Genomic DNA, 258550 nt, shown 5'->3' with positions numbered 1-258550 from the left:
TGCATGTCATTTTTTTTTTTATTTTTACCCAGACACACTGCCACTCGAATTTACAAGTATGTAACGCAATTCTCTCCCAGCGTTTGCTTAAATGTTCAACGGCTCGCACAAGCTCTGGGATAAGCATTTTAAAGTAAAAAAAGAGCGACCTTAAAACGCATTTCGTTTCTTACATGCAGTGGGGGTTCCGTGTTTATTCTTTGAGTTCACCAGAACCGGGCAATGAAAGTCGTGAAATATGGCCCAGGCTACTTAATACACTTTCCAGCAAGCGTCAAGTGTAAGTGTTTCATATGCTTGGTCGTCCGTAAACTGGGGGCTGTTAGTTATGGTCGAGAAGGGCCGAATAAATCAAATGATACGCTACCCTTGCCTCGTGGCTAATAGAATCAAACCCATTCATGGCCTGGGTATTGACACGCTTGCTTCAAGGCTATATTGGAACACAGCAGGCATTTCAGCTAAAAAATAAAGTATTTAAAAAAAAGAAATGTTTCTCAAAATTCACCGTACCCAAAACCATTTAAATCTTGAAACAAACTTTTCTTCCAACATTATTTGTAATTTTATTCTGAAAATCAGAGTAAAAATTAGTCGTAAGTTATTTCTTTCTCAAAATCGCATTGACATCGTACTCATCTATTTCTAGCCCTGAGCTTGTAGTGGAAGTTCCACATTCCTATGCTGGATATTATACATTCTCTTCATAAGTTTCCCACTCCGCGGTTCTTATTTGTTCGAACACGGTGGGATAATTGGCTGTAAACCCATGATGTATACACTTATTTTAGAAGTTGCAGCCCACTGCTGGCCGGATGATGGCATCCCCACATCTTGGTGGTCGAGGGGGTTGTTTGTCCATACTTCCCCATGATGGTCAGTGCGGATGGGTGAAGGTGGGCGGGCAGGACCATTTCAGACATCACTCGCCACTGATGTTCGTCACGGCCAGGAGCCAAACTCAGGTCGCGGGGTCACATCGCAGTGCCACCACCTCCCCACCCCCCCCCCCCTTATTTTATTGTCCATTAAATAAAAAAAGGATTATTTTAATAGAAAAGTGGGTCACTTGCGATGCAATGTGTGGTCATTTTTGGCGGCTCATTATTTCATGCACAAGGCTTGGCCCTGTGAGATGTTTGCTGGTGATTGCAACATCACGACAATCCAGCTATGAGTCAGCTACATCTGCTATAAGCTTTGGAGCGCTGCAAGCACGGCAAAGGCATGCACGGGCTGCCCATGAACTAGCTCCTCGACGCATGAACACAAAAAGAGAACTTTAGACGAAACCGTTTGGCAAGGGGAAGGGGACGAAGTAAAATATGTTGCACGCCGCACATTTGCAAGCAATTCTTTGCACCAATCCCGACATCTGTTAATTGTGTTTTTAAGGAATACAGGCATGCAGCATTTATATGGGTAATGTCGTACGAATGACCCTGTGCAATTTAGAGAGCATATTCCCCACTGTTTTATAAAATTACACCAACTTTCCAAACTCGCCAAGTCAAACACAAATTTGAATCCATAGGTTCTTTAACTCGTGGGGTTATTATGCGTAAATTTTGGTTCATTTTCCATGCTTGTCCCCACAGAAAACTATAAAGGCTGGAAATAATGAACGAAACAATGATTCAAAGAAACACCACGGATAATCACTGATTAAATCGTTTACAAACTACTCCGTTAGTCTTAATGTGATTTTTTATTGTGCATCCATCGCACAAACGATCCGCTATGATTCACAAATAAAGTAACAACATTGGTAAATAGAACAATTGCTCCGCATCTCGGACAAGAATTAGTCGGGTGGTGTACACCTTTAATCCAGCACTGCGGAGGCAGCGAGGGTTGGCGGATCGCACCAGCGCTGTGAAACTCCCTTCCCGTGGGCATCGAGATGCCACATGCCCTGGCTCGCCAAGAGCAACTCTTCCATCTGTGTGGGATTGAATGTTTGCACCCATTGCACGCACAAGTTTACTCAGGGCGCTACGGTTTTCTCCCACACGTGAACACCCATAAAGTGATGAAACATCTTGATATATGGAGGACCGCAGAGCTCAAGCAATTACGGCGCCAGGTCACAACCCTGACCGGCTTTCTTCATTTCTCTGTGGTGCCTCTTCGCCCCTCTGAGTCGTTCCCTCTCTTTGCGAGTCAGCGAAAACTGTACACGTTACAATATTATATTGTTATTATTATTGCTATTATTGTACGTGTGTGTGTGTGTGCGCTTGTATGGAAGAGGTAAGGTCCTTGCAAACAATTTGAATGTTAAAGTTTCATGAAACTGAAAATTATTTGCTTGGAGAAACAGCAACAATAATAATAAAACTAATTTTAAAGCATGAAAACAAATACCAAGGTTGTGAAATTTAAATAAAAACTGGTTTTCCAAAATAATCCAAAAGGGATTTTCTTTGGCAAAACAGACTTAAAGAAAAAAACGTCAAGCATTTTGTTTAAATGTCCTCTATTTATTTAGCAAAAAGAAGAAGAAAAAAGGTCACTGGAGCCAAGCCCAAGTGGAGAAAAATGTAATGTTTAAGTTGTTTTGTTAATTACAATCACTTTGAGATATGTTGAAGCGTACATTTCAATTTACACTGGCGTAATTGGTGTGATTAAAGAGGAGGTGTGGTAAAACGAATAAAAAAATTGAATTAGGTTTTTAGATAAAAAAAAAAATCCACTTAAAATATCTTGGCATCATTTAAACAGACACATTCAAAACTGACGAAAATAGCTTTGAGATTGTAACATTACGTAAACATTACAAATGCAAGCACGGTTGCCAAAACACTTTGTGTCATTGTCTTGTGTGCCAAGTGTGAGTGTGCGTGCAAATTGTGTGTTCATAGTTCGTGCGTGTGTAGTGGAGACGTGACATAATCGCTCGTGCTACAATCCCAGCCACACGAGTTTTGATTCCAAGCCATGCACAACACCAGTGGCAAATGGAATCTGAACCTATGCCTGGGCATCCCCCCAGGTCATCTCAGCCTTAAATTGAGCGACTGGGTTACAGCGTGCCAACATCAGGGCTAGAGAGACAAAGGTGGCCAGCTCGTGGTCCTGGTTACAGCACAGTACCCTCCTTAGTGCCACGCCAGCTATCCCGTGGCTAAATATCCTCGATTTAGATTTACAATCGTTGCTCTTCAAACAGAACCATACAATGAAGAAATAGAAGATGTGCCGTGCTGGCCTTAATAGGTGATCGCAAACAGCACTTTTTCCCAACAGTCTGCTTGGATAAACATTGGATCTTTCCCATTCGCGTGCATGAACGCCTACACGCGTGCGTGCGTGCGTGTGCATTAGCAATATATTAACATCGGTGTGGTGAACACTGTGTAAAATTTCCCCGAAAAAAAACTCATTACAGAATAACCAGTGAGCAGCAGTTACACCAATTAAAAGTATAATTTACATGGAGAATTAAAGAGCAACGCTGAAACATTCGCCACTACGCACGCGGCTGGTGCTAATAACTTCATAAACGAAGGGGGGCAGCAATCAATCCAATTACCGCCGCCAACTAAAAGGGGGAGTTGATTTTTTTTCTTCTAGAAGCGGTGAAATGTAAACACGAAAAAAAGTGTAATTATTGTCAAGCTTGGTCATTTTAACCCCACAGCCAGAGCTGCGCTAACAAGCATTCATTTCAAACATTTGCAAATCTCCCCCCTTCCACCTTCCTCACTACTCCATCACCACTGCACCCCCACTTCTCTACCCCCCGCCCCCCAATAAAAATAACAGAAAAACCTCCCTTTAAACATGCCCCAGAGAGGTGGTGTTGGCAGGAGTCCCAGTTAAATATCACCGTGCTCAGAAGCGGGCTCTGCTCAGTTCGAAACAAATGCAGACTGTTCCAAGAGACTGCTTGGGTCTCAAATTAGCTGCATTAGTTTGATGTCAGAATGAGGTAAATATTTTTCCAAAAGCCCAAGCGGTCATTTTGGCACGTGAGGGTTTTTTTTTTAACGGAGACTTTGGCTTTGACTGAGTTTGCTTAAGCAACCGCACTGTCAACAAGCAAAACAAGCCCCACAAACTCAACCCTGTCGGTGTTTGATAGCGTGTGATGATTATCGCATCCTTGTGGTTAGCCGTGGTCAATCCGAGCCGTCACCATCTCTCACGATCTTCCGGTGTAATAATCCATCTAGCACTCCCAGCACAAGCTGCATTAATCGCTCCATCTCCCTCGGGGGATGTCCATCTCCTCGGTTTGGACGGAAGTAATTTTAAGGGACTTCAGATGTAGTTCTACGATATACACTCCCGTGGGCTGTTCTCTAATACGAAGGGTTGCACTGCACGGGGAGAGATAAAGATACATTATCTCAAAACTTAATGCATATAGCACTATTGGGATAAAGTTGGAGAATAAGATACAAAAAACATCAACGTACATGCTTAAAATGTTTTCGTTTCTAAACAATTTTTACTAGATTTGTTCATGACGAGCAGTAACGGTGATACTTTTGCATTACCTGTGCAAGAAGCCATCTTTGAGGGAAACGTAGATGACACAAGCTCACGGCTCTGAATGTGCAGATATTTGGACAATGGGTGTAAGCAATAATCTCAATGATTACCCAAATATGAACTATGAACCACCCCCCCGAGGGATATTTTCCACCTATAAGGGCATCAGGTGAGGAAAAAGGGCAGCAGCATTCAAAAAAAAGTTCAAGGCAGTCTCTGAATGTAAACCTTTTTGCTCGATTGTGGTGGCGCCGAGTGCGGCAGCGAGGAGATGCGATGCCCCTCGCTTAGGGCGCTCTCAAATGCGCTTCCGCGGCCGTCTGGAACGTTCTTCTTTCCGATGTTAGGGAAGCCACTGGAGCGACGCACTTAAAATCATCTAGATTGACGAAATAATTGAGTTAGAACTGTTTTCCGTGTGTGTTTGTTGGTTTGTTGTCCTTCCCCGGCACCTCGGATTAGCACGGTTAGCTACGTGCCGTGCGAAAAAAGTTCGACATACATACACACACACGTACATGCTGAGCAGTGTGAGGGAAGAAGCAGAGAGAGAGAGAGAAGCGTTGTGACCTGCGGTCGGCGCAGTATAGAGGAGACAAAACATCATTGTCGTAAGCCTACAGTAGTTATATCGCCATGGCTACGTGCCACGTGTTCCCTACTCCAGTCTAGCAGCGACCCAGAAATGAAATCCCATCAAGATTACACCGCTGCCTAGCGTTATATCGAAGCACCTTCGATTTGCACGGTTCAAACAGCGGTACATATTCACATCGTGCAAATGATCCTTATACTCTTAGGTTTTTCAATAAAGTCACGTAGGAAAAATAAATAAATAATTTTACTTGAGACAGTAAATCTAGCTGTGACGGTCTCACCTGATGACGGAGACTTGTGTTGCCTCCGAAAAGTCGTGATTTATTTATTTTATTTCTATTATAATTTCAATTCTATACTTTTTTTTATTTTTTACCTACGTGACTTTACCGAAAAACCTAAGAGTATTAATCCTTGCAGTCACGAAAGCTTCAAATCTAGAATGATCCTTATATTTTTTTTCTGGGACACTATTTTTTCCAGGGGTGTACTCAACTCCGCGACTGGGGTACCAATCAATCCGAAATCAGTGCCACTCCGCGATGTCGAAACGCAGCGAGGACGATTGCGCTGAAACCCTGAACGCTCGCACGCACAAGTTGAACGGGTGGGATCTTGGGGATCGGGAATCCGGGCCATGATCTGCCTTTCTCGGTGCTCTCGATGAGATCGAGGACTTCAAAAGGACTTTCGAATCCAACTTCATCGCGACTAGCTGGGAGAAGCACATCCTCGCCAAGCATTAGCATACAAAAATCCGTTATCGATAAATTCAACTTTGAATAATGCATCGTGTGCAGCTCGTCGAGATGAGTCGATTGCCGCATCGCCGACCATCAACAGACTAAAAATGACTGACTCACGGGGACATTATGCAAGAGCCGGGGTACTATGGATACCCCGGGGTACCGCCATAATGTTCAAATGTCTGTTAAGCCAAATTTAGTTGATTGGGGCAGCCCTGCAATATCCGACTCAAGCCACTGCTGGTAGAATAGCCCCGACTCGGGGAAGCTCCAGATAGCCCCTTTCGTGGCCGCGTCTAAAGGCAATGTCCAAACAACGAGTATTCGAATGTGCGTTCAGCAACACAAAGCACACACGGACAAAAACAACAATCCGATCATATTTGCCGTTATCAAAGTGGCGAAGTATGGTCAAGCAAACTCTCTGATTGACATGGCGTGGGGAAGCCTGCATAGAGCAGTGGATTGACAGAGGGTTGTAAATAAATTGACTGCCAGTTTTTACATGTACATTGTATCACGGAAATAATTCGCACGCACAGAATAACGATAAGAACGTAATGTTCATGTTCTGAATACATTTAATTTAACTGATTTTTGGGAGTAAATTATTAATAAATCTGCATCTTTGCGGCACGTAAATGTTCATCTTTAACACGCGCAACTTTGTGGAACTCCGAAATCCCCAACAACAACAACAACATTGGCCACTTACATCAATGTTGTTACAATAATTGTAACATTACAGTAGAGTTTGCTTGTTTAAGCAAATGTTCCCTGATAAATATTGGACTGAAGAGACAATTGGCTGCCTGATGGACTCAAACGCATTATTTATTTGTGCTGCGAAGACACAGCATTGAGTTCTGCTTCCATGTACAGTCGATTTTGTTTCTCTCCAGTATTTCGACAATGTATTTTATAGTTGCTTGTTGTCGTACAATAACTCAAAGAGTCTGTGTTTTTTTCAAATCCCCAATTACCCACGATAGGACACAGGACACAGCGACAGAACTGAAGATGCACTATTTCATCCCCCTGCGAGTAGTCCCAGGGAAAGAAAAAAAAACTGCCTCGTGAATGGGTGTCAAGATTAGTACACAAACGCCAGAGGGGTTTTCATTAAGGAATAAAACCATTGGCCCTCAAAGAAATAGGACTTAGCAACAGCTGCGCCAGGAGGCTGGAGTGTCACATACTCTAACGGCCCACAGGTGCCTAATCCCCTACGCAAACAGGCAAACAGGATACCCAACCTAATCCAAATTAATCTCCCTCCCTTTAAACGTCGCAGAAGCCCACAGAGGCGACACATCGCAAGCTGCGAAGAAAGCCCGTTCATTAACGTTCGGCAGGAGTCCTGAGAAAAGATGAATTATTTGTACAAGTGTAACCCTACGGGGAGCCCCCCCCCCGGCCCGTCGAGCCATACTTCACCACGCTGGTCACAGCGTGTTGGTGAACGTGGGCAGCGACCGGTGGTGGCAGTCTTAATGCAGTGCAACAGATTGATGCCGCTGCCTTGCCCTCTGCTGCCCACAGCGTGGCCATGGAGTAGCAGCCCACAGCCCCGCGTTTTGGGGGGCGGGGGGGGGGGTTGGCGTTGTGATCGCTCATCCAAGCAGCTATCCAGGGTCAGCTCATCAGCTTTACAGACTTAAGCAAATTTAAAAAAGTGCAGTGTTCGTGAAGCACTTTTAACTTCGTAGATGAGTCCCGGGGGGCGGGGGGGGGGGGCAAAGCCGATCCAGAGTCTGGTTAATATAACTCAGGAAGGCCAAAAGGCCGACAGAATAATGTATAATCTATTTTAATGTGGATATACGCGATGGGAGGTGGTTGATTTAATGTTATGTCTACAGAGATTGTAGTCTGTGAAACTTATGCTTACATTTTACAACCTACAGAAGTTTAATGACCCACATTAATATGTGTATTTTAACAGGTTATAAATATACTGAACATGTATAGGTAGACTGTGGAAAGGATGGGTATGGATAAAAAAGTAAATTTATGTTATGCATGCTTAGTCTTTTTCTAAAATGTATTCCAGTTATGCTATGATCATCAATCATCATAAGATGAAGACATGCCTCAAGTATGTGTAACTTTCACAAAGCGGTCCATCACCTCACAAGAGAGAACAGCTAGCGAAAGCAGCTCTCTCAGAACTATTTCTGAATTTCGTTTAAAGCGACCTCTTATCACACTTGGGGGTCGTGTACTTTCCCGTGCTCCCTGCGATAGATATATATTATTGAATGCTGGATTTTTTGGGGGGAGCAAATTGAGTGAAAGCCCAAACTGAATGTGACGGGGGTAGAGGGCTTCATGTGTGCAGTCACTGGTGACAGGGGTTGAGACCATCACCAACTCGATGCCCAGATGGCTGTCCACATTTAAACCCAGGCACTCAGCAAGTACTGGCTTCAATGCTCTGACTCTTGGTCTACGAACTCACCTCAATCATTTAACTCTTTACAAACAGGCGAGTGTATAGTGCACGACGCAATGCATTGACACAGCTGCAAGACTTGATTTAGACAGTAAAGCTGTCTTCTTGGTTCTTTCGGTAAAGTCACGTAGAAGGGAAATAATAAAATAATAAAAATAAAACATAAACATTATTTTATTATATTTTATTTTTATAAACATAATAAAATAATTGTATGTTTTCTTTTTATTATTTTATTATTTCCCTTCTACGTGACTTTACCGAAAGAACCAAGAAGATGAATCCCTGCAGTCACGAAAGCTTTAAATCGAAAAGTAAAGCTGTGTTCATTGACATTTAGGCTGCCTCTCCTCACGTTGTTTCTTCTTCAATTGTATTTTCTCTCCCGTCAGCTCAAGAGCGACGATCGGGTCGAACGAACTCATTCCATCTTCCTCTGGTCTTTACCAGCTTCACGAATCTGTTTTTCCACCTGAACTCCCGCCCCCCCCCCCCCCCATATTTATTACACAATCCATCACCCCCCCCCCCCCCCAAGGCCTTCTGAGAGTGCATCATCTCAGCAGAATTGATTCAGGGCAAGCAAACGCTCCACTGGATACTTTGCCAGCCTTTTGCTTGCAGTCACACTCGCTCGCTTTCGTTCAATGCCCGTATTTATTGCACCGATCCATCTCATTCGTTGCCTCCCCCCCCCTGCTCCCGTGTCTTTTTTTTACTCGATCGTGGATTGGCGATGCACCTCTCTGTAATTTATCTTACTTTTCAGAAACACTGACGATGGGCCTTCAACAACAACAACAACAAAATAATATGCCCGTGATCAATTCACTCAGCAAGCGCCCAACACTGTCGCGCCTTTGAAGCTAAGCAGCGTTTAAGTCGGGACTGTGCTTGGGATGGGCAACCGCCATTGTGTAGGAGGCAGGTGCATTGTGGGCAGTAGAGGCCGCTGCAGATAAATCCGTTGTTGTATTGTACCCCCACCCCACTCCTCTCCACCTTCATCGACCCGCGTAAAGTATGGCGAATTACCCCCACAGCGTACACTGCATGGGTCAGGCTCATCATTTAGCTAGTTCACAACAGGCTCTGCATAACATTGTATCGATGTTATACATGCATCTCAGTTTCCTTAAGCTTGCGATGCTTTGCACGATTTTCAATGCATATCTGTTGTATGTACTGGGTTAACGTCATTCTCCCAACCACGAGAGGCCACGATGTTCACCAGACGGTTAAGTTTTTTTTTTATATAAATATATTATCTGAGCACAGGCAATGAATCCCAAAACAAAAGGCGACCAGTAAGAAACAGCACTAAATTGTATCAGATAACAGTTGCATCTATTCCTGCATAAAATCACCAACGTGAGTTGCAACAACAGGGCTGGATTAAGATTTTGAGTGGCCTCAGGCTATTAGGAGAGGATGACCTCAGTATGTATTACATATTATTGTAAAACAAAAACATTGTCATCAACAATATGCACGTATTTATCTCTGTAAAATTATCAACATGTGTTCGAGTCGTAGGGAATTCATCAAACATAAATCGCTCACTGCACTCATTTCTTGAAACAAACAACATTTTATGGTCCTAGCTTTAGCTATTAGAAAAGTCATGGATGATGTCATCGTAATTCTGACGGCCACTTGAACGTAGAACGGAGGGCCTAAAGGTGGGCCGACAAACTAGAGGGCCCTAAGGCCTTGTTAGTCTATGGGTGAATCAGGCCCTGTGCAACAACCTCCTTCAATTGCAAGGGGGCAAACGGTTTGTGACACCCTTAGTAGCATCGGAAGCGAGTTATTAAATGAACATCAATCGCATACGAAGCTTTGCGCTTACACAACACCAGACAAATCGCTTTTTTTTAGTGTGAGCCTTTCTTTCCTCCCTCCATCCCACCCACAAGTGTTAAATTAAACTCTGCGTGCGCGTGTGTGGTCACCTAATTGACCACACACGCACTTGCGGAGATCTAAGGAGGGTTGCTGGTGGGGCGTGGGTGGGAGAAGATTGGTGAAGGGGGGCTGAGTGGGGGGGGGATTGAATCAACATGAGAAGTGATTAATCTTCCCGGAAGGGCAAGGCAACAGCAACGATGGGGTGAAGAGAGAGGGGTGCTAGAAATAGAGAGATAAAAGTGGAAAAGGCTATGTTTGCCAAAGTTCTTGATAGGCTTATTCCTTGCGTCTCTGACGGCTCTGCTCACAGAGTGAAGCCGTCATGTGGATTGAGCTCTGTCCCCCCCACCACACACACAGTGGCATATCAGGGGATTATTATTAAGTGGAGAAAGTGTGGGATTGTGAGGAGTGGGTGGAAGGGCTGAGCACGAGAAAACTTGCCTGTGTGGTTGGGGAGGGTACAAGAGGCATGTGGGAACACTTGGAAAGTCAGAGCAATGTTTCTTGTTTTGAATCTGACTATCAATATTCTGGAAAACATTTTTTTTTCCTTCGAAGGGGGGCAACTGCTGAATGAAGTGTAAATGTTGTTGACACCACCCTCCCAAATGGTGAGGGTTTAAGATCAATCCTGGAGGATGGTGCTCGTGAAGGTGAAGTGGCAGCCCCATGCATTGCCTCGCTCGTGCCACTGCTGGCGGAAGGGCCTCCACACGAGGCATCGGAGGAGAGCCCCCAATCTTGGGCTATTAAAGCGAAGCTCTTGCAAGCTGGCCAGATGTCTTGAAGGAGGCTTGAGTCGCCGCGCTTCGTCACACCGCGCGCGGCAGGCACCTTGACGAACAGCGGTGTGCGCATTCGCAACGCCGTGCGGATGGAGGCGGGCGCCACTTAAGAAGCTTTCGCCGTTGTTTCAAATGACGTCGCTGCGAGATCGAGCAGAACTGGCGATTTCTGGATTGCAGGTCGCACAACGGCAGCATCCGTAGACAGTTGGATATTTAATGTCATGTTTTTTTTGGATATTGTTGCGTGGCTTTGGTGCTTCCTAAACCACAAAGCAGATAGCACCGTCTCTCAGAAACACATTCACGCCTTAAATCTTGACTGAAAGCTTTCGTGACTGATTTTAGCAGCTTCCCCCCCCTCTGTTTTCCTCCTGATGGCCATCGCTTGTGTTGTGATCGAAACGTCGTAGTTTTTGATTTCTTTCATTTTTATTAATTTGAACCTATCTACGTGACTTTACCGAAAGACCCACAGAACATATTCACGCCTTACTCATTAATTGGCTTCCCAAAATAAGTCAGGGCGGCAAATGCTGGTTCGTGAGCACCTGTTAAGGATCGCATGCCGCGACGAGAGGGTTGACACCAGCACCAAGCCCAGACGCTGTAGACTCTATATGCGAATTGCTTATGTGGACTCACTTCTCTGTTGTGTGCTATTTGTTTAAGCAGAGTTGAACGCCTATGCTCCTCACTACGACCCACCTGCATTGACCAAATAACCTCCACAAACTGCACAGCTTCGGGAGACCTCCATCCGGCAGCGGACTGACGACAGGGCCGTGAATCGCCTTGAGAAGAGAAATGCTCCAAACGAGAGGAGACCTATGACCACGTCGAGAAACTGATGCTGTGCATTATGGTCAATAAATAAAACCCAACTGTGATCGTGGGCTGAGTCGACCTAGAGGGAAGGCCCATTCCTTGTTCAGATATAATTGTCACTGCTTGTTGGCCGTGAGTGGGAAATGAACCACACGTTACCTTTGGCGTGTGGTGGTTGGCACGGGACATGGTGCAATTGAATGGGGCCCTCTGTCCAATATCACCCCTCTTTGTACCTCGGCGCCTGGGTCTCTTGGCTCATGGGCATCGCTTGCACACTGGTGAGCTATGCCACACAGACACACCTCCATGAGTTCACACACAGCTTGATGCATTCAACAAGCATGCATTGCATCCTCCGGGTGCAAAATGGATCACACGAGTGCAAATTTAAACACTTCTCAAATACATAATTAAATATGCCGTGCCTTCTTCCGCGATCCCCTGCATGATAAATACTTGAATACACATCATTGACTGTTTCAATTCGCACACGCGTGCAAAAATACATCGTTTTCATTAAGCGAGGAGACTTTTGCACGAGGATGATGTGGACACACTTACATGCAAAGGCACAGATCGCCCGCAGAGACAAGCAGAATGGGAGGATGGGGCAAGCGCGTTTAGCGAGCACCTCTTAAGCCCTGACAGGGCGCACAAGAGGATGGTGCACTCAGCATTTTGCCTATGTGTCCCCAGTGCTGGTGTCTGGGCATGACTTTCATGCTGAGCATGCCTATGGACATCACCTGCCAATGACGTTACCCAGGCGTGGTGGGGAACCGAACTCAGGTTACTGGGTTCGTAGCATGGCGCACGAACCGTTATAGAGACAAATATAAAGATCCCCCGTATAAACATTTCAGGCTGTTGGGACAAGTGCTGTGCGTGAGCAAATATTACGCCCGGCACAGTGCTCGAGAGAGATTGATGCGACCAGCATCACAGCACCGCATCCTTGGCTCCGTTGTCTCTTGAGTGCTAACGTTTACACATCACACCAGGTACTCATTTGAGGCTGAGTCAACATAGGGGAGGCCCCGGACATGTTCGGATATCACCCGCCACTGATGTTATCCAGCTGCGGCCGTAAACTAAACGCGGGATGCCGGGTGTGCAGCGTGGCGTGCTCACCACTGTGGCATCGTTCCCCGCAACACGCACACACAAGATAGTGGAAATATGATGTACTAAAACCTCGTGGTTGCTACTGGAGGTGTTGACAGCACTTCAAGGTGTGGCGGACTTAAAAGAGGTGGTGCGTGTGCTATCGGATGTCTTGCTGAACTGCGCTGGCACATTGTTCGGATTCCTCCGTCCAGGTTTTGACCAGATGGATGTTGAGAATTCACAACCGAGAGCGCCTCGTTATGCGGATGGGTGGTGTGGCGCGGTGGGTGCTTGGCGGTCCTTGCAATGTGGGTGTGGGTGGGGGTGTGGTGGCTCAGTAGAAATGCTGCTCCATTGGCGGTTCTGAGCAGTAATTATTTTAGGTGGCCTCTCTTTCAATGTGTAAAGTCCTAATCATATTACAGGTGTATGCGTATGAATGTTTAACTTATTTTGCACCGTAAGTAACCAACCGCGCTAATCGGAGGTGCGGGGGAAGGACAACAAACTAAACACAAAAGGCAGTTCTAAAGAGATTTCAATCTAGATTTAAAAGTACGTAGCTCCAGTTGCTTCCTTACATCAGAAGGAAGAGCGTTCCAGACGGCCGCAGAAGCACATCTTACTGATAGGAACCTCCTGGTTACACCAGCCCACAGGGGATTATTGTGTCCGTCCGTCCATCGTGCATCCAAAAATGGGAGGGGTGGAGAGGGGAGGGTGGTGAGGGGCTGGGTGGGGAGGGTGGGGCTATGTGGGGGGTGGGAAGGGTGGCGCTGGGTGGGGAGGGGAGGGGCTGGTCACCCCGTGGTGCCCTTATAAAACTCAACGTTGAACCTACTCACGCCGGCTTGTGCCCGCCCTCACAGTCGGGCATATTTGCGGAATACACCACGCCGCCGTTGACCCTGGCCATTGACCGAGTAACCCAACGTTCTTACCAGCTCCCTCCGCAGGAGGAATGTGTTAAAGTGTGCGATGCAGTTGCCATTTTTGTAGCCAAAAGCTGCTGCGAGGATGACCAGGGATGACCGGGGCTCTGTTCTTGGGATCTGTGGGATTTATCGTGAGGTCTTGGGCATGAGATGGTTCATCGTACACATTTTTAATTTGCGATGGGCCTTTTGTACAGTCGTTAGGTTTACTCCACTTCAAACCCGAGGTTGATTCTTGCCCATGGCAAGTTGTATCTGAACCAGTCTTGGCCGACCTTCACCCATCCACACAGACCAGCGTGGTGAAGTATGGTTACACAACCGCTATAGCCAATACGTCATGAAGATAATAAGGGCTGGGCCGGTAGCTACTCCATAATATATTTGAGCAGCGAAAGGAATGATTGTACTCATATTTATTTTTCCACTTGCTAACAGACAGCATTGTATTTTGTTCAGTCAAACAAGTTAAGGACTGTATATCATGAGTGAGACGTCCAGCGAGATTTAGTATCGCGTTTGCTACAGAAACCTGGATAATTTGACTTACATTTGACAGCTAATATAACACACACACACACACAGTTTGTATATTAACAGCCGTATCTCAAGCCAGTGCCAGACGAACATCTCTATCATGCTGTGTAGGCTATGGGGAATATTTAACCATACTTCACCACACTGCTCAGTGGGGTTTGGTGCGGGTGGGGAGGATCGACGTGGGAGCATCGAAGTACCGTACCAAGAAATAAAAAAACATTTTTTGCTGAAGTGAAGATAAGAGGTGAAAGTTTTTTGGAATTCAGCAAGGTTACACGAACTTCGGGTGGGGGGGGGGGTGGAAGAGACGAGATTACAACTGGGAAAAAAGAACGCACATCACATCACATGGCACTATTTGCAACGGTGGAAGAGTCAAGGGAGGTCAGTGGCGGAGGGGTGGGGATGGATGGGGGGGGGTGGAGACGGAGCTTGAGCGATACATTGGGGACAAAGGGGGAATGACGAGGTAGGTCAACTGAGTTCTCCAGAAAACGCTTACAGTGGGGGGACTCCTTGTGCCAATACCCAACGAGGAACGAGCGGCTCAGGATTGATAGCCTTGCCCCAAATTGCGCAAAAGACCATCTCAAGTTCGCCGAGATCCTAATGTCTCTCCTTTCAAGATCAGTGGCCACGTTTTTTTTTAATTGTTCAGTTTTGGGTTTCGTTAAACACACCGTAAATCTAGACACGCACGCCCAATCACGTTGGAACTGGCAAATATAATTCGTAATTCAAATAAAATATTTACGTTGTTGCTTTTGATTAGTAGCTGCTTGTCCATGATGCTGGCACGGCGGTGTTATGGTCATCACGCTGGATTTGTAATCCAGAGGTCCACGGCTCAATTCGAGCTCGACCCGCGGCAGTTGAAACACCGTGACAATCATATCGGGCTCCTCACCTTTGGCCGCCCAGCGCTATTATTTGGTACACCTCTGTAAGCAGATCTGCAGCCTGCATGTAGTGTTTTCTCTGTGATGATCAATTTCTTGCAACGTGCTTTGTTTTTCCTCGTTATTTATGTAATCATCTTTTTGTGTTGATTTGCTAAGTAGTTGTTGTTGTATCATCTGTGTAAGGGACTGGATAATTCACGTGCTGGGTTGTGGGATGCAATTGCATGAATGCCGCTCTATAAAATGAAATTATTATTATTATTTTAGAAACACTCTCTGATTATTTCTCACCGAAAGAACCAGAGCGTATGGATTCCTGCAGACACGAAAGCTTCAAATCAATTTTAGATACTTCAACTTCTTCCAAAAATGTTTTGGCCACCGTGGAAAAGGAGGCCAAATACCCATGAGTTGGGCTTTCCGGAGTTCCCTCTGGCATCGTGAGCAAGCCAAGGCCGTAGCCACGGAGTCAACATTGGGGGGGACCAAATCTTCCAGGGTGTCTGGGGGTCCCACCCAGAAAAATATCTACATTTTAAAACTAATTTCCTGTCTAAAATAAAAAAATCACTAACACATGGGATGGACTTTTTATTTATTTGTTACAATGTCTAATAGTGTATTGCATTACATTGCTCTGTTTTTACTGTTTTTACCAATTCTTGTGTCATTGTATGTAATGGCAGAGGTTAGGGATTAATAAAGTACAACCATAACCACAATCGTACGAACAGAAATCTATGCATTGCTTTATACGAAGACAAGTCCAGATATTGTGGCCAAGGTTTGGCAAATTGTTGTTTTAATTTACATAGCATAGACATTTTTTTTATAGCAATTTATTGGGGGGGGGACATTTTGAGCATATTTGAATAATATATATATAATTACGGCCTTGGAGCAAGCAATCGCAGCGCTGCACCTTCATCACGTGACCTCTGTAACCACATCGGGTTGCCTTTGTCTCCCCAGTGCTGATGTTTTACACACTGCACCAGGTACTCAGTTACGGCTGCGTCGATATAGGGAAAGTCTAAAATTGGGTTATGATATCACTCACCACTGACATTGGCTATGATCTGGACGCCAACTAGATTAACGGGTTCGCAGAACAGTGTGCTTACCATGACGTCACTGCTCACCTGCAAATACGCAAAAAAACACATTACATTTACTGTGCAAGATAAGTAGCCACTTAAGGCTTCAATTTGCAGCCCAAACATGGAACGAACACAACCCAGGTCAGCCCGACAGCTCTTGCATCGCGTCACGTGTCTCCAGTGCAGATAATTGAATGATTGATCGTGTTCCACGCAATGCACATTCATCTATTGGACACAGCTGACAACGTGGGGCGAGACGTTCTCTGGAGAAAAGACAAGCTGCGTGGCTCGCCTTTGGCGTTGCCACCTGCCCTGATTTTCCCAAGATGGTCCTCATATCGAGGGAAGCTTGTCCTGGAAAAAAAATCTGTACGTCTTTTTTTTTTCGTGTAATAATCCACTCATCGAGACGATGCGTTTACATGTAGTCCTCATCCCCCCGGCTCTCTTCTTGCATTGTGCGACATTCGTCTTCCCGTGATACGCTCCGTTTGTTTTTATGCACCTCGGAGGTGGCAAGCCTGCTTACTCCCCTAGCTGGCTGACGCAGGATGGCGAACCACCGCGTCGCTTACGCGCCGTGGCTCCTTTCTGGGCCCACGAATTTACTCCTTGGCTGGCCAGAAATACCTTCTGTGGCAATGCCCCCTGCTGGATCATGGTTTTATCTACATCAACTGCCAGTAATTAAGAAACATACTGTACTCGCCATTAATTGTAATAAACAACCGCACGTCGGGCGTAATAAGTGAGGGATCGGCAGACGACCGATTACTGCGCATGGAGTATTCTGCATGCCCGTGATTGACAACCTTTTATGCGGGGGCTTACGCACACGTTGGGTTCTTATTTTGTATATATGTCCCCCCGGCAGCTAAAAGACTGATAATAACTCCGTAAAAATATTTGACAACCCCAATATACCGCATTTGCAAAATTCACAAGTAAGACGGAACTGTAACGGTTCCAAATAAAAAATGTTTTTTTTGGAAGCTGGCATTATAAATAGGTCTTTGGATGTTGTACGTGGATATATATATACAGCACAGCGCGTACGTATTTTAGTGCAGAGAAGTATCCCGCGTAATATGCCAAAAGCAATAAATCAGCCGCTGAGAAAATATAAAAGAATACTCGCGATTATTTTTTTTTTAACCGGGCCCCATCTCAAGCAAGCACAGAGCTGAGGTTTAGTCCTAAGCTGTCACACCGGTGCTCGGCAAAAAACCAAAACAATTCTGAGCAGCTCTCCTGCCACATTGGCAGTGTGCACAAATATTATTTGGCAAATTACATTTTTTGTCCCCCCACCGGCAAAATAATTGCATGGAACAAAAAAAATGAATAACATTTTTTCTTAGCGTTCACTTAATTTCGTGGATTATTTTCGGTAAGCTGTCAAAATATTACAATAAAGTATGTCACAAATAAAATATATGGACACTGCTTCGGTTGTGTGCGATTTTCATTCTTTTTCACGACCATACCATTTTTAAATGAGGTGATTTTTAAAATGCATTTATTTGTTTTTGTTATAAGTGAATGGTTTAAATTTTTTTTACGTTATTTTGCGTTTTGCAAATACATTTTATCCCAATCGTTTGTCGCAGTGAATTACCTTGTGTTAAAGAATGGTCCACGGAATGGGATATCACAGAACTGCTTCTGAAAACCATTTAACTGACCCCCTTTTCCACTCTGGGATCGGGGGGGGGTAACTCTTTTCCACCCATCTTGCTATAGAGAGGAATGTCCATCACATGGCAGCCAAACTGATATCTTTAATTCTCTGAGCGAGAATATTGACAAATTAAGTGAGAAACAATTTTACTCCCACAGTTTTGTGCAGTCATTGGTGACCCACGTTGAGACGACTAACCCCCAATTCTTGAGAACCTGACGTGATCATGTGCTGCAGGCTCAGCGCCCTGTGACATTTTTTTTCTCTCACCGTTGTTATATACAGTTCTATAGTCATGCCAAATTACAAGCAATGTCAGACCAGTGTTTCACTTACTCGTGTGCACAATCGTTTTGTCAATCCACTGCTGGATGAGGGTCTCTCCACTCTGTGCAGGTCACGGGGGTTGTTTGTCCATGTTTCATCACGTTAGTCAAAGCGGGTTGGTGAAGTTGAGGAGCAAATAAGTGAGAGCATAGAAGCACAGTATAACAATTGGTGTTGCTCTACTGCCCTCTGCTGTCCACTACGTTGCCCTGCAGCAGCCAAAGACCAGCTGACACGCACGGCGGTCGCCCATCCAAGCACTCGCCAGGCTCAAGTTTGCTGAGCTTCCGACATGTGATGAGATTTGGTGCATGCGGGGTTTATTTATCATACGCGTGCCTATACATCTTTAACATTTATTAAACTGTATATATAACACAAAGACAGTGATGGAGATGCCACACATCCTATGGCATGGGAGAGTTGCTCAAAGAGAAACCCACTCAGTGTTGGTGAGGGGGGGGGGCTTCCCTCTAAATGCGTAAAGTCATCATGAGATTTCAGCACAGATCGATGCAAGAGACAGAGCTGCAGAGAAATGAGAGCATGCGACGAGATACCACGAATAGCGTTGTAATGTTCATTCACTTTTAATTGTCATTGTTTTCCGAATTTCAGCTGAAATGTGGTGCGATTCTATCCATGTTTTTACTGGTAAGAACCTCCTGGTTACACCAGCCCACGGGGTATTATTGTGTCCGTCCGTCCGTCGTGAATACAAAAATGGGAGGGGTGGGGCTGGGTGGAGAGGGGAAGGTGGGGGAGGGGCTGAGTGGGGAGGGTGGGGAGGGGCTGGGTAGGGAGGGAAGGGGCTGGGTGGGGAGGGTGGGGGTGAGAGGGGTGGGGCTGGGTGGGGAGGGGCTGGTCACCCCCTGGTGCCCTTATAAAACTCAACGTTTAACCTACTCACGCCGGCTTGTGCCCGCCCTCACAGTCGGCCATATTTGCGGAATACACCACGCCGCCGTTGACCCTGGCCATTGACCGAGCAACCCAACGTTCCTACCAGCTCCCTCCGCAGGAATGCGTTTTTGTTTGTTTCTCATGAATCTGCGGCTCGTTCAAGAACTTGGTGCCCCCATTACTTTCGCTTCGTTTGCTTCGGCCGAGAGCTCCCACTGCAACGGCCGCCGCAGCTGCCGCTGCCGCTGCGTCGTTATGAATGCACACCTCTGTTCGCCGTCTCCTGCCCGCCGATATTTGTTTTATTTTACAGCGCGTCGCGCAGGTGCGCGCCCGCTCGTAAACGCGTTTAGTGACTTTCCCTGCCATTAAATGTGCCGCGCGCGTGCAAATGAATGGCTCCGAGAGTTAATGTAGCCCAGTGTCATCCTCGTGGCCCATCTCCGCTCGAAAGGGACGCCTCGTGAGGATTTGTTTTGGCCGATCCTTGGAGGGAGAGGAATCCGTCAGTCGTGTTGTACGCCACAATGTGAAGCATTTGTGAATCGCTGGATAATTATTAACACGCCCGGTCGCACGCATTTTCATTGCACACGAGAAGCGCCGCCGACGACGACGGAAATGAGCAAAAGGCTTTAAAGTGCGCAGATACGCGTGGAGACGTAATTAGAATGCGGGTCTCCTAATAACCGCCTGCTTATGAGGCTTGCCTGAACATACTTCACCACGCTGGCCAATGCAGGCTGGTCGCGGGGAAATTCCACATTCCTACGATGGGGAGTGAGTCTATTCATAAAACAACTAGTATTGACTTCCCTACAAATGTGTACGCATTTTCTTTTCATCAATCCTCCAACCACGATTGGAACTCGCAAGCATTCCCATTTTTCAATGCGCTCGCTCCGTTTCCACGTGCCTGAATAACATAATTTGAGTCGGTACACACAAAACATTTGGCAAGAAATGCGTAACAATTTTTCTCGTCCTCTCCCGGATATAATTTGAAACAAATCGAATATGTTTGCCAAGTTCCGCTGCCAATGTGCAGTAAATTCTAAATGTGTCTTGCGGCGTAATAAATGCCAGGGCAATACATTGCGATAATTACCGCCGTTTTTATTACTTCGAGCAACGTAGCCGATGTTGGGCGATCTTTGCCAAAAAAAAGGCTTCTGCTGCTAATCAGGAAATTCAATATTGTTGTGTCTTGCGGGTGAATTTAATTGAAATAATCGCCGATATTCAACGGGAGGAAACAGGTGCATGCGATGATCCGTAGACATGTATAGGCATTGAATGGGCCATTAAAATTACCACGAAGCATATTTGTGAAAATTACCACGATTGCCATCTCAATACGTCTCTTTGCAATCTATTCTGATTATCTTTGCAATGGCAGAGGTAAACATTGGCGTAACGTGAAAAATGGCAGTATATATATTTTTTTAAAAAAACGTTCTTCCAATATTAAATAACTATTCCATTTATCTGTCCAATTAAGTAATTTAACGTATTAATCTTCGTATCAGCTTGCTGAGATGTTCAGGACAGATAGCTTCAATAGGCTGCCAAAGGCTTGCTCAACAACATTATTTCTGTACCAATATCGTTAACAATAACAAAAATTACGTCGAGTTTTTTAAAATGTTGCCTGTTTAATGCTGATTCAAATCTGGTAGCATGAACGTCATCTGGGAAGAGTGGTGGCGCAGTGGTTATTGCGTTGCGTGACGAACCCACCCCATCTGAAATCGATTCCCAGTCATGGTCAACATCAGCGGCGAGTGATATCTGAACCGGCCCCAGGGGTCCTCCCCTTCACCAACCCGCACCAGCCGGCGTGGTGAAGTATGGTCAAACGACCGTCATGGCCGACATGGCCTTTCGTCCCTGGCCAGTGGATTGTATGTTTGTGTAGTGACATAGCGCTGACTGCTGGACAGCAGCAGCAACTGCAGATCGGCACTTAGCACACACGCCGCTGAGCATATACACGGGTTTGCCGGCAGGGCGGAGGAACTGGGGCAAGGGTCACGGTAGACCTCGTGGGGAAGCCCCTGGAACCCTCTAGAGGGTTCGAGAAGGGAGGCGTGGCCAGGGCTTGGCCAAGCCGCGCCGAGAGGAATAAAAGCAGCGGACAGCAAGAGCTCCGGGCTGCCGGTTCTGGGAGTGGACTCGTCTCGTCGTCGCCGCCGCCTTCGTCCGTTCATTGCGTGGCCGGACAGCGGTTGGCTGTCCCGGTCGACGCCGTCGGTGCAACGTGGGCAGGGTCGTGTCTGGGACGGGGCGCGGGTCAGCGGGGTCGTGTGTGGGAGAGAGAGGGGGGCCCGAGTGGTGGCGTGAGATCGGCAACAACAGCAACGCTCCTGCGACCACCTCGTCTCCGGCTGACCGTGTGTGCGTCGCACGGCACCCGCACGCACAGACGACACAACACATGTATGACTTTACAATTCGCATTACTTTTAGCGTAAAGGTACGCCATGCCTATCCGTAATAATCCTATATTGTTGTACCATACATTGCAATAATGCTTTGACGACAAAGTCAGCGTCACGAGAGCAAAACTAAGGCCAGATGTATCGGTGGAAAACCAACATAATTTTAATTAATCAGTGGATGTACGCACCGCGAGAGAGGATCACCCTCTCGAAGCAGCGCTTCTCAACCGTATCTACTCGCTTTCTTGCTCAATCTTCGCGGTCGGTACCGTTCGAACCAAGGTTTGCCCAACTGCAGAGATGTGCGATCTAGGGGGAGTTGAGAGGGCCGGGGGTGGGGGCTGACGGCCGCATGTTCCCGTACTTCGCATGGAGACGGGGAGACGATGGGGGTGGGAGCTGGATCGGTCACTGAACGCCATGGAGAGTTCGTTTCTTCTCGCTTGCCGACGTTGATGGTACTTTCCTATAATTGCGAAATTCGACAGCGGCACACCTGGGGGCTTTGCCTCAACACAGCGGGTGTGAAGCGCTTCTCGAGAGTTGGTCTTTTGGCCAACTCTTTCGTCGATGCCGGCCAGACGTCTTGGGAGAGGTGGGAGAATTACCCACACTTTAACCCACCACGCGCGCGACCTGCCAATCAACTATCTCCGGTGCACGCATTTATACTGCTGGGCGGAGAGAGGGTGGGGGAGATGTAACAAACTTGCCCCATTGTTTCAGCCGATGGAAGGGAACCGGCTATTTATTATTTGCTGGTGAATACAGGATTATATCGCAGCTGCCGGCCACAAACTTGAAGCTGTTGCATGCGAACGTAGGCAGCGATTTGGGGAGGCCCTTTTTTTTCCCCCCAGCATTAAATTGTCCGTGGCTGGGCTACTGATTACCATGATGCGTATGCAGATAGTGCCCCTGTGCATACGAAGTACTATCAATGAGCTACGTCTGCAACTTGAGTAGAACGGTCGCTTGGTGCTGAATGAACCCAATGACCTTGAGTGCATTTTTCCCTGGTGACGGCGAACATCAGTGAGTGGCCAGTGATATCAACCCACATTGACCAGCGCGGTGAAGTATATCCACACATAACACCCCTCCCTCCACCACCACCTCGCCAATGCTGACAAAGCATGGGAAGGAAGCTTTCATCCAACAGCAGATTGACCCGAGAAATTATTATTCTGCAACTGGCCGACAACAGAGTACAGCGACACTAATGCACATGCATTTGTGATGACATAAACCAATTTGTGACGAACGAAAAGGAGAGTGATGGCAGAAATACTGCGCAGCAACAGATAAGGGGGCAGTCAGTTATGCAGCGATACGCAATTCCCTAGAAATCCCACGTGGGCAATTTCAATCATTCGCAAGCCCATAATGCAATGTCTATGGCTTCATGGTCCACAATGTTTCCTCCGACCGTGGCACACTGCATCCTCTGAATATTAACATCGATGTGGGAAGATTTGCATGGACGTCTCAGTACACTGCCCTCCCAGAAAATTAGAGTTCACGTGGCCGTAAAAAAACGCTATCATGTGCGCATAATTGGCGTGCAACCAAGCAAGACGTAATTCTAAAAGCTGGTAGGCATGAAAAACTAATTTTGCAGCAGTAACGTTAAGGGGACTGCAGAGTGTTAGGCATTAATTTAACCTATGGCATACCTGTTTTCACAAAATTAAATAATAATGCCTGCACATGCATGGTCCCATTCTAAATTGTGCACCGTACTTTATTATGGACGTGTTTTTTTTTTTGCTGCACAGTTTCAGATGGATTATGCTGCTGCACTGGAAAGGTAAGCACACTCCACACGCATCCCAGAGGTCGACGGTTCATTCTCTGGCCACGGATTCCTAAATCCGCCCACCTCTGTCCATCCAGGAGTACACGTGAGCACACCATGGGGACAAAGCGTGGGCACTCCCGCTCCTTCCAAGATGTATGGCCAATGTGGAGGATTAGGCCAAATACAGGCATTCTCAAGAGCTCCTTACAATCGAGCGACTTCTGCCAGCAGTGGCATGAGCGAGCGGTTTGCATGGCTGCACTTTTACCATTTCCAAACGGGTCTATATGTAATTGTAAGAATAGTCTAGCTGAAGATATCCTCTTCGCACCTGCACCTGCAAACGAGGCCACGTCAATCCGCTCCTCAGATCCCTCCACTGGCTTTCAATCCAGTCGTGAGTCCACTGCAAGATCACCCTCTCCGTCTTCAAGATCCTCCTTCAAGTGCTCTCCACTCTTGCATCCAAAGCTCTCGATCAAACCCGTTAGCCTCCGCACAAAGGGAGGTCGCTTCTTTTCAGCTGCGGCTCCCAATGTCGGGAAATGTCTACCTCTGCCCATTCACACTATTTAGATCCTTCCCCTGTTCAGGTGTAAACGATAAACCAAAAATATTTTCAACTATAATTTTATTTTTTTACCAGGTAAGGCCCACTAAGCTATATAGCTCTTTTTCAGAAGCAACCTGGCCACAAATGATAGCTCAACGAAGTGGCTTATTATTTGACATTTATAGCAGCCAAGTACTCTAAAACGCATGCTTATTCTGAATGTAGAGGGGAACACCGGAGGACATGGATAAAAATCCACACGACCACGGGGCGAACATGCAAACTCCAAATATACAGCAGGCGTCAGGGTGGTGATTGAACCCACGACCTCTATACCAGGCGACTGTGGTGTAGGTTGAAGACTTTCTCTTCTTTTGAGCCAATGACTGCATCCTTACCTCGCACCTCCGATTACGACGGTTGGCAATGTACCGTGCGAAAGAAGTTCACCGTAGAGGGGTTTGTATTCACCAGAGGTGTGGACTCGAGTCATGTGACTTGGACTCGAGTCAGACTCGAGTCATGAATTTGATGACTTGCGACTCGACTTGGACTTGCATAACAATGACTTTGTCCCACCTATGAGATGTGGACTCGAGTCATGTGACTTGGACTCGAGTCAGACTCGAGTCATGAATTTGATGACTTGCGACTCGACTTGGACTTGCATAACAATGACTTTGTCCCACCTCTGGTATTCACTTTACCCTCTACCGTCACATCGCCTCTACTCCCTCTTGGCCTGTCACATTCCACCTCTCCTTCCCCCGATTCGTGAAAAAAAACATCCTCCAAAATTCTCATCTTCTTAAAACTCTCTCGATGTCCACGTTCCCCCCATTATTTTAACCACGTTGTGATATTTAGATGCTTTATGAAGCCGTATTGTACATCGGACCGCAATGAGACTCATTTCAGAAATTAATAGAGTCTGGCATATGGCTTGGATCAGTGCAGTAGTTTCTCTGCCGACATATTGAAAAGAAGTTCAGCGTACACACATACACAATCGGTTTCCCTCCCTTCACGCTGGGTGGCTTTGTGAGATTTCGCGTGCACGCTGCGAGCCTATGTCTACCCAAAATTCGCCACGTCACACGGTCCGAATTCATTTCTTTCTGATGTTTTTCTCACAGGTATTCTTATCCACACTGAGGTCAGACCCCTCGACGTTCCCTGCTTGGTTGCATGCCCATCAAACGTAATAATTTAATTATCAGAGCTGGATTAAGCTATGCTGGCGGGACGTGGGACAACATTGCACGCGCACGTGTGTGGATTGAGTGCCCTCCTCGGCAGGCGGCAGTCTGAGCAAAAAGCACAAGCCCGTCACGTACTCGTGACGAAGTTCACTTTGGGGGTGAGATGGCGCCAACGTGTCGTCAACCCACCTCCACCCGACACGGCCAATCAGCAAGGGGCTTGTCACGTCCAAAGAACTGGCCAATGTGTCGCCGCTTCAGCACACCTCGTAAGCCCCGTTTTGGAACTCATCCACTGCCGCTTAGAGCGAGGCACACGTGCGCTCTTTCGTCGTCATCAACATCGGCCGTGCTCGATCCACTGCTGGATGAATGCCTCCTTCTCCTCTCCGCTGCCATATACTGTATCAGTCTCGTGATGCGTCGATTCATGCCGCGCCTGCATGCGACTTGATTTCATTCGTCTCGGGCGCGTTTTATCACCTTTGGCTAGACCACCATCAAGAGTCTCGCCCACTGGCCATCATCCCCTTGGATAAAATGTGTCTTGTTCTTAGCAGTCCATAACGATGCCCCTTCAACGTAACACCTCAGAATATGTCCACCTCGGGCAGTTACTCAAGCCGCGGACTGGATACAAGTAATGGAATCCAGTGGCGGATGCGAACGGGCTCGAGTGCTAAACTTGATCATGCAAATTACCGGTACCAAATGGAATTGGGCATGGGGCCTGATTCCATTGCTTGCATCAGGGCCCATGCCAACCACCCGTTTGACACGCAATGCGTGGAGACTCCACAGAAAGTTTCTGGTGTTTGCCAACACTTCATTGTTTCGAACGCTTCTCTTATTCTTTAACGTTCGGTACTGTCCTTTAAGTGTCGAAGGGATGCGTTGCCGACAATTCCACCACGCGGTTCAAACTGCTGCCTCATTAAGAATTATTTCATTGATCGCTTCTGCAGCGGCTGGGTGGCACAAAGAGGTCAAAGCACTGAGCTGGCACTGCTGAGATCCTCGGATAGAAGCCAAAAAACTCTTCCCGTGATTAAAACCGGTTTCTCAAGTGTGGCGAGCTGATGGTTTCAGCCCGCCCCCCCCATTGACTGCACACAATACTCCATCAGATGAAATTGTTTTTGCACGTCATTTGGTAAAAAAAGAAAAGAAAATATCCCTGAGAATTGAAAAGATCAGTTTGGTTGTCATCGAATTTCTGTCTGCGGCTTGTTCGGATGGGGAAAGAAGTGCCCCATGGGTGCTGCCCGCGACTGAGGATGAGGTCACTAGAAAATATTTCAGAAGACACTCTGCGATGTCTCCTTCCACGGACCATTCTCTCGTGACTTTATGAGATGTACTGAATTGATTATTTGACTCTTCACATCATTGTGCGTATTAGCGCAATCGGTATACAATGGGTTTGTTTTTTTGTACAAAGTGTAAATGGATATCTTCATTCACACCGTGCACGCGTTCTCTGAGACATGCCCTTTGATACCAGAAGCAACATTATAAAGCCACAAGCCAGAGGTGAACTTAAAATATGCTTTGAGCCAGCGTGAGATCCAAGGCTGAATGGGACCACTCCAGGTAGCGCAAATGAAGAAATGCCATGGCAAAGAGGAGAGCACAGCGAGTGGTCAACATGTATTTCAAATATTGCTGCCTTCAGTGCCATGTGCATTTGTGCATTTGACATTGATCGACCGATGTCCTTTCAACCAGGTGGATATTCACATACGCACGCAGTGGATGTGCATATATATGCACGCAGAGTGTTCCTCCCTCTCAATCACATTACAATTGTGCTGCCGGTCTAATGCCACAAGATGAATGAATGTCGATGATGAACTGGCAGCTGGCAGTTCACCACTTTGATTCGGAGGAACGCCTCCAGGAGGTGAAGCGACACATTCATTTCTGATGTTTTCTCACAGGTCTTCTTATTCACACTGGGGTCAGACCCCTCGACGTTCCCTGCTTGGTTGCATGCCGATCAAACGTAATATTTTAATTATCAGAGCTGGATTAAGCTGAATTAAGGTGAGAGATTAAACACAAATTTGAAGGCGGTTGGTTTTCTGTGTGGTCGTCATCAAGACAATCACAACGAAATACTTCAGAAACACGTTTGATGGGTTCAGGCTGCCTGGATTTGAACACGTGATCTCTGCTGTGCTCTGGCTCATGGCTCTTACAGACTCGTCCGCCATGCCACACTGCTTACACAACCACCTCATCTAAGCTCTATCCAGGCTCAAACCTGCTTAGTTTCCGAGATCTGCTTAGATCGGGTGCATTACAGGGGGTATTTGGTCAGAAGCACTGACAAAGTAAAAAAAAAATACACCTCATCTGCAAATTCCATTGGACACCACACTGACAAAAGAGAATGATGAACAAAGTGAGCTCTGCAGTACACCTGGAACGCATCCAAGGTCGTGTTAATAATTCAGACGTAATTATGTATAAGCGAGTATAATGTAATTCTCAGATATGATGATACCAAGCACAAATGTTCATGAAATGTCGTGTTCACAGTTACAATTTGTGTTTCGTTTGTTACAAACGTGGCATTGTAACCTCCCCCACAAAAAAAAAATGCACTTCATTGCCATGAGCGATTATTCGGTTAAAATGAACGGGGGCATGAAGTGAAGACATTCGCAATTCAATATCAATCCGGCACGTGCACAGCCCGTATTGTCGAACCCCATGCTGGACGATGAGGCCATCCGCCATAATTTTCGAGCCACGAGGGACATTTGGCCATACTTCACCGCACTGCTCTGCGCCACTTGGTGAAGGTTGCGGGGGTGCCCGGGGGGGGTCGAGTGCAGAACAGATTTTAGATTTTCCCGCACGACCCTCTTCGACCCGCAACGCCTGCTCCACCTGTCGTTGACGCATGCTGGTCACCCATCCAAGTGCTATCCAGGCCCAAGGCTGCTTAGCTTCTGAGATCTGATGACACCACCGGGACATTCTGGGTGATCGTCACCCAACTTGGTGTGAGATTTTGTGATTTCCTTTTCACATTTAAAAGTGTTGCTCAAATACCAAACAATGTGTGTTGCGTGTGTTTTGTTTTTTTGTGATCCCAGTCACTAAAAGAACATACCCCTAAGGCTGTTGATTCAGCAATATGAATTGAATGCATCGGAAATAATCGAGGGAGACAAATTTATTTCAACTTCAATTTACTTCCTTTTTAGTAATTTTCTTCAGAAAAGAAAAGAGAGAGACAGACAAGTTTCGTCGGTCAACGATGGGCCCAACCACGGTCAACAGGATCCACCACAAATGGTAAAAAGCAGTCGTTGTGAATGTAGGTGTAAGTGCGATGACATCGACCGGCACGTGCGGGTCTTCTCGCTCGTGTGTGTGAACCCAAGAAACGAACGATGCGTTTGAAGTTCGAACCAAACCGTAGAAAAAGACTGTTGAGAACATCGTGAGATATTTAATAATGTCATAGATCAAAAAAATATCATGCAACTCTAAGATTTCTGGCACTTGAATCAAGTGGATATACGTCGTCAGACGTACCGTCTGGTGTAGGAACACAGAGGCCTTAACGATATATCCTGATTTTTTTTGTAACAGCTTGTAACGCGCTTTAGAAAGTTACAATTACACAATAAATTTTCTTTACAAAAAAATCCCCCCTCCCCCCGCCCGAAATAACTACTTAAAAAAAAACTCAAGCAAGAAACGAAAAGACGAAAATCTACAATCCTAAAAAATATAATTTGATCCACTGTACTGCGCACATTTGCATTAGATGGCCTCAGTTTAACTGATATTCATGGCACACGTGACAGATATTTATACCAAGAGAACAAATAAGACAAAAATGTGAGAGAATCTCTCAATCTCATTGAGGTCCCCGATTGAATGAAGCATACGCAACAGCACTGGAGCTCATCAAATCACAAGTTGCGACAGTTTTTTCTTTTGACAGGCAATATAGCAAATGGACCAACAGCAATATTTGTACATTTTCACAAATCCTTGCTTACATTTCTCGTAAGACAAGTTTCACAGTTTGATATTTTTAGTTTTTTTTTCCTTTTTTTTTTGCAGCTTTGTAGCAACCAACATTGTCAGTCAAGTTGAATAGTTTTTTTTTGCGTTACTATCCTTGAATGCATGCTGACGTTTTCCATTTGATAAAAAAAATGTGTAACATGCACTTCAACGATGGTTAGTCAGTTTTCCCCTCTGTCAAAACTCATTCTCGCCAGTACAAAATTATTTTAAGTCAACGGACGAACTGAGATAGCGAAACGAAAAATACTTTCAAGCAAACACCCGTTTATACTAACTCTAACAGCTTGATTTGAGAAAAAAAGTGCAGTTGTGCACTTGTGTGTTTCGTTACTCAAAAACAATTCAGCAAATAAATATATTCCTTTGAGCAAGCTTAAAGTAGCAGGGTATAATGCACACTATCTTGGCACACTCACCATATCCTGCAAATAATTCCTTCGAGTGACTGGAAATTTCTGGCGGTTGTGTTTTTGTTTCCCCCAATAAATTAGAACACTTTCAAGCACCCTATTTTTTCATTATATATTAATTACACGTTTTTTGTTATTTATCAAAGTGCTGTTTTTTTTTACCAATACTTTACATGGCACTAGACCCACAATGGTAATAGCACCTTTAAAAATAAATATATATTTCGAATGTAATGCACGCGTATAAGTTTAAGTTCAATTGTTATTCGCAAGGAAATCTCGCCAAAAAGAAACCGTCGCGGTAGATGAATGTGGCCGCTAACCGCGACACACCTCGCCACAATGAATTTAGCCGGACACATAATATCTTAGCTTGTAGCAATTATTATTTGCGGGGCTATATGGTGACACGAGCCAGATTCAGGGGGCCGCTGATGTTGTCCTCACGCTTCGGTCGTTCGTCACGCGATAAGTAGCACTCACTTTGGCTACGGGCGGGGGGGGGGTGTCTCCCATTGCACCGCACTCGCTGTTTCCAATATTAAAAAAAAGACAAAGCTAGAAAACAAAACATTTTGGCACGTTTTCGTAATTGCTGGCTCATGCTAGCCATCCTCGTGGTCCCTCGTGAAGCGTTGGCACACGTACATACGGCGTGATATGGACGGAACGGTTGAATGCATAAACATGTTTAAAAAAATAAAAGCATTCGGCACCGGTAAAACTGAAGCGTGCGTGCCACGTGCATCCCCGCAGGCCGTCTGTGAACCGCGTGGCGCAGCGCGTCTCTCCGCAGAGACAGCGGCGCGCGCCCGCCTGCATCGCGCACGGACGCAACGCATGCACGCAGACGAACAGAATACATATGCACACATGCAGACACGCGCACACGCCTAAGCAGACGTACGCTAATACACACGCGTGTGCACACACGCAGGCACAGGCGCACAAAGACAAAGATCCCCTGTGCGGCCTTTTACACAGTCGGGGAAAGTGCCAGCACGGTGTGCAAGGGGGCGGGTGTGGCCAGGACCACGCACGGCCACCTTTGTCTCCCTAGCGCCGACGTTTTACACAATGCGCCGGCTACTCATTAAAGGCCGAGTCGAACGTAACGGGAGGTCCCGGACAGCTTCTGATATCACCGATCTTTGCCTTTTACACACATACACACACACACACGTGCACGCACGCCCGCCGCACGGACACCACCATCCACGCTCGCACCGCATCATCATTCGTCTTTGCGCTCGGCCTGCGCCGGCTGCAGGCTGATGGTGTAAACTGGGAACGCTAGGCCGGAGAAGAGGCCCTCCGCCGTGGTGATGACTCCGCCCGCAGCGGCCGCCGTCGTAGCCGCTCCGAGCGGCAGCTGGTCGGCCGACAGCACCCCTCCCGCTTGCGCCGCGGCCGCGGCCGCCGCGGCCGCCGCGGCGCCCATCCTCTGCACGTGCTGGTAAATGACGTCGGCCGACGCCTTGGGGTCGAGCCGGAGCGCGGCGCTGTTCAGCTCGATGAGGTTGAACGGCGGCGCCGGCCGCAGGGCGTGCGGCCCGGCGGCCGCGCCGGCGTCGGAGCCGGGAGCCGGCGCCGCGCCGCCGACTCCCGCCGCCGGCGCGTCGCCGCCCGGCGCGTAGCGGATCGTGCCCGTCGTGTAGACGCGCGGCTGCGCGGAGGCCGACGCGGCGGCGGCGGCCGCGGCCAGCGGCAGCACGAGTCCGGCCTGCTGCTGGAGCCTCTGCAGCAGCTCCAGCTCGCCCGCCGTGTACAGCAGGGAGGCGACGCTCGCCACGGGCGGCGAGAGGGGCAGAGGGGGCGACGGCTGCCGGTGCCGGGACGCCGTGGTGCTGCCGGTCGCCGACGGGGAGCCGGGAGAGGCGTTGTTGACCGATTGCGGCCGCTGCTGCCCCCCTTCCTCTTTCTCGTCGGCGACCTCGTCGGTTTCGGGCGATGCGAGCACGCTCTCGGGGATGTCCTCGTTGAGGATGTGCGCAGTCTGGCTCGAGTGGACGCTCGACGAGTTGAGCTGCTCGGCCACCATGCTGAAGTCGGAGTCGCCGCGGAGGATCTCGCGGTTGGGCAGGCACGCCCAGGATGGGGCGATCCCGTCGGCCGAGCGCGGGGACACCTCCAGCCTGAACTTCGGCAGCCTTTCGAAGTCCAGCGACGGCGTCACCAAGTGCACGGCGGCGGGCAGCGGCGACTCGACTTTATCCGCCCGCGAGACATCCAGCGTCCACTTCCTAGGGCCCACGATGCTCCTGTCCCTCAGGGATCGCTTCCGTCGTTTCCTGAGTCGGCTGGAGGTTTGCATCCTGCTCTTTGACACCTCCAGCCTGTCGCAGCCATCAATCGAGTCCCGGTCGCTGTCCGATGACATCGATTGGCCCTCCGTAGCCTTTGCCTCCGTGTGCCGATCGGAATTTCTCAGCCTCCGTTGCCGCTGGGTTTTGACGCCTCGGGACAGGACAGTCCTTCTGGGTTGCTCCGTGACCTTTGGCCCCTCGTACAGATCGGAGCTGTCAGACTGGGCGTCCGAGTCTTCATCGTCGTCGTCGTCATCGTTGTCGTCGTCATCTTCATCATCGTCATCATCAAGGTTGTCCGAGCTGCTGTCGTTTTTCATATTGTCTTCGCGTGAGCTTTGGCAAATGCGGGCAGGTAGCTGCTGCTGTTGCTGTATCGAGTGGGTATGGCCTGGGTCCGTCCGTGATATCGTCGTGGCTTTCCGAATGGGCTCCATGATGACGCTGTTTTCGATGATCCCGAGGCGGCCATCCACGCATCTCAACGGCTCGTTGTTTTCTTCTGCAACGTGACAACGTACGACAAAATTTATTTCGTTTGGTTTTAAAAACAAAGCGCAGCGGCGAACTGCGTCCGTGATCTCAAGCGTACGCCAGTGTCACAGAGGGCAGCGTAGGAAAATGAAGAATTTGTTTTTAAAATATCAAACGAGTAACACAAAATATACTTTTTAACACGTGTTACTCATCACTATTGATAATATCGCTTCAACATTGTGGGCCTTTGGTTCGTACAAAGTCATTCACGGTTGTCATCGCTATTGTGACCGCACGCGATAGCACATAGGCACTTGTGATAAGGCAAAGTTCTAAAACCGAATGTTACAGATAAGACCATAACAATGTACGGCCCTTTGTCAATCCGCCATTGTTTGATTTCCTCCATGTGCCATGGCAGCCATGGTGGTTGTTCGACCATGTTTCACCACACTGGTTGATGCGGGTTGGTGAAGTAAAGGAGGCGGGGTGGGTGGTGCCCAAGATCGGTTCAGATATTGCTCACCACCGATGTCAGTAGCCGCGTCCTGGGAGTCTAACTCCGACTGCTAGGTTCATAACAGTGCAGTGCGTCAAACCGCTGCGCCACCACTCCCCAACAGACCATGCATATCCTTTATTCCAGGATGCTGTGTGGACTTTATAAAACCTTCATGACCAGGCGTGCTCACTAATCATTGGTCGCTCGCTCCGCTATCTATACCCTACGGCTTATCCCTAAGTGAAGCAGTTTATAGAAATCATTATTAACCTTTGGGTAAAAGATTATACTGAGAAAGGAACTAAATACAAAGCACACTCTGTCGATATATCGATTTAATAAAAAAAGATGCTTTCTCTACTTGCCTTTTGCCTCTGTCTCTGAGTCAGAGGTTGATATTTCCGTGGTCTGTTCAGCAAGGCTGGGCATCTGCTGAAGATCCAAAATGCACCCTTTCATCTCCAGGTTGCTGATTGAGAGAAGAACGCCCGGCAAACACACCGCGGGTCAACGCAGAGCAGACTGCACATCAGCCACGCGAGCACCACACATTTAACCGTGTTGATTTCACCTTCCATTGCCAATTTGCCCACTAAAGGGCACACCACATCTGACATTTAAGAATGATCATAATCATCATTCACAGCCCCCTTTGTCAATTCACTGCTGGGTAGAGATTCTTTTGCACCGTACATGGACAAGCCGTGCTAATCGGAGGTGCGGGGGAAGGGCGGCAAATGAAACACGAAAAGCAAAGAAATGAGTTTTCAAAAGAGATTTCAAAGTGCATGGCTCCAGTGGCTTCCTAATAAGGTGCATAGCTTCAGTGGGATGGATGAAGACAGTGTTGTTCGAAGAGGTTGCTTGACTATATTTCACCGTTCTGGTCATTGTGGGTTGGTAAAAGTGTGGGGAGGCGAGGGGGGGGAGGTGTGCAGGACTGGCCAGGAATCAAACTCAGGTTACCAGGTTCATCGAGCATTAAGGTACCAATGCATCACTGCGAAATTGACATTACAACAACGAGTGTATTGCATTGATCCTCAGGCGCTTTGGCCTCTTAATAGACGCAGTCATCTTGACTCGCAAAATCCGAGTCAAGATAACTGACAGGGGTTTTGCGTAATTGTGTGTTTTTGAGAAAGCCTCCATTGCTAGACTAAACGCTGCAATCTGGTGCAATGGGAACATGCATTTGTGCATCTTAGTAATGTCTCCTATGTGCGATGCACACGACCTGGAAATGTCTCTCGAAAATATTTTAACCATGGTGAATAGCGAGTATCATGATCCCAATGATGGCATTTTAACCCATATTCAGATACCCTGAAAAGCACATTTTGCCGATAAAGGCTTTAAAAAAAAAATATATTTTCAATGTTCAACTTCAGGTATTGCAAAAACGGTGTGTAACGATCCATTTACAATGCAGTTACATTTCAGATTTGTATGGAATCCAAATGCGCCTGCACAGCAACATTGTGAATAAAAACCGTGACACCTGTGCCACTTTGCACAATGCCCAGGTTATATTTCACAGTTCACCTTACGTGTATCGATTTAGATATATTTCTTTGCAATACTGCTTTGGAGGTGGTGGCGGTGGACGTGCACGAATAACAACAGCAACAAAATGACAACACATTCACGAAGAACATTGCCTAAAAGAGGAAAAATGATTAATTAAACAATGTTTCAGACAATGTGTTCAGGGCTATTGCTCAACACGCCAACTATCATTAAACAATTCACCCTCCTGCGGGGGGTGGCAGCGTTATTGGCGCAAATACTTTTTGTCATTTTCACTTGCAGTGTGAATAATAAAAAATTACATTTCTAAAGAAACCTCTCACCCGGAGGTCACATTGCACACAGCGGTGGCGAGATGTTAACTCCCTCGCCCGGTACGCAGGAGGTCGTGGGTTCGATCCCGAATCTGACGCCTGCCGTATATTTTGAGTTTGCATGTTCTTCCCGTGGTCGCGTGGAAAATAGGGGCCTCTGGTTTTTCGCTCCACATTTAGAATTATGCATGTGCAGTATTTGGCTGCTATAAACGTCCGCACGATAAGCCACTACGTTGAGCTATCATTTGTGGGCAGGTCGCCTATGAATAAGAGCTATACAGCTCAGTGGGCCTCACCTGGTCAAATATATTTATGGAGTTTTAGTTTCTAATGTATCCGTGCACCCATGTGACGAGGAAAGATTGCAATTTGTTGACCGTCGTTAGTGAACGAATTTAACACGCAGGCTTTCGCGCCCAACATGACTCACAAAGAAGGTGTTTGGGTTAGGTCGCGTTAATTCAAGCGTGTCGTTAACCCGCCGCCGCCCGACGCAGCCAGTCCGTAAGGTTTGTCACGTGGAGCAAAACGTGCCAATTAGCTACCACGCCGGCATATCGGGGTGACGGAGAGTAAACCCGGCGATGACAACAGCCAGGCCTCGTGTGGGCGACTTGCCCGTCGTCGGCAGCGAGGGTGCGAGAGTGCGAGAGGGTTCGGACCTGAGCACGTAATTCACTGACACGACCGTCTTCTCGTCCGCGTTCTTGGTGTTGATGGTGATGGTCGCGGTGGACTGCACCCAGATGTAGCCACCGCACTTCTGCAGCCATCGGTAGTAGTTGGTGATGCACTGTCCCTTGTTTATCACTGCACGGCGGCCAAAAAACACGACGGGCCAAGCGAATAACATTAAGAGCGGACCATTAAGTCAAGTGTATCCGTTAGCCATTATGAAAAGTGGCTGTGCGGTGATGGAGTGAGGGTAGGAGATGGCTGCCTGGGCCGGTGGGTGGACAGAGAGAGCAGGGTTATTGATTGCGAGGAGCACAGATTTTTTCCCTTACAATAACAAAGCCGTGACAAACGCAAGGGGCTTTAAAGCATCGCCACAATTAAGCAGACGCCACAATCCCCGAATCAACTTGCGTAAGTAAAAGCAGGATTCAGCGTCAGCCGCTAAGTGGCCTCTAAGCTGCAATGAGCAGATTGAAACGATGGACAGATTGAATGGTGATCATCCGACAACCCTGGGCATAAATGTGGCACAAATAAGGTCTCGCAGCTGCAATTTTTCTCGGGAGGGAGGGTGGGGGGATGACCTGCACGGATTCCACAAACCGCCGCTTTCTTTGTGCTACTGGGGTTGGGAGTGCGTGCGCTAGGGAGGGGGGGGCCCGAGCTCCACGGCGGCTACCGGCCCCAACCTCGCGTCTCCAAAGTGAAATGGGGACACTCACGATCCAAGTGGCTGAGCCGCAGCGCCGCCACATCCTCCGTGTGGATCAGGTGGTAGCAGCTCTTGCCCACGATGTCGCTCGCTGTGTGGTCCATGTAGTCGCTTATCCTGCTCACGCACAGCCACAGCAGTCGACATTCGCCACTAAGTGCCGGTGACGTCAACCCCAGTGCTTGTTCCAGGCTAGGTGCACTTTGTGGCCACGGTGAAGTGTCGGCGGCTTGCTGGCACGAGGCAGTGGGATAGTCCCAGCTGTTGTGGGCAAACTGAGATAACTGGCAGATGTGCCACCTGTCCACTCAAATTAACAATCATTTAATTTTGAGTTTTAGCCTGCCCAGCTCTTCGCTCGCTGTTGTGAGCGTCGCTCCTCCCCTCTCCATTGTTGCTGGAGGGCGACTACCTCCAACGGCACAGTAGCATCCTTCACTGCCTCCTCCACAGAGGCCGATCTTGTCACCGCTGTCACCAATCATTCCGCACCTCCGATTAGTACGGTTGGCTACGTACGGTGCTAAATAATTTCAACATACATACGTGCAAGTCCACTCAGGTCCAAATTTCCCATACGACATCAGCAAATCTCTTCCGTAGCCCGTGTCATGCCCGTTTAACCTTCTGTAGCGCCCAATATCCAGCCAAACAGAAGCCGCGAGGGCGAGTTGTGGCTCGGCATACCAGCTGCATAGCCCAGCTAAAGCAACCTTACCTGCCGGAAAGCTCACTGATGGGACCATATCATACAGATAAAGACAAAGATCCCCGTATTGCCTTAATAGACTGTTGGGGCAAGTGATGATAGCAAGCACCTATGAAGGCCGGCACGGCACACGAGGGGGTGGGTGGCCATCATCTCGCCCGACAGCCTTTGTCTCCCCAGTAGCGATGTTCACACACCACAGAAGGTACTTATTTGAGGCTGAGTCGCCCTAGCGGAGGCCAAGGACCGGTTCAGATAATCGTCACTGGTGTTGGCCATGAGCGGGAATCGAACTCGGGTTCGCCGGGTTCGTAGCGCAGTGCGCTAACCGCGACACACACACAACCCACACATGTACATACATGTGCAGGAGAGGGGAGAAGAGATTTCAGAATGACCTTCTCAAATAATTCATCAGGGAAGTTACTGACTTTGGCCTCAACCTATCCCTTATCCCCCAGATCTCACTGTTCTGTGTCATTAAACAAAAAACACTCAATTTTCTGTAATGGTAGTCAGACATTTTTAGTCTTTCATTTTTTTTATATAGAGGGAAACTTGGACCTGGTATTTTTTTCCAGAAAGCAAATCACCACTCTGGTCACATTTGACCATTTTAAAACGTTTAATTCTTCACCATTTTTAACCATATTGTACAAATGGCATCATGTCATGAGCAGAAGTATCCATGAGGATCTCTCGCACAGTGGTGCAAATGCTTGTGTTCGAGAACGGCCCACAGAAGCGGATATCACAGAGCTAAATCTGGGATATTTTCAAGTGAGCTCTGGACACATTTTCTATTCCGTCAAAACTCTTTTCTACAGGAATGATTCAGAACAGTATGCTGTTGTGTGATTCATCTCATAATCTTATTTTTTTAAATTATATAATAAGCACAATGAGGACAACTTGCTGGACAAGGTTACAAACTTCGATTTAAAGCTTTCGTGACTGCAGGGATTCATCTTCTTGGTTCTTTCGGTAAAGTCACGTAGAAGGGAAATAATAAAATAATAAAAATAAAACATAATAAAATAAAATTCTCACGACGTTTCGGCCACAACGCAAGCAGCCGTCCTCAGGTGAGGATGGCTGCTTGAGTTGTGGCTGTTCTTCACCTGACAATGGCTGCTTGTGTTGTGGCCGAAACGTCGTGAGAATTGTATTTTATGTTCTATTTTTATTATTTTATTATTTCCCTTCAACGTGACTTCACCGAAAGAACCAAGAAGAAGGTTACAAACCTTCACCAGTGGTGGTGAAGGTTTCACCGGTTAAAAATCAATATAAATAAAAGGTGGAAATTGGAGGTGGCCGGGTGGTTCAGAGGTCAGGGCACTGATCTGGCACCACCGTGTTCCAATATAGGCAGCTGCCTGTGATATCAACCGGGTTCTCCAGTGCATTGTGTTGATCGACTCCAGCCCCGTCAACCAATAACCGCAAGAACAAACAAAAAACCCCATCACATTAAATTTGGTACTGTACTTCATTTGGTTAAATTCCAGCTCTGGGAATTAAAACATTGCCTCCTTCATGCAGAGTGGGACAGGAGGCTCTGCCCTGTGCTGTGTAGACAAACAGGTGTATTTGAATAGATTTCCGAGGTAGCTATATGATATCCGCTTTCCGGGGGCCGTCCGCTAACACACCAAGGGTAGAATTACTCTGCGGGAGAATGTGAATTGATTCTTCATGTCATGACGTGACGGCCGCAGCACAATCGGGATACAATCGGTGGGGGGTCTGAGGGTTTGGGGGACGGGACGGGGGACGGGAATGACATATTTTTGCAAAATTTGGAAAGAAAACATGTGGGTAACAACTAGCAAAAAAAATTGCCAAAAAATACTTTTAGTGCAAATAATTCACGAACAAAATAAATAAGTTAAAGAAAAGATGTCAATCTATTGCTACAGATGAACGAGCAGGTGGTCTCCTGCAATTGTGATTGCCTCTGATATCAGGGTTAGCGAGTTCAGGCCCCCTATTATTATTATACCGTGACATTTTCAGCAACGGCGCGCCACACAAAATGGACTGTATTTTAAGCCCCAATGTTCCGTTTCCTTCATTGCATTCGCGAAAGCTCCCACAAGAGTCATTAATAGAGTGCTTATTTATTGGGCTTAATCGTTTAAAATCGAAAAATGTAAGAGGAACGAGCAGAGAAATAAAGAGCCAACCCACAGCGGAGTGCTGTTGATGAAATGTGGGTCCCTATCGTTCCCGTGGGAACGCTGTTGGTCTAAGAGGGCTTTCTTAGTGGCCTGATTCCACATTCCATCAGGTTGGGAATAAGACAATCACTCAAGAGGTCGTTTAAAAATACACAACTTGAATGACTGACAAATTTGTTCCTCGATAAAAAGGTTAACGTTCAAAGTTGAAACACCAGTTTCATCAGTAGTGATTACTCTGATATTTTTCATTTTATGTACATATGTAAATATAGCCATAATTGTATCAAAATATATACGTGAAGATATCTGGCTGGAGTGTATGTAGTAATGCACTGTGACGAGTTTGACTGACATTTACAACAATTTAAAACCCTGTCAGTCCACTGCTGGATGAAGGCCTCCACACAATGTAATCAGTCATGAGGTTGTTTTTAAATCAGGACAGGTTCAGATGCCACTGGCCACTGATGATAGCAAGGTCCAGGAATCAAACTCAGATGGCAGGGTTCATGGCCCAGTGCGCTAACCACTACACTACCGCTCCACCACAATACTGTACGAATAAAGTTGCTGATTTTAGGGTCACTGCAACAGCATTAGCCATGAGCAGTAAGCAAACCACTGGCTAGTGACATGGGTCATTACGTCACATCGTAATGACTGTCCATGCGACTGAGCACACCCTGGGCTCTCTAAGCAGTGCCAGCTACCATCTCATCCATCAAACCAAGCGGCGTCCTATGGGTAAAGCATTGGTCAGTTGAAAGTCAATGCAAATCTACCATTCTCAATGGGATTGGCAGATCAGTGCCAAATAGCATTCACTGACTGCTGGCAAACATGAACGAAAAGCAATCGTTAGCGTAAGGCAGGCGGTCATGTAGGAGAACGGTATCTTTTACGCGGTGGATTGGTGGCGTGGTGGTTAGCGCGACTTCGCCTCAATAGGCTGCCACAGACTCGCTGGCAACGTTTTAATATCTCTGCGCCAATGCCAAGAATGATGCAAGGTTCGTCAAAACCCAGTATTGTGCCAAGTTGGTGACAATGCTCTTGTGGAACGATGTCAGCATTATAACTGGGCGGAGCAGCGGTTAGCAGAGCCGGTGACCTGAGTTTGATTCCCATTCATGGCTGAGATCAGCGACGAGTGATATCTGAACGGGTGTTCGGCGCGTACTTTTACCAACGTTCGCTCGCTAGTGAAGTATGGTCAAACAACCCCAATGACTGGAACGGTGTGAGAAAGCCTTCATTCAGCAGTGGATTAACAGAGGGATACGTATACATGTAATTATATGTTGTGCATAAATGCAGTCGAATATGAGTTTAACTTTTTTTACTATTAACAGCAGATAGCTATTTTATCTTACAACGATTAATCCTATTATCTTAGCTTCTGCGTGTCAGAGAAAATTCAGTGATCTCACGTGGAAGCAAATGCACCCTACCATCCGTGCTTATCCGTGGCAATGAAAGGAGCAATTCGCAAAGATAACACTCAAATCCAGAATCCACTGCAGGTGTCCAGCACATCAGAGCAGATACGAGAAATTTTAATGAATCAACAGATTAAATTAGTTACTCAACTTAGGCAAATTATCTACACTGGGCAAACAAAGACAAAGACAAAGATCCCCCGTATAACCTTAATATAATGTTGGGGCAAGTGCTGTTAGCGAGCATCACCTATGATGGCCGGCACGACACATGAGGGGGTGGGTGGCCATAATCACGCCCAAACACCTTTGTCTCCCTAGTGGCGACGTTTTTACGCACTGCACCAGGTACTCATTTAAGGCTGAGTCAACCTAGTGAAGATAATCGTCACAGATGTTGGCCGTGAGCGGGAATCGAACCCGGGTCGCCAGGTTCGTAGCGCAGCGAGATAACCGCTACACTACCGTTCCCAGACACACACACACACGTGAACACACACACACACACACACACGTGACAACACACAACCGCACCTGCTTTGGGTAATCAGTAAAGCAAGCCATGGACTCCACTGCACAATGAAACAGGCCTGGCCGTGTTCCACTCACTGCGGCGCAGGTCACTTACTGTAGTGGGGCGTGGCATAAAAACATTTAATAATCCCATAGCACATGCTCCTCCAGGCAAGGGCACAGCCCCACGTGACACCGAGGAAACGCAGACGATTCCGCAATCACTGTGTGCACCTGTGTGCAGAGTCGCAGGCTTCTGAGGTTGCACTCGAGCAGCAGATAAAGTTTGGCTCAGAGGGATTTATTCACACCTGGGAATCTGGTGAGAACCAGGAAACCTATGAATGCACTGATGCATTTGTTAAGCTCAACAACAAAAGATAAAACATGTACCTAGGTTGCTCTATGGGCTATCCCATGCCAACCTTTCCCCTCTCAACCTCACTCTACTCCCCTCCACACAAGAGTTGCCACCTGTCCTGGTTTTCCTAGGATCATCCTCTACTTGAGGTAGCTTTCCTGGAAAAATGTGTGAGTCTTCCCAGAGCACTGTAAGTCCAGGTTTGTGTCAGTTCCAACAAAATCATTCACCACTTAAGGTAATGGCATATAAGTGGAGTTCTCCCATCTTCTGAAATTGCGAGATATTTCTTCTCACCATCATATGTCCTGGTTTTATGTACCTCAGAGGTGGCAACCCCAATCCACCCACTCTGTCCCAGGCAACCTTTGCTCATCGGGAGGTAGCTTATTCTCCTCTGCTGTCCTCAGTCTGGGACTCCCTTCCCCCAGCCATCTGCTGATAACTCCCCAGCCCTGTTAAAGGCTCGGCTCAAGGCCCTCCTTTTTCCTCTTCCTATTGTGGTGACATGGAATGGGTCACTATGGCGCGTAGCGCTGGTTGCGGGCAGCCCTGTCTGCCAGCGGGTCACGTGATGAGCCGGAGAAAGAGATGTGGTGCAAAGGTGATAGACGGGGCACGTGAGGTAAAGCTCGGAAACCTTCTAGTAGGTTCTAGAAAGGGGGCGTGGCCGAGGGCGGAGCGAGGCCACTCTGGGTGGATTCAAGGAGTGGAACCGCCGTGCTGCTGGAGTCTTCGTCACCGTCTTCACCTCCTCGGCGTTGTTGATCAGGCAGCCTGTTAGCTGTCACTCCCTGTACCTGTGGAGGCTATAATAAATAGAGTGCCTCCTACTATTAGTGTCTCTGAGTGACTCACTACACGATGACTGACTGCCTCTCTCTATAAGATAGAAAAATGTCCACGTTTTCTCTTCAGCACATTGAGATGCGGTCACAGTTCGCTGAATTTAATTTGTAAACTGTAATTGACTTGCAGGGTGAACAATAGAAAGAGCAAAGCTACCCAATGACCTCAGCAGCGAAAATCTTCATCACAAACCCTCACAATAAATAAACATGTTATTTAATTTAAAAAATAACAATGATTTCAATCTCTTCCTCATTCCACTATTGGATGAAGGCCTCCCCATGCAGTGACCTCACCACTCTGGTCAGCGTGGGTTGGATGAAGAGGTGGCGCATCTGACCGATTCAGCTATAATTTGACACTGATGCTGGCCGTGGCCTGGGAATTGAACTTGGGTCGCTGGGTTCATGGCACAGTACAAGAGCCACTCCACCCTACAATCTCATTTTCCACCGCTACGTTTACCCTCCGCTTTATATTTGACGGTGCTCCGTATTTTCCTCCTTTGAATTCAAATTGGCGAGGATGGGAGTGATGTCGCGCTCAGTGTGAGCGCCCCTTGAAGCGTAAGCAGCTGCTGTCCAACAGGCGGTCAGACTGCTGCAGAAAAAACCGGCGCCGCTCAAGAACCACCGGTTGCTTTCGGAGTGGTGGTGCGTTCAAGTTTCAAGTCACAAGTTGATTTTGTTGTACGTGTTGAACTTCTTTCGCACCGTACGTAGCCAACTATGCTAATCGGACGGTGCGGTGGGGGAAACGACAACAGATGCAACACAAGAAGCAGTTCTAAAGAAATGAGTTTTCTATCGAGATTATTTAAAAGCATATAGTGGCTTCCTAATATCGGAAGGAAGAGCGTTCCAGACGGCCGCAGAAGCGCATCTGAAAAGCGCCGCACCGTGCAGTGACCACCATCTTTGTTCAACCGGCTGGATGAGATCTCAAGAGGCCAGGATGAGTCCGATTTGTAGGAGAGGCTTCGGGTCACCAAAGTGGCAAAAACCGCAAAAGCAAGACACAACGAAGCCAAGCGACGGACGAAACGCCATCGTTTGCTGTCACGCGATGGTCCGCGGCTGGCCGTCCACCAAGGCGTGGGTACAGCCAATTCATTCATTTCCCTGCGCGACGGCCTTGGGACTCAGTGGGGGTGTGCTTATTCAATTAAGTAGCGCTGTTCACATGGAGGAAGGGCATCGCGGGAGGTGGAGTAAGGGAGGGGACATCGCCGAGAAAGGATGTTGCGTACACGTAGGTTGCTTGGAAACCTGTTGTATAACGATGGCTCTTTTGCGCAACTCTCCCGGGCGACGCGCCTTAGTGGCAGAGAACAGTTAAATTGCTCGCGATGAGACGAGTGCTCGTCGCCGTCATTAAGCTGTCTCAGTTTGGACAAAGGCAGCTGTGCCCACTGCACCCTTGTTCTCTCGCCTACGCTCGGCCACAACTGTGCACATTGTTGTTATTAATAGAACAAAACCGATTTCTTGGAACGGTCCACCTCTCCCCTACTTGTACGAGACGAGGCTCACTCTGTCCTTACTCGTGTCCCACGCACATTGTTTGAAGCTCCTGGTCTTTAGAGTCGGCGCATTGTGCTAATGATGACATCCACTGTTGAGATTCCCCACCCAGGCTCCAGTAGACTCCACGGTTGGTTTAATCATGACATTCTGAGAAGTTCTCTTGAGCATTTCTGGATTGTTTTGATTGTTAGGGGACAGTTAGAAACATAGAAATTAAATGTCGTAACCCTTTAAGAGGGATATTTTTTTAAGACTGTGTTTGTTAGGCCCACATCAAACAAGCCTTAATAAATCATCATTATTGGCTTCGACTGGTATTGAATAATATTGATAAACCACCACCACTCACCCCAGCTCCCCCACTCTCACCCATGAACCACCACCACACACCCCAGCTCCCCCACTCTCACCCACGCACCACCACCACTCACCCCAGCTCCCCCACTCTCACCCACGCACCACCACCACTCACCCCAGCTCCCCCACTCTCACCATCGCACCACCGATCCCCAATTCCCCCGCTCACACCCACCCACCCACGCACCAGCAGCAGCAGCAGCAGCACTGACCTGCTCTCGCAGTAGGAGACGCGCAGCTCGAGGTTGAGCTTGGTGACGAACATGTGGCAGTCGATGCGCACCTCGCTGAGCGTGGGAGGCGGCAGCGCGTGCGCCACGGCCACCAGGCCCAGCAAGGGGTGCTCGACGGGCGGTGACGGGCACGGGGACGCGGGGGAAGCTGGCGCCTGCCCGCCGCCGCTGCTGCTGCGTCGCCGCAGCCGGGCGGCCAGGTGGATGACCTGCGCGCAAGTGCGTGTGTGTGTGTGCACACGTGTGTGTGTGTGCGTAAGCGCGTGTGTGTGTGTGTGTGCGTGAGTGCGTGTGTGTGTGGGCACACGTGTGTGTGTGTGTGCGTAAGCGCGTGTGTGTGTGTGTGCGTAAGTGCGTGTGTGTGTGGGCACACGTGTGTGTGTGTAAGCGCGTGTGTGTGTGTGTGTGCACACGTGTGTGTGTGTGCGTAAGCGCGTGTGTGTGTGTGCGCACGTGCGTGTGTGTGTGTGCGTAAGCGCGTGTGTGTGTGTGTGTGTGCGTAAGCGCGTGTGTGTGTGTGCGTAAGTGCGTGTGTGGGCACACGTGTGTGTGTGTGTGTGTAAGCGCGTGTGTGTGTGCGTAAGCGCGTGTGCGTGTGTGCGTAAGTGCGTGTGTGTGGGGGCACACGTGTGTGTGTGTGTGTGCGTAAGCGCGCGTGTGTGTGCGTGTGAAAAGAACGGTAGTGTCGCGGTTAGCGTGCTCGAGTTCGATTCCCGCGTATGGCCACCAACACCAGCGACGATTATCTGAAGCGGCCCTGGGCCTCCCCTAGGTCGACTCAGCCTCAAATGAGTACCTGGTGCGGTGTGTAAAGATTGCCACCTGGGAGACAAAGGTGGCTGGACATGGTGCTGACCATCCACCCTTCATTGGTGCTCGCTAACAGCACTTGCCCCAAGAGTCTGTGAAGGCTCGACGGGAAATCTCTGTCTCTTGTGTGTGCGTACACGTGTGCCCGTGTGTTGGGTGAGACAGATGTGGGCTGGGTGGCCGGTTGGTTGATCGTGGGCAGATTCGGATACCTCGTGCACAAATGGGAAAATTAAAAACTCCCCAGTGTGCGATTGTGGTCCTATAGAACAGACCTACAACATACAATGGACGCAATGGCCCCGATCCACAAATACGAAGGAGACATCACAGCGATACAGAACTCCGCTGCTCCTTATCTCGCTCGACCACCTGAATGTGAAATCGTAGTTGTTGCACTGCATCCACATCAGCCGTACGAAAGAATAAGACGAAGACCCCACCGGCACGCGACTAACTGTGGCATTCCCCTGTATGCCGCTGTGTGGGCCGAGGCGGGGCGGGCGAGAGAGGGGGATTTAAGAAACTCGCCACCATTGCGTCAACTAGTCGCACTGGGAGATGGAGTCAAACTGACCACTGGATGGCAAGCCGCAGTGTGCTCGTCGACAATGACACTGCGGGCAGCAAACGTCCTCCCTTACCCTCACTTTCATGTTTAATACTTTTCATTTTTTGTCCAGAAGGGGGCGCCAGTAATACTTCCACGTACACCGGGCTTCAGAACCCCCCCCCCACCCCCACCATGATCGGCATCCTCCTTGTTCACCGACTATTTTTTCGAAGCGGCTCTTTCCATCGGACACAATCGCGGGAGGTATTTCCACCAAGGAGCTCCACACCCGCACGTACGTATCGCCGCGACCTCGGTGGATGCCTGCCATCCGCTTGCCGTTCGCCGGTTCCCGGAACTTTGCTCATGGAAATGTATCTCATGATGAGAACATTTATTTATAAACTGGAGGAATCCGATGAGCTATTAAGCTATTTTCCATAGATGTCCAGTTGGGCCGGATAAGAACGTCAGAACAACAAACAGTACAAAAATACGATGGCAGTGCAAAGTCAAAAGGTAAACAAATCACCCAAATACTCTGTTATTTATGTTTATTATTTTTCATTATTTTCTTTGAACCTATCTACGTGACTTTGCCGAAAGACCCACGAATATGAAATCCTGCAGTCACGAACGCTTTAAGTCAAGAAATCACCCAAACACAAATACAACTAAACCATCTCCATCCTACCAGATAAAGGTATTCACTTTTTTTTCAAAAGCGACCGAGCCACAAATGATAGCTCAACAAAATGCCTCATTATTTGAACATTTATACCAGCAACATAATTGAAATAGTATAAACGCGTGTTTCGGGTAGCATGCATGATACGTCTGATATAAGGGATTGAAAAAAATATATATAACTGTTAAGGTAAATGAGAAATAAATAACAACTATACCAACAGCACCAGGAATAGCGTGTCCGTTGGTGATATTAATTTGCTGCTGCTGCTGCTGCATACTGCGGTGCCGTACTTGTCACTAACAATGCGGCAAGTGAAGCATTAAAGTAATGAAGAATAGCCAAGAATAATACATAAAAATGGCATCATGAATATAAAAAACAAAAAATTTGTGCAACAAAAAACAATATTGCTTCATATTAATTTGTTACTCGTAATTATGCAGTCGCTTTGCCGTGTACGAAATGGAATAAATACATTTATAATACGAGTCGTTGTATCTGGGAAAGAAAATAAAGTGTGGATCTGCAGACATTTCTAGAACATCACTTTCTTAAAATCTGTTGACTACCTCTTCTTACGTGCACGGGACGACGATGTGCTCCAGACTGGCCGCATTTGTAAACACGAGGTCAACTAGATTTGAAGCTTTCGTGACTGCAAGGATTCATACTCTTAGGTTTTTTCGGTAAAGTCACGTAGGTACAAAAATAAAATAAATAATACATAATATAAATAATAATAATAGAATGAAAATAATAAATCATTTTATTTTTTACCTACGTGACTTTACCGAAACAACCTAAGAGTACGAGGTCAACTATGGCAGGAGTTGAGTCTCTCCATGGGACAAGCACTGTTGACTTCTCCATAAAGTGGTACGTATTTTGTCAACCCCGGAGGGATGATGGGCTGAGTAAACCCCCTCAACCAGGATTTGGAACTCACAAACTTTGGCTCGCGAGACCCTCACCCTACGTTGTTTAGTGATTCGTGTATGTATTTGAATATCCTACATTTGTTTTAATTATATTTTATTTTCTCTGGATTGTGTTGTGTCAGACGTTGTAAAGCACACGACATTTGAGATGCTGCATACACATTACATTGCATAATCATATAAACACACTAACTTATTTTGTGGACTACAAATGGAAATAACAATTCGGGGCTGCAATTGTAGTGGTTTCAAAACACAGGCTGCATTAATTTTACTCACCACCACTAGCATCATCATCATTTTAAAACGCATTGTTTCAAACGTCAATTAAACATCAACGAGTTGTCAGCTAATGTTCTGACATAGCGGCAATGTGGTGCATGATTACGTTCAAGCTATCTGAGCAACAACGTATGCCTATGTAAACCAATTATATATATGCATCCTACTGTAATGCTGTAGATAGGTAAAGGTGCAGCCCTTGCAATTGCTTGCTCATGCCACCACTGGTGCAAGGACCCCCACCAACGGAGGCCCAAGAGAGCCCCAGCTAGAGGGCATTGTTGGACCAGTCTTCCTCACTTATCAGACATCTTAGATAAGGTGAAAGCACCGACGCTTGACCCCACCACATCCAAACCTGTCCATTGACCTATGGGTGGTACTGATTTGCCGACTGACTCCCGGCGATTTAATTAATCGTCGCAATTCGATTCAACACTTAATCATTTTCTTAACCCTGCGGTGAACGGTAACGCCTCCAGGGAATGCAACGGGCCGCTTAAACCCAATTGCTATACAACATGGGGCAATCGCGATGCACCAAAGACGCGATCGCGATCCAACCCGCGTATCGCGATCTTGAGCAATCAATAACAATCAACAAATCGATGCTTCATTCCAACCCCGCGAGCAAACTACTCTCTCTCTCTCTCCCAGGCGGCGCGCACGGGGCGAGGTGAACGCCGCGTGAGGTCACGTGCACCGCCGACGGCAGCTCGCAAACGCCTCTCGGCGCACGACGGAGACGCCGCAAAAGGGACGATCTCCAAACGCCAGTGCCGGATGATCCTAGTAGCACAAGTAGCTGCATATGCTACGGGCCCCGCACTTTTCAAGGGCCCCGCGCTAAATGCTTTCAGGCTATCAATTCCGGTTCAGTGATTCTGCACTTGCTCTATGACTATAGTACTACACTGCCTTCAACTTTGATGCACGACTGGGTGTCTAAGGTTAGCGATTTGTCGTATTATCTGGCTGTATAGCAAACGAAAAATACAATTACTTTACTATGCAAGAAAAAGAATACGTGTTTTAATATTTACGTTTTTTTTATTTAGGGCCCCTTAAAAATATGCTACAGGCCCCGCACTAGCTTAGTCAGGCACTGCCAAACACCCGAGGAAGTAATAAGGGCGTGTCACACGTGCAAACACAGAGCGTGGCCAATAAGCGAGAGAGAGAGAGGGGAGCGGTGCACAGATTGGCCGAGGGCCGAGGTTTCATCTCTGCAGATTACGCTTATGCACGGCGCCTGCCTTGAAGGCCCATTTGCCGTAAAGGCACCACCACCACATTGCGATGCCACTTTTAACCTGGCAAAACAATGAAAAAGGCCCGGTCATGGTGAAGCCGAGAGCCACACAAAAGTTATACTCAGGGCTTGATTCTCAGCGAACATATTTCGAAATACCTGTCCATGCGATGGATGTGGCGTGCTGAAATTATCCCCGGAACAGCACTCTGCACTCTGCCAGCTGAAATTAAGCACCGGTTATATGAATGGACCCAGCTGCTACAAATGTGTTTGAAAATGAAGCGACGTGAAACTGCTGCAGGTTGGCCGCTTTGTTTGAATATTTGGCTGGAACGAATGCATTTGGGTGCCTCCCAATGGGCCGATGTGCTTTGCATGTCTCCTCCGACTGCTCTCAGGATCCCAGTGTGGATGTCGGCAAGGTCACGGTGACATCGCGGACGACGTCGCCATCGCTTCCTTCCATCTGCCAGATATCTCTCCGCGATTGCACAGCCAAGGCCTGCCTGGCGCGGTCTGCCCTCACAAGCGGAGGTCACGTGGCTGAGGGGTCAGAGCACTGAGCTGGCACTGCTGAGATCCTGGATTGGAACCCAGGTTATCTAGTGAAGCGAGCTTATGATCTCAGCAAAGTCAGCAATAATTGTACGACGTGACCCATCGTATCAAAAACATTTTTTTCACTGAATGTGGCTAATGTTCCAGCTCCACTTTGGTTTGATTGACAGTGCGATTGAAACTCTTCGACGGGCATATAATCTGCGTGACCCTAGTGTGGATAAAGAGGCCTCAGAATTATAATATGTATTTATACTGGAGGAATCCGATGAACGACAAAGCTCTTTTTCACAGACGAGCGGCAGGCCTACTAACGTGATCTCAAGTAGTTCATCTTCTGTGGCCGTTCTCCGACACAAGGTGGTGCAAGGCTCTGTTCTGTTGTGGACGGAACGTTTCTTGAGTCTAATGACGTGACACCGATTCCACAAATGGTCCACGGATGTGATCTCTTTATTAACGGTCTGTTCTCATAGTATGTCATCATCACGTCTCCGTGCCTTTCCCCCCGTTCGTCAGTGACCTCTGTGTGCCACTCCAATGCCTGTCTCAGTAACCTACTCTCATCCACCCATCACAACCTCCTCTTATCGTTAACACATGTAACACTGTTTTACCACATTATATTACAACGTTCCAAGTTGCTTACCCTGCACTCCCATGAAATCCCAATCATCCTACTCGTGCTCCTGCATTCAAGGAAGGAAGATGATTTTCTCGTTGCTGAGGTAAAGTCCAACGACCTGATCCGTACAGTAACACATAGATTGCTCTTTCCTCACACACCTGTCTCGAAAAAAAATGATCTCTTCGCTCTCCCGAGTGGTATATGTAGTCCATCAAAACCCGAGCCTGCAGATGCAATACATCTCTTGATTTATTTATCACCCCCCCCCCCGCCCGCCTACCCCCGCCCGGTGAGGCGCACATTCTCACTTCCTACTGACACCCTGCGATAAAGGTAAACACATCGGGTTCCTTTGAGTTGCCAGATTAAAACAAACAAACAAACAACAAAATGGCACCCGTCCTTTCAGGGTCACGTAAAGGAGACGCTCTGAACCGTTGCTCGCTCTCTCGCTCGCTCGCCGACTCATCAACCTGAGCAGAAATTAAAAAAACTCTGGGAAAAAGTCGCGCGAGTCGCGACCAATAACAAACCTCGAGTCGCCGATCGCGGCCAATCGATCGACGGCAAAAAAGAAATCGGCATCCTTAGCGGTGGGCACGCGGCACAAGCGTCCGCCACTCAGCGCTCTGCTCGCCTCTCCGTGCGAGCACAACAACGTGGGATTGCCCCCACCCCTCCACCCCCGCGGTAATAGAAGTAATTTCATTGCCAATAACGGATTGCATTTTAGGTCTGACGGGTGAGATTAAAAGACACAAGTGTCAAGTCAGCAGAAGGGAAAAAAATAAATACAAAACAATTCGGCCGCGCGGCGCCACGCCGTGTCTCGGCCCTGACCTTGTAGCCGGAGGATTTGATGTGCACGCCTCGTTTGGTGAGCGTGGATTTCATTCGGATGAAGAAGGATCGCTCCAGGACGCAATCGGAGGCGGAGGCGGCGGCGAGGGACGACGGCGAGGCCGGAGAATCTGCGAAGAGGTTGGGCGGCGGAGAGAGGGTGGGGGGTAGGGGGGTCGAGATAAGAGTGCGGACGTCACAAGTGCTGGGACGTGCGTGGAGACGGAGCGGGAGGGAGAGGGAGGGAGCGAGATGGAGGGCTTCCCCTTGTCTTGATTCTCCAAATGCCGGCGCCCGCCGTTTTGAAAACGGAACCGAAAGCGAAAGAGAATAAGCACTTGAAATAAATCACATCAAGGGGTTTCTTGTTGTTGCTGCCACTGTTCTGGGCTAAGTACTTTTCATCCGGGTGAAATAGACATCCGAGTAATAATAATAACGCGGTGTAGCACGAGCTGGCTGTGTGCGCTTCGCTCCTCGGCTGTGCTGTATGCACGCATTTGTGTGCGCATCGCAACACCATTCTTGTACCGTTTACATGCCTCTGACCAAATTATGGAAGCTCAACAGTATTGGGCCTGGATGATGCTTGAATGTACGTGTGTACGTCCAACTTCTTTTGCACCGTACGTTGCCAATCGTGCTAATCTGTGGTGCGGAGGGAAGAACAAACTAGACGCAAAAAAAATCAGTTGTAAAGAAATTAGTTTTCTATATAGATTTAAAAGTGCATCGCTCCAGTGGCTTCCTGAATGGGTGACCACCCTGAACAAGCAGCTTGGCTGTGGAGCCACGTGATGGGCAGTCGAGCGCCGTGCAGCAAACTACATCATTGTGCTTCTTCACTTCCAAGTCTACTCTCTCAGCCTTCATCAAGCTGCACACATCGGCGTGGTGGAGTGAGATCAAACAACTCCCAAAACCCACGGGGTGTAGAGGAGGCCCCTCAATCAGCAGTGGATTGACAGTCGGCTGCTCGTGTACGTTGTTTTCATCTTAAATCATATACTAAAGACGGAAGGAAAGCAAATGGATATTCTACAAAGAGAAAGATAAAAACAAAGAATCTCATTTGTACGCAAAATTATGTTGCCGTGATTCACAAATTTCTTTGTAGTCGGTTTCAATCATTATATTGTTCGAGGGTAAATGTATGCGTGCATGTGTGAATGTTACCTTGATCGTAATTTTCCGTAGTGTCACTTATCCACAAGTCGGTTACACTGATATAAAATGTAGGGCTTTTATCTTCCAAACAATTACATAAGCAGATCTCCAATTTACATGCTTTGTAAACACGCAGATTAAATCATGCATGCTATGGGAATTCACTGGGTAAAGCATTAAAATTTTACAACCGCCCTGAAAAGTTTTAGATAAAACTTCTTTAAAAAGAGGGCAGACGCTGTATGCGGTGCGATAGCGATGAGATACAAAAAACCCAACCCAAAGACAATTAAAGAACCCTTCCGTAGCACATTAATATGCATAGAATTTCCAATAGCAGTTGGGGTGGGGGGGAACGGCTTGGGTTGATAATCTATTAATTAAACGTGTATAATGCTGATCTATATGCACGACCAACCTTTGAACGCCACCGCCTGTGTGGACACTTACCCAGCCAATTAGAGTGGCCCACATTCCATTCTTTCGGAGCTCTCCGGCCTCTCGCCTTCGCGTTATTAAAGATGCTCATGACGGTGAAACTGAATTTTTTCCGAGCACATTCTCCCAATTGTGGCAAAGGGCAGAAGCTGCACCCTCGCACGGCCTACGCGGACGCAGCGCGCGAGCTGCCGCGTTGCGCGCGTGCCCGTGTTCACGTCTGGCGCACTCTGTAGGTCGACTCGGCCTTAAGTGAGTACCTGGCGCGGTGTGTTATAAACAACAACAAAATCAGCAGTGGAGAAATAAAGGCGGCCGAGCGTGGTGCTGGCCACCCACCCTCTCGCGCGCCATTGCCAGCTTTCATAGGTGCTCGCTAACAGCACTTGCACCGAGAGTCCGTTAAAGTCTATACGGGGGATCTTTGCCTTTGTGTTGAGGGTTGCCACTTCCGAGGTTACAAGTAACCGGGGTCTAATCATGGGAAGTGTAGCTCACAATACCTGAAGTGGGGAGCGCTCCATGTAAATGCATTGCCTTGAATGGTGTCACAATTTTACTATTGCATCATCACTGCCAAAACACCCCTCGGATATGTGGGAAGAGTTGCCGATTTTGCCAGGACAGCAGCTAACCCAAGAAAAGAGCTCCCTTGTTGTTGCGCTCTGAAGAAGGGCCATTGCCCGGAACGTCACCTGTGAATATATTGTTCCTTTTAAGGCCACAGTGTTCGCGACGAATGTATGTGTTGTTGTTGTTGCTGCTGTTATGTGTGTTCGTGCACCACTGCCAACGCAGCAGCAGCAACATCAGCATCACCAAGCAATGTGTTTTCCTCAAACAGAAGACGATCTTGAGAAAACCAGGACAGGTGGCAACTCTAGTGAGTGAATGTGTGTGCGTGTTTCATGTGTGCGCGCAAAGGTATATGTGGGTGTTTTTTTTGTTTCCCCGGGATATTTTCCCAAGAGCCGTGCAAACTTTATCTGATGGCTGGGCCAAATGCATTACCGAACGGAGTGCTTAAAATAGCCGGGAAACACACCGAGGAATAGCAGAGACAATTACGGAAAGTCAATAAAAAACTCGGGCCTCAAACAGGTTGTGCTGGCTCATCAGATAGAGCAAGGCCGTGCATCCCAATAGCCGATGAAGTCTGGAGAAGGAGGCAATACCTTACTCTTAGTTTTTTCGGTAAAGTCATGTAGGTAAAAAAAATGAAATTAAAAATAATAAAAATAAAATAATAAAAATCACGACGTTTCGGAGGCAACACAAGTCTCCGTCATCAGGTGGGACCGTCACAGCCAGATTTGCTGTATCAAGTGAGGCAAGTGAGGCTTGATACAGCAAATCTGGCTGTGACGGTCCCACCTGATGACAGAGACTTGTGTTGCCTCTGAAACGTCGTGATTTTTTATTATTTTATTTTTATTAATTTTAATTTCATTTTTTTACCTACGTGACTTTACCGAAAAAACTAAGGGTATGAATCCTTGCAGTCACGAAAACTTCAAATCTAGAATTAGGCAATACCTTCCCTTGCAACTCCTCGGCAACGTCACGTGACTGCTGAGACTGGAGGTGCCCTTGTTTTTACCCGACATGCCTTGGCGCGATACGGCATTGGCAGTGGAGCAAGTTGGACAAACAGCCAAATGTCAACAAATGTGTCAATAACCCTCACCCTGAAATAGAGAATGTCTATACGTGATGAGACGTTTCAGCCAAAAGCCCTCCTTCCAAGTCAATTTCTATCCATGCTCTTTGTTTCTGTTGCGCAGAAAGGGCCACTGCCACAGAAGATCACCTATTGTATTTTTTTTACGGGAGTTACTAACAGATATTTGTACTTGGTTTTGTTAACATTTGATACAGAACGTTGACACAGGCAGTGTTGAAAGGGGGTGGGGGGGAGAGAATATATGCAAAACAAATCATTCATCGCGGGGTTTACAACCTAATTTGTTGTAAGAAGAAATAACGGGTTGAGAAATGTTCATTTATTCACCACAGTGAAATGTGTGTTGTGTCATACATTGTAGATTTCCTCGGGCAGGAGAAATATAATGGCAATTCAGCAATGCATGGACACACACGGGACTCAAATACACACACACAACTACATATTCTGGAAGAAGAAAAAAGAAGCTGTAAATAAATAGCAAACGTCTATATTATTTGCCAAAAAAATATATTTTCCAAAGCCATGCAAAATATTCCTTGTGAAAAAATGTATCGTGTTTCTCCATACACCGTAATAGTTTTTTTGTGGTTGTCCCAATTTTAAATATCTGTTTCAGACACACTGTACATACTGGACATATACTATTTTACTTTACCGGGGGTCTTAAATTTCTAATATATCGCTTCCATCATTTCGGTGGCGGTCTGCTCGGGCTAATAGCAAATGGATTTCACCATGTCAAATTGTGGTTATTAAACATACACCGGGAGAGCAAGCAGGGTAGCTCACTTAATCTCTCAGTGGTCAGCTTAGGTTTGACTCTTGCACGCTCCACATTCTCTCCCTCCGGCTCGCGACCGTTAAAACCTCCGCACAGCTTCCTTGCACATCCAACCGCTGTCCGTGGCTTTAGTGAATGTAACAATTTCAAGGTTGTTAAGAAATAATCCCGAACGTTGAGCGGCACACACACACAAAAAAAAAATCCGTCGTTCCTATCACAAATAATAATTGCTGTCCAAAAACATTACTCGCAAATTTCCCTCCCTGACAGTCTATCGGCCTCTGGGGGACCAGAGGGTTTATCATGTTTTATGTTTATTTTCAATAACGGGACGCCAAGGATAAAATGCAGTGATGCATGGCTCGCAGATCTTACAGACGTGTCAACCTGCATTATTTCACTAAGCGCGAAGAGCACTTTTTTTCTTCCTGCCTTTCGGTTAATTCCCCGTGCCCCCACCCCCCCGTAGGATGCAGAACCACGACCGTGGCGTCCTCAACATAAAACCTCAACGGTTCACAGCGCCGCCGCTGCCACCGGCGGTAAGTCGTCGGTCAGGCGGGTGGGGGCGGTGCCTCTCCTGAAAAACCGAAACAAAATAACCGCAAACCAAAACAATCAGCTCCGACACTCGCAATAACGAACCGGCAGTGTAAACAGCGGCAACATTCGTCACGCGAACCAATGTTCTCACCCCCCCCCACCCGCCCACTTTCGCCCGTGGCTTCCGTTGAATCACGGTGGCTAATCTGCAGAAATCGGCCGCACGGAGTAAAATTTATAACATTTCACGTAACAAAGCTGTAGGGTTAAGCATTGCCAGCTGCTCTCCAGAAAAAAGGACCCGAGGTTAATTGGCTCCTTGGAGACAAATGGCGCGTCGCACTAAAAGGAAGGCACGATCGTGTCCAGGTGTGTGCGTGAGCGAGCGGGGTTCCGCACACTGGCGGAGAGGAGCTCATTCGCTGCCGTTCTGTAACAGGACCGTAGGGGAGAACGCGGCCTGTAAGCGATGAGGCGGTGTGATGCTTGCCGTGTGACGCTTGCAGTGCTCATGAAACCTAACAGCGAACATCATTCCCCGCAGTTGCTTTGCGCCGGCAGAGCGTACGTCCGCTGGCTGCCTTGCAGCGTGGCGCGCGGTTGGATATTGCAACGATGTAATAATACAAAATACATTCCAGTCATTCTCAATCCACAGGTGGATGAAGTTATCCCACCTGTTTAGTCATTGGTCATGCAGTTCTTGGGTTGTACTTATTTGCTGCTCAACAATGCGTGAGCGAAGGCACAAGGATGCCCAAGAGCTCCTGTATAATAAAAGTGGGAGATATTTTCAGGGTGTCCCATTAATAAATACACAGCCCTTTTGTGAAACCACTGCTGGAAGAAGACCTCCCCCATGCCATGCAGATCATGGCGGGGGTGCAGTTTGACCATACTTCACCACGCTGGTCAGTGCGGGTTGCTGAAGTGGGAGGGAGGGCACAAACTGGTTCTCATGTCACCGGATACCGATGCTAGCCGTGGTCGGGAATGGAACTTGGGTTGGGGTTGAAGCAAGCTTAACTGTCCTGCCACCGCTCCAGCCAGGGATATTGTATAAGCAGTGGCTTAATAGTGTAGCTCTGTCCTGTGGTCACATAACCTTCAGTGTCGTGCGTGACCTTGCTTATAACCCAGACGTACAGATTTGCTATCTGTTTGACATTTATTTTATGGAGAGACACATTTCACCGGATCCATTAGAATAGGCAGGATAGGTCAAAAACTGGGTTGAGCTAACAAGACGCATTGGGGCCCACACCCGGGAGAAAGTAGTAGCCGGTGAATTAATAATTAAAACGAAAGCACGAGGCAAATGATGCTAAATGTAAAGGGCATGGTGGATTGATGCATTACTAATGATCTGGCTACTCAGACAGGCACACCGCAGACGCGAACCAATTTAATACAGTACAATGCAGTTTGCTTTTACGGAGCATCTAATTGCAACTGAATCTTAGGACGTTGGTTAAAACAATGGGACGTGTGCATCAAGGGTAAAAAAAAGAAGCAGGCATATGCATACATTTTTTTAAGCGAAAAAAAGAGTTAGTAATAGGCACAGGAAGAGAACGAGGTCTTGAACCTGGACTTGCACAGGGGCAGGGAGTCAACATCACCGATGGCAGGTGAAAGGGAATGCATACTAAAGGATTCTAAGCTGCCTTGAAATAAAATTCTAAATTCCACCAATGGATAATGGGCTCCCCACACCATGTCGGTCGTGAGGTATTTTTGTTCGTATTGTACTCCACATTACCGGTCAGTGCGGGTTGGTGAACAGGGGTGAGAGGGCAGGACCGGTTCGAATTTCGCTCACCACCGATCCGCCACGAGTGAAGACGAGTAACTAAACCAGTGTTGGGCAAATTCGTGAAGCCTCGCAAACAGCTGCCCAACCTGTGATTGAGAGGTGATGTTTACTCTTCTCGATAACCGTGAACTCAGGGGGTGGGGGGGTGGGGGGAGAGGTGGGGGGGAGAGGTGGGGGGGGAGAGGTGGGGGGGGTGAGGTGGGGGGGGGGAGAGGTGTGGGGGAGAGGTGGGAGGGGAGAGATGGGGGAGAGGTGGGGGGAGAGGTGGTGGGGGAGAGGTGGGGGGAGAGGTGGGGGGGGGAGAGGTGGGGGGGGAGAGGTGGGGGGGAGAGGTGGCGGGGGGAGAGGTGGCGGATGGAGAGGTGGGGGAGAGGTGGCGGGGGAGAGGTGGCGGGAGAGAGGTGGGGGGGGGAGAGGTGGGGGGGGAGAGGTGGGGGGAGAGGTGGGGGGGAGAGGTGGGGGGAAAGGTGGGGGGGAGAGGTGGGGGGGGGAGGTGGTGGGGGGAGAGGTGGGGGGGAGAGGTGGGGGGAAAGAGGTGGGGGGGGGGGAGATAACCCACCATTGGCCGCCACCTACCAAGCTTGCCTGTGTCGGGAGTTTCCGGCGGAGACGGCGGCGGAGAATCGACGAGGCTCGCGTCGTCGCCGCAGTCGTCGTCGCCGCAGTCGTCATCGTCGTCTTCCTCCTCCACCTCCTCCTCCTCTGCCGAGTCGGCCTTGACCCTCTCCCTTACCGAGCGGCGGTGGCGGCTCCCGGGGCGGCCCCTCGTCGCCCTCCTCCTCCTCCTCCGGCCTCCTCTTCTCCCGGCGGTGGCGGCCTTCGGGGCCGGGGCCTCCGAGTCGGAGAGCGCGAGGAGGGCCCCGGGCCGGCGGCGCCGCGTCGGGGCCGCGCCGCGGGACGACGCCGCCCCGGGGAGCCGCAGGCCGAGCTGCTCGGCGAGCTCGGCGTGGTCGGCGGGGTGGACATACTCGAACGCGCTGCTCCCCGTCAGTTCCACCTGCGATGAGGAGGAGGAGCGACATTAATGAGGAGCGAAGTGTGTGACGAGCGTTAGTGGATTGGCAGGTCGAGTGTGGTGGGGTCAAGTGCGGGTAGTCACACCACTTACAAGACGTCTGGCCAGCCGGTTAGGGTCGACCAAGTTACTCCCTTAAATTTCGATTTAAAGCTTTCGTGACTGCAGGGATTCATCTTCTTGGTTCTTTCGGTAAAGTCACGTAGAATGGAAATAATAACGCATGCAGCCGTCCTCAGGTGGAGAACAGGTCTGTCGACAGACAGTGGCCGAAACATCGTGATAATTATTTTATTATCTTTTATTTTTATTATTTTATTATTTCCATTCTACGTGACTTTACCGTGACTTTACCGAAAGAACCAAGAAGAAGTTACTCCCTTGTCGGGTTGCTTCAGAGCTACCTCGAGTAGAGACCAATCTGCCAGCAGTGATGTGAGCAATCAATTGCAGGGCTGCACCTTTAGTTTGCAAATGCTCTCATATCTCATTGATGCTGTACAGAAACAGTGGGCATATTTACGTTGCAGAGAGAGACAGTCAGTCACAGGCTGGGCCTGAATTTGAACAGGGTCAGGGATTCGACAGCACGGACGGCTGGGGGATGGGAGTTTGGGAATGTGGCGACCTCTCACTGGGCGAAGGTGGACTGGGAGCTTTCACAGAAAGCCTCGGTTGCTGATGCATCCAGCACAAACATTAAATGTGATTTTTTAAAAATATATATAACCTGCCCTCTTCCAACATACACACTCAGCTTCTGTTTCTTGGACGAGGTCGACAATGTTTTCTTGCCAGTGTCTATTCTGAAATTTCAAGTTGCTCGTCCAAATCCCGTTAGGGAAATTTTCAGCACGTTCCGCAGGAATTTATATTCTAACGCCAGGAGCTCTTTTTCCCTCTTCTTGCAGATGCTTTGTTTAAGTCAAAAAAATTGAAGGGCAAGAAATGTGACAAAAAAAAAGCTGAATAAACTGGCAGGGGAGGTACATTTTGCACCGTCAGTGTTTTTGAAAGTTATATATTTACTTTTATTCATAGTCAGGTGAACACATTTTTAGATGTAATGTTTCTTTTGCAGGAGATGCTCGAGACAGCAGAGGGATATGAGAATCTGACACAGCTTCCTGAATTGCGAAAATATGTTTTGCCCCACTAAGCACAATGACAACATGTATCAATGTTTATCGGTGGTCTGGTGGTATAAGGGTCAGCACACTGAGCTGGCACCACTTAGAGCCTGGGTTTGAATCGAGGTAGTCACCTATGATTAAACCGGGTTCTCAAGTGCAGTGATGGTCTCAGTCAACAATGACTCCATAACCCCCCCATTATATTAACGTACTAAGTTGTGGCTTTCACTTCATTTGGATGATTTCCAACTGTTAATATATGAAAAAAGTGTTATCACCATGCAGCAAACATTTATGTTTATAGCAGTATGTGTCAAAATCCACCCCACGGATGTGTAAATGAATACGATAATTTGAAAGAAATTCAGAATAGAATCAGTGGAATCTCCAGTAAACCATCATCTAACACAGGGGGTTGCACTGCTCTGAGAATGTTCAAGATGGACACTGGCTCCCCTGACAGGATGCTGCTCGCGCAATGGGAATCAGTCGTGGGATAAACGATTACCTCCACGAAACAATTGTCAAAGCCTCAAAATTTGGCACACAAAAGTCTGATTCAGTGGCTGATAATGCTTTGCTAGCATTGTCATTAACAATTCCTCACAACTTGCCCTTCTTCAGGACAGAGAGACAAAAAGTAGAGCTTGGACGATTTTAACCAATTCAGTTGACTAATCGTCTCCAAATTTAAATCGACTGCATAAAAACATGGGGGCAATGCTAAAATCCTGCCTGCCGAAGGCAGGAAACCTCCCACATGCCATGTGACATGGCTGATAATACCGATTACATCACCAAAGCCCCGTCTTTCACCTCCCGTCCAGCGGCACACATACCGAAGGGTCAAGGTTCAAGGCTCAATTACTCCGCAGAGTTTGTGGGGAGCGGAAGCCTCCGCCGACGAATAACCTTGCAGCAGGGTTCAAACTGCCAACGTTGACCGCACTTCTCAACAGGGGCAGCGTTTACACAATTTTGTCAAGGGTCTGATCGTCGCAAATCCCAGTATATCTTTGACTACGGAAGAGGGCAGTGACCACCGTCACTGTGGGTATTGTTAGTGTCGGGGTGCCGTGGTGGCGAGATGTTAAATCCCTCGCCTAGTATGCAGGAGGGTTCAATCCCGACCCTGACGCCTGTATATTTTGAGTTTGTATGTTCTCCAGCGTGGCAATAGTTAATTAACGATAGCATTTGCAAATAACGGCCCACCGTGCGTCTGTAATGACACTAGTAACCGACAACTATTCACTCGTAGGATATCCCTCAACTTCCGACGTGAGACTGTGCTCCATAGATTAAACTAAACCAAGCTATTTTTATTTTACCAGGTAAGGCCCACTGAGCTATGTAGCTCGTTTTTGGAAGAGGCCTGGCAGTCACAAATGACAGCTCAACGTAGTGGCTTATCACGTGGGAATGCATAGCAGCCAAATGCTCTGAACGCGTGATGTCGATTCTGAATGTGGAGGGAGAAGCCAGAGGACCTGAAGAAAAATCCTCGCGACCACGGGGAGAGAGACACGCAAATTCCAAATTTACAGCAGGCGTCAAGGTCGGGACCGAACCCACGACCTCCTGTGCACCAGGCGAGGTTGTTACCATCTCGCCCTCGCGGCACCCATTAAGTTGGAATTCATATGAATCAAAAATCATTGATTTAAAGACACGATTTCATGCACGTACCTTGAGCTTAAACGTCCATATTTATTGATGAAAGGATGCTTCATTACATCTCCAATATGGTAAATATATAAGCAAATCAAATTAATACAAAAATACTATATATAAGCAAGACAAAGATAGCCAAACGTAGCAGGCGTCATGGTCAGTCTCGAACCCACGACCTCCTGCACACCAGGCGATGGAGTTAACATATCATCTTAACGGACAAGTTAAGCGTCCCTTTGCAACGGGCAGCAAGGGCGACTTAATTTGCATGAGAATGAATAAGCTTGGTAAACATGCAGCGTGGGGCGTTGCGGTGGGGGGGAGGGGGGAGAGGCCGAGATGAGGGAACCACGAAGGCGATTTGATAAACCGTTGCCTGGCCGTTAAGCATACTCGGCCATTGAGTCAATAACGACGGTCCAATGTGCCTCATTAAAGCGAGGACAAGGTAAATGGAGATATTGCATGTGTCTCGTGAAAGGAAAGCCGACTGATTGTATAGATCCACCGTGGAGGCAGCTGCGAATTTGCCTGCAATGGAAAATGGTCGGTTTCAAAAAGGCTCTCAACTCGGAAATCTGCCTGCCTGACGACCTCAGTTACCGACGCCACACACACAGAGATCGCCTGCCTACGTCTTCCCTCTCGATTCGCTCTCCTCCCCCTCGGCGCGTTATTTTACCCCAGCAACCGAGTACTTACGTTGAAGCCCCGCCCGGAAAGCCTCCACTCAGTGGGAGGTCGCTCCAACTCTGATGCTGCCCCCTTGTCTGAAACAACCTCCCAACATTTCGATTTAAAGCTTTCGTGACTGCAGGGATTCATCTTCTTGGTTCTTTCGGTAAAGTCACGTAGAAGGAAAATAATAAAATAATAAAAATAAAACATAATAAAATAATTGTCACGACGTTTCGGCCACAACGCAAGCAGCCGTCTTCAGGTGGAGAACAGGTCTGTCAAGTAGACAGTCTGAATTGCGTTGTGGCCGAAACGTCGTGAGAATTATTTTATTATGTTTTATTTTTATTATTTTATTATTTTCCTTCGAAAGAACCAATAAGATGAACCTCCCAACAGCCATCCACATTCTATTGCTCCCTGCACTGTTCGAGTCCAAGCTTAAGACTGTCTACTCCTTTGTTTACGACCGACTGCCTTCATCTCTAAAGCGATACGTCGCAAACGTACATGTGTGAGTTTGTTCAGCCCTTGGACAATCCACGGCTGGATCAAGACCTTCCTCCCCATGCTGCTGTGTCTATAATGGAGGCTGTTTGACCATACTTCACTAATGCTGGTCAGTGCGAGTTGGTGAAGAAGAGTGTTCCATGACAGGTTCAGATGTCACTTGCCACTCACGTTAGGCCTGGCTGGGGATGTAACTCATTGTGCAATGTGCTAACCATTATGCCACCGCTCCACTAGAGGTTGTTCTCTCTCCCCATGATGCACGTCTCAATATTTTTGCACAGCATCTTGAGATGCGGTTTCAATTAGATGCTCTATTGCATTATGTGTGTGGCTGTTGAAGGTAATTTCACACAGTGGCAAAGTCGAATCCCAGATTCTGTGGTGTAAAGTTCAGAACCCCTTTCGGCTAATATTGTCCTACGTTAAAGACATGCAAGAATTCCAGGCGCAATCATGTGATGATATGGAAAGGAGCCCTTGGAATGCGGCCATAAAGGAAAGTACACTTTACAACGTTTTAAAGCGAAACACCTTAGACAAGAGTGCTGTACATAAATATAGATGGGCGTAAACATTCCGCAATTGAGTGAGATTGACTGTCAGACGTGTAAACAAAAATAAAAACAAGATACATCGAGACGGATGCGCATCAAGGCCGAACAAAAACCAAACCTCTTCTTAAAATGAGAGCAGAACGTTGCGGGGTCGACCTCACAGAACACAACTCCTCTTTGAGAAGTCGTCCCGGGTATCAAAACGCAATCTAAATATTAAAAAAATGGCAGTCAGCGAGCGAGCGAGAGAGAGCGAGAGAGATGCCACTGGGAAGAGGTGATAAATTTGACACGCCTGGGATTAAGAGCTAGATTAAAATAGGATGCGCAGCAAGCCCTTGAGCTAGGTGGGTGAAGCAGTTGCAATCAAGGCAAGCCATCAAATTCATTCCAGCAAGGTAAAATAAAACAAAAAAAATTCAGGCTGCAGGACAGGAGCCATGCATTTTGGCTGGGTACCGCGGCACAGTAGAAGGGATTTCACGGCAAAGATGCTTTCTACGGCATTTGCTTTGTTCAATAATGAAATGATGAAAGATTCTGGAGGCAAGAGCACGAAAGCCAATGGGGAGAGAGAGATGGGGGGGGTGGGGGTAGAAACAAATCTTTGCTAAATTTTCCACAGCCTGCGTATTAATGGCTTACATTTCGATTTAAAGCTTTCGTGACTGCAGGGATTCATCTTCTTGGTTCTTTCGGTAAAGTCACGTAGAAGGGAAGTAATAAAATCATAAAAATAAAACATAATAAAACAATTCTCACGACGTTTCGGCTACAACGCAAGCAGCCGTCTTCAGGTGAAGAATGAGACACTGCCAAGCTAGGGGCTTATATATAAGCTGAGTTGGAGGTGGAAGAAGAAGAGAGCCTTAACAAAAGAATGTGCATATCAAGAGGAATTTAGCATATTCATGGCAAATGCGTAGGAGGTGGGCGGGGGGTGTTTCAAAGTCATATTATGCCCATGCATTATGCAGGATCAGCAGCACCAAAGGGAGGGGGGGGGTAGCATTAACAAAGGGAGGGCATGTTAATAGTATGTAGAAGCAATGAAACATGTGAATGGGAAAACGGTGGCAGGAGATCCGCAGCGGAGCAAATAATGCCTTCCCTGTGGAGAACACAAGATACACAGTCAATGCCAGTGAGTGGACTGCGGTCTGAAAGTCACCGTAAACGTGAACAACAATCAGTTAAGATCCGAAGTGGTTTATTACGTCCTTCCAATGATTGCTGAGCCAGAATCCATCTTCTCGGTTGAAATTGTCTCTGTGTTTGTATATGTGGATCGCCTCATGAACGAATCTCTCATGGTAGCCAGATGGCTTGCAGAGAACCTTACCCTACATTGCTGGGGTCACAAAAAAGATCTCCAAAATCCTGATTAAACACAAGATTCAGGTACGATTCAACACAGTACATAAAATCCGTGATCTGGTTCCGTCTGTAAAAGACGTGGTTCCAGACATACAGTACCCTGGCGTCTACAAACTAAGTTGCCTCTGTGGTAGCAGTTACATTGTAGAAACCAAACGACATGTCTCGGACCGCATCCGTGAACATAAAGCTGACCTGAAACACGGTAGGACAAACACCTCAGCCGTGGCAGATCACTGTTACAATTCAGTGGGTTCACATGATATTGACTTCTCCAAGACAGAGGTTCTCTGCAAGCCATCTGGCTACCATGAGAGATTCGTTCATGAGGCGATCCACATATACAAACACAGAGACAATTTCAACCGAGAAGATGGATTCTGGCTCAGCAATCATTGGAAGGACGTAATAAACCACTTCGGATCTTAACTGATTGTTGTTCACGTTTATGGTGACTTTCAGACCGCAATCCACTCACTGGCATTGACTGTGTATCTTGTGTTCTCCACAGGGAATGCATTGTTTGCTCCGCTGCGGATCTCCTGCCACCGTTTTCCCATTCACATGTTTCATTGCTTCTACATGCTATTAACATGCCCTCCCTTTGTTAATGCTACCCCCCCCCTCTCCCTTTGGTGCTGCTGATCCTGCAGAATGCATGGGCATAATATGACTTTGAAACCCCCCCCCGCCCACCTCCTACGCATTTGCCATGGATATGCTAAATTCCTCTTGATATGCACATTCTTTTGTTAAGGCTCTCTTCTTCTTCCACCTCCAACTCAGCTTATATATAAGCCCCTAGCTTGGCAGTGTCTCATTCTTCACCTGAAGACGGCTGCTTGCGTTGTAGCCGAAACGTCGTGAGAATTGTTTTATTATGTTTTATTTTTATGATTTTATTACTTCCCTTCTACGTGACTTTACCGAAAGAACCAAGAAAATGGCTTACATGTTTCACACTTCTGCGCGGTACGTTCAAAGGCGAAGTGAACTAGTTTGAAATAAGGGCAGTATTTTCATAAAAATGTGCCAGAATCGAATAGATTTCGGAGCGGGCGGGCGGGCGGGCGAGTCGAAGGGAGACTCTCTATGGAGGAACGTTCCTTCGCCGTGACGAAGAGCCGCACTAACGGGAGGCTGCGGCAATAACGGCGCTGTATTTCACTTGTTTCACTCCCGTCTCCGCACCCCTTGGCATGGATCGGGCCCTAACGGATTAAGAGTTGAACGCTGGGAGGCGCAGGACATTATTAATCCGACGGCTGGCGGCTCAAGGTCTGCGCTGCTTGGAGAGCCAATAAATAAATAAATAACGATGACTTTTTTTTCTCTCTCTTCGCCGCGCCCCCCCCCCCCCACAAAGAATGAAGACGGCCGGCGAAAAACACAGAAACGAAATCCTGCGCACACGAGATCAGCTCCCCTGTCCTCCTCGATTTTTTTCATCCGACTTAATTGCGGGTTCGGTCGGGGGGAAACAAAAAACATTATTTGGGCACGAAAATACTTTCACGAAAGCTGCGTTATTGCAAATGTTAAAAAAGCCCTCCCCGTATTCCACGATTTGGCACGACAAAGCGACAACGTGGAAGAATACAAACGGGTTACGTCAGCTTTCGCATGAAATCGTATGGTGTGTCGAACGCTCGATCGATATACGTATTGATTTTGATCGATTCTGAAGTTCACGATAAATCCATCGAATCGCGTGTGCGTGGACTGATGTTTGTGGCTTTGTCTTTGTTGCGTGCAATGTGGGGAAGGTGCTGTATTAGAGGGGCTAGCGTGCTGCGCTAAGAACCCGGTGACTCGAGTTCGATTTGTACCTGACGCGGTGCGCAAACATCACCACTGTGGCGACAAAGGCGGCCGGCCGTGGTGCTGGCCACCCACTCCCTCGTGTGCCGTGGAGGCCTTCATAGGTGCTCGCTAACAGCAATTTCCCCAACAGTCTGTACAGGTAACACGGGGGGATCTTTGTCGTCATTGTATGCAATGCATTCTGTTCACTCCACCCCTGCAGCAGCCACATGAGGCATTGCAAATCCCTACAATGTCAAGCATCGATTGTTCAATCGAATGGCAACGCTGAATCTCGCCAATTCAAGGAATCATCAGGGTCGACAGGAGTGGATTGTAATGTTTACACGATACCTACCTCACCATGAGCATACACTCTGTAGTTGTCTAGATATATTACTCGTAAGAGATAATAACATTCAAGACATCGGATCTTGCATCCGCGAGATGGAAATGTTTAGCAATATGTTTTACAGATTAGCATTGTTGTGATTGATTGTGACTTGATATTATAATCCAAGAAACCCAGTCCTATTAATTGCCCTCTTAAAACGTGAAATTAAACATTGTTTTAACGTCTCAGTCAATAGTAATTATGTAGCCGTACACGGAATGCACGTGTCACTGTTAAGATACCAACAGTGGCAAAGCAGCTCTGCTCGGATTGAGTAGGCTTAGAAGTGTGATTTAGACTTAATTTGTAATCAACTCAGAAACACTTTTTTTATTTAGCCGGGTGCACGCCTGTCATTCAGAGCCGTCGAGGCGATGGTTGGTAGTTCACACACGCGCTGTGAAACTCCCTTCCCGTGGGCATTGAGGCACCATACCATGGCTTGCCAGGAGAAGGCGGTACAGAAACAATGTGGACTCCACCTGCCCCTTCTGAGTGTTCGCCTTGTGGTGGTTCCTCTACGCGAATGTGAGTCATTCAGTCGTACTCGCCAGCGGATTTCTGGCTAGCCATTGAACTGAGATGGTCACCGCATCGCGCGGTGCTTGCAGATGCGCTTCTGCGGCCATCTGGAATGCTCTTCCTTCCGATATTAGGAAGCCATTGGGAACTGTGCAATTTTAAATGTAGACTGAAAACTATTTTTCTTCCAACTGCTTTTTGTGTTTAGTTGCCCTTTCCCCGCACCTCCGATTAGCGCAGTTGGTTACGTACGGTGCAAAAGAAGTTCAACACACATTCTCTCTCCGAGAGTTAGTGAATACCGTGAGTGCGTTACAACTTTGAATCATTTTTATAATAAGAAAGATAGACATCCTTATGTTACATTTTACGACGTTACCATTATTATGAAGACTGCAATGCATGAGCACTAACTGGAGGATTGGTGGCACGGTGATTAGTGTATTACACAATATACCTAGTGGGCTGGATTCAATTCCTTGTCATGGCAAACGGTAGCGGAGGGTGATACCTGAATAATCCTGTAACCCATGTCAGTTAGATTCTGATACAGATTTGTAAACATTACATACCTGTCAACCCATTATCAGTGCCTAGCTTATTACAGACAAATTCAGACATTATTGGTCACCCCGTGCCCTTACACATCTCAACGTAAATCCTATAAAGTCCCATCACAAGGAAGAAACCTAAACAAACTGAATTTATTTTTTGCCCGTATTGAAACGGCTGTATGCCATATGCATGCAAAAAACTAAATTTCCCTGTACAAGAATACCTGTAAACCGTATGGGTTTACAGGTATGACATTGCCACAATTCATATAGTTGTCACCATGGTGCGAGATGCCCTTTCTGGGGGTGCGAGACATGGCCAGATTTATTTAGACGGTAAATCATCGAAAACACAAATTATGCACGGGCACGTCAGTACGAATGCTTTGTCTCATCAAACCTATGTCTTCATTAATATTATAAAAAAAAATTGCGATTGAGAACCAATGGGGTGCAGACTGCAGTAAAAGGTTAAGAACCACTGAACTAGGGGGTCATCTCATATTTCACCGCGTAATTTTTTAAAGAAAAAAATTCACTCTGACATAATTTACAAAGTTTTGCTGCCTCCCTCTACTTATTGATATGTCCTCATGAAATGTACTTCAGCTCAGTTCAGTCTTTCCTTCCGCCACCTTGAGAGCTCATTGAACAGACAGCACGGCACTTTTTCGCGAGTGGAGGTCAGCGGTAAACAACGGCTGTCATAACAGCGGCCACTGAAACGCCGTCCGTAACGATGACCCGTTCATACAAAGCGCCATACTTTAGGATGATGAATAAGCCGCAATTACTTTGCAATTATTTTAACTTAAATATTCCTCGCCGTAATGAATGCAAGTCAATCTGAGCCCATTACTAAAACTAAGCTGCCATGAGCATCATTTTAGCTTCATTAAGTGCGGCTGCTGCTCTCTCCAAGGAGAATTCCCTTGTACAATGTACTCATTTGTCCCCTTGAGAATTTTGGCCAATGGAGGCATCGCGTTCTATTCGTTTTAATGGGACATCTTTTTTCTATTGTTTAGCAAGAGGTGAATTTCCTAATGCAATGTCACATCCCCAGAGGGCATAGCAAAAAAAAAGATGTAAGTTTTGCTCAATATTAAAATGCAAAAATATAGGAAAGCTTAAGGTTTTAGGTGAAGTAATTTTTGGAAAAATATGTATTTTTTAGGATTAAACAAAAAAAAACATTAAAACAAGGAATTGATCAATAAAGCAGCTTCATGTTTATGACATTTGACAAAAAACATGTTATATTTTTTACGACTAAAAAAATAATAATTCACAGCTCACTATCAAATAACCACCAGATGATGACCTCCTGATGCATTTTAGTTTTGGGGATTTTATGACCATACTTCACTATGCTAGTGAGCATGGGTTGGTGGAGGAGGCATCGTTGGGTGGAGGTTAGCCGTGACTGAGAAGCAACCTTAGGCCACTGGATGCATGCACGTCACCAACCATGCTAATCGGAGGTGCGGGGGAACGATAACAAACTAAACAACAAAAGCAGTTCTAATGAAATAAGTTTTCAATCTAGACGATTTAAAAGTGCATAGCTCCAGTGGCTTCCTAATATTGGAAGAAGCGTTCCAGACGGCCGCGGAAGCGCATCTGAAAGCGCGCGATGCGGTGACGACCGTCTTTGTTAGATGGCTGAGCCAAAAGCTGCTGTTGCGAGGATGGTTTATGCTCCGTGGCGAGATCAGCAAGGCATAGCACAGTGCGCTAACCACTGCATCACCACTCCGTCCACAGTGGCCGTACTTAACGTTTAATAAGATGGATTTGTGAGATGTTTTATACAGCACATGAAGGGCGACAGCGCATGACGAGTGACTGCGTGATTTTTTGTTGAACCAGGGGAGGAACTTCAGAGGCCAGGATGCGTCTCTTTCCCAAGATTGAGTAGGGTCCTCAATATAACAAAAGGGCAACACAAATAAAGATGAGAACCAAAATGATTATTTCGTGCATCCAGCCAGACAGCATATTTTGGTTGAGATGTTTTTATCTAAATGCAACTCAATTTATTTTTACATTTTACTGATATGTGTTGTTTCCTCCGCAATTATCTGATGTTATTATTTGCTTTTGTACAGAGCCTAATGATACTTATAGTTTTAGCACACTTGGTCCAGTGATGCTTATAGTATTAGCACACATGGTCTGGTGATATTTATAGTATTAGCACACATGGTCTGGTGATGCTTATAGTATTAGCACACATGGTCTGGTGATATTTATAGTATTAGCACACATGGTCCAGTGATACTTATAGTATTAGAGCACATGGCCGATGCAGCATGGGGGAGGCCTTCATCCATTTATTTAATGAACTTATAAATTATGAGACTTTGGGTAGCATCAAAGAGCTGACCAAATCCGAGCATCATTGCCCCCATATTTTTAAGGCAATAAAACAGACTTGAATAAAACAAAATACATTTAAAATTCTTCACACAGTGTAAATGATAGATGCATGTTTTAGTTTGATCATTTTAACACAAACAAAAAAAAGGTTCCCAGCTCGCATAGGGGCATTAATTTTATTGTTGTTGCAGCCCTATCGCAATGTCTTGTCACGCGTTTGTATTTTCTCGTGTGATATATAACATTTATATATCAGTGGAAGGGATGTAATAGCTCGGAGTGAAAAGATGTCCATGCAATTTCACAATTTCATGGCAGTATGCAAAGGCGGCTGATTATCGCACGACATTTTCACATCACGATATATATATAATTTTTGTCAAGAATACAAATTTGATGCGATTTAACATTACTTCTTACACTATTATTAATAGTAATTAAATTCGGATGGCGCCAGCACAATGCTGCTGACACCCAGTGGCAGACATCAACTTGTCATTTTCCCATTACCATAGCGAATGATAATACCGAATGACATCTGTAATAAAAAAAAAACCCGCTGATCAATTATGTGCAAGAAAAAAATCGTATTAAGCTTTCGGCGTGTAAAATTTACGAAAATGAATACAGTTACGAAATAACCATATTGTTAATAGGCATAAAATTAGCTGAGATTGGCGGCTTCCGTACGGTCGGTGTTATCGTATCAGGTGGAGCTCATCAAGAATTAATTTGTTGCGAGTTAGGTAAGGGAGAGGTTATGCCAAAGACATATCCTGGGGCGTGACTGGGGAAAGAAAAAGAAATGGGTACAGGTCTCGTGGCGATTGAATGGGGCGGTCGGAATTCGAAACCACGCCATTTGGCTACTCTTCCCGGGATAGGTTTCTTCATACACGAGGGGCAATTTGAAAGCGCCGAGAAAAGTGCCTTACTGACCCGCGTGCACCTTGGCACCGCTGCGTCCCGATCTATAACAATCCCTTACTCCCACAGCCTTCCCCTAGCCCATCCCCCCGCGGGCTACCTTCGTGATAGCCGTGTCGGATGCGTTAGCCTGCGCGGATCACGATTCCTCTGCCGCCTTGAACGGTTTCGTGTGCTCACATGTAATTGTTTTTTGTTGTTGTATTCTATTACAGGGGGGGGCTCGCCAAAAACGCCCTCCAAAAACGAAACAGTGGATAGAATACGACGTAAAATAAATAAAAATTACCCGTAAAAACAAAGTTTTTCACTATAAATCCTTTATATGCGTGGCATCGGTTTTATTTTATTATTCATTTCTGTTTTTCTTGAGTAAGACTTTAATTTTTATCACATTGGTATTTTAATTTAAATATGAAAATTTGTTTTTCCTAAAAAGTAGAAAATTTTGGAAACATTTTTTCACGAAAATAAATTGTCACGCACAACGAGTCTGTGTGCAAAATGTCAGCTCGATTGGATCACGGGAAGTGGGTTAAAAAACGACTGAAAGATTTGCACGGTCGTAAGCGCGCAAGCAAGCAAGCAAGTGAACTTAATATAAAGGATTTAAAAAAGAGCAAGTATTTAGGGATGCAAGTGACTCAACCTGATGTGCACAGTTCGTTAGTTACATTTTAGAAAGTCACAATTGGCATTTTCTTTTGAAAATGACAAGCAAAGCCCCCCCCCCGCCCACCACCCACTGATTGGATGTTGTATTGCGACCGTGCCTAATTGTGACAGTTAGAACCACAGACCCTTTTTTGTTAATGAACAAAAAAGCCTGCCACTACACAAACACTGTCAACGTGTGAAAAAGTCAGCGCAATCATATTTTTTCATGCATAACACAGATTTACAGAATGGGTCTGGTTAGAATGTTTTTTTTTGTTGTTGTTTGCCAACTTGTCAGCGGGTCTCTGGGCTCAGCGGGATTTTGCAAGGCTGTCCGTCCACTCGAATTAGGCTCCGGGAAAGCATTTCTGAGCTCCGTTGGCTTGTGGCCCAAGGGTTAACGGACTCAATGGACCACCGTGTGAGACCTCGCGCTTACGTGCTGCCTAGCCGATTCACTCAAATTGGCCAAACAGGGAGTGTGTTGAAAATCAGAGGAAATATTTCACACCCTACCCCTCTGCCGCCCCGCGCGACCCACCTCGTCCATCCCCCCCCCCTCTTCCACCGGCTAAGACACGCGCGCGCGCGAGACGGGCTAGCATTTTTAACACCCGCAGGAAAACGTGTCAATCACTGGCTTTATGTCAGCACTCCCAATCTCTACCAAGAATAAATTCATCTCGACAGCATGAACGGCATACGACTTTGCTTAATTTGGCATTTCCCCCCGCCCGCAACCCCCACCCCCCACACCCCGATGATCATGCAAAAACATCCTTGACTTTCCCGTGGTCACAATAACCCCGAACATGAAAACTTCATGGGCTGCTTGTAATTGTCAGCGGAAGTGAGGGGTGGCATGCAAATAATTGGAGAAAATGAACACGAAAAATATTGCGTGGTCAATTCTCTTGTTCCTGCATGTCTCCCCCCCCACTCCACCGTTAAATTCGTCTATTAAATAAATTCCTGCCCCATTTCAGAACATGGGTAATGGTACACCCACGCGCACACATACACACACTATGCTACACATCACAGCGGTTGTAAGTACGGAAACACTGTCCTCAAAATGTGCAAAGGAACCTGGCATTCCGATAATTATAATCAGAGCATGAACGACAAACACGAGGCAAATTGCCACGTGTTAAACAGTTACACTACGGTTTTACATTCCTCCCCGCTGCAGGCCTATATGGAAGCAGGAAAAGAGCATCACGTTTCCGAGGCTGGAACAAGTAGCTGGTCACAGAGATTTCAAAACAAACTCGAGACACTCGCCGCAAACGGGCACACGATACAAAGCAGTAAGGGGCATATAGATTTACGACAATTTTTTGCACGCCTTTTGAGGGCTATTCCCTCATACAGCAGTGATGTAACTTGATGACGTGCCCCTGACTGGACATCTGCGAAAACAAACAAAAGAAAGAGCTTCACAGCTCACCGGATTTCTCCAAGGATAAATACAGATTCTGATTCTGTTTCTCGCTTTGTTGCGGATTTTCACAATTTGAATCCGGTAGGCCGCCCTGGTCAATACTGCGAGCGTCTTAACTGCTAAACGCTACTCGCCGCTGCTTCACAGCAGACGTCAAATATCCCGTTATGTTATTCGGGGGAAAAAAGGGCAAAGTCACGTGGTGTGGGGTCATGGTCCAAATTTTCGGCATTCGGAGGATACCCCACACATTAATCAATGGGGGAATACACAAAGCAATCATTGCCCCCTACTGCGAAAACTCAGTAGGGAGCTCCCGAAAAAGAGTCATGAGAAGACTCGGTTGAGGCTTTCCTGGGTAAATGAACGTCATGATAATGTTTGGGCTTTCTCCGTCCAGTCTGGTTTACTTTCATAAGCAAAAATAAAATGCTTCCATGGGAATTGGCCATTGAGGTTACCTTGGGTAAATAAAGGGTGATATCTATCTATCTCGTGAAGATGTTCCCGTGGTGTGATGCTCGGCACGTTGGACTTGCAATCGAGGGGCAGTAGGTCCGGATTGGTCTTCCGGCTTGGTAGTTAAGACAATGAGTATAAGACAATGAGTATAAGACAATGGGTATAAGACAATGAGTATAAGACAATGGGTATAAGACAATGAGTATAAGACAATGGGTATAAGACAATGGGTATAAGACAATGGGTATAAGACAATGAGTATAAGACAATGGGTATAAGACAATGAGTATAAGACAATGGGTATAAGACAATGAGTATAAGACAATGGGTATAAGACAATGGGTATAAGACAATGAGTATACAGTATTTTAACATTTCCCTGCCTCATAAGTGGTGGGGTAAAGTGTGGGCAACTTCCACATCTTCCGTGAAGTCTGACCAACGTATCAGAGTAGGCCACAGTACCTTCTAGAGGAAGGGAGGGGGGTCTCTAGAGCTTCCTCGAGTTGGAGGGCCTTCTGCCAACAGTGGTACCAGCAAGCAATTGCAGGGGCTGCTCCTTCACCGTGTCGTTAAGGTGGCCGAGGTGGTCTGGCTGGATGTAAGGCACGTTGGCTTTTCAATTGTAAATTGAAGCTTTGATTTTATAGCAAAGGAAATATTCGTAAAATATGCCCTTCAATATCCCAAACAGAATGATTCCCAATCCTGTCCTTAGCTTACAAGGCAATTCACGAGGTGATTCTTGTACGGTGGTGGTGGGTGTGTGGGAACACCACATGTACACACGCAGAGAAATTCACGCACGCTCGTTTTAGGCCAGTAAAACTGCAACTGGTCCATTGAGTGCTGATTTAGAATTGCTTCAATTAGTGCACAATTTTATTTTAAAATGTACACAACCTCTTCATACTCTCGTAGCCATCGCTCGGAAATAACCTATATCGCCGGACAGAATCCAAAAACGCCAAATTGCGACGTCAAAACATTCGATCGAACAAAAATAATGTTTTATAATCACTTCATTTCGGTTTTTATTAGCTTTGTGTATGCTTATGCCGTTGAAACATTCCGGCATTTTTAAAAAAAATCACCACACCATTCATGCAACGCTCATCAGAAACCTAAAACAATGCTAATTGTGCCCTACCACGAGAAAAAAAAGAATCGTCGCGCGAAAAACCACTCGCGGCTGACGCCGATTCTCTCTCTCACGATCGTCTCCCGCTCTCCCCTCGGCCTCGCGCAACGTCTTAATTACAAACGCTCCGTCGGAAAGAGAAGGCAACCTTTGCGGATCACGTGGACTGACAGGGCTGCCTGCTGAAGCAACAGCGGGGGGTGGGTGGGGGGTGGACCGCCGGGGCATTTGCTCGAGAGAGCTGGCGGCGTTTGAGAAACCCGTCAGGGGCTAAATGGGAATCAGGGTCTACACACGCTGGGAGGGGTACGCGCGAAGCTCCTGGGGGGGGGGGGGGCTCACCTTTTGAATCCCGGTCCGCGGCCCAGCGCCTGCCCTGCGGCGCACGTGAACCAATAAATCCGCCGCGCTCCTCTGTCTAATAAAAATAGGCAAAGATTTAATTTCGCCTGTCTCAGTGACTATTCATTCTGAAACCGCTGGACTGATTGTGATGGGCAACAGATTAATTGCATTTTTATTTATTATAACAAAAAAAGATACCCTCCCTCCCCCTCCCCCCCAGGACGGCTCATTGAATTTTGGCCCCGGTTGTTGACTAGCGGAAGAAAAAGGACGGTGATTACAAGTTGCGATATTTCAGAGATTGAAAAAAAAGTTCATCAGCATATTGCAGCAGAAAATAAAGGTCGGCCAATCCACATAATGCTTTCAATTATCCACTAATATTTGACTCAAAGAAACAAAAGTTACAAATTTGCGAGAGCATGCAGTAAAAAAAAGCAATTTACTTTCCATATATTTCAAAATGCAGGAGTTATCTGCTCCATATTAAACACTTATTAAAGTGGCATTACAAAAAAAGCATCTTGACATGACTGGGCTGCATTTAAACTGATTAAACTGCCACGTGTCAGATTTAACAAAGAACATAGCGTTAATTCGGGGCTTTAACTACAGTACAGTTTAACAATAATGTATTTGTTTTAGCAAGCAAGGAATGGCTGAGTCATACAACAACATTTTCCACCGTCAAATTTTTGGCGAAATCTCTGCATGGACAGTTTTGTGTTACGAAGTAGAGAACTACCAAAAATGTTGAATTGAACCCTGACGATGAATCTCTACAATTCATATCGCTTTGGTGGTGGTGGAGAAGGTTGGGGGGTGGAATAATTCCCCCCCCCCCACCTCGCGAAGTACAAACCTATATATATACTTGAGGGTAACGTTCAACGTTGAGGGTAACGTTCAACGTTGAGGGTAACGTTCAAACAATCGGTCGTGTGGCGTGGTGGGCATGGGCCGTAATACAAGGAGTCAAGTGTGGCCTCTGGTTCAATGTTCCCCCTCTTCGTAGCACGGCGCCTGGGCCACTCTGGTCTCTTGTTGCAGTTGTGTCACCTGCGCACGCCTCGATAGCTTCGCCACAGCTCCCAGTCAACATCCGAGCATCCAAGATTCAAATTGGCCACTGCTTTATTAGGCCGATGTGTCACCACCGTGCATGCTTCTGGTGCGTCTCGGGGTTGTTATCGCTCACTCGCCATGCCGGGAGCATTCGGTTAAACCAAGGAACTGCCGGCGCGTGGGAGCGAAACGTCGGACATCATGCCCAACGAGACGCGCTACAAGCGGAAAACACATCGGATAGGACACGTATTTCCCTGAAATGGGTGTCCAATACAAAACTCTATTTTTGTGTGCGATCGATTGATCCCACCACCAATTAGCTGCATTGCAGGTGTGTGCGTGTGTGTGTCGTTGGGCGGGAGCGGCAGTGTAGTGGTGAGCGCTCTGCACTACGAACCTGGCGACCCAAGTTCGATTCCTGCTCACGGCCAACAACAAGTTAAGATTATTTGAACCGGTGCCGCCACTGGAGAGACAAAGGCAGCCGGCCATGGTGCTAGCCATTCACGCCGTGGTGTGCCTTGTCGGCCTTCATGGGTGTTACTTGCTAACAGCACTTAGCCCAACAGTCTGTCAAGGCTATACGGGGGACCTTTGCCTTCGCGTGGCAACGCACCGCTCTTCCGTACGCTTTGGAGCCGATTTTCGGTCGGAAACATGGAACGTGTCCCTCGCGACCGTACACAACAGTGTGCCATGCCCAAAAACCGAGGCGAGGCTGATGGAATGGCACGACAGGGTCAGAGGGGGGGGGGCAATTTGTCCTGGGCCGGGGACAGGTTAAGTAGGGGATTGCTCTCGGTGCGAACGCGTGGGCGCCTCGCTTCTCATCGCAGGAGACAGCTCGGCTCGCGCCCCGCACCCTCGCCGGTGCCATGGAGACACCAGAACCTCCGAGATGAGAGGCCACTCCATGTAATTGCGCACATTGCGAGCTGCGTTTCGGGCGAAGGATTTTTTCTTTTTAATATATAAATCACTAAGGCAATGAACTCGAAATAATAATGGCAGTATGTACAGTACAGCGCTTTTTTGGATTTAGGCATGATATATTATGCATATTTTTTACGTAGAGCGCATATATATTTTAAACGTATATGCCGCCCAATAATTGTAGTAATAAGCCACATCATTATATTCAATTTTCTCGACTGTGTGTGCGCTGTTCTATATTTGTATAATATTTTTGCGCATGTCCTTGCTTAGTGTATGCTCTCCCCCCTTTGATGCAATTTACCACTGAATTTATTGTATGTTCTTTGAGAGTCTAAAGCAGAAATATCACCAATTGCCCGAATGACTGCTGTGACATTTAAAAACAAATTTATTCATCAGGTGTTTTTTATTATTATTTTATTTTCTATTTATTTTTAACGTCGGAATATATTAATGTTTCCTGAACGAGACATCGCAGCTCACAAATAACAAGCACCTTTCAAACTGCATGGCAGACTGTTGTCCTAAAATTATATTAACAGAAACAAACGTCGCTACAGGAATATGGTGGTGGTATTGTATTACAATGCTTTTAATGATGTAAAGTGTAGACTGAAGTTATTTTCAGAAACACACGCTTTTTCAGCACTTAAAAATTAATGCAGTAATTTACAGCGCCTGTCAATCCACTACTAGATGAAGGCCTTTGCATGCTGTCAGTCATGGAGTTTGACCATACTTCACCACGCTGGTCGGTGCAGTTTGGCGAAAGTAGGGCGGGCCCAGAACTCGTTCAGATTATAACCCTGATGTTAACACAGCCGGAAATCAAACTCACCGGATTCATAGCGGCTACATGGCCAACCCCACCGCCAACACACAATGATATCACTGTTGGTCGTGACGACAGTAGGAACGGGTGAATGCCAGTAAATTGCTAATTGACAGAGTAGTGCTTACTACTGCTACAATTATCATCAATTCGCCTAGCATGTGCGCTTTGGGGTGCATACCCTTCTTCTTTACACATTAGCCACAAGGACAGGCAGAAGAACATGCACACACACACACTCACTCAAGCTGTGATAGGTGATGGGGCAAAGAAGACTTTTAGAGGGGAGCACAACATCCCTCTGCAACGACTTACGCTGCTTTTTGTAGCAGACGGAGGGACTACGTTTTCATGAGGGTGGAACAACATCACCGCCATCCACCACACATACCTCTGGGTTCAGGGCTGTCACGACGAGGGCCATTGCTGCACAGCGCCATGGCACAATACAATACGATGCAGCCGAGTGCGACCTTATAATGTGTAACTAATACATCACGAGGTCGCATTCATTACACGTGAAGTGCTCGCCACAAACGAACCACAATATATTGCTGATCTCGTCAAGGACATGAACCATCACGCGAACTTCGGTCATCCTCGCAGCAGATTTTGGTTCGCCATCATTGTGCACTTTCAGATGAGCATCTGCGTCAATCTGGAAACACTCATCCCTCCGATATTAGGAATGCACTGGAGCTATGCACTTTTAAATGTAGATTGAAAACGAAATTCTTTAGAACTGCTTTTTGTGCATAGCTTGTTGTCTTTCCCCCACGGGTCTGATTAGCACGGTTGGTTACGTACGGTGCGAAAGAAGTTCAACATACATAAGTTCATGATACAGATGTCCTGTTTATATATTATATACAAACACGTGTCTGAATTCATTTTAATCTTGCCAGGTGGCTCAGCGAAGGTGGCTCACCGATAGAGCGAGCAGCTTGGTGGCAGTTACTGTAATTTAGTCCATCATCCCTCTGCCGTCGGTAAAATGAGTACTACTTTCTGGGAAGGTAAATGGTGGTTGTCTTATGAATAGACTTACCTCCACCACAGGAACGTGGAATTTCCACGAGCTGTAAAGAGGAGATGAAAACCACCTGATTGCTCATTTGAGTAGGAAATTGATTCAGAATTCATTGCGGTTTTACGCAATAATTGTTTTACATGTAACAGAAGCATGCTTGAGTGGGTATGACATTTTTTTAAATATGCATTTATCAAAATATGTACAATATGGAAGTTATGTGTTTTTTTAACATTCCAATAATATTTAAAAATTGAATAAATAAATAATACAACGTAGATTTGATCTATGGTATCTTAAAGAAAATACATGATCCTAAGAATAACAATACAGTGATGCCAACTATTTACCCAGGAAAGCCTCGCTGAATGTCAAGATAATTTTACAGGAGGGTCCTGCATTGGGATGTTCGACCAACCTCATGTCAAGAGGCGTTGCAATCTCCTGGCCACCTCGAGGTCCCATTCCTACAACGCTCTGAGAAGCTCTGCAGGCAATCACCCGTCCAAGCTGCCACGCTCTGACGAGATGGGTCGCAGTTCGGGTGATTCCACGCACTTTATTACTGTAGTACAGATGTAATGATTACACTTCTCCCTCCTCTCCACACCACCTTGCCCACGCCGCCCACCCTAACACCCCCTCCCCAGAGTTATATAATGCCACAACTCAGGTTTGGCAATTTTGAGTTCGGAATTGTCCACGTTGCTGTAAGCAAAGCAGAATGGTGCAGTGACAGTAAGGAACTGATTTTTGATTCTTCGCCACCCGTTCGTAGAAACAAGCGACGAGTGTATCTTAAAATAATCTCTTACGTCTAAAGTGGACACCTTAGCTTCGACGCCGGAGGACCCAGCCACAGCTCTTTCATGCCTTGGGTAATGTAGAGGCTTGAGTTTTTCTTTTTGCATTGTGTGTAGCGTCTTAGGATACGTTGTAATGAAATGAAATGAAACCGCTGAACATCAAAGAGGCCAGCACTCTAATGAAACAAACTGACTGGGTGTGTGGATGCATTTCATTGCTCAGCCTCGGTACAAAGACAGGCTACACAGTATAGTACTTTAAAAAAATACGTGCATTATTCAATTCTCATCTTTATATATTATATGGTAATAGAAAGGCCGAGCGGGCCATGCTGGTTGCTGCCGCGGTGAGCATGAATCAACAAAAACACACTCACCATCTGCTTCACAGTAGATATCAAAGATCCCGTGATGTAATTACAAGAGTAGGCCATTGTGTGTCTGAGTCATGTGTCCAATTTCTGTTTAAAAACTTACCTGAGAATCACGAAAATGGAATACATAGCAATCATTGCCCGTCCTACTGCAAAAACGTGGCAGCATCTTCCTAAAAAACGAACACATTACGTGTGCAAACATGTATTTCCCCCCCAGATATTCGATTCATTCTTGTGTTCAATTTACAGCGTGTTGAAAGCAGTGCCTGAAGTGGCTGGTGGGGCCACCATTAGTGGGAATTCATATGCATCGAAATAACATTGATTCAAACACGATATTTAATGCACTATATTGGGCTTAAAAGCCCATATTAATTGATGAAAGGACGCTTCATTATGTCTTCGAAATGGTATTTTATAAAGAAGACAACCACACAGCCCGTATAGACTTAACAGACTCTGGGGAAAAGTGCCATTCGTGAGCACATCACGCGAGGAGGTGGGTGGCCAGCACCACGCCCGGCCGACTTTGTCTCCCAAGTGGCGATGTCTTCACGTCCACCTACACATGTACTTATATACATGTGTATTAAATGAGGAGCCTGCAATGTGCACAGTTCAAGGCTCGGACGCATGCCACGAAAGTGACAGGGATCACCAGCGCCCGCCCGTCAGGCCGTGGCAGAGGTCACAACCGGGTACCCGATACCCGTACCCTACCCGATACCCGGCTACCCGTACCCGGCCGGGTACGGGTAGGCCGTGAGTCACTGGTGAGTCACCGTTTGTCACTCATTTCCCAACGTCTTGTCTCTTCTCACAATTCAAGGTCCTAGAATCAACCCACCCGCGCCTGCAACATGGCTTCATCCCAGAGGTCGCAATCAGGTACCCGGGTACGGGTACGGCCGGGTACGGGTACCCGTTTGCGACCCTGGTGCGGCCGGGTACGGGTAAGGAATCAAAACCCGTTTGCGACCTCTGGGCCGTGGCGACGTACGACCTCTCTTTAGCCACAGGGAACGGAGCAACAGGAGGAGCGCCGCTGCAAAGCGCTCGCTCGGGGAAGAGACGCGGGCACGGGTGACCTCTCAACCGACTTCTTATTTACATGCACTATGCAGCTGTCTATTTATTTGAGCGGAGGTAATGGTGATGCCAGAGGTCAGAAGAGATGGGGTTTTTTTTTGTTATCCTGACAATTGTCACGATACTGCGCTCTTTAAAAAACGACGAAATGCAAACAAATAAATAAATTCACCGCTAATGGGTGACGCGCTGCGCCACGTGTGTGTTTTGTTTGCGTGAAGGATGCAGCTGATTTGAAACGCATCATGCATTACGCACACATTGGGGCGCGTGTTGTACACGAAAAATGGCATTTAATGATAGCTTGTTATATTGTGCAATGCACGGCGTAACAAGGTGCAGCGCATTTAATCGTACTTAATGCTGGGGAAAATACACACTGGCATAACGAATGCCAAGCATCTGAAATGTCCCCGCACATCTGCGGTGATATAAATTAAGCCATTTTTAGTTGGATGTCAAGAATGATGACGGAGTGACAGCCAATTAATGTGAGGACGTGCACAGAGGAGATGGAGCAATTAAATCAGCCCGCGTGAAAGCGTTTGGTTGATCATTACATTGCAGGATCATGATAGATGGTGGTAGACTTGGCAGACGCTCATCCAGCAGTGGATTAATGGTTAGCAGGATGTGAAATCATCTGTTGAAGTTTTATATTTTTTCGCACGGTGAGATACTTATATATTCGGTCGGAGATATGATCCAATCATTTGCATCTTTGTCCACACATTATCTAAAAATATAAGTTCGATATCAAATGGAAGCTTCCTGACCTGTAGTTGTGACAAGTGAAAATTATAATCGCAAGCACGTGTAGTATTGACAACATCACCATCTAAATGTTCCTATTTAATGCAATAGAAAAAAATATGTACGTCTGCTCCTGTTTGATCTCATCACATAGAGGAGGTAACAGATGGGAAGCAATCGGCCCAATTGCAAAGTCTCAATCACGTGAATAATAATGGTACTAACAATAATTATCTAAAATGGAGAAAAAAATACATTCACAACCACTGAATTTAAGAACTTTTATGACTAGGTTATGAATTTAATCCATACTACTGGCTCCAGGGGCATCTATGCTACACAATACGCTATGAAGACTTACCGATGAATTACTATTAGTTTGTGTTATGTATTTAGTAACTGTCGACTGCTGCAAGTTGCCCAAGTTACACCACGGTACCTGCATGATTCTGAAGATTCAATGGAAATGCCAAAGGTTTCAACAGGCGAACTAATGCAACTTTATCAAAGCCCCTAAGAGGAGCTGGAGAGACGTTCCGAGCCGTACTTTACGATGTCCGCATTCTCTGGATTATAGGAAACTCCGCAAAGTAAGATGCACCCCAGACTTTTGCCCTGTGTCAATGATATTATACAAATGTGGTCACACATAATAGCTGCAGCGTGTACAAAAATCTCTGGCACGTGTCGTGACGGGTACTGCAAGATCCGACCGTGTCCGTCCAGTGCTCGCTGAGCTGCATTGGCTTCCGTTTGCCGAACGAATACATTACGAGGTCGCACTCATTACACACAACGCGCTTGCCACAAATGAGCCACAATTCCTCGCTGATCTCGTCAAGGAGCATAAACCATCATCACGCAAACTCCGGTCACCCTCGCGGCAGCGGCTTTTGGCTATCCATCGTACAAAGGCGGTGGTCACTGCATCACCCGGTGCCCTCAGATGCGCTTCTGCGGCCGTCTGGAACGCTCTTCCTTGCGATATTAGGAAGGCACAGGACCTAAGCACTTAAACATTATCTAGATTGAAAACTAATTTCTTTCGAACTGCTTTTTGTGTTTAGTTTATTGCGCTTCCTCCACACTTCCGATTAGCACGGTTGGCTACGTACGATGCGAAAGAAGTTCAACGTATATACAACATACATTCATGCAACATACACACATATCAGACGATAAGACGCACCCACAACATTTGCTTTAAAATACATGTGGGAAAAAAAGTGCATCACAATCTGGAGAAAATGACAATTGGCTTCTTGACTGGACACTTGAGAGGGCTTTTCAATGTTATTTCAGTGCAGTTTTTTTCCCGAATGTTTATTCGATGTCCGTCTATATTTATTGTACTTGGAGCCTTACTTCTCTGCCCTAACTATCGAGCACTACATGCAGGTAGGTGGGTGCGTGCCAGCTGCCTGACGTCACACGCTCGTCACTACGAGACAAAGTATCACAAGAGGCTTACTCGGCTGGTTATAAATAAAACTGCATGAATGAATTAATTAATAAAAAAAAGAATGTCAGGGTCGCAATATGTATCTGTAATAGCAGCTGACCCCGTGCTCTCACCACGACCGCATTGTGAAGAAGCAAGGCACTGTGTTTCATTTAAGAGAATGAGAAACTATGAAATAAAGATGTGAGCATTTACAATTGGAAATTATAAAAAAAACGACAGTCAGACAAGTGTGGATAATATTTATCCAAATCGTTTATTTTACCCTTTCTCTCTCTGTGTACCACACATTCTCTCTCCACGGTTTACCAGAACATACTGTACAATCTAATGTTGTACACATCGCTTATTTAGTAAGTGCCATTGTTTATTTATATGATCTGCACAATCATATTTTCACTTTGCGCCTGAAAAAGCCACATCTTACCAGACGTTGTTGGTCTATATATTACAATACCTTTTTTTTTAATAGCACCATAGAAAATATGGAAGGCTTCAATTTATGTGCTGTGCCTTATTCTCTTTTATTAGAGTTCATTATTTATCACTTATTCTCTTGCTTGACCTTGGTTTTCTGGCACCTTAATTTACGGTTCAGGATTCACATTTTTCGCCATCCTGAAATGTCATATAAAATTTGACATTAATCCTGGCCATGACATGCTCCATAAAATTTTACAAGTGTGAAGGTGGCGCAAAAGGTCAGAAAAGCAGCTTGTAATAAGTAATATTGTAGCCAGCATCAGCAATGTCACTTATGCTATATAATTCAGAAATTATGTGGTTTTACATTGCGAAGACAAGGAAATTACGTGCTACCCATATATTGCGCGATTAATTGTCTGATCAAATCTTTAATGAACCCAACTTTAGCAAGGCTTGCAAAAATGTAATTGAATTAAAAGAGCATGCTGGGAGGAAAATAAAGGAAATAAAACATACATAAGACATTTTGACCGATAAAGGTTTTTGATATGTAACCTCATACACACGTCTTCCTGAAGGAGAAAATTACCGCTTATAAAACAATTTACTTAACTTCATATAATTGTTTTTATCTATGGTAAAAACAAAATAATATTTTTTATACAATTAGTATTTTTTTTAAGCTACATAAGGAACGAGTATGTATATTCAACGAGAAGAAACTGGAATAATAAAGGTAAGAGTGAAAAAACCCAGGGATAAATTAAATAAATACAATCTAAAATTAGCATGAAGAGGTGGGCGTAACGACTGATAAGGAATCCATTTTGAAAAATTAATAAAAGAATGCGCAAGCTCTCAGAAAAAAAAATCATGCAATGGCAAAAAAGTGCAATATCTGCCTCCCTCGCCCACCCCCACCCGCTAAGAAAACAGCACCGAGCGTGAGGGTGATATTGTTTCGGCTTTGTTGTCGCCACACACTGAGTGACAGCGAGTTACGTTGTACCTCGGACCGCACGTGGAGAATTAAATCAAAGGCGTTTTGAGCGTCAGGGAAAGAGAGAAAAAACGCCCAAGCGCTGTGCACGGGATGAAAGGAGTTGTGCACAGGGTGCAGGGCTTTTACAGGAGCGCACACACACGCACACACACGCGCACACGCACATACACACGGACACACACGCGCACGCGCACGCACACACACGCACACACACGCACACACACACGCACACGCACGCACACACACGCACAAAGACAAAGTTCCCCCGTATAGCCTGTAACAGACTGTAGAAGCAAGTGCTGTTAGCGAGCACCTATGAAGGCCGGAATGGTACACGAGGGGATAGGTGGCCAGAACCACGCCTGACCGCCTTTGTCTCCCCAGTGGCGATGTTTACACACCGCACTGGGTACTCATTTGAAGCTGAGTCGATCTGGGGGGGGGGGGCCAGGACCGTTTCAGATAATCGTCACTACCGCTCCCCACGCACGCACACACACATGCACGCACACGCACGCGTGAGCACGCACGCGCGCCTGCTCCTTGCGTATGCCGATCCACTGAAAACTGTGACGTTTGCACTTAAATGGATGATACAGAGACAAGGAAAAGATAAAAAATATATAAACTATACATTTTTATTTTTACCAAGTAAGGCCCACTGAACTATACAGCTCTATTTCAGAAGCGACCTGGCCACAAATTATATCTCAACGAAGTGGCTTACCACGTGGACATTTATAGCAGCCAAACACTCTCAATGCATGCTGATTCTAAATTTGGAGGGGAAACCGGAGGACCCGGAGAAAAATTCACGCGACCACGGGGAGAGAGACATGCAAACTCCAAAATATACAGCAGGCGTCAGGGTTGGGATCGAACCCACGCTCTCCTGCTTCAGCACCCAGATGCAACCCCTCACCCTCCCCTTCCGTATATGGCCACGTAGCACAGACTTGTGGTTGGCACGTGCTGTTTGGGAAGCGAACATCAAGGTCGGCCCAAAACCGATTTGGTGCCAGCGATACCAGCTTGAGCAGAGAATCGAACTCCAGTCACATTATATCTCGAGATTATTTTCTCGGAAGTGAGGGGGAGATGGGGGGGGTCCTAAATTTGTGTTTTGGAACTCGCGCCAATGCTGAGATTTTGGCTTCATATGGAAGGACACCGGAGATGCCGTAGAACACCCAGCACGCGCACGAAGTGAGGGTGACACTCAACACTGCCACCTCCTGGGTCAATGCTCATCTCCACGCCGACAATACCTTGCAAGCTCGGCATAGGTGGCCACCCATCCGAGTACAAGCCAGGCTCAACGCAGCTTTGCTTCCAAGAATCGACGAGATCGGTGCGCGTTGAGGGCGATTTGGTTGTGCTGTAACCGAGTCCGTTAATCAGATGAAGGCGGCAAGCGATCTCTGACTTTCCACTGCCACGCACACATATATCCCGGTCACTGCTGTGGCCACGGACCCATTAAACAACTCAGCGTTTTTACACGAGCACTCAGTGGACATTGACAACACGCAAATGAACACAAATGAGAACATTTAACCAATTGCACGCACTTTGCAGTGCGTCCTAAATAAAACAAATGTGCCCCATCCAACCCGTGAGTGCATTTAAAATCCTCCAGTTCCCGTGTGCAATGTTCGTCGGACACACAGTCGAGATGCGTCGATACAGTTCTAATTTTAGTTGGGAAGTAGTTATTTTATTCTTTCCTGGCAGGCGATGGCTTTCTATACGAGAGATGTTATCTCTAGTTCTCTCTTTGCCGCGAAAAGTCGTGCTAGAGAAATCTAATTAAAGTTTAAGAGAGAAAAAAAATGTGTGCGCTGGTCCTATGCTTGCCGATTACGGTGCCGTTACATGCCAAGAATTTCTGATGAGACGCACGCGGCTCCATAATTAGTTGCATTAGCCCGCCTGGCAAATTCAGTTTCCGCCTGTCACAGATGCCTGAGCTTAAACAAACAACCTCCACCGAATCTGCATCTGCTGCGACAGATAGCAGCCGCCGCAAAGAAAGGCGTTGCGTCCCGTCACGGATTTTTCGGAATGTGCCCATGCACCTCACGGCCGCTGGTCACGTGCTGGAACGGGCAGCGGTACCTTGAGTCGATATCCTCATTTTATTTCATTGCTGATCAGTCAGCAATGATTCGTGTAAAGTGACAACCTTCAGACGCGATAGAGCGAGCGAGTGATTACTCGCGTAGACTAAGGATAACCTTCAAGGTTTTTTTTTGTAGTTGCTGTGGGGGGCGGACGAGTGGCATAGAGGTCAGGGCGCTGAGCTGGCACAACTGACATCATGCTGCGGTTGAATCCAGGGAGACACCCTGTGATGAAACTGTGTTCTGAAGTTGATGGCCCTGAACATCACTCTGAAGTCGGCTGTGCACTTAATTAAAAATATTGGCTTGACTGTCGCGGTTTTGAACATTACTCTCTGTACTCTTAGTTCTTTCGGTAAAGTCACGTAGGTAATGATGCAGCAAATCTGGCTGTGACGGTCCCACCTGATGACGGAGACTTGTGTTGCCTCCGAAACGTCGTGATTTTTATTTTAATTTTATTTTCATTAATTTAAATTTAATTTTTTACCTACGTGACTTTACCGAAAGAACTAGGACTATGAATCCTTGCATCCCAGAAAGCTTCAAATCTAGAATTACTCTCTGTGGCATGGCGGGTGGGAAAGTGCTGTCCTCCATTGTGAGAGAGAGAAGCCACACGAAGGAATCTCTGAGGTAGCTCTATGAGATCCGCTTCAGTGGGCTGCTTCCTAACACGAAGGAGTGTGCTGCTGTGTGAGAGTTTCTGAACATCTTGGGTGTGACAGTCTTGTACACTGCCTTCATGTTATTTTCAATATCACTCACACTTTTCGCTAAAAAAAGAGGCACATTGAGTTCGTAAGAAATATGTTGTTAACATTTCAACGACACAATTCTAACTGTCTATGTATATTTGTTGTATTCCTTATTAACAGATGACGCACTCTGGTTAGTGCACCGCTCTATAAACCCAGTGACAACAATTACATTTCCAGCTGCGGCGAACATCCCTGGCGAGTGATTATCGCTTCACCATCGCGCACTGAACCAGCATGATGAAGTATGGTCAAACAACCACCATGGCCGGCACGGTGTGCGGATGTCTCCATCCATCAGTGGATTAACACATATAGCTCTCCCACTGTTATTATACCGAGCTCTTGGGCATCTTTGCAACCTTCACGAACACGCAAAAAAATCTCTGAGTTGACCAATAGTCTATGAAAATTTTAAAGGGTGGCTTTATTCTCCAAATAAAACAGTGCACCGCTCACGGCTAATATACGCTCATAGTTATGCAGCTACTCTGTATTAACATGTCCCAGCAAATTAATGGATGGACGGATGAATAGATGGATGGCTGAATTTATAAATTGCAACGTCGATTGAGCGATACAGCAACGAAAAAACCCAAGATAAATAGATGCAGCCCGCCTCATCGGGGATAAATGGTCTGGTGCAGAATCATCGAAATTGCAGAGGGCTTTGACCGATGCTCATCGGCATCAGGAACTCGTGGCTTCCTTTAGCCAGTTCCGGACACTCTCCATCAATGACGGGGGAAACCCCATCGCAACAGGACAATGTGTGCAAGCGGCACAGGTGCGCTCGTGATCTTGAGAGCATTGCACACGAAAATTCGGTGGTCATGGTGCGAGTATTATTGTTGTTGTTGTTCATACAGTTGTTTACCCAGGAAAAACCCACTGAGTCTCAGGTTTTCCAGGAGGGTCCTTCTAAGTTTTTTGAAGCAGGGCATTGACGATTTGTGCATTGGCATCCTAGGATAGAATGCGCATCATAAATTTGAATTATTATCATTACGTGTTTCCCAATTCAGTAATTTTTGCGAGTATCGTACTGTACTTTTTAAAATTTGTCAAGTTTAAACCATGACACCACCCGCAAACAATGGCCAATTTCTTCGAATGAAAAAACAGGCTCTGTAACAGTCACTGAGAAGTGGAAGGTGCGGATGTTATGGTCAGTACAGCCGTGGTATTAGAATGTTAGGGTTAGTACAGCCACAGTGTTAGAAGGTTATGTTTAGTACAGCTGTGACATTAGTAACGAGGACGGCTGCTGGATTCGAACCGTAAATGTCTGCAGCAAGCGGCCAATGTGTTACTGCTGGGCCAAGCCAAAACATGCCGCAGGTGGTGAGATGTTAACTACCTCGCCTGATATGCAGGAGTTTGTGGGTCCGATCCTGACCCTTACGGCTGTATATACGAAGTTGGCATGTTCTCTTCGTGGTCACGTGGATTTTTCTCCGGGTCATCCGGTTTTCCCGTCGCGTTTAGAATCAACACGCTTTAGATAAATTGGCCGCTAATACATTTCCACGTGATAAGCCACTTCGTTGAGCTATCATTTGTGGCGTTCTTTCGAAAAAGAGCCATATGGCTCAATGAGGTCTTAACTGATGAAATTAAAAAAAAGAGTTTAGTTTATAGTTTTTTATGTCATGCGAGGTATGATGGGAGTCGTGCATCCCTGCTGTTTGTGAGCACACACCCTGCGCTTGTTGATATTTCTTTCAGTTCTTGCATCTGGTCGGACCTGCTTCATATGAAATGTTTTATATTTTGAGCGAAATAAATAAATGAAATGAAACAGCCTACTCGTATGGAAATGTTTACAATTATACCATGCAGCAATGATAGTGATACACAGAAACCACTGAAATATTAAGCTTTGATTTGCATATTAGGTGTACTCTCCTTATTTCTTCAGGCCTGCTCGAAGTGCAGTACAGTCTTGTGTTTAAAGATAATAGCAATAATTTACAACCCTCTGTCAATCAACTGATGTCGATCATGTGGTCATTGAGGATCGGTGAAGGTCAGAGAGGATTGGTTGCTCCAAGACCAGTTCAGATAGCACTCACCTCGCCGTGTTAGCCATGGCCAGCAAATTAACTGAGGTCTCCGGGTTCACAGACCCAGGTTATTAGCCAGAGTGTGCCAAGATGAAATGGAAAGGCATCACAACAAGGAAAAGAACACACAGAGAGAGAGAGAGAGTATTGCACGTGTTTTACACGCATAGCCCTTCATTCAATCCACTGCTGGATGAGGGCCTCCCCACAACGTGGTCGTTGGAGGCAGTTCCAACACACCTCGCCACGCTGGTCAGTGTGGCGAGGTGAGGGCATGGGAAGGGGGCCTATGACGCCGCTGCCCTTCCCCCTGCTCACATCCACGCAGCAAGAGCGCCACAGCCACCTAGACCAGCGCTCCCCAACATTTTTGGCACCAGGGACCGGTTTCGTGGGGGGGGGGGGGTCATCATTGGGTCTTTCCCCCTTTTCAAAGAAGCTCTCCAGCAACGTTTGTTTTTTACTCATTGTGGCTACTCGGGGTTAGCTTGAGGGGTTAGAGCTTGTGGGCTTACCAAGACTGTGACTGAGACAAGTTCGCAGTGCGGAAAAGAGGCGCGGACTGAAGTGGTCAATAATAAAATAATTGGGGCGGGTTCCACACGCGGACTCACCGCTCTCACCTCCTGCTGCCGTGCGGCCCGGTTCCTAAAAGGCCACGGACCGGTAGCTGTCCGTGGCCCGGGGGTTGGGGACTCCTGACCTAGACGACGAGCCGGTGTGCACGCCGGTGACCCATCCAAGCGCCACTCAGGCTCAAACCCGCTGGGCTTTGTGAAAAATGCAGAGATTGGGCACATCGCGGGCGATTTGATTGGCGGCATTATAGCAACGAGGGGCCTAAAAAGTCATCAATCACACCGCTGCTACATTTGTGTACAAACATTTTTTGGAACAACCCTCCTCCCCACCACCCCCACAGCCTCTCACACACAGGAAGAGGTATCAGCCTTGCCTGACATGATGGAGCACGGCACATTCTGCGTGGAGCATGTAATTATGGTTTTGTACGGTTTTATGCTGAGCTTTTTACATCTCTAAAATACCAGGTCTCACGTTATGAATGGACTGTGTTCGAACGGCTAATTGCAGTTGCACGGTTTCACTCCCTGAGGGCGACAAAATGGGGGCATAACCCCTCCACCGTCCCTTCTAATTCTAATTCACCCCCCTCAACAACAACAACAACATTATTAATCAACTCACTGTTCGTTTCCCTCCATTCACTCCCCCCTTTACGTCCATATTAGGCCAGAACACATAACTTACTCGCACCTGTACCGAACTTTTCCTGCCGCTTCTTGCTGTCATACAATGCTCGCACGGTTTTTTGTTGACGAGTAAAATGAACAGCACGTGGATAGGAGAGAAGAATAGGCCGTGGGACCACTTTACCGCTTGCATGGAAGTCGTCCTTGCTTTCACATTACCGATATGGAGCAAACGTAAGTTCGTGGCGTCATATCGACGATTCAGAAACTTGAGTGGGATTGCTGCAAGGCGTGATGGCTGGTCGTCGAGACTAATGACAGAGTGGCAGCCAAAGGAGATAATGCATCTGAGAGCGCGTCAACTGCAGAGATGGAACGATGAAATCAGCTCGCGTGCGGCGGCCCGATGGATAGCTCTGTCGTGCGACCATGAATGATGGTGACAACTTTGTGATGTCTCCATCAAGCAGTGGACGGATCAAGGCTCATTAGTGGACATCTGCGGAAATACTGGACATCTGAAAAAAAAACGATCTTCATACTGTAGCTCATCGGATTCCCCCCCTATAAGTAAAGATTCCGATTCTGAGTCTGATAATATAGCTCCAACTAAGGGATGTGATTTGAGATGAAAATGATGCTGAATTTATAAAAGGACTACGTCCGCTTTATTTTATTCTAGGAACGCATTTAGTTGAACTTATTTTTATATAAAAAAAAAACACGCGGAAAACTAAAAAGTTTGTTTTCTGGTTGCAATCGAATACGGGAATAATCAGCTAATTCATGCATTTTACCAGCATCATTATTCAATACAAAACTGAAATCAAAATCTCACAGCATCAAATACCTGCAGACAGCTTACTTTCAAAATAACAACAACAACACGGCACCCACTAAAGTGGCAAATGTGTCATTGTTATAGTCAGGATAAACAAGTTGGAGAAAATGCATGTATTAAGCATCTGCCTTACTACTACTATTATTCCTATTATAAGCTGCACGGCTCACGATGGCTTGGCGTGGCGAGCACCGCTGGACTAGCGGTCCACAGCTGGGGTTCACGCATCAGCAGTTTTTTCTTGCCGTGGTTGTCCCACCTGACGACGATTGTTTGTGTTGCGATCGAAACGTCGTGATCTATTATTTTTCTACCTACGTGACTTTACCGAAAGAACCAAAGAGTATTTGGTTATTGCTCTACATTTCCACATGATAAGCCACTTTGTTGAGCTGTCATTTGTGGCCAGGTCGCTTCTGAAAAAAAACTACATAGCTCAGTGGGCCTCTGCTGGTAAAATAAAAAAAAAATTTAGTTTTTTAGTTTGCATTCGATAGCAAAGGGAAGAAAAAAACTACAATGGCAGAGGTTTGATCATTGCCTCTGCCACCTTATGAAAGTTTATCAAAAGCTGTCGGTAACCCATCATTGGGGCATAGCTGTCATACATCACCTCCACATTTAAATGAATAAATTACTCTCATGCATGTGTGAAAGTTTTCGAACGATAAATCTAGTTATTTTAATGTAAAACTCTTCCAAATTATATCTGAATAATTCATGGCAACGAGCGTCTTTATGCGGAGGCATTTTGGATATTTGTAACATTCGTGTCAACGTGAAGTGGATTTTAATGCAAAAAGGAAGCAATTTTTAATGGCAAAACAAAGCAATTGCATGGTGCTTACAAACGGCCTGCTGATGGGAGGCAACATTCTTGCATTTAAAGGATATAATTTGCTAAATTAACCTCAGAATTTTAATATATGCACCCAATCATTGCGTCTCTGACAATTTCAAATATACCCAAAGAGTGTCAACAAATGCGAGTTGGGATTCAACCCATAACCGAACACATCTGTTCCTCAAGCGATGCTTAACTTGGCCGAGCACAACTACGAAGCCAAAGTTATCGTACAATGTACCGTACTGTGTAAAATATCTCCCCCTGTGAGGCAGCTCTATGTCTGTATGTCGGAATCAACACGATGGGCACTTTTTCTAAATCCCTCCCATCTCCGTTCCCCCTGCAATATGCATGGGGTCACCCTACTGTTGGTCGACGAGCAGGTCACGTGTGGTGGGGTAAAGTGTGGCTACTCCAACCTCTTCCAAGACGCCTGGTCAGTGTGAAAAGTCGGCCAAAATGCCTGACTAGCGGAGGTCTACCTGCCAGCAGTGGCTGTAGCTTTGCCTTGTGTAGACTTCAGCACAGCCAGCAGTCACGTGTACAGGGGACATTCGTTGGGGAAACTAATTTTAGACTTAAAACTAATTTCTTTACAGCTGCTTTGTGTGTCGAGCTTGTTTTCCTTCCCCCGCACCTTTCGTTTAGAGCGGTTGGCTACGTACGGCGCGAAAGAAGTTCAACACATTAACGGTCCCTGCCTGGATGTGTAAAAATGGACCTGACAATGACAGACTGGAAGCAACTGGTCTGGTCGTCATATTCTCCGGCGTGATCTTTGATGTGACGTTGATGGGCTTGCCTTTCACCGGGCGTTACAGGCATGGAAATCCCTTCACATCATGCCTCTTCCTCCCATAGAGAAATTGGGAAGAACCGTATTCTGTTTGTTTCAAATATATATGCGTGTGATTATTAAGTATAAAACAAGGCAAAATCGAAACGGACTTTAAGATGCACATTCGCGATATGTACAAAGTCAAGTGGAAGGGGAGCGTCTGGCTGCAACGTACGGTGGGGAGAGACTCGGGCTCAGAGCGGGAGATAGCATGTGCCAGGCTGTCAATAATGCACACAAACATGCATCTCATATGTCCTTACATACAAGGGCTTGCTGACAGATCACGTCAAGACCACTCCACCCTTTTCAGATGCCAAAATAAGTGATCCTGCAACACGTATTTGCCTTCCAGGCAACGTTTCGATTAGAAATAATATAAGAATAATGAGCTCGTGCACGATTCTCCCGTATCCGTGCATTCGCAGCCCCACTCCCAAGCTGTAAATGTTTAGATGCATATCTAATATAATGTTTAGATGCATATCTAATATAATGTTTAGATGCATATCTAATATAATATAAATGAAAGAGGAACGAAGAACACATTACGCTATTTTTGTGGCACAATATAATCGTTGTATGACTTGCGGTAGTAACTTACAGTATATATGATGCCACCTATTATATTATAAGTATTTTAAAATGATTTTCCAATACTGCATTAGATTGCTTGGTGCTCCACTTCACAGATCAAACGGTTTATTTACTGTGGAAAGATACAACCTTTATATTTTTTACGTCACCCGTGTAAAAATTTCAAATAACGCAGACATTGGGGCAAATTAGGAATTCAAGACCAACAATTTATATCGTGAGACTTCACCTTCAGATGTAAACATTTCCCACAGATTTAGATTACCAGTTATAAATTCGACATTAATCCCCTCAGATTTAGAATATCTGTTATTTATTCAGCATTAATTCCTACCGTAATTGCAATCTCAATTCTGTAGCTCATGATCGATTTTTTTCATCAACCTCTCTTCAATCTGGTGGGTTGTTTATTTATTCATTCATCATGCGTATTTACGTTTGTGTGGGGAGCGGTGACCCAATGGTTAGCGCTTTGCGCTACAAACCCTGGCGAGCAGGGTTGGATTCCCGCTCACGGCCAACACCAGTGATGATTAACTGAACAGGTCTTCGGCCTCCCGTAGGTCGACTCAGCCTCAAATTAGTTACTTGGTGCGATGTGTAAACATCGCCACTGTGGAGACAAAGGCGGCCGGGCGTGGTGCTGGCCACCCACCACCTCGTTTTGCCGTTCGGGCCTTCATAGGTGCTCGCTAACAGCCCTTGCCCCAACCGTATGTTGCAGGCTATAAAGGGGGCTCTTTGTCTTTGACAGTACCGTGTCATTACTGCCTATGCCTCCACCTCTCAGTTATTATGTATTGGCCTGCCACGACTCTGTATTGCACTGTCCAGAGATGCTCTGTATTTGACGCCGCGTGAGGCGAAAGTGTCTCGTGGTGTCAGGGAGCGGCCACTAAGCCGCTTCTGTGATCGTGTGGCGAACGCAGGTCAGCAAAGTGCAAACGTGCCACTATTTGTCGTTGTCCGCCCCCACCACCCCCCTGCTATGCCCGCCCGTCTCAACGTTAAAGTTGGAGAATAAGAACGCAGCCCTGGTCATGGGGTGGGGGGTGGAAACTGAAAAAAACGGGTCACCTACAAAATGTTAACATTGCTATAGAACTGCCTACAAGTGTAAGCCATTGCGTCCCACATTCCTTGTGTCAACAGGCAATTAATCATGTTCACAGCTCCACGTGTCCTATTACAAAGAAACGCAAGGTCCTGACTTATTGTGTTCTTCGCCATTAGCTACATACTCTGAAGCCTGAACACTGCTCAGCCTTTTGGAGAACACGTGGCTGCAACCTGCAGGAATTGTCTATTCAGCTTTGTTACACAGCGCATGAATACGGACGCGATGGTTAAATGTTTTTGCTCGCATACAAGCACTCGTGCAATCTACCAGGTCTATCGGTGGATGTGATAACATGAGCACGTGAACTTTGCCATGAACCCGGGTGACCTGAATTTGATATCTAGCGTACGGCTAACATCAGTTCCGATTTGATACCCACACTGAACCCAGCGTGGTGAAGTATTGTTAAACATCCCCTGTTACTGACGTAGCAAGGGAAGTTGCTTTTATCCAGCAATGGATATATCCAATTAAAATTATGACTTTTATTTACCCAGGAAAGATACACTTGAGTCGTGATACTCTTTTATAGGAGGGCTCTTGCTGCATTGCGACATGTGGGGATAACGCTCGAAGCTCTGCTCAAATAGGTTCAATCCAGAATCAGTATTCAGAATATTTATTTAGACTGGAGAAATCCGATAAGCTATAAAGCTCTTTTTCACAGATATCCAGTCGGGAACGTAACAACAACAATCAGTTACAACAACACTACAGGAGTGCAAAGCACAAGGAAGGTAAACAAATCACCCTGACGCAAACAAATACAACCAAACCATCCCCGTCCTACCAGGCCAAGCTCACGGAGGCATTAATTTATTTTTCACAAGTGATCTGGCCACAAATGATAGCTCAACAAAGTGGCCCATCACTTGGACACTTACAGCACCAAAATAATATAAATAATCTCTAGATTTGAAGCTTTCGTGACTGCAAGGAATCATATTCTTAGGTTTTTTCGGTAAAGTCACGTAGGAAAAACATGAGCCACGCCCCCCTCCCTCCCGATACGTTCCATTCATTGGCTACCACATTCTGATGAACTCCCCCCCCCACTCCTCCCCCCTTCAACTTGCTTATAAGGGATTACATCTTGAATCATTGCCTCACTTGATGCAGCTAATTCGGCTGTGACGGTCCCACCTGATGACGGAGACTTGTGTTGCCTCCGAAACGTCGTGATTTTTGTTTTATTTTATTTTATTTTCATTAATTTTGATGTTTTACCTACGTGACTTTACCGAAAAAACCTAAGAATATAAATAATCTCAATGCATGTTCCCAATGTGGAGGGAAAATCTCAGAGGACCCGGAGAAAAAAATCCACGCGATCAGGGGTAGAGCATGCAAACTCCAAATATACAGCAGGCGTCAAGGTCGTGATGGAAACCCCGACCTCTTGCATACCAGAGGATGAAGATAACATCACAGCACCGTTGCCGCACTGCTACCTCCTTGTACCTCGTTGCCTACAACACCAGGCAAGCACATGTACCTCCCGATCCATGCACTATCGAGCACGACCCTCCTAAGCTTCAAAGATCCAGTGGGGATCAGGGACGTTTAGGGTGACGGGGGGGGGGGTTGCTCATTGACAAACTGCAGCCAACACATTTTAGACCATTGGGTAAACATCGGCTGTGTTCGATGGAGCCGCTTAAAAACCATGATCAGAAATAGGATTTGGAGTTCAGTGTAGTGTCTATTAAAACACAGCGTTCCTGACGAACGTGCACAATCATCATCATCATCATTGTCATCTTCCAGAAATAATTTAAGGCTAATAATGAACACATTTTATTTCCACCAATTTCCATTCACCAATTTTCCCTCTCCTTTGTAATAAATTACATCATTTTTTTGTTGCAAATAAAACAACGCAATACGGTACTAAAATCGAAACAAAAAGAAATTAGCCTAATTTATCACAGCGGAGCACGCACGCACGCACGCGCGCGCGAAAGAGTAATTAAAATAAAATTTCATTGGAAACTCTAAATGCATGAAGGTGACTGCAAGGGCCTTTGTTGAAGTGATTTACTAGGGCAGCACCAAGCTCAATAGCGACGGCGCTGGGTAACCGCGCGTCGGTATGAATCAAACTCTCCAGACGTGCCTTCGCCATCTGAAACATTTCGAAACCAGAGCAAGCTGCGGCTTGATGTTTATTCATGGAGTGATGTACGCTCATTCCTTGACAGACAACAGCCCTTTGACACCAAGGGAAGCTGATTTATACCTTTTTATTTGCTCGGCTGAGGCTGTGATTTTACTCGCAGTGTGTCTGATAGACAATAATCTTTGATTTCATTCCGGTAAGCGTGGTGAATTTAAGGCCACGCGGTTTGCCGTGCGTGTGCTGTATTATTAATGTTAACACAAGGGTGCACAGCGGAGAGGCGGAGGCACAGTGGCATGTGCACGTTGATATCAACCTTGCCGCCTGAGTTCAATTGCCGGCCACGGCTCTCACCAGTGGCGAGTGATATCTGCGCCGGTCCTCAAACCTCGGGCTTCGCCAAAGCGCACTCACCAGTAAATGATGGTCAAACATCCCCCATGACCGATGTGTCCTGTCGGGAAGTAATGGATCTGCAACGGGCTGTACATTGCAATTTTTTTTATCTCATGGGTTAAAGGTAAAGGTGCAACCATGAAGTGTGTTGCTCAAGCCACTGGTTTGCAGAAGGCCCTCCACTAGAGGGAGCTCGACAGAGCTCACTGTAGAAGCTGTGTTGGCCTACTCTTCCACGTTGGCCAGAAATCTTGGATGAGGTGGGTTCTGCCCACACTTTACACTGTACCCCACCACACGTGACCTACCGATAGGCAGTGGTGCACCCATTAATACTACTGCTGGGTGAACAGAGGCTGTGGGAGGGAGGGGGTCGGTTGAAGAGGGGGATTGGAAAAATCTTGCCGATTGTTTAAACTCCCATGTTGGGGTATCGAACCGGCGACCTCTGGGTTTGTAAGTCCAGCACGACAACACCCGTGAATTCTTATATCGCGCGGCCAGAGGCACGTACGTACACTGCAAGTGAAATAACGTAAATGTTTACTCTTACCTGCGAAAGGCCCAGGTATATAGAGACGGTTTCTGAGATGTACAGGAATCTTCCTTCTTGGTTGAGAACCAACACAAATCCATCAAGTGCCTAGAACGAAACGGGGCAACGATCAAATTGGCTGAAATAAAAACATTGACATCAGTTCCACACGTAGTAAGTAGGGCTTCCGCGACGAAGATTTTCCATGAGAGGGTTTGGTTGGGTTCGAGCGCGTGAATATAAATGCGTCGCTAAACCTGCCACCACCCGACATAGCCAATTAGTAAGGTTTGTCACGTTAACAGAACATGCAAATTTGTGACTAATTGAGCACACCAATGTATTGGAAAGTAAACCCACAACATCTACAATCTGTCGGTAACGAATTTGGCACGTTCTGTTTACGTGACAAACCTTACTAATTGGCTTTGTCGGGTGGTGGCGGGTTTAACGACACATTCATATTTACGCGATCTGACCCGACAAAACAACCCCTCTGTTATGGATAGCAGTGCAATGTCAAACATTCCGACTGTCACGTCTCGACCAATGAACCGCCCACACCCACGGTGTAGCTTGTCATCGACGCACTCTTGATCCCCTGCACATTTGCTTACTATTCGCTTCACTCTTGAGTGCCGTGAAGCGCGCTCCCAAAGGTTTAAAAACCGCGCACGCTTGAATTTTATCCAGGAACCTTTCGTGTGTGCGGTGGTGTCACCCGTCGTGGCATGGAAATGTTGACACGTATCCGACCTATTCACATATCGGCCCATTCCTCAGCCAGTCGGATACGTGCCGTTGTTCTGTATCTGGAAGTTTACGTTGACTTTTACAAGTTCGGGTTAGATTTCTAATTCAGTTTACGATTAATTGAGTGCTCAATTGAGGGTTGAATGTTGTCCCAAGTCAATTCGATGACTACTTGTGGTAGGGAGTAAGCTGTGGGCCGCAGTGTGCAACATAGCACAATCCATTGTTGTGCTGTACTCTGCTGTAACATCGAGTGCACCCAACCGGACGGGGTCATAGTTCATCAAGCAGTAGATTGACAAAGCGTACTGTTGCGTGTACATGTGGGTTCGTCAAATGAGTGGGCAAACCCATATTTCCAGCAAGTAATTGGGTAGGCCTGGCAGGGTGGGATAATTGCCCATTCGCCTACCTGCTGTGCTGCAGGACACAGGGACACACCATTACATTTTTACCATTTCCATTTAGACGTGAGGGCAAGGGTGGCGGGTAGACAAACACAAAGAAAGCCTTCATGTGAGCTTCAAGAAAGGCATGGAGGTGGTGGAGAGGAGGGTGGGGGGGGCAGGCACCAGCAACACAGAGAAGCCGAGAAGCTAAATGGAGGTTGGGGACGGCAGGCTGTTGTACCCCTACAGGCACCCCATGAATATGTCGGCTGCGATGTGCATTAGCATCAATTGAAGTAACAAGGTCGTGAGGATAAGAGCTGAGAGTTTAAATTTATTGCGCCGCTGTAAGATGTACCGTGCTGATGGAGATGACTTGTATTAGCTCCTGTCTGTTTGCACCAGCCATTACAGTAAATAACCACGCCGATGTTTTATCTGCCTATTTTCAAGTTGCCACTTTCAAGCCGTAGAGCGCGTTGCCATCTATTGGTGGGCTCGGACGGAAACGAGACGGGAAAAAAAGAGAAACGCGCGTCGTACTAAACACGTCATGCAATGTGGGTCTTCGTTAAGCTTATTAATTAAGAATTGTGGAGCGGCTGCACCACTGTGCTACAATTCTCAGTGACAGCTAACATCGATGGTGAGTGATATATGCGAGCCGAGTCTGGACCCCACTCCACTTCACAAAACCCCGCACTGGACGGCGTGGTTTGGTCAAAACGACCCCCACGCATCGTCGATAGGGGCTGCAACGTGTTAAAATGTAGAGTGGTGACGAAGATGTCCAAGGGCACGTCCACCGAGGAGACGGAGCGACGAGATCAGATCATGCGCAGGTGCTGGGTTGGATCGTTGAATCGCGCTGTCGCAGGTGATGGCAACGGCTTGGGAGGATTCTTCATCAAGCAGTGGACTGACCAAGGCTGACGATCACAATGACGACGCGTGATTTTACTCAACGAGAAAGATGCATGAAGTGCATGCGTGCCTTCATAGCCAAATAAGAACTTATCACACTTTTCATAACCGGCTTCGACGGGGAGAAGTCTAGCCGGGCACCGCGGGAGATTAGCGACATAAACCCAGTGGCTTAGAATTGTGGCCGGCGGTAATCGAGCGGGACATAAAACGGGCGAGGAGCACGGCGGCGCCGTGGCGGTTTAGCGGCATCCTGTCCGGAATCGCTCGCTCGACGCCGGAGCTGCGCCGATGCTCGGGTAAAGCGACCGTCTTTGGGTTTTCCGCATCGAGGTTTATTTGCCACGACGCAGCAAAGGGAACAGAAAGCAACGTCATGCCCCGTGGCGGATGAGTGCGCCATAATTTAATCTCCCAGATGGCCGAGGAATATAAAACGGTAGGTAATGAAGCCAATTTATTTGCATTGTCCAACGCAAATTGCCCCCTACCAAGCGCAAAGCACACAAGCCAAGAAAAATAAATTGCCAAATAACGAACAACAGTTTATGTTGTGCAAAAGAAAACCAGGGCCGTTATATATCAAGGGTAAAATTGAGTACTCTGTGAGAGCGGCGCATCTAAACCACGCTGCCAGATTCCACACGCGGCATTTGGCAGAAGGTAGAAAGTGCTGGCGAGGTGTGGTGGCATCAGAGGCTTCGGCCACGGTGACATCTTGATCTTGAAAACTGAGTTGCCCATCAGACACGGAACAGGTCTTCCGAGCACATATGCCCTGCCCGCGCACAAAGTATTGAGCACTTTATGATTGCCTTCAAATTGCACGGGGGGTACAAAAATGGTAATGCAATTATGGCTTTATAATTGCATCGGCTTATGACAAAGGGCGCAAATAACACACACTTTTGACTTTCAGGGTGTCGGACTATTGACGTGTTTGCTTTGTCTCCGTGAATGCGCCGGTGTTACGGCTCGTCGTGACTTCAACCCGCCGCCGAGCGCTTAATCACAAGTGTTCCCGCGCCGCGAACGACACGCGCTCGCGCCGAAGATTGGAAGGTGACTTGAGGTTGAAAAAGATTCCAGAGACAGACTAATCCCAGCGTGAAAAGGGTGTCCCGCGCAGCCTAATGGATGCAGCCCCGCGGATGCCCCCCACACACACGAGGTAAACACGTTGCCCCATGGCGCTCCGCTCTCTTCTTTTCTACCGCGGCGGTTGCAGGGTAGCGCCTCGGTGCAGCGCCGGACCGAGGCATGCGCACGGCGAGCAGCCTGCAGCAATTAGGCGGGGACTTGCATATAGCTGGGAAAATGTGCACCATTCAGTTTGGATTCATCATAAAAACAATAAAAATAGTAAGTCGCGAAAAATGCATCAGCCAGCTTCACAACAAAAGCTTGCAATAAGCTCGCGATGCTCAAAGGAAATGGAGTGGCTTTTAATGAGGCACACGCAAACCGACATTCATAATTTGCTGAATGTCACCGCTTCCTTATGACTAGTATATGCCATCAGAGATAATGATGTTACATTGAAATGCTGTTTGGGAACAATATTGATATTCCCCACTTCTATAGAAAAACACAGTTTTTTTTCACCGTCTTTTAACTCATCGACTGTGTGTGTCCATTTTTTTCCTCCTCCTTAACTCCGAATGGCAAGAAAATAGCGGAACGCTGCCGCGACTTAAAGGGGAAAAAACTCTCAAATAGATAATCATCAAATTACAATTAAAACATTATTTTTTTCATGAAAAACCTAAATACATAATATGTTTCAAGCGACGTGATGTATATCGGCAACACAAAGCTATCGCGCTGTGCAGTGAAGTGTTTAGGCGAGGAAATTGCTGCGTGGGTGCAGAAAACGCTGAGATATTGAGCGAGTGATATTTTTTTGTGGGAGGGGGGGGGTGACAGGGGGAGGGAGGGAGGGGGGGGCGATGGCGATGGCAGCAAGGGGCACTATAATCTCAGCAGCCAAGCATGAGGGTGGATACTTAATCTGGGCCACCAGCCTCTGCTAAGGATCACACCTCAAGTACAAAGCGTTTGTATTTCATTTTTTTGTTATATTTTCGTTCAGGCTCAATGCACGTACGCACGGATGAGTGCCACGCTGCACCTGGGATACCGCCGCCGCCGCTGCTGCTTGTAGGGATTTGGGTAGGCGCACTCTACACGTGTTGGCAAAGGGGAGGCCCGTTCAATTTTATTTATTTATTTCGGAATCCCTGTTATCTGCAGCTTCCGCAGGTTGTGGTATGTTTCGCCATGCCTTGAATGAAAATTCCGCATTGACCAACGGCAATTCTTTTTTTTTTCGCGTGGAATCGCCTGAATTCAGAGCCACGTTTGTTGTTGCAAAACAATTTAAAATGTCTTTGTCTGTTTGTGCACACTTTCATTTATGTTATAGGGGTGACCGTCTGGTCAGATGAATACCAAGATTTGAAATTAATTAGAGCATAAATATATATTTTTTTCTGAAATGTAGCCAAATTTGTTAAAAATATTTCCATATAAAATAAAATAACTTCAACAATTAAACACTTTCATAATTATTGTCTTACTGTATGGCTAAATACATTGTTTAGACATTTATGATAATTCACTGCACATCACAACAACTATATCTTCCGATTCTTACAAAGTTTTTCAGTAATAGCGCTAATCTTTTGCCGTATACTGGATTATATTCTCCACGTGAGCACACTTTTTACGAGAATGAATTAAACATGCAATCTGTGCTATTTTGTTAATTAATTCCCCACTGCAAATGAAATTCTGAAATGTCTTCTGTGCTAAACAAAAACTGCACGCTAGCTTTGGACCAGGCCTCAACTGGCTCGCAGAACGGAGCCGCTTAGAAAAGTATGGCAGCTCACAGATACCGCCCTGCTAACCTTGCGGAAGATTTGACCACAAAGGGAGAAATGGAAAGCCATTTCAAAACAATTGCAGGTGAAAATAGTGACATAAATAAAGCCGACATGTGGGCAGGGCATTAAAAAGCAAAAGAGACAACACTGTGATAGAATGTTCACCAGGCGACTTACAAAACAAACAAATAAACTCAAAAGACGGCAACGCTCCCGTGGCCAGCCGTTTCACATCTAAGACAAACAAATATGGATGCAATAAAGACCGCATGTGCCAGAGCATTTAGAGATTTTCAATTTCTTTCTGTGCCTGACTTTGATGTGCTTCAGTTGACCGAGTCGATTTGATTTCATCTTACCAGGCACACGTGTCACGGTTTTTTCTTCATTCTATCAAGTTATATTCGTTGCTAAACAGCTCCTGAAGCAATCGGAGAGAACAGCATTTCAAATGTGCATCGTCGGAAGGTACGTGCATGAAATGTCGCTCTGGAGTGTCACGGGATGCGCGTGAAGATAAAGGAGGGAGGCCGGGGGGGGAGATGCATTTTTTTTTCTCATTAAGAACAGAGGCTTTGTGACTTCCTTGGGCATGGCAACGGGCTTGCATTGTTACAATTAAAAAGACTGATGACAGGAGGTGGCCGGGTAACTCAGGGGTCAGGGAGCACTTGAGCTGGCACCATCGAGACCCTTGGGTTCGACCGTTAGAATGTGGGCAGTCACCCGTGGGCAAACTGCAGCCAGATAATATTCACAGCCCATCACCAAAGTTGGCACGAAAAAAGAAACCCCACTACGTTTAATTTTTGAAAGGCCGATTCAATCCCCAAACCAGGATTTGAACCCCGTGAGCTCCCACCAGTTGCAAGCCTCCTCATCCCACCGCTGAGCCACCGTCGCTTGGTTAAGGTGTGCTTACACAAGGTGTGCTAATATCCATCTTACCTTGCATATCTTAATTGTGTGTCGAAACCAAAGCGTTGATGACACAATGAAGCTGTGTTCGTCGCTCGCCTTAATGCTCACAACAGCGACTGTTTAATAAGGCCAGCAGTGTCAGCCGGGTCAGGGGGTCACTCAGATCGAGCGACGTGATCGATTAGAAATCCGCGTCGCGACGATTTCCCCGGCGCTGCAGCCGGCCAAACGCGTCGCCGTTCCCGGTTCGCGCAAACCCTGGAGGAAAAAATGTGACGCAGGTGTTTTGGGACTTGCCTGTAGTATCTGACTTCCCAGATGCTTCTCAAAGGCTTCTATCGCTGATGGGATGGCTCTTTGAGGCCTCTGGCCAATTGCTGTGGACAAATCAATGGAGATAAGAGTCAACACAGAACATGCCGAGCGCCGTGCCGGAATACTGATGACAGCATTTTGCCACGTGCAGCAGCGGTAGTTTCACAAGCAAATTCAAGCAAAGCTCTCGCAACGAATTCTGCAATCGTTCCCCATCTCGGTTTAACGGCGGAAATACAACCTGGCTTCAAATTCACACACAAAAAGAGATGTCTCATCGCAGGGCTTATCGGAGGGAAATAAAAGCTACCTTGAGGAATCTTGCCAAAAATATACATATGATACATGAGTACGCTGAAATGGTTTATACGGAGCAGCTGCAGAGGTAGCCTATTCAAATGAACAAGCGTCTTGTGGAATCGGAGGCGTGGGGAAAAAACAAAACGCGAATACAAAGCAGTGCAACGTCGCATGTCCGGCCGTCACGAATCGCGACCTGCCCGGGCCCACACACAGTGCGGCATTTGCGTACAGTGTAACTGTCACTTTATGTTAAGGGACGAAAATGTGACGTTCGCGCACGGTTCTGTGTTCTTCGTGGCGCGTACATTCGCTTGTTCCGAAAGCTCAGCGGAGCATTTTCCCTCGTTTTTTTGTACGTCCAGTAACGTATTTGCGCGTAGTGGTGCAACTGTAATTTTTAACATGGGTTCACATTTCTGAACTTATCAACATATCCGCCTGGCCCTTGAGTCCTCAGCGGGTAAAATTTGCGACGTTGTACTGTACTTCACAACGTACACCAGTGTAAATAAGAATATGCAATCCACTAATGAACAAAAGCTATGGATGGCTCTTACCAACAACACGCCGGGTTTGGGATAACACATTCATGCATGCGAATCTTTCACACGGCAACAACTAGGTGTGAATGACGAGGCTTAATAACGTTGGCTAATTTAGATGGGCTCGTCCAAATGTTGTGTTCATGACCACCAATTTCGCAAACGAAATAACGAATCTTCCCATCTCTCGCGCGCGCACACACACGCGTGCACGCGCACTCAAGTCATAACTACATTTTCGAAAAGGTGTGCAAACTTTCCCAACGATATCACCACCATTCATTGACAACCGCGCAAACAGCTCCATCATGGGGTACACGGCGAACTGTAAAAATGTACATGCACGCATTGAAAATTAAACCGAAGCCAAGATAAAAAAAAACCCGTTGCGTTGTTTAATAAATGAGTGCACGGTTAAAAATAAACACGTGGACCAAACCTCACCCAACCCCCAAACAACAACAACAACCAAGCCCATCGCCACATCAGCGAACACGGCGCTAAATGTGTGTTTAGATGGTCACGTGTTCGCGGGGGGAAAACGAGGCCAAGTCCACGAATGAATGCGCACGTGGAACCGCCTAAGAGCTGTACAACAACATCAGCGCTTAAGCTGACCCCTGGGTTACCCCCCCTCCCCTCCATCGAAACTCACCACCCACCCTTCCATCGGTGTCCCTATAGCAGAGCGGGCCCCCCCCCACCCTCTGCTCCATCACTACAACACCCAAGCGCTCATGCCCTCCACAACCCCCACCATCCCCTGCCCCGCCCCGCCCCCCACACCACGAGCATTTCGTTCTCTCCAAACACCTCCATCACGTCCAGCAACCTCCACCACCTCCTCCCTCTACCACGTGAGCACCGCACCAGCTGCCGAGCGAATGCGACCGTGCAGCAATATCTACCGCCTTACCCTGCGCGGTCTCACCCGCAACCTCCTGCTGCGAAATACATTTATAAAAAAGCGAGGATGGAGGGGGGGGGCCCAGTAATAATCATAATATATAAATAAGTAAATAAATATCTACCCCCTCCCACCCCCCCCGTCGCCTCCTCCGCCATCAGAGCCGCCTGCTTGGTGCACCCCCAACTGCTGGAGGAAATGTGACCGTCTGGGTTCTGACTTCCATCCGTCATTCATGGCAGATCCCGTCTGTCGAGGGAGCCCTGCTGATGCTGTCCGTTATCGTGAAACACACACACACACAAAGGAGTGAACCTGTACGCAAAGGGAACACGCGTATATCCAATGACCAATCCAAGGGCATTGTTTGATGCCGATTTTTTTTTGTTATTGAAATTTCCGCTGGATGATGTGTCACTGAAGAGAGCAACTGTGCCACTTTCTTTGACTATCACTAATAATATAATCACTTAAACACACCGCGTCACTCACTCTTGTTTTTTTTGTTACCGATTAAATGACACAATTAAAATCTGCTTTCGTATGTTGCTTTAGAAACACGGTCACTGACAATTTTTTTAACTAAAATATTAATCTTGCATTGAAAAGCGCAGATATATGCTTGTTCCGAATTGTACTGAGAGGCAGAACGAGGAACACTAACATTAGAGAAGATTACAGGTTCAAGAGATGATTCTATCGCTTAAAAAGATCAAGCGGGATCAGGGAGGATGCGTCCCATGAAGAGATGATGGCCGATAGTCAACAATAATAGCGGAGTGGCAGCCAAGGAATGGAACGCTGGCAAGAGGACATCAACCGGGTAGATGGAGCGATGAAATCAGCTTGTGCGCAGGTGCTACGTTGATTATCGGATCCAAGGATTGTGAGAGATTTGGTGGCTTAAGGTGGCCCTACACCCAGCAGTGAATTAACCACGGCTGATGATGACACTTGTTTTTCAGTTCCATATTTCCCCGTACGCCTCGTTATTTCACGGATTACATCCGTAAAATAACTGCGTTAGGTGCGGTTCTGCGTGTTCTTATATCTACATCGGTGTTGAAATGATAAATGTGCGCCCACATGTTTTACCAAAATGACACTGGACTTCATATATTTTTAAAAATAAAACTCGGATATTTCTACATTGAAATTGATGTCTACAACCTGAATGCAATAAGAATAGAGTGAAGGATATGGCTTTCTTGAGAAATAACTTTTCATTTATTTACTTAAAGTACTTTGCGTGAAGCCAGGCTAACGTGAGAGATCTCCTTCGCAGTAAATTCTGATAGCGGAATATTAACATTGCATTTCAGAAGGTACACATCACTTCCCAGCCGTACATTTACACCAGATCTTATGCAGTGCCTAAATACTCACTGAAAGAGATAGCAGAATAATGCTACACCATTTCGATTTAAAGCTTTCGTGACTGCAGGGATTCATCTTCTTGGTTCTTTCGGTAAAGTCACGTAGAAGGGAAGTAATAAAATAATAATAAAAATAATAAAAATAAAACATAATAAAACAATTCTGGTGAGAATTGTTTTATTATGTTTTATGTTTATTATTTTATTACTTCCCTTCTACGTGACTTTACCGAAAGAACCAAGAAAATGCTACACCAATAAAAGTTCATGATCACGGCATGTTGAAGACAAATTCTCATCATATAGCAAGCGCGCTGGGTTTGAAATGTATCATAGCAAAAAGAAATGTGTATTCTTCTGTGTATTATTTTACGGTCCTCTTTTGGATGCTTTTTGACGGTCCTCTTTTGGATAATGCAAGTGCCGCATCATGTGCATATATTTTTTAATCCATTTTGATATGACGAGGGTGATGCGCTTATTAGTATGACGTTTTGATTTATTTTTTAACAATTTCTCTCAAAACAAAATCGCAATAGAAAAACGAAAAATATGTTTTTGCGATGAGAAGGACACAGTCACAATGTCAGGTGTGCAAATAACACAAGGAATGAAATACAAACAATTGCAGACCAAATGGTATTGTTTTGACGACGACATCACATCACGGCAGACACGTTTATACAACTTAATTAGTCTTTTTTGCTTCAAAAATAAAATATACAGCACAGTATTCCCTCGTTATTCACGAACTTGGTATCCGCGATTTTGGCTCTCCGCGATTAGCATCTGGAACTCTACACGACTGCATCGAGAGAGAGAGAAAGAAAGTGGTGAGATAGAGTGACGAGATAGAATGTCATGCGAGAAAGTGATGAAATTAAGCTATCAGATAATTTGCATGCATATAATAAGTCTTTGTGTATTATTAAAGTAATATCATTACCCGCGAAATGTGCAATTCACGAGCATCTCTGGAATGTATTCCTCGTCGCGAATAACGAGGGAACCCTATACTTAACAAGCGGAGGACGTCTGCTTGCGGAGATGGAGCGATGAAATTAGGGTCAGGCGCTGTGTGGTTTGTTAAACCGCGGGTGCCCTGAGAGATGGTGATGGCTTGGGGAGGCCATCGTTGAACAGTGGATGGATCATGGCTGATTTTGATGATGATTTCAAAATGTTTGGCAGCTTATAGAGACCATCTTATAGCGACCGTACTCTGTGCGAGCTGTAAGCTGTAAAGTACAGTACATGCCTAACAACTGGCAAATGACCTCATCAAGTTGATAAGGACAGTACTCTATCAAAATAAAGGTATGCACCTGATGGCAATATTCACTGCGGCAATGCTCCATTAAGCATTATGACCCTGCGGGACTTTGATATTGATAGAGTGCTCTCTTAACAGAAATGACACCGCACCGGTCAATCATTTTTAACATCACAACCTTAGAAAGCGCAGAGGGAATACTTTTCTATAGACATAATTTTGACAATAACAAGCCGCTCTCCGTGAGCCTTAAGCGCACACGCCTGCTTACGCGTAAACACGCATTCATTTGCGTTTGTTTCGCACGGTGGAAATCGCCGAGGCGAGCATCGGTCCGACGTTCACCGAAATGCAACGTGCCCCGACACAAAATGGACGCGTGCAAAAAAGCCCCCCCCCCGGGCTTCGGTTATCTGTTTCGAATATTTCGCCGTGCGTATGAGGAGAGAAACAATTACGGGAAAACGAAATTAGGAATGAATTAAATCATAAGCCATTCAAAACATCTTCCCCCCCCCCACCCACCCACCTGGACACGCCATTTCAGAGTGAATTTGGCGCTCCGAGCCATCATACATAACACAATCATACAGCTAATAAATATGAATATGCTTGGAAGCGTAGCACCTTTTGGTGACAGCTTTGGCCCGTGAGAGGGGACATTGCAGAATGTAATCCTCTGGTAACTAAGGAAAATCTGTCCTCAGAAGGATTACTCTAAAACCTAAGGGAAAGTGACAAATGGTCCGCAGGTCAGCTTACGGAAAGGCACAGTTAATTACCTGGCTAGGAGCCAAGCCTCGTTACCACGGGGGTATCCATAGTCTCTCTTAACGAAGAGGGAGAGAGAGAGGGAGGAAAAAGAAAAAGGATTTCGCTTATTAACCACACAAAGCTGCGCAAACAGACTTAAAATAAGTTAAACGATGACATATCAACAGCTGCCGAAGAGCTCCCTATGTTGCCACGCCGTTGTCGGGCCGTACCTTGCTCTCCATGGATTGTGGAATTAAAACAAAAATTGGATTTGCAAATTGTCGGAGTGAATGTGAGGCCCATCAATCAATGGGTCACTCGTTTGCAAAATTAAAAAGTGATTTATTCCCGGCTTTTAGTTTTCTGCAATGACAGAGAGCATTGTATAATGCTCAATAATGAAGTAAAAAAACCCACCTTAAAATGTACAAACTACTATTTAAAACACTGTGCTGCCGTTTAAATATTCTCGTGGGACATGAAACAGTATTTTTCCCCTGTAGCTGCATGTCGCTATCGCATGGTACAGACGTTGTCTATCATTTAAAGTGCCACCTAAGCATGGTAGGTTTTTTTTAAAGAGTGCTTCTAGTAAAAGAAAATAATCACCAGCAGCAAGTGTTCTCTCTGCAACATTATATATAATTTTTTATTTTTTTTATTTTACTCTTCCCAATCTTGCTTGCTGAGAATGGCAAGCTGGCCCAACAATACGATCTATCATAATCCAAAAGCCAGCACGATGGAGATTGCTTGTGAAAGCCCAAATCTTGTAAGGCGCTAAACGGATCGAGCCACAGCTGAAAAGCAATTTTCCATCTGGGTGAACAAGCTTTGACGCCCTTTTCTGTTTTGGAAGCCCCCAAATTTGGTTTGAGTTGAGAGAGTTGGGTGAACGGGGTGAGTTTAAGAAAGAATGGTGAAAGGGGGAGTGTGCAGCCATTTCTTCTTTTATTTTCCAGTTCGTAGGTTTCCACAACTCCCACAGACCATCGAAACCCCCCCCCCCCCCCCCCCCGTGTCAGCCAAAATATTTAACCCCTTTCAGAAACCGGTGATCGGCCGAAATTTGTGACGTCAGCCGAATTAGTGCAGCTCCACAAAGTTCGCTTATGGGCGTTGCAAATCCTAAGAAAGTATTTTTTTTTCGAATCCCAGGAGCACGTTAATATGCGTTATTAGATTTAGCTCGATAACAGGTTACAGACTCGCAGACACAACCACGAAGAGCGGCGGATGACTCAAATCCCCACGCGAACCCCCCCCCCCCCCCTCGACATTCAAAATCGATACGGCTGCAAAATTAGGAGCACTATTCACCAGACGTGGCCAGCAGGGTCCACGGAGAAGCCTGCTGCACACGATCTTGTCCTCGTCTGTCTCGAATCTCTGCCCACCACCCCCCGCCCCTGATGTGAGGAGCATTGCTCCACCGTAGTTATGGCCTTGCCAGCTGATTTATTTAACAGCGCTCGTCCAAAGAGAAGCCACACCGCTGGGGCTGCGATTCGGGATATCTGTCCGCTTTGGCTCATAACGGAGCTTTACGACCAGGCCCTTGGGCTCAGCACGGAGATAGTTGTACCAGGCGCCGCTGTCGCGACAAAATAAAAATAATTACAATAATATTAAAGAGGTGTTTTTGCTATCTACTCCATAATGCATCGTCCCTGGGGAAGGTGGAATCTTAGCAATCATTGCACCCGATACTAGCAGCTGCTCGCTGCAAGGAGAGAATAAAATAATAAACCTTGTCTAAGATGCCCATTACGCTGTGAGTATGTGTTGCTGTTTCCGAGTCTGCCCTTTTTTCCGTCAAATGCGGTGCAAACTCGATGCTGCGCACGCAAGCCTGCGGAGGAGATGCATTTGAACGGAACAATTTTTGTTTCTATCTTCTTTTCTGGTGGCTTCGCGTCAAGAGTTATAAAATGCAGAAATGTTTTAAATTACGTGTTAACTTGCCTGCTAACAATGTCAGTAAATGTGGCGTTTGGCATTAAGGGAAGGGGCGTGATACAACGTTGGGTTTCGCATCCCACAGGGCCACATGTGAGATAAATAAATGACGCACTTACCAAAGTATGAAGGATGTCAGGTTAAACCAATGTTGTTTATTTGAGCAAAAGAGAGAGATAAATGAATGGCAAAATGGGATGCCACTTTCACAGAGAATCAGACATATTTGCTAATGTCATATATTTCACTGAACTGGCCCTGGCCCAGTTTATAGATAAAGGCTTTTGTAGCATTGCAATTTTTTGCAAGACCGCAATTGGTTTTTTACTGCATGGTCCAAACTCTTGCAATGACCTAAGCTTTATGGTTAACTAGGTGCTGTATTGACCAAGCATGAATCAATATCAGTTAAAATGCACGCTATCTTGTTTTGGAGCCATGTGAGTGGAGAACCGAAATTCAATATCAATGAATTTAAGTCTTAAAACAGTCCCTTGGGAAGACCTTCCCTTTACGTTTTATTTATTTAATTTACAGTCATATATGCGCTGTTTAAAGCGCACATAAATAAACGCAAACCTTTCAATAGCTTTTTTTTTATCTACTAAAAAAATATATAACTTCTATTGATTCATTCATTATATCAACATATAAGCTCCCTACGAATCGGGGGGCGCTGGTGCGGTGTCGCGCAATCTGGAGGTCGCCGGTTCCATCTCCTGGCACGGCAGCCGAAACGATGGGCAAGTTTCTTAGATCCCATTAACACGTGTCCACACTCGACAGTGACCACGTGTCCACACTCGACAGTGACCACGTGTCCACTCGACTGTGGTCACGTGTCCACTCGACAGTGACCACGTGTCCACTCGACTGTGGTCACGTGTCCGCACTTACGGACGAGCTTCCATGAGATGATGATAGATCACGACGTTTCGATCGCAACACAAGCAATCGTCATCAGGTGGGACAACCACAGCAAGTAAAATAAACTGCTGAAGTAGACGGCTACTTCATTGTTAAACTCATAAACAAGAATGAACTTTGGACATTTGACGAACCAAATAGTTCCGTGCTTCTGTTCGCAAGTGCGATTTCACGTTCGCAAGTCGGATGATTAAACATCATCATCTCATTTTGATTTAAAGCTTTCATGACTGCAGGGATTCATCTTCTTGGTTCTTTCGGTAAAGTCATGTAGAATTGAAATAATAAAATAATAAAAATAATAAAACATAATAAAATAATATAACAATATGAAATAATATAAAATAATAATTAAAAATATAAATTGTATTTGCTTTTATTTTATTATTTTATTATGTTTTATTTTTATTATTTTATTATTTCAATTCTACGTGACTTTACCGAAAGAACCAAAAAGATCATCATCTCAATCTTGGCTACTTCAGCAGTTTTTTTTCTTGCTGTGGTTGTCCCGACTTGATGACGATTGATCGTGTTGCGATCGAAACGTCGTGAACTGTTATTTTTCTACCTACGTGATTTATACCGAAAGAATCAGAGAGTCTGGATTCTTGCAGTCACGAAAGCTTCAAATCAAGATTGAGATGATGATGTTTAACCATCCGACTTGCGAACGTGAACACGCACTTGCGAACTGAACCGCATAACTATTTGGTTCATCAAATGTAAAAAGTTTATTCTTGTTTATGAGTTTAACAATGGTTCCCTTTTTTGTTGAACCGTAACGCATATTATAACACTGACCGTATGTGCATTTAAATACAGTGCATTACTGTGTTCCACCTTACGAACCGTTCGACTTACAAACGGGCACAGAAACTCGTCCCGTTCGTAAGTCGGGGACTGCCCTACAAACGGATACGCCAGGTGATCGGTATGTCGCGCGTGGTAGTGTACAATGTGGGCACTCCAAAGTCTTCCAGGACATCGGTAGGGCAAGAAAGCCTCTCGAGGGCGCTCTCCAGAAACCATTTCACAAGAAGGGACGTGAGAAAGAAATCGATTTCCTGCACTTTGATCCCTCGGAGGAAAAGATACGTGGCCATACTTCGCCACGCCCGCTGAATAATGCCGTTCGGTGAAGATACTCAAGATAGTGAACCGCGTCGGGCAGGTCAGCTGCGTAGATGGGGCGACGGAATCAACTCGCAAACATTGGGCTAGGCGGGTCGGTATGCCGCAGGATTGTGAGAGACGGAGGAGGCTTGGAGGGGTGGGGGGGGCTTCGTCTAGCAGTGGAATGATCACGGTGTCTGCTGCTGATGGTGATGATGGTGATGATAACAATTCAGTCGCCATGTGTTTTCTGTGTTTACGACGCCATTCTGCTCACACATACTGTACCCTGCATTTGATCAAAATGCTCTGGCATGACACTGCGAGGGCCTGTATGATGCATCAACAGCCACACAAGCCGCAGAATAAATTAATCTGCCTTGTTCAAGGACTGGGCACGTAGCTTGAATCCACCGGTGTTTAGATTTTTTTGGACGTGCAGCAGAAATGGTTGGGCCAGTTGCTCCGTTACAGTCATCATCGTCCATGATCAATCCACTGCTGGATGAAGGGCCTCCCTAACCTGTCACCATCGCCATCTCTCATGGTTCTGCGAGGTAACAATCCACCTCGCACCTGAACACTCGTCGACGAATAAACTCGATGCTTATGCCTACAAGTGGACGATACAGGCCCCAGCGAAAAGAAACAAGAGCATTGACAGACAAGCACGATAAAATGTGTCCCTGTGTTTGTGTGTAGCCATGCATGCGTGTGTATGTCTCTACATATGAGCTCCTCTGGCAGGCAAGGCTGCGTTGAGTCATGCAGCACGCATGCCCAGCCACCGCATGCCCAAGCAGCTTTTGTTTGGCCGCATAAAGGGGGTTAAACGGGCGTGGCACAGGCTGGAGAAGAGATGAGCTGATGTGGTACAGGAGGATGTGGAGCTGAGTGGACTTGCCGAAGACCTGTACCAGCGGTGTCAAGATCGGCCTCTGTGGAGGAGGCTCGTGAAGGGCGCTGCTAAACGAGAGATGGCCTTGAAAAGCATTTGGCTTCCTTGTGTCATCGTGGGCCTTCTCTCTCTTTCTCTCTTTTTCTCACTGATGGGTTGACGAATTTGGAGTCGTTGCTCTGCATATAACATCGGCCATGCAATAGAAAAAGAAGAGAAGGAAGACGGGGAAGAGGAAGAAGTTGGGATACAACGTACGCGCCAGTTTACCCAGACTGAAGCCTCGACATGGTAGAGAATGTGTGGGCAACAAGGCTCTGATCGGCAGGGCCCCTGAATTAACTCGCCACTCTATGTGTATATATATTTAGCTGAATTTTGAGCTGCTGTGTCGTCGGCAATGCATATTACCCTCCTGAAAGATCTATTCTCTTGCACATTCAATCTGCTTTGTGAGTCACCAACTCAGCGCATCTGTCAATAGCTCTGCCCCAAAGAGGAAACGATGCATAATGAGTTGACGCTTGGGGCAATCGCCCTTCTCTTCCAAAACAGAGAGAATATGAAGAGGACAGAATGTCCGAAACGTTGCCTATTTTGTACATTTGTATATGTTTGTTTTAATAGGTGACAAAGCAATGTATAATAGTTTATGTTCCAGACAATTGACCTCCTTCATAGCAGAGAAATGTGAAGAGGAGTTACTGGCCAAAACACGGCCTCTTATATGTTTTCGTCTTCACTGCAGTACCGTTGACAAATGTGTGGAGTTGTGTTGAGTATCACAGTGCGTTGCTTACTCTCTAACAGCGTTGCTAACGCACTGTCAGACACTCCGTGTAAATATGGATGTACAGACGAGAACACTGGCTGTCCAACGCACGGCGGGCCTTTTAAAATATCCCACTGCCAACACTTGTGCACAGAGAAGGCACTCCCATAATTGGGGTACATTACGATAGCAGAAGCGCACACCCTGGCAGGGGACAGCCCTGGACTAAGACGCCACAGGACATCCCCCAGTCAATTAGCCCTTTTCTGCAGACTTCATGCAGATTGATTGATCTCCTCAACCGAGACAATAACCGATTCACAACGTCTCTGCCGCTTTGTTACCCCGAGTCCCTCGGAGCGAAGCGCTCCGCACGCCTCTTTCCGTTTGCTTGGAGCGTGATGAACCTGGCGACTTGAGTTGGATTCTCAGTCACGGCTAACATCAGCGGCGGGCGATAGCTGTACCAGCCTTCGACAACGCCCGCCTTCACGAACCTGTGCTACTGACCAGCGTGGTGAGGTATGGTCAAACACAGCCTCTGAGTTAAGTACATGGGGAGGTTGTCATCCAGCATTGGGACTGATAAAGGGCTATATACATGATACAAGATGATTAATATAATCTTTTTTTAAATTCAATGTCTATAATCAATGACAGGTGTGAGCTTTGGCAGTGAGGATTGGTGGAGGGGGGGGGGCTCAGTTTGTTAACACGCGAGTGCTGGACAGACAATAACACGCTGGTCCATTGACTTGAATAGATTCCTACCGTACGGATACATGCGTGGAATCATACGTGTGAAAATCAGTCAGTTACCATAGCATGTATATGCATGATATTGCTGTAATCTAAGCGAGTGATTTATGTGTGATTGATTAATTATGAAACTGCAGGTTTGTCGCGCTCAGGCAATGTTATTGCATTGCGTTTGCAATTGTTGTACCACGCATCGTCCAATTTGTTGTGCTTATTACGTTTCGGTAGGGGGTGGGGGGGGAGTGGTGGCACGGCGGTTAGCACACCGTGCTATGAGCCTGGAGACCTGGGTTTGATTCCCAGCCACGGTTAACATCAGTGGGGAGAAGCATCCGCGCGAGTCACGGGCCAGCCCCCTTACCAACCCGCATGGACAAGTGTGAAGTATGTTCAAATACCCCCCCCCCCATGGCTGATGCAGCATTGACAAAGGGAATGTAGTCTACGACTACTTTTTTTACTGTGCAAAAAATTCTAATTATAATAAAAAAAATGACAGAATAGGCCCAAAAAACCTGCACAAACGAGACGCGAACAAGTCAAAACAAGCCAAACGAGATGATTAAAACGGGAAAAAATTGTTGACTTTTGTACCCACATCACCGCCAAGAATCAGGACAATTCATCGCATCGCCAAGGGCGCGAGGGGAGGAGGCGGAGGAGAGTAAGGGAACGCCGAGTGCCGCGGGAGCTGTGCGTGCTTGCGTGTGTGAGCGTGGAAACTCACCTATTTTTTTTTTATATTTTACCAGGTAAGGCCCACTGATCTATGTAGTTATTTTTCAAACGCGCCCTCGCAATCACAAATGACGGCTCAACGAAGTGGCTCGTCACGTGGACATTTGCAGCAGCCAAATACTCGAAACGCACGCGTTTCTAAATACGGAGGGAAAAACCGGAGGACACCGGAGAAAAATCGACGTGACCACGGGGAGAGAGAGAGACGTGGAAATTCCAAATATACAGCAGCAGGCGTCAGGGTTGGGATCGAACCCACGACCTCCTGCATACCGAGCGAGGTAGTTAACATCTCGTAGCCACCTCGCGTGAATGGGGAACGGTGGCTGCCCTACGAACCTGGCTACCTGACGTCGATCCCCAACTCCCGTCCAACACCTGTGTGCATACATCGCCACGAGGGAGACAAAGGCGGCCAGGCGTGGTGCTGACCACACAACCCCCTCGTGTGCTGTGCCCGGCCTTCATAGGTGCTTTGCTGACAGCATTTGTCTCAACCGTCTGTTAGAGGATCCCTTGCCTTAGCGCATGTCGCGTGTGTGTGTGTGAGAGCGCTTGGGGGGAGGGGGGGTGAATCGTGATGGGTGTGAAAGTGTGAGACGTGTGCTCGCTCACTCGCTCGCGTGTCACAGTCGGTGTGTGTGAAGGGGACCGAGTGCGCGCGCGGGCGCGTGCTGCGAGACTTGACACGCTGCCGTGGGCACTGCCTGTGTGTTGGTGTGTGTGTGTGTTGGTGTGTGTGTGTTGGTGTGTGTGTGTTGGTGTGTGTGTTGGTGTGTGTGTGTGTTGGTGTGTGTGTGTTGGTGTGTGTGTGTGTTGGTGTGTGTTGGTGTGTGTGTGTGTTGGTGTGTGTGTGTTGGTGTGTGTTGGTGTGTGTGTGTGTTGGTGTGTGTGTGTTGGTGTGTGTTGGTGTGTGTGTGTGTGTTGGTGTGTGTGTGTGTGTTTTGGTGTGTGTGTGTGTTGGTGTGTGTGTGTGTTGGTGTGTGTGTGTTGGTGTGTGTGTGTTGGTGTGTGTGTGTTGGTGTGTGTTGGTGTGTGTGTGTGTGTGTTGGTGTGTGTGTGTGTGTGTTGGTGTGTGTGTTGGTGTGTGTGTGTGTGTGTGTTAGTGTGTGTGTGTGTTAGTGTGTGTGTGTGTGTTGGTGTGTGTTAGTGTGTGTGTGTGTGTTGGTGTGTGTTGGTGTGTGTGTGTTGGTGTGTGTTGGAGTGTGTTGGTGTGTGTTGGTGTGTGTGTGTTGGTGTGTGTTGGAGTGTGTTGGTGTGTGTTGGTGTGTGTTGGTGTGTGTGTGTGTTGGTGTGTGTGTGTGTTGGTGTGTGTGTGTGTTGGTGTGTGTGTGTTGGTGTGTGTGTGTTGGTGTGTGTGTTGGTTGTGGGGAGCGGTAGTGTAGCGGATAGCACTGCGCTAGCTATGATCCCGGCGACCTGGGTTCGATTCCCGCTCACGGCCAACACCAGTGACGATTATCTGAACCGGTCCTGGGCCTCCCCTAGGTCTACTCAGCCTCAAATGAGTACCTGGTGCGATGTGTAAACGTCGCTACTGGGAAGACAAAGGCGGTCGGGCGTGGTGTTGACCACCCACCCCCTCGTGTACCGTTCCGGCCTTCATAGGTGCTCGCTAACAGCACTTGCCCCAACAGTCTGTTAGGACTAAACGGGGGGTCTTTGTGTGTGTTGGTGCGCCAGCCAAACCCAGGGCTCAAGCCTCGTGTCCCCAAAAAGGGGCATCAGTCATCGTGAATAGGAGCCCATCCCTTAGCAGGGAGCTTCGATCAGCTGCGATAATAACGAAAAACCGATCAACGCTTACGTCAATAATACTGTGGCCTTAAAAATAATTAATATTTTACAGGCGAAGTTTGGGCAATGGTCCTTCTTCAGAGCACACAGAGAAGCCAGATAGGTAGACCGACTGTCACAGGTAAGCTATCGTCTAGGGAGGGAGCGGTGGCACAGCACGTTGTGCTATGAGCACGTTAGCCTGAGTGATGAGTTTCAATCCTGGCCACAGCTGACATTCTAAACTATTTAAACTTTTTTTTTCCAGGTAAGATCCACTGAGCTACAGTATATAGCTCTTTTTTCAAAAGCAACCTGGCCACAAATGATAGCTCAACGAAGTGGCTCATCATGTGGAAAGTTATAGCGGCCAGAAACTCTCAACGCGTGGCTCTAAATGTGGAGGGTAAACCCCCGAGGACACGGAGAAACATCCACGTGACCACGGGGAAGAAGATGCCAACTCCAAGTATACAGCAGGCATCCGGGTGAGGATCGAGCTCACGACCTCCTGCATAACAGGCGAGGGAGTTAACATCTCGCCACCGTGACATTAGTGGCGAGTGATGCCTGAACTGCCTCGCCACCCACAACCTCCCCAAGGTGTTGGAATTTCAGCGACTCGGAAGTGGGGTTGGTGGTTCACTCCGATATGGAGGGTGGAGCCATCACAGGTTTGTGACAACCGCTTGCTGTTATGATGTTGAATTGCTCAATTGTGGTCTGTGGTAGCGTTGCGGTTATTGCACTGCTCTGTGAAGCAAGTCTGATTCCTGGCCATGGCTTGCAGCGTGGTGAAGTATGGCCAAACAAACCGTGCGGGTTAAATTTGTGGGGCGGTCGTCATCCAGCAGTGAATTGACAGAGGTCTATACATTATTGGATAATGACTGTTTATTATGAACCGTAGTCTTGAGTGCATCTCTCATGGAGGTTGGAGCAACACAGTTCCACGCCTCTTCATTTCCACGGATTGAGTTATTCAGGCACGTTGGTGAGTTTTATTCATTATCAAATGTAATGGTCTTCCACCTTCAATACGTTCCCTACGATATATATATTTATACTATGCATATGTATACTATGTATACATATGGCCATCCAACAATTTATTTCAGCGATTATGTACATGAATGTTGTTTTGCTTTTTGCCCATATGTACGTATCTCGAAACGAACTCTGTAGATTGGTTGCCAAGGTCTTCAATCATTTTCTAGAGTTCAGCTCTATCGGTTGTAATAATGACGATGTTGTCAGCATATCTGTTATGGCTAATACTTTATCGATTTATGTTTGCGCCTTCTGTCCTCCAATCCAGAATCTTGGAAAACATCTCCTAATGTCCCTGTGAAACGCCTTGGTGAGTGCGTAGCTGCTGGCCTGGCTCCTCCGCTGCTGTTCCGTCTTCATACAAGATTTTAATTACATTTACGCCGCGCACATTATCTCCTCGCCCATGGCACGTGCAAGAAAAGCCATTTGCTGCTTCGCTTTGAAAAATATTACATCGTAGCTCGCTGACATTTTCTCGCGTTATTTGTAAAATGCACACTTCAAAATAATGCGTTTCATCATCTGTTGATGTTATTGCTGCTGCTGCTGCAACAACAACAAAAACATTCCCTTCATTTTTTGTTTCTCTTTTCACTCCCTTTCAAGCGTGTGTCGAATCTCCTCGGAGTAGTCTTTGTTGCGACGTGAAAGGGCCCCCAGATGACTAATTCCGCACTCAAAGGTGTTCCCCTGGAAACCCAGAACCATTTGACTTGACCTCCGTCGTGCCGCCGGGAATGCGGTAAACAAGATTCCTTCCAAGCGACGCGTCGCATGTTCGTAAACGACGCCCGTTGCTCCTCTAAGAGATGCTCATCATTCTCTCGGCCTACTTCAGGTGGGATCGACTTGCACCTCCGATCGGGGATGGCAACTATTGTTGAGCTGAGCGACTTAAAATAATTCTCCATTGGCACCCAACGGCAACTGCGGTAACGGCAGCAGTGGAGTGAGCAAGCAAGCTCCAGAGAACCCTCCTTTGAGGGGACTTTGGCCTACTCTTCTCCGCTGGCCGGACATCTTGGAAGAGGTGGGAGTCCTCACGTTTACCTCACCTTGTGTGACCTGCCAAATGACGAACTGTGGGTGTGCTCTCTTTAATAGCTTTGTTTATGAAATCGAACTTGCCGGATTCTGGATTGCAAGCCCATTGTGTGCCGCTAACCATCACACGCCACTGTTGCAGCATCCATGGTGTTACTGCAGTACATGCCGAGCAAAATGCTTCTTTCCGTGAACACTTGAGTCAGGCAATAGCGACCCTCCGCGCATATTTTCACACCATGGCCTGACTCAATAACTGAGAGAAGAGCAAGGTGGGTGGGAGGGGGCGCGTGGCAAGGGGCAGCGGGAGGGGAAATTGGAAAGAACTCCCCCGGAGTATACGCACCACGTGGCATGTTCCAATTAATACCTCTCGCCTGCAGAAGCCACCTCAATCGCCGGTCCAGTTCACCACAGGCAGATGTGTGATTTTAATGGCAAATTGTTCTATCTTTTATCGGGGAATTTTGCTCCCAATCTCTTCCCTCTCACCAGTACCCCCCCCCCGCCCACATCCCCTATTACCACACACGCAAAAATTGGGCTGCATTGACACGGACAGTTATTGGAATAGCAGTAGGGGGACAACGTTTCATTCTTTTAAAATGCATAGCAGTCAGGCGAGATGCTTTGACTTTGAATTTCAAGTCGGGACATCACAGTGGGCAATAACAACGCGCCTGCGGTGTGTGGCAGAAGCAACGTTTTTTTTGCTTCTTATTCTCCCACCGGAAGCATTCGTCCAAGGAAATCTTTACACTTCGGATTTTTTTTTTTTACCCCATCCAATTTCCCTTGCTCGTGACACTGCTTTAACATCAAAGGGGAGACTGGCTTGGGACTATCACCTGAAATAAACAGCCGAGAAACATCGGGACAACGTTATGCAATATTGAGCGTCGCTGTCATCCGTATGAATTAGTTAAACCCGCGTCAGTGTTTTTCGTGTGCATCCTTCGTAGCCCGGAAGTAACCTTCGCTCGCAGCTTGCATGCCCTGCCACCATGTGCCCTCGCGCGTGATGCGATGTGTCGCACTGCCCTTTTCCGCTGGTCCTGAGCTACAATGCTACTCAAGCATTCGCTACAATTCGCGGCAGAGTATGAGTATCGCATTTACATTCGATTTAGGGTCTTGATGTCAGAACCGCAGCGGGCTTGCGACTCGTTAGTACCTCGTTTGAAGACTGCTTAAGGAATACAAGGTGTTGTGTGAAGTTGGGCTAAAAGGTAGCCAGCAGAGGACAGGAAAGCGTTTTGATTTTTAAATTCATCTGTGCAGGGTTTTCCTCATGACCCACTCGTATCCATGGGTTTTCTCTGGTTGCTCTGGTTTCCTTCCCACATACAAAACACTCATCAATGGCATTATACTAATGTTGCGTGGGGTTCAAGCCATGAATGTTTGCTGAGATTAAACAAAAAAATTAATCATAAAAGGTGGCTGGGGTGAATTTTAAAGCTACAGCGTGAAAAAAACACGAACCTAAAAAAACATTGCGCGTCAAAATTGCACTGCTGATTAAAAGATGCTCACGCGTGAACAACAGGGGCAAAGTTGTGCGTGATGTAAATAAATAAATAAATACACACACGACTTCATGGGAAGGGCTCCGGTGTGCTTTGGGATCGCACTGCGCTCACATCGAAGAACCCCACGTGCTGTGTGCCCGCATGCAAATCTATTATTGTCCAAAAATGTTTTATATTGTACATAATTCAGCCGTGATTGTCTGCCTCGCCGTATTGAACGCATTTAAATGATGGTATATTGACCGCTGAAGCTAGTTATCACGACCTTTTGCGATGGAAGTCAAAATGACGTGGCTCAATTCATTTTCTTGGGAAGGGCAAAAGTTCACTGCCCTGGGATATATCTGTGGCTGGGGATGGGAATGGGGCAGGTCGGTGGGGGTCGATGGGGTGGACGGTATGGGAGGGGCTGAGTGGGTACGAGCAAGCTGGGAGGGGGGAGGGAGGGGGAGTATGGGTCACGGTGAGCGTATGCGGGGTTAGGCGTGATCGGGGAAATGGGTGGAGGCGGACGGGGTCAAGGGGTGAGCGAATCGGCTAACCATTGTTTGGAAGCACCGAGGGCCTTGGTGCAATACACGCGTCCCACTGCAAATCGATGGCAGACCACGATCGATGGGAAGACGCAACATCAGCAGAGTTGCATCGACCCGCTGTGGGTTTTAGCAACCCTCAAGCCCCCTCTCTCGGCGCGCATCCGTCGCGCAGCGCTGCTGCTGCTGCCGCTGCCACCAACGCCGCCGTTGCTGCGCATTACGCATCTGTCGCCGCCGTGAGGGCCCGATTGATAGTAAAGCTTCCCGACAAATCGACGATTCGGGCAGACGCGGCGATCGGATTTCTATCACGGTGCAGTCGCGGGGGATATTTTGTGAGGTGTGGGGTAGGGGGAGGGGGTGGCGCCGGCTTCTTCTATTCGGCGATTGTCCCGGCGCCTGTGCGGTGCTGGCTGTTGGGGCACCGTCGCGTTTGCGCCTGGCAGAAATTGGAAAATGAGCCATCTGTGCGTCTGTCTGGAACGGGGCTCGTGAGTGTCTGGTAGATGAAGGCTGCTTGAGGTGCTCGTAAAGAAAAAAGGAAATGAAAATGTAAAAAATAAAAAACTCTTATTTTTCACGTCTAATAAATTGAAACTCCAAATGCAGGAAGGTATTAACTTGTTTTTTGCCAATATGCTCTTTTGTAACCTGCAGATAAATATATGCCGTGAGCTCTTATTCGTGAAGGCATTTATCATGCTGCAACCGGCAAGCTGCAATTTCACCGCAAACGTCCAAAAGCATTTAAGTTAGCCTCGTTAAACCGAGATTGCAGAGCTGGGGTATTCTTCTTCTTGGTTCACTTTCAAATATCAGTGAGATGTATTAAAAAGCATCGCAAAAAAACGCTCCCAAAGACAACCCAACCTAATTTGCGTCGTAATTAAACCTTCCCGCCAACGCATTTCCTCACTAATCTTCCCCGCAGCCCCTCACTTACCAAAAACCATAAGTAGGACGGCAAAACAAATTGGCAACCGTGCTATTTGTGCTCCTGCGTTATATGTTTTTAGTGGCAAGCTGCAGCCAAGGGGTGATTTGAATTGCATTCGATTTCTGGGCGCATTTAGGGGACATTAAGCTGTGCATTGTTCCATCTGCTGTTAAGGAGCCCGTGACATTCCGTGCGAGAGCAAGGCCGTCCAATATTCCGACAAATGTAAAAGTTATAAAATTTTACTTTTTCTCTCTCTCTCTCTCCCAATTCACACGCTATTGGAATTCTGCGCAAGTTTTCAGATGCGCGGGACGACGAGTGTAAATGAAATGTATCTACAGAGTGCCTTTCTCATCGTCATCATCATTCTCATCGTCAGCCAACATTTACAATCCACCTTATATTAACCTTCTTCGCTATTAATTTAAGCAATTCCAGATTTTCTTTTGCTAAAAATGCTAAGTGTTTGTTGATGCTTCTCAAAGGTTACGTTTTTACCATCGGCAAAAATGCTACCAATTATTGTTTTCGTAAATATTATTTACTTATCATAACTATCATCGGTCACAATCAATCCACCGGCGGATGAAGGCCGCCCCATATTTGACGCCATCTCTCGCGAACCCACGATCTAATCGTCCACCTCGAAAACCGCGCAAAAATTCCGATTTCATAGCTCCATCTCCGTGGTGGACGCGACTCTCGGACGCGTTCCATTCCACAACTTTTCAAGCGACGTGTTTCTGCCTGAGCCCATTGGCTTTTCACAACAGTTTAAATTACGTCCATCATTTAACTGCGTATGTTCTGTAATTCGTGTCTTTCATTCGCCGTCTCTAAATGTGATTCCCAGCATGAATCCACAAAATTGTTACTTTATTTTTTTAAACGCTATTATATAGTCACATTCTATTACAGTAAAAACGATAAAAGAGTAAAAAAAAACTATCTTAATTTTAGAACTTTCGTGACTGCAGGAATTATTATTTGTTTCTTTTGGTTAAGTCACGTCTAAAGATAAAATAATAAATTAAATTAAATAATAGAATACGACGTTTCGATTGCAACACAAGCAATCATCATCAGGTATAATGAAATAGCGACATAAAATCTAACCAGAAAACTATAGACAGACATATTAGCAGACAGATTTCACCAAGATACATAGCGAGAGCGAGAGCAACACAGGTAACAGAGAGGGGTGAAAAAAAACAGTTGGATAAAATGGCACTTTGAATCGTGGCTTAACCACATGATTGATAAATAATGTTTGTGGTTTCAGCCTGCTTACAAATTACTGCACATAAAATACATTTGATTCTGTTCCTTATTTGTCTCGATTCCAGCTCTGACAATGAATATAACGGCTTCACCGCCATGCGACAAACGTCACTCGCGTACGTTGAGTGGGTTGGAAAGTGCTCATTCTACTGGGCGGGGGTCACTTGATGGGATCTCACAGGTAGCTCTGGGATATCTGCTCCCGCGGGCTCCTCTCTCAACACCAAGGGTTGTACCTTGCTCTGCGAGCGATCTCAGTGGATAATTTATCTCGTGACATGATGCCCATAGGACGATCGGGATGCAATTTATGGAAAGTATGACAACAACTTTTTTCTTCGATTTAAAGCTTTCGTGACTGCAGGGATTCATATATTCTTGGTTCTTTCGGTAAAGTCACGTGACTTTACCGAAAGAACCAAGAATATGACAACAACAACAACAACGACGAGGTGTTTACGTATAATACCTGAACGCATGATTTACATGCTTTGCCGTGGTAACTCAGACACCAATCGGCTAACATCTTGATCACCTCTTGAGTGAAGAGTAAAAGTAGACTACAATTCGGGAACACAGCTCCTTAATAAAGGGTCTGTCTGGCCACTGTGACACGCATGCACACGCGATGCTGCCAGTCGTTTGAGTCAGATGATTTGTGTTCAGGGAGAACGTGCAAAGTTGGTTGCAGTGGCTTTTCCAACGTTGCGATTGTCCACGATTGTTATTGCATTGTGCAAGTGATTAAACAAAAAAAGATGTCAACAGGGCATTTTAAAACAAGAGGCAACATTTAAAAACGAAAAACCCACGGTGAGCACCGATCCATTTTCTACTTCTCCGCAGGATGCAAGGCCTGCCCACGTGGTGCACCATGCCTCGTGATCCCCCGATGCCACAATCCATCTAACGCATGAGCTGATATCATCGCTTCGTCTCTCCGCTGGGGTTGCCACCTGTCCTGGCTCTGCCAGGATCGTCCTCTCTTTGTGAGTAAGATTGCCGTCCCGGGAAATCTGTAAGTCTTCCAGGGCCATTGGGGAGGCATTTTGCATAATAATACACCACTTAGGACACTGGGTTTACATGCAGTTCTTCTCGTGGTATTGTCAAATATGTTTCTTTTTCTTCTTTCTATAATACGTCCCAGTTTATTGTACCTGTGGGGTGGCAACACTAGTCTCCGCGATGGTCGGTCTTCTTTGGTACATATTCTGCACACGTAAGCATGCATGTGCGTATGGTAAACTTCTTTTGCACCGTACGTATCCGACCGTGCTCATCAGAGGTGCGAAAACCAAAGGAGGACATGTAATGTCCAATATTTTATTGTGGACAGTGTGGCACGGTGGTTTAGCGCACCGCACTGTGAACACGGCCACACTCGTTCAATTCCTGACCGTGAACCGGTCCCAGACGCTTGACCAACCTGCACTGACCAAGCACAGTCCAGCAACGCCGTGAATGGCACGGTGCCGGGAGGCCTTCATTCAGCAGTGGATTGTCGAAAGACTGTTAATTATTGTTCGTATGACGGACATTTATTTTACTTCATATTCGTAACAGAAATGTCATTGTAAATACTTTACAATATATAAAGCAAATATAATACATTTTTAAAAATCTCTAATGAGAGAACACCCGTTTCGCTCTACACCTTTGGGTGAAACCCATCCATTTCACGTGAAATAAAAACACACTCATTATAACAAAGGATTAAGGAAAAATCCCTTCCCCTCAAGACACTGGCAAGAAACAGAATCCTAATTGGAATATGGAAATTACAATACGCGCGTGCCCATACATTTTGATAAACTTGCTCTGACATTTATAATGTAGACTTTAAACAGGCAGCGCAAGCCCACGCCAATGACCACAAATACAAGCATGCTTTCCTTTGTGAATAAACTATTATTTTAATGTGCAATATGATCGAGGGACTGGGTTGTTGTTTTGGTGTGGTCTGGGACTGTTGTTATTGTTGTTGTTTTGCTGCCTTGCCAGTGTGGTGTTGGCAAATCGGCAGGAATGTATGTACGTATGCAATGTGCTCTTATTTCCTTCATCTATTTGTATGTTTGTGTTTATTTTTTGCGACTTGTATTCTCTTCAAACTGTTAGTTGTTTCGAGGGACAAGCGAAAGTGATTTTCAACAGCGAATATAACAAGAGGTATTTGAAATGAGTTGATCACAGCTGGAAGCTTGGCAGGACATGCCTGAAAAAAATTCCACGACACTTTGTGAAACTTCCCCCAGTAAACGAGCGTAGTATTAGTAGTAAAACATTCATAATACTAATGATGTTGGCGAACCTGGGAATCCCTGAAGTCTCGATACGTGCCGCCAGCTCCGTGGTAGAGATGCGGAGGTTTACAGGGCTGCAATTCGTACGATACAATCCTGATTCAAAAGAAGTAACAATCAACTAATCTTCTTGGTTCTTTCGGTAAAGTCACGTAGAAGGGAAGTAATAAAATAATAAAAATAAAACACGATAAAATAATTCTCACGACGTTTTGGCCACAACGCAAGCAGCCGTCTTCAGGTGAAAACCAGGTCCGTCGAGGCGACAGAGTCTGTCGCCTCGACGGACCTGCTTGCGTTGTGGCCGAAACGTCGTGAGAATTATTTTATTGTGTTTTATTTTTATTCTTTTATTACTTTCCTTCTACGTGACTTTAACGAAAGAACCAAGAAGATGAATCCCTGCAGTCACGAAAGCTTTAAATCGAAATTTAACAATCAACTGTTGCGTAATTATACCTTCCTTGACAGTCGATGATATCTTGACAACAAAGCAACAACAGGGAAACAGCTGTTGTTCCTGCTCAAATGAGCAATGATGCGCTGCTCATATCTCGTTTGCAGCTCTGAGTCAGTGGTGGAAATTCCTCATCCCTATGGCAGGGGAAAGTCTCTCCATAGGACAACCAATGTTGTCTTCCCTACAAAGCGGTTCTTATTTTGGTGACCCTGGAGGGATGATGGGCTGAGTCAACCCCCTAACCACGATTTGAAATCATCACCTCCTGGGTGCAAGCCGCTTACTCTTCTGCTGAGCCACCTGGCTGGATATTCTTCCCAGACACCCTGTGTGTACATATATATTCTGACAATATAATTATTGATTTATTAACATCACGTGAAAAAAACATGTTATATTTTAATCGGACAAGTCATTATGTGGCTACTTAGAATAGGTTAGGTAATGTTTGTTTTACTCGTGAACTCTCCAAAAACAAATGCTGCTTTGCCACTGAATCGGGAGGCTTTGATTAATTCGTTCGCCCCCATGTGCAGACAATCAAACTGCCTCGTCCGTAACACAGATGTGGAAAGATTAACAGCTCAGTTCAATGGGGTCAGCACATTTGCCCTGTCTAGAAAGCACGTGATATCCAGCCCCATCGCAAGCATTTTATTAAAGTGGATAGGCAGAAAGGTTCAAATAATACTAAGATCTCCCGTGTGGTATATATATATAGCCTGTCGGGGCAAATGCTGTTCGTGAGCACCTATTCAGGTTGGGGCAGCACACAAAGGGGTGGTGAGGCCAATTCCCATGCCTGCTCACATTTGACTTACCAATGCTGATTTTTTTTTGTTCACACTGGGTCAGGCTGAGTGGACCAAATACAGGCCCAGGACCAATTCAGAAAGGACTCGCTCCAGATGTTAACAGAGGTCTGGAAATTTGTGCCACATTGGTGATGGGGGTTGATTGACCGGACTTCACTAAACTGGAATCTAAATTCGAGTCTCTGGGTTTCGTAGCGCAGGGCACAAACCACGAGAATTCACGCTCTCACTGCGAGACTTCCCACTACCCTAACCTCACATGTTAAGCTCTACAAACCCTCTTATCAATAATGCAATGTGGTCTGTCGCAGCAATAATATCGTGTCACCTATGGGCTGAGCGCTTGAAGATGTATGGAGATAAGAAGAGGAGGAATCTAATATTTAAATATACATGAGTAAAAATTAGTAAAATAGGCCATCAGTGCATCAGCCTTCAGGCTTTCCAGAGCAATATTTTCAATCAGCGTGTATTTAAGAAAGCAGAATCTTAACCTGTTTCAACCTTTCTGGGTCTCATCAACAGCATCAAGCTCAAATTTCGATTTAAAGCTTTCGTGACTGCAGGGATTCATCTTCTTGGTTCTTTCGGTACAGTCACGTAGAAGGGAAATAATAAAATAATACAAATAAAACATAATAAAATAATTTTCACTACGTTTCGGCCACAACGCATTGTGGCCGAAACGTCGTGAGAATTAGTTTCTTATGTTTTATTTTTATTATTTCCCTTCTACGTGATTTTACCGAAAGAACCAAGGAGAAACATCAGGCTCCTTAAACACGTGCTGCTGGACAACCAGATGTTATTCGCAAGATCGCTCCACATAAATTTGGGAGCCTGTTCAATGTAAATAAAAAAGAAGCAATAGCATACATTTGAAAGCAGGGGCCAGTTGGATAGATTGACATGTGGAGAGATTGGGCGCCAGTGTGACCAAGGGGTTAAGGAGGGCAGACGCTGCCCGACTGTGGAGAGCTTCGTTATGCAGTCCCATTGAGGGCCCAATCTGTGCTCAGGGGTTGTTTTAAAGCGGTCCCTTCTTAATATGATTCATTTTTAGAACACAAACTGCTATACTGTATGTGCATTTGGTAATATTTAATTAATTTGATGCCATTAACATCATAACTCCAATTATAAAGGAATGAAGTACCCCAGTCTGTACAGCAGTTTGCGTGCTAATACATTGTTCAACATTTGCTCCACCACAATGCAATTGTAACTGAACGTATAAACACTCCTGGTAAATCAACACATTCACTGAGGGAAGGGGGAAAAAAAAACGATCTCTGCTTTGCAAAAGGGCAACCTGCCAGAGAGATGTAAGGCTGGATAAAGGTAGCAGCACGGTTTAATGAATCGTCTCTGCTCAATGAACAGGCCTGGTAATTGTCGGATGGCCTGTTTTTTGACCCGAGCAAGAATTTAGCTAATGATCCATTGTAGATGCGGGCGACGATGTGATTCATCTTGGTCTGATTGCAAAACACTTGCAGGGGACAGATTTCTCCCAAAACGATTTTCTTAAATACATTTGGGCCAATATAAAATAAAAATAGATACAAAATGTGTTCTCTCTGTCCAAAACGGCGGTATAAAGGCGCACACGGTTGAGCAGCACATTGTTTATACCTTGCTACCTTTAAATAATGAAATGCATTTACGTGTCACATTCTTGTCAACCCCAGCTGTACAGTGATGCAACGAGGACTCTGAACGTTCACAGCGGATATAGGGCCAGGCAACGTCTTTACACCGGACCAGATGGCGACCTCAATGCTTCCCCTGACGATCAGAGAACCTGCATGCATTTCCCTCCGATAGAGTGTGAGTGAAACATCTCTGTTCATTAACACTTCCACTGGGATCATCTGTTCACTCTTCACATATTTTTCCAGCCCCCTGTTTTTTTTTTCTTTCTCTTTCCAGGCCAAACCAAGGGCACATTCTGGACCAGCAATACCTCTGAACAGGGCCGGATTAAGTTTTAAGGGGAGCCTGGGGCTGTTTTTTTGTTAGCTTTTGGGGATCTTCTTTGAATATTTAATGAATTCCATTTACTATTTTACCGTCACCTATGGCTGATGTCAAACGCTCCATTATTAACTTTATCTTTTTAAGATTTCGGTTCTAGTCTTTAAATGTGGGTTTAATCAACAAATGACCTATACGATTTATCGCAGTGCTACAGTATTGCATTTCAACAATTGTAAAATAGAAAACAATTTCAACTCGTGCAGTGTCTCAGTGCAACCACATCTTAAGATGCTTGACATATACTTTATAAAGGATAACGCAGGTTAAAAGGATCTTGGTGAAATATAAATAAAAACAAAAACCATCAGCTTGGATATCAAGGACATCATAATGAAGGTGATGATAGTAAAAATACAGAAACCAAAACCCCCCAAATGGCTACCCAAAACGGGCAAGGCACATCTTGATATTATAAAAGAGTGAATTTTGTTTTGTGAAAACTCTCAAATTCTGATGCCCTAAGCTGCAGTCTGTGACCAGCCCTGGCTGTGACCACAGAAAGCATAAGCCATACAGATACTGTGCACCCCACAATTAATAGATGCATGGCTCTGGAGCATCCTAAAATATAAACCACTGAACGATATATATTTGTTCGACTCTCATATCACTGCGCCAAGACCTACAAAGTGTAAACAGAGGAATATATAAATCCCCCTAAAAATCCAATGGAACCTTCAAGCTTGGAATAACCCAAATAAATTGAAGACTTAGATATGTGGCCCCGCAAGAACAAACAGCAATCTAATACGTCACACCCACCATTAAGAATATAAGTAGACTCGGGCAGGCAATGGCAAGAGAAAGGTTGAGACTCAATGACAAAAGCAGTTATCCATTGGCGGTCAGGAGATAGAAAGCATATAGGGGGTGGGAGGCCAATAAGCAAAACCTTATGATAAAATCAGGGGACAGAAGGATAAGACAGATGACAGATACAGGAGATTCAATAAAGTGGAAGGAGCTTAAAAAGGCATCAACCAGTAAGGCCAAACAACACTGAGGGGGATGATGATGGTGATTCCGATAATAATGCTCATGAAGATTGTAACAATGCATCAATTCGTCGATTAAAATCGAGTCCGACACTCAAGACACACGAATCTTTCTGCATATTAACTATTTTCAGTTTGTTTGTTGTTATTATTTCACGTGACCCCTGCAGTCACTCGAGGTGCTACGACACACAATGTAAAAAAAAACCCACAGAATGTACTCATGGCCTCCGAATTGTGACGATTTTATACAACGTAAGATTAGAAAATGAAAAAGCAAACATCTGTGTTGCCTGGGTGGCTCAGAGGTCAGTGCACTGGGCTGGCACCACTGATGTCATAGGGATGAATCCCTGGTTCCAGCCACCAATGATTAAACCAACTTCTCAAGTGTAGGGAATCGATTACCTCTGCCCAGTCATCAATGCAACAAAAACATCATCGCGTCATTAGATTTGGCACTTTGGTTGCCGAAATTCCAGCTCTGAGAATAAAATATTAATGACTGAACATTTCTGTCTGTAGCAGGGTGGGAAAGTGCTACTCCTGGTGTGGGGACAAGAGTGTCACTTGATGTTGTTTGAAAATAGATCCTGCAGACCGGCTCTCGAACAACACAGGGTGAAACACTGCTCTCCCAGAGTTCCGACATCACACCGATACCGCATTATCATCATCATGAGCCGGAGTTGATCTGCCGCTGGATGAAAGCTTCTTTAAGCTGATACCAAACACAGTAAAATATCTGCTTAAATTGTCTACCCACAAAACCCCCTCCCCCCCGCCCCGCTTAAAAACCCCACAAAACTCCGGAAGAATTACAGACGGAAACAAACCACCCATGGCAACATCAAACACCACAATCCGAGCCGTGCTACCACGACCGACCGAGCCGTGACAGGCCAAGCACGCTCCGGCACTCTCACCTTTGACCGAAGTGTTGGGCGGCGGGGATTCGCAGGCGTCGAGCCAGGGAGGGTCGCCAAGCCCGGCGAAGTCTCGCATGCGAAGATAGCTGATGGAGAGGCGCACGATGGAGGCCTTGTCCAGCTGGCTCGTGATGGCGCCTGGCAGCGGCAGCAGCTTGGCCAGCTCGTAGAACTCAAAGTTCTCCTTGCCGCGTCGCGACCGCGCCGCGTCGCGCGACTTCTCCTTGCGCAACGCTTGCAGCCTGCACCCCCATCCCCCCGCGGACATTAGCGGTGGGTTGATGGGGATGGGGTGATGGGGATGGGTGGATGGGGATGGAGTGATGGGATGATTGGGTGATGGGGATGGATGGGGTGGTGGGGTGATGGGGATGGGTGGATGTGAAAAGGGTGATGGGGATGGGTGGATCGAGATACGTTCTTGGTGATTTGTGGATGGGGTTAGAGTGCATGATGATAGGGTGGATTGGAATGGGTGGATGGGGATATGGTGATGGGGATGGAGTTATGGGGATGGGTGGATGGAGATCGATGTATGGGGATGTGTGTATGGGGATTTGTGGATGGGGATGGGAATAGGGTGATGAGAATGTGTGGATGGGCATGGGTTGATGAGCATGGGTGGGTGGGAATGGGTTTATTGGGAAAGCAAGAGAAGGAAACATGCCAGTGGAAATAAAATTACACGGCTTGTATTACAGCGTTGTCCTTGGAGCCAAGTCAATGCTGGCTATTGAGATGTAAGGTTCGCATGTAATTATATTTTTTCAAGGGAGAACCATAAACAACATAGTTATTCAAACAAAAAAAATACACCATGGGTCTAATTTCCACTAATGTCAAATCCTAGTTGTGTAATATTTGCAAAGACAGCAGCGGCGTTTGGGTGTCGAAAGAAAAGCTTAATTTGCCCTAAACTAGGCAAAATGGGCTGACTCTCCCCGAACTAGTAGCCAGGCCCATTGCCATTTACTCTGAAGCTTAATGGAGGCCTATTAATTCCATGCAGCCCTGCTCCGCAACTGCACACTGACATCACCTCGCCAGTGCAGGAGGCACCGCTGGCTGCAGTGAGCTCTGCAATTGGTTCAAGGGAAGACACATGATGTGCAGGGATGTCGCCTTTTGCCATGGACAATCTCAGATATTGGCAACACACACAGAGCACATGAGTCGGTCACGAGCACTCGTTAGGCCTAATCATTTCTATGGATAGTTCGAATCGAGAGAAACGCAAGCAATTCACCTCCGATTATCACGGTTGGCTACATACGGTGCGAAAGAAGTTAAACATACACATATATACATAACATAATCATGATAATTGGTTCTTTACCCTTCTATCTGGCAACAAAACTGACACCTTTTTACAAGGAGTCATGTTTGCATAGACCGCAATACCTGCAGTCATAATACAAACAAAAGAACATAACTCTGATAATGTGCACTGTCCTTAAAGTTGATTGATCCACACCCGAGACAGCTTTCCTTAGAGCCTAGTCTCATATGGGTTGGACCAGATGACGCCAAAAGGCGCACGACTCAAAGCCAATGCACCATCAGAGTATGAGAGCTCGGGGCAAGCATCTACACTATGGGAATCTCATTTGCCAGTAAAAATATGATAATTGGTTCTTTACCCTTCTATCTGGCAACAAAACTGACACCTTTTTACAAGGAGTCATGTTTGCATAGACCGCAATACCTGCAGTCATAATACAAACAAAAGAACATAACTCTGATAATGTGCTTTGAGTTGTGCGCCTTTTGGCGTCATCTGGTCCAACCCATATGAGACTAGGCTCTAAGGAAAGCTGTCTCGGGTGTGGATCAATCAACTTTAAGGATAGTGCACATTATCAGAGTTATGTTATTTTGTTTGCATTATGACTGCAGGTATTGCGGTCTATGCAAACATGACTCCTTGTAAAAAGGTGTCAGTTTTGTTGCCAGATAGAAGGGTAAAGAACCAATTATCATATTTTTACTGGCAAATGAGGTTCCCATAGTATAACATAATCACTTAAGCAATTCTAGTTCGCTCTTGCAAAATGCCAAGTGCTCTTTAATCCTTCTCAAATGTTACATTTTGCGCACATCTACTTCATGAATACACAATTAAAGACACAAGCCACAATGCGATGGTGGCCATGCAACCAATACGATGGACCATATAGATGGAGGAATAAAAACACTACACCAAATCAAACTCCTGAAGCCCTTACATCGTGGATAGAAAACATCGACATTGGCATTTATCTCCAAAATATATTGCCATCATAACCAATGATATAACAGAAAGGTTACATTTTACCACAGACACATTTTTTAAATTAGATATTTACAGATAATCATCATCAGCCATGATCAATGGACTAGTTAAACAATGCACTTTGTTTTATAAACACGGGACAACCTACTTTGTTGAACTATCATTTGTGGCCAGGTCACTTTTGAGAAAGAGCTACATAGCTCAGTGGGCCTTACCTTGGAAAAAAATGTTAAGGGTTTAATTTATACGTGAAGTACTCCCCAAGCCACGAGAGAAGTAGTCGATGGTAATTTCAAACGATTAATCGACTTAAATAAACTTAACCGACTCAATGCCCCAGCTCTAACAATAACAAGGTTTTTTAATGAAATATCACAGCAAAGGTTACGTTTACCAAATATGAAAATTCCGATAGACATGCTGTACTTTTTTTTTACATGTAAATCGGTTGAAAAGCTGAAAATCCATTTGACGACAACGAGCGTACGCATGTCACCGCAAAGTGACTTATCCAATTAACAAGTGCCAATTGTGTACAATCGCCGTTTTGACGGTGGGTGTCTATTTTTTTTGGTGTGTTCATCCCAAGACAAAACGCCGCGGTTGACTCCGCCGTTGGGCTGCCTGGCGTGTTAGCCGCACCCCCCTAAGCCAGCCAGACAAAGTACGGTAATGACTTTGCGGCGGGCGGCAGGGCACAGATGTTTCGCTGCCAGAAGCCCTTAATCACGTCGGTGTGTGCCGCACAGCCATCGGGAGCAGCGATTTTGCGACGGAAGACTCAGCCGAGCACACGGAAGCAGCGACGCAAGCAAGGTTTGAAAGAGCGTTAAAAATTGTTTCGTAAAAAAATATGTAGATATAGCGATAACCCACGCTGTGCTCCTTTGCCGGGCAAGAGACAAGGCGATTCACACATCCACCGACGAAAGCGCGCTCACGATCAAGTAGACACGGCTTGGGAGTGCGTGTAAAATGTTACGCTGCATTTTGAGGCAATTACCAAGCGGAAGCAAATACGAAATGTATTCGTGCTGAAACTCGCTGCGTAATATTTCGAAACCCGAATGCGCGATGCAAGTTGGTGTTAGCAAAACAGCTGTTTACTTCACCACCCGGTTAAAACATTTACAATTATTCGAGCGTGCCTGTAAAGGGGGACAACGCCAGGCAGAAAGCCACCTTCCCGGTAATGTAATCGCCTTGGCACTTTGAGAATACACATTAATTATAATTTAACGCAACGAAAAAAAAACATCCCGCCGCTACAAGGCGAAGGGAGTGCAAAAAAATAAGGCAGGCGACGGCGCTCAGAAACACCGGGAGCATCAATTACAGGGCCCAATTCCAGCCGTGGCTGAACAAGCCCCATCTGCTACTGTCCGCAAGACTCCGCTATCAAGCGCGTATTATCAGCCGTCTTAATTATGCCACGCTGGCTTGAATGAGCGAAATGGATTCCCTGAGCAAGGGAGCAGAAGTTAATTAAATCTTTGCAGTCTGTCACGGTTTAAGATGGTTTAAATCGCGCCTTATCTCCGCCGAATCGTAATTTATTTATTTTGGTCGTGGGCGGCCGTGCGTGCGAGCCTCGCTCTTGCTGCCACTGTGCCAGCCAACTGAGCAAATGCCCAATGTTGAAAAATGCCCCCTCCCCGCTCAGTTTCACGCGTGCACATGTTCAGAGCGTGCGAATTCGTTGAAAGGCGGGCAATCTTCATCGATAATGCTACATTGTTATCTTTGGAATCGGTGACTTCTGGTCAAACAACGCTTGAAAAGTGATGGTGGTTTTATTTTTACGGGGGGTGGGGGCGGGGAATGAGGTGTGCTTTGGCCTCCAAATGCCACTCAGGTATTCTCGTTTGCTCATTTTTCATCCGCGCGTCTGCCCTTCAGTTAGGAGCACAAGGGGTTCCCTCCCTCTGCGCCGCGACCACCTGCCCAAAATGCAGCGATCCGCTCGCGCTACGCCGAACCACCGTAACACGACATTATTCTCGAGCCCGTGCATGCGAGGAGCGTGGTTTGGTGACAAAACAAAAACCCTAACGCGCTGTTTGAACGGCATAATGGAGTGTAAGGGCCATGCGCTTGAACAGCACGCCACGTTATTTCGCAAAACGTTTAAAAAAAACACGATTTTTTTTTGTTCTCCCAGTCGAACGGGCATTTAATCCGCGCGTGCATTTGCGTGCCTAACAAACCTAGCCGCGTGCGCACGTGGGATAACTGTGTGTGGGCGCCCGTTACCGATTCGGGCGAGCGTTCGTTTGAAACGTCCGGGCGAGCGAGCGAGCGAGCGAGTTAGCACGCGCGTGGGCTCACGGATGTGTTTGCACATTCCCAGGGAGAGCCGGATAACAAATTACAGCTGTTATGGGGCAACTCAAGCGCCGCGGTGGCGTCTGCTGCCCATGGAACACGTTCGCGACACTCGGCTCGCGGGGGCGAGTGGTGTTTGGCAGCGAAGGGGTGCGTGGTAAGCGCACACTTGCTAGCACAGCGCCTTACCGCCGCTGTAAGCCACGGGCAGGTGAGCTACAGCGGGGGGCAAAAACAACGTCCCTCGACCTCGGCGCTCATACATTTACATCCTTTCCCAGTGCCTTGGGCACACGCGGCAAATTAAAAGCCAGGCTGTCTCTCGGCGGTTTCCCTCCTGCCTCGCATCATTCAAAATCGTCCAATTTGCACCAATGCCGGCATGCTCGCGTGCCGCCAACGCTGCACAAACTTTTAGATTTTTATTTTGAAAGGAAAAAGTTGCATAATATATATTGTTTTTATACATAAAGCGGATCAGGAAGATAACGCGCGTCCGCATTTATTTGTTCGAGTCCCACCGGTGCTCTACAAACAACAGTCTTAAGCTGTTGCAACAACCAGGGTAATTCCCCGGAGAACCAAAAAAAGGAAAGATATCGAAGACGAATAAAAAGTGGGACATGTTTCAGAGCTTGCAGGTCCCGAATTGCAGTTTAAATAATAATGAGCCCAAGGCCGGCGTTCTTTGTGGAGCGGCTTGCGGGGATTTTGTCAGCCATTCCATTGGAGAAACTAACTTTTTTCAAATTCTAAGCCGATAAAAGTGCTGTAAAAAAAATAAGTTTTGTAAAGCCCTTGGGCATTACAATTGTTTTACAAAACCCACCATAAAAACTGCAGCAGTGTGGAAACACAACGATCCAAGCCAAGGCTTTAAAAAAGTCTGGCATGCATAAAAACAAAACGTACGCTGTGGTATATAAACTACGATGAGGCGAAGGAGCAGTGGTGCAGCGGTTAGCACAATGCGCTATGGAACTGGTGGCCCTGAGTCAGAGGCGTAGCTAGGGGGGGGGGGGGCAGGGGGGTACATATGTCCCCGGGCGCCAAAGTAAAGGGGCGCCAAAATGAGGCTTACAAGGAGATGTCAACACGGTTTTTACGACTAAAAGACCTGAACACAAATTTTGGATTTCTGCTGGACGTCAAAACTCTTCTATCCGACACAGATGTCGATGCAATTCGTCGAAATTGCACAGATTTTGGAAATTTCTATGACAACGACATCAATGGCCACGAACTTTTCACAGAAATTGGAGATTGCAAAATGCTGCTCAGTAACCGGAATGAAGTTCTACCAGAAACTCCTTTGGATCTTCTTGGTTTTATTGTGTTTTATGGAGACGACATATTTCCGAATTTGCGAATTTCACTGCAAATTGTATTAATAGCAGTTTCAATTGCAAGCTGTGAGCGGTCGTTCAGCAAATTGAAACTTATTTAGTCGTATTTGCGGCTTCAATGGGACAAGATCGTCTCAGCGATCTTGCTCTTCTTAGCGTTGAAAGAGAAACATTGGAGGAAACTGATGTTAATTACGTGATTGACCAGTTTGCGACAGTGAAATAAAGAAAAACATTTATTTTGTAGACTATGTCAACCAGTCTACGACAGTGACTGAGTGAGCCATGTAATATCATTTCTATAAATTTGCTTCTTTAAATACAATGTTTCATTAAAATTTAAATTGTTATTCCTTATTCGATGTAATAGGAAAATGTGATTAAACCTTGGGGAGTGGGGGGCGCTAATTTTATAGTTCGTCCCCGGGCGCAAAATATCCTAGCTACGCCTCTGCCCTGAGTTTGATCCCCGCTCAGGATAAACACACACCAGTGGTGAGCGATATCTGAACTGTGGGTACCCCACCCAGCATCCCACCAGCCGACACTGACCAGCATGATGAAGTATGGTCAAACGACCCCCATGGCCTACGCAGCGTGGGGAGGCCTCCATCCATCAGTGGACTCGCAAAGGGCTGTAGATTATTACGAAATTACGGAAATTATTCTTGATCAAAATATACCCCACTTGGTGCAACGCTATTGCTTGAAATGTATCATTGGACAAACAGCCCCCAACCTAAAACAAATCTACGATGTGGTCCATGAGGGAGCAAGGGTCTGCCCTCATTAAACAGTCTCACTTGCCTGATCCTTGGAGGGCTGTACATTCTGGGAAATGGAGACTTTACTCATATCTCCTCGGTGCATAAGACGGCGTCTCAGGATCGATATTTCCCCCCCTTAATATCCAACAACCTATTAGGAAGCCCCACTTCGGTTCCGTAGACATGGTTTTAACGTATACCACATGGCCATCGTCTCTCTTACTTTTGTTTCACCCCCCACCCTTCAACAGTGACTCACGCCTCCATGAACGAAGGGTGAGGGGTAATGGTGAAGCTTTGCAGTGTGTTGCTTACTCCACGACTCCTGGACTATGGTCACCACCAGGGGATATTTTTTGGCGTCATCTGGTCCAACCCATGTGAGACTAGGCTCTAAGGAAAGTTGTCTCGGGTGTGGACCAATCAACATCAAGGACAGTGCACATTATCAGAGTTATGTTTTTTGTTTGCATTATGACTGCAGGTATTGTGGTCTATGTAAACATGACTCCTTGTAAAAAAAAGGTGTCAGTTTTGTTGCCAGATAGAAGGGTAAAAAAACAATTATTATGATATTTTTTTGTTGGATAACCGCTCCGTGCTGGTCACATATCTTGGAAGAGGTTGAGTACCCACACCTCACCCCACCGCACACACTAACTGTCGAGTCGTGGCCTGTGAGCCGTACGTTGCGCACACACCTTGCCATGGACTCGTGAGGTGAGCGTCTTGACGGAGCAGAGGCAAATCTCAAGCCGTTCACCGAGGATATTCAACCCTTCGCTGAAACCAAATGAGACTCCAGCCCACACGTCTGGCCTAGTTTGGTCTACGACCCTCTAAAGACCTATCTGAGCTTCATGGCTCGTATCCACTAGAGTGCACTTAAAATAAATTGGTCAGATTCGCAAAATTCTTAAACCGGGAGAAACGTAAGATCTCTGTTCTCCAGCAGGTTGTTCGACGTTTCGCTCCACATACTGCGAAGTCTTTCAGGAACTAAACACCGCACACTACAATCCGAAAATACATCGGAGCGTACTGTGCAAACACCGACACAGTCCAATAATTGTTACAATCTCTACCCGATTAAAGATGACCGTGGTTATTTTAATTTTTAAAAATGCAACGGAACATGGAATAGCTTGTTAATGGCCCTGCCTCCGTGGTCATTGAACGATCGGCAAGTGAGTTCCGTGCAAACTTCCTCTAAGACTTGGAAGCAATTGGTCACCAGTTGGTTGAAGAATCCGAAGTTAAGAGCTGGCTCACCCAGTGGGTACAACCCCCTCTCTGAGATTCCTTCAAACATCCCGACAGTTTCAAAACATAAAAAAAACATACGCATCTCTGCTTCCACACCGGCAGACTTAACAGGTGCATTTCATGCTGAAACACATATCCCCGTGGGTTTCTTTGGACGACAGGAAGCAACTATCAGCTCCGCAAACATGAAAGCTGTAGTTAACAGCCCCTCCCCCACTCCCTCACTCCTGAAATCTCCTGTTTGGAGCTCTACACAGCTTTGTCACCCTCCAATTCAGACGCTGGCTGATACTCTAGTCCATGGGAGGGCAGCCTACGGTTCCGGAGCCGCGTGAGGCTCTTCATGAACTGCTTCATGACGTTATCAATTAAGGACCACCACCGTCTCGTGTTAACGTGCGTTGCGGCTCTTGGAATACTGAGTTTTTTTCTTTTTACAGAATTCGAGAAACATGGCCCTTCTTGTCATTTCCGTTGCCGACCCCTGCCCTAGACCAGCGGTTCCCAATCTGCAGTCAGCAGACCACATTTGTGGTCGGCAAAGCCGTCGGACGTGGTCTACGGACCTGTTGGAGGTTCTGTGGTTCAAAATAGTAAAACATTTGAAAACCACTTTTTTTTAAGATCGCTCGGCGAATAAAGGCATTGCTTTCCTCATCGCTGCCGGAGGCCTCCGTCTCTCGAATTCACAACCTGGCACCGCTGTGGGTACCTGCTCGAGTTATGACGAGGGTTGCCACCTCGGAGGTACAAAACACTGCGGCATATCATGGCAAGAATAATAATAATACCGCAAGAGGGCAGAACTACGTGTAAATGTAATTTATTGAATGGTGTATTATAACGCGACTGACAAGAACCAGGACTTTTAATGTCCTGGGAGGACTTACAGATTTCCCAGGACAACATCTGCCTCAATAAGAGGATGTCCTGGGAAAAGCAGAACAAGGTGGCAACTGCCATTATCCAACCGATTTTCGTTATTAAACTCGGAATATAAATGATACGCCAAGGCTGTGGCTTTGTGTCTTGGAACGCAGCTACCCTCACGGTAATTCGCTGGGACCAATCGAGCTCCATTAGAGGCAGAGCCTGCGGTGAGCAATACGCAAATCCCCATCAACTCAATTTCTATCGCGCAACGCTAAGAGAACATTGAATGGCACGTGATTATTCTGATGAGTGAAAGGTTTTTGTTTGACAAAGTGGAGTCGAAATGTATGTTCTCCACCACGCAGCTTATGGGGGGCCAGGCGGCGGGGGGGGGAGAACAATTTATTTGTATGCGACAACTAATGTATTTACTACATGCGAACTGCCTAGGTTTGCACTGATGGGATTTAGCTGTCCTCGGTTTGGGTTATCCAGGGGCATTCTGTAGAGCTTGGCCTCCTCTCTCTCTGCCGCTATTCGCCATCTCAATTGAACCTTCGGCGATAGCAATTTGTGATTCAGAAGACGCTCGATTGGTTGAACCGAAACGCATTTACAGGCAGAAATGTATCTATACGCGTGAAGATATTCTCTTCATCATGTTCAGAAGCAAACAAATACACCCACCGCCCCGTTGTCACTTATTTGGATGTTTAGCCACAATTCAGGATGATATATTTAATCCCATTAAGTCAGACATCCTCCCCTTGCTCCCATCATTACCCAAAGTTGACGCACGTATACACCCATTAATATGGAGCTGGACAGACAGGAGTACGTGTCACTGGTAATGTAGAATAGCCGTATTGAAGCAACTTTCACTAAGGGCTTCTGTGAAATGACGAATGTTTTTAATCAGTGGGATTCTTCCCCAAATCACTCTCATAAGCAGAGCGAGCGTAATTAAACGGCGATACTCCCCAAGCTGGTCGCTGTGGAAATTATATTTCTAGAATCCCTGACCATTCATGAAAACAAGTAATTTCATAGTTGTCATCTTTTATACGGCAGCATGAACTCCTTGGAATTAAGCCAAACATCAATTGTGGACTTACTCCAAACACTGCAAGGGACTGGCATTACCAGATCCATTACATGCTGATGATATGAAAGGATTTTTTTTTAACTGACCACTCATTCCTCGTCCATGCATACTTTGTTGCTCGTCTGGGTGAATGCGAGTGTTAAAATCGGGCACCACAGTTTTTTTAGATGTTAACCCTCTCGCCTGGTATAGAGGTGGTTGTGGGTTCGATCACAACCCTGAGGCCTGCATATTTCGAGGTCGCACGTTCTCTCCGTGGCCGCGTGGAGTTTTCTACGAGCCCTCCGGTTTTAACCTCCACATTTAGAATAAACGGGTTTGTTAGAGTATTTGGCTGCTATAAATGTCCACGTGACAAGCCACTTCGTTGAGCTATCATTTGTGGCGGTCAGGTCGCTTCTGAAAAATAACTCTATGGCTAAGAGGGGCCTTACCTAGTAAAATAAAAAAAATAGTTCTAGTAAAGTTTTGAAAACACCCCCCCCCCCACGACCCTCCTCACTCGCCCTCGCTACCCCTCGAGTGCTTAATAAAGAAAGAACGACCAACCCCTGCAAAATTCCAAGAACAGGCTCTGTAATTCAAGACGTGTACGTTCTGTAATTTCCGGCAGTACGTTTAGTATTATCGGTGTCCACCATGCGTTAGAAAACGTGAATAAAGAAAATCAAGTTTGAAGTATGATTTAATGGAAACTTGCGTTTCAAGTATTTTGCTACTGTACATTTTCACGTTATATGCCACTTCACTGGGGTATCATTAATGAGGGATTTAACTCGAACCATCTAGAAGGAGGCAGGCATTTCCACTGTTTTGTGATCTCCTCCATCAGCACGATCAGATGTCTACCTCCCAGAAGCGTACCGATAAATATGAAACCCAAAATTGATATACATTTTTATTTTCAGTTTTCTCAAAATCAAGAAAGTAATTTTCTCCTGCCCGTCACCTGATCAATCAAACACCCTCCTTCCTCCACAATTGGATACAAAAATACTCAGGCTATAACAATAATCATACAAACTCAGTAGCTTGTTTTTTTCATTTCAATTACAAAAAACAATTTCACAATGCAGTGAGATCCTATCCCATCCCAATTTATAACAGGACTGGTCAGATATATTTAAGACTTATTTTCGTGAAATCCGCTACACTCACTTAGAAAACAAGTTTAAATGGTTATATAGAGCATATCACGCGACGGTAATTAACATCACTCTACTTCGGTAAAGCTGTGCTTCCTAACATACTCCCAAAACAAGACAGAGACATATGAGTACATGTTTTGGTCATGTCCAGATGTAACAAAAAAAATAACACAATGTCGTGATTCACTATTGTAATCAAGCTTGTGCAACCACAATTACTCCATCAATAGAAATGTTTCCTTAACCTCGCATCCAATACAATTTGGACAAACCCCAGCTGACGTTGTTGTAGATCTTATTGTACCACAGTTCATCTCTTCACCTTATAGCCACCGAGGCGTCGCGATTGGTTGGAGAACCGTCAACTATGCTCTTGAGGTGCCATGAATATGAGATGTTCACTACCTCGCCAGCGTGGATTTTTCTCCAGGCCCTCGGGTTTTTCCCTCCAAATTTAGAAACGTGCATTTACAGTTTTTGGCTGCGATAAATTTCCACACGATAAGCCAGTGGGCATTACCTGCTAAAATAAAAAAATAAAAAATGCTTCAGTTTAGTTTGAGGACGAGAGCATGGGAACGTGGGCTTTATTTTTAAAGAATGATTTCTGGCCTATCATCTTTACTTCTTTCGGTAAAGTCACGTAGGTATAAAATAAAATAAATTAAATCACGACGTTTCGGGCGCAACACAAGCGTCCGTCATCAGGTGGGACAACCACAGCAAGAAACAATTGCTGAAGTGGGCAAAGCGATTTCTGGATTTCAAAGTCGGGAGAGGAAGGGATACCAGATCCTAACTATTCAATAAATCACACTCCAGTTATGCACATGTCAATGTCTTATCCACTGACTGACCTTAACATCGCAGTTTTCTCAAGGTAATGTCAAACAATATTTTGAATGTATACTCTCTTGTTTGCTCTGCGTGGTTTCGCAAGTTATTGATTATATGATGTTTTTGTTCATGATGACCTTCGCACATCTGCTCTTGCCGTGACTCACTTACTTACACGCATACTTGTTCTTGTGTGAGTTTAAACCTTCAACAGATACAAGTTACAAATAAAAAAGGCCTTGGAAGGATCACGAAAAACCTGACACTGCACACGTGGCTCTGCAAGATGTACAACTCCGCTGCTCCAAACACTCTGGGCTCTGTCATTCGGGAAGAGTGAAACTCCATGGACTCCTACGTTTAATAACCTTGCAGCGTGGAACGAAAGTGAAGACGCCGTTGAAAGTCTTGCTATTGTATTGCTTAATGCCTGTAAATATGTCACCACTTTGTTTGGCAGTAGAAATACAAAGACTCTTTGCTTCTCTGAGTTGACAATGTGTTTGTTACGTAATGGTGAGTAGTTGTAGATCTATTTTTTTTTTATTCTCCGCTTACCTTTAGCAATGCTTCAGACAGTTGTGTGACATTTACGTCACAATTGTGTTAAATCCAACGCGCAGTATTCAAATTTTTTTTAAAAAGTGACAAATGGGATAGCTGCCTGGTGTCAGAGGTCAGAGCGCTGAGGCAGCACCGCTGAGGTCCTGGGTTGGAATCTGGGCAGTCGCCGCGTGATTAAACTTCGGCTGTCAAGTGCAGCAAATAGATGGTCACGGCCCAGTCACCAATGACTGCACCCAAAAAAAACCAAGAGAGCAAACCCATCATCTTTACGTTCGTTTTATCGCTTTATTGGGCTAAAATGGCAGTTCTGAGAATACAAAAAAATAGAGGATTTAGTGTCATGCTACTAATACCAATCTCATAGCAAAGTACGTGGCAAAGTGTGCCACCTCCTTTATAGAGATTTACAAAAATTCCCGCTACAATTGGTTTTCTCAGTAAAACGTTGCGTGAGATTATTTTGCCCAGCCAGTTTCAGACCGACACGCAGCGTCTCACTGCTCTCCGAGATTTCCAAATGGATTCTTCATCTCTAGACATGGCACCTAGAGCCCACTGGGACTAAAAGAGTCAAGTCAAAATGATTTCCTGCTCAAATGAGCATTGAGGTAGGGTCTTTCATTCCTGTTAACAGTCATGAGTCAGTGGTGAAAATTCCATATCCCTGTGATTGGGGTAAGTCTGTCACATAGGACAACCACTGTTTACTTGCTCACAAAGTGGTAGCCTTTGTATCGACCCTGGAGGGATGATGGGCGGAGACATCCCCCCAACGAGAAATTGGATTTGCAAGCTTTTCAATGCAAGCCTGCTTGCTCAACCAGAAAAAAAATCTGTGGAAAGGGTAAACCCGCCAAAAATGTCAAAAAGTTATTGATGTCTTACTTTTAATCCAATAAACTGCTAGATTTATATTTTAAGATGTGTGTATGCAAGAAGAGCAATATAATCCTCTGAAGGCATCAAAACTTAGAGGAAGAAGCATAACTCACTTCAGCAAAGATTGAAATCCAACGTGTTACTGTTAATAACTGTTGGCATATTGCTTAGTGAACACGTGTTCCGTTATCAAAATGCAATTGCAGCGTTTTCAAATTAAATTGGCAGAGGCGCGCATTTTATAGATCCATTCCTGACTTCAGGGCAGGCCTAGCAATCTCAGGAATTTACTGTGAAGTATACAATTTATTTTCGGTACAATTCGCACAATATCAATCCGCTTTCATGTTAACAATGACCAACCTCATAAAAGTCACAGCATTTGTTACGCAACAAATTATAATGAGCGTGTAGTCATTATTGTTGCTGTTATTATTATTTGCTCATCTTAGCTGCTCTCGAACTGGAAAATTACATTCGTTGTGACTTTAGTAACCAGCCTGGTGGCTCAGATAAAGAGAGTGGCTCATTATTGGAAGGTGACGAGTTTAAATCTCGTTTGGTGGTTGACTCAGCAAATCATCCCCCTGCCATAGGAACGTGGAATTTCCACAAGTGGCAATGCAAGGACCTAAACAGGAGATGAGCACCACCTCATAGCTCAGTTGAAAACCGCACGGTTGGCTACGTGTGGTGCGAAAGAGGATCAAAATACGTACAACATGAATAAATGTAAGCAGCAAATCATTTTGACTTTAGTTTTTTGTACAAAGTGTTCAAATGTTGCCATAGGCTCCGAGCAATGTCAATGTATGAAAGAGAACAAAACAAAAGCACGTGCTCATCTTCCTCTCCAAAGAAACAATCGCAAGTCGAGAGCGTGCAATTAATTCGAGTTTTTTTTTTCCCACAGTATTCAAGATTTATCCATGAAAAAGTTCAAGGCGCACATTATTCTACGTGGAATTCACGAAGATATTTATTTTTCAAAGTGGGAAACTTTGAACCCATTGGGAAGTAATGTTCAGTTAAACCAACTCTGCCACCCACACATTTATTCTAAAGAAGCCTAATTAGCAGAAACATTAACATTTCATGTTTGTTTTTTCCACCCCTCAATATGACACAAAGGGATTTTTTTTCCTACCAATTATTTTCCTACGGCCACCGTGTGAATTTGGCCATTGTACTTTTTCTAAAATAAGAATTTTCATACACGCACACATAGGTACTCGCAATTATTTGACTTCAAATGAAAGTCGAGAATTGAAATAAAATAGAACGTAAATAAAAAAAAAACGAACGCATGATGTTGCCATTCATCTTATCGCATTCGAGCCGCGGAGAATAGAAATACATGCCAAGAACAATTTGCTCACATCTGATTGTGCTCAGAATTGACAGCAGGCTTTCACGCTGCACTGAAGTCTTTAAACCCGATCGCGATGAGAAAGTCTGTTGATCACACTTGGGACGGTTCGCTTCACGCACCAAACTAAAAAAAAGCGATGGCCGCATCCACGAAAACTTAAATCTGACAAAATAACAAAAGCCTGGCCTAAAGATGACGTTAAAATAACGCTGTTCACAGGGCCATGCCAACTTCTCTCATTGTTGCCGAAATAAGGGAAAATTGACGTAAACGAAACTAATTATTCCAGCGTCTCAAAGAGGGTAAGAGGCCGATAAGGCTTAGTTGGTGGAACAGCACCGCCCTCCCCCCACGTCAATTGTGTGAAGTTGTGAGCTCAAATCCCGGCTGGGAGTCAGAAAACCCATTATCCCTTCCTGAGCGGGTAAAGCGGGTAACGGCACTCAGCGAGCCCCAGCGTGGCAGAGAGGTCACAAGAGCGGCCGTTGTGGGGAGATGGCTGAGGGTTGCGCAAATGAATGAGGAGTCCCTAGCGCAAGGGGGGGGGGGGGGTCAGGACCACCCGCGGAGAGTAGCCCCCCCCCCACTCCGCCCCCCCCACTCCGCCCCCCCCCATCAGTGCTGGATTACCCTGGAAGCAAAAGTAGCTACACATGCTACGGGCCCCGCACTTTCAAGGGCCCAAAAGCTAAATGCTTTCAAGCTATCAATTCCGGTTCAGTGATTCTACACTTGCTCTATTACTATAGTACTATACCGCCTTCAACTTTTATGAAGGACTCGGTGTTTAAGGTTAGCGATTTGTCGTATTATCTGGCTGTATCGCAAATGAAAACATACACTTACATTACTATGCTAGTTAAAGATTTGTGTTTTAATATTTACGTGGGGTTATTTATTTATTTAAGGCCCCTTCATAACATATGCTGCAGGCCCCGCAATTGCTTTATTCGGCACTGCCCCCCCCATACTCCACAGCGCTAGCAAACACTCCGACTCGTGCCGCCTTTATTTATTTAGTTGTTCGTAATTAGAAAGAGGGTACACGTTGCCCGCCGCTATCCAAGCCAATACGGCGAAACGGCTGAGACACGTGATCAGGCGAGTGCAGCGAATGTGTATATATGTACTCTGACAGGAATTTGTAGATCACTTGAAAATGCATTCAAGCATTCATTAAATGTGCATTAACGCGCAAGTTTTATATTATAAACGGCATACCAATGAGACGATAAACGAGCATTGCTTGATTAATAACAATAAGTCTGCTGTTGATGCCGATAATAATGATCATGACGATGATGTGGATGACGATGACGATTATTTGTTTTACTAATCAGCGAATTCATCGACAGCAGCGGCTTCGCGGACGGACGGACGTAAAATGAAATTAGCTGAGTGAAAGTTAGCGCCTCCGATGATCTCCGATGCCCAATGTATTGGGAATTTTCGGGGGAGTGCAAGACTAATTGACTTACACTGGAGCAGCATATGCTGATTCGCTCGGCTAGGTGTGATGGATGTGCTTAGCTCTAGTGGGCCCCACCATCCCCCCCACCCTCCACACCTACACCCTTAGCTCCCCAACAACGCAGTCCACACGGCTCCCGTCATACATCGTTCATATCAATATTCCGTGCACCGAGGCACCCGCGGCCTCCATATGGCATAGCTTGTTTGAAACCAAATACGGTGGGGGAAAAAAAATTATTTGTTGTTAGCGAAAGTGCCAATTCTGGACCGCTGTACGATGAATTAATTTTGGCACGAGCAATCCGTTAGAGTTTGGCTGCCCATAGAGTAAATATATAATAAATAAGTTCTATATTCTAATAAGGTATTTTTTATTTCAATGTTCTATGGGAAAAGAAAAGCTTTTGTTCTTTTGTTCAGTAGTCCCTGAAGACTTAAAAACAGTGTTTAATTGAAAATCACCTTTTAAAGTAGAAGTTTAGGTGTTTAGGTGGATTATTATGGCACGGGGATGCCGTTACCGCATTGCGTGCTTTCGAGTGCGCTTCTGCGGCCGTCTGGAATGCTCTTTCTTCCGATATTAGGAAGCCACTGGAGGTATGCACTTTAGATTAAGACTGAAAACTAATTTCAGTAAAGCTGCTTTTTGTCTTTAGTTTGTTGTCTTTCCCCACACCTCTGATTAGCACTGTTCGCTACGAACGGTGCGAAATAAGTTTAACATACATATGTACATTGACCATGGCTGTTGATGATGATGATAAAAGTTGCTTTAAATTAACCGCTGTTACAATGCAGAGTTTATCTTCTTGGTTCTTTCGGTAAAGTCACGTAGAAGGGAAGTAATACAATAATTTAAAAAAAACATAATAAAATCTTATTTTATTATATTATTTTATTATATTATTATATTATGATATTATATTATTTTATTATGTTTTATTTTTATTATTTAATTACTTCCATTCTGCGTGACTACCGAAAGAACCAAGCAGATGAATCCCTGCAGTCACCAAAGCTTTAAATCGAAATGCAGAGTTTATTTACTTAATCCTGTCACCAAATCACCCTGAATACGTGCGAGCTCATCATCTCAAAGACTCCGTCTTGAGCCTGGTTAATTATAGTGTAATATGAGAATATCTGGCTCACTGACGTATCACACCTTGTCATGGTGATTGGCTCTGCCGGTCCTGGTTTACAGCCAATGGGGGGAAGCCTGGGGGCATGGCCCTGACGAGATGGAAGGGTGACAGCTATGGAGATTGGTTCTGCTGGCTTTGGCCTCAGCCAATGGGGAGATGAGTCAGGGGCGTGGTCCCGGGAGCTGACGAGGGAGCCTGGAAGATTCGACGCAGGCTAACGAGGATTGGCTGAAGCGTACCACGTGACCCGGGAATTCAATAGGGGTAGAGAGGAACGATACGGGGTCAGAACGGGAACGAACGGAGGAAGGAGCCACGCGAGAACGGGGCTCCGAGTTGCCACATGGCATTGCGTCTCTCTCGGTCTATCTGTCCTTTCACGTTGTCTACCAGCAGCGTGAAGTAGATATAACCCAAAGTGAATAAAAGACGGATTCCAGAAGTCGTCTCAAGGAGTCTTATTACAATAGTAACGAGCTATGTGGCCCAAATGTGGTCGGTAAGAAAGTTATAAATACTGTGTGCCACTGAGCAATGGGGAGGACGATTTGCAATGGAAGGACAGGATCTGAAATGAAATATTTGGAGAATTTAAAGTGGGATAACTGCTCTAATGTAAAAGTGATAAAAACTGAAATTAAAATGGGCATGACATCGAGCTCGGACATCAGATAACAGATGGGCGAAATTAACGGCGGAATGGTAGCCAATTGGGGGAATAAAAAAAAATTGAGGTAGGCAGAAAATGAGATGGCGAGACGAGATTAAGAAGATCCGCAGGAGTCCAGCGGATGGAGGTAGCAGGCAGAGATTGTGAAGAGTGTAAGACACTGGGGGAGGGCTTTGCCCAGGAGTGTGAATTTAACAGCTGAGAAAGACGAAATGAATAATTAGATGGGAGACTATCTGGAAATACCAAACGTCGTAAGCTTGGTCCGTGAGGGCAGCTAAGAGATGGCGGTCCCTCTCCTCCCCCTTAACTTGTATTTAAGAAATTGCATCTTGGAATCCTTGCCTCACTTGATACAGCAAATCTGGCTGTGACGGTCCCACCTGGTGACGGAAACTTGCGTTGCCTCCGAAACGTCGTGATTTTTTATTATTTTATTTTTTATTAATTTTAATTTTATTTTTTACCTACGTGACTTTACTGAAAGAACTAAGAGTATGGGTCCAAAAACAGATTACTGAACCTAACTGGGTGTTGAGTGGGTGTCCCCTTGAGTGTGTGAATTCTCTCCGGGTGCTGTGGTTTCCTCGGCGCATGAAGCCAAACAAAACAAAAACACACTCGTTAATGGAATTGGCCAAAGATGGGAAATGCACGACCCTCCTGAAAAAAAAAGTCTTAAGACTCAGCGAAGCTTGCCTAGATATACAAAAGGGCATTTGTAAGTATCTGTTATACAAGACAGAGATTCCTCATTTGGAATTAAGAGCCTGTTAGAGAGCCCGCTATCATGAGTGTTGTAAAAAAAATATATATATATATCTGTTGCACACAAACAGGGTGGGAATAGCGGCACTGCATTCAGTTATTTTGTCTCTCCAGAGCACAGCACTCGTGTTAATACGCGAGAACGTGGACTTAATTTCAGCTGAGTTGATCTAAAAGAGGTCCAAGCCGAGTTCAGAGAACAATTGATTTTGGTTCGCAGGACAAAGACAGATTCATAATCAACGTTTTTGGGTTTAGATCGCGTTATTTATAAATGTGTCGTAACCCTCCACCACCCGACACGGCCAATCAAACCCAAAAACGTTGATTATGAATAATATCGGTCGCGAAAGCCGACGTGTTAAAAAGACACAGATGTAGACCGTTGGCTTCCTCATTAGGACTCATTGGTACAGTGCGGACATCACCGGTTGCCGCGCTTCACTGCTGCCCGCAGGGATGGCCACATTTTCTCAATTCTTTAAGCTGCGAGTCTAACCGACATGTTTTTTTTTTATAAATATGTATTTTTTACTGAGGCAATGTGCGGGCTCGATATATCAAATTGTGTCGCGCGTGTACACGCACCGTCGACAAAAGAAGCAAAACCGGTTAAGAAAAAAACGGGGGATAGAAAGATGTGGGAACAAGCTCGCTGCTCCAGAAAATGGGCACACGTTCAGTTTTTTTGAGCTGGTGGTCTGGATAAGGCCGAGAGCTACTGTACACGCGGTGCACACCTTTGCATGCTGTTCAATGTTGCTTTTGTTTCCCGACCTCCGTGAACTGCTGCGTTTTCTCTGCCATTCACCGATTTCCCCCCACTCAACCGCAAGCCCTCACTCAGGCCGATTGGATTATATTGCACATTCGCCTCCTCCTATATCCACATACAACAAGCAAAAACACATTCAATTAATAACTCAAGCAGCTCAAAAATAATAATCACGATGATAAATGTAATACAAATGTTCCTGTCGTTATTATTATTATTATTGCTACTACAGCACTATATGGCCGTTAGTCTATGATGCGTGTCGGCTGGCTCCGTGCTATGTCCTGGCTTCTTAATAAGCCGTCCCGAGGCTATTCCAAGCCTGTGCCAATCTCTCTACATATCCTGTTGCTCCAGCTCCCATTCCAACTGCTTTATTACACAGTATAAATATTAAATACTCTTTACACACAAAGCATTATGCACGTACTGTGTATACACAATGCTCACTGCTACCTTCTGCAAACAAGTGGCTACATTGATGCTTCGGTGCATGTGTGCTGTACTGGAGACACGCAATTAATTACATGACCGCATTGTGCGGTTCTAAGGCACGTGGCGATGCATCGGATCACGGAAAGACACAGATTCCAGGGCTTGTGATATATGCATCGAAACGTTTGCTCGATAATGTACTGTTTTGCGGCGTATGCTAAATTATGTGGCAATTCTATATGATAAAAAAAGCAATTCTGTTCAACTCTTGCGCACGATGGCAATACGTTCAGGAGCTAAATGCCAATGTCGAGGTCTCCTTGCCACGAGAGGGACTTCAGGGGAGAGTTTTTTGTTGTAGTTTTACCTTTCCTCCGTTGAAGGAGCATACACTACAGTTTGCGATATGGCACATCGCTTGGGTCGCACGGTGACAGTCGCGCTGTGGCTCGTGTCTTTCATCTTCCATCGCGTGAAGGACACGTGCGCCTGGGCCTGTTGATGTTCCGATGCGGTTGAAGGCTGCCTTCGTGCCTTAGCGAGGAATGTCAAAGCCAGGAGGTGTTTTGGGTCTCGGACGAGGCGCTTACTCCAGACGTCACGCAATGTTGCAAGATGTTTTGCCAGAGTTCTTCCGCATCTGGGTGAGATTCCAGGATGGTGACAGCAGCAGCGCGATCCCAGAAGGGGAAAGGTCGGAAGGAATGGGGTCTTCAGTTGGCGGCGAAGTACATTGTTGAGGTCTTGCTTGATGAGTTGGTTGTCGTTGGCACAAAAAAAAGAAAAACCGCGTGAACTCCCTTGCAGTTTGAATGTCCCTGCGGATATTTATTGGCAAAATGTTCACCGGAACAGGACGCCTGGGGATTGGTGTCAGTACGACTCTGCCACCACTCTCAAGACACATACTGTACATATAAAAAAAAGACAGACTTTTGGGGCAAGTGCTGTTCGCGAGCACCTATGAAGACTGGCACGGAACACGAGGGGAGTGGGTGGCCAGCACCACACCCGGTCGCCTTTGTCTCCCCGGTGGTGATGTTTACTACACACCACACCAGGTACTCATTTGTGGCTGAGTCGACCTTGGGGAGGCCCAGGACCGGTTCAGATAATCGTCACTGGTGTTGGCCATGCATCGAACTCAAGGCTGCTGGGTTCGTAGCGCAGCGCGCTAACCACTTACACTACCGCTCCCCACTCCTGCCACGTACACACACACAAGCACATGCTAGTTCTGGACAACGTAAGCAAGCAGACAGCAAGACAATCGACGTCCTAGACGATCGCTCTCAAGACGTACGAGCAAAGTGATGGTCGGCAAGGAGGGCCGAGGACAAATGGTAATTGCGGATGTTTGATAACGCATTATTCCATTGCACATTTTGCTCATTCGGATATGGTCACGAGAACGAGTCGCGATGAGCAAAGCCGCCACGGTGTAATCGCGCGACTGCGAAACATACGTACGAGCAAAAAAAAAGATTACTGCCAAAAAAGATAAACTTGGTGAGGTTGTTTTTTTGCGCAACCCCCTAATGATAAAGATTACAATTTCTAATTCCAAAAAGATTAATTATTCCTAGTGATTAAAGTTCACAAATTTAGCAACAATTTCATTTTTAATTAGCCTGAAAATTTAAAACGTGCTGCAATTTCTATTAATTAAATGGCATTCAATGCTAACATGGCAAGTTAATTCGCTGCTTTAATACCGCACGTTTAAAGTTCCTAATGAAGGGTTAATAAAGGTACAGGTGCAGCCCTGCAATTTCTTGCTCACGCCATTGCTTTCAGGAGGGCCCTCCGCAAGAGGGAGCTCTTTGCCGCCCCTCTCGTGACTTGCCCCATTCACAAACAGTGCCCCCACTGACACCGCTCGGTGCACATAGGCGGAGGGATTCACGAAACAAAAAAAAAACTTGCACCACCATTTCAGATGCCTTGCTGGTATCGAGTCAAACCAGCGACCTCTTCTTGACTGCCCGGTGCAGTGTGGTGGTCCCGTTGCGCCAAGGCAAAATCTCCCTCGTTGCGAGACACGTCAGTTCATAGGAGCAGGCCAAGGCGTTTTAAAGCATGGCACACGATGGGAATAATTTACATGTTAACGGAGCACCGTTTAATCTGCGCTAGATCGCTTTTGCCCTTGGAAGATCCGATCGGGGTGAGTGTGCAGAGTGATCTTCCAGGATGAAATGGCCCTGAGCCAACGTGTGAATCGAAGCCTACGTTTAATAAGGGTGATAACTGCGTATGCAGAAAGTGATAAAGAGTCACTCTGTGCTTGTGGAAGTTTTGGCAATTTTACATTATTGTATGGCGGGGGAGGGGGGGGTCATTGTCTTCTTCTGGAAACTGCTGTGGACTTCTCGGATGGTGCACAACAAAGATATTGGAATGTTTGCGATTGAATCTGTCCGCTTGCTTTTCCATTGACCGTTGCCATCTTTAGCAGTGTGCTGCCTTCACAAGGACGCAGTGAAACCCCTCGTGATCTGCTACCCCGATATCTGCACGCCCGTGTCAATCTGTGCAGAGGCTGGTGGCGTTCGCGAATCGATCCTTCCTTTTTATGCACAGACTAAAATTACGGATAACGGGAAGAGCTCTTAACTTGTTGCTACTGCTGATTAAATTATCATCTTTGTTGATGATGTTGATCATCGGTTTCTCAAGTGTAATGAGTGCCCATGATGATGATGCCCATGATGATGATGATTATCATCATGATTATCATAATCATGGGCATTTTCAAATTATAGAATAAAGGAGTAATTTGCATGGATAATAAAATAAGTGACTGGACCCCCCACCCAAATTTCCCCCAAATCACCTCGAATATGAGGGAGGGGAGGGTGGGTTGTAAATGCCTATGGGACGGGGGGCACTTATTCAATGCATTTCAAGTGTCCCCTATATTTTTTCCGCTCATGCCAAACCACCTCTGTCGCACGCCGTCAATGCCGCCGCTGGTGTAACAGTAAATCCAAATGATATGAGACACGTGCTTGGGCGCACACGCGTATTTACACACACACACAAACACGCTTATATGTCCAAACAATAGCAGCATGTAAATCAAGACCCGTTATGACCTCCGTCAGTCACCGCGCGTGGCTTGCGACGTGACATTGCGGCGCGTGCCGTTACCACGTGAGAGGGTCACGGGGGGGGGGGCAAACAGAGAACAACATCACGTGACGTCGTGGCGAGTTGGCTACGGAGAGAGCAGCATGTGGACAGCACGAGAGAGCAAGAAAAGCGTGGGAGCCGTCTCGTTCCGGCTGGGTCCATGCAGTGCTCAGGCTGCCCCCCCCCCTCTCCATTTAATGAAATGGATAATCCAGGTTATATATAAAGCCGCGCGAACCAGGCGGAGCGGCCCTGCATAGAGAAATGATAATACGGCAAGATCTGTTGCCGTGAACGCGGTGCTAACAAATTGACTGCCGCGCCGCACTACAGCAAATTGACTGCGATGAGGCCAATCTTACGGTGAGTCATCCCGGTTTGTGAAATTAAAAGGTGGCCCGGTGGATCAGGGGTCAGAGACGCCGAGGCGGCAACCGCTGAGATTCCTGGGCTGAAAATCGGGGGTTTAGCCACTCGTGATTAAATCGGGTTCTCAAGTGTAATGAGTCAATGATGTCAGCCCGGTCACCAATGACTGCACAAAATGCTGTAACACCGTCACGCTAATTTTGGGCTCGCACGTAATTTGGTTAAATTCCAGAGAGATAATTAAAAATGTCAGTTTGACTGCCACGCGATGAGCATTTCTCCGTGGCAGGCCATGCGTGAAAAGTCTGCCCTCTGGGTTGTGGATGGGAGACAAAAAAAAAACTTGCCACCTGAAGAGATTTCAGAAGCACTTTTCGTGACGTCGGCGCCGACTGCTCAGTGCTCCGAACAGATACTTCGTCTGATCGCATGACACTAGTAGCACGGTGGAAACGCGATTTGGAAAAATGAAGCAATGCATCGTGAAGATTATCACGATGGAATACATCTTCTTGGTTCTTTCGGTAAAGTCACGCAGAATGGAAATAATAAAATAATAAAAATAAAACATTAAATAATTCTCACGACGTTTCGGCCACAACGCAAGCAGCCGTCCTCAGGTGGAGAGCAGGTCTGTCGAGTAGACAGAATCTGAATGACACACTCCAGGCTTGGAGCGACTATTTAAGCATGTTCGTAAGTCGATTGTGCTGTACGGTTGAAGATTGATATAAGCACACTTAATAAGCACAGTTTGCTCATATAAGCAACGCATTGTCATTGTTGATCAGCTTTGGGCTGGACACGTGTGAAAGAGTGCTTCATGGCTCATCGGATATTTCCAGCGTGAGAACAATGTCTATGTAAAAAAAAAAATTCTCTGTGTCTATCCCGACATGATATTGGTGTGCGGAAGGTGACGGGCAACTCCTGATATAAGCACACTACGTCTGATATGAGCACAGCTGGCCTTGGTTATGAGGGGCGTGCTTCTGTGCAGCTTCTACCCTAAGCATATGCGCACATGTTAGACCTATGGGAAACAGTCCGGAAAAATCACTAACGAGAAAAAAACAGCTCATCATTTGGATAAATAAGACAGAAAAAAAACATGATTAGTACACACTCAAGTCACGGAATAATATTAAAATAGCTTTCTGTAGGGTATAATTCCAAAACCTATTTTATTAGCTTTAATAACTGTTACTTTTATGTCTGGGAATTGATATGAGCTTAGAATTATAAATATTGATAAGAACATTTCCTGCACACGACTCAGGAGTCATTTCTGTTTCGAAATTATTCAAGTGCACTGCGAGGAAGCACTTATTTTCAATATGCAAATAAATGCTTCCACTGCATTTCTGATTATATAACTAATTTATTAATACTCTCTCTATTTTTCAGGAACATACATTTCCCCTTCACAATCTGGCCCCAGCTAATGCTACTCCAGAATCATTTTATCGATGAAGTTCACTGCAAATCACATGCGAAGTAACATTAGGGCATATGTTTTAAGTAATCAAACTACTTTTAAAAAATTACGTTCATAGAAAGAATAGCGGACAGCAACATTGAAGTTGAAATAAAATAGCAACCGTGTTAACATATTCACATTCCCAGTTGTACAATCCTTTCCAATGACACACCGATTATATTATCATCATCATCATCATCAGCCATGGTCAATCCACCGACGGATGAATCCACTCCTAAGACATCTCCATCTCCCACGTGGCACCTCACGTGGCATCTACACACGATGTAATCGCTCCATGGAGCTGAATTCATCGCTCCATCTCCGTGACGGACGCTCCCCTATTGCTTAGTTTCCCCAAATAAATATGCTGTCATATGCTGTATATTTTACACATTTAAATTATGTATGCTGTGAATAATATCATCCACCAACATCTTTGAACAAATAATGATAAACATGTAAGCCAAGGCCAAGCTAATCAAATATAAATCCCAGAGGCATAGATATTGTCAAATCGAAATGCACGAAGATGCTCTTCCTTGGCAGAAAGTGTAAAATAGAATGCAATAACCACAGCATCCAGCCCGTACAGAACGTCCAACAATTTTTCGTTCCATCCTTTTATATGCCACTGAAGCAGAGCTCATTTAATATTTATTGTTGTAACCCGTTTAGTGTTGATGAACCGTGCATAATGCACGCACATTCTCACTCCCACGATTTTATATTGCGTGCCGCGTGTGTGTCTGTGTCCTCGTACCAGTATCGCACTGTACATATGCATACCTCCAGTGCATGCTGAGTAAATGTATGTACAACAAGCAGCGGCCAAGCAATAAAACGGCAGCCGGCATGCTGTGTCCTATAGTAAATAATGTGGCCAGCCCTGTATTGGTCCCAAGTGTCATATTATCTCAGCGTGCAGTAAATAGGCGTCTGCCAGAGTTTGTGTGCTCAGTCTGCACAATATTTATAGAATTTCAGCCTTTGGAAGCAGATAAAGTGGCATGACAAATTTGCTAACTTAAAAATAGCCGGTTTCCTATTTTTTTTTATTTTACTTGTGGCAGCTTTTCATAATGGGTAGAGTTCTGGAAGGTATTTGTCTGACTGTCAAAACATTTGTTAAATACCTTGTGTCTGTGTCAACCGTGGAGTGTAACAACCTCCTTCCCTTTTGCAATTTTTTTCTTTTTTAAGAGAGAATACATTCCATAGACTAAAGCCTGTCTCTGCTGATGATTCCCCAGGAGGTTGAAACCGGCACAGAGTTTTCTTTGCTTGAACAACTTCTGCTTGATGACACCGGTGTGGAAAGCCAACGAGCAGATAGACTAAACAATATTTCTTAAGAGCTTACGTGGACACACAGAACGAAGGCCTACTTTAATTTTATTTTAGCCCACGCATCGATACCTAAAGACTAGCCCCCCCCCCCCCGAAACCCAACCTTGCCCAGCAATTCCATGAATATTCGTGATTCAGGGTCCGCGATTCGATAAAATCAATTGTGTATAACTGTTCACATTGTGACGAATGTAGCGGTCACTTAGGGCCTGCACAGGTGTCCAGTGGTCCCATCGCACACGATGGATACACAGATGGGGGAGCACCACTCTCTGAACGTGCCATTCGATGCATTCTGTTGTGCTCAACAAGGACCCGATACAATGAATCGAGCCATCGTGTGATATTATGTACCGGTTAATGGTGTTGCAACTGATCAACAGGAATTGGAAATAATGCATTTGCTTGTTGCGTGGCATTATTGGTTGAATGTTTGTTGTGTTTTACAGTATGCAATAACACATGCGGTTCAAAATGAAACTAAAATTAATGGACTACGTCGAAAGTGGCAAGCAAGCACAAATACGAAAACCATTTGGCATCGCCACATTCGTCATTAGCGCTGCCTCGCGACGGAGAAAATGTAAAGCGGGCTGAGAGTTTGGGCAATGGCCCTTCCACTGAATATATATTTAGAAATGAATCAACTTCCATTGTGTATTTCCACATCGAAATATATGTTTTTTAGACTCTCAGCCTATTATACTTCCAGACATAACCGGCAGCAATTGTTTAAAGCACACAAACCCTGGATGGGTTTCAACTCTTATGGGTCTCTTCAGCAGAGTTAGTCTTGCGACAGAAATAATGCAGATTTCTTTTTTAAAGCGCACGCCCTGTCAATGCAAAAAAATATAAACGGAACAGACTTTAAAGTGCTCAGCTCACCCTCTCTTTTCTCTGAAGAGGCCACTGTCCAACACCTGAGCCTATTATATTTTGTATCTGTTATCAGGCAGTGTTGTTGACAACTGTGTGATTATATATATGTTCGCAGCTGAGAATGAAGGTGAAAACTGAATAGCACCCTTTTATTGGAACGGTCATGGAGATCTGCAGAGGCAAAAATCGACCGGGGATTTGAATAAATTCGGCAAATTTCCTTCTTCCTCAAATTAGAATTGACACAGCGGTCCATCTCATGTTCACAGCCCTGAGCCACTGGAGGAAATTCCACACTCCTATGGCAGGGCTTGAAACTATCAATAGGACAACCACTGTTGACTTTCCCAGAAAGTGGTACTCATTTTTAAATCCTTAATATTAAGTTCACTTGCTTGCGCGCTTACGACCGTGCAAATCTTTCGGTCGTTTTTTAACCCACTTCCCGTGATCCAATCGAGCTGACATTTTGCACACAGACTCGTTGTGCGTGACAATTTATTTTCGTGAAAATTTTTTTCTCCAAAATTTTCCACTTTTTAGGAATTTTTTTTTTCATATTTAATTTAAAATACCAATGTGATAAAAATGAAACTCTTACTCAAGAAAAACAGAAATGAATAATACAATGAAACCGATGCCACGCATATTAAGGATTTATAGTGAAAAACTTTGTTTTTACGGGTTAATTTTTTATCAAACGAAGAGGGCTGAGTGAACTCCTAAATCAGAATTTCAACACACAACCTTCCAATTGCGAGCTGGTCGCTCTTACCGATGAACCACCTGGCAATGCGAGTACATCAGGCAACGGGTAGCCGTCAAGAGGAAGACACATGCGCTTCATTTATTGTGCAGTAATTATATATAGATTTTAAATGTCCATAGAGATATTCGGTTATTTATTTATTGTAATGACCAGACGGGGGAAACGTGCAAGGCTCTAAACTTTGAAGGATGTGTGTGAGAAGCATAGGGTGCACACTGCTTATGGCCAACACAGCCATTCGCTGTGGATTTTTTTTTTCACAAAATATGAGACGTACAAAACAAATGAAACACTGAAGTTTACGCAATTTTCTGGAATTGAGCCAAGTCACTCTCATGCAGGAAACATTAAGTGGAATGTGAAATATTGCTGACATAATAGTCTGTCAATGCTTTGATAAGGACGCACGGTATTAAACATTTACGCCCACTCACACTTGATAACAATCGTTAGGCACACAATCCTTTCTTTCAATGTTTTTTTTATGGTATCTGTTTTGAATGAACTTAATTGAACACCAATAAAATCACAGCGGTGACATCGAGACAAACACGAACGAGTGTACTGCGTGGATATTCACGGTTGTGCTACTTTTGCTTTACCAGGTAAGGCCCACTCAACTGTATAGCTCTTGATTTAAAGCTTTCGTGACTGCAGGGATTCATCTTCTTGGTTCTTTCGGTAAAGTCACGTAGAATGGAAATAATAAAATAATAAAAATAAAACGTAATAAAATAATCATCACGACGTTTCGGCCACAACGCAAGCGGCCATTCAGACGCTGTCTTTCTGACAGACCTGTTCTTCACCTGAGGACGGCTGCTTGCGTTGTGGCCGAAACGTTGTGAGAATTATTTTATTATGTGTTATTTTTATTATTTTATTATTTCCATTCTACGTGACTTTACCGAAAGAACCAAGAAGATGTATAGCTCTTTTTCAGAAGCGACCTGGCTATCACAAATCATAGCTCAACTAAGTGGCTCATCACGTGGAAAATTATAGCAGCCAAATTCTCTAAACGCGTGTTTCTAAATATGGAGACAAAACCCAGAGGAGCCGGAGAAAAATCCAAGCGACCAGACATGCAAACTCGAAATATACAGCAGCAGGCGTCAGGGTCGGGATCGAACTCACGGCCTCCTGTATACCAGGCGATGTAGTTAACATCTCGCCATCGTGATGATGAGAGAGAGAGAGACGCAGATTCTAAATATACAGCAGGCGTCAGGGTCGAGATCGAACACACGACCTCCTGTATACCAGGCGAGGTAGTTAACATCTCGCCATCGTGATGATGAGAGAGAGAGAGTGAGACGCAGATTCCAAATATATAGCAGGCGTCAGGGTCGGGATCGAACACACGACCTCCTGTATACCAGGCGAGGTAGTTAACATCTCGCCTCCGTGGTACTGTACGGCTCTACAATGTGTTTGCCAGCCGTACCACGCTTCGTTCGGCACGACATATGACGTTTCGTGCTGGGAGCTTCTTCAGGAATCGCAACTTAATTTAGTATTTCAGTCGCTGAAAAAGAAACGACACATGGTACAACCCAAAAACGCATCGGAGAGCCATCAACGTGTGAGTTTTAATTCCAGCAAATTCCTACACGGGGGAGTGGAGTTAGATTTTTTATTTTCCTAGAGCGTCTCATCGTCAAACTTTGTTTGGCGTTGCTCATCTCCCACAAACGACCTCTCATTCGATTACGCGATCCACGTGCGCACCGCAGCAATAGCTTCGGGCGCAAAGTGCCTATAACCAAGGTACGAACGTTTAACGTGGAATACGTTACAAAGGGAATCCTGTTGGGGTTTTTTTTGTTTGTTTGTTTGCCAGGTCAGTGATCGCACAAGGGTGACGACTTGGCCGCGAACACGTTTTTTTTCCACAATAAGGGATCGAGGCACACGGCAAATTCATAAAACTCGCCCTCGTTGGTGTATTTCACCATCTGCTCTCTCTCCGCCCACAGACGCGAATCCGCAACATCGCCTCCGCGAGGAAAAAAAAAGCAACGTCCCTCTGAAACCAAATTAATTAATTGAAAGCAGTAGCCAAGGGTGTTCATTACTGGAGCGTGCTTTCACTTTGTTAAACTCCAACAGCAGCAGCAGTCCTTCCTCTTCAATGCAAAATTATACAGGCACTGGGGCCACTTGGTTTAAATGCTCTAAGGGCATTTAACATATAAGCCTTTTTTTTGCAACGTGCATAAGCAATTAATTTTTTGAAGTCAATCTACACAGCAATTTATATTTAATGCAAAACTGAAGAGTAAATAAATATTGAGAAGGAAAAAAACGACCTTAAAACTGTAGCAGATCCACTGATAAAAATAGTAAGATCCGTGCTACACAGTAAATGATGTATGCGGAAGAGGGAGGTGGTGCAGTGGTTGAGTTGGAACAGCTAAGATCCTGGTTAGGATTTTGGGTTTCAGCCGCCTGTTCTTAAATAACATTTTCAAGTTCACCAGTTTGATTCTTTCCAGCCTGGAAACCAGTGACTACACAAAAAACGTGTGACGTATGTCATCTGTTTTCACTTCATTTCTGATAATTTTTAAATATTAAATTTTTAATGAAGAAAAGTTAATTGGCAGATATATATATCTGTTGATAAAGATACATTTAGAGAATAAGCTGCGTGATACAAGTGCCTCCAATTGGCTAAGATTTGATGTTCAATATTTCACTGCCATACTGTTCTAACATCTGGATTTAAAATACCATAATGCCTACAGTACTGCATCCTGTATACAACGGTTCTCACGCCTGCATATAGCCAGGAATGTCTTGATATTAACAAGCTCTGCTTTAAAATAATAATAAAACTAGATGTTCGGGCGATATTGGTTGCGATGTGTGTTTCACATCGAGCAGAGTAAGACACCAAAATATTCTATGGAGCAGCGGAGTAGTCATCACTCCACCACCGCGAACCTGGCAAACCTGATATCAAATCCTTGCCGTGGCTAACAACAGCGGCAATCGGCTGTGCCACCTCCCGCCCTTCACCAAACCAGCAGCGATGCACGTGATGACCTATGGTCAAACAACCCCAACGACCGATCAAGTGGCACGGGGAGGTCTTCATTCAGCGGCAGATTGACTAAGGGCTGTTCACGCAGCCGTGAGTCATTTGATGCACCGTTGATGATTTTTTTTTTATTCAGGAAGAAAAATATACCACACAAGTGGGGCGTAGTTCCTGTAGAGCACATGGGTCGTGTGCGCACAGTGTGATTCCAGCTCTGGTCATCAACTGACATCGCACCGTGGGCTGTCAGCAGTAAAAAAAATGGCACTCGCTCGTCCTCCCCGTGGCCAAACCAACAGCAGCGTTTCACCCTCTGCCAATGTGAATGTATCACAACAGCCACTTTGAAAATGTAGAAACACCAGCCTCGCTCTCAAACTCCAAGTGCTGATACTGGCTGTGCCACAACGGAGAAATTACCTTCGATCCAGCAATCTACCTCCTTCCCTGAATCAAGAGTGCACACGGTGAAATTAATTCCCAATCCACAGGAGTTTGCAATCAACTTTTTTTTTCTTTCTCTCTCAGCACAGGGCCCAACTTATCATGGAAACAAGAACAAGCCACGCGACTTGTATTCGAGAGAAGGGTTACTGTTGTGCACGTGTGCACGCATGTGTGTGCGTGTGTGGAGCGGTGGCACAGTGGTTAACGCACTCCACTGCGAACCTGGCGAGCCGAGTTCGATTTCTGCTCACGGCCAACACGAGTGACGATTAATTGAACCGGTCCTGGGCCTCCCCTAGGTCGACTTAGCCTTAAATTAGTATCTGGTGCGATAAATAAACATCGCCACTAGAGAGACAAAGGCGGTCGGGCGGGGTGTTGGCCACCCACTCCCCTCGTGTACCGTGCCAGTCTTCATAGGTGCTCGCTAACAGCACTTGCAGCAAACGTTTGTGTAGGCGTCCAGCTCATTTTTGGCTGGATAGAGTTTGGCAAAATAGGTGTAGTATGGGCAAGAGAAGAAATGGGCTGATGTGTGTGGACTTGCCGATGATTAATATCGGCGGTGTCAAGATCGGCCTCTGTGGAGAAGGCACGTCAAGGACGCTGCACTAAGAGGGGGAGGAGCAACGCTCACAGCAACGTGCGGAGCTAAAACACAGAAAGTTAGCACAGTATGGAGCACAGATGGTGGCCTCTGCCAGTCATCTCAGTCAGTCAACCCATGGCACCTGGGTCTGTCCCATGACCTCCTGTCAGCGGGCCTTCGACACTTTACATGGCCTAAAAGTGCACCTAGCACGTCACAGAGGATGTGGTCATGTCACCGCCACTTATTGACAAATGGTGGTTGTGTGAGTGTGAATTTGTGTGGGGAGCGGTGGCACAATGGATAGTGCACTGCACTATGAGCCCGGCGACCTGAGCTTGATTCCACACCATGGCTTAAAACAGTGGCGAGTGACATCTGCACCAAATTGTGGGCCTCTCCTAGTTCATCTAAACCCTAAATGAGTATTCCTTGGTTTGTGTAAAAACGTCAGCAAAGGGGAGAATAAGGTGACCGGGCGTGGTGGTGAACAGCACTTAGCCCAGCAGTCTGGCAGCCTGTATGGGGGATCTTAGTCTTTTGTATTTATCTATGAATAGTGAACAAGAGACAGGGCTGATGCTAACAATTATGCTGCACATTGCAAACCAGGTACTACTGTATATTTAAATATGCCTGTGCAGTTGGCTAAGCATTTATGTCGATCACCATATAACTAGCGATGCTTATCACCATCAGCCATGGTCAATCCGATGCCAAAAAGACGCCTCCCCTAGCCCAACCGCGAGCTCTCGTGATCCCGTGATGTGAATGATGCTGTGATGTTTAATTCATTCACCATTTAACTTACGTCAAATCCCACCCATTGATTTACTCAAGCTCTTCTATTAAATGATACATGTAGAAGAAAAATGCGCGTATTTTGCGTGGCCCCTATGAGACCCAAAATTTGTCTGCAGGGCAAATCATTCCAAGTGAGCCGAAGTTCTGTGTGCAATGGGGCCCACAAAGCTCCACTAAAACACATAGTTATTGGAGACAACGACGGCCAACTCTGGCTTAATAATCACAAATGTTGCGGTATCAGACGGCAAAAAAAAAAATGCCAAAGTGATTTCTTTCTCGAAATGGACATTGGGGGCCCATGCTCATCCCTTGTTTAAGAGCCCTGAGCCTGCGATGGAAGTTCCACATTCCTATGCCAGAAATTAGTCTTTCCAGAGGACAGCCACTGTGCATTTAAAATATACGCATGCATTTAATAATCATAGTTATCACGAACATCAACAGTCATGTTCAGTCCACTGCTGAATGAAGGTATCAGCAAATCACTACCACCTCTCACGATCATGTGAAGTAATAATTGATCTGGCACCTGCACTCACTCTTATTTTAGTGCTCCATCCCCTCTCGAACGAGTTCCATTCCTTGTCTGCCACGCGGGGGTTATTATTCTCAACTACCGGCCAGTCGTATTTTAAGCTGACTTTTTCTCTCTCTCACGAAATTTTAAACGAAAGTAACCTCTTCACCCCCCCAGCCCCCCACCTGCCCCTCTCCTTCCCCCCGCGACGTTTTTTTAACAAAAATCGTGAATAAATAAATGCACCACCTTGGGAGCGTTCGTAGATTATTTCCGTTGCAGATTTCACAAGTTCGACCCACACTTGGCGGAAGAATATATGCAGCCATCTGCAGGATTACAGCAAAGAGCCCTTGCAGTGCAAGACCCTGCGAGACAGCAGGCCAGCCGCGAATCGCTCGCCAAAAAAATAAATGTCGGGAACATCTGTGGATTAGCGAGCTTCGGCATTCCTACATTGGCAATGGTTTTCTAACAGCTGTCTTGCTCCCTACATCATCACACCCCCCCCCCCACTACGACAGAAAGCCACCCCTCCCTTGCAGCCCCCTTACCACGCAATACCCAAAAGTATGCGCATGCCAGACGTGAGGATTCGGTAGACTGTGGATGCCCTAAGGCACTGCAAATGCCACTTCTGAATTGTAAGTAAATTTTACACAAAACGCACGCACACTCACGCATCTGAGTGGGTGTGCGCGCGTCCTGACAACTGCATATTGCGCACACACACACACACAGCACCGAGGTGTCGTTCAATACTGATTCAGCGGATCGAATCGTAGTATTACTCGCCGCGGTGAATGTACCCGAGTTGGCCCTCGAGTATGTTGACTCAGCTGTGAATGAAGTAACCACCACCATCGTCGTCATCATCATCAGCCGTGACTAATCCGCTGCTGGAAAAAAATGTCCTCTTTCGCGGTTCCGAGACGGAACCATCCACGCGTCGCCTGCACATGAGCCGATTTCATCGCTCCATCTCCCCGGTGGACCGTCTCTCTCGGACGTGATCCATGCCTTGACTCGGCCCGAAATTAAGTGCCGCACATTGTAACGGTTGTGTAGACGTCAACAATGAAGAGACGAAGGCTGCCGGGCATGTTGCCGAGCTGGCCTTGATAGACGCTTGCGAACATCGCTTGCCCCGACAGACTCTCGATGCTAAAGCGATTCTTCTTTTCTCTATCTCTCTGTCTGTCTGTGTACCCGCGCACACATGAATAAGTAACGACATAAACCGCTTCGCCCCGCAGGCAGAAATGGAACGCGAGTATCACAGACGGAGGCAGTGCTCTGCATAGCCAACCCAGTGGTGCATTTCCGCGACAGCGTGCCACCAAGATGCCTTGGCACGACGCTGTGGTGATGGTGGTGGGGGGTGGTCGCGATCCGTTTGGCGCCCATTGTTCAAGGCGCCGCGCGGCACGATCGAGCGCATCCTTAAACGATGCCCGGGTTCCCTGGGATGCAGCGTGCTGACGCGTTGGCGTTGCCGTGCCCCCTTCGTCCGAGAACGTGGGACGCTGCGGTGGTTGTGATGGCGAGCACCACACTGGACTGGAAAGGCAGAGGTTCCCCGGTTGGATTTGTTGTGCGGGTGTTCTTGTCTTAAATCCCCCCCCCCCGCGCGCCTACCCCGACCTCTGTTCTCTGTCCAACCAGCAGTACAGATGGGTACACCACCACGGTTGGTCCATTGGCATGTTGCTTGTGGTGGAGTAAAGTGTGGGTACTCCCTCCTCTTGCAAGACATATATCTATTTACGACTACGACAATTTTTTTAAATCTATTTTACCAGATAAGGTCCGTTGAGCTATGTAACTCTTTTTCAGGAGCGACCTGGTCACAAATGATAGCTCAATGAAGTGTCTTGTCACGTGGAAATTGTCATAGCAGCCAAATACTCTAAATGCGTGATGTTGATAATAAACGTGTGTGTGGGGGGGGGGGTAGTGGAAAACCTGGAGAAAAAACCACGCGACCACGGGGATAAAACACAAACTCCAAATATAACAGGCGTCGGGGTCGGATTGAGCTCACTACCTCCTCCAATCCAGGCGAGGGAGTTATCTCGATTAGAAGCTTTCGTGACTGCAAGGATGCATACTCTTAGTTCTTTCGGTAAAGTCACGTAGGTAAAAAATGAAATTAAAATTATTTTTTATTGTTTTATTTTTTTTATTAATTTTAATTTCATTTTTTACCTGCGTGACTTTACCGTAAGAACTAAGAGTATAGTTATCATCTCGCCAGATCTGGCCAGCGTTGAAGCGTTGTGCAATATACCCTCTAAGAGATGTGTTCCAAAGCCTCCTCTCGTGGAGGTCCTTCCTCCAGCAGTGCCGTGCGAGAGTGATCGCGGGGCCGCGCCTTTACCTTTCATACCTCGGAAACGAGGGTGGCTGATGAGTCAACGGTGCAAGTTGCACGCTCGCAGGAGCAGGAATGTAGATTCACAATCACGTGGCAATGAGCTAAGCCCTGCATACATTCAATAACGCGCAGCACATTTTCAATATCTTAAGTCTATCATTCTCCCAGGTGCTTTAAGTGCTGTAGAGTTCACAATGTAACTTGGGATGCAATGTTACCAAGGCACCCCCAGCGCTACGACAGTACATCGTGCGGTTTAACAACAACAACAAATAAGTCGACACACTCATCAATAACGCTGTGGCCTTACGAGTAAAAGTATATAAGAGGCGTGCTATGAAGAAGGACCATTGCACAAAACGTCGCCTGTTATATATTTAGTTGTTCCCCCTTTCAAGGCCACGGCGTTATTGACGAACGTGCTGGGTTATTGTGTTACTTGTGTTTGGGCACCAATGCAGCAGCAGCATCACCCAATAATGTGTTGACTGCGTGTAGATTTACGCGATGTGCAAAAGTCATCCCGATGAAAGAGAGACGGCCAAGAGAACGCTGCGCTGCTTGAAATGTGCACCGTATTCTGCCGGTGTTGATTTATTCGACAAAATAATACAATTTGTACATTTGCTTCATGGATATAAAATGAAATATTAAACGTTACATTTTTGCAGCGCACTCTATTTTTTTCTTGCAGCACACATTAACTTGATGCGTGCACATTTTTTCGTTTAACAAAAACAACAATTAATTTTACTTCCAATCTGTCCTTAATCACGTCTGGCGAGCGTTCAATATTGCACGAGGAGCACGTTTCTGAAGGGGCAGCTATGTACCCACCACCAGACTCACCTTTATCTGACTGTTCTAATTTTACACGTAGCCCTTGCCCTTTAAAACGATGGGCCGTGTGCCCGAGGCATGTGCTCTGCCCGATACGAGTCGCGTGTGATCGCCTTAATCAGCGAACTGCAGCTCGCGCTTAGAAATTACCCCTTACAGCTGCTGCCACGACTGTAGCAGCAGCAGCAGCAGGAGCAGCCAGTAGCGCTATTGAGCCATTCGCCTCCGCTTCTGAAGATGGCAAAATGAAATTTAAAAAAATATATAAACGACAGCAACGAGGTGGCCCTCTGGATATTTTGGGCGGTTCACCTCCGTGACACCTGACTGAGCGGCACTTGAGGCAGCTCGTCGCGCGGACAGAGTGAGCGGACCGCTACGTTCTCGAGAGGTGCCGCCGACATCGAATAACGGCGCGTTTTTTTTTTATCAAAAGGGCGACGAGACCAGAACCCTCCCCACACCCCCAGCAACACCTCCTACGGCTGGGTCGCCTTTGTCGTCCGTCCGCGAGTCGAGAGCGATCGCAAAAGGCTTCGAGCATTTTTTTTTTTGATCGGGAGCATCTGCCGTTTATTTGTGTTTTTTGCATCTGTTTTTCAATCAAAATTGGCCACGGCTCAAATTAAAATCTATTGTGCCGGGCTTTACTTTTTCGAAGCGGCTTTAATGAGCCACTTGTGAATCAGTATTTCAAGGACTAATATATCATCATCATTATCATACGTAAATAAATAAAACATAAATGTATTTTACAATCCCTATGAAAGTCTGTTGGATTTATATCTCGAAAGCAGATTAACAGTCATTCTCTCTCTCTGTGCGCCCTTTCAGTTTAGGTGTGCAACCCAGCGAGCGCCACATAAAATGGTAATTGCAGATAAAAGCTGAGCGAGATTAAACGCCGAGAGAACTGTGCAATGGAACGCCAGCCGTGGTCCCACGAACGCCACTCGACGTGCACACACCGCCTCAGTACGAATAGGCGTAATATTATTATTAATAAGGCCGGAAGCCAGTGGTGTACATTCCCCATTCCTCTGGTGAGGAATGTGTGTGTGTGTCCAGAGGACAAGCACTCATCTTCTTGGTTCTTTCGGTAAAGTCACGTAGAAGGTAAATAATAAAATAATAAAAATAAAACAATAAAATCATTCTCACGACGTTTCGGCCACAACGCAAGCAGCCGTCCTCAGGTGAAAACCAGGTCTGTCGAGGCGACAGCGTCTGAATGAAACACCATCATGCTTTGAGCATATATTTAAGCTGGGTTGGAAGGGGGGAAAGGGCGCCTTGCACTGTTAACTTCCCACTAAGTGCAAAAATTTTAAGCAAATGATGGGCTAGAATAACTATTAACACACACGTGAGTAAATTAGTGTGCTATTTTACACGTGTGCTTTTTTTATTCAGTGGCATTTATACATAGCACAAAGGTAAATGTTGCCTGTTCTATGGACAGCATGACATGACACTTAAATGACTCCTCATATGACCATCATGAGACATTAACCGCTCACGTGACAATTCTCGATGGTCATCAACTCACGTGACCCTCACCATTCACCAATGTATCGAGTCCGCCTGTCGTGTGAAAATTCACATGCCTATCCATTGTATAATTTCGAAATTGAATTGGACCCACACATCAGGCTCTTGTAAACGCTAGAGCGGATAAGCCAGTCTGGCATGACAAGCAAAATGATCACGTCATCGGTCCATTTTATGTTCATTTTTGTCGTTACTAATTTGCATCAACGATATATCATGAGCTTGTATATGTCACCACAGACATTGAAATTGGTGGAGCCATATGGGAGTTCTCTGGAGAACTATATATACAGATTAAGGGTTATTATATAGAACACTATTTTTCTTTATATAGCACGAGAGGTGTAAACGATTCACTTCGCCAACGATTTGATGAATTGTCACTATTCAGGGTTTACAGTTCAGTCCAACAGCCGGTTATTTTCTGGTTTACATCGCGGTAATTGTAACGTCCACCTAGCAATTGCTGGGGTCACACAAACACACTCTGTACGCCTCCCACGGGTGACAAAACACCACGGGACGATGAGCAGTGGGCAAGAGTCAACACGGAGTGGCAGACAAAGGAGTGGAACGCGTGTGAGAGCACGTCCAACGTTGAGACGGAGCGATGTTGGCTGATGATGATGATGATGAGTAATAGATGCATCATTACAATCGACCCAAGCAACCCTACATCAACGAACTAAGAAGAACTTCACACTGCAAGTAGATATCCCAAGCAACAAAATCGTAGACATTTTGCACGAAGACAAGACAATCTACAATTAGCCAGGGATGCTTCTGCGGTGTTCTGTAAATCCCAGAGATCACCGGTCTGATCACTCGGTGCGACGGTTAGATCAACGAGGGAACGGCGTAGTTAGTCAATCGGCAGGTCGGGTGTGGTGGGATGAAGTGTGGGTACCTCTCACTTCGACAAAACTGATCTCAAGTGTGGAAGAGTAGACAAAATACCGTCTATTGTACCTCTTCAGAGTTCACTCTAGTAATGCCGTTATGCTCGCAGTGCCGTGAGCAAGACGTTGAGGCAAGGCCGTAATTTTAATATATATTGTCCGCCCCAATATGCTGATATAAAATACATTTCTGTTTATATGATTGTGGTTATTGTTGTACTTTATTAATCCCCAATCTCTGCCATTACATACAATGAAACAAGAAAAGGTAAAATATAAATTAAAAGTCCATCTTATGCGTTAGTGAATTCTTTTCATATTTTAGGCAAGAAATGGCAGGAAATGAGTTTTCAAATTTATTTATTTTTTCTGGGGAGGGACCCCCAGAACCCATGGAAGATTTGGTCCCCCCTAATGTTGACTCCATGGCAACGGCCTTGCGTTGAAGGGACCCCACTTTTAAGAGTTCACAGGTAGCCGCAACAAATAAGGCAACTTGGCAACTTCACGAAATTGCTCCCAACGGTCCCAGCCCCCCCCCCTCCCTTTCCCCCGTTGGCCTCTCAAAGGCGCGCAAACGCCGTGGAGGGGCCTCGGGTGTCCGTCGAGAGGCCTGCCGTGGGACACGCCGTGCTGGGGCTCCCTCCCGCTCCCTCCCGCGGTGCGCGAGAGGAGGCCCGGGGTGCCAGTGGTGGTGTAGCGGTTAGCGCTACGCAGCGCTACGAACCTGGCGCCCAAGGGTTCGATTCCCGCTCACGGCCACCACCAGTGACGATTATTTGAACCGGGTCCCGGGCCTCCCCTAGGTCGACTCAGCCTCAAATGAGCACCTGGTGCAATGAGTAAACATCGCCACTGGGGAGACAAAATCGGCCGGGCGTGGTGTTGGCCACCGACCCCCTTATAGGTGCTCGCTAACAGCACTTGCCCCTACAGTCTGTGTAAGGCTATACGGGGGAGCTTTGTCTTTAGCTTTGGCCGTGCCAGATGGGCTGCCAAGAGCGCGAGGCCAAACATCCGCGGCCGCTCCGACGTCGCACTCGAGACGTAGAGATGAAGGCGCAGCCCTGCAATGTCTCGCGTCACGTCACTGTGGCACGAGCGACCTCCGTGGGGGCCGCTACACCAGGGAGCCCACGCCAGAAGGTGTTTTGGCCTACTTTTACCCACACTTGACCCCACCCACACGCGACTTGCCGATCTAACGCCAATTGCGTGGTATGACAATTAATACTGCGGGGTGGACAGAAGCGGCATGGGATTGAAGAAACTTGCACCGTTGTTGTTTTCCAAATTCCCCGCAGTGAAATCGAATTTCGAAATGCAGGGTCCGGCGGCGATGGCTTGCGCTTGAGAGAGCATCGCATATTTCATGGCGAAGGCTTCCAAGCGAACTTACGCTCATGCCTCGGTTCCAGGTTGCGCTGCGCCTCCCAAAACCTTCGTCGCGAGACGAGGGCTCAATGCGACGCTCGCTGTGGCGGGGACCGTGGTGGGGAGCCGCGCGGGCAGGGGTTTGTGGGTAGGCGGGGAGCGGGTGTTGGGGTGGTGGGGGAGTTAGAAATAACCCACGCTTCCAAGTTTTTTTTTGCAAATTTCAATTCAGGTGCAACCGATCGGTTTAATTAGGGTGCACGTGTCTGCCTCGCTTTCAGATTTACAGTCAATTTGAAATCAAAAGCAAAGTACGCGTGCTGCTTGTGTACGGGCAACAAATCCCAGCCAAACGTCAGCACTCAGCTGTTCAATTTAGCAAACGAACGTAGACACACACACAGACGCGCCACACACTCTGAAGTGTGAATTAATGCTGTTTGTCACAGCTGGCACGCGATCATCACCGTCATCATTGCCAGCCATGATCTATCCACTGCTCCTGATGATCTCCTTCGCTCCGTCTCCGTACGGTTGTCCGATTGGGCTGTTCTCCCTCGTTCTTGCTATTCTATCACCGGGATCATCCTCCCTTCCAGCGATGTGTGCTGCCATTTAGATCCAGACACTCCTTCAATTGTTACCACGGGTTTAATCATCATAATCTTGACACTTATTTGGCGCTCAAATGCCTCGGCAAAACTCAAAGCACTTTGCTCACATCTCATCACAAACATTCATAAGGCACACCTGGTGGCAGCTGTCCCTGTGCGGCACGAGGTGACTGAGCACATGTCCTGCAAGTGGGCATTCGACTGCCATGGTGGAGAGCGACGATTGTGAAGTGCAATTCTCACTGAGCTATTTGGCAAATCTGGACTATGATACGAACACGTGATGGCCTTCTTATTGTGAATAACATCACGGGATCGTTAAAAACCACTTTGAAGCGGACGGTGCCTATTCGTGGTTAATACATCTGCAGCGATAAACAGGGCGACCTGCTGGATTCAAACTGCAAATGTCCGTAACAAGCGTAAGATGCGCTTATTCCCGGGCCATTGCACTGCCCCATACTGGATTGAAAAGTAATTTCTCTGGATTGAAACTCGATTCTTGAGAACCGATGCTTGTGTTCAGTTTGTTGTCCTTCCCCTGCACATCCGATTAGCACGGTTGGCTCCGTGCGGTGCAAAAGAAGTTCAACATACACACGTTGCTTTACTGAGTTTCCACTAAGGTGTTGAGAGCTGGTATGTGAAAGTTGGAGAGAGTGGGAAAGCGTTTCGATTATTCTGTCTCTCAATTAAAATGTGGGAAGAACGAGGAGTACTTTTGGGGCTGTTATGTTTTGCAATGTTGTTGGCCAACACAAGCAATGCGAATACACAGGTGTCAACTAGGCTAAGATATGGAATCCTGCCAAGTTGTTTGATTACATACTCAACATTTTTTTTGGCAGAATGTGGCAGTAATTGGTGGCAGGTGAGTGCTAATTTTATATATATATATGAAAATGTCAGTCATTAGAAAAGCATAGATATTGGAAAGCCTTACACGTGACCTCCAAAAGTCCTATATGTGCTTGCAGTGAAGTTTAGTTGAGCAACAACAAAAAAAAGAGTTTGTAATATATATTTTTTAAATTGGCATTCTTTTGGCTTGTGTTTGTAAGTGGTCATTTCTCACTGCTGCGGGCAGGGGGTGGTCCAGTGGTTAGCGTGCTCCGTGCTGGGCCCGAGTTAGATTACTGGCCATGGCTAACTTAAGTAGCAAGTGTTATCCGAATCATTTTCTGCCCCCTCTCACACCCCCCACCCCACCCACTCCTTTTCCAATCATACTGATTATCACGGTGAAGTATGGTTAACAAATAAACAATCCATGTAATGGTGAATTGGCAAAGGGTTGTACACAATTATGATGCTTATAATATTATATATTTGCTATAGGCAGTCATGTGTGTATAACCAGAAGTGATTAGCACGACAATGTTTTAACAGCAAAAAAAAAAGTCGCAAGATTCATGCCAAGTGAATGGACATTCCGTCCATTATTTATAAAACATTTGGTCAGTATTCATGCTAATGTGGCAGAAGGAAATATCGAGGCGTACTTTTTGTCAATTCCAAGTTTACACTTTTTGTATGCAGATGATGAGCGCTCAGGCGTAGCACAGGCTGTCACAGGCGCTGCTTTCAGACAAAGTGATCCCCAACTGTAATGTACTTATCTTGCCAACGGAGAAAGTAGAGGTGTTGAAGAACAAAAGTCTCAACTCTAATTAAAGGCCCTTCCTCGTGGATGTACCGTGTCTACTTAAATGGCTACCCGTGATTTACATCACCCAGAATGCGCCCACCCTCGTTAAATGTCGGAAGCTATTCAAGATTTGAGACTGATCACACCTTGGATTGGCTGCCAGCATATTTTTTTTAAAAGCAGGTGTTATAGTCTGCTCTGGTGCTACATTGCCAGCAGATGGCAGTTTACGGATCGATGACTGTCTGTCATTTTGCTTATAACTCAGCAAAGAAAAAAAATCTTTTTGAAAATGCAGTTTGGTTTGAGAGCGCATGACCTGACCTGGAGGGCAGAGAAAAAATGCTTAAAGGAGTGATTGTACACGGGAGCTCATCCTTGTACTACATCACTTGCTTGTGATTACTTACTGGAGACACATTGATGTATGGTGGAATAAAAAATCACATTGAAATCAGAAAAATGCTTCGATTGATTTATTAAAATATATTTGTTTGTCCGTCTGTCATTCTGAATTTAACTCGAGAGCTAAGAGTAGCACGCACAAGGATGAGCCTCAGACTGTTTTTTTTTTATCTCCGCAGGTAAGGCCCCAATCGAGCTAAGCAGCTATGCAACGAGGACGGCCGGCAAGCCCAAAACCATCGGCAGTGGCGACGGTACCAGGACACCACGGTGCGGGAATATACAAAGCAACCCGGAGTCTGTGTGCACGGCTGTTGTGGCACGATGATCCTCATGGAAGCGAGGCAAAAAAAACGAAGGCCTTGGACGGGTCGCACCAGTGGTCGAGAGGGGCCACGGAATGGCAGCCAAAGCAGGGCGAAACGCCCTTGAGAGGATAGCGGCCGTAGAGGTTTAGCACGATGATGTCAGCTCTTGAGAAAGGGCAGGAGGGATTTGTTGCATCGCACGGTTGCCAAAGACTCCTTTTTGGCCTCGACTTTGTCAGAAAATGTTGTCGTCGCATCTGCGACAGGTCTCCGAGGCGATTGAGAGAGCGCAGGTCGAAGGTGACGGGCTCTCACTTTTTGGACACGTCGCCCCGTCTTGATGTGCAAATTCCAGCAAATTGCGCTCAATTTCAGTGGGCGGTCGACGTTCGAAGGGGACTGCGACCCTCAAAGGAACGGCGCCACCCCCGTGGTCGCCCTAGTGGTCACCCCCCATGTTGCGCGGATCAAAGAAATTACTCGAGACACGCCGGTATATGGCAGCAAGAGCAGCTTTTGCGAATGCTGTCACGAGAGGTCAAATGCTAGGCGCAATGGTCATTCGCTGACTACGCGTGATGATTGATTGTTTGATGTTGAATCACAGCACAGTGAGGGAAGTCGACGGCGTGGGGCGGCCTCCATCTAGCAGTGGATTGATTATGGCTGATGATGATGATGATGACTTGGGGTAGAATGCTATTAATTTAATTCCATGCTCGAACAATTCAATGCCAAAACAATAACAATGAACAACAAACCAACAATAAACATTCTGCAGGTTGTAGTGAAAAGTATTTTCAGCATAACATATGAAATCTGGTCACACCAGCCGAAGATTAGGCTTACTTCGAAACCACATGTACACAGAACAGAAAAAGAAGGATCAGAATGAGAATATGTGTTTATACTGGAGAAATCCGATAAGCTATAAATCTCTTTTTCACAGACGTCCGGCAGTTTCACAAATGTCGAGTAGTTTCACAGATGCCAAGAATATACTACACAATATGCAATCGTGTCCTTCGAATACTCTACAGTGCTCCCACATATGCACATCTTTACAACAGCATATCATACTATATGAGACGCCTGACTATAGCATTTAAAAAAGAATAAGTTTGACGTTACAAAAAGCACGATCGCACAAATTGCACATGTAATAATAATATTACTTTCGGAACCATCACTGATTCGTCAAGTTACCTTTCAAGCCCGAGTCCTCAAAGTAAAAATGAGCGGCATTCGTGAGAAGGTGGCAGCGCTGTCTTCATCTGCGCGCGTCGACAGAGTGAGCGGCGCAAACGCGAGCGCAGTGTTTCCTCGTTATTCACGAACGTGCCGTGCACGATTTTGTGTGTCCGCGAATGCATCGAGAGAGAGAGAGAGATAAAGTGACGATATGAAGTGGTGGTTGGAGATAAAGTGATGAGATACAGTGATGAGAGATAAAGTGATGAGATCAAGTGATCAGAGAGAATGTGATGAGATGAAGTCATCTAATAATTTTCACGAATGGGACAGCATATTTACCTACTTATTTCAGGTAATTCGTAAAAAAAAAGGTTTATGTAGGCCAATATCATTATCCACAAAAAACATTCTATTCACGAGTATCTTCGGAACGTATGCCTCGCGAATAACGAGGCACCTGACACCAGCAGAGACATCCCATCAACCCGGGGGGACACTTTTCTTCCGTACAGGGACAGCGACCCAACGCTCGGTGCCACCACGGCACCACTCCGTCGTCCCCCGTCGCAAGCGAGCGAGTGGACGACTGAGCAAGCGCGCCAATTACCGTGGTAAAGCAGTACCCATGCAGGTGAGAATATATAACAAAACACGTGTTTATTTTTTACCAGGTAAAGCCCACTGAGCTATATAGCTCTTGTTCAGAGGCGAGCTGGCCACACATGACGGCTCTTCGAAGTGGCTTATATCAAGTGGGGAAATGTTAGTAGCAGTCAAAAAATCTGAAGGCACGTTCTTACACGCGGAGAGATGAACATGACCCACCATGGGGAAAGAGAAACCCACGGACTCCGAATATACAGCAGGCGTCAGGGTTGGGATCGGAAGTGAACCTACGACCTCCTGCGTACCACGCGGAGGAGATAACATCTCCTCCCCATTCGCTGTAACTGTGGAAATGCAGCTTTCCAGCAGTGTCCTTCAGTCTACACTGAAATTCCCTATGGCAGTCGACATGGCTCTAGACACGTTTTGTAAAGAGGCTCCTTTGTCTGACCATCCGAGTGCAGAGTTCCACGCAGCAAATGTTACTATGCGTATTTTTTTTATCCTTTTCTCGTTTTGTTTTTAAAAACAATTATGAGTGCACGGTGGAACGTGGTGTGTGTGTGTTGTGTGTGCGTTTATTGATTTGTTTACAGTACAACGTCGCGTACCTTGTTCACTGGGAATCGTGGTATAGGCAAATTTTTTGAAAAAGGTCGGATTTGTAAAAATCTTTTGTCAAATGACAGTTGCACCACGGACGGCAACAATGAATTGGTCAACGTGGATATGTGACGGCCGAATATGATACGTTGTAAACGACTTGTTATATTTAAACTATATAGGCAAAAATGCTGATTTTCCCAAGCTTGAATATACATAGTCCTTGTACGTGTGAATAACCTCATTATTTATTTTCCTGACCTAGCATTAATCTGCCAGATAATTGCATTAAACGTGTTAATGAAAGATTATTCTGTCCGCCGATTGTCTAAAGAAACTTCCCAGCGATATTGTCGTCGTGGTGGAAGCATCCCCGAATGTAATGAAACGACCTTTAAGCTGCGATTAATTAATTTAGTAATTAATTGGTGCATTCTTTACATTAGATCGCGAGAGTGGGCCACTACAAAGATAACGATCTCCCTTCTTAGCCATAACAGACTGTTGGGGCAAGTCTGGTCAGCACCACGCCCGGCCGCCTTTGTCTCCCGAGCGGCGATGTTGACACGCTGCACCGGGTAATAATTTGAAGCTGAGTCGACGTCGGGGAGACCCAGGACAGGTTCAGATAATACAAGCATCACTTGTGTCGGTAGCCATGAGCAGCGGGAATCGAGCTCGGGTCTAACGGGTTCGTAGCGCAGTTCGTGCTTACTGTAGCCCCGGTCCCACGGGTGCCATTGATTTGCAGGACGAAGTTCGGGATGACGTTCGGCACACAAAGTGAAGGCCCAGGAACCTCAGAGCCCAAAATCAGGATCCGCGGAGTGAATGCAGCCCACGTAAGGCGGTGCCGCGCGTTTAGCATTTGCTTTTTGTTGTTGTTGTTGTTGTTGTCGTGATTGAATACCGCTCACACTCTCAGGGATTGCTCGACTTGGAATTGGTTGCATTATATATTTAAATAAATGAAAGTTTTTCTTTCAATAATTTCCCGTCGCATCTCCGAGGAGGCGTCAGACCGCAAAGCACTATCGGCGTCTAAGGGCCCCCGCCGCGCTAAAACAATTGGGCGTGCAACAATGCACACCGCCGAGCGACGGTGAAACACAAAAAGACTCAACACGGTTATTAATTGTGACATCTGAAGTTAACGCGCGCTACGCAATTCCATCTCTAATTAGATACAACGGTTGCAACGAAAAATTAGACGGCCCCAGCAGGCTGCGTACTCAAAATCATTGATGAAAAAAAAAACAATCTTTCACCGATGTGTGCTCTGGGATTGCTCTCAATAACCCCGCCACCGAACACAACACAGCTCAACAACAACAATAACAACAACAACAATAACAACAATAACAACAAGAATAACAACAACAACAACAATAACAACAATAACAACAATAACAACAATAACAACAATAACAACAATAACAACAACAACAATAACAACAATAACGCCATTCACTCTACCGTGCAGGGTATCTCTCACCGAGTTACAAGACGCCTTTTCAAGGGTAACAAATTATTCGGGGCGCACGTACGTTGAACTTCTTTCACGCCGTACGTGGCCAACCGCGCTGATCGGAGCGTGCACGGGAAGAACAACTAAACACTAAACGCGAACGACGATGATGATGATTATTCCGCTGCTGCCGTGTGGGCAATCGTGTGCGAGCACAACTATAAGGAAGGCCCCCGTTAAAGCACAGAGACAATGCAAACCATTTGTACGACATAACCGAGCCCAAGATATCACCCTCCCGTCCAGCGGCACACGCGCGATGGAACTGATATTTGGTCGAGCAATCAACCGCTCGACCAGTTGGATACCCCAGCTCCAATAACCATCATTCATTGTGAAAACACGTGTTCAGATTTTATTTTAGCAAAGCGATGCACGTACCAGTTCTTCTCAATTATAAGCAGTTGTTGATTTCCATCCATCCATAAATAACACTAAAAATAACAAAGTCCTGTTCGGTACCCGGATTGCTTAACGAGATAATTGCAACCGCCTCTCCGTGTACGAAATTTGCCCACACAAAAAGCAAAAAACAACAAAAAGTCAACGAGATTTCCTCCTACTCAAATTCACGTCGGAGGATCGGTGCTCACTTCACCGTTTACAGCCCTGAGTCAGTGGTGGAAATTCCACATTCCTGTGTCACGGCGTGAGTCTCTTCGTAGGTCGACCGCTGTTCACTTCCTCACAGAGTGCTACGGGTTTTATCAACCCCTGAGGGATGATGTGCTGATTCAAACCCCCAACCAAATGTGAGCTGCTTGCTCCACTGCTGAGCATGCTATCCAGTTATGGAGGCGCCACGGTGGTGAGATGTTGACTACCTCGCCTGGTATACCGGAGGTCGTGGGTTCGATCTCGACCCTGACGCCTGCTGCTGTATATTATGGAGTTTGCATGTCTCTCTCCACGTGGTCGTGTGGATTTTTCTCTAGGTGTTCTCGGTTTTCTCTCCAAATTTAGAAACACGCTTTTAGCGTATTTGGCTGCAATACATTTGCACGTTATAATCTACTTCATTGAGCTATTATTATTTGCGGCCAGGTCGCTTTTGAAAAAATAGCTACATAGCTCAGAGGGCTTTACCTGGTAAAAAATAAAAAAAAATAGTTTAATCGTTTTAATACTTATACAAACTCTTTGTGCCTTGCAGTGGGAGGGTCACGGGTGCTACGCCGTGATGCTTCGTGACAATGCACAATGAGTTTGTGTACGGAGTGTTTTACATGGAGTGCTCTCGCCAAAGTCACGTGGTGATCCGGCAGTATTTGCTTTACAAGGCTGAACCTACAGTCCAGAGTTTGCTTACCTTAACAAATGCCGCTGGGTAATATTGGTCTGCAAAATCAATAGGTTGATGGACTCAAACATTTTGTAGTTTTTTGTATGTAGAGACATATAATGATGGGGTTCGCCTTTTTCAAGTGCTGTACATGTTTTCAAGGATCTGCGGGAAATTTTACCTGGCCATGATGATTACTCTCAAACCTGCACTTTCACCTCAGTTGGCTCCCAACGCCAGGTTTAGCGAACGAGTATTATCACCCACAACTTTTAGTTTTTACCGCAATATATAGCACATAAATCATTCATGCGTGGATTTATTGATTCGCTATTTAATAATATAATTAACGCGCTTGAGTTGAGCAAGCTAATGCATGTGAAATATGTTTTTATTATTATTAGGTTCAATTTCACGCTAGGATGTCTTTTAAGTACACACGGAGCTTGTCCTTAAAGGTATCATCCATTATTAAAGGATTATAATTAGACAATACCTTGTGCTTGGCTGATAAAAACCCACACTTGGTCACGTGAAGATTATATCGCACGAGTTCCATCCCTCTAAAGCTCCAAGTGCCTGCCACGGTGTTGGTGATGCGTGTCGTATCGAGATTTGAGATGAGTCCCCAGGTATCCATTAACATCTTGGCCGTGATTGTTTCTAATACCCCCGTTACGTGCTGCTGAAGATCGCTCAAGATTTTCGGTGAAGAAAAAAATAAACCGCTTCCCAAGCGCTGTGCGTGAGAAATACGTTCCCAAGATTTCAACCGCGCAGTTCAAAACCGCTGTCTAATTGTAACTAATTGCAGTGACCAGATAATTCACCAACCCGCACCGAACAGCGTGCTGTGGTCAAATAACCCTCGCGTGTGACGCAGCATGCGGCCATGCCTTCATACGGCAGTGGATTGGAAAAGGGCGTCGTGGTATGTATTATGATATATTATGTAAACATACTTAACGGCGACGGATGACACCGGCGTTACGGTTGACGACGTACGGTGCGAAAATAAGTTCAACGTGCGTACGTTACATTGCAGGTAACCGCTCGTTCAGAAGCGCACAGCGATTCTGTTTATCGCGGCGTTCTATACTGAGCTTTCCAATTACGCTGATATCCCAGCGACTGAGTACGAGTGGTGTCGGATGGTCCCGAGGGGGGGAGAGGGGGGGGGGCTGTGGAGGGAATGCCAGGGCAGATTAAAAAACCTGCCTGGGCCGTGACAAAAAAGGCAACCTTTGGCTTGTGGCTAATACGTTTTGCCAGCGCTGGTGTCTTCACACCGTCGGCGCACACAACACTCCTTGCACCAGCGTGGGTATCATCCACATTAAAGTGACTAATCTCCCTCATTGCGGGCAGTCGCGCGTGAAGGAGCATCCGCGGCTCAATTTTTTTCCGCTCCCTCCCTCCCTGCCTGCCACCCCATCCACCCACCCACCCAGCCACCCTTCAGTGCAGTGAGGATTTGCAGAATGGGGCAGAGGCAGCGGGAGGATTGGATCGAGTGTGATGGCTTTTAACATCTACTGGGAGTGCAGAGAAAAAAAATAGAGAGAGAGAGGAAAAACGGGCAGCCGGGAGTTACGGCATTAGCTGCCGAATACTTCACGGATGTAAAACCGAGAGCGGAGTAATATAATAATTTTAGTTTTTTTCGCTTTTGAAAATATTCACCTATTACAGCAGTGCGCTGAACTGAATTGCGATTTAAAACGACGGAGTTTTCTTGTTCTTAATTTTATTGTTCCAACCACGGGGGGGGGGGGGGAGGTGTGTACAGCTGCCGCGCCAGGTGAGTGTCGCATGGCGGGGTAGGTGGCTCGGACAGGCCACACACGAGGACGTGTAGGACCGTGACGCTACGTGGCGAAGGAAGGAGGAAAGAGGGGGGGGGATTAGTCTAATTTTAAGTTCAGTCAAACAAACTGAGGGTCTCTGCAGTGGCATTCACGAATTGTATTTTTAACACCTACCACGTACCGTTTTGTGTGATTTAGAAACGGAAATCTGCAAGATATTTAATTAAGCAGTTTTTTTTCTATCACGAGCCTTTCATTTGGATAAAATAGTTAAAATATTGTTTCGTTAGATTGTTATATAACGGATTTTACATTTGGGTGACGGCAGTTAAACTTCTTGGTTTAACCTTGGAAATGCTAAGGCTGACGCTAATTCGAACGTTTCTCTTGAGCTCGAATGCATTGCATGAAAGCAAATTGCATCTGAAGTTAATTAAATGCAGCTGTAATCAGTGGCATTGTATTACTGCCAACTAAAATATTTTGTTTACACCGGACCGGTTTGCGTCTACCGATTTGGATGAGCACGGCGCAATGAATCGCTGCTCCACGTTAGCACAAGCGTAGACGCTGCGTAACGGTGCGAGTTCAACACGCATACGTGCAGACACCACCACCATCATCACCGCCACCACGTTCACGGTCACCGTTATCTCTTAATATTATCGACAGCCAACACCACCCCCCTCCCCCTTTTGTTTTACTATATGCTTTCACTAAAGTAATTTGAATTTCCACAATCTGCAATTTCCAACCTAAATTAACTTTTGGCAAGTTGTTTGGCTCAGCGGAGCTGCGCGCATTTGAATAATGGAACAACAACTAAAAAGGAACACCCATCGCCTATTCCGTGTTTCACGCTACAGCAATGAATTATGAATAAGAGTAATCTCTTCGCGAAGACAAATTCCCCCAAAAAAGATAATCAACGGAATGTGAATGTCTCGCTGATTTGATCTGTTGTCACGACGAAGCTTTTCAGACGAGGAACCCATTTACGATTTCTTTGTCTGATCAAAGTCCTCTTAACGGGTTTATATATGTATAAACACCAAACAATGTATACGAACATAAAACATAAACCTTAATGACTTACTTGCACATGTATTCAAAATACAGCCCACATTATAATGTTTCAATTGTTGCTACTCATCTACATCAGCCATACGAAAGATGATGTGAAATAGAAATAACAAGCCAATCTGCGTATCTGCAAATGCTTGCTCGCACCGCAGCTTGCGAAAATGACCTCCGCTCAGGCGAACTCTCTAAGGAACTTGGCCTACTCTTCCACATTGTATGTTGTCCTTCCCCCGGCACCTCCGATTAGCACGGTAGGCCACGTACGGTGGGAAAGAAATTCAACATATAGTACAAACAGTACAAACAGGTCAAGCGCCCTGACCTTTCCAGCACAGCGGTTGATTGTATCGCACCGTCTGATGCGGCGAGTTTAATATTTTAAAAAGAAAAGCAATAATATCATCACATTCAAAATATTAAGTAACGGAATTGTGTTTTGAGATAATTTTGCATCGTGTAATTTGGCTCTAAAGAGTATTTTATTTAAATAACCATAAAGCCATTACCGTAGATATGTACAACTTAAAGGTGTCTTCTCTATATGATGAAGCAATAAACAATATTGTGCTCTCGGGTTATTAAAAATGCATGGAAATAAGCAGGGTTGACATTACAGTGCATTAAAACAACTTGGTTATATACCGGGCTTTCATATTGTTAGGACACATTGGGGGTGGGAGGGTGGGGGATTAGACGGACATATAAACAGTAAGGTATTAAATATAAATTCCACAATTATTTTGTTCACATAACCAAAAAGTCATCTCCATGTATCAGTCAATGAAATGTTGATGATGATGATGGTGACGCTGTTGATTGATTACAACAATGATGATGAAGGTAATAATGGCTCCAAGCTCCAGGAGTACTTCAGCATGTTAACCAAAGAAATGACCAGCAAGGCAACCAGACGGACACGAAGTCTCACAGACCCACGTAGCAGTAACACAGACTCTACAGACTCACATGGAAAACCAAAGACTCACGCGGACACCTAAGACTGCCCATTTCCCCCCCCCCTCCCCCCTTAACTTGTATTTAAGAGCTTGTCTCTTGGAATTTTTCCTCACTTGATACAGTCAATTTTAGCTGTGACGGTCCCACCTGATGACGGAGACTTGTGTTGCCTCCGAAACGTCGTGATTTATTATTTTATTTCTATTATTATTTTTATTATGATGTTATTGTTTATTTAATTATTAATTTTTCCCTACGTGACTTTAACGAAAAAACCTAAGAGTATAAATAAACATTCCCCGCTGAAGATGTGCCCCTTGGAACATCTCAAGAGTTGCCCATTTCCAAATCGTGTCGCGATCCGGCCGGTCTGAATTTGGCTAAAACACAGCTCGGCTAACCTCATTGCGTGTAAACAAAAAACTAAAAACCCGAGAAAGCCAACTCATCACGAGGCTTACGGTCGGCCGTTGCGCGCAAAACCCCCACGTGCACCACCCAAGGCCATTCGAGAGCCACCCCCTTTACTCTGCGAGCACCGGTGACCTGCACAGCCTCGGGCGGGCGGTCTCAGGGCGGTTGGTGTTGATCCAACACGAAATGCCAAAGTTGTTTGCGCGCGGGAGACAGAGAGAGAGAGAGCCAGAAAGCTCGCGAGCGCGGGCCCATCACAAAGACGGCACATTCCGCATGCTGGCAGGGTATAATGAGGTCACAGAAGGGCACCGCACAAGAGGTCGTGCGTTTGGATGCTTGGCGTCTCGAAGGGTTAAACACAGCCCCGCTCAAAGACTGCAGAATGTGGAAGAGTGTTGGCATTTTGTTTTTGTTGGGGGGGAGGATTTTCCACCGCCCCCCCCCCCTCCCTCATGACATATTGAAGCGATCCGCAAACAACCAACATGTTCAAGCGTATTAAATGTTGTCCGGGAAAACATGTTGTAGACGGACATGGTTGTGTGTGTTTTTTTATTTTTGTCACGAATATGCATACTGTGGTGGGCTCTTTATGTATTAAACATAAATATTAAATGTGTTTAAATATGTTTATATGTAACAATGAAATTATAAATGTGCACATTTTTTGTTCAGGTCCAATTAAAAATGAAGTGTCATAGGAAATAAAATGGCTGTAAAAAATATACTATCTAAACTAGAGCGAATACTGAACCACTATTAGGGTATTTTTATTTTTGCAAAGCCAAACCTTTCCACTAATTTAAACGGTGACAAAAAAATAAATGAAGCGTGCGACACTCAGTACAATTCATCCCAGTCTCAAAACATTTTGAGCCCTCCGTGGACATTGGGGAGCAATGCCCCATCGAACAAACTCGCATCAAGCTGTCCTAACAAATACAAATCTTAGACTTCACAAGAATTCGCAAGGGCGTCAGGCAGGATTTCAAAGACGCAGCACCTGGGTGGGAGCTCACATGAGGATATATCAGCATTGCTGGCAAATATGTTCATTAGCGGAGACTCAATGCTTTTATGGCACTAACCACTACAAAAGGTGCTCAAAGCAAAGCAAAGAGAAACTGCAAACAGCTAAGCACAAGTTTAATGAGCTGCGGGCAACGAGTAACAGAAAGGGCATTGTTTACAGCACTGGCGAGCTCATTAAAATTTCTCTCAAGATGCGAAGAGACCGAGGCTCAATTTAAAGGAAGCATAAAGTTGGTGTATGGAGGAGGGAGGGGCTGTGCTGGGCGGGGAGAGCTTCCGAACGGTGACTCATTGCAATCGGCTGCTTGCAGACCGCCCGTCTCCGCCTCCTCCCTCCGTTCTGATTACCTGCCATGAAAAGCGGCGCGCCTGAATGGGACGCGGGGCCCGAAGAGGCGGGCACAATGGGCGGCACTCGGACACGCTTCCGTGGAGCCAGGGTTCACCGAGAGGGATCGATGCGAAAGGGAGCGAAGCTCCGGGGGGCATCCGTGCGGTGCAGAGGCTTTGCGGGGGAGGACGCTGTCCCGCGATGGCGAGCGCCACGGCGAGCGAGTGGGGACGCGATGAGAGTGCACGCTCACTTTGGAAGTTGATGCTGGCCCGCTTAAAAAAAAATAATTACACTAAAAAAAATATGCGTGCCACCGCTTAGATCAGCGGTTCGAATCCAGGTGTCAGCCCCGCCAAGCGGTTTAAACCGGGTTCTCAAGCGCAGGGTGGTTATTGATGGGTTCAATACGGTCACCATTGACTTGCGCGCGCACACACACACAACAACCCATCACGTTCACTTCGGCTAAATGCAATTTATCTGGCTAAGGTCCAGCTCTGAGAATGTGATAATGGTGTGGCGAGCGTTGATCTCATATGCAGAGCGGATTGGAAAGTGCTGCCCTCTACTGTGTAGGCCAGAGGTGGCGTGAAGGGAGGTACCCCTGTGATGATGGGCCTCGCTGCTCTGTGAGAGTTCCCAACGGATTCTCCGTCTCGTGTGTGTATGTATGCTGCCCTTCTTTCGCACCGTACGTATCCAACAACACAATTTGAATAAACTTTGCTGAAATTTATTGTTTTATTCGTGCAAACACGGGACCTCGTTTACGCTATAGATTAATTGCAAAAAAGTATACTTATAATTTTAAATAATTTACGAGAATGTAATGTGTTTATGTGTTTGGGTAAAAACAAATGATATTGCGCTGTAGCATTAAGACTCAACTAAATTAGAGTTTAAAATTCCAGCTTCATATTAATTGTTTTCAAAGTCATGAAGGTAGCCAAAAATACTGTTATGTTTGTGTCCGCTCTATTCATTCATCCTTAAAAATAATTAAACATAAATCTCCCAATGCTAACGGCAACCAAACTACATTGACTCTGCTAAAACGATACCGTAGACATCCCAGTCTTAATTACATCTAATTATCATATAAATTCACATATAAATTACATTATTCATGATAACCAATTTTTCTAAGTTTTAATTCCTCATCTTGCTAATGTTTTTTTAAATGATGCACACTACAGACGGACACTTAATTAGTTGGGTAAAAAAATCTAAATGCTATCATCAACACTCGTCGCTGTGATAAAGGCTTGTGGTCAACGACATTTTTATCATAATTTAGCTGTTTTCTTTAGCATTTTCACATGCACATCAATAGCAATCGTGATAAAAACGGAAGTTTTCAGAGTAGGGCATTTTTGCGCAGTCTTTCTGTGTTTGGCGTGTGTGCGTGTCCGTTGGTGCGTGTGTGTGTGCGTGTGTCCGTGGGTGTGTGTGTGCGTGCGTGTGTGCGTGGGTGTGTGTGCGCGTGTGCGTGTGTGTGCGTGTGCGTTGGTGTGTGTGCGTGTGTGTGTGTGCGTGTACGTGGGTGTGTGTGTGCGTGTGTGTGTGCGTGTGCGTGTGTGCGTGAGTATGTGTGCGTGTGTGTGTGCGTGGGTGTGTGTGCATATTGGGAGCGGCTGTGTAGTGGTTAGCGCACTTCGCTACGAACCCGGCCACCCGAGTTCGATTCCCGCTAAAGACACCCAACATCAGTGGCGATTATCTAAACCAGTCCTGGACCTCCCCTAGGTCGGCTCAACCTCAGATGAGTAGCTGGTGCGGTGTGTAAACATCGTCACTGGGAAGAAAAAGGCGACCGGGCGTGGTGCTGCCTACCCACCCTTTCGTGTGGCGTTTATAGGTGGTGCTCGCTAACAGAACGTGGCTCAACACTCTGGTGGCTGTATTTACATTACAAACATTTGTTTGATCCACCTAATATTGAACGTTTCTTTCTCTTTTGCTCCACCGCTTAATTATCCTCGTCTTGAAAAAAAACGATTCTTTGTAGAGACAAATGTACTTCTCGTTGTAGCTGCATAGTAAACCCTTTAAGATATACTCTTCGTTATCCAAGTGGGTAATGGTTCCAATGCAAACATTCTAACTTCACATGAAAAGCTTTTACATTCTTTGTGTGGCTCCGACGTGAACATTTTCCACGATGCCGTCATAAATCTCGCACTCGGCGAAAGGGCGGACGTTTGCATGGATCTCTTGCAAGGAGATCTCACGAAAAATGAGTAAAGCATATTGCTGTATGTACACATAATGAGTGTGAGCGCAATAAAACAGAGGAAGGACCAAGAGTGCACATTTGCGGGACACCCTGCTGCCCTTCATCAGCGAGTAATTTAAGCCAACAGCAGGCAAACAAACCGCCCCCCCACCACCATTTTTCCTTAATAAGCAAATAAATAAATAAATATACAACCCACCCACCCACTTCTCTCGAACATATTAAGGAGAGCATCACCGCTGCACTGCTTCCCCTTCTGTCCAGTCCTTGGGAGTCATTAGCATGCAATACAATTATAGGCAGTGATGCACCATGACCAACAACAGCATACAGTACAGCACAGAGAATCCCATTATACAAAAACATTTCCCAGCGAAAGCCATAGGAGGGATGATAATTAAATCATTCTGTTTTTGGCTGGTCCCTTAAGAAATCCTCCCCGCGGTTCTTATTACTGAAAACTTCCATCTTATTTCTTTTCAAATCTGTTGCCGTGTCCGGCCAATTAAAGCTCAACCCAATGATATCTCGTTTCACGTAAAAAATAAAGTTCCGTGGTTTTTATTTTATTGTATTCACAAATCCCGTTTTGGCCAAGTCACCATTGCAAAAGGGTTTCTTGTCTCCATAGGCATTAGCCCCGAAATAAAGTGACTTTTGACTTGCAGCCCTTTAAAATTGTAAAGTTACATCCATGCAATTGCTTACTCATGCCACTGCTGAAGGAAGGGCCTACAATGGAGGTAGCGCTAGAAAGCTAACCAGCCCTGGCCAGGTTGCAAGATGTCATTTGCCTCGCCTGGTATACAGGAGGTCGTGGGTTCGGTCCCGAGCCTGACGCCTGCTGCTGTAAATTTGTAGTTTGCGGTGTCTCTCTCCCTGTGGCCGCGTGGATTTCTCATCGGATCTTCCGGTTTTTCTCTCCACATTTTTAGAGTGTTTGGCTGCTCTAAAATTTTGCATGATGATAAGCCACATCGTTGAGCTATTATTTACGACCAGGTTGCAATTGAAAAAAAGCCACATAGCTCGGTAGGCCTCACCTGGTAAAATATAAATCGTTAGTTTTCTTTAAAAGAGTTACATTCATTGGTGTTTCGAAATAAGCGAGAGTATCTTATCTCAATCGCAAGACACGTGACCTACAAATTGACTAATAATGGCATGGATATGCTGGGTAGACCGAGGCAGTGGAGGTGGGTATGATTCAATAACCGTGTTCCGCTGTTTCAACTGCCACGCCAGAAGATGGAATTGAGCCGATTACCTCGTGGCAGCATCTCACATACTCCCGTATACTTTGAAAATTCTGAACTTATAATTTTTTTCCATCACAAACTTCCCTTGCATTGCAAAAAAATAGAACTTCATGCAAGATACATGGACATCATCAGGACAGTTGTCTCATGGTCTGGAAGGTGTTTAAGCTCTTGGGAGTTCTTTTGAAGGCTCGATAAAGCGGGTGGGCCGTCTGGAATGGTTTTCTACGGGCCATTCCTGTGGTGGCTTTAAAGTGAAGATATGGCTTAGATGGCGAGAAAGTCCCAAGGCCTTACGTCTTCGTGCAACGTGCTCACACCACCACGGTGGGACTCGGCGTGAGCGTGACTCAACGGCTTAACGATCTCTGAATCGTGCCGAGACTGTTGCGAGAACAAGTTTAGAGCCCCATGATTTCTCCTCCTTTGCTCCAGCATGACCCTGATTGGTAGCCATTCTCCACTGCAGGACCAAGGTCGCTCAATGCCATCTCAGTCACAGGGGTCGAATTGAGCACAATTTACTCAGAATGGTCATTGCGGGCCACTGCAGTGGAGGAAGGGAGGGAGGATAAGGCCCAAGGCTGGTCAACTGCCAACGATGTTGACCGTGGTCAGGAAATGAACTCGGGTCGCTTGGGTTCATCGTGGAAGTACGGTAACCATTGCGCCACCGCTCCACTGCAAAGTTCACTTAATGTTTACTTAACGTTATGAAGTTCAACCGAGCAATTATGTTCGAACACTATCTTTGCACTCCAGTGATGTTACTTGTGATAGCCGTTAGGTTGATTGGGGTCTTGAACGATGTCCTCAAGCTGGAGACGTTGCGGATCGTTTAGAGGCTCGAGGTGGTAAACGATTGGACAGATCGAGGGCTTAATTTCAGACAGGTCTGTCTGGGTCAGCGACCACGAAAAAATTCAGCTAATGAGCCAACAAAAATTCAGTGAGGAATTAAGCCCTGGACTGCAGTGACAGCTGCAACCTACACCACAGTACGAGTCTATGAAAGCACTGCAGGTCTGCAGAGCAGAAGGGCTAAATACTGCTGTGCTTTATTGTGTTGAAGAGGGCAGGATGACCTGTAAGTGAGAAGATATTACAAATTCAAGAGATGCCTATTACACTGAAGCTATGAAATACTTCCCACAGTAATGTGCCAAAACAGCAAGCCATACATTAGTATCATAGCCAACTCTAACAAGTGACTTGCAATATTAAATCATTACGATGCTGAGGGCGATGTTGCTGATAAAGTAATGCGAACCAACCGTCTATCTGGACAACACAATATTACACGCACTTATTGAGAGGGAAAGAAAAACAATCTCAACATTAATTATTCTCACTTCATATTTCAATATTGTACCATCACTTCATATTTATAGCGTGCTCTAACTGGGCTCTGTCCAGAGCTGTTAGGGTTCGTGGTGGACTTCTTTTTTCATATAAAACTCACAGGCTCACCATCATCATCATCATCCATCACCATCAATCATCATCAGCACCACCACCAGAACCAGCATCCGTAAGCAGCAATACACAACCACAGCGCCCCTGCCTTTTCGCTCCGTCCTCTGGCTCCTACAGCTCGCCCTGTATACGGGCAGCAGCAGCAGCTTAGCCAATGACCCATTCACGCCGTGGGGTAATGAATGCCACCGCCCACCAATCACGTAAGGATTGTTATCATTTACTCACCCCACCCCCGCCACCAACAGCCTGATGGAATTCACCAGTTTGTTTCCAAACAGTAACTCCCCCCCCCCCCCTTCATGGTATTAGGTAAGCTGCGAACTCTCACTTCCCAAGAAATGTAACCAGTCACATTGGCCGACCACCGGCACCAACGACCTCCATCTTGCTACACGCGCCTCGCCTGCGGTATACCTTGAAGCGGGAATTCGTCTGGCAGTAGGGAACGATGTCGCGACGTGGCCTCCGCGAAGAAATACATTTCGAGGACTGCACTGCAATTTTTGTGACTTCCTAACATTGACAGCAGGCACGGTGGTTCATGTCTCTCATTTGGCACTTTCGGGGACAGGGTTGATGTATCGTGAAAATCTGCGAAACTCTTAAGCCCTGTTATAGCGTTGGTGGCCGGGAAATGGCAGTAGAGCAAGTGGATTGAATACATCTGTGCGGAGATTTGAGGATTATTTCCTCATATACATGGTAGGTTTTCTCAAGTTACTCCGGTTGTTTTTAACCGCATGTAGTCAAACTCGGATCAATGGGATTTGGCAAACATCCCAATGCATGACTTTCCAGGAAAATAATCTTAAGACTCACTGAGGCTATCCTAGTTAAACAGATGCCAAAAAATCATACATATACGGTGCAGTATTATTAGCTTAAACGTGAAACTCTAAAGAAAGAGACCTGAGAAGACCTTGAAATTCATTTTAAAAAACTCAACACATTCGTCAATAACACTGTGGCCTTAAAAGGATACATATATATAATAGGCGCCATTTCGGGCAATGGACCTTCTTTATAGCACATCAATCAAAGTGACGGTGAGTTTCAAAATGTATTGACCACTGCTCATATAATTGAGAGGCACTCGTGCACACAAAAGTGTAAACCCCACTGTCATTTATGAGTAAAATGCTAAACCCAAACTCAAGGCAATCCATCTGGGAAAAATGCAAGGAATGCTTTAAGTGCTGTGCTTTCCTCTTGGCATCACAATGCTCCTGCTCGCAATTGCCCCGCACAGCGCAGGCTACAATTCATGACCGTCCGTGGGAAGAGCTCTACTATCCTCGCCACACAAAAAAAACAACACACGTGCCTTCGAGTGGCCATTGTCTGATCCAAAAAAACCCAAGTCTCACCTACGTGATACTCGATTTGCGGGGCGATGAATCTTTGAAAGATACCGTCGAGATGGATTTGAAGCGCAGCCAGATTTCTTTCCCTCTCACAGGGAATTGAGTCATTGCAACAAAGATAAAATGGTTGCCATGATGTTATCAATTGTAAAATGAATAAAACAGCAAATGCAGTGTCAGTGACAAATAAAAAAAACGTGTTTTTGTCCACTACCTCCAATATAAATATAAACGCACGTGTACGTTTACAGTATTACAGTGGCCATTTACATGTTTTTTTTGTTCTGTTTGTTAGTTAACTAGAGCAGCAGCTGAAGGTGGAAATGCACCAGAGAACGTTCACCGTGCTCGTGTGCAGGTAAGTGCTGGGGCGGATTTATTCCATCACAGGACCGTGAGAGATGGTCATGGCGTGAGAAGGCCTTTTATACAGCAGTGGTTAAACCCAGGTGTGCATCTCCTGCTGCTGCGTGCGTGTGTGTGTGATGCGAGCGGAGGTGCAGCGGTTAGCGCGCTGCGCTACGAACCTAACCACCAGAGTTCAATTCCCGCCCACGGCCAAAACCAGTGACGATTATCTGAACCGATCCTGGGCCTCCCCTGGGTCGATCCAGCCTCAAATGAGTACCTGGTGTGGTGTGTAAACATTGCCACTGGGGAGACAAAGGCGGCCGGGTGTGGTTATGGCCACCCACCCCCTCGTGTGCCGTGCCGGCCTTCATAGGTGCTCGCTATAAGCACTTGCTCGAACAGTCTGTTAAGGCTATACGGGGGGTTTTTGTCTTTGGTATCTCCCCGTCTGCCTCTATTGTGTGTGCCTGCGTGTCTTCAGCAGTGCACTGATCGTTGATGACGCCCACGACGTTGATGATGATTTTTTTTAAAAACAACACATTGCATACGCAGTGCGCATAGTTTATCCCAGCCTCTTGCCCATTACACTTGCAAGCAGACAACAACACCCAGGAGACCTAGAATCGCTGGGCATCCCTTTCCCGTGTCTCGCAGCGCACGCATGATGACTGAGCTCTGTTATTAATGCACAGCACTCTGTGTCATTTTTTTAACGGGCTTCGAACGAGCGCTCTGTTTACGTAAGCCGCTCAAAAACGGTGGGGGGGTGGGGGGGACCTCAAGGCTTTAACGTCGAATCGCTGCTTCAAAGCACTCAAATCCCCGCTGTACGCACGCCTTTCTAAAGAGGCAATGCGTGCAAGAAAGGATGGTGGATCATTGACTTCACCTTGGCCAGCCCGGGCTCGGCTCGAGCAGAGAGACAGAGAGACACGGGGAGGAGAGATTCAGGCAATGCGGGCAGAGCAGTCAGATAGGGGTGGGCACGGGGACGAAGGGGGGAGGGCAGCTTTGGGAATATCCATTGTAATCCTCCGATGCCAAGGGGGGTGTCTAAAATAAGGGCACACACGTTGATGCACCGCCGCTGTCAGATACCGCTGCTTTCATGGCCACTTCAAAGGGCGACCTTGATTTTTTTTGGTTTTTGTGGGGGGGGGGGTCTTCCGTTGCTGTTTTGTGGCATCTGAAGCCAATTTTGTTTTAAAAATGCAAAAGATTATGTTATTTTGTAACCCGAGCTGTGTGTGTGCTTTCGTGTGCTCGGTGCCAGCGTGTTTGTGCGCGCGGGAATGCACCGCTAAACACATCACTGTGTGCGCATTCGCTCGCTGAAAGCACCGCAGATAATTGGCTGGCTTTTAATTATGAAATTTGAAATGTCACGGCGACGTCCGTACAAGGAGAGGTGCATTGTGCCGGATGAACTCAACGTGAAAGGTGCTAAAATGCACGTCAGCTATATGGCAATAGTAAATGCAACAACAACAACAACCGCCATTCGCCACAAAGTGGCGTTGACGTCACCACGGCGCTTGTGCCTGGCAGGTCACGGGGCAGACCCAGATGCCACAGGTCGACTGGCTGAGACGACTGGCTGATGCAGCACCTGTGTCCCCTACTGTGCCAACTTGCTGTGCTTTAGCCACCCGGCGCTCCGCTCGTTGTTGTAAGCGTCGCTCCTCCGCCCTCCGTTGTTGTTGGAGGGCGACTGCCTCCAACTGCCCAGTAGCGTCCTTCACGAGCATCCTCCACAGAGGCCGATCTTGACACCGCTGGTATCAGTCATCGGCAAGTCCACTCAGCTCTACATCCTCCTATGCCACATCACTCCATCTCTTCTCTAGCTCATGCCCGCCCGTTTAGCCCCCTTGATCCGGCCGAACAAAAGCTGTTTAGGCATGCAGTGGCTGGGCATGCGGGCTACATGACCCAGCCAACGCAGTCTTGCCTGCTCACCGATAGGACTTTGTCCAGATTTTTCAAGGATTTGTGAGCTCCTCACACAATCCAGCCTGGTTAAACCAATTATGGATCGTAGGCAGGCCAAGTCTAAATGTTTCTAACCGGCGAAGATGTTTAATTAGGAGGGTTCACGTTTCTCAAGCGTAGAGAAGGGAGGGAATGACCAGGCAGGTGCTTAGTTTTGGTGGGGCTGATGGTAAGGCCCCACCTCTTAGTGGCAAGCTCCAGGTTCAGCAGCAACGCCTCCAACTCCTCCTCTGAGTGAACAGCAATTACTAGATCATCAGCATACATAACAGGGTTGAGCAGTAGGGAGCCATCTCTTGACCACACACGGGCATCGATCAGCCTCCCATTGTATCTGTCCCAGATGGAAATTCATCCGGTACAGCTATTGAAGGCTTCACGAACTACGTGGTCGAAGTAGATGTTAAATAATGTGGGAGCCAGAGGACATCCCTATCGCACCCCAAGGTGAACAGGGAATGGCTCCGACTCCCCGCCACGTAGTTTTACCCGGGCCCGCTCACCATCATGAAGGTCCGTGAGCAGAGGGTCAGGGACTCCGTAAGCACGAAGAACAACCCAGAGCCCAGGCCTACTGATGGTATCATAGGCCTTGACCAGGCCAATAAAGCAGAGATGTAGGTCTTGTTGGAATTCCCTATACCTCTGCTGTAGCAGACGGACAGAAAATATGGCATTTGTGCAGGACCGCCCTTTCCTGAAACCTCACTGGAGCCTCTCCTCAGCGTGCCTGGCAAGGCGATGTTGAATAATCCTTGCCAGGACCTTTCCCGGCACACTGAGGAGTGAGATGCCCCTGTAGGTGTTACAGTCAGTGCGGTCCCCCTTCTTAAAGAGGGGGACCACCAGGGCATCCTTCCAATCCTGCGGAACCCGACCAGTGGTCCAGACTGTTGTTATGATGTTATGTAGGGCAGTCTGTGCACAAACGCCACCCTCCCTCAGCATTTCGCTTGGGAGAGCATTACACGTACACCCGGCGCTCCGAGACGAGGGTGGACTCACGTGCCTTAAGGCGCACGCCACACATCCATGTGTGTGTCTGTGTGTGTGTCCATGTGTGTGTGTCCATGTGCGTGTGTCCATGTGTGTGTGTCTGTGTGTGCGTTTAAATGGTGGTGTAGCGGTTAGCACGCTGCGCGACAAACCCCGGCGGCCCGAATTCGATTCCCGCTCACGGCCAACATCGGTGATGAATATCTGAACTGGTCCTGGGTCTCCCCTAGGCCGACTCAGCCTCAAATGAGTACCTGGTGTGGTGTGTAAGCATCGCCACTGGAGAGACAAAGGCGGTCAGCCGTGGTGTTGGCAACTCGCTCCCTCGTGTGCTGTGCCGGTCCTCATAGGTGCTACTCGCTAACAGCACTTGCCCCAACAGTCTTTTGAGGCTATACGGTGGGGGGAATCTTTGTCTTTGTTTGTTTCATAAACCCACGACCTCCTGCATTCCAGGCGAGGGAGTTAACATCTCGCCACCACGCACATGCACACACACACACGTGTTCTCACACATGTAGGCACAACACACTCGTCACCATACGAGCTTCTCGTGAAGTATAAATATGAGCATAAGTATGTGAAGCAGAACGTATAAATAGTGATGTGCGTGTGTAAATATTAAACATTTCTGCTCTCAGTACATTGTGACAGTGCTTGTGGAAGACAGTGCTCTACTTGCTCGACGTCAACTGCCAGACAGGTCAATGTTAAGGAGACCGTGCTGCATTCTCCGTGTTTATTATCCACGACAGGTGTGGCCAATTAAATTAACCCTTTCCCGTTGCGATAACGTAAATGTACATCATCGCAAAGGTATACAACTTTTCTTATTTTTTCCATCTACGTGGCTTTACTGAAAGATCCAAAGAATATGAATAGGTATAAAACTGATGACGTATCAAAAATAAGTAAATAACTTTATCGGTACGTCTTCAGGTCGGACGACGTACCGAGGCTCCCACAAGGCCCTGCGGGGAGCGCGTGTGGCACAATTTGGCGCCAGCCATCATGTAGTGCGGTTGTGTCGCTAGGGTTCTCTGCTGTGAGTACAACGGCCTTAGAAACAACGGCGCTACGCCTCTCTAAAATACAACATTAACGCTGAGCCGCTTGTGCGTTCCGAGATTCGGCGGAATGGGAAAGGGGTAAGACCCAATTGTACCCGTGTGGTGAAGTATGGTCAAAAAACAACTCGCAAAAATGCGAGATGTGTGGAGGCCTGCATCCAGAAGTGGAAATGACAAAGGCCCGGGAAAGGCCTCTAATCCAGCGCTGTGGAGGCAGCAGCGAGGATTGGTGGACCGCACACGGAAGTGAAACTCCTTTCCCATGCGCGTCGAGGTGGCCTACCCTGGCTTGCCAGGAGAAGGCGTTCCAGCAAGTGGACAACTCAAATTCATCGCTTTCCATCAGTACAGGGATAGAGCGTTGCCCCCTCGTGCGGGCAGGGGATTTTTTTTTCGGGTGCTCTGGTTTCCTCCCGCACAGATAATAAACACTAACTAATAATTAGCTGAAAGCATCTTGAAGTAATAACCCGATGTCGCTTTATTGTCCTAACTTACTCGGGGTAATAAACAAATATTGGAGCAGACACCACGTGGTCCTATGGTACCCATAACTCACCACTAATGTGACAACGCGTCCACGTTCACACATTTTCGCTATCCAAAAAGGAAATGCAGCGGTCAGAAAAAAAGTGTTTGCGTTGGGCAGAAACCAGTGCTAGCATATAGGCAAAAAAGGTGCCTTCATCAGCGACATACAACAGGAATCCCAGCATGCTTTGCATGTCAAGATGACGTCACCATTCTCACAAGCCTACTGCAAACAGACATGCTATTGCTAGCAGCTCCAAGGAGCCGATAATTTTGCATCTTTTCTTCTTCAGGCAGCAGAAGGAAAACGAGGCGATTGTTAACCGGTTTCATGTTTACTGGGATTCATGGGCACAGTACATCCATCACTGCCTACCGCTGCGATGTGTGGCTGAGGGGTGTATGTTGAACTGCCCTCCCCTCCATTGTGGGGAACATTTCAGAAGAATATAGTAATAGGTTTTTACCCTTTCAACTGGTACAAAAACTGACACCTTTATACAAGGCATCATGTTTGCAATAACCACAACACAAACAGTCAAAATGCAAACAAAAAGAAACAACTCTGATGATGATAATGATATGCATTGTCCTTGAAGTTGATTGGTCCACACCCGAGACAGCTTTTCTTAGAGCCTAGTCTCCGTTGGTGTTGGACCAGATGACGCCAAAAGGCGTACAACTCAAAGACAGCGCACTATCAGAGTATTGAGAGCTCGGGGTAAGCATTTACACTCTGAGACCTCCTTTACAAGTGGCAAAATATAGTCGTAGGTTTTTACCCTTTCAACTGGTACAGAATAACTTAAGTAAATAAATGCCAAATGCAGGGGACATTCTCCAGCTGAAGAGCTATTTCAGTGAGGTATAAATATCTGCTTCCATTTCTTGCTATGATAACTACAATCATGTTTGTGGAGTGTTTTTTTGTTGTATTTCTTTTCTTATTCTTTTATCGAGTTCTGTATATTCAATCTTCCCTTTTAGGGAACACACGCGGGTTAAAGACCGAATTCAAGCTGTGAAAGAAAGTACGTGCGCTGGGGCAGGACGCGTCTCGAGAGGGATGGGGGCGAAGGTCAAAAAATGGTGACCCGAGTGACAGCCGAGGAACGGACCGCGTCGGAGAGCACGCCTACCGAGGGAGATGGAGCGGCCAAATCATCATCTCGCGTGGAGGTGCTCGGATCGCGGGATCGCGAGACTTGGTGACATCTCGAGCTTTAGATTTCTTCTTTCGTACGGCTGATGTAGACGCAGAGCATCAGCTACGATTTCTCGTCCAGGTGGCCGAGCCACAGATGACCGCGTCAGGAGCTCGTGGAGTGGTATCGCTGTGATGTCTCCTTCGTATTTGTGGATCGGGGCATTATGTTTTGTACGGTCCGTTCTGGAGGACCACAGTCACACACTGGAGAGTTTTTAATTTCCCATTTGTGCATCAGGTGTCCGCATCTGGCATGGCTTGCGCAGTGGATGTGGTAGAGGGTGGGCCAAGAGCTTCGTGGAAGATCAAACCGAGGGGTCTTGTGCGTGTTGGGTCTTTCACAAGGCGGTGTTTATTTGTGAGTTGTTTTGAACTCCATTCAGCTCTCCAAGCGAACATCGGGGTTGAATTCGCATTCGCTTTAGATTCATCATCGTGGCCAGCGGTGATAAAAAAAAAAATATTTGTCGATTTGTATTTCACGCGACGGTGTAAATAAAACGAGTGTGTGTTCGTGACTCGCAAGCCCGTGGGAACACGAGGGGCGTAGCTCCTGGCCAGCCGATGAAGGAGCGAGAGATAAACGTGGGGAGTTTTGTTTTGTTCTTCACCTACCCCTCGACGGCCTCATCACTTAATCAAGCGTTGGTTTCGGCAAACATCAAAACTCCCGCATTATGCTGGGAACCTTTGACTTGGCGGGCGAATGTCATTGCACGGACGTGAGCGGCTTTAAGAAAGCGAGCCGACAGGCGTGCTTTGATAGAGGAGATAGGAGCTGCATTATTAACTTCCGAAATGCAAAATTCATAATCGTGAACAGCTGACAAATGCAGAGGCTGTGACTTATAACTAATGGTATGTAACTCCTCAGTAGTTGTTATGGCCACTGTTAAATTATTCATGGAATCATCATCATCATCAGCATCTTCTTCATGTTCATTATCCATTCTGAGCAGAAGTGAAACGTGCATCGATTGTGCTAATTCTCAGGGTTTAGCCATCCAGTGCCTCTCTACGTGCTTGCTGTATGCGTCTGTGAAGTCATCAACAAATGCATGAAATGGTAAAAGTGGAAATCTTGGAAAATCGCACTATGGTGGAGTGGGAGAAAGCGAACTGGATAAACGAGAGGAAAGACCTCACCGAATACCGTAGTAAATACCATAGTAACTAGCGTAGTAACTACCACAGTAAATACCATAGTAGCGTAGTAACCACTGTAGTAGATAGCGTAGTTGTCTTTCCGACAGACCTGTTATTCACCTGAGGAACGGCTGCTTGCGTTGTGGCCGAAACGTCGTGAGAATGATTTTATTATGCTTTATTTTTATTATTTTATTATTTCCCTTCTACGAGACTTTACCGACAGAACCAAGAAGATGAATCCCTGCAGTCACGAAAGCTTTAAATCGAAATGTAATACTACAAATGCTTTGTTTCATGGGGGTTACGATGGCACATTGGTAATCGTACTCTCCTATGAACCCGGCGACCTGTGTTCGATCCCTGGCCACAGCTTACATCATTGGCGAGTCGTACTGGAACCAGTACTGAACTACCTTTACACCAATTTGCATTGACCAGCGTGGTGAAGTATAGTCAAACAACCCTCGTGATTTACACTGCACGGAGAGGGGGGGGGGGTGTCTTCATTCAGCAGTGGAATAACAAAGGACTGCAAGCTGTTGTTCTTATTTTTTTCACGCATAAACACGCGACATGACACAGCATGCCTTCATAGATAAAATGGCTATTGGACCTTCTGTGCACCTGCCAATTCTGTTATAAATACTGCAACACGGGAAGCTCCTTTTGTCATCCGAGCATGGGTGGCCTTATCTATTCTACGATAGGCCGATACACACGGCACACTTGTCCCATGGCCATAGGATGGCAGGGGTTAAGGGGTAGAAAGGGATAGAGGGCTTTCGAGGGGTGGGCTGACTCGCTGTGTTACAAGGCAGCCTGGGGAGAAGAGGAGATCTTTCCACAGTACATCTCTTTTTTGCTCCAACACAAAATTGAAAGCTCAGATGTTATTAATAACAGACACCTGCGCCACCACCTGCGCTGCTTCTGCACAGTCAAATAGCATTACAATTTTTTTCATAACCACAGCTGTGTCAAAGGCAAAACGCCTTCTCTCTCTAAAAATCTAGCACAGCTTAAAGAGGTCCCAGAGAGAGAGAGCCAAAGGTAAAAGTGATGTGTTGTCCTCACCGTTCTTCAGCCTCTTTTTCATAACTCTTAGGGTATGGCTAGAAGAGAGGATGGCCCGCGGTCGAGACTAATGACGGAGTGGTAGACAAAGGAGGGCAGCACCCACACCCTGCCCCCCCTCGAGTACATCTACCGCAGCGATGGAACAATGAAGTCGGATCGTGCGTAGGAGCTGTTAGCGTTGTTGCGTCGGGAGACATTCGCCCAGGAGTGGATAGATCGTGGCTGATGATGACAATTAATGGGCCTCGCGTTGGGTAAATCGTTCTGCAAAGCAACGTAGCCAACTGTCGTGGGAATTCACGTGGCCCTCTCTCCAATTATCCAAACATGCCAAGCGATTGTTATTGGAGATTTGGCTGCGTATATATGGGAGCATCCATTGCGCTTGATTAAATTATTGATAGTTTTCCATGAAATTCAGATTCAGTCCACTGTTTAGCTACCGAGGCAGGCACTCTGAAAGACACAGGCTGGCACAGCCGGCTAATCAGCGTGCAGGTCAGGTTCTTTTTTCAGCACTTTTAAAAGAAATTGTGACGACTATTTGAGCAATTGCCTTTGGATAAATTTTCAATTTTAACGAGAAAAAATCATCATATTTGCTCACCTTAGAATTAATGAGACGTTAAAAAATCGACTTATGTGAGTTTTCTTAATTTGAAATTATTAATGTGTGTGTGTGTATATATAGTATATTATATCTGTAAAGGGTTTTCCTTTGTTGCTAAAATACCACTAAGGTAACTGTTTAGTTCAGCAGGTTAATACAAATGTCAGACCCCTGAATCAGCACTTAGGAGATCATTGGTTTGATACCACGAAATTAAACCCACAGACTTTCTTGCACGTTATGGCTAGTTCGACGGTCTCTCCCCGGTAATTAATGACGATACAAACCCTCCACTGCAATGCCTTGTAGAGTTTAGTATTGCGTTTAATCAAGCCAAACACACAAGGCCGCATTGGCGCATAGACACAAAGCAAACATCCACTAATCTGCAGGGCTGAGAGGACATGGTGCACGATAGCTGATGCGTGGGGTGCACTCGCCACACGATATTTTAGAAAATTGAAAAGGCTAATTCTTTGACAAAAGCAAATGTTCTTTCAATGGACCGTACAGTGCATCGTGAACACGGCATGCTGGAGCGTAAGGGAGTGGAACACACGGGGATTAGCTCACCGCACTACGCACACAGCTGCCTGAGTGTAAGTCCCAGCCATGGTTAACATCAGTGGCGAGCAAGAGCTGAATTGGTCACGGCCACCCCCCTCCCTTTACTCGGTCACATTGACCCAACACGGTGAAGTATGGTCACGCAACCTCCACAGTACGAGGAGGCTGTCATCCAGCAGTGGATTGACAAATGCCTGTAAAATGCTCATGGAATGATGTGTAATTGCGTGTAGGAAATGTCTTGTTTGATATTGTGCCTCAGTGATCCATTTTCTAGTTTTTGCTCATTTATACTGTCTTGCAATCGTTTCCCATTTCGATTATTTTTTTGCGCAGTTTGTTTAGGTTTATAATCAGGTGTACTGTAATTAATTTATGGACAATACTTATTTTCACACGGTATCCCTTGTAAAGGAGACTTCTGATCTCAATGGGTTCCACACCTAGCTAAAAAAAAGGTCATATATACACGACATCTCTCTTGGTATGCTTATCTTCAACTGAAAATGCAAAACACAATTCAGGAATACATTGTGACACATGAAACAAAGCGAAATACAGGACGGTATAAGTGTGTGAAGTAAAGGATCCCTCCCTGGCCACAGCCATTCGTCGCCTTCATCTCTAAAAGTCAAAATAAACCCAATAACAATGCAACTGGAACTGGCCGAACATCCTAATGGCTACTCATTTTGGATTGCACACAGCAGAGAAATCACCACCTTCTCCAAAATGTTAACAGGGTCCTCCTGAAAACAAAAGTTATTTAGACTCGGTTAAACTTTCCTGGAAATACAAGCGCAGCAACAAACCAATAACAACTCCCTTCCCCTGTTCAAGTCCAGGCTAGAGGCCTTCCTTTTATTCCCTCTGTTTATGTGACTCATTTACCTCTCGATAATGAAATAAACGTGTCCACTGTTTCTTTCTGTACACCGTCTTGAAGATGCGGTCACTTCCAAGGTGTAGCATGACTCCAAAATTGTACTCACATTGTGATAATGGTCATAATAGTTGTTCGCATTACGTGTAAATGGTCTGCGAGGGTTGCTGTGTGGTATTGTTCGCGGTGTGTTGCTATACCGCCGTCAATCTCGGAGTCCAAGAATCAGTGAGCAGCCACTGGGTCGTGAAGATGTCTTTCGTCTCAACGCATGACACCTCGATCTCAAAGAAATGTTTCAATGGGGGACAATTTAGCAATTTCATAATTTAAAAGTAATTACCTAAATTTAGCTTCGAGACAGCCAAGCAATTAGCTATGCCTACAAACATCGGAGCATCTTTTTTTTGCAGAGAAAAATTTGCTTATGATAAGGCTTCAGCAGAATATAATCAGGGCACTAACTGGATTTCAACCAATGCTCGCAAGAACACAGTGGCAAGTGCAATGGCCTACGATACTTGCCACCTGTATAATAATATTTACAAAAGTACAGAACCGTGTAATGTCACTGCCTCCACACCGTGATGGTGTATTTTTTTTAAAACCATGCTTCACCATGTTGGTCAGTGAGGATCGAGGAAAGCAAGGTGGTGGCCTCTGAGACTGCTCCAAATGTCACTCGTCACTGACGTTTGCCGTGCTCGGGAATTGAACTCAGGTATCCAAGGGCTCATAGCACAAAGTGCGAACCACAGCGTCACCGTAGTGCCCATTCCCACCCTCTCGCCATCTGTATACGGTATATAAATGGTTTCATATGGGGTAGAGAACAGAAGCAAAATAGGAAATGGATTTCACGCGAAAAATCTATTTCATCACGAGTGTTCTCCTTTGTTTTCCCCGTATAGGAATATGTTGAAAATGATGTATATTATTTTTCAAAAAATGTACTACTTTTCCCTCTTTCCCAAAAACTGATGCCTTGCCTAGGATATTACTCTTTACATGTTTGCGGTGCTTGGTAAGGGGTCACTGTCCTAATAAAGTTAAATTCTTCCATTATTTAGATTAAATGTACTGCCCTTATATATTTATGGCAGCTCGACTCAATTATTCAGGAACTTCGCAGCTTATACTGCATCCTTCACGGAGCCAATCTCTCAAGTTAAATGGCCGTGGAACTATAATGTATGAGTAAATGATTCAATGCGTGCGCTATTTATGGTACAGCGCAAAATACTCGCGGTAGAGTCGCAGGCAGGATTGGTTGAATACCCTCGGACATGAGCCTGCGGTTTTTTTTGCACCCGGACGCGTGGCACCCGTGCAGCCCGATTGAAACGCACAGACGAACCAACGAGCATTTGTTTTAGGTGTTTTCATTTTTTTTTTGCATGACAATGCACTTGCTTAATTTTAGACGGCATGCTGTGATCCGCAGCCTGAATTATTAATAACTGTTATGTTTTTTTTTTACGGCCTTGAAATCAATATGAGTTTTGAATAATTGAAAATCAATATTAAATTAGGCTTGTAACGATTCCAGCTGTCCATTATTGTCCATTTGGGACCAGCGGTTTCTGGTTGAGCAACCAAGCCCAGAAATGAGGTCTCCAGGAGCAGCTGGACAACTTATTGAGGTCACGGGGAATTCGAACCGCGCATCAGATGCCTCGTGGCATTCGCCCCCGAGTTTTTTTGGTCGTTTTAAGATGTTTTCTGACGTATGAATCCGATGAGGCAGATCATGTTTGTTTTTCACCGACCGCTCAACCCAATTCAGCAAGGGAAAAAAGCCTTTTCTCCATGGAGGATTATCTCATTCAGAAGAAAAAAATATATAAAATGCTTAGGTTGCAGATGTTATTGACCGCAGTGCAATGTTATCGAAGACAATTAGATAAATGCACACACATGTGTAATTTTCTTGGTTCTTTCGGTAAAGTCACGTAGAAGGGAAGTAATAAAATAATAAAAATAAAACATAATAAAACAATTCTCACTTCCCTTCTACGTGACTTTACCGAAAGAACCAAGAAGATGAATCCCTGCAGTCACGAAAGCTTTAAATCGAAATTTTAAATCGAAAAATGTGTAATTTATTTAAGAGAGCCACTGCCTGATTTCAGACAGGTATATGGGGACTTCAATTACATGTATTGGTACTTCCCACTGCACAGTGACCTCTAGTTGGGTATATATCCAAGCTTCAGCCTCAAGGAAAGAGTGCCCTTTTACTGATCGAGGACCGCATTACAATCTTTTTTTTGTCTCTTCCCCAATTTCTGACTGTGCTACCTCCATGATGGCATGAGACAGAGAATCAATTTCGAAGTATCTCTGAGCAGTGCAACTCTTCATGCACAGCCCCCAGAAGTGTATATCACAGAGCTATGTCTGAGATTCCTCTGAGTGACCTCTGGTCCACACTTTTACACCCACTCTGCCACAAGGAGTAATGATTGTCGCATGACTCTACAACCAGCTGGAGTTTCGCCAAATTGAGTGCAAAACCAAAATTAATGTGATGGGTTTTTTTTTGGCTAGTCATTGGTGACTGGAATGAGAGCACGAACTCAATGTACTTGAAATTCTGAATAAATCAGAGGCATGTGCCTGGATTCCAACCCAGGTTCTCAGTGGTGACAGCTCAGAACTCTAACCTATGAGCAACTCGGTCACCGCCTCCACATTATTTTCTTATTTTTCACAGAAATCGTGAATGCGAGAACTCATCGGGACACAATCGTGCTCAGCTATAGAAACGTGTTGGGATCAGGTCCTCAGATAGTATGGCCACAGGCAAGCCATAAAATTTGCCTGAGCTTTACCAGTAAAAATTAAGGTCCGTGAAAAGCAAATGCATTATTACACTACCGTAAAGATTATTCTTGCAGAGATTTTCATTAACACAATCATAACCACCCAGTAGCCAAATTCAGGATTATTTGTCATCACCATCATCATCATCTAAACATAGAACTAGCTGAAGCCACTTTTAGGACAAAATTGTTATCTATGGAAATGGCCACTGATAATTAAGATTACTTTTTTTACATCAACTAATAATTGTTTCCGGAATGTACATTTTCTAAATTACCAATTGCGATTTGTTTCCCGAAACACAGAGAATGAACTCTCCTTTGTAAATGAAGAGACAAGTGAAAATAAGATGTAACAGTACAATATGACAACACGTATAAATCTCGTATCGTAGGTTCACATCGATAGTGAGCCATGGGAGGCTATGAAGTCACACTTTGATATTGATTGCTGTTTTTACATTTGGCTAGGATAGCATGAAAAGTGATGTTGGTCAACACACTCAATTTATTTCAAGTCTTAGTCAACGTTTTATTATTATTCATGTTTGGGAAGAGCAGTGGAACTTTGAATAGTGCACCACGATATGAATCTAGTCCGACAACCTAAGTTTGATTCTGGATCACGGCTAACATCCTTGGTGAGTGATATGTCAAACAGCACTAACGCCCATCCCACCTAGCGCACTGACCAGCGTGGTGAAGTATGGCCAATCTACCCCCACGACCGACGTGGTGCAGGGAGGCCTTCGTCCACCAGTGGATTGACAAATGGCCTCTGAGTGATTATTATAATTATTAATTGATTCTTATATTTAACCATACATTTTCTCATACTTTGATTAATTCATTATTTTTTTTGCTCCAAACACCAGTATTTTACATTATTGTTTTTTTTTATTCTACTTATTTTACTATGCATGAATTAAGCCCGTATTGCAAAACAATCTGAACATGCCATGCCGGTAGTAATTATGGAAACACCGTTAAACAAGACTCTGACGTCCTCTTGGCTAGGGCCCTGATGGCATTCCCAACATAAATTTCAGACACTTTTTCGAATGTTAGCACGAACGCACTGCCTTGCAATTTTGGTTGAAACGCAAGACAGTGAAATGTCAGTGGACTGAGATGAGAGTGTATCTACACAATGATTTACATACTTCGCGTGCCCTTGTCTATCCGCTGCTGCATTAAGGATACTTGAGCGCACGGTCAGTGTGGGTTGGTGAAGGGACGTAGCCCAGGACGAGTTTAGATATCGCTCAGCAACGGTGGCACCCTTGGCGAGTAATTGAACTCGAGGTTCACAGCACCGTGAACGGGCCACTGAGCAACTGATCCACCCTCCTATTTAAATATGCACGAGATGTCTGTGTATACACGGTGCCGGAAAGTCGGGACACGTGGGGGTTATATTTATTTTAACATTTTAACAAGTGTTTAAACTTACTTCCATTCACAATAACGCACGCAATAATTATCTTGGGAAATTAATTTATTTCTTTTTCAAAGATGACAAATGTAATCTTTGAACATCCATCAATTTTGTTTCATCTCAATTAATTCACGGTTTCTTGATCGACAGATTTGAGCTAACCCCCACAGGAAAAACAAGATGGGGAAGAGGAGGAAGATGAGGTAGGGGGGGGAAGATATTAAGAATGATAATAGATACATATTAACTCAAGGTAATAAACAATTAAAATATTTTAATTCCAGTGTTAAATTAACTTAAATAACCCCGTGTGTCCCTGACTGTTGGACCACCCTATATAAGCAACGTGCAGCCCCCACAATCGCCTGCTCACGCCCCTGGCTGGCGGAAGGGCCCCGGCTGGTGCGTGCTCAGGAGAACCCACGCTCGAAGGGCACCTTGGCCTACACTTCCATGCTGGCCAGACGTCTTGGAGGTGGTTGGAGACACGCACACTTTACCCCACCACAGCGCGAGCCTGCCAGTCGACTGTGCTATGTGCTGTGTGTCCATCATTTACTGGGTGGATGGAGACTTGCCCAACGTTACAACTGCCACGGCAGGGGGTCAAACCGGTCAACTCTAAATTACAATTTCGATTTAAAGCTTTCGTGACTGCAGGGATTCATCTTCTTGGTTTTTTCGGTAAAATCACGTAGAAGGGAAGTAATACAAATAATTATTATTTTATTATGTTTTATTTTTAATAATAAAAAAATTAAACATAATAAAATAATTATTATTTTATTATGTTTTATTTTTATTATTTTATTACTTCCCTTCTACGTGACTTTACCGAAAAAACCAAGAAGGTCTAAATTACATGTCCAGTGTGCTGACCGTGTCAGCGTGCGTGGCAGCATCCCGTATACAGCGTGGTCCAGATGTCTTGTGACTGGTCCCCCCCCCCCTCTCAATGAATTGACTCCTAAAATGTTTTTCCATTGCATATTAATTTCCATTTTAAATCAACCTTACTTAAACAACATTAAATGTCGGTCACAAGACATCTGGACCACCGTGTACATCACTGCATAGCACAAAGGCTTTTTTATTTTAAAAAGATACGATTGCAAGATATGTCACATCTGGCCAGGCTTTTTTGGGGGATGGATGTACAATGTACAAGCAGATGCTCATTTTTGAGGAGCTCAAACATATTTTGAAGAAAAAAAAATGGTTCTAACGAAATTTGTGCCGTTTACATAATTGCATGATGCAAATCCCTAATTTACATAATTGCCTTTATTAAAAACAACAGTACACACAACAAAATCCCCCTTCAAGTAAATTATATAATACATGCACCAGGTACTGTACTGCATATAATAATGATAATATGTGGCACTTTCTAATTCCACTGCTGTGCCATGTCGATCAATCGTTGTTTGACCATACTTCACCACCCCAGACGGCGTGGATCGATAGAGGGAGGCCACCCAGGATTGGTTCAGATCTCCTCCCGCAACTGATGTTAACTGTGACCAGCAAACAAAGTCGGGGTCCTCAAGTTCAAACAGCGCAGTGCCACAAACATCATGTCTCGCTGCTCGCCTCTTGGGCAGGTTTCCCTCGCTCTATGCGGCAGTAGATGCATTTAAAATGCAGTCAATGCCTTTAAAGAAAAGGAGCGCATTAAGCTAAACCACACGAGCAGACAGCTTAAAACCAAACTATAAACGATATTTACATTTTTTTATTTTAGCAGGTAAGGCCCACTGAGCTATGTAGCTCTTTTTCAGAAGCGGCCTGGCCACAAATGATAGCCCAACGAATTGGCTCATCACGTGGACATTTATAGGAGCCAAATGCTCAAAACGCGTGATGTTGTTTCTATATGTGGAGGAAAAAACCGGAAAAACTGGACAAAAATCCACGCGATCACGGGGAGAACATGCATTACTCCAAATGTACAGGTGTCAGGGTCAGGGGAATTTGCAGTTTTTTTTTATTATGATGTTTGGCCAATACCAATAACAATGTATACACTTTCGCAGCGATGGGAGGAAACTGGACAAGCCAGAGGAAACCCATCCAGAACAGGGGGAACACGTACAAACCTCACACAGAATGGAACTCGAGTCTTGAATTGAACCCAGGCAATGAGTGTTACCACTGCACCACCTTGCTGCCCGTAATAACGCAGTCTCATTGCATTTGACTGCATAATTCACAACGTTGAATTGTTAATGACTAATTGTTCAAGCAGCAGTGGGGCAGTGGTTCGTGCACTGGTCCCTGAACCTGGCCATCTAAGTTCGATTCTAGGCCGTGGTTAACATCGGCAGTTACTGGCACTGGTCCTGTACCCCCCACTACACCAACCCACACCGACCAGCAGAGTGAAGTATGGTGAACCAACTACAACGACCACTACAGCCTTCATCTACCAGTAGATGGTCAAAGGGCTGTACATTACTAATATTGATCTTATAAACTGCATTTGCAGGTTGTTGATATAAATTACATAAGCAGTTGCAATGCCCTAAACAGTTTGATTCAATGTCATTATGTTACATATTTGGTCTTTTTCGTGGGTTTTTGTTCACATCAAAAACAAAGTACGGGGATTTTCGGTAGAATGTATATCAGAAACGTTTACATGAACCAACACATTAGCAGCAGCAGCAGCAGCAGCAATGATCTACCCACTGCTGAATGGAGGCCTTTCCAAGACATGGCCAACCTTCAAGGTTAGGCGATGGAATCTGTCTCACTCCTGCACACGAGCCGATCTCATCGCTGCAGACATCATTCATTCATTCAATACAATGTTACACTATTCCTCCTCACACCCAACATTACCAACATCCCACAAAGAATATTGCATTAGCCAATCAATCGCCACAACATCACCAACTGATGAATACCCAGTATTGGGCAGTGTGATTGGCTGGTTAGCCTCCTGTTGGCACGCTTGCCACCGAGGCTCCACTTTGCCTTGCTCCCACAATCTGCAATAATCCTTGCGTCTCTCCTGCAATGGTGCGGTGTGCCACTGAAGCACAACCAGAACAGACCCCCTAAGTGGTGAGAGCTGGGGGGGGGGGGGGTTGGTGGGGGATGAAGCACCCTCTTCTAAATCCTTATAGCCAAGTAACACAAAATGTTGGGACAATATTTAATAGCGGGTGAGAGATAGAGCATAATGCAGGATGGACAAAAAGCATATTATTTGGCATTCAACATTTGTTTAAGGCTCGTTTAACATTGGCTATGCCGTGGGCCACCCTCTGTGTTCCGTAGCCCCCCCCACCCCTCCCCCACTTTAAATAAGGTCACGCTACAGGGCTGGACTAACGTACGCCAAAGTAGATGGTAAAGGCTCCTGTGACACAAGTCACAAGACCAAAGCATCGTGTGTTATGCGTCATAAGCAAAATGCACTCATTAGCTTACAATTGCAAATGTTTTCATGATGATGAATATAATAAGTGAGGGTTAGACACGCGGGTAAGTTTGGTGTTATGCACGTGCACGCAAGCAACGTGAATAATTTATGTGCGTGAACATTGGGGCCACGCGTTAAAGAGGGGTGTTATTGGCAGATCCCATTGTCTGTGTCCGCTGTGCGAAACTATCTCCTCGTATCCTCATGAAGGCGCCGATGACAAAATCACCCAGAATGCACCTGACCTCACTGGATCTGAGAAGCCAAGCAGGCGTTTGAGCCTGGATAGTGCTTGGAAGAGTAACCACCTCCGCCGACCACAAACAGGTTGCCACACAGCTTGCGGGGCCACGTTGGTGGGCAGTCGAACTCTGCTCCGATGTCAACGCTACCTGTCCTCGCCAAATCTTACTGAGAACAGCACTGTGATATACGCTTAAATAACTCCATAGAATCATCGAGGGCATGGGGAGGCCCTCATTCAGCAATGGATTCACAAAATGGCTGTACACGTTCATACGGATGGCTACCTATGGATAAATGCGGACAATATAAAGTTTCCAACAATTCCGCATCGATCCTCCTATCTGTGGAAGAGAAACCTATGGGCAAGTTGGAAGAATAGGGATGATTCAGCCACAGACAATAGCACAAATGAGGTCACAGATTATAGTATTCACGGGAAAAAATGCTGCAAAATAAGAATATTATTTTGCCGTATTTTAAACAACTGATGTAGAGCTGGCCTGATGGTTCAGGAGTCAGACCATTGAGCTGGCACCTCCGAGATCTGCGGGTTCAAACCCAGGCAGCTGCCTGTGATTAAACTAAATTGTCAAGTGTAGTTAGTTGATGGTCTCAGTAGGGTCATCAATAATAGCATGTAAATATATATATATGTGACGTTACGTTTGGTTCTGCAAAACCCTGTGAATTAAAATCTCAGATGATGAGAAATTACTCTACTGCTGTACGGATAGGCGAGTTTTGCCTCCGACTTTGTGGCCCAGAGGTCACTTGAAGGCATGCCAAAGGTAGCTCTGTGTAGAATCTTCTTTGTGTGGGCGATTCTTTATCACCTTCAGTTAGCATGGTTGGCTAGGTGCGCTGCGAAAGAAGTTCAAAATACATCCATACACCCATAATAGAGGTTTTTGTTAGGTTAAATCGCGTAAATATAAACTCGCCACCACCAAACACAGCCAATCAGTAAGGTTTGTCAAATAAACGAAACATGCCAATTCGTTGCTAATTCAGCACGCCTGTGTGTTGGAGAGTAAACTCAACTCTGGCTGTCCGCCTGATGATGCTAGTTGTAATTACTGGTGAGACGTCGTACTCGAATTGTAAATGTTGTGGGCTTACTCTCCAACACACCGGTGTTGATGTACTAGTAACGAATTGGCATATTTTGTTAAGATGACAAACCTTACTAATCGGCTGTGTCGGGTGGTGGCGGGTTGAACAACACATTTATATTTACGCGATCTAACCCCCAAAAAACCCTCTATTATGGATAATATTGGTCGCGAAATAAATACACACTAAGGGCTACGTTGCTCTGTGAGAGATCCGGACAGATGCTTCGTCTCAAGACGTGATGCTGCTCACAACATTGGGATGAAATTAATTGGAGGAATTTAACCAAATAATGTACGGAGAGAAATACCAGTTGACTCATTTGGTGCTGGAGGGTGAAGTCAATGGAAGTGCATGATGGCAAAAATATAATTCTAAATGCAATTAATATGGAGAACTATGAGCCGACAGGTATGGAAGTGCAAACCAATGCACATTAAAGTAAAAAAAAGACACAGTTATGCTAATAATGAACATCCACTCTCTATCGCTCTCTCTGTGGACCATGAGTCGGATGTGGATCAAAAGCTGAACTCTGCCAGCCTGGAAAAGCATCCCTGATGTGTCAAAGTGCATCACACTCCGCAGCGTGCAATGATGTCCCAACGCACACGCACAACGAATGCAGCCAGGAGGGCACGTGGACCCAAGCACACCGTACCGTGTTCATTCCGAGCGAGCAGTTGCTCTTTGCTTGCAATAAACGTTTCGTTACGATGCAATATTTAGCAAGCATTGCAATATTTATTATTTCACTTAACTGGAACGCTTGCTTAGAATCTCTCATCCCACCACCACGACAACCACCACCTATTTAACAAAAAAACTATCACAGTAAACAAAGAATAATTGCAAACGGAGCTGTCTGGGGCTGTGCTCTGTAAAATACCGCCACACCGACCTCACCGGCACTGCTAGGGAGGTGGCGGGGGGTTAGGGGGCCCCCCAGAAAATATTGCATGAGAAATCAAGCCATGGGTACACGCGAAACCCATAACACACAGTAACTATGTGCAGAGCAATTTTTTTTTTTAATAAGGGTAGGAAGAAGCAAAAGGATAGAAGAAAAATGTGATAGAAGGTAAAAAGGTTGGAGGTAACAGAAGGGTAGAGGAGAGATTGAAAAGAACAATGATAGGACTGCAATATGAAGCTCGGGAGTAGAGAAGCACCATTCTATCTAACACGTAGCAGGCTTTCGCGACAAATATTATTCATAATTTTGGTTTTTGGGTTAGATTGCATCAGCATAAATGTGTCGTATCCCTCCACCACCCGACTCACCTAGTACGGTTTGTCACGTAAACAACGCGCCAATTAGTTTACTACTTCAGCCCTCCGGTGTGTTGGAGAGTAAATCCACAACATGTACAATTTGAGTAGTACGACGTTTCGCTGGTAATTACATCCAGCATCATCGGGCGATTTGCCAGAATAGTGAAGCAATCCACCTTGTTTCCGGTCTTAAATTTTAACCGCTCTGACAGCTACAGGATTAGTGCGGCCTGGAAGCGTATTATTAAGTAATACATCTTACAACTGCATTCCTTATAGAGGTAAAACATGCTAATGAACGGATTACTAATCTATTATATAATTACAACCCCCCCCCTCCTCCGCCTCTGATGTCTGCACCTCATGGGTTCAGTGATGACGTCATCTGGCTCTGTTTAATACCGGAAGCAGGTGGATTGCTTCACTATTCTGGCAAATCGCCCGATGATTCTGGATGTAATTACCAGTGAAACGTCGTTCTCAAATTGTAATTGCAGTGAGCTGAAGTTGTAACTAATTAGCGTGTTTTCTTTACGTGACAGCCCTTACTGGCCGTGTCGGGTGGTGGGGGGTCACGACACACTTATACTTACGCGATCTAACCCAAAAACCTTCATTTTGAATCCATTCTATCTCTCAGAAATCACACACAACAACGCCAGGCACTTACGGTGAGAATCATCCATGATGCCAAAATTCTTGGGTTGGGAAAGTGCCCATGCATGGGAAAACCGTAAACAAAAAATGTACACACGTGTCCTCCTCCACGTTTGTAAAACAAGTATATGTACACACTGAGCACTGTTCAACCGACGGTGAGGTTCGGTAAAGTAAGGCAACCAACATTTATAGGAGGTTCAACCGTGGAAACGCGGCGACCTCCTCATCCATTAGCAGGCCAATCCTCCTTTTCAAAAGCCACGCTCACTCACTCACTGACTCTCACTATCGCCTCCCTTCCACACTGTGATTTGGCCCTCCTTGTTGCTTCCGACACTGGCCCTGGCAACTCCTGTTGCCAACCACATCCCACGGCTACCGAGGTAGCCTGCCCTTTGCGCAGATCGCGAATCAAGCACGAAGGCAGACAATGTCGAACTGGAATAAAATCCTGACTTTCACGAATTATGTCGGGACACCAGGGCGGCGTTTATGAAACGTTGCGGCATAATGGTTAACCTTGGCCTAAAGTGTAGACCATCGGTGGAGTGAAACAAAATCAACACGGTGTGTGCTCTTGACATTTTTACAATCTACTTGAAAGATACATAATGGCTGGCAGGGTACAGATGGACGCCAACAATTTTGAGAAAATAAAAAATGAATGTAATTGGTTTGTTTGAAATTGGCAGGACTTGACAAAACACCTTCAGACCTGAATTTCAAAAAGTGGCCTTAAAATTGGACAAAATTACGAGGCTGAAGATCACACAACAACACATGCTCTGTACATCTTTGTACTGGCAATAGAAATTTATTATGATTTTTTCACAAGATAAAAAAAACTGTGCCTCCACCCATTCTACTGCTGCTGTTGTTAAGTGGCACTCTACTGTCAGACGGCTGCATTGTTAAGAGAGAGGAAAAACACAATGTGAGGTCAGACTCGCCCAGGTCAAGCCACCTCGATAAATGGTTAAATTGTTTTAATGTACAATCACGAGTAGCCCCTTGTTACTCGAGGAAATGGGTTAAAACATCAGATCAGATTACTTTCGAGAACGCACGGTGGACCGGGCGATTATTTCGCACAAGTGCAACTGATGTTACGCGTGACAATGGCAACAGTCAGATATTTCGGTGAAGTACTGTTGTTGTTCGTGTCTTTTTTTCGGTTTTACCTTGGCAAAGGTTCCGTTGGCGTCCTCCACGCCTGAAAACCATCACCATTGAAGAAGGCCTCCTCAACCACTGATGCTCACAGGGGGACAAAATTCCTGGCCCGCCTGTGACACCCCTCTGTATATCACTGCTACCTCTCCGAATTCAATCATTTTTATACAAGGTTAAGATCATAAAAAAAATGTAACAATGAGAGTGAGTCAGTTGAAAGTCATTCAATGCCACGGCCTTGATACACAAATGCAATTACTGCGCTGGGCATTGTACTTTCTTAGTGCTATGAATATCGGAGCCGTTTGTCGAGAGATAGCAGATAGCAGCTGACTTTTAGAAGTCAATGATGAATTTCTGAAGCTGTGGCATCTGCGGTGTCAATAAAAGTGTCACACCGGAGTGCCACACAAAAGTTAAAATCCCTTTTATATTGATATTTTGCCGCTTGTTCTTTCATGGATACGCACGGCATTACATTTGTGAATAGCAGTATTGTATGTATTAATATAAAAAATGTACACCAATGGTAAATAGTGCAAAACCAGTGACCGATGCCTGGGGATGCCTTCATTCAATGGTAAATTAACACATTATTACATACATAATTATCACTACATTACAGTTCTTTGTCCATAGACTGCTAGACGAAGGCCTGCCCCACGCCATATCGGGAGTGGGAGTCGTTTGAAGCACACTGCACCTTGCCCGTCATTGCCCAGAATCAGCCCATATATCACTTACCATTCATGTTCGCCGTGGTTGGGAATCGAACTCAGCGCGTGCCGGGATTCATAGTGCAGCATGCTAACACCTGCATCACCGCTTCCCCCACACCATTGTATAAATTATTGTAAGTAATGGGTGCAGACTGCACTATATTATACACATGCGTAGACACGTAGAGTTGTTCATGCTTGATTAACTAATGCAATGCAATAATTCATATAATTGAAAACTGAGGCTTAGTTTGAACTGAGATGGGGATCCTGAAAATATTTATTTTACTCGACACACAACATCCAGTATACATCTCGGTATGGCTGTGACTGCTTTTCAGTCTACCAATGCCGTGGAAAATATTTCAGTGATAATCAAGCCATGATTACACCCCCCCTTCCCCCTCTTAAATGAATAACGTCACTGTAATTGCAACAGAAAACATCTATTTGTGTTATATAATCGAACCTCAAAATGAACACTTGGACCGACACGGGCGCACACACACACACACACAATGACACAGATCCCTCCCTACCACCGTGTAGCCTCCACAGACTGTTGGGGCAAGTGCTGTTAGCGAGCACCTGTGAAGGCCGCCAAGGTGCATGAGAAGGTGTGTGATATGGACCAAACACATGGACCGCACACCTTCATGACTGCCAATGCACGCACACAAACTTCATAGCCGCCAAGGCGATGTGCCCGATATTAACAATTGGAATTCCGTTTGCATATGTTAATATAACCGCGGAACCGCAATGCAATGACAACCAACTGTCCCAGCACGCGCGCGCACACACACACACACACGCCGCATTTGAGACGAGTGATTGTCCGTGTGAGTCTTTTTGACGCTGTGGGGCTTAATAAAACGACCGTATAACGCATATAAAGCAGCTGGGGTGCGGCTTTCATCCCTGCGCGCACGTCGCACATACGTGGCTGTGAACACTACCAGGCGAGAGGGTGTGTGTCGGGCGGTCTACAATAGCAACGCGCACGTAATGCGTTCGGGGATCTGCGAATTGTATTGTCCGAGTGTAGGTATTGTGAGTGAGAGTGAGTGAATCTCAACTACATAGCGGACACTCGTTACACGGTGTGATATACATTAGTGCTATTGTGTGTTTGTGCATGTGTGTATGTGTGTGTGTGTGTCAATTGATTGCGTAGCTTAAGTGTATCAATGCAACGGCTGTAAATGCAAGGCACATTGCACGTCGGCTTGGAAGCGTGAAAATGTTGTAAGTGTGAAAATCGCAACGGCACGCGCGCGCGCGCGTGCACACACAGAAGACAATTACGCACACAGTCCGATAAATACAAATGCGAGCATCGTGGGTGTTCATGCACTCGCGCGTACACTACCGATATTCACAAACACACACACACACGCGCCCTGTGTGAGCACGCGGCAGCTCTACAAGAGACACACGCGCACGCGCGCGCGCGTACACAAGGCATGATGACACGCACGCACGCGCATGCACACGCGCGCGGAGCACCGTGCGAGAAAATGAAATTGCGAGACGAGGAGGAGGTTTTTTTTTTCAAACGAGACAAAACAATAACAAGGAAAGGTTCGAGGTGGGGAGGTATGATTCTTTTTTTTTACCGTTCACGTCTTGAGGGATCTTGCTTGTGTTCTTGCTTGCTGGGCGCCATTTTTCAACGAGTGTGTGTGTGTGTGTGCGTGGATCGTGCGTGTCCGCGCGTGCGTGCGCGTGCGCGTGTGTGTGCAGAGCCGCGCACGGATGGAGATGGGCACACACACGCACACTCTCACGCTCTTCACACACTCTCACTCGCGCGTGCACACGCCCAGCGCGACAGACGCTCGCAACACGAGCGGATGATTTACGTGATGCGCGATTGTCTGGCAGGCACACAAAAGACAAAGATCCCCCGTGTAGCCTTTAACAGACTGTTGGGGTGGCAGGTGCTGTTAGTGAGCACCTATTGTGAAGGCTGTATGGAACACGAGGTGAGGGTGGGGGTGTGGGGCCAACATCACGCCCAGCCACCTTTGTATCCCCAGTGCCGATGTTTACACATCGTACCCAGGCACTCGTTTAAGGCTAAGTCGATCTAGGGGACGCCCACAACTGCTTCAGATAATCGCCACCGTTATTGGTCTTGAGCGGGAATTGAACTTGGATCCGCTGGGATCGTAGCGCAGCGCACCAACCACTGCGTCACCGCTCCCCACCAAACACCCACACACGAACATCTAAGCCCAGGGCAGTTGCAGGCAATGCAGCCAAATCCGGCTCCTGGATGACACGGCCTCCTCGCATTATCATCAACAGCGTGACCATCATCATATTTGTCCCTAAGCTGAAATAGCAGTGGCATTTATGTGTTTCAAAATAACCGTAAGCACGTGCCGTTAGTGCGCACGAATATCAGCAAGTAGCAGCATCGCTCTCTTAAAATAAGATTGGGAAAAAAAACGGAACTCCCGACGTTTTTTCTCTCTCTCTCCCTCTGTACGTGTGGATTTTGAGTGGGCGGTCTTTGCGTGATTCCCCTCAACGGCAGCCTGTTCTGAAGGCTAGCGGCAGACGAAGCAGGGCAGCTTTAATTGTTGATTTATAAACGAAAAAGACGCGCGCGCGCGCACGCGATAGTACAACACCCTCGAGGTGACTCGTGTCACTATCATAGCCACATCCATTCGTTCATTGGATCGCAAATAAACGCGAAGCGCGCAACATTGTAATAACGAACGAGCCCGGTAATAAACTGCAGGCGAGCAAAGCAACGCGCCTCGAAATCAATTGCTGCTGTGGTATGTTCTGAGCGGATGAGTTAAATGCGACCCACTGAGAGTGGAGCTTCATAAGGCGCACCACGGAGGTGTCAGATGCCGGTAAAATGAGAGCATTTACGACCAAAGTGCAATGGGGAGATGTTACGGTCGCCACGTGGATTGCAGGAGGTACAACATTCCCATAACCATCCTATGCCTTTCCCATCTGCAAAGAGGAGATTGGGGGGGGGGGTTATTTTCCAAAGCTACGAGAGCACCCCTGGTTATTCTCGCACCCCTGCCGCCGTATTACCGTGTATTGTCTTATAAGCGACTGCATTGTCACCCAATCGAATGCGATGTTGATGATGACAGGGTGTTGTTGAGATTTATGATGCTGGCGTTGAGCGGCGGCACCGTGGTTTACGCACTGCACTATGAACCCCGCGACCCCAGTTGGATTTCCCGGTAACGGCTCACATTGGTGGCGAGTGATATCCGAAGCGGTCCTGGTGAAGTATGATCAAACCACCACCACGATGATGATGTCGACGGCGTTGTGGATTGACGAAGGGCAAGCCCGACACATCAAGGGAAAGGTTGGCTTGTGCATTGCACTGTCAACAAAGGAGGATTCTTATTTTTATTAGCCTCATAGACCATCGGAAACATACGTTACGTATTGATTAGCAAATGTGCAACATTAATTATTGCTGACTTAAAATTTAACCTTAATGACGCTTGCGACCAATTCAATAACGTGTCGTTGTAATTAATTATGCCAGTTTATTTTTGACGGTAAATTATGTATGCTAACGATTCATTATCACACGAGGATGTCATAGCCCGTGATGGATTTGTGATGTATGGTAAGTCAACTGGAAAAAAACCATCTTTATCAATGCGCGTTCCAAAGGTGGCCCTTTTCATGTGAACAACACGGTGCAAGAAAATGCTATTGCATCGCATCTGCAATACAGAAAACGCTCCTAATTGTGAATGGCACTGTGTTTATGCACAAGTGATCTTCGCTATTTCCCCACATCTAATATCCGGCAGCGGCGTGATAAATGTAACATGCGCCTTTTGTATAGCGAACATATACTTACTGAACGTCCCTTGTAGGTACGATGTATATTTATTTACAGTTGAACTGCACGCCCTTATCTTTTTTCACCTCGCAATTCACAAGAGCCTGAATAGAAAATTGCACACTTTTGTCACGGGCAGTTATATACAAGCTAGCGGAAGATGTACGATAATACATATGCACGCATGCATGTAGAATCAACTGTACTCTGTGCGTGTGGCCGGAACATTCGGTTGCAGTGCACACGTGTGTGTACCCAGCAACGTGTACTACATCCAGCAAACCGTGCAATGGATGATGTAAGCGTGTAAAAACCAACAGGCCGATGGAATAAAAAAACATATTTTGCTTATATGGGAGATGCAGAATTCCATTTCCCGGCGTGGCAGTTGAATAAATGGGGCACGTCTCTTATTTCTTATTCACACCGCCCCCAACCTCGCTTATCTGACCTCCCCCCACCCCCACCAGAAAAATAGGTTTACCACAGTCAATTTGCAGGATGCGTGCAGTAGGGTTAAGTGTGGGTATCCTCACATTCCCCAAGACAGCTGGCCAGCATGGAAGAATAGGCCAATGTAGCTTGCAACGAGCTCTCAAGAGCTCCCTCTAGTGGAGGCTCGTCTGCAAGCAATGTCTCGACAAGCAATTGCAGGGCTGTACCTTTATATTGTTACCAATCTCGTATTCACCGATGTGATGTAATTGGCAGCACATTTTGCGAGTGTCGTTATTTCCCGCGTTTCATTTCCCAAACGAGGAACACGATACTCATTGTGGTAGAGCCATCTCGTATCGTTCTCGTAGGGCCCCCTTGAATAGGCGCCTATGCTGAGTTGCCTGGCACTGCTGCAATTTGAACACTGCGTGGAAGCGTTCAAAAGAGACAAGTAACGACGACTTAAGGAGAGCTCCAACCGAACAGCTTTTTCACGGCGGGAAAAAACGCCCCTGCAGGACTCCGTGGTGGAACTGCTCTTGGCACAAGCGATCTGAAAGGACATTCTTCTTTGCGGCACATATTCACGGAGCGTTTACTCTCTCTCTATCTCTCTCTCTCTACCATCACTGTATTTTCAGTCTCGGGAAAATAATCACGTAGGTTGCAGATTTATATGACGAGAGTGTGCAGCCGTTTGTCAATCAATGGCCTTTCTTGAGAGGATTGTTTGAGCATACTTCTCCACACTGCTCAGCGTTGGTTGATGAAGCTCAGTCGGGGGGGGGGGGGGGGGGGGTCAGATTTGTCTCGCTCCTGGTGTTAGCCGTGGTCCGGAATGGAACTCAGTTGACTGGGTTCAGATTGCAACGTGCAAACCACTGCACCCCCCCCCCACCCCTCCAATATATTGCATAATAATAAATTATGCAGAGCTATTAGTCAATTCACTTCTTGTTGAAGATCTCCTCCACTCACTGTGTCAGTCGCAGGGGTTGTTGGAGAGGAAGGGCAATGGGGGGGGGGGGGGGGCATGTGCCCAGCCCCGGCTCAGAAATCAGGGCCGGAATTAGAACTTAGGTGGTCGGGTTTATAGTATTGCCACACGCTCACTACTAAGCCACTGCTCCACCCAATGTTATGAATACAAATACGTCGCATGTATTAAATGCTACTGAATCATGCATTATTCAGAAACAAATGAGACGTCTCCTCCACTCTGCGGTGGCCTTTGGCAGATAACAGAAGTGAACACTCAGCCACGCAACCGCTGGCAAATTATTGTACCTGGCTCGGTTATCCAAACTTGGCAGGGTTGTAGAGAAACGAAGCGCAGTGAAGTCGAGTGGTGGTTTGGCAGAGGGGCGCATGATGTGTTGATGAACGCAGAGAGCGATGGGTTGTGCGGAAATATATCCTGATACGCCAATGCAAGTAATGTAATGTACAGCCATCGGTCAGTCCACTGCTGGATGACTATGCTGGTTGATAATGCAGGTTGACCATATTGGTTGACCATGCTGGTTGATAATGCAGGTTGATCATGCTGGTTGACCATAGTGGTTGACCATAGTGGTTGATAATTGCTGGCCAGTACGAGTTGGCGAAAATGGCGGTGGCCCAAAACCAGTTAAAACATCACCCGCCGCTGAAGTCAGCCTCGACCGGGAATTGAACATGGGCCACCAGGATCGTAGCACGGCTGCACCACTGCCACACCGCTTGCGATGTCTATTTCCAAGGGAAACTGATCGCACACTCCGTCACGGCTACAAAGTGCCTGAGTGATCATTTAAATTTCGCCCGTGTTGTTTGCGTCTGGAATAAGTCACTGGTCACCTCCAACACGCTGGCTCACTGGCGTGCGACGCAACCACGTGTGATGTGAGCGGTGGCGCAGTGGTTAGCGCACCGCCGCACCGTGCCCGCGGCGTCCTGAGTTCCACGAGTGACATTCGAACCGGTCCTGCGTCTTCGCTCTCCCATCCCCTTCATCGACTTGCACTCACCAGTGTGGTGAAGTATGGTCAAACAACCTCCATGACCGATATGGAAGTTGGGGAGGCTTTTGTCAGCAGTGGATTGATCAATGCTCGTGTTGCTGTTGTTGTTGTTGTGGATTAAATACCCCTCAACATCGGAACCTGCTCCCCTTCCTAAAACCCAAGAGAACAATAAGTTCTGGCTTTGGTCCGCAACATTTTAGTACACCCCCCCCCCCCCTCATTGTAATGGTTTGTGCCTTGCACCGGGCTCATATCAACACATACAAAGAAAACTTTTAAAACTATCACCCTCAAGAGGAGCACCCACTCCTGGCCAAATACCCACGTCGAATGGGAAGTCGTGGGTACAGTTGTAATGCAGTTCTCTCGATCAACTAGAGCAAAGCTAAATAATGATGAAATAAACATTAATTAATATCTATTTTTTATCCAGCATGGTGAAGTATGATCAAATAGCCCTCATGATCTGCACAGCAGTGGATTGATGTATTAAGCTTGTATCCCACAAAACCCCTCACTGAGTTGTTTGTTTTTCTTCAGGCAGGTCATGGATCGGTGATGGACAAATTCCCTTTAAAGTGGCGTTTGGCTCCGTGTGGGAGGAAACCGGGATACCTGGAGAAGCCCACGAGCGCCCGTAAGGGGATACCACAAAGAGACCCGCAGAGTCTGATTTACAAATCAATGTGCTGCGCCACCAACTCCTGGCCATCTTGCAGCCCGGTGGACTTTCGAGTTTCGTAAATCTCTGTGTGATCCATCAGCCCATTGCCTCTCCAAAGCGCTGGATCGGTGATGAGCGCCACGTCAAAGTTCGACAGGAGTGGTGGCGCTGCGCTAAGGAGCCTGCCACCCGAGTTGGATTCTCAGCCACGGTGAACATCAGTGGTGAGTATTATCTGAGCCAGTCTACTACCCGGAATGCCCTCACCGCTGAGTGTCCTGGTGAAGCATGTTCAAACAACTTAAAAAAACTGCCACACAGTGCCGGATGATCCTCGTAGCAAAAGTAGCTACACATGCTACGGGCCCCGCACTTTCAAGGACTTCGCGATCAATTATTTCAAGCTATCAATTCCGGTTCAGTGATTATGCACTTGCTCCATTACTATAGTACTATACTGCTTTCAACTTTTAGGAGCGACTGGGTGTCTAATGTTAGCGATCTGTCGTATTATCTGGCTGTATAAAAAATGAAAAAATACAATTACTTTATTATGCATGTAAAAAAATAGTGTTTTAATATTAACGTGTTTTATTTATTTATTTAGGGCCCCTTTATAACATATGCTATAGGAACCGTACTAGCTTAATCCGGCACTGTTGCCATGACCCGGCATGGCATATGTAGGCCTTCATCCAACAGTGGATTGGCTTCGATAGACTTAGATGATATTAATTTCAGCAGGAAGGGCCCAATGAGCTGTGAGACTCTACTTCATGTGCGTCCTGTGACGATACAGATGTTATTCCACATTACAGATCTGAGTTACAATCACGGTTACATAGGTTGCGATACAAATAGCAAGTGTCGGTTCACACTCTACGTTTTACAGGAATAGGGAAACCGGTTGAAAACGTAGAATCAAACATGACTGCACGTTTTAAGGAACTAATTAATGTCTCACAAATTATGCTGTGCACTGGTAATGGCAGAGTGAAAGTCAAGCCTCTCGATGTCACATCGCTCACTTTAAGAAAATACTCAGGGCATGGATGTGGACAACATACGTACTATTAAAATTGGGGCATCCGGAGGAAAAAATAAACGTTGATATGCATGGAATCCATAATTATTTTTCATTAAGCGTTTTTTTTTTCCATAAGTAAGTAGTGAGCAGCATGGGAGCCGACTGGTGACGTTCAGGATACTGCCACTGTCGTTTGGGCAAAGGCAGGAGTTTGCGGGGGGGGGAGGGGACAATGCTCCCCTCCCACCTTTATTCGTTAATTTTCAGTAGTTTAAAATAAAACAAATATTTATTGAATGCTCCCACGATTCCTAATGTGAGGGACAAATCGAACCCCTGCCCCCGTCCCACCCCCCAAATGTAGAAGTCAAACTCCGCCTGTGGGTTTGTGTCACCAATGCTTGCGCAAGCCCCTTTTTTCTTTGCAATTTGGACCGATTGCTGTTTTCGGTGATACTGCCACCGTGGTGGTGCAACCAGTAGAAATAAAAAAAAGCACGCGGCGCATTTGTCAATGGACACAGTGGCCTTAACAGAAATAACAAATACGTAACAGGTGATGGTTCAGACAACGACCGTTCTTCATATTTACGTGCTCCGGAGCATTGGTTATTGACACAAATGTTCGGTTATTTTATTTTATCAAATTGGACAGTTTTCAGTGGGATTAGTCCCCTGATGGGAACGCAACTTTACGTACAGCTTCGCTTCACGGGTTCGAACATCGTTTCGAGAGATACCGTGAGCCTACGTTGCAGGGCAGAATGACAGACAGCCGGACAGAGCTGTAATACATTAGACACTTCACGTGACCTCACAGTGGATACAGCCTCTGCACAAGCGCTGTGATAATGGCGCTCTCACTCAGTCGCAAATGGCAGGGGATGTTGTTGTATGCATACGAGTGGGCGTGCGTGTGTGCGTGTGTGTTTGGAGCTTTATTTTACCAGATTATTCGGTTTATCCGCACTGACATTGGCTGTCGCTGTACCATTTACAATAGGCTGGCGCATGATGCCAGTCCCGTTTCAAAATCATACAACGGATAGGCGCGTGCAATTGGGAGAGAAACACCTGAAATAGCTATTGAGAAATAAAATAAAAATCAATTTGGTATTCGCGTAATCCTTATAGCGCTGTTTCGCAGACAGCGTCTGAGGTAGTTTTGCAGATGGGGGTGATTTTGCTGAGCGGTTTCCTTTTTCAAGGTGAGCAATTTGCGAGAAACGTTTCCATACTTGGCAAAGTGGACCATGACACGGACACACGCTGCCTGCTCCTTTAAAAAAAAATACGACGTCACGTGTTGTTCTTTAACGTCTACCGTGGGCCGGACGGCGCCTAGCTAATCACGCTTTAGCTCGCCTGCGGTATTAACCGGGGCGGCCGCGGGTCTCGACACCTCCGAACCTCCGCCACGAGACGCGACATTGGGGTGGGTGTCGGGGTGACTCTTTTCTGCACTGCCCCCGCCCCCCCGCAAGAGAAGCGATGTTCTCCCGCGTGACGCTACCTCGGGGCGGCGCGATAACGCAGATGCGATGGCAGAGAAGCAATGCCGGATTATCATGGTAGCAAAAGTAGCTGCTACACATGTAGTAGCTACAACACATGTAGTAGCTACATAAGTAGTAGCTACAACACACGTAGTAGCTACGGGCCCCACACTTTCAAGGGCCCCGCGCTAAATGCTTTCAAGCCATAAATTCCGGTTCAGTGATTATGCACTTGCTCTATTACTATAGTACTATATTGCCTTCAACTTTTATGAACGACTGGGTGTTTAAAGTTAGCGATTTGTCGAATTCTATGTCTGCACAGCAAATGAAAAAAAAACAATTACTTTATTATGCAAGTTAAAAAAAATTCTGTTTGAATATGTATATATTTTAGGGCCCCTTTATAACATAAGCTACAGGCCCCGCACTAACTTAATCCGGCACTGCAGCGAAGCACTGCTACTCCCTCGCAGTCTCGTGCAACATCTATCCCCTTAGCACGGGGAGTAGTAACACGACACCCGTCGCGAGCAACGGCGAGGCGCGCGACAGCCTAGCCCTGTGAGTGCCGCGTTTGCACTTTGTGGTGTTTCAGAGGCGCCGGTAATTAGTGTAATTGCTAGTCCGTTCTGCTCGAATTTTCAATTAGATTCACGATTACAGTATTACAGCAATTGCGCCGATTCAGACGTCAGCCCTTTGAACGTTTTCATTAATTTCCTTTAATTCCGCGCCTATTTGGTTTCCCCCTTAGCAATTACAAACACAAAGTGATTGCACAGCAGCAACATTTTGGTAAAGCAAGCGGGGGTCGTTCGTTGCAAAATATTGGTTTAGGGAAATGCGCGCGCGGAGCATTGCACCGACACGTAACGCAGGTTCGAGTTCACCGATCGTGCAATACGAGGCATGGTGTGCGATTGCCCCAAAAACGTCGCTCATTTAAATACGTTTTCCCCCCTGTCAAGGCCACAGTGCTATTGATGAATGTGTTGAGATTTGTATTCGGAGAGGGGTTAATTGTGCTCGGTGCACCACTGCCAAAGCAGCAGCAGCATCACCTAAGAATGCATCTAACATGTTTGCATCATTCATTCGATTTGTTTAAATATAAGCTCATATAAGATAATTGAATGGAAACAAAGTGAAATATCAGTGATCAAATTGGGGCATATGTATATAAAGCTTGCAAGTACAATTATTTTACAATGGCAAACAGGACTATCTTGATACAGGCTAGAGACTTAAATATGTGTTCGTGGCTAAGATAACCCTGATTAACGTCATGTAATGAACGCTCGGGGCTTAATTTCAGCAGGCGCCTGTCCGGGTGTCGGGGCAATGTCCCCGAACTCGGCACACCACATCAAGTACACCTCTCGCTAGCTCCGAGTCACCTGCCTACCGAGCTCCAGTCCACCAGCGAACAACTAAAATATTCAGTGAGAAATTAAGCCGTGCTAACACTTACATACGGCGTATATTAGTTAAAAATAAAACACAGCGACAAAGCAACGTACTGTACATTTAGTTTTCACTATTTCAGGATGTCAAAACTTTCTTGAATCCTCGTGTGTGTGTGTGTGTGCGCGCGCGCGTATTCTAAAGCACGCGTGTGCGTGTCCGTGTGCGTGTCCGTGTTTTTTTTCTAGTCTCCGTTGTGCCGCCGCGCGTCTGTGCGCCGCGCGTGCCCGTGCGTGCGTGATGCATTCATATTGCCGAGCTTGCACTAAAAACCAATCGAATTTCTCTCTGCGGTAGGCTCGCGGGATAACTTAATTTAGCACTGGCACCGTCGCGCGCTCAGACGTCACTCCCCGATGCATGCGTACGGGGGGAGTCTCCGAGCAGATCAATTGCGCGTCGGGGACTGCGTCTCAAACGGGACAGGCACCCCACCCCCTCCACCCCCGCTCATTCCTCGCTCGCCCCCCCGACTCAAATTTGTGTTTAATCCCAGCGCACCCCCCCACCTCCTCTCCACCCCACAAATGTTTTTTTTATTCTTATAACCACCGCTCATTCTCCCCGAGCCGACTCCGCTCTCTGTCAACCCACTCCCACTGACACGATCCAATCCATTCATCCGTCCAGTCCGCACTTACCGCTGCTGGTAGGAGCCCGGAGCGTGGCACGTTGGAGGGGCCCCCATCCCTCCGTTGGAGTGCCCCTCCGCTGGCTGCGGGCAATCAGCTTCGTCCGTGGGGCCCTCGCAAGCGAGCTCCGGGTAGAGCCTGAGCATCATCCCTCCGCAGGGTGCAGCAAAACAGGGCCCCCCACCCCCTCCACTGACACACAAACCGCCTCTCCTTTTATTATTACAAGAATAGCAAACGCGAAGCACCAGCCTCCCGTCTTGAAGCCGCTCTGCGCACAGCAAAGTTACGTGTCCCTGTGCATGGTATCTGTTCAGCGACAGTGCCCCTAGAACCCCGACCAGGTTGCTGCTGCTGGGGTGGCTGCGAGGAAAGTTTTCGATGTTGTCTGTGACTTGTTACTTCTTTTTCTCCATGCTGGTGTTCGTCTTCGCATTTACACGCCCGCCTTCTAAACTCGGGTCGCCCCTTATTGTCTCGCCATGTTCTTGTCAAAGCGCGTGAAGTTAGACCGGTCTCGTCACCACAAGCCCCGCCGTTCTCTCCGTCCGCAAGTGTAGCGAAGGAACATCTACAACGTTCCTTGACAGAATGCCCCGTTAGAACATCGCTCCAAGAGCGTCGTCGGTTGCCGGGGCTCTCTTGCGAGCAAGGTCTATGCTCAGCGCATCGCGGTCGCAGCTTGCGTGCGCGCGTAATCCCGTGGGGATGTATGAGCGCCTCTCTCTCTCTCTCTCACTTCCTCCTCCTCCTCGCTCCGATCACGACTCACACTTCAAAAAATATATAATGTTAATAATTTCAACAATCACCATTCAACGTGATATCTAGCACGCGTGCGCGCACACACACAGATACTACTACTCCAAGCGATTCGAATAAATGTGCTCGCTCACCGCAGAGCAAAATACGCGCAGCCGTCTGAAGAAGATGCTGCTGCTGCTGCTGCTGAAGATGCGACTGACGATGCTGCTGCTGATGATGATGATAATGATGACGTTAAAGAAGCGTCGCTTATCCCCTAAGCGTCACGCAGCACCGTCGGCTCTCGTCTTGGAAGTGCTCATGCCCGATGCGACAGAGTTGTGCGTTTTGCCGTCTCGGAGTGTGATGCTGTTTAGCTCTCTCTCTCTCTCATCTCCCCTCTCTCTCTCACGTCGTTCCCTCTCGTCTTCTTGAATGCGTTGCTAAGAGCGCATGGGCGACTGGTCTCTCGGTGCGTGTCTGCCTGTGTGTGTGTGTGCGTGCCAGGATGCTTTGCGCCGTTGCATACGCGAGCAAACCCGTCTTCTGCACCACCACCACACCACTCCCCCCCTCCCAACCTCACTCCATCTCCAACCTCTCCGCTCCCCTCCTCCCCACCACCACCCCGACACACACACACGCCGACACACACACACCCTACCCGATACACACACAGCACACCCCACCCCCTCAGAGACAATTGAGAGGCCGAGTGATTGTCAGGGCCAACGATGAATATGCGGGACAGCCTTGACATTTCATCACTTTTTTATATATATAATAACGCGTAGTAAAGCGCTCTGCAAAGCGGTGACATCTGCAGAATAGTTAATTATTGCCGGAATCATTATTATTATCGTTGTTATTACGATCTAAACTATTCATCTTTGCAGATGAGGATGTCTGTGCGGCCAGCATCTGGATGCTACTGAGCCCCCCCCCCTCCATCTCCAAGTTCTCCTGCTCAAGGCTCAGACCCCCTTCTAAATGTTTATAGTCAGGACAAACACATATCGCTAGCAGCATTGGTCGTGATTGTTCAATAAACGTTAAAATGACTGCTCTGTCACACACACACTCTCTCTCTCGCTGATGTCATGCGAATCCGGCTTTTCATTCGCAAGCACCATTTGATCTACAAACTGTTCTCCATTGTTAGACGGGAGCTGGACTAAAATGCGAAGAGATTGCTACAATGTATTTTACCAGGTAAGTCCCCACTGAGGTACAGTGTTCTTTTTTTCTAGAAGCGACCTGGCTATCTGAAATGGAAGCTGAATGAAGTAGCGTATCACGAGTAAATGTTGAGCATCCATCCAAATACTCTAAACGCGTCGTGTTGATTCTAAACGTGGACGGGGGAAACCCGTATGACTCGGAGAAAGATCCACGCGACCATGGGGAAAAGGTGCAAACTCCAAATATACAGGCGTCAGGGTTTGGGATCGAACCCACAACCTCCTCCGTATCCGTCGATGTAGTTAATGTCTCGCCATCGTGGCGCACCACGTTAAGCAATGGCCTTAGCTCGTACACACAGGGGCCGAGAGAGAGCCAGAGCAAGACTGCACGCTGGACGCAAGCACATCGCATCGTTTACTCGTTCAGTTTGGCGTTCAACTTTAGTTTCAAGTTTGTTTAAAATTGACCGGGTAGTGTGCGTTTTTGTGCGCCCACCCCTTCAAACGAGGCCACGTCTATGGACTTGCAGTAGAGTGAAAGTCGTTTGAGATCTGACCACAGAACATGGTTGGACACGGACTGTAATGCAGTGTACATGTCTCTGTCGGCACGCACCGTATTCTCCAGATTATGAGATGCACTGCTTCCCCTCCTGTGTTGTGAAACTCAAGAGTTGGAGGCAGGGGGGGGTTAAACTGCGGCATTGGCAGGTGGCGCAGTGGTTAGCGCGCTGCGCTCCAAACCCGGCGAACTGAGTTCGATTCCCGCCCACGGCGAATATTTGAACCAGTCCTGGGCCTTCCCTAGGTCGACTCAGCCTCAAAATCAGTATCTGGTGCAGTGTGTAAACATCGCAAATAGGGAGACAAAGGCGGCCGGGCGTGGTTACTGGCTGGCCACCCACGCCCTCGTGCACCGACCTTCATAGGCGCTCGCTAACACCACTTGCCGCAACAGTACGTTAAAGTTTCGATTTAAAGCTTCTTTCGTGACTGCAGGGATTCATCTTCTTGGTTCTTTCGGTAAAGTCACGTAGAAGGGAAGTGATAAAATAATAAAAATAATAAAAAAAATAAAACATAATAAAATCAATTATTAGTGAAAGAACCAAGAAGAGTATGTTAAAGCACAATACGCACGTAGATATACCGTCCTGCTTTTGGGCGATAGATGCACTGCTACTCAGGGTCGGATTAAGCTAGTGCGGGGCCTGTAGCAGATGTTGTAAAGGGGCCCTAAATACAAACAAACATGAATATTAAAACACAATTGTGTTTACTTGCACAGTAAAGTAATTGCATGTTTTCATTTGGTATACAGCCAGATAATACGACAAATCGCTAACCTTAAATACCCAGTCGTTCATAAAAGTTGAAGGCAGTATCGTACTATATGTAGCTACGTTTGCTACTAGGATAATCCGGCACTACTGCCACTTGTAACTTATGCTGCTGGAATTCGGGCATGAAATGCCTCAGAATGGCGATACTCTGCTCAGATTAAATTCAAGGTTGAAATTAAATTTCAAAAGATTGTCAAAATTGTGACTCGAACTGCGAGGTGCACACGCAACGCGTCTCCGGCGTTCAGTGCGCGATCTGCGCCACCTTGTGGCGTCTCTGGACGTTTACAGTTTACATGAGAATCACTTGCAAGCTGATCGAAGCATCCAGATTTTACTGAATCTATATATATACCCGATGACATTAATACTGGTAGGAACCTCCTGGTTACACCAGCCCACAGGGGATTATTGTGTCCGTCCGTCCCGTCGTGCAAGGAGGGGCTGGGTGGGGAGGGGAGGGTGGGGAGGGGAGGGTGGTGAGGAGGGTGGGGCTGGGTGGGGATGGTGCCCTGATAAAACTCAACGTTTAACCTACTCACGCCGGCTTGTGCCCGCCCTCACAGTCGGGCATATTTGCGGAATACACCACGCCGCCGTTGACACTGGCCATTGACCGAGCAACCCAACGTTCCTTCCAGCTCCCTCCGCAGGAATGTGTTAATAAGCGCACCGTGTTCACGACAGTCCGCAAGCGCTTTGTTGTTGTGGCGAAACGGTTTTAAATGTTAGCTTCAGTCATGACTATAATAAACTTGACACGGTGTCCGTATAGCTTTCCAAAGTTGAGCGTTCACACGAACACGACAAATACCAATTAAAATGTTTTACTTTTATATGGCATGCTAATACGTACACACAGGGGTGGTGGAGCGGTGGCACAGTGGTTAGCGCACTGCTGCACTGTGAACCTCCTTTAGTCATCACCTCAATTCGAATACCGGCGACGTCTCAAATCGGAGGCAACGGATAAGCATGGCCAATGAGTCCCCGTAATCACGACCGGGGAAAGGGGCCTACATCCAACAGTGGTATTGACAAGAGGAATGTGTGTACACAATTATATATATATACATATGTAATACAATATGGTAAAAGTGCAGCACTGCAATTACCGTGAATTCTCACGCCACTGGCGGGGAAGGGTCTCCACTCGAGGGAGCGTTATAAAGAGGTTGGCCTACTCTTCCACGCAGACCAGACGTCTCGGAAGTGATGTGTGCACCCATCGTGATGTTTCGCCATCGTTTAAACTTCCGCGCCGGGAGCTCTAATAACCGGCGACCATCTCTATATTACGCAATACTAGACTAATCTAAACAATACAAACATTCAATCCTTGGATACTCGACAGAGCAATGCATGGGGGGGGGGGTAGGGCTATCCTACATTCGTATTAAGCTGCAGAGCTTGAGAATATATAAGATGAAATACACGCGGAGAAACTTCACACAAGAAATGCATAATGTTGGCATGCGGGCTAATGGATTAACGCTGCTCGGAAGACAAACGCATTTCTGCTTGGCTTCATTCAAATTAATATCCATTGGAGCCGTTGCTATTATTCATGATCCATCTTTTTTTTTAGGAAACGGATCTGCGTTGCTTTAGGGGGTTTGTCCCGCACACGCAAATACGCAGACACTGCGCCTCATAAATACTTAATGCTTAAATGAACAGACTTACAATTACTATCGTCCGTGGACAAACTCAAGTCAGCAACTGTGGACCATTGCCTTATTTACTTTTTCATTTAAAAAACAGAAAAGAGGAGGGGGGGGGGCGACGACGCGTGCAATTCCTAGAACCCATTTATGACTTGCGGCGGTGCACGGGAATATCTCTCTCTCTCTCGTTTTGTTAAATTGTTAATGACGCAATTTAAATGCACACATTACGTGCCTTGATTCCGCCTAACGAAGCACCTGCATGGCGTGGTTATCCTTAGCCAAAGCAATATTCCGCGCCGTATGCTCCAAACGTTGCCCTTCATTTATTCCGTGGCTGGCGCTCGGAGCGACGCGAGACGACGGAGGGAGGCATTTTCGGATGGTTCCCCCCCCCCCCTTTTTATATCGCAAAAAAGGACAATTATAGCAAGGCGTGCGTCACACGCTCAGCGTACAACGACGAAGGTGCAATATAAGCCGCCTAGCCTCATAGGGACTGTCGGGGCAAGCGCTTTGAGCGGAACGGGACAAGACGACGATCTCCCCGTTAAGCCTTGACGAGACTTTTTTTGGGGGGCACGTGCTGTCAGCGTGGCCAATACCACCCACAGCCGCCTTTGTCTCCCTTTTGTCAATGTTTGCGCACCGCGCCGGATACTCATGTGGGGCTGAGTCGACCTAGGGGAGGTCCATTGGCCGGTTTCAGATAATCGTCACCGGTGTTGATGGCCCTAATTGCTTATGCCTCAAAGTTACAGAAAATGGTTATTATTGCCCACAAACTTTGCTTGTGTGACCAGGACAGTGATATTTAGAAATGTACCTATTTTTAATGAGAAAACGTGGTGTGCATTTGTGTCATTCATTCACATAAAGTCCTGGTCACAAAAGCAACGTTTGTGGCCAATAATAGTCATTTTCTATACTTTTAGGCATAAGCAATTATAAAATAACACTTAATACCCAGGAACAAAAAACGTGTTACATCGTGAATTATCAATCATCGAAGAGCGATGATGATGATGATATTGGATCATCTTTGACGATGTGTTTTAGTTCGTTGTCCTTCCCGCGCACCCTCAGATGAGCACGTTTGGCTACGTGCGGCGCGATAAGAAGCCCAAACATACATTCGTACACATTCACTCCACTGCTGGATGAAGGCTTCCGCAAGCCATCTCTCACCATCTTGCGACGCAACAATCCACGATCCCTTAGCTTGTCTCAACTTCCAGTCCGCGTATAACTTCCCCGACACATCAGCAACGCACGCACACAACACGCATTGTCTAAAGAGCGCACTCACTCCTCTTCATCAACAGATTTGGGGGTCAGCCACGCGACCCCAAATGCTCAATAATATATTAGACGCATTCACCGGGGTGGCTACGGTTAATCCACAACGTTTAACATCGCTTCGCAAACACTGTCTGCCTTTACACCATTGGAACCTCATTTGCCAGTAAAATATATGATAATTGGTTTTTTACCCTTCTATCTGGCAACAAAACTGACACCTTTTTTTACAAGGAGTCATGTTTGCATAGAACACAATACCTGCAGCCATAATGCAAACAAAAAAATAACTCAGATAATATATGCACTGTCCTTGAAGTTGATTGGTCCACACCCGAGACAGCTTTCCTTAGAGCCTAGTCTCACATGGGTTGGACCAGATGACGCCAAAAGGCGCACAACTCAAAGACAAAACCAATTATCACTGTCTGCCTTCGTTGCAGTGACTTCATTGTCCTCGTCACGATCTAGCCGCTGCTTGGATGAAGGTTCTCCCCCAAAAGTGTCACGGTCGGTACGTGTTGGTGAATGGGGGTGGCACAGCAGGGCCAGTTCGTGTCTTCATCTTGATTTGAAGCTTTCGTGACTGCAGGAATCCATGCTTTTTGATTATTTCGGTAAAGTCACGTAGGTATAAAAAAAAGTTCGTGTCTAGTTATGTTTACTCACCGTCACTGGTATTAATCGTGCCAGGGAGTCGAACTCGGCTTGCCGGTTTCGTAGTGCATTTGACGAAGCACCGCACTTTCCTGGATATAGGTTGTGTTAGACTGTTGGGGCAGGTGGTGTTAGCTAGCACATATTAAGGTCAGGATTTGTGTAGGGCTGGACCACGACACGCCCGACCGCCTTTGTATCCCCATGCTTACACAGTGTATCATTTATTAACGAGAACGTTCTGTGCAGGTTTCAGAGAGCACTTGCCACTGATGTTGATCATTTCCGGGAATTGAACCCATGCCACTGGGGTATCATAGTGTGCCAACCACGGCATCACCACGTCCCCTGCCTGCAACGAACACGCAGATCCATTTATGGACACCTCACTGAGATAAGATTCGGATTGAAAGAGAGAAAAACACATATTTAGAAGCCTCGACACGTCTCCCCACCGGTCTGACTACAACTCATTACATCTTTCAACACTCTGCGAGATGTGGTTGATCCTTCGCGTTCACAATATGCAATCTCACCGTTGAGAGGAAAAGTTAAATAGGGTCATTCGAAATCAGTGGGGTGTCTGCAACTGGATCACACTGTACAGTATACCTGACGAACGGATAGACAGTACGTTGGTTTTCATTTTTATTATATTTTATTTTTATTATTTAGCAAATTTATTTTATTATTTATTATCATATTTTTTACTTTCATCTACGTGACTTTACCGAAAGAACCAAAGAGTACGTCGGTGTTGCTGATCCATATACAGTGTTATTGGATTTGCCAAGTGATGGTTATTGATAGTGCAAAAAACACACACACACACAAACGAACCATAGATTTCTCCTTAATCATTAATTACACCGAGTGCACTGAGCATCAGTCTTTATGAAGAAGCACAGCTGTTTGTAATTAGTTGCTTAGCATTCCATTCTCACAGGGATGTTTACATAATTACTTATTTATTTCTCACGTACAAGCTACATCCCCCATCATTAATATCTGCATATTTACTGGATTTTAGCAAAATTGTTTCGTGATAATTAATATTTTTCTCAAGAAAGTCTACTGCATCAATTTTTTTTACTTTAAATGGATTCCTCAGTTACTAAATGTCTACTCTTGGGTTAAAGTTTATGTATTCTAACGGATTGCGGGGCAGAGACCGTTTTATTACTGTTTATCTGGAAACATTCTTCAAGTTTAATTTCTATCAGGGCTCCATTGTGTACAGTGCAATCTCCAAATATTATTGGCCTCTCTATGTATCTGCAATGAAGAAGGGCAGTTGCCTAAAACGTCACCTAATATATATATTTCGAACAGTGTTATTGACAACCGTGTTGGGTGTTGGTCATTTGCGTTTCGTGGATAACGGCCATTACCAAATCACACGGCATGTGTAAAATCATCATCAGATCTCGAAAGCTATGCAGGCTTGAGCCTGGATAGTTCGTGGATGGGCCAACATCATACATTTCACGTTGCCATAGATTACTGCGGGGCAACGTGACACACAGCAGAAGGAAGTGAATTCATATTGTTGTACTGTACTTCATATGCTGCCATGTTTATGCTCATGGATCAGCGTGGCAGAGGATGTCCAGGTGACCTTCACAACCTGCATGGCTTGGGAGGCCCTCATCCAGCAGTGGATTGACAAAAATATGGCTGTACATGTTCTAGATGGCTCTGGCTGTATGTAAATGCAGTAACCTACTCACTGTGTATATGCCATTTTGTGATGCTGCGTTGGCAGTAGTGCACAACCAATTAAACACAAAACCTCAATAGATTCATCAGTAACAGTAAAAGATAACAGATAACGTTATGGACAATGACCATTTTTAATATCCTGTGCCATGAAGAAAGACCATTGGCTGAAACTTCTCTTATCATGTTTCCTTTTAAGGCAGTGTTATTGATAAGTGTTTGAATTAGCCTTTTAAAATATATACTGTACGTGAATTACACGTTCATTTTCATTATTTCATGAAGTGAAGAAGCCGTTTAGTATAAGCTGGCTTGGGCGGGGCATGCTGTTAGGAGGGATGGTGACCTGTGGTCGAGACTAATGTTGGAGTGACAGCCAAGGGGGGGAGGGGGGGAGACACACGCCTGAGAGGACATCAGCTGCGAAGATGGAGCCATGACATCAGCTCCTGTGCAGGACCTGGCTGGATTGTTGCGTCGCGGAACCGTGAGGCAAGGCGACGGGCTGGGACGAGGCCCTTCATCCAGCAGTGGATGGATCACGGCTGATGACGATTACGATGATGTGAACTCATCGATTCAACAAGTCTCTCTGGGAAGAGTGATCCGTGCAGACGAGTGACAACCGATACAGGGATCGATTTAGACCTCCGCGTGCAAAACATCAATTTGGTCACGCACCTGGGCTCACGTGACAAATTAGCACTTTGCACAGAAACCCATCGTCTCGTCCAACGTCAGTTGCACCTGGCAGACAGCAGGACTTGCAAATGTGACTGCTGTCTTAACGTACACGTACGTCATCGGAATGGAATCATAAGAAACAAAAGTAAAATAACTTTATCGGCACGTCTTCCGACCTGAAGCCGTAGCGAGGCCCTCACAAGGCCATGCGGTAGGGCGTGCAGCACAGCTTGGCGTCAGCTATCATCGAGTGCGGTCGTGTCGCTACGGTTCTCTGCGGTGAGCACAATGTGTTTAAAAACAACGGCGCTACGCCTCTCTAAATAAAATGTACGCTGAGCCGCTTGAGCATTCCGAGATTCAGCGATGAACGAGTCACCCACCCTGCAACTTGCAGACGTCTCGCAATGGGAACAGGTCAACAGCACCAGTGGCGGAGCGATTGAGCGTGCAGGCGGTGCAACTGCACCGCGTCCGAGGGGGCCAAGGCATCGGGCCAAAAAGAGGGCGGTGAGCAATTGGGACAGGCATGCCGCTATTTCGTTCTTCTTGCCAGGGTCCATGCCCATCCACGCCGCGCCACTGCATGGCTCAGCGCGAGCGTGTGGCCGCAGCAGGGACGCAAAATCGTGCACGCGGATGGATTGAGTAACATTTCTGGGTTTTGTTTCCGACAATGCGTTTGCCCAGCGAAAGTACTGAATTGGCGACAGTGACTGCAGCGCTGGGCGCTCGGCGCGCGTGGAGATTGTGCGGCCCTCTGACAGCGATGGGGTCATGGAGCTCGGGCAGCGGCTCCTCCAGGCATGGCGTGGGCAGCGCTTTGATCAATTCTGGCGTTTTTCTGTGGGGTGAGTTCCCAACAGCAACAGAACTCCATGGTAACATTTAATTCATTTTGGATCATCTTTACAAAGAACACCCTCCCGCCCTCCCCGCCGGTAAGAGACAGTGTGTGTGGCAGCTAAGGCATGCGGTCGGTGCAGGCAACAGTATTACAAGCACAGCACAAAGATGTGTGTGTGTAAGCGCATTGCCTCATATAGGGGAGATGGCTTCAATTACGACCCCCTGTAGGTTCTCCACTATGTGGTGGTTAGTGCTTGATTGCCTCAGATTTGTGATTAAAAAAACCCCAATGTGTACGAATGGTCTTGCATCTCCTACATCATTCCACACCACTATGCATCGATTGCATACAGTGCACCCTTGCTGACAGGTGCATTGTGGTTCCTGGATTATAGTTTTGCAAAAGATGGCCTAAATGTTGATTCTGTATATCGTACGAAACTCCGAAATTGCATGCACAGTGAATTGAGAAGAAAGGCTTAGCCGTGGCTTAAAATGGCAAGCACACTCGCTCAATGCTAAGGGATCTAATGGTAAGCAGGCTGATAACATTCAATTGATTTACATAATGTCTCTCTGTTGGCAACGAAAACATCCGTAATGCCCACTAATCTAGCTCATGATAATATTATTGAACTCCAAAGCCCCCCAAATGGATGTCAAAACAAAACAACCATGGCTACTTAATGGGAACGTGAAATCACAAACCTTTTTGCACAAATGCGTACTCGAAGCGTAGCAAATTAATTCACCGTAGAAATCGTGAATTCTGGGTTTTATGGGCCACGGTTATTTTCGGTGCAAGATCCGGGTCAAGCCTTTGTTTGGCGCTGCCCACAAAGACTGCCGTAACTCATCTGCTGCTGCACTCTGTGATCGTGTGCATAACCACAAGGACTTGATTTCAATGCCAACCATATGGGCTGTAAGGATTTCGATGTTGTGTGTTTTTTTGTACGGGCGGGGAAAAAGGCCCTCTACTCATTAAATGACCACGATGCGCAAGACTTTGCTCGTTTTACCTTTAAAATGCACTGTACGTTCAGTTGTTCAGGATGGTCCTGTGCACAAAGCGAATTTTATATACTTAAATGTGGTAACATCTACGCATATTTGCATAAATTCTGCACGAATAATTGTAGGAAATGTGTTTATAGCACATGATCACGTATTTGTATGTATGTTGAACTTCTTTCGCACCGTACGTAGTCAACCGTGACAATCGTCACATATCTGGCCTGAAAAGTTAACCACCCACACCTAGCAGATATTATGTTTAAGAGATTATGTTTATGGTGTAACTCACCTTTTCTTTAGGCGTTCAAACAAACCCATATACAGTGATGTCTTCCAAATATCACATTCACTTTTATTTGAGTGAAATGTGTTTCCATATTTTAAAACGTGCATTCCTTATTGTTGTCCAGTAACCTATCGTGCACATGGCGTAGCTGTAATCTTCGATAGCTCTTCACAGATCTGACCTGTTCACATATCCGCCTATAGTCCCCAGCGAGTAGGAGAAGTCAAATCGTACTGCATGTTTAAAATACTCAACGCTGTCCGCACACGCGGAATGCTGACACACACGATGTGATCTCAATCTTAATGTGAATCGCCTTTGTTAACGCAGACAGCGTTAGTTGCTGAGCGCATAACGTGGGACACGTTTAACAATCATCACCGTGCGGCGTGTAACAAGCTAATCTGTATATAAGTGGGAGAAGTCAGTTGGTGAACGCGGAAAAACAAATGCGTGGTGTGGTGGTATCCTGCGAGGACTGGAGCTTTAGAAACAAAGAGTTAGACGCTGAACTTTCCCAGAATGCAACATTTTAGTTTATTCCATTACGACTTAAAACTCGATTGCTTCTCTACACAACACAATTGCTCTATTGATAGAGTAATCTATTGATAGAGTAACATTGTACATTAACATTAATACTCCTCTACACGTGGTTATCTCCAGCAAATGATCGTTTGATCATGAGAGCAAAACGCATAGGAGAGGATTGCTCATACATTCCTCGAAACTACTTATAGACCACTAGAAACTACTTGTAGACTGAAATACGTAAAACTATATATATATTTTACTCTAAGATAGATTTTTTCATGCGAATTGAAAACAATATAAAGTGCCTTCTGTTTGCTCTGCATTTTTAAATATTTTACATCGATTCAGAAAATTACCCAAGCTGTTTTCTCCCGTACTTGCGCCCTGCTACGGTGTTAAATTTGCCTGTAGCCCAGGTATCTCTGGGCGTGAACGCACCCAAATCACTTGAATCCAGATGTCCCAGCCATGCGAGTCACATCCTCGAGGCTTAGGCGATGATATTCAATGAGAGAAAAAAAATTGCATCCGTAAAAAGAAGGCGGAATCAAGCGGCAACGGATTGCTAGTTCGAATTCCGTTCTAGAGCTCAGTGAACCTTACCTGGTAAACTATCAATTATTTATAGTTTAGTTTATATGCAGCGTTATTGTGTGTATTGGTGAATAAACATGATAATGTAAAACCCTCTCATCAATTTCTGGATAGAATAAGGCCTCTCCGCGCTACGTAGCAAATTGAGGTCGTTTGACCATCCGTCGCTACGTTGGTCAGCGTCGGTTGCTGAAGTTGTCTCCCAGGACCGGATGAGATGACCTCTCGCCGCTGCTGTTAGCCATGACCTGGAGTCAAATCTCAACTGACCGTGTTTGTAACGCAGTGCCCTAACCGCTGTACACCATCACTCTTCCCCGTGTGTGTGTATACAGTATACAGTATATACACACACACACAAATTAATGTGTAGAAGTACCCTGTGAGTAGAGATGTGAGTGTGTGTCTATATATTGCTTTAAACCAATTATTATAAATGTATAACTACCATGGGGGGAGAAGAGAGAAAGACCTGAAATATAACAGAGCGAGAGTGGAAAAAAAATCGCTATTGTTGGAGAAATGTACACATTACACATTTTCTAAAGATCGCACTTTGTTTTTTTTACGTGTGAAATAAAGACCTTGTCCCCCCCCTCCCCTGTAATAGTTTGCAATTTTGGGTCTCCCCTGACACTGTTGGACAGAGATTAATGGAACAACTTACATGATTAATTTTCAATCGGTTTCCTGCTTTAAAAAAAAAACCCAGAAACCATTGAGTTGTCTCGGCAATTATCTCCGAGTTGGCTGGCGCACATGAAAGAGAAACGGAGCCCAACGCGACTTCTATTTTTTTTCCTGCCGCCGTAATCGATTATGCGCGATGTTTGCAGCCGTGCTGCCGATCAAACCCCTGGCAACCCCCACCCGCCCCCGCCCCCCCTCTCACCCAACCCACCCACGTGCCCCCCCACTCAGCCACCCCCGAGCCCCCCTCCCACCCACCCACTTTTGGGCCCCCCTACCCCCCCCGCCCCCCCTACCCATCCACCCACCCACCCCCACCCCCGCCCCCCCTACCCACCCACCCCCGCCCCCCCCTCTCTCACCCAACTCACGTGCCCCCCACCCCCGGGCCCCCATCCCACCACCCCCCCCGGGCCCCCCCCCCCTCCCGCCCAGCAGCAAGCGACCGGGTGGCATCGTGAAGAACACGCGTGGGTGCGTGCGTGCGTTCGCGTTCGCTCGTTAAAATTCCAATCAATTTTGGCCGGGTACAAATCCAATAACGGATATTGCATTAGAGGGATTACACCGCGTGCGGGAGAGAGAGAGAGAGACGGGAGTGAGTGAGCGAGCGAGTAAATAAATAAATAACTGCTGCCCCTAGCCCATTTCAAAAGCCGGTGGCTCGAATCCCACTCTGTCGCAGCCAACAAACAAAAAAACCGTGCGCTGCCATTACACGACGTGCAATTACACAGCGGAGGGCTTTGTTTTGGCAGCAATTAATTACATTTCATATTCTTGATTAATAAGTGGAAGGATTTTTTTTTTCAACGTTGGGAAAAATTGCAAACAAAAACCCGTACAGGATCTTTTTTTCTTTACAGTATACTTAATTATCTTGAGGGTTCATCGAGAGATGTTTCCACCCCCCCTCTCCTTTATGGAATACCGGTGTGCGGAAATTAATTTAACCAGGACAACAAAATTTATGGGCCCTCCAAAAAAAATGAACACAGTAGATTAACCCTTGCAGTTTATCATAACGCGTTGGTTTATCTGTATACGATTTGTAGAGCGATTGCCCTCGCGTGCATTGACGTCCGCGCGGCCACAATACAGTATTTCCATTTGTCCTTCATCTTTGGAAGGTTTCCAAAACATTACGGACAAGTGAATCATGCTGAGTGAAATGAAGTTGTACTGCCATTGACAGCACCTGCGGTGGTCATTCACCAACATTAAATCATCTCGACTGATAATGGATTTTTTTACACCCACGCATGCGCCGGTAGAGGGCTCTATTTTGCAATAATCTCTATTTCAGGGAGGTGCATAACGGAACATCTGTTCCATGGGATAAACCTCTCTATTTCAGCTGCGAAAGGTCCTTTTTATCTACGTAAATCATGGTCGCTGAGCACAGGTTGATAGGATCAGATGCCAAGTGACCAGAAACGAAGACTACTATTTAACATATAATTGATAAAAGTTAATGTTTTTTTTCTGATTTCAGCAAGGTTACATGAACTTGGGAAAATAGACGATGGGAGCGAAATCCAGAGTTGAGTAGGGCGAGGAAAGAAGCAGAAAGAGAGAGAGAGAAGTGGCGTTAAGACCTGCAGGGTGGCGGTGGTGGTTGAGCAGAGTGTGGGTGAGACAAAGCAGTCCGTCTGGTCGACTGTGTCCTCAACATCGGTGGGGAGAATCAGTGATTTCATGGGACAGTGACCATGCTAGTCGGCTAGGAGCGATAGAAGATTGATCAGTAGGCGACTGAACGCCAGCAAGCGACTGTCCGGGGTGAATGAGCGCGTGCTGGGTTGTCAATCACCCTGGCTGCTTTACTTTTACTTCTGTGATGCTTATTGGAGGACTGTTCGGGATGACCCAATTTAAAATTGATCCCAGTGCAGAAAAAAGCGTGGTGTGGTCCAGTGGCATATACTGCGGTTGGAATGGGTCCTGGTGCAAAGAACGAAATGGGGCCGCTTGCCCCAATTTATTCCCCCAACACCCCAGTGCAAACATGTCTAAACAGCACGTGGCCATTTGCGCACGATGCTAAAAAAAAATCGGCATTTCCTGAATAATTGCATTGTGGTCTTCATCGACATTAACTTGAGCAAATGTTACACCAACTGAGAGCAGCAGTGATGCAGTGATGGACAACGGTGGATCGGTTTTGCCATAATTGGCACTCGTCAGCAAAGTGGAGTCACCTTGGATGCAGTGGCACCGCCTTCACAACTCAATAGTTAAACCACTGGTGTGACCCCCCCACCCCTCCCAGCAGCTGCCACGATTCCATATCAAAGCAGATAGCAGGAGGTGGGGGAGGAGGGGGGTGTTAGATCAATACATGATACATACAAGAGTGGGTTGCTTTAACTAGTACAGATAATTTATTATTAAGGCACATTAGGAATACTTAATTATCCAGCATGCTTAAACGTTATATTAACTGTGAAATGTCAATAATTGGGGAAAAAAGGTAAACGATGTGGTTAATTTAATTATCGTACGTTTGGTCTTTTTCACAGAAATTACGTGGATACTACCCGTGTTTTTCACATTGGTGCTGCTTCAGCACATTTATATTCTTGCTGATGATGACGACGATGATATTTTTACTCAATTGATATAAACACACAAGACGAGAGAAGATATTTAATCAGTGCCACGTGTTCACTGCGCAAGCGAGGTGGCGTATTTTAAAACAAAACACTTTCAACGAGGCTTTTTTGCCCGTGGAAACACCAAACGGAGAGAAATTTCCGAGTGTTGCGTCGTTCTTCCAAACGTCCTCGAAGCACTTGCGTGCGCTCGTGTTTGCAGGCTGCGCTTCAGTGGGAGGTGCCTTGCGTTCACCGTTACGGTGCACAAAAGTACCCCGCGTTCTTACCAAAACCCATGAAGTCAGCAGGGGTCAGCCCAAGACTGGAATAAAATAGATTAGACACAGGCCCTTGCGTTCGTTGACCTTTAAAGCGTATAGCCGCGCTTGTAATCACACGCCACTCATCATCGTCGCACGCCTTTATTTTGCGCCGGTTATGAGAGCCATTTGAAACCGGACCGACCCATTTTGTTTTAATTGGCTGTCTCAGCAAAATAAATATCGGACCATTATCACGAATGTTGCAGCATTAGATGTAGAAATATGGCAATTGCATATTTCCTGGCGCTTTTCTCCTTCCCGGTTAATTGCTATTGGGGTTGTCTCCTGTTCACTTGCTGGAAAGAAAGCGATTATTCTTCGGTGGTGTAATTGTACTAACTGAGAGATGCTTGAAAATCTTCCGGAGAAATGGCCATTGTATGTTATTATAATTGCGTAAACTTTTCTCAACCGGTGCCGGTTCGTCAGAGCGGCATTCTATCAGCAGCGTAAGGCCATCCATTAGAAGCGGAAGTTTGTTTATGCGGCACAAAGATTAATCCCTTGCTGCTCCCTTAACCGCGAAGCATATTTGCATGTTGTGCAACCTAGAGTCTTAATGTAATTGATTCGGTAAAGAAGATCTTCGAAGCGTGATGCGTTAGTCATCTCGCGTAACGCGAAGCCGCCCACCATTCTCGATCCACCGCTGGATGAAAGTGACCGTCACGCTCCAAAGTCCTGCGCCCAGCACCCCCCGTATACATATACACCGTGCACACAGTACACACAAATTATGCGAAATCAACACACACACACACGCGAACCGCGCGGGGTGGGCGGTGTTTTCATCTTGACTGATGAAGTTGACAAGTAAAATTGCTTGCTGTTTAAAAAAAACACCAAGAATTCCTGGGTTTGCACAGCACTACAAAATGCTTGGCAGAGCCACCACATGAATCCGTTTAGTGCCTACGGCACATTAAGGCCGGGCTGTAATTATGGGCTGAGGGAAGCTTGCAGTGGATTGAGTTTCAGCAGAAATTAACGTCAACTGCTGCTTCCCCACCCCACCCCCCCACCTTTTATTTTTCTAAGGGAAGTAGGGAGGGGTGTGATGGAGATGGATGAAAGAATGAAACTTTATTCTCGTATGATAGCGGGCTAAATTTAACGTTAGTTTTAAAGTTACGAAATTAAATGTTGCGCTCCGATAATGCCTCAAAGTTTGCGTTTGTTGCCTCTCGATCGAAAGGATGGCATTCAAGCGGCGGTTTCGGCCACGCTGTATCGAAAGTGGCCGTGCTTGCTAATAGCGTCGAGATGTAGTCAATCTTATTTCGCGTGGCTTATGTAGAGCAGCCATTAGAGATTCGCTCGTAAGAGATTTAGCCATCCAATTGCTTTGTCTGAGAGTTGGTGAAATGCAGATAGAGTCAATAGGAGTTCCCAACCGTATGGAAGAGAAATAGCCTTACTAAAGTACATTCATTTAGCAGCACCCAGCTACAAAGACAAAGCTCCCCCCGTATAGCCTTTGCAGACCGTTCGGCCAAGTGCTGTGAGTGAGCATCTGTGAAGGCCAGGATGGCACACGAAGGGGGTGGGCGGCCAGCACCTCGCTCGGCCGCCTTTGTCTCCCTAGTAGCAATGTTTACACTGTGTACCAGGTACTCATTCGAGGCTGAGTTGGCCTAGTGGAGGCCTAGTACCAGTTCGGATAATCGTCAGTGGAACGGGAATTGAACTTGGGTTTCCGGGGTTTGTTGCGTAGCTGGCTAACCAATAAACTATCGCACACAGCGACGCGCGCGCGCACACACACACAAACAACATCTACACGTACATATTTCTGAAAATGCTTAAGACAAAACATGACCCTTCAACCCGACTATTTTGCCTTCAAATCGAAGCTGACACTTCAGTGGATGGCTAATGGGTCTCGTGCACGGCGGCAAAAATAAAAGCGACAAAGCCGAATCAGATGCCGCTGAGGGGAGTACAGTATTTCCCTAGAAAGTCGATACGGTCTAAATTATTAATTAGTGCTTTTTTAAATACAGTGACAATTCAAGTTACCGCTCAGCGGCCTTCATATTCTCTCCGATTGCCACGGTTGTCAGCGCAGCGCGGCTGCAACGTCAACTTTTTTTTAATATATATTAGGTGCAATTGTGACCAATAGCCATGTCGGACATGAGTACATCTAATCGGCATAATCCTTGGTTCCCTGCAGCTCAACGACTCAGTCCTACAAGGCGCGTGGTGGAGGGAGGAGAGAGATGTCCATGTGTGAGCTCGGCATTATGAAGGCTTGAAGGCCAGAATCGGTGGTCTCGCCGACAATGTGTTCACCAGGCAGGCGGTTCCATATCACTGGTCAAAACAATTTTTCTGGCATAAGGTATTCCAACGGTGTTAATGTAATTTTGGGGTGCTGATTCCAAATCTGGCATCAGTTTTTGTCTATCACATCAGGTTTTTGAGATATCAAATATTGCATTTTCAATAAAAACTGAAGAAGAAAAATATTAAATAAATGTGGATATCTACATAAAATGATATTATAAACACACTATCCTAAAAATACAGCACCCTATTTTAACACTATAGCAGTCGCTGACTCGCAACAACTTGCAATCATAAGTGACAAGGTTAATTTCGGGTAAAATAAATAAAAATGGGGTATGCCGATAGCATAACAATTAGATGTGATAGAGCAAATCTGAGATCAGATTTGGAATCAGCACACTGAAATTAGTCTAAAACAGCTGCAAAAGTCCAGGCCAGAAAAAAATGTTTATTTTTGTTGACCAGTGTATTTTTCCGTGCAGCAGAGTGAAGGAAGAGAGCTTCTGTCCAGGGACCGAACGTTCTGGCAACTAGTGGGAGCGAGGTTAAGGGGGTGACTTGGCAGCGTTGTGCATAATCGTGTGGCATTGCGTCTAACATGTGGGGGCGGCGAGGCGTGACATCGTCTTCATGGGGTCTCGTGTACAACCTCGAGAAGGTTAAAGGGAAAGGGGCAGGCTGCGTCACCACCCTTTGTGCGGTGTTCAGGTGCGACACCTCGATCCAGATCAATTGCGTGTGCCTACATTTGACAAAGATTCCGTATGACAAGGGAGATAAATGCAGTGAATGGAATTTCCATGAAAACGGCTCGCTGTGGTTTATTCAGAGACAGTTTAGATATTTCTACGCGTTACGTTGCGGTTGGGGTGGTGCGTGTCGTCGTTTCATTGTAACTATCTTGTACGCTACGGGACGACACCGCGATCACCATCATCATCAGCATCATTGTCGACATCGTCAGCCATGATCTATCCACTACTGGATGTAGACCCTCCGCATACCGTCGACCATTTTTCCGCGGTCACAGTGGTCCGCAGATCCGCTTCAACGCTGCCCATGAACAGACTGACCCCTGCATGCCCTGCTGTGGTTAACCTCCCAAGTCCGTTCGGCACCTTTGGCTGCTCAATTCTGTCACCAACCTCTTCTCCATCGGCGCTCGTCCTCTGTCGTGGCGTGTCCTGCCCAAGCTCACTCGCGTTTTTGTTTTCCAAGTCAGTGTGATGTCTCTGATTTGCTTTTGTTATCCGATCCGTGCCTTCCTCTCTCCGTCCCTCAGTCTAATTTCATGCATGCGGCATCTTCCCCAATTTTCTTTGCACACTTTTCAGCTTTTGTTCCACGTTCTTTGTGGTCCCCATAGGAGGCTATTAAGCCGCTACACTTGCCTAACGCTTATGCCAGCAATTTGCATGTGCAAATACCCCATTTGAGCCTCCTGGCAATTTTTTTTTTCTTTTGGGAACATTATCAGATTGCAGCACTTTTTGTATTGGTGTTCTTTTCAGAAGCGTCTTAAAGATCCCTACGATGTGTCCTCTGGACAATGCGTGCAGGAGCAGAATATTACATGCTGTCATCCTCAGAGCTTAATTGACTCATATTATTCATCCCTATATGTTATATTCGTTGTACAATTACAACAGCAGAGAGAACATGCTCGGGACCATTGTGTGTCTTCATTTGTATGCCTCTGATTTAGCATTGTTGCTGTGCGAAGTCCAACCATCCACTTATTACAATGTAAGTATTTCATAATTGAAAGCGCCCAAAACAAAATCGTGGAACAACGAATCGATTGTCCTTTTTTGTTGTGGTTTACATGTACGTAATATGCTTACGAACATGTAATTTCAGCCTCACGTTTATGGTTTCCTGTTGTCGCTATTAAATGGCGTAAGACTCAAAACGTACAGCCGCTTTGTCTAAACTAAACTTTGTATCTTATCAGGTAAGGCCCAGTGAACAATATAGCTTTTTTTCAGTAGCGACCTGGCCACAAATGATAGCTAAATTAAGTGGCTTATCTTGTGGAAATGTATCGCAGCCAAATACTCGCAAGGCACGTTTCTAAATGTGAAGGGGAAAACCAGAGGACCCGGAGAAAAATCCATGCGACCACGGGGGGAGAACCTGCAAACTTCAAATATACAGGCGTTCAAAGTCGGGGTCGAACCAACGAACCCCGGCATACCAGGCGAAGTAGTTAACATCTCGCCACCGTGCCGAGATCTATGAATGTAATTTACAATCGCAAGGCGAATTTCATCCATAGATCTCAACGCGCCGTGTATAGAAAGCAGGAAATAAACATAACCTGCAGGGGAAATGGCAACAACTCGTGGAGGAAAGGCGAATTTAAGGAGGTGAGTTCTAAACGCAATAAACTAACAAGTACGTGTCCGCTCCACGCGTAAAAAAAATTTTGGATTACATCATTTTTTTTAAAAAATGCTACAATTTCATTTAATTCAGTAGCGCTGTTACATTCCGTCACAAGCTCTATTTGCTATGAAAAAAACGCAACGAGGAATTGTAATGTTTTTTTTATGTGCATCACGCGCAATATTTCTTCCCAATAAGCTGTTCGTATTCAGCGCTCGGACCATATGTTGTACGGTGACATTTTCATTTCTATGGAAGAGCTACATATTCCACCTGGTGGCATTTCATACCCCATAATATACACAAAAAAAGCACCGCACAAGCATTGAAGATGGCATTAAAACGTAAGATCCCATCCCCCGGTAGTCACGTTCAGAGTGAACTTCCACAGAATTGAGTTTTCCTGGTGAAAAAAAATAAAACTGCTCGTGTAAATATTTTAATGTCTTGTCACATTTCTGTGCTGTTCATTTCAACTCAGACTGATCCGGTGAGCCCTGGGCAATGTGGGGATCATTATGACGGTTCTGTGGTGGCGGTGGATGGGGGGTTGATTGTCAGTCTCTCATGCTTCTAATGCTGCAGTGAATATCAATCATCATCAGCCACGAACTATCCACTGATGGATGAAAACGTTCCACACCGTCGCCATCTCACAACTTTGGGTCTCCAAAATTATTCTGTCCTTCCTCTGCACCTCCGATTAGTACCGTTGGCTATGTGCAGTGCGAAAGAAGTTCAACATGAATACATATATTTTGTTCCTGCACACTAACGAATCTAATTACGCCTCTCCACGGTGGTCATCCACTCGGGGCGTGTTCTCTCCTTTGACTGCTATTCCGTAACCAGCACCGTCGATTGCGCAACCATTTTGTCTTGCCACGATGTGTCTTGTCCGAGCACACTTCCCTTGGCAGTCAATACGACGTCTCTAAGGGGCCGTCCATAAATGACGTCACGCGATTTTGGATGATTTTTGACCCCCCCCCCCTCGTCACACGGCGTCACAAAAAAGTCAGACCCCCCCTCAAATATGACGTCACAAAGCTCTGCCCCCCCCCAAAAAATGCTTCAAATCGCTTTAAACTATTGACATTGTAGTGCGTATTTAATGTGGCGCTGCACTCTGATGTTGTAGGAGAAAACATTTATTAGAAAGTCTATTTAATTAAGTAGAACGTGTTGTCTATATTGATATAAAGTTGCGAATTTTGATGTGACGTCACATTTCTCAAACCCCCTCCTCGTCACACATCGTCACAAATGTCTGACCCCCCCCCCCCCTAGGATGCGTGACGTCATTTATGGACGGCCCCTAAGATGCAGGACCGGTTCTGATAATCGTCACTGGTGTTGGCCATGAGCGGCAATAGAACTTGCCTTCATAACACTGAGTCAAACTGAGTCGACACATACAAAAATCCCCCGTATAGCCTTAACCGACTGTTGGGGCAAGTGCTGTTAGCGAGTAGCACCTATAAAGGCCAGCACGGCACACGAGGGGGTGGGTGGCCAACACCGCGCCCGACCGCCTTTGTCTCCCTAGTGGCAGTGTTTTTACACACCGCACCAGGTACCCAATTGACGCTGAGGCGACCTAGGGGGAGGCCTAGGACCGGTTTGTGATGATCGTCACCGGTGTTGGCCGTAAGCGACGCACACACACACGCGCACAAAGGCACACGCTTGTACTCAGTTGCAAATGACAATTCAGCTGTTAGGCGAGACAGTCGGGTAAGGTCTTGTGTGAACAAAACTGGACGTCTGCGGTTTTAACGTTGACATTTTTTGTTCGCAAATTTCCCCAGGGGAGATGAGTAGTCTGTCGTCCTTATTTTTTTATTAAGTGGGTTAAGGAATGGCTCATGTTTGTTAAGTAAAACAAAAGGTAAAGGCACGGACCTGAAATGGCTCGCTCATGCCACTGCTGGCTGAAGGGCCTTCTCTTCTCTGCTGTTTGAAGAGGTGGGGGTACCCCTACTTTTTAAATCCTTTATATTAAGTTCACTTGCTTGCGTGCTTGCTTGCGCGCTTACGACCGTGCAAATATTTCGGTCGTTTTTTAACCCACTTCCCGTGATCCAATCGAGCTGACATTTTGCACACAGACTCGTTGTGCTTGACAATTTATTTTCGTGAAATTTTTTTCCATTACTTTACACTTTTTAGGAAAAAATAAATTATATTTAATTACCAATTGCTTAATGGTGGCATGCAATCATCTGACCCATAGGTGGCAGCCATCTCAAGCCAGAGGGTTAATATTTTACCCCACTACACACGACCTGCCATTCAATTGACGCCAATTTTTACCCATTTAGAGGTGGGAGGGGAATTGAATACACTTTCAGCATTGCTTCAAACACCTCACCCGGGAAACACTTGGAGGGCTGCACCTTTGATCAACGCAATTATAAACGATAACAACCAACTGGACCATGAGAATAAATAAAACGAAATAATATTCGCAGAAACCCCCAGTGATATGTTCAAATAGCACAAAACGAAACAATTTTTTAAAAAATATTACCAGGCAAAGCCCACCGAGCTGCATAGCTCTTTTTTTATAAGCGCACGTGGCCATCACAAATGATAGCCCAACGAAGAAGTGGCTTCCCACGTGTAAATTTTACAGTGGCCAAAAGACTCTATGAACGCGGCGGTGTGGCCGAGAGGACGGCACACGGAGAGCGTGGCGACGACAACGACAACGACGGCGTTGTGACGCTTCGCCGACACGCACCACGTAAAGAAGCTCGCCGTGGATCATCACGGGCGCGGGACTCAAGCGATCCTGCGGGCGGCGAGCGCACCTGCACGTAAATCCGCCACCTGTATCCGACCCCGCTCGCGACGCCAAGGTGACACATGCCGTTTTTGTCTTTACTAATCCGTAAAAAAAATATCTGTCGTACATTATTATTAAGGTGAGCCGGCAAAACATATCTTGGCATGTTGTGAGCGACTGTGGTCGTGGCGGAGGGATCGGGGTAAAGCAGCGTGGCGTAGATTCATCGACGGAATATCGATTCTAGATTTGAAGCTTTCGTGACTGCAAGGATTCATACTCTTTAGTTTTTTCGGTAAAGTCACGTAGGTAAAAAAAAAAATCTATAAAAATAAATAAAAGCAACTAAATTAAATCACGACGTTTCGGAAGACGGAAGCTTGTGTTGCCTCCGAAACGTCGTGATTTTTGGTTTTCTTTTTTTTACTTACGTGATTTTACCGAAAAAACCAACGAGTAGGAATATCGATTCTCTAAGATTCGACGTTCGTCTACATGGTGTACATGTTCTGTGTCCGTATGACAAAACCACCTGGAATGTAACCATGTATTTACATTATGGTTACAGACCCATGCCGTAAACCACTGCAGTGTGTGCTCCTTTGTTGGAGGAATATGCAGACGACACAAACTCGCTCCTCAAGCCCTCTCGTGATTAGCAGACTTCAACATTGCCATGAAGCTCCTGGACGTTTTGCCATGGTGCTGCAAGAATAGAATGGAACCTGGAATGTGTCCAATCTCGTCACATTTCGGGATCTCAGCTGGGGTTGAGCCTGGATAGTGCTTGTAGTAGATTGATTAACGTGCGCTATGTGTAGGTATGTTGTGGAATGGGTTTTTGTGTTTCCGTATGTCCGCTAGAGGCGCTATCATTCATCGCAATGTCAAGAATAAAAATAACATTGATTGTTTTTTTTATTCGAACCGCATCCCAATATTATGAGAATTGATTAAAATTATCATCATAGAGAATTGATTATCATGGGGGGGGGGATTGTTCCACCCCTCAAGAGAAAATAGTCGGGGTAAGTGAGAAGTTGGATTTTAGAGTCCTGAGAGTGAGAATAGTGTTCGAGTTAAACAACTAAACTCAACTAATAAGTCTGCTTGCAACCTGGTCAAGAATAATGACCGAGTGGGCAGCCGAGGAAATGGCGCGCGTCCGAGAGGAACACCCACCGAGGAGATGGAGCGGTGAAACCGGCTCGTGTGCCGGGTGGTTGGTGGGATGTCATCACGTCGCCAGAGGTGACGGCGACTTGGGGAATTGACCAAAACAGGCTGTCGATAAAACTCGTTGGTTCTTTCGGTAAAGTCACGTAGGTAGAAAAAAAAAATATTTTTCATTAATTTCTTTATTTTATCTTTCTACTACATGACTTTACAGAAAGAACCAAAGAGTATAGATTCCTGCAGTCACGAAAGCTTCAAATCAAGATCGCTGTCGATTATGTTGACGCTCAACGTGTCACAGACCCACGACACCGGGCAGTGCTGTCTACTTAGACACGACCACCAATGTAGCTGCTGCTGCTACTGCTGCGTACGTATGGTTAACAGGGTTCATATGGCGTGTACGATACATGCTGTTCATACGGTACACACGATTCATGTGGTTCATACGGTAGATACGATCTTGATTTGAAGCTTTCGTGACTGCAGGAATCCATACTCTTTGGCTCTTTCGGTAAAGTCACGTAGGTGGATTTTTATTACTTTATTTTTCTATCTACGTGACTTTACCGAAAGAGCCAAAGAGTACGGTACATACGGTGCATGCGGTTCATGCGGTACGTGCGGTGCTCTTAGCCTCTGACTCGCGGCTCTCTACGTTCGGAAATGGAGGAGGAAACCGCGGTACAGTGCACGTAGCCCGCCACGACATTTGTCTTCTCTGCGCACATTAATTTATCTCGTGTGACCGCGATAACGTAAGCTTTGTGCCATCGCACCGAGAGCCTTTTGGGTTGGGTTGGGGGGGCCTTCAAGGATTACATTTCACCAAACTCTCGCATGAGTGATTGTGTCTCTGACAGATATTATGAACGATGGCAGGTGTTGCTTTCTACCATTTGGCTGACCCTCGGTCTAAATGAAGCATTCACCTACTGCGATGTGACGCATATACCCGTCACGTTTATTAATGCCCGTAGCATTTTTTCGTCTTCATTTTTCCTCCACCACTTCTCCCCCGTGGTGGGTTTTTTTCCCACTCTCTCACTCTCTCCCAGGTGCTTCGGGATTAGGTCGCCTGCAGACCCCCCTTGCTCCCCCCCCCTCTCCTCGCGAGCTGCAAGAAAACGGGGAATATTTTACGAGCATCATTTCAAGCTGCACTGAACGCGTAGCCAAGGTAAATAAATACGGTTAAAGAAAGGGGGAATAAGAAAGACGGAGGAGGAATTGCGAATACAGTAGACTATGGGGTTTGGCAGAATTCCAACTGTCGTCATAATGCTTTGCTTTGTGAGCAATAACATTGTATTGGATTTATAGCAGGTTAGTACTGGTGCACTTGCAAAAAAAAATTCCAACCACACGTATATTTTTATATATATTTCTTTTTTGCAACCGCTATACAGCTGTAGGATTGTGGCTTTTCGGTTTCATTAACTGTTTGATGCCTTCGGGCTACTGCTTGCTGGATAAAGCATGCGAGAGTTGTAATTGTGTTCGTCTTGAGTGGGTGCAATGAATTGAAGGCTCTCTGTTGTTGTTACAATGTACCGACTGCTCTTGGGAAGCAGGGAATGAACCCGTCCCTTGCTCTTCAACGAGAGCGACATTTGTGCGTGGCCAGCTGAGTCTAGATGTTGGCGTAGGCAGCCCCACTGCACGAATTCTTCCAAGTCCAAGTAGAAGGCGAGCATTATTAAACTGGGTGTCCACTAATATTCGTCAACTTTTGCATTTGTCATGGTCACTCAAACTTTTTCACCGCAGCAAACCAGTGTTCTGTTGAATAGGCGGCAGCATAATTATATCTTTTTTACATGCAGCTTTATGAATAAAACAAGTTGTAATTGAAAAATGGTTATCAACAAATCACGATGTTTGAGCTGAGCCTCATCAGACCTGGACAGCTGAGCAGGGTTATGAGCTTGGTTCGTACTGGGATGGGAGAATTCGTGGAAATGTCCAGTTGTTGTAATCTCGGGCAGCAATGTGGCCAGGAGATAAAAGCACAGCAATGGATTGAATCCATCTGCACGGATCTTTGAGTATTTTCCCTATTTTGGTCGTATGTGTGAGTTTTTTACGAAGGTATTCACATTTTTAGCCACGTGTTAAATACGGTCAGAATGGTTCAAACATAGCGATGCAGGACCCTCCTGAAAAAAAATATTCTTAATACTCAATTAAGACTTTCCTGAAAATAATCATGACACGAACATTATTATATTCGTCGTATTAAAGTGTTTGTGTCACTGTGTTTTTTTAAGTGGGGAGCGGTAATGTAGCTGCGCTACGAACCCGGTGACCAAAGTTCGATTCCCGCTCACGGCCAACAGCAGTGACGATTATCTGAACCGTACATGGGCCTCCCCTTGGTCGACTCAGACTGAAATGAGTACCTGGTGTGGCGTGTAAACATCCCCACTGGGGAGACAAAGGCGGCCGGGCGTGGTGTTAGCCACCCACCCCCTCGTGTGCCATACTGCCCTTAATAGGTGCTCGCTAACAGCACTGCCCCAAACGTCTATTCATGTTAAACGGGGCAGGGGTGTGGGTATCTTTGTCTTTGTTCTCATGTGTAGTTTTGCTTAAATCCATCTGTAAGTTCTCAATTGGAATTGTAACAGTTTGGCTTATTGAATAAGTGCAATCCACTGTGCTATAATTACTTAATGTGCACAAACATTGTTGTGTAAGTGGATCCATTTTATTAACTGTCTTGTACTTTAAGAGGCTAACGGTTAAAGTGGCAAATTGCTTGTGACATGCTGAGGGATTGGATGTACTGCTGTGTGCTAAATTAATAATAATAAAAAATGAAATGTGCAAATTTAGTTCTGAGGTGAAGGTGTCAGCTTCAGTTCAGATTTGCAGTATTGAGGGTAAGGGTTTGGATTCTATTCAGATGTGCCACATTACTGCACTTGTTATATGCACCATTACGTACGGTTTTTTTGCCTTTATATTGTGAGCACGTAGTGGATAGTAGGGGAATGAATTAAAAAATTTCAATGCAAAAAAAACTCGCCAAATTTAATAAAGGCGATAAAGTTATTGCACTGAGAGGTAGCCAAAGTATCAAGCACATTGCTTCGGTGAACAAACTAGAAACCATAACACAATAAAATTATCATTATTTTTATTACTTTATTGTTTTCCCTTCTACGTGACTTTACCGAAAGAACCAAGAATATGAATCCCTGCAGTCACCAAAGCTTTAAATCGAAACTAGAAACCGGTACCTTAGCTGTCGAGGAAAGTCGGCGGGATTGTGTGTACGTATGTTGAACTTATTTCTCTCTCGAGAAAGAAGAATAGTCTGGCGCACATCACGACTGGAAGGGGCGATAGCTGATGGACGAGACTGGAGACGTCATGGTGGCCGAAAGGAGAGCGCGTGTCCGTGCAGAGAGTCACCGTGGAGATGGAGCGATAAGAGATTGTTGCACGTGGCAGTTGCTGCCTAGTGCCGTGAACAATTAGAGTCTCATCTTCTTGGTTCTTTCGGTAAAGTCACGTAGAAGGGAAGTAATAAAATAATAAAAATAAAACATAATAAAATGAGAATTATTTCATTTTATTATGTTTTATTTTTATTATTTTATTACTTCCCTTCTACGTGACTTTACCGAAAGAACCAAGAAGATGAATCCCTGCAGTCACGAAAGCTTTACATCGAAATTAGAGTATCGTGCAGAGCACTAAACACATCTATAAAGTCAGTCGCCATCGTCAGTGAACCGAGTAATTCGCCTCTCGTAGAGTGTGATGATAACGACAATAGAAAGCGGGAAATACCCGCTGTCACAATCTGCAATCAGGTTATTGTGATGATGATCACGTTAGGCTAGGCACAAGTGTATTGCGTATTTTACTCGCATTGTCCAGTAGAGGTCTCCCTACGAGCGAGAGATATCGACGGCACAATGAGTTTGTGCACGGCACAACGAACGAATCTAATTCTGCGTAAGTAGAGTTGGGTTTTCCGTATCGCCTAAGTCACCAATTCTTGATCCCCCTCCTGTAGATATAGAGGTGCTTTGCTACGTATTATTGTATTGTTGATGATGCTGCTGGTGAAATTACAGAATCCACTGCCGATACAAAACATTTGATTTTGAGCGCATGCATAGCATATATTTGATATACAAAAAAAACGAAACAATAGTAACAAAGCAAGGTTGTTTTGTACGATTACCGCTATCGTACTTTATGCGGCACAGAATATTCAGTCTTCATATCCGGAGAGGCATATCTCAAATAGCCTTTTAATTGGCATTAATTACCCATCCTTAGCATTAGAAAATGAGAGTGTCATCATCATCATCAGTGGGTAATTGTGTGTTGCGGTGTTTTGACTCGTGTGTCAAGTATTCCCCAGATTGAAGCATAGCTGAGAAACGACACCCAGATTTATAGCTCATTATTCATACACTGTGTGCGTGCGTGCGTCTATATGCATCTCACAGTGCAGTGGGCCATTGAATGCGCCGGCAATGCATCAACGAGTAGAAAATAGAAACGCAGGGAATAGAGCAAAGGCCTGTTAATCTGTTAGCCCAGTTATCAGCGCACTGCGTTACAGACGTGGCCAACGTGAGTTTAATTCCTGCTCGCAGCCAACATGAGTGGGCGCATATCTGAGCTGACCCCTTGTTCTGAGCCTCCCGTAAGCTGTGACTGCATTGGATGAGTACATGGTGCGGCGTGCAATCGTCAGCGCTGGGGAGACAAAGGCAACCGGGCAGCGTGGTGTTTGCCGTGCCCACCACCCTTCAATTCATGTGCCGCGTCGGCCTTCAAAGGTGCTCGGAAATGGAACTTGCCCCCAGAAATATTTTTAAAAAATCCTGTACGGAGGATCTTTGTCTTTGCTCTATATCGCGGAAAGTGCGGTGGGCTATTTCATGCGCTCGCAATCAATCAGTCGGTAAAAAAAAATGTGAAGCACATAAATAAATTAAAAATAATCCCGTGCACGCAATGCAAAGGAGATGTCAGGCACGGACGCCAAATGGAATAGGTTTCTCCGGCGATTGTGCGTAAGTGGGGAAGTGAAGCAAACGTATGCTAACAATGCGTACCTTTTAAGGCAATTGCACGATGCATACTCGTGTTTACTGCTAGTAATGGTCCAATGTGTTCCATTCATATCACGGACCCCACTATTATTCACCGTTTTTTTTTTCTCCCTTCCACCTCCTTGTGCTTTGATGTAAACAGTGCTCACAGATGGCCGAGGGATGGGAACTGTGGCACTATCAGAATTGCAGCAACTTATTTTTTTTTGGCTCCGCACTGAATGGTAATCACAGGCATTGTAATTCGAGGACTGAGTGCTTTATCAATAGGAATCCCGCTTTGCTATTTGGCAACGCTAAAATTGATAACTTTGACCGTGCAATGTACTCGCAAATCTTACGCATCTTAAAAAAAAACACATTCCTCCCGAAGCAAGCTCCAAATGGAAACTTACACCCAATAACTTAGGTTTTTAATATATAAAGTAGAGTCATTTATTGATATTGTATTACTCTTATTGAATACTTTTCCAAGTAAAAAGTGATATTAAATGTTTAAGAATATACGACTTAATTGATATTTATGTATTTGCGTTACTGTGCAGAGAATCATTTCAAATGGAGGTTCACATTTTGAGTTACTTTAGATTTTGGTTCTGTTCTGTGATGAATATTAGGAG

General features: G+C 46.1%; 1 protein-coding gene across 2 annotated transcripts; it reads right to left on the bottom strand.

The window, feature by feature from the left end:
- Positions 1 to 28518: 28518 nt before the first annotated feature.
- LOC144941811 (neuronal PAS domain-containing protein 3-like) lies at positions 28519 to 228877 on the bottom strand. Of its 2 annotated transcripts, none has more exons than XM_078868276.1 (11): positions 228022 to 228877; positions 132506 to 132750; positions 104458 to 104537; positions 98304 to 98393; positions 58054 to 58474; positions 51043 to 51173; positions 44467 to 44696; positions 36325 to 36431; positions 35587 to 35734; positions 33443 to 33546; positions 28519 to 32600 (listed from the first exon to the last, which is right to left on the bottom strand). In XM_078868276.1, the coding sequence occupies exons 1-11, from the start codon at positions 228159 to 228161 to the stop codon at positions 31027 to 31029; spliced, it is 3270 nt and encodes a 1089-aa protein (XP_078724402.1). In that variant the 5' UTR covers positions 228162 to 228877; the 3' UTR covers positions 28519 to 31026. The 2 variants fall into 2 exon arrangements, with proteins under 2 accessions (XP_078724402.1, XP_078724403.1); XM_078868277.1 differs by having other exon boundaries at positions 58063 to 58474.
- Positions 228878 to 258550: the final 29673 nt, after the last annotated feature.

The sequence above is a fragment of the Lampetra fluviatilis genome, chromosome 25 (genome assembly GCF_964198595.1).
Source record: "Lampetra fluviatilis chromosome 25, kcLamFluv1.1, whole genome shotgun sequence".
NCBI classification, from domain to species: Eukaryota; Metazoa; Chordata; class Hyperoartia; order Petromyzontiformes; family Petromyzontidae; genus Lampetra; species Lampetra fluviatilis.
This window is presented reverse-complemented; position numbering and strand designations above follow the sequence as displayed.

What these genes read in the sequence shown, in the direction of transcription:
- LOC144941811 (XM_078868276.1), bottom strand. Translation starts at nt 228,161, where the DNA reads ATGATGCTCAGGCTCTACCCGGAGCTCGCTTGCGAGGGCCCCACGGAC. An exon ending in CCGGGCTCCTACCAGCAGCG is followed by an intron (nt 132,751 to 228,021) that starts GTAAGTGCGGAC and finishes ATGGGGGTGCAG; the next exon opens with GCTGCAAGCGTTGCGCAAGG. An exon ending in GCCCAACACTTCGGTCAAAG is followed by an intron (nt 104,538 to 132,505) that starts GTGAGAGTGCCG and finishes ATTTGTCCACAG; the next exon opens with CAATTGGCCAGAGGCCTCAA.